At 44.7% G+C, this 287,187-nt stretch overlaps 1 protein-coding gene, 1 long non-coding RNA gene and 1 pseudogene across 10 annotated transcripts; 2 read left to right on the top strand and 1 right to left on the bottom strand.

Moving 5' to 3' along the window:
• Positions 1 to 79,983: 79,983 nt before the first annotated feature.
• On the bottom strand, positions 79,984 to 160,915 carry LOC140712232 (uncharacterized). 2 transcript variants are annotated; one of them, XR_012093735.1, is made up of 4 exons: positions 160,572 to 160,915; positions 138,407 to 138,569; positions 81,005 to 81,138; positions 79,984 to 80,199 (listed from the first exon to the last, which is right to left on the bottom strand). It is a non-coding gene; the product is annotated as an uncharacterized lncRNA (long non-coding RNA). The 2 variants fall into 2 exon arrangements; XR_012093736.1 differs by lacking the exons at positions 79,984 to 80,199; positions 81,005 to 81,138 and adding an exon at positions 127,091 to 136,153.
• On the top strand, positions 93,934 to 95,393 carry LOC103237245 (large ribosomal subunit protein uL18-like; annotated as a pseudogene).
• A 78-nt stretch (positions 160,916 to 160,993) lies between the features above and the next one.
• AZIN1 (antizyme inhibitor 1) lies at positions 160,994 to 198,759 on the top strand. 8 transcript variants are annotated; one of them, XM_038000219.2, is made up of 13 exons: positions 160,994 to 161,391; positions 166,791 to 166,928; positions 174,766 to 174,911; positions 181,499 to 181,695; positions 185,497 to 185,670; positions 186,712 to 186,884; positions 189,202 to 189,336; positions 190,911 to 190,992; positions 191,388 to 191,462; positions 192,429 to 192,591; positions 194,871 to 194,983; positions 195,647 to 195,861; positions 196,439 to 198,759. In XM_038000219.2, exons 4-13 carry the CDS (start codon positions 181,594 to 181,596, stop codon positions 196,548 to 196,550), a joined length of 1,344 nt encoding a protein of 447 aa, XP_037856147.2. In that variant the 5' UTR covers positions 160,994 to 161,391; positions 166,791 to 166,928; positions 174,766 to 174,911; positions 181,499 to 181,593; the 3' UTR covers positions 196,551 to 198,759. The 8 variants fall into 8 exon arrangements, with proteins under 8 accessions (XP_037856147.2, XP_007999457.3, XP_037856150.1 ...); XM_008001266.3 differs by having other exon boundaries at positions 194,868 to 194,983; XM_038000222.2 differs by having other exon boundaries at positions 189,051 to 189,336; positions 194,868 to 194,983.
• The last annotated feature ends 88,428 nt before the right edge of the window (positions 198,760 to 287,187 follow it).

The following is a 287,187-nucleotide window of genomic DNA, read 5'->3' as shown; positions in this document are numbered from 1 at the left end:
TCACCGCCACGATGCCTAACGGCACTCCACTTCAGGTTTCTGCGGGTCAGAAATTGTCTCCAGCCCCCTAAAAGGGCTTCTCCACTTGGGGTTTTCTTCGTCAGCCTGGTTTTCTACCTAATATCCTGGCTAGTAGTTCATTTCAGCAGATTCACATTTTCCTTGAAGTCCACTTAGACTTAATTTCATAAATGGTCTATGGAGCATTTATTGTGCGCCAAGCACTGCGCTCGTTCTTAGGATTGTCTACTGAGAAGAATCACTCCTTGCCACGAAAGCTCCTCATAAATAGTTGAAACCATGTTAGATAGTGGGAAACCAAAGAAGGTTTTAGGACAGAGGCGTAGACAGGGGAAATCATGTCCTTTGGTGAAAAATAGGTATCAAGCTCCTCGGAACCCTGCATATTTCATTAGCTTTGGAAGATAGATAGTAATGTCGTAATTTAGAACACAGAGTTTTAGAAGCAGTAGAAATTTTGAGATTTTCTAATTTAATCCTTTTCGATCTACAGATGAGGAAAGTGAAGAATCAGAGGGCACGGTGTTGTTTAGCACAAGGGAATAGACACCAGGTGTTGAATCTAGGCTCTCCTACTTACTAGTTGTGTGGCCTTACACCTCTGAACTTCAGCCTATTCACCTGCAAAGTGGTGGTAATAATAAATACCTTACAGAGGTATTGTAAGGATTAAATGAAGCATGCGGTTAGCACAATGCCTGGTACATAGGAAACAACCAGTAAATGGTCGTCATTATTACTATATATTATAGGACCCAGGTTTTCTGACCTATCTTATACCTTTTCTGCTGTGTCCCCCTACAGAAATTCACCACAGAATTTCTTAGAGCCTCAGTATTAGGTCGGACAGAAAGTAACAACCACCAGACTATCCCCAACCTGATGCTTTCACCAGTTTTGGATGAAGTTCACGCAATTACAATAACCAGTTCTGTAACATGGCTTCACAAACTTGTCAGAATTCCAGAGGCTTTTATCTGCCATCACAAAATGAGCCTAAAGGCAATTTTTTTTTTGGTTAGGTCTATGCTTGAACTATCTTGATTTCTTCGTGCTTGTGTGTGGTCCTGAAGCAGACTTTTTGTCTTGAATTTTTTTTGTTGTTGTTTTGTATTGTTTTGTTTTTTTGTTTGAGACGGAGTCTCGGTCTGTTGCCCAGGCTGGAGCACAGTGGCACGATCTCGACTCACTGCAAGCTCCACCTCCCGTGTTCACGCCAGTCTCCTGCCTCAGCCTCCCGAGTAGCTGGGACTACAGGCGCCCGCTACCACGCCCGGCTAATTTTTTTTGTATTTTTAATGGAGACGGGGTTTCACCGTGTTAGCCGGGATGGTCTCGATCTCCTGACCTCGTGATCCGCCCGCCTCGGCCTCCCAAAGTGCTGGGATTTGTCTTGGATTCTTAGTTTCTAAACTGAATTATACCTCGCAGCACTTTCCAATGTTTTGGGGGTTTTTTTTTTAGTTTCGGGGTTTTTTTGAGATGGAGTCTTGCTTTGTCGCCCGGGTTGGAGAGCAGTGGTGCAATCTCAGCTTACTGCAACCTCCACCTCTCGGGTTCACGTGATTCTTGTGCCCCGCCCTCCTGAGTAGCTAGGACTACAGGCGTGCACCACCACACCCAACTAATTTTTGTATTTTTAGTAGAGACGGGTTTTTCCCATGTTGGCCAAGCTGGTCTCCAAGTCCTGAGATCAAGTAATCTGCCCACTTGGGCCTCCCAAAGTGCTGGGTTTACAGGGGTGAGCCATCGTGCCTGGGCTCCAGTGTTTTAATTACCATGTTATACTTGGGAGGCATTATAACAGAGTGCTCAATAAATGTTAGCTCTAATTTTTATGAAGTTGAATGTATCTCACTTAAAAATTTAGCAAACATAGCTGGGCATGGTGGTGCATGCCTATAGTCCCAGCTACTCAGGAGGCTAAGATGGGAGGACCCCTTGAGCCCAGGAGTCTGAGGCTGCAGTGAGCTACAATTGCGCCATGTGCTCCAGCCTGGGGAACAAAGCAAGACCCCATCTCAAAAAATCAAATAAGAATCTAGCAAAGATGTTTAATATAAGCAGGGCATGATTGCTCTCCAATGGTTTCTAATAGTAAAGTAATATGTTTTTAGAGAAGCAACTCACTTTTTTAATACGGTACTATGCATATAAGCATACTAGATATCCATGGGCATGCCACACCTTTTCCTCCATTTCCACCTATCTAAACACGACTCATCTGGAAACATCTAAGTTTAAAGCACTCCTAAGATGCATACGAGAAGATTTGTTTTTTTCTTACAACTTTTTCAAGGGAAAAAATTTATTTTTTCCTTTATTAAATATTGAGCTTATTTCACTTGTATATTTTTGTCTTCCCACGATTTCCATTTGTCTGACCACAGCTACTACTATGTCCTATCATAATATTCCGTACATACATATATACTGAAAACCAAGCAAAGAGCCAGGCACGGTGGCTCACACCTGTAATCCCAGCACTTTGGGAGGCTGAGGTGGGCAGATCACTTGAGGCCAGGAGTTTGATACCTGCCTGACCAACATGGTGAAACCCTCTCTCTACTAAAAATACAAAAATTACCTGGGTGTGGTGGTGCACGCCTGTAATCCCAGCTACTTGGGAGGCTGAGGCAGGAGAATCGCTTGAGCCCGGGAGCCAGAGGCTGCAGTGAGCCCAAGATAGTGCCACTGCCCTCCAGTCTGAGTGAGAGAGCGTGACACTCTCTGTCACTCCAGTCTGAGTTTTTTCAGAGCGTGAAAACAAAAACAAAAACAAAAGATGGAGTTTCATCTTTAAAAACTAAAGGGGCATTTTGGACAACACATTTTTGCCAATGGAACCTGGACAATATTTATCCAACACGGTAGGGAACTTCTCACTCTGAATTATAAAAAGGACAGTTAGATATCAACTGTTATAGAAATGAAATGACAGATAATTTTTGTCTCTAAAAGAACCATTTGGTTAAAAGAATTTTTTGAAAGAAAAGAAAGAGAAAATTTTAACAAACTGTTTAAACTATTTTATTTATTTATTTATTTATTTATTTATTTATTTATTTATTTATTTGAGACAGAGTCTCACTCTGTTGCCCAGGCTGGAACGCAATGGTGCAATCTCTGCTCACTGCAACCTCCACCTCCCAGGTTCAAGCGATTCTCCTGTCTCAGCCTCCCGAGTAGCTGGGATTATAGGCATCCACCACTTTGCCTGGCTAATTTTTTGTATTGTTATTTATTTATTTATTTTTGGAGAGATGAGGGTTCACCATGTTAGCCAGGCTGGTTTTGAACTCCTGACCTCAAGTAATCCGCCCACCTTGGCCTCCCAAAGTGCTAGGGTTACAGGCGTGAGCCACCGCGCCTGGCCTAAACTATTTTCTTAGACTTCTTCCACTTCCAGAGATCGTGAATAGCCTCCTAGTCAGTCATCCAGAAGGAATTAGTCACATAATTGATGTACTTAGCTTTGGGAAGAGAACCAACTTTTTCTATACTTGCTTGCATTTTTGCTTTTAATGTCCTCCACAAAACTAGGTCCTTTTGGTGTTTTAAGAGGTTTTTTCCCCGTTTTTGAAGGATTCTTGACCTTTTGGTCTTAATCTTGATAGTTCTGAGTCTTTTTTATTTTGGTTTGATTTTTGTGCATTTTTTGGATGGAGTATCCTGTATAGATCACTAGAGCTTTTTCTTCAGCTTTCCCCTTATCAAATCTTCTTCCTTTTCATCATCATCATCGTGATTTTCATCAGCAAGAAGTTTTATTTTTTTCTTGTGGAAATGCACCCACTTTCAGGGGCAGATCACTTTCCAGATATACTAAAGAGTCTCACATCTCCCTCCTCTTCATCTCCTGCTTTGCGTCTTCCTTCATACCTAGTAAGTGCTGTGTACTCATATGCCCAGGCCCTGAAACACACTGAGTGTTAAGGCCACAGGGGATGTTGTTTCAAGGCCCCCAAGATAAACCATTGACTGTACATAATTTTTAAAGTTGCTAGTATTACTTTAATTGGACTGCCTTCATAGTTCGTTACTTCTGCTTCAACAATATACAATCCATCCTTTCTACCAGCCCCTAAACTGACCATTCTTAAAGATAACTTGTGCTCATTTTCATCATTATCCACCTAAAAGTGATAATCTTTGTTGACCTCTAGTTCACAACCAAAAAGATAGTTCTGGAGCCTCAGGAGTCTGATGTCCATGTCCATCAAATCTTCCATGGGTGGCAGCAAGCACTTAGGTAGGAGAGAAGCCAGACAGAGGTAAACGACCACACTCCAGAGAACAGCTGTGCAGGATGGAATCATACCAGCAATAAATTATTTTGTTTTTGATTACTGTTCTCTTTTTTTAATTTTTAAAATATTTTTTAAGTTCAGGGGTACATGTGCAGGTTTGTTACATAGGTAAACTTGTGTCATGGAGGTTTGTTGTACAGATTATTTCATCACCCAGGTATTAAGCCTGTTGCCCATTAGTTAAACAAAGTGGAGAAAGTATTTAAAACAAATAGAGCAACAGGATTCAGAACTCTTTTTCACTCTGGTATAATAATCAAGATATCTTGAAAGTTGTTACTGGCGTAACACTTAAACTAAGTGTCCTCGTTTAAGAAAATACCTTGATAAACTAATACCTTCCACTAGGGTGGAAGACAAACAGAGAGTATCGGTAAATGGAGGCAAAGACCAAAGAAATAACTAAGCTAGTTTCCACTGAAAAGCAACAGAAATTAGGGAATGAAGAGATGGAAGGGAGGCATAGGGAAGAAAAGGAAAGAAAGAGAAAAGAGAAAGACAAATGACAAAGGACTTATAAAAAGAGGAGTGTTTAGAATTCAATTTAAGCTTCCTTCAGTTGCTGTGATTTAAATCCTTTGCCATCTTCCCAAAGCTTTAATAAAGTCTAAGCTCTAATGCCTTTATGCAAAATATTTTTTTGTAGAAATATATGCTATCCAGGTTACAATATACAGAGAGCTTGAACAAATTGATAAAAATAATACTAAGGGCCGAGCACAGTGACTCACGCCTGTAATCCCAACACTTTGGGAGGCCAAGGTAGATGGATCACTTGAGGCCAGGAGTTTAAGACCAGCCAGGCCAACATGACGAAACCTTGTCTCTACTAAAAAATACAAAATTATCCAGGTGTGGTGGTGTATGCCTGTAATCCCAGCTACTCAGGAGGCTGAGGGATGAGAATCGCTTGAAGCTGGGAGGCAGAGGTTGCAATGAGCCAAGATGGCGACACTGCACTCCAGCCTGGGTGACAGAGCGAGACTGTCTCTAAAAAAAAGAACAATACTAAGACCACCTGAAAGCCAAATGAGCAAAAAGCACAAAACAGTTGAGAAGAAAAGAAGTGCCACTGGCTATAACATATGGGAAATATTCACTCTTATTAGTGCTCAAAAATATAAATAAGAACCATACAAATTTGTATAAACATAAATATTGAAATAAATAGAAATAAGAATTCATATTAGCAAAGATAGAAATATACACATAATAACCGATGCTGGTGAGGCTGTGGTAAGACAGACTCTTAAACTGATAGTAGAAATGTAAATTTGTACAACTCTTTAGTCAGTGATTAACAGTATGAATGAGAAGCCTTTAAAATGTTTGTTCCATTTGGCTGTCATTAGAATGGAAATAATGCAAAAGATAGAAAAGTATTTATGCAAAATATGTTTATTACATCATTATTTATGTTCGTTTTCATCATCAACAATATTTATTAAAAATTTAATTAAGAACTAAGCCCCTGTGAAGGTGAAGTGTTGAAAATGGTATGAGGTTTATATCTTGAATTTTTGGAGTTCATTGCTCAAGGTTAATGAATATACTAGACTCATGATTCTCAACCTGAGGACATTTGGCAATGTCTGGAGACATTTTGGTTGTCACAACCTAGGGGTAGGGATGCTACTAGTACCTAGTGGGTAAAGGCCGGGGATGATGGTAAACATCCTAAAATGTACAGGACAGACCCCAAACAGAATTATCTAATCCAAAATGTCAACCATGCTGAGGCTGAGAAACTTAGTACTTGACTTACAACACTCTCAGATTCCCAAATTCATGACTTACTGCATAATGTATAATACCCTCAATTTTTTAATCTGTAAGGTGAGACAATAATATCTACCTCTATTGTTATGAGAATAAAATTGAATCATATAATAAATTATAGTTGCTTTGCCACTTTGAGATGTCAGCTAGGTTTGATGCAGGGCAGGCAAGCCCCAAAGTGGAGCTTAGTCCATGAGGGTTCTTGGCTTTTCCCAGGAAAGAATTCAAGGGCAAGCCAGAGGTAGAAGAAAACAGCTTTATTGAGGAGGCAGTGTTACAGTTTGATGATTGCTACTGCAGAGCGAGGCTACCCAGTAGGCAGAGTAGGGCAGTTTTGGTCATATTTATACCCACTTTTAATGGCATTCAGATTAAGGAACGGTTTATGAGGAAATTTCTAGGGAAGGGGTAGTAACTTTTGGGTCATTATGTCATTGCCATGGAAAGAGGTGGTAACTCCTGGCTGTTCCCATGGCAGCTGTAAATTGACATGGCACACTGGTAGGTGTGTCTGATTAAAAGCTGCTTTTGCCCCTGCCCTGGTTTAGCGAGTCCTCCATCCGATTTGGAGCCCTGCCTCTGGAGTCGAGTCCCGCCTCCCACCTCAGGTCCACTCACTAGCTAAGAGATCCGCTCCTGAATGCCAGCCTCATAGTGAATTTCTGACTCGACACAGTCACACGTTTCTATAGATCATGTCCCTTGCTGAGAAGACTAGGAACAGAAATTGTCATAGCAATAAATGTCAAGTATTTAGTGAATACCAGCCTTTTTGTTTTGTCTTGTTTTGTTTTGTTTTGTTTTGGAAATAGAGTCTCGCTCTGTTGCCCAGGCTGGAGTGCAGTGGCGAGATCTTGGCTCAGTGCAACCTCCGCCTGCCTGGTTCAAGTGGTGAATACCAGCTTTTTAAACTATGTTTTTCTTTATTCTTGTTATAACAATTAATACTTATTAGCTGTTTAATAATTGGAAAGTATAGACAAGCAAAAAGAAGATATAAACATCACCCATTATTCTACCATTCAGGAAAAATCACTTGGATACATCCTTCTAGAATATTTCTTTCTTTTTCTTTTTTTTTTTTTTTTTTTTAAGACGGAGTCTTGCTCTGTCACCCAGGCTGGAGTGCAGTGGCGCAATCTTGGCTCACTGCAAGCTCCGTCTCCCGGGTTCATGCCATTCTCCTGCCTCAGCCTCCGGTGTAGCTGGGACTACAGGCGCCCACCACCGCACCCGGCTAATTTTTTGTATTTTTAGTAGAGACGGGGTTTCACCGTGTTAGCCAGGATGGTCTCGATTTCCTGACCTCGTGATCCGCCCATCTCGGCCTCCCAAAGTGCTGGGATTACAGGTGTGAGCCACCGCGCCCGGCCTTTCTTTCTTTTTTTGGAGGGGGGAGGGATGGAGTCTCATTCTGTGGCCCTGACTGGAGTGCAGTGGCACGATCTCGGCTCACTGCAACCTCCACCTCCCAGGTTCAAGCGATTCTCCTGTCTCAGCCTCCCAAGTAGCTGAGATTATAGGCACATGCCACCACACCCGGCTAATTTTGCATTTTTAGTAGAGACACGGTTTCACCATATTGATCAGGCTGGTCTCGAACTCCTGACCTAGGTGATCCACCCACCTAGACCTCCCAAGGTGCTGAGATTACTGTGTGAGCCACCGCGACTGGCCTCTTCTAGTATATTTCTATTCATGTTCATGCACTTATGTAACCTGCACCATGGGCTCAGTAAGTTAGTAAGTGGCAGGTATGAGTTCTAAACCAAGGCTGTCTGGCCCCTTGGGCCATGCTTTAGCATGAACCCATGTCCTCTGCGGTGTGAAGCCTCTTCTCACTTCTTTCTTTCTTTTTTTTTTTTCTTTCTTTTTTGTATTTTTAGTAGAGATGGGGTTTCATCATGTTGGCCAGGCTGGTTTCAAGTTCCTGGTCTCAAGTGATTCACCCACCTTGGCCTCCCAAAGTGCTGGGATTACAGGCATGAGCCACCGTGCCTGGCCTCCTTTTTTTTTTTTTTTCTTATTTATTCGTTTATTTTATCATCTCGTAGACATACTCCTTTTATACTCCGAATTCTTGTGGCACTTATTGGCATTTAGCTAATTCCACTTGCATTATATTTTATCAGCCTTACCAAGACCGCCTTATACCAGAGAGTCTTGAATATGCATTGCACCTAGTAAGCATTCAGTAAGGGTAGCTGAACAGATTTCACAATCAAATGAAAGAGCAGATTTCAAACATTTTATGACAGAGGATGGGGAAGGGAAGAGGTACTGTGTTTTCTGAGTAGTTAAAACCGTCACTTCTTTTTCTCTGGTCCCTCGTAGTCTTGGTCCTTGAACTAATAGAAATCATCTTTTTTTTTTTTTTTGAGACGGAGTCTCGCTCTGCCGCCCGTACTGGAGTGCAGGGGCGCGATCTCGGCTCACTGCAAGCTCCGCCTCCCAGGTTCACGCCATTCTCTTGCCTCAGCCTCCCCAGTAGCTGGGACTACAGGTGCCCACCACCACGCCCGGCTAATTTTTTGTATTTTTAGTAGAGATGGGGTTTCACCGTGTTGGGGTTTCACTGTGTTAGCCAGATGGTCTCGATCTCCTGACCTAGTGATCCACCCGCCTCAGCCTCCCAAAGTGCTGGGATTACAGGAGTGAGCCACCATGCCCGGCAGAAAACATCATTTTTGTCATTACCTCCTTAGAAATAGCATGAAATCTTAGGAGCAGCAAATGTTCATAGAAATAGGAATATATTTTCTTAAAAAATTAGTTCTGCTCTCCCGCCTTCATTTCAGGATTTTGTTCCGTTTATTACTACTTTTTACTTTGCTTACATGACACAGTGGAAAAGATTTTGAACAGTTCTTAGTACTGTGCTATACTAAGAAGTAGTCACCTCTGGACTAAATCTGATTTTCATTTTATTTACACCAGTCTAAAAGTGACAGAACTGGAAGTTAGTATTTAGTAGTTATAATGTACCAATCTGATTAGAAAAAAGAAAAGAAAAAAAAAAAAAAACTGGCAGGGCAAGATGGTTCACAAAGTGCTGCAATCCCAGCACTTCGGGAGAACAAAATGGGAAGATTGAGCCCAGCACTTTGAGACCAGTCTGGGAAACATAGCAAGACCTCGTCTCTAATAAAAGTTAAAAAATTAGCCAGACACAGTGGTGCACACCTGTAGTTTCAGCTATTATAGAGGCTGAAGCAGCAGGATCACTTGAGCCCAGGAGGTGGGGACTGCAGTGAGCTATGATTGTACCACTGCACTGCAGCCTGGGTGACAGAGCAAGACCTTGTCTCTAGAAAAACAACACAAAACACTGATGCACTGTATTTAATGGTTATAAGCAGCATCCCTTTAGTTCCCTATGTGTTGTTACACCTAATTCGTGAATGTACAAACATATGTCTTTCAAAATAGTTAACGATACATAGGGCAACTGATTTACTAAAGGGGAGGGTGTGGTTAAAAAATTATCAACAGGAGACCAGGCTTGATGGCTCATGCCTGTAATCTCAGCACTTTGGGAGACTGAGGCAGGCTGATCACTTGAGCTCAGGAGTTCATAATCAGCCTGTGCAACATGGTGAAATAATGTGTTTACAAAAAAGTATAAAAATTAACCTTGTGTAGTGGCAGGCACCGATAGTCCCAGCAACTTGAGGGTTGAGGTGGGGGCATCCCTAGAGCCCAGGAGGTTGAGGCTGCAGTGAGCCGTGTTCCTGCCAGTGCACTCCAACCTGGGTGACAAAGTGAGAGCCTATCTTGAAAAAAAAAAAAAATTACCAACAGAAATAATGAATACTAGTCTTAAGCACACTTTGAGAACAACATTCCCAGCATCTGGGAAGTAACACCTTAGACCTCAGCCAGTGCTGGGGAGAGAGACCTTAAAGACCATTGTCTTTCGAAATCATCACCGGAGCTTTCTTCAGGAAGGAAAACATCTTAGTGTGATTCTCCTGAACTTGTACCTTAGGAGAAGCGCCCTAAATTTAACTCACTGCTCGGTCAGCCATCTCCTGCCAGATGGCTGTGACCACAGTTTGACCATCACTCCTCTTAATCTTATCAAAACAGCAGGGGATGGCCCCAGCTCCTGCACCTCCCGTGCAAATCACCTGTCAATACCTCCAGATGTCTTCCTCAGCCTCATTCCTATTGCCATTGCTCAGTCATTCCATGGGGTTGATAATGTCACCCTGCTGGCAACATGAACAAACAGGAGCGACTGGGCTGACTGCCCTCAGGCAGTTCCTCCATAAATAAGGACTAGATTCAGTTGTGTAAAGTGACCTTAGAACTTTTAACAGCTGACCCTGAGGTCACATTGGTATTACTGTCAATCTGTGCCCACTGAATGGTATAAGTCTCATTTGGGGGATCCCAACAATTGCAAACAACACTTTCTTTTTTATAATTTTAATTTTAAATTGTTTTAGAGATGGGGTCTCACTCTGTCAGCCAGGCTGGAGTGCACTGGTGCCGTCATAGCTCACTGTAGCCTCGAACTCAGGGGTCCTCTCCCCTGAGCCACCTGAATAGCTATGGTGTGCACCACCACACCCGGCTGATTTTTTTTTCTTTGGTAGAGATGGAGTCTTACTATGTTGCCCGGGCTGGTCTCAAACTCCTGACCTCAAGCAATCCTCCCACCTCGGCTTCCCAAAGTGCTGGAATTACAGGCATGAGCCACCGTGCCCGGCCCTGTAAACAACACTTTGTCCCCAGAGCTGCCATGTGCATCCCAGGACTGTACGGAAGGCAGGCATTATCTTTACTCTTTCCACAAAATATAGTGACTTATACCTTATAAGTCATAATAAAAAACCTTCAAGTGTACACCACTAGTAGATCACATAGCCCTCAGATGACTGTGGAGATTTCTCCAAAATGAAGCTTCCTTTGATTACCTGGAGGAACTCCCCAAAGCTATAACAGGTGGCCAGGTGTTGTGGCTCATGTCTTTTTTACATGTCTGTAAAAAAAAGAACTATTAAACACTTTTTGTTTTGTTTTGTTTTGTTTTTGAGACAGAGTCTTACTATGTCACCCAGGCTGGAGTGCAATGGAGCAATCTCGGCTCACTGCAACCTCCACCTCCCGGGTTCAAGCGATTCTCCCGCCTTAGCCTCCTGAGTAGCTGGGATTACAGGCACACACCACCATGCCCAGCTAATTTTTATACTTTTAGTAGAGATGGGGTTTCACAATGTTGGTCAGGCCGGTCTCAAACTCCTGACCTTGTGATCCGCCTACCTTGGCCTCCCAAAGTGCTAGGATCATAGGCGTGAGCCACTGCGCCTGGCCAAACACTATGTTTTGGATCTTAGCAATCACTTTACAAATATCAGAAGGTAAACTCCTAGGTCTTTAATCTGATGATTCATTAAATGATTTTGGGAGTGGGGAAACAATACCTGTTTACCCTAACCACATCCTGCAGCTACCTTCCCTAACACTAATGGAGGTTGTACTGAAATTCTTGTTAAATCTGCAGTCCATGAAAACACTGAATCCAAGTTTTGGAGGTTGTGGCCTGGGTATCTGCATTGTCATGGGACCTCATGAAATTTGATGAGTCATTGCACTAGAACTTCTTGAGCAGTCATTCTTCTGAACCTCTGCGGCATAGCTGTGTTACTCACTTAGCACCCAAGGTGTAATATTAGTATGTGTTCATTCATTCAGTGAATATTTTTAGGTGCCTACTGTGTGTTTAGAACCTTACTAAACATTCTGTTGTCATTTTTTGGTGTGTCTACCCGCAACTAGTTAAAAGCCTCTTTCAAATAGGGATCCTAAGTAAACATGTCTTTGTAGTCCTAGAAACTGATAAGCAATGTACCCTCCACCCAGGGTCCCACCTAGAGTCCAATTCCCTCTTCTTCCTAACAGAACCACAGTTTTGTTCAGGGACCCATCTCTTTAGCCACGTATGTCAGAGGAAACTGTCAGGAATGGTTCTAATGTTTGAAGGTAATGCCATTTCTCTTGCCAATGATTGCTTCGGGTATTTGCACGTGACCTAATTCTGGCAGATGAGGCATAAGGGGAAATCTGCTGGAAAGCTTCCGTGGAGTTCTCTTGCTCTTAAGAGAGACCTACAGGACGAGGTGGTCTTTCCTTTGCCTCAAAATAGTCATGCTTCTGCTGCAATCTGGAAATGCTACAGCCATCTTGCTACCTCCCTGAGAATGAAGCTTCCACTGGGGATGGCTTCCACTGGAGAAATGGAAAAAAATATGAGTCCTTAATTACCCTCCCCCCCAACCCACTTTTTTTTTTCTTTTTCTTTTTGAGACAGTGTCTCACTCTGTTGCTCAGGCTGGAGTGCAGTGGCATGATCTCAGCTCACTGCAACCTCCTCCTCCGGGGCTCAAGTGATCCTTCCACCTCAGCCTCCTGAGTAGCTGGGACTACAGGTGCTCACCACTATGCCCAGTTAATTTGTAAATTTTTTGTAGAGATAAGATCTCACTATATTGCCCAGGCTGGTCATGAACTCCTGCTCTCAAGTGATCTTCCTGCCTTGGCCTCCCAAAGTGCTGAGATTACAGACATGAGCCACAGCACCTGGCCAAGACTGTATTTCTGTATTTGCATCCAAGGTATCCTAACTGAGGGTCAGTAAATATCGGTTCCAGATGATGCTGACAATGATGTGAAAAATAAAATGACAGAATTGCCATCTTCAAGGATGTTGCTACTGACCATGATTAAGATTTATTTGTGCCGGGCGCGGTGGCTCACGCCTGTAATCCCAGCACTTTGGGAGGCCAAGGTGGGTGGATCACCTGAGGTCAGGAGTTCAAGACTAGCCTGGCAAATATGGTGAAACCCTGTCTCTACTAAAAATATAAAAACTAGCCAGACATGGTGGTGGGTGCCTGTAATCCCACCTACTCGGGAGGCTGAGGCAGGAGAATTGCTTGAACCCAGGAGACAGAGGTTTCAGTGAGTCAACACGGTGCCACTGCACTCCAGCCTCAGCAACAGAGTGAGACTCAGTCTAAAAAAACAAAAGATTTATTTGTGAGGTTTTGAGTAAAGTTATCAACCAAGACTTACAATCTTGACTCCACAGAGCTACCCTCTTTCTCTAAGCCTCGGAACACTTTGTGATATGGTGATACACTAAGAAATACATATTTGGTTTTCATCTCTGGTTCCTGGCATTGAACTCTTAAAACCCTTGTAAATTTCTGAAGGATAGGTATAAGAAGAGCATCTTCATCATTCACAGTAAGCTCCTTTCAATCATACCTGAGTTTATGCCAAAGAGATGACTGGTGGCTGGGGCTCCTAGGTAACTTCAGGTTGGGGGCGAATCAGCAGAAAGACCAAGTGATTAGGTTGCAACTTTCAGCCCCACCCCTAGCCCCAACCTCTGGGGAGGGAGAGGGGCGAGAGATTAAGTTAATCACCAATATCCAATGCTTTAATCAATCATACCCTAATACACCTCCATAAAAACCCTAAGTGGGGTTTGTGGGTCCAGAAAGCTTCCGGGTTGGTGAATACATCAATGTGCTGGGAGGGTGGCACACCCCAAACTCCACAGGCACAGAAGCATCTATGCTCAGAACCCTTCCCAACCTTACCCTATGTACCGCTTCATCTGGTTGTTCATGCGTATCTTTTAGAATATCCTGTATAACAAATCAGCAGTAGTAAGTAACGTGTCCTCCTGAGTTCTGTGAGACTTTCTAGCAAATTATCCAATCCAAAGGGGAGTTGTGGGAACCCCCTGACTTTATAAGTGGTTGGCTAGGTAAACCAAAAATAAAATTCAAAGCCCCTCAACCAGCTGAATGGACCCCTCCTCTCCGCCAAGGGCATTCCAATGTTAACCTGAAAAACTAGTTCAGGCCATGATGCAAAGGGGGAGTTGGACTGGCCTCATTATACCGTCCTCCCTTTTGGAATTCAGGCACAGTTGACCAGCATTAACATTAAAACAGATCTTAAGACAGACAAAACAGACTCTTTGTAGCAATAAGACACCAAATCTCAGCCTATGGTATAGCATCACATGACAAATAGCAGGCCTGAAAGAAATTGAAGTATTTTACCCCCAAAATTATACTTTTTGCCATACTTTGAAATGGTCCTATAAAGCTGTCTCTTGTGAGGAAAAATCTACATTTTGTAGAGAATCCCCATTCCTTGTTTTTCCTGATCCAGGAGAGAATCAACTCTGATAAGAAACATTCATGATCTATTCTGTCTGAAGCCTGCTACCTAGAGGCTTCCTCTGTATAGTGGGAATATCAGTTTCTATAACCCTTATCCTAACTCAGACATTCCCTTCTGTTGATTCTAGGTGTTTAGACAATAACTTAACTCTTTCAACCAATTGGAAATCAGGAAATCTTTGAATCTACCTATAACCTGGAACCCTTCCCCACTTCCCCCCAACTTCAAGTTGTCCTGTCTTTCCAGACTCAACCAATGTACATCTTGCATGTATTGATGGATGTCTTATGTCTCCCTAAAATGTGTAAAACCAAGCTGTAGCCCGATCACCTTGGGCACATGTTCTCAAGATCTCCTGGGGCTGTGTCACAGGCCACTGGTCACTCACATTAGGCTCAGAATAAATCTCTTCCAATATTTTACAGAGTTTGACTCTTCTCATTGACAGAAGTATAAGTGGCCCAGACTTTTGATTGGCATCTGAAGTGAGGGAGGTCTTTAGGAATGAGTCCTTAACCTGTGGGGCCTGTGCTAACTCTTAGTAATTAGTATCAGAATTTAATTAAATGGTAGGACATCCAGTTGGCATCTGGAGAGTTGAAGAATTGGTTGGTGTTGGGGGAATAAACCACACACACATTTGGTGTCAGAATTAGTGTGGTGTTATAAACACATATCATAGAAGTAATGCCTTCTGATATATCATCCAGAAGCAGGGAGGTAAGGAGAACAGGAGTGCCCCCCAACAGATGTCTACTGCCCCAAGCTTTTCTCTTCATTTTTGACCACTCCCCATCCTCTGGTTTTAATCTACCTCCTCTCGACTTATGTGATGCTACTTTCTATGTCACTTCTCTTCCCACATATCAAACCTCTCTTCCTTCTCCCGCAATGGCTCCCTTCCTCCTCTACCCACAAAAGATGAGTCTTTCCACACAATAGATTCTCCATTCTTCTCTTCTCCTAGAGTTTACACTATTTACCCATCCTCCACTTGCAATTGCTTAGTAGACAGTTTCACTGAGATGGTCCACTCTAATCAGAATCAATGTGTCCAAAGTCAGGTTACCAATTTATATCTAAAAATCGTCTCCCTTTTCTGGAAATGATACTACCATACTTTCAAGATTAAGACCTTTATACTCTCTTTAATGTATCCATCTTCCTCATAATTTTCACCTGACGTCAAGTCCTAACAAGTCCTCTTTCTTAATTTCTTTCACATATATCCCTTCCTTTCTGTTTTTGTAGCCTATATCCTGGTTCAGCCCCTGACTCTATCACTTTTAACCTGAAATAACTGCAATATCGCTAAAACGTATTCCTCTCCTTGTTCTCCTCCCACTCCAATCCTTCCTGCGTACTCCAGAAGAGCTCCCCCTTCAGAAACTGGTGTTTTTTTTTTGTTTTTTGTTTTTTTTTTTGAGATGGAGTATTGCTCTTGTTGCCCAGACTGGAGTGCAATGGCACGATCTTGGCTCACTGCAACTTCTGCCTCCCAGGTTCAGGTGATTCTCCCACTTCAGCCTCCCGAGTAGCTGGGATTACAGATATGCACCACACCTGGCTAATTTTTTTTTTTTTTTTTTTTTAAAGTAGAGATGGGGTTTCTACATGTTGGTTAGGCTGATCTCAAACTCCCGACCTCAGGTGATCCGCCTGCCTCAGCCTCCCAAAGTGCTGGGATTGCAGGCATGAGCCACCGCACCCAGCTGTTTCGGAAACTTTAATGTGAGTTCTCATTGTCTTTAAATTCATGTCCAAGCTCCCTGGCCTACCAAGCCTCCAAAATTAGACCCAAAGTAATCTTGTTAGGCATGACTTCAAATAAGCCTGCTGTATACAAACTTCATTTCAGACAAGATACTTTACTCCTAACCACCCACACACCCCTTAGAGCCGCCTTCCTTCAGCCTTGGGTTTATATAAGGTCACTCTTTGCCTCCTTTTACCTCCATCTACTAAAATTGAACCTGTTTTCCCAGGCCCAAGTCAAAATCTGAAATTTTTCCATCACCTCATATGGAAGTTATTTATAAAAATAATAATGATGATTCAAAACAATAGTTACCATTCTTTGGGCATTTGCTCTGTGCCAGCCAGGGTAAAATCCCATTCTAGAAAATATGGAAGAATCAATGAGCCCATGTACATAAAGGGCTGAACACAGACCCTGGGGCATGTGGAAGGTGCCCCCAAAAATTGGCTGAATTGTCACCAATTGCGCCACTGAAATGTCACAATGACATCTGACATTTGCTAGCAGTCAAAATGCCATATCTTGTCCACCTGAAAGAGAATGAGCACCAAGGAAGTGGTTTGGGAGAGGAAGCCAACCAATTCCTTCCAGCATCGCCTGGCACGACTTTCTGAGCCTTAGGCAAATAAAAGTATCTTTGTTCCAAATTATATCTATTGTCTGGTGGTATTGCTTGTCTTTTACATTTCTATTACGTATGTCTCTTATGTATCCCTTCACTTCCCTGTTCTGGCAGCAAAATGCAGAACTCAGACAGCATTAGGAAAAAGAGAAGTTCTTTCCAATGTGATACATCGTACACAGTCACGTGGGAGACTCAAGAGAAAGCTCTTTCCTGGTGGGCAGAGGTGCTCCATAAATTCTCATTCCCTTTGAAATCAACAGCAAAGTTTCCCCCTAGTGCGGAATTTGTTCTTGCTGTTTCTCAAACCAAAATGCAATTTAAGAGAGGGTTATTACATAGGAATGTTAAATACATGGCTTTCATGCTAAATCTGTGACAATCTTTTCCCACATTCCAGTGCCGGGAAATTAGCAATTTAAATCTCTCTTTGAACTGTATTATGGATTCACTCCTCAGAGCTTCTAAAAAATAAAAAATAAAAATAAAAAACTGAATTCATTTATACTGTTAGAATATTGTGATTTATGTAAGTAATAATTAATAAGTAAATACCTTACATTTATAAAACAGGGATGGGAAGTGTAGTAAGAGCTCAGACCTATTTTAAGATTCATTTAGTCCAAGGAAAGCCGCATCCTAGGGCTTTGAAAAATATGGCAGCATACATTCATGAATGACACAGGAATTAAAATTCCTGGGGGTGGAAGGTCCACCTGCCCCAGTAGGGGACTGGATTATAACCCCGCAGGGGTTGCAATCATCATTTCTTGGAAATTCAGATACAAATTAGCATGTCAAGGGCAGCTGAGGTTTTCCCTGGAAAACTACAGCATTTTCTTCTATCCCAACATTCTCATAAAAACAAGATCCTCTACTTAGGCTTTATCCCCAAATCACCCGGGTGCTTGTTGAAAACACAGATTCCCACACTTTACATCCAGTTTCACCTATTCTATTTGTGCCCCCCAGGCCATCCCACCCCCATCACCATTATCTTGTTTTGAAATCTTCAGCTACCCCGGAGGACCTCAGTGGACCAGGTGCCCTTTCCCTTTGATATTGATATACCAACTTGATGCTCCACTTCTTGCCTGGTCCATTCCCTCCCCTTCAGTTTATTCTTCCCCCTGTGTCCCAAGAATACTCTTATCCTCTTGGGGAGCTTACCTGGCTATGGTCACCAGTCTGTCAACAAATGCTTACAAAGCCCTTCAGTGGCCAAGTGCGGTGGCTCACGCCTGTAATCTCAGCACTTTGGGAAGCCAAGGCAGGCAGATCACCTGAGGTCGGGAGTTCGAGACCAGCCCGACCAACATGGAGAAACCCCGTCTCTACTAAAAATACAAAATTAGCTGGGCGTGGTGGTGCCTGCCTGTAATCCCAGCTCCTCAGGAGGCTGAGGAAGGAGAATTCCTTGCACCTGGCAGGCGAAGGTTGCGGTGAGCCAAGATCACACCATTGCACTCCAGCCTGGGCAACAAGAGCAAAACTCTGTCTCAAAACAACAACACACACACACAAAAACAAACAACAACAACAAAAAAAACCCTTTTAGTGGTCTAATCCCATGAGGGATACAGAAAATCACTATTTATCTTGCCCTGGTGATCAGAAAGCTTGGAAATAATTTACTTACTCCATGGCCACAGATGTCAGTGATAGACACTTTGGAAAGTTATTTAGCTGCAGCCTCACTGTGTGCCAAGGCCGCAGCCCAGCTCACTGTCTAATTGAGTACCCTCAACACACACCCACATAAAACAGGTCCTTACTATCCTTTAGAGAGATTATTTTCCATGTTTTACAATGGAACTTAGATATAAGAGACTCAATAACATGTCCAAAGTCAAACAATGAGTCAGTAGCAGATCCAGGATTTTAACCAAGGTTCTCTGATACCCAGATCCACACAGTAAGTGCTCAAGAAGGGGTGGTTGTCAGAAAAGGAAATGCTCATACACTGTTGGTGGGAATGTAAAGTAGTACAGTCACTATGGAAAACAGTATGGAGGTTCCTCAAAAAATTAAAAATAGAACCACCATATGATCCAGCAATCCCATTGCTGGGTATATATCTGAAGGAAAGGAAATCAGTTATGTCAAAGAGATCTCTGCACTCCCAGGTTTATTGCAGCAGTAGGCATAATAGCCAAGACAGGGAATCAACCTAAGTGCCCACTGATGCATGAATGAATAAAAAAAATGTGTGACTGGGCACGGTGGCTTTCGCCTGTAATCCCAGCACTTTGGGAGGTCAAGGCGGGCAGATCACCTGAGGTTGAGAGTTTGAGACCAGGCTGACCAACATGGAGAAACCCTGTTTCTACTAAAAATACAAAATTAGCCAGGTGTGGTGGTGCATGCCTGTAATCCCAGCTACTCCAGAGGCTGAGGCAGGAGAATCGCTTGAACCCGGGAGGCGGAGGTTACAGTGAGTTGAGGTCACACCATTGCACTCCAGCCTGGACAAGAGTGAAACTCCATCAAAAAAAAAAAAAAAAAGAAGACGAAAATGTGGTATGTATACACAATGGAATAGTTATTCAGTCATTAAAAAATGAAATCCTACCATTTGCAGCAACATGGATAAAACTGGAGATCATTATGTTAAGTGAAATGAGCCAGGCACAGAAAGACGAATATTGCATGTTCTCACTCACATGTGGGAGCTAAAAAAGTGGATCTCATGGAGACAGAGAGTAGAATGGTAGTTACAGGAGGCTGAGAAGGGAAGGGGTGGAAGATGAAGAGAAGTTGGTTAAGGGGTACAAACATACAGTTAAATGGAATAAGTTCTAGTATTTGATAGTACAGTAGGGAAATTATAGTTAACAATCATTTATTATACACTTCAAAATAGCTAGAAGGTTTAGAATGTTCCCAACAAAAAGAAATGATAAATGTTGGAGGTGATGGATATCCCATTTACCCTGCTTTTATCATGACACATTGTATGTCTGTATCAAAATAGCACCTGTACCCCACAAATATGTACAACCATGATATTGCAATAAAAAACCAAAATAAAATTAAAAAGAAAACATGCTTGTAATAGTAATAATAATAATTCCAGAGTTGGTGTTTTTTTTTTTCATTTGGATTCCTCGGAGGCACATTCTGAGACAAGGATAATCCATATGAAAATGGTTTAAATAGAGAGCATTCTCAGGAAAAATCATTAGATGAATAAGAAAATGGAGCAGGAAAGGGAAGAGGCCAAATAAGGGAATGGGGTGACAGCAAGCAGAGTTGTCTCGGGGACGGGGTAGGTCTCATCTCAGAGTTGTCCCCTCAGAGGAAAAGGAATGGAAACTTTTTTTTTTTTTGAGACGGAGTCTCCCTTTGTTGCCCAGGATGGAGTGCAATGGCGAGATCTTGGCTCACTGCAACCCCTGCCTCCCAGGTACAAGCGATTCTCCCACCTCAGCCTCCTGAATAGCTAGGATTACAGGTGCCCACCATCATGCCCGACTAATTTTTGTATTTTTAGTAGAGACGGGGCTTCACCATGTTAGCCAGGCTGGTCTTGAACTCCTGACCTCAGGTGATCTGCCCCCCTCGGCCTCCCAATGTGCTGGGATTACATGCGTGAGCCACAATGCCTGGTCCAGGAATGGAAATATTTCTTTTCCATACCTGTCAGTCATTGATTAAGGGCTGCTTTAGGGGATAGGGAGAGGGATAATCTCCAGGCACACAAGGCTCTGTTATGATCACAGGTAATGTGAGCTCTGGCAGAGAAGGTTCAGGGTGGGAGGAAGGCATGCCCAGAGCCAGTGTGCACTGATGGCATCTGCTTCAGTGATCTTGAAACTGGAGTAGCATCATGAAAAGAAGCAAAAAGCTGGGGGGAGGGATAGCATTCGGAGATATATCTAATATAAATGACGAGTTTAATGGGTGTAGCACACCAACATGGCACATGTATACATATGTAACAAACCTGCACATTGTGCACATGTACCCTAGAACTTAAAGTATAATAATAATAAAAAAACAAGAAGCAAAGCTGTTACCTTGGTTTGTTTTATAACCCTCCGTATACCACACATATCATTCAGCGCTGAAGAGAAACCTGAAGAGAGAAACAAGCACCATCCTGTGTCAGTAGGGCTGAGTTTTGGTCCCAATTTTGCCAGAAATGAGCAACATGACCTTGGGGGAGTCATTTAGTCCCTGTGGTCCTCAGCATCCCCTCAGGACCTCTGGAGCCTCAGAGGCAATGCTGGAGACACTAAGTAAACACTTGTTGGTGGACTGAAATCATTCTATTATTTCAGCATGTTAGGAATTCAGGCTGTGGTTAACCTCCGAGGTCCTTTCCTGCTGTGTCTGTAACAGTGAGCCTTCCTCCCATTTTCCATGTTTCTATTATTCTCCTAGGGGAGTTTGCTTTTGTAGATGTGATTCAGCTCTGCAGAGGGAACCCATGACAGTCATGTGAGATGTGTTTAATTTTGTACAGTTTAACTGCATGTTAGTAACAGGGTTTACTAGATGACTCTGCTTTTCCAGTGATACTGAAAAGGAAAAATTATTCCTTTTTTTTTCTAGAAGATTTATTTTATTTTAAATTTAACTTTTGTTTTAATTTTTGGAGACAGAGTCTTACTCTGTCGCCCAGGCTGGAGTGCAGTGGTGCTATCTCGGCTCACTGCAACCTCTGCCAACCGGCTTCAAGTAATTCTCCTGCCTCAGCCTTCTTAGTAGCTGGGATTGCAGGTACCTGCCACCATGTCTGACTTTTTAAAATTATTATTACTTTTAGTAGAGACAAGGTTTCGCCATGTTGCCCAGTCTGGTCTCAAACTCCTGAGCTCAGGTAACCTACTCGCCTCAGCCTCCCAAAGTGCTAGGATTACAGAAGCGATCCACCATGCCCAACCTTTTTTCCTAGAAGATTTAAAAGAGAAAAATATGCATGACTATTTTTTGTGATTCCACGTTGTAATAAAGACATGGCAAATGTTGTTTTTTTTGTTTGTTTTTTAATGTGTGAATAAATGACCTTTTCTTTTCCACTTAGGATGAGATTTGGATTTATGCTATTAGACTTGTACTCTAGTTTTATAGTATTCTACAATTGGTTTGCAACTGGAATTAATTTCTGTCAATGTTGCTATTTGAGGCAGAGCTGGGTGTGAGGAATGTGACCCCCAAAATATGGTAGACAGAGCTGTGTCATCCAAATCCTCCTTCAAGCAAGGGCATGCTGCTCAGCTGTGGGAGTGTGGTCAGCAAACAGCTTTCAGCTGTCAGCTCCGACAAGGCTAGCCTCAGCTGCCACTTCATCTGAGGTCATGCCCAGGACAGCCCGAAGCCCGTGACTGAGGGAATTGCGGATGTAAAGGCGCAGCCATTTTGACCTAACTGGGGAGACTCTGAAAAGCTACACCTGCTCCAGATTTTTCTGCTGGGTTGGCCAAAGGCTTTGATGGGGTGACTGTAGTTATCTTTGTTGTTTATCTTCTTCCTCAGCACAATCCTGCTTCCTTTCACATTTTTTATAGGTATTGATCTCTAATAAATATCTTATAACCCAAATTTCCAGTGACTCTAACCTGAAACAGTTGATGCCAGGAGTGGTCCAAGAAAACAGGCAGTAAGATGGTTTTGGAAGTGGATCACACCACTGGGTTGGCTGTGAGGGCCCCATCACTGGTGGCAGGTAGAGCCTAGGCACCTTTGGCACGGTGGCCATTCAACTGTTTTTTTGTTTTGTTTTTTGTTTTTTTTTGAGATGGAGTCTCACTCTGTCACCCAGGCTGGAGTGCAGTGGCGTGATCTTGGCTCACTGCAAGCTCTGCCTCCCGGGTTCATGTCATTCTTCTGCCTCAGCCTCCCGAGTAGCTGGGACTACAGGTGCCTGCCACCAGGCCTGGCTAATTTTTTTGTATTTTTAGTAGAGATGGGGTTTCACTGTGTTAGCCAGGATGGTTTTGATCTCCTGAGCTCGTGATCCGCCCACCTTGGCTTCCCAAAGTGCTAGGATTACAGGTGTGAGCCACCGCACCCGGCCCCATTCAATTGTTAAATCTTTCACTGGAATGACTTGGGAGTGTACCAATGGCAGTGAATGCACTAGCAGGTACAATGTATCAGGCATCCGAGACTTTGAAGGGAAAGGTAGATATAAGGATAATGGGATTGAATGGCTATTGCTAAGTGACGCTGATGTTCCACAGAAAGATGGAACAGCTTAGGGTGAAAGCCAGGTGTGAAATTCAGATGTGAAAGCCAGACTTGGTGGATGCATGCAAAGCTCCTTCAGTCCTGCAGTGACAGCACAGAAAAAGTTGAAGGCTAATAGTCCAAGTGGCTGAACTTCAAAAAAATATAGGTAGATCTGTGCTAAGGTCAGGGCCCAGGTTAGAAAAACCTTTAACCCTAATAGATGGAATGGAGACATGTTGGTAGATATCCCCAAGGATTTTAACATCTCAGTCTCTGACCTTCCTAAGCCATCAGTTGCCTTGGACTGGCATGGTGAATGCATAAGTGGAATCGCCACAGTGACAGAAACGGAGGCCGTATATACTTCCCAGAGCATATAAAAGCACTCCTCGGCCGGGCGCGGTGGCTCAAGCCTGTAATCCCAGCACTTTGGGAGGCCGAGGCGGGCGGATCACGAGGTCAGGAGATTAACACCATCCTGGCTAACATGGTGAAACCCCGTCTCTACTAAAAATACAAAAAATTAGCTGGGCATGGTGGCGGGCGCCTGTAGCCCCAGCTACTCGGGAGGCTGAGGCAAGAGAATGGCGTGAACCCGGGAGGCGGAGCTTGTAGTGAGCTGAGATCACGCCACTGTACTCCAGCCTGGGCAACAGAGCGAGACTCAGTCTCAAAAATAAAAATAAAAATAAAGCAGTCCTCGCTTTGCATAGTGGTGTGGGATGGTAAAAATAACTGTTCAACCTGAAACTATACAGAAATCTTTTTTTAATGCACATTTTAAAAATTTATTTTTAACTCACAAATAAAAATTAGATATATCTATGGCAGTGGTCCCCAACCTTTTCGGCACCAGCGACTGATTTCATGGAAGATGATTTTTCCGTGGACCAAGGAGGGGATGGTTTTGGGATGATTCAAGTGCATTACATTTATTATGCACTTTATTTGTATTATTATTACATTGTAATATATAATGAAATAATTATACAACTCACCATAATGTAGAATCAGCAGGAGCCCTGAGCTTGTTTTCCTGCAAGTAGATGGTGCTATGTGGGGTGATGGGAGACAGTGTCAGATCATCAGGCATTAGATTCTCATAAGGAGAACGCAACCTAGATCCCTCACATGCACAGTTCACAGTAGAGTTCATGCTCCCATGAGAATCTAATGCTGCTATTGATCTGACAGGCAACAGAACTCAGGTGGTAATGCGAGCGATGGGGAACAGCTGTAAGTACAGACGAAGCTTTGCTTGCTCACCTGTTGCTCACCTCCTACTGTGCAGCCTGGTTCCTAACAGGTCATGGACTGGTACCGGTCCGTGGTCTGGCACTTGGGGATTCCTGATCTATGGCATACAACATGATGATCTGATATATGTATATCTTGTGGAATGTCTAAATCAAGCTACCATACCTACTATCTCACTTCGTGGTGAAAAGATTTAAAATCTACTATCTTAGCTATTTTCAAGTGTTTGATACATTGGTATTGACTATAGTCACAATGTTGTACAATAGATCTCCTGAACTTTTCCCTCCTGTCCGACTAAAATTTTATTTTATTTTATTTTTTGAGATAGAGTCTCACTCTGTCACCCAGGCTGGAGCGCAGTGGCACGATCGTGGCTCACTGCAGCCTCGACCTCCCAGGCTCAGGCTCAGGTGATCCCCCCATCTAAGCCTCTCAAGTATTAAATTGATGCAAAAGTTATTGCAGGTTTGTCATTAAAATAATGGCAAAAACCGCAATAACTTTTGCACCAAGCCAATAGCTGGGACCACAGCCATGCGCCACCATGCTGGTTTATTTATTTTTTGTAGAGACCAGGTCTCCCTACATTGCCCAGGCTAGTCTTGAACTCCTGAGCTCAAGCAATACTACTGCCTCAGCCTCCCAAAGTGTTGGGATTACAGGCGTGAGTCACTGTGCTCAGCCCTGACTAAAATGTGACTAAAATGTTGTACTCTTTAACCAACATCTTCCCAATCCAACCCTCATCCCCCAGACTCTAGTAACCATCACTCTACTCTTTATGAGTTTAACTCTATTATACATTCCACATATAAGTGAAATCATGCAGAATTTGTCTTTTTTCTTTTTTTTCTTTTTCCACGTGTTTGAAAGGATATCTGTTTCTGTGCCTGGCTTATTTCACTAACATGTCCTACAGATTCATCCATGTTGTCACAAATGACAGGATTTCCTTCTCTTTCACAATGGATTGCTGTAGATTATTCCATTCTGGGTATACACCACATTTTCTTTATTCATTTGTTGATGGTTACAGGTTGATTCCGTATCTTGGCTATCGTGAATAGTGCAAATTCTTCCCTACTCAATGGGAAGAATTAGGATTGTTCTGCAACTTGTAAAAAGTTTTGCCAAAATATTAAAAACTGTCTTTCTGTTAGTTATGAAAGAGGAAATGAAAAATCATAGTAAAACTAATATTTGCTTAGAGTGTGTGTGTGTGTATATATGTGTGTGTGTGTGTATATATATATATATATATATATATTTTTTTTTCTTTTCTTTTTTGAGATGGAGTCTCACCCTGTCACCAAGGCTGGAGTGCAGTGGGATGATCTCAGCTCACTGCAACTTCCACCTCCCAGGTTCAAGTGATTCTCCTGTCTCAGCCTCCCAAGTAGCAGGGATTACAGGTGCCCACCATCATGCCTCACTAATTTTTGTATTTTTAGTAGAGATGGGTTTTCACCATGTTGGCCAGGCTGGTCTCAAACTCTTGACCTCAAGTGATCCACCCACCTCGGCCTCCCAAATTGCTGTGATTTCAGGTGCGAGCCACCATGCCTGGTCTACTTAGTATACTCTTATCAATTGTTTAAAAAAATCATAATAGGGAGGGCATTAAACAGAGACAGGCCAGTATTTTAGCTTCTAGGTAAACAGAGCCCAATGTAAAACAATAAAACAAAACTAACACCAACTGACTTCTAACCAGGGACTTCCCACACTAAACCAATCAGGAAGATTTTCATTGTCTTCCCTCCTTGTAAAAGCTCACAGCTCATGCTGCTGTAGCCAAGCACTCCCAATCTCTTTTGATTCTAAGTGCTACCTAAATCATGAATTGTTCTTTGTTTAAAATAAACTCTATTACATTTATTTTGTCTAAAGGTGTTATTTTTAACAGATTTGGTGTCAGAAATGGGATCCAAGGCATTCTCTGGCAGCCCCAAGAACACAGAGCTACCAGGGGAGGTAGCCACAGACCACACTGTGCTCACTGTTCTCTTGTTTGTAACTGGAGGCTGTGATTAATTCCCTCTCAGACTGAGCTCCATGAATTATATTTTGAGCTCTCTAGAACTTCATTTGAGCAAACAGGGTCCAGGATCAAATTGGATTTGATGACTAACCGGATTGGATCCAGATATAGGCCTTGGCTAGGTACCTGTTGACGACAGGTTCATCTGAATCAAATGAGTCTGGCACTCTATCTTCTGGAACTCCAGCATATTTTATGTATAAGAATTACAGACCCAGGACTTGCACATTTTTAGAAAAATTGGTTAATCTTACAAAGATAACTTAGAATTAGAGTGGTCACTATGGGGAACTTTTAACCCAGATGAAATCGTTCACCTGTGAGGTATATTGGAAAAGAAAGAATCTAAAATGCAATGGGATGCATTTCTTAATTGGTACAAAGAAACATCTAGAAGATAAAATGAATTAAAAATTGCCTCCCTAAAAAATTCCTTACAGGAGGCAAAGGAAAATCTTAGGCAACAAACTCAGGACATTAAAAAAAAAGGACTGTACCTTGACTGAATTAACCCTGACTGTTCCTTCTCTTTATCTGTCCTTACCTCAATACTCTGAGTTCACTAACCCTTTTGCCTGGCTACCCTTTCACCCTGAAGACAATGAAAAAACGAAAGTTAGGCAGATGCTTGCAAAACAAGACCCTCTGATCAGGCAGGCATGCCTGCCATAATCACCTTCACTCCATGGTCTAAAATTGAGCTTAGGGCCATTGTAAATGATTTCCCTAGCCCCAAGAAAACCTCCTGGAAATGTACTAAGGAATTCAGAAAACTAATTGGAGCATTTGATCCAGTACTCCCTGATCTTTACCAATTTATTCATGTGCTATTGCGAGCTGGTGATGCTTGAAGATGGATAGCAGGAGTAGAATGGGACCAACCTGCAGAGGATGTGAAAGACCCTCCAAACGTCCTGAAAAGAAAGGCAGAAGAAAGCTGGAAGAATTGCCGAAGACCTTTCAAATTCAGTTCCTATGATTTTTCCACAAAAAGTTGATTGGTCCATCATATAATCTTATAGACAGAAAAAGATGAACCAATTTCAAATTACAGAGCCTATTTAGAAACACTATTTATAAAACATGCTGGACTTGAAATACCACAAGGGGCACTTCCTGCAGAGACTGAAATGGCATTAGCTTCTGCATTTGTAAATGGACTTCATCCTAAATTTAGTGATTTAATTAGAAAACATACACCAGGATGGAAAGTTATAGATATGATTGAATTGGTGGCCCCAGTTGAACATTCTGAGAAGATTCTAAAGCAAGAGAAAAATCAAAAGGCAAATAAAGGGCAACACAGAGAGACCCCCATCTCTATAAAAATAAATGAAAAAATTAGCCAGGCATGATGACATGTGCCTGTAGTCCCAGCTACTCAGGAGACTGAGGTGGGAGGATCACTTCAGCCCCGGAGGTTGAGGCTGCAGTGGGCCCTGATTGTGCCACTGCACTCCAACCTGGGCGACAGAGCAAGACCTTGTCTCAAAAGCAACAACAACAACAACAACAACAACACAAACAGAGGCAAATAGGCTCATGTCTTTATGTTACCAAAATGCCAGGGGTTTGGTTTAGGTCCTGCTGCTCACTGCACAGAAAGCCAATCACTGAGAAAGTGAGTATCGCCAGGGAAGAAGGCTTTCATCAGTTGCCGCAGCCGAGAAGATGGGAGCTTAGTCTCAAATCCATCTCCCTGACCAAATAAAATTGGAAGTTTATACAGCAGGGAAGAAACGTAGCCATGTGTGGGCAAACAGGAATTAGGAAGGGGTAAGGAGGAGGAGTTGGTCAATCAGGAAGCAGGTGGTCAGTTAAGCCAGCAGTCCCCAACCTTTTCGGCACCAAAGACCAGTTTCATGGAAGACAATTCTTCCATACATGGTGGTAGGGGTGGGGGATAGGGGATAGTTTCAGGATGAAGCTGTTCCACTTCAGATGATCAGGCATTAGTTGGATTCTCATAACAAGTGTGCTATCTGGATCCCTTGCATGCACAGTTCACAACAGCATTCCTGATCCTCTGAGAATCTAATGGTGCTGCCGATGCAGCTCAGTTGGTAATGCTCACTCACCCTCCACTCACTCCCTGCTGTGCAGCCCAGTTCTTAACAGGCCATGGATCACAGTCCATGGTCTGGGGATTGGGGACCCCTTAGTAGGCAATCATGATGAGCAAAGGGTCTGGCATTTCATTGTCCAGATGTGGTCATCTGTTAAGTTTCAGCTCCTTAATACTATCTGGGAGGCCTGATGGTTGATTTCCTGAAAAAAGAACTCAGATAAGACAAATGAAACTTTCTCAAGTTTCAAGACTGGCAGGGTCAATTTCTTTTTCTTTTTTTTTTTTGAGACAGAGTCTCACTCTGTTGCCCAGGCTGGAGTGCAGTGACATGATCTTGATTCACTGCAACCTCCACCTCCCAGGTTCAAGCGATTCTCTTACCTCAGCCATCCGAGTAGCTGGGATTGCAGGTGCACGCTATCCATGCCTAGCTTTTTTTTTTTTTTTTTTTTTTTTTTTGTATTTTTAGTAGAGACAGGTTTTTGCCATGTTGGCCAGGCTGGTCTCCAACTCCTGGCCTCAAGTGATCCACTCACCTCGGCCTCCCACAGTGCTGAGATTACAAGCATGAGCCACTATGCCCAGCCTGGGAGGGTTAATTTCTATGTTTATTCAAAAGAAACCATAAACATCAGTTACATGGGACGACTGGGCTGGTTTAAGTAATACTCACAGCAACTACAATAAAGGAAGACATCTTGAGGCACAAGTTTCTTTAGTTTGGGGCCTCTTAGTATTGATTTCAAATACATGAATATACTGGAGGAGGACCAAAGAAACTTGTGCCTCTAGATGTCCTTCTTTATTGTAAACAGCCAGGCCACTGGAATCAAAATTGTCCAGTACTTTTTTTTTTTTTTCTGAGACAGAGTATCACTCTGTCGCCCAGGCCAGAGTGCAGTGGTGCAATCTCGACTCCACTTCCTGGGTTCAAGTGATTCTCCTGCCTCAGCCTCCTCAGCAGCTGGGACTGCAGGCACATACCACCATGCCCGTCTAATTTTGGTATTTTTAGTAGAGATGGGGTTTCTCCATGTTGGCCATGGTGGTGTCGAACTCCTGACCTCAGGTGATCCGCCCGTCTCAGCCTCCCAAAGTGCTGGGATTACAGGCATGAGCCACCATGCCTGGCCAAAATTGTTCAATCTCGCAGTAGGCATGTGATGAACCCATTTCTTTTCACCCAGACATTTTCCCCTCCAGATGAAGCCCCTGAGGGTTTGACTCCTGGAATAATAACACTAATGAGGCTCCCAGGGTTTTTTTCCATAATACCTTTAAATGAACAAGGGGAAACTAAAATTAAGATTAATGGGAAACAGGCAGGGTGATTCATGCCTGTAATCCCAGCTATTTGGGAAGCTGAGGTGCGAAGATCACTCAGACCCAGGAGTTTGAGGCTGTAGTGAGCTATGATTGCATCACTGCACTTGAGACGGGTGACAGAGGGAGACCCTGTCTCAAGAGGAAAAAAAAAAAAAGTAGATAAAGTGGCTCCAGTATTTACCAAAACTGTATAAGACTTCCCATTAATCTTTTTTTTTTTTTTTTGTCTTAAGAGGCAGGGTCTCACTCTGTCACCCAGGCTGGAGTGTAGTGGCATGATCACAGCTCACTGCAATCTTGACCTCCTAGGCTCAAGGGATCCTCCCACCTCAGCCTCTCGAGTAGCTAGGACTACAGGTGCATGCTACTGTGCCTGGCTAATTTTTTAAAAAACGTTTTTGTAGAGACGGAATCCTGCTATGTTGCTCAGGATGATCTCAAACTCCTGGCCTCAAGTGATCATCCCTTCCTGGGCCTCTCAAAGTGTAATGATTACAGATGTGAGCCACCGTGCCCGGCCACATTACGTACTTCTTTAAATATTTTATTTTTATTTTTTTGAGATGGAGTCTCTCTCTGTTGCTCAGGCTGGGGTACAGTGGCACAATCTGGGCTCACTGCAACCTCTGCCTCCCGGGTTCAAGCGATTCTCCTACTTAAACCCCTGAGTAGCTGGGACTACAGGCACATGCCACCATACCAACTAAGTTTTGTATTTTAAGTAGAGACAGGGTTTCACCGTGTTGGCCAGGCTGGTCTTGATCTCGTGACCTCAAAGTGATCCACCTGCCTTGGTCTCCCAAAGTGCTGGGATTACAGGCATGAGTTAACGTGCCTGGCCCACCTTATATACTTTAAAACCCCACCTTCGTAAATCAGCAAATTCCTTGCAATAAAAAGAATAGTTTCATGGTGGAGGTTTAAAATCAAGTCCAAATATCTCCATGTCTGAACCTGTTCAAATGATACTTGGACCATATTCAGAAAAATATGCCTTCTTACTTTGTGATGCTGCCCCAGTGAATCTATGGGGACAAGACTTGCTAAAAATTTACACAAAATTATCTTCGGAAGGAGAGATAATCTTATAATTTCCTAACTTTCCTGAACCTGAATTGCTCTGTTACATACTGGCAGAAGCTGATAACACTGAAACTCAAATCTATAAAAACCTGTTCTTTCTGAAGAACCTAGATATTTGTGGGCTTCCTCCTTAAATGACATAGGAAATATTTAAAGTGCTGAACCCACAAAAATCAAAACAGAAAAAAAAACCAAATGGATCATTCTAAGCTGCTACCTAAATTACCTCAATATCCACTAAAACCAGATGTATTCAGGGGCTGTCACCAATTGTAGAGGAATTAATTATACAAAGACTTCTAATGTTTTGCACGAGTCCTTGTAACACCCCAGTCTACCACTTTAAAAATCCAGTGGAAGGCCGGGCGCGGTGGCTCAAGCCTGTAATCCCAGCACTTTGGGAGGCCGAGACGGGCGGATCACGAGGTCAGGAGATCGAGACCATCCTGGCTAACACGGTGAAACCCCATTTCTACTAAAAAATACAAAAAAATTAGCCAGGCGAGGTGGCGGGCGCCTATAGTCCCAGCTAGTTGGGAGGCTGAGGTAGGAGAATGGCATAAACCCGGGAGGTGGAGCTTGCAGTGAGCTGAGATCCGGCCACTGCACTCCAGCCTGGAAGACAGAGCGAGACTCCATCTCAAAAAAAAAACAAAAAAGCACCCAGTGGACAAGGTTAGAGATTTGTTCAAGACCTACATGCAGTAAATAAGATTGTAATATTAAGGTTACCAGTAGTTCCAAATTCTAATACCTTGTTGTATAAGGTACCCCCAAATTTAAAATGGTTCACAGTGAGGACACACAGTATTCCAGCTGATAAAGAGAGTCACTACTTATTTGCTTTTACTTGGAAAAAAATCAACAATATAATTGGACTGTAATGCCAAAGGGATTTACCAAGGCCCATCTTATTTTTCTCAGACTTTGCATCAGGATTTGCCAAATTTGCAATTTCCTGGGAATTCTCTTATTCAATATGTTGATAACCTACTGCTATGTTCTTTCTCATACTACGGAAGAGTCAGAAATAGATTCAACTTACTTCTTTTTTGTGTGTGATGGAGACTTGCTCTGTTGCCCAGGCTGGAGTGCAGTGGTACGATCTTGGTTCACTGCAGTCTCCACCTCCCAGGCTCAAGCAATTCTCATGCCTCAGCCTCCCAAGTAGCTGGGACTACAGGCATGTACCATCACACCCAGCTAATTATATATTTTTAATAGAGATGGGGTTTCACCATGTGACCAGGCTGGTCTCTAACTCCTGGCCTCAAGTTGATTGCTTGAACCTGGGAGGCGGAGGTTGCAGCAACCCGAGATTGCGCCACTGCACTCCAGCTTGGGCAACAGAGGCTCCATCTCAAAATAAAATAAAACAATAAATAAATAAATAAAATAATACTGCAATATACTTAACCCTCCTACCCTACTACCCTTACTTGAAAAAGGTGAGGACCACAACTATGTAAATCTCATATCACAGCTATTGACTCCTCAATTGATTTATAAGATGTCCCATTAAACACCTTAAGATAATACATTTTGCTGATGGATTTTATGCTAAAAATGCAGAAGTAAAATACCAAGAAGGGCATGCCTGGACTACCCAGAATGAATTAACAGAAAAGTGAGCTCTTCCCCAGTTGAAGTCAGTCCAACCAGCAGAGGTGTATGCTCTCACTCAAGGCCTGTCAAATATCTCAGGGCAAATCAGACAACATTTATACAGACAGTAGATAAGCCTTTGGGGGTAGTCCATGATTTTGGCATGTTTTAGAAGCAAAGAGGTTTCCTCATTTCTAGTGGGTCCACCACCAAAAATGAGCCCCAGGCAAATGAACTTCTTTCTGTTATTTTGCTGCCCTCACAAGTTGCCGTTATTAAAATTAAAGCTCACTTGTAAAACTGAACCTGAATATCAAGACAATGCCTTAGTGAACTTCCACGCTAAGGTAGCTGTCACTAAACATGTTAGGGTATGCAATTTGGTTGAACTCTATAACATTAATTCTGATCAAATCACCTATGATAATTTGTTCGATAAACGATTCTATGCACCTGAATTAGAAAAACAAAACTGGCACTTAAAAGGATGCAAATTTAATATGAAACATGAACTCACTGAGGGCCCTGACAGCCAACTAGTCCTCCCCAAGTCCTTAAAACTACCAGTGTTAAAGGCTCTGCACTCCACAGCTCACCACAGTGTAGACAAAATGGTTCAAATTATGAAAAAGTATAGGTGGAGTAATTGTTCTAAAGTTGCAAAAATGGTTTATAACCCGTCTGATTTATGAGATTCATAATTCTGTGAAAACCATTAAGGTTTCAAACAGTACATTTCTACCACCTGCTGGACCATGTGAACACCTACAAAAGAACTTAATTTAGTTGCCACCCTAAATGGGCTATCAGTGTGTTCCTGTAACTGTATGCCTGTTCTCAGGGTGGATTGAGGCCTTGCCATGCAGGAAGACTGATGCCACAACAGTAGTAAAAAAAAAAAAAAACACCAAAAAAACAAAAAACAGAGAATGTGTTTCCTTTATGGGATATCCCTAGAAAGATTTCCAGTGATAGGGGAACTCATTTTACTGTACAAATTTATTGTTACTATTACTATTACTGTTATTTTTGAGGAAGAGTCTCACTCTGTTATCCAGGCTGGGGTGCCGTGGCATGGTCTCGGCTCACTACAACCTTCACCTCCTGTGTTCAAGCGATTCTCCTGCCTCAGGCTCCCAAGTAGCTGGGATTACAGGCATGCACCACCATATCTGGTTAATTTTTGTATTTTTAGTAGAGACGAACTTTCACCATGTTGTCCAGGCTGGTCTCAAACTCCTGACCTCAGGTGATCTGCCTGCCTTAGCCTCCCAAAGTGCTGGAATTACAGGCATGAGCCACCAAGCCTGGCCTATTGGACAAATTATTAAACAATTTTTTAAAGGTTTACAAACAAAATAGCATGACTGTTGTCCTTATCCCTAGTCTTCTGGAAAGGCTGAATAGACAAATGGCATCCTAAAACTAAAATTGGCCAAGATGATGGAATCTTCCGGATTGCCTGGCCAAAAGTTTGAACACTGGATTTAATGGCAATTATATCTACCCATGCTGGAAAGTGCAAGATGACACCTCATGAAATTGTACTGGAAGACCTATGCCCTTAATAATAGAGCTTCATGTATCTCCCATATTTGTAACCTGTGGTATGACTCAGTATTGCCAGACCTTGATAAATTATGCTGAAGCATACAATAAGTTCTCACACAATCATTGATCAGCTCTTGGAAACTGACTTTAAGCAAAAAAAAAGTATAATAAAACAAATTTTATTTTTCTCATCAATGTTAAAATGAAGCAACATTGAATGAAACACATTATTCAAGGAACATTGTTTTGCTTAAAATCATTGTTCCCAAAACACTATCAATGATGACATCAATTGAGAACTTACTGTATTTCCATCAGGTAATAATAGTAGCTTTCTGTGACCCACTGATTGATTATCAGAATCCTCATGGTCTAGAACTTGGACACTGCGTCTTTTGGAATTTATATCAAAGAAAGTCTGCCCTTGAGTCTCACTGGAAGGGACCACACCAACTTCTCACCACTTACAATACAGTAAAGCTTTGAGTTTTGGACCAATGTTTCTCAACTCAAGAGGGCCCTTCCAGACTCTTAGAACTGACGACCAGTTAGGGATCTCAAGGTAAAGTTGACCAGGAACATCTCTCCCCGAAGCAGATGGCATCTTGAATGTAGACGGCTTTCCCAAGATCAGAGATCAAGAACCTCCTCTTCCTGGGCAGGGCACGGTGGCTCACGCCTGTAATCCCAGCATTTTGGGAGGCTGAGATGGGTGGATCACAAGGTCAGGAGATCGACACCATCCTGGCTAACACGGTGAAACCCCGTCTCTACTAAAAATACAAAAAAATTAACTGGGCGTGGTGGCGGGCACCTGCAGTCCCAGCTACTCGGGAGGCTGAGGCAGGAGAATGGTGTGAACCTGGGAGGCAGAGCTTGTAGTGAGCTGAGATCGCGCCACTTTACTCCAGCCTGGGTGACTGAGCGAGACTCCATCTCAAAAAAGAATCTCCTCTTCCTATCATGGAACCCCTGTTCTTTTTCTCTCCTGTTTCTTACTCTTCCTTTCTATCTGTGTATAGCATGATAATGCCGTAATTAGAATCTCACAGTCTATAGCTTCTGCAGAAAATTTAGCTAAATTCTGGATTTTCCATGCTAAGTCAAAATACTTGCATGGCTTTTTAGAGACCCATTAGTGTATCTTGTGACTCAATTTGCCAGAATCCCAAATGCAACAATCTGTTTAGATTATACCGTTGGTCCTTTTATACAGTTAAACTTCTAGGCCCCTTTATTCTTCTTTTTTAACCCAACCATGGAATAGGATGGCCAGGTCTGCTGACCATATTGCAAGGAGGCTATGCACAAAAAGGAGAACATTAACAGAGCTGTTTACAAGAATGCCTATCTACATAGGTATTTTGGCAGACTTCTAGGATGTAATAACTCAGTATTAGTCTCTTGGTTAGAAACAAGTGATGCCAACTAATTACTCCATAACTGAAGTCTCCCAAGGAGGGGCCTTGTTCACCCTAGGTACATCCTTCCCCCCCACCCCCTAGGCTTTCAGGAATGTCCTAGGTACATCTTCATCAGCAGAGAATTTAACTGTCAGCCATATGCTTGGACCACCCCATACCTTGACAGATGGAGAATGAAAGGCCAGTGGGGACTAGGGATTTTAAAGGTGCCATTGTCACTACATAACCAGTCAGAAGCTAAACATTGGTACACCCCTCTAAACCTGCATCATAGATTAAAAAGAAACTGACCAGCAGATGACAACTCTGCCAAGGGGGCATCATATGTTAGGTCCATTTTGCCATGGCTTGGGATGACTACAAATGAAATAAAGGTCAAAAATTTTTCTTTGACATTAGTTACTATTGCGGGTTCTACAGCTAAGGCTATAGCTATCCAACAAAAATCTCTAAATTCTTTTACTCAAGTAGTTTTAGATAATAGGCTTGCATTGGACTATTGGGTGAACAAGGAAGAGTCTATGCAATAAGCTCATTTTACCCTGTTCCTCCTGTTGTGCCTGGATAAATACCTCTTTTATTAGAAACTCAATCACAAGAAATTAACAAACAGGCCACGTGGTTAAAACAAGTTGAATCCCCCTCTGGTTCATTCCCTGACTTATTCAATTTTAGCTGGTTTGATTCATGAGGACCTTGGCTAAGGAGCAAACTCTAGTCTCTTGGTATTATCCTCCTGATGGTCATCATTGTAATCACCCTGGTTTGCTGTATTCTGTCAAGAGTCTTAAATGTATGCTCTCAGCCATCAGCGGTACATTAGATGCTCTCACCTTGATCAGAGTGACAATAATGATGTGAACAACAAAAGGAATCTTTCTTCAATGAGCCTGACATCATGACTTGTGAGTTCCACAGAGACAAAGACAACTTACCTGTGATGGTAACAGGGAGGGGTGCCTATGCCTAAGTATTGTTCAGTCTCTCATAAGAGGCTCACCAAAAACACAGAATAATTGTTTTTAACAAAAATTCTAACAGGGAGGGCATTAGACTGTTAAAGCAAACTAAATATGGCCTGAGAAAGACTTCGTGCTTCTATATTTGAGTCCTTGTGGACAAACTGTAACCTAACTTAATAGGCATACAAAATTGAAAACCTAATTTAGAAGCACGCGCCTGTAACAATAGCTGAGTTTTGGCCAATCCCAGCAGCCATATTTCAGCCACTCATAGACTGCTAAGTGTTCAAACCGTGTTCAAATAAGGCAAACGCCAACCTGTAACCAATCCAGCTGTTTCTGTACCTCACTGCTGATTTCTGTACATCACTTCCCTTTTTCTGTTTATAAATTTGTTCTAACCACAAGCCTTCTCTGGAGTCTCTCTGAATCTGCTGTGATTCTGGGGGCTACCCAATTCGTGAGTCATTCATTGCTCAATTAAACTCCTTTAAATTTAATTCGGCTGAAGTTTTTATTTTAACAAGACGATGGGAACCCTAGTACTTTAGCAGACTGGAGCCCAATGTAAAGAGTAAAACAAAACTCAAGACTACCAATAAGAAAATACCAGCTAACCTCTAACTAGGGTCTTTCCATCTAATCCAATGAAGTACACTTTGATCTTCCCTTTGTGTAAAAGCTCACTGCCCATGCTGCTGCAATAAAGCATTCTGAATTTCTTTTGATTCTGAAAGCTACCAATTCGTGAATTGTTCTTTGCTCAAAATATACTATTAAATGTATATTATCTAAGGTTTTGAAACGTTAGTAATTTAAACATTGGAAACATTAAATTTCTACGTAAACAACATAGAAAATAAATAGCAAGAGTAGGCCGGGTACGGTGGATCATGGCTGCAATCCCAGCAATTCAGGAGGCCAAGGTGGGTGGATCACCTGAGGTCAAGAGTTTGAGACTAGCCTGGCCAACATGGTGAAACCTTGTCTCCACTAAAAATATAAAAATTAGCTGGGCATGGTGGTGCACACCCATAATCCCAGCTACTTGGGAGGCTGAGGCAGGAGAATTGCTTGAACCTGGAGGCAGAGTTTGCAGTGAGTCGAGATTACACCACTGCACTCCAGCCTGGGCTACAGAGTAAGACTCCCTCTCAAAAAAAAGAAAAAGAAAACAAATAGCAAGAGTAAATAAATCATAAATGAAACAACAAGAGTCATTTGATAGTGCTTACCTTCTTATGTAACTTACGACATGGAGAGAGCATCTTTTCTCTGACTTGATGAATTGCTCTCATTTCTAAGACTGGATCAGCTTCTGACATTTATCCTTTGTTTCTTCAATATCATGAAAAATCTCCCAGAGTTGCTTCAATGTGAAGTTTCTGCCAGGACAACTTCTTCTGCGACAGCATGCTTTTTGCCACACTTCCTTCCTCATTTATGTTAAGTTTGCCTTTCTAAGTTCCTCTGGCTGGGACTTTTGAATGATGCAGTGGCCACATTCTCACAGTGAACTGTTTTTCTGTAACTAATTCAATTTGGAGTTCACTTCCAGCATTACCACTTTTTGGACTTTTTTCTGCGCTTTCATTTTTGTTGGCCAATTTCCTCTGAGTATCCATTATTGTAAATCATCCTATGTCTTCATTCACAGGAAAATCACAACACAACTACATGCTTTGCTGCGCATGAACTGAACATATGTGCAGTGGCCAATCATCAGTGGACTTTGAAAGGAGTGGTGTGATTGGTTATTGATCATGCTATGCATCTGTTATTTACATAGTGATTTGTGGACTAAAGAGCTGACAGTGAGGTTTGTACTTTGTGTAATTGTGCACAGTTAATAACGTTGTAGCTGAAATTTAAACCATGTCGTTGGGGTTCTGGTGTGATTTAACTAAGTGGTAGTAACTAAGATTTGTGCATATTGGGACCATGCAAAGTGAGGACTAACTATACTTCCAACCCTTACCAAGACTTATCCAGCTGCTGCCATTATCAAATGTCCAATACATCTGCAACAGAGACCAACACTGAGCCCCTGATGTGACACCATTCCTCAACGAGGCCAACTGGCCACTTGCTGGAAGCTGACTACCTTAGGTCTCTTCCATCCTGGAAGGGTCAGTGGTTTGATCCTACAGGACATATTCAGGTTATGAGTTTTCCTATATAAATGTAAATGTCTAAACATAATTCTTTGTCACTGAATAGAATGCTTCAGAATATATATACTATAATATTATTTAGAAAAACATTTAAATAATGTAAAAACAATATTAAATATTGATATATATATACAGAACTTTTGAAGTATTTTTTAATAGATTGATTAGATACACACTACACTCCCTGCAAGGATTCAGGTGGTGGAGAGTAAAGCAGTGAAGATCTCTTGCTTTGCAGAAATATTTATTGGATTTCATATACTTTTAAGGCCGTATTGGAAGCTGGCAAAGATCCCACTTAGTCCTGGTTGGTAAGTAAACACAGTCTGCTTTTTAACTTCCAGCTCTTTGCAGAGAACCATGATCCTCCTTTTCCTTTCTCCAGGGCTAACCCACTTCTTCCTACACTCAGATTTCTGATTCTGGAATACAAAACGTACACTGTGAAAGCCTGAGGGAAAGGAATGCCCTCCCACCCCCACCCCAGCCCTCCTATCCCCTCAGCCCCTACTCCTGTCACAATTAAGCACAGTGGCAAGGAGCACTAGGACCCAGCACGTGACCCTGTCTGTTTTAGGGGTCCTCTGTCTGCAAGTGGGTGAAGAACCACTGAATCTTTCTTGCTTCTTAAATTTTGTTTGGGTTTTGTTTTAGAGGCTGGTGTCTTGCAATGTCGTTCAGGCTGGAGTGGCACACTCATAGCTCACTGCAGCCTCAAATTTCTGGGTTCAGGCGATCCTCTTGCAGCAGCCTCCTAAGTAGCTGGGACTACAGGCGTGTGCCACAGTGTCTGGCTGAATCTTGCTGAAAGGAGCTTAGTCAGAACTGGAGGCCTACTGAAAACCACCCTTGTGAGTGAGGCATAGGCATACTAATGGTGCCCCACTATTGCCCAACATCCCAACATCCCAACATCGGGGTTGCTGCTGGTACTCCTTCTACCCTATTTGGTATGGGCTGGGCACTGAGCTCAGGGAGCAGCAAGAAGGTACAAGGACTTCATATTTTCCAGTCTGGGCAAGGAAAGGGCAGACTGTCTTAATGCCTTCTTTGGAAAGAGAAGGTTTGGCCCTCCCTTTTTGCATAAACTGCTGAGACATGCAGCACTGTAGGAATACCCAGAATTTATTGCAAACTCCCCAAGATTTGGCTCAATCTGATTTATCATTTCCAAATTCCACTTAATAGATGTATTTCTTGCTGATTTTATTTAATTTATTTTTTACCCTATCCTAACCAGAATGCTTTTGAGTTTCCCCTAGTGTTTTTTGTTTGTTTGTTTTTTTCTCTCTCTCATAGGTTGAAATTATCAAGGAGTCTGAGATCTTCCTACCTATAAGAGTTTGCAACCCAGCCAACGAAGGGAGTAAAAAAATATTATGTCAAAATATTTTACATACTGAATTTCAAAAAGCAATTATTTGAGATTTTTTAGACACTAATGTATTCTTTATACCAACTTCAACCAAAGGGATGGCAGAAAGCAGAAAAGATTGTTTCATTATTGAGAATAAAGATCAATTCTATTTTACAAGACTGGGAACTTTCAGAATTAAGTAAGACAAGGTTTGCAAAGCACCTGGTAGTTTGCCTGGCATATAGAAGGTGCTTAATAACTCAGTTGTCATTATGTTTTATATGTACCATATTAACTCTACAGTGCAGTTTAGGAAGACTCTTGCTCTCTCTAAACCAGCCTTTCTCACAGGTTAATGTGCAATTAAATTACCTGGAGTTTTGTTAAATTGCAGATTCTGATTCAGTGGGTCTGGGCTGAGACCTGAAAGATCTGAAAGATGCATTTCTTTTTTTTTTTTTTGAGACAGGGTCTCATTATGTGCCCAGGCTGGAGTGCAGTGGCATGATCACAGCTCACTGAAGCCTCAACCTCCCAGGCTCAATTGATCCTCCCGCCTCAGCTTCCCAAGCAGCTGGGACTACAGGTATGTGCCATCAGACCTGGCTAAGTTTTTGTATTTTTTGTAAAGACAGGGTCTCATTATGTTGCCCAGGCAGGTCTCGAACTCCTGGGCTCAAGCAATCCTTCTGCCTCAGCCTCCCAAAGTGCTAGGATTACAGGAGTGAGCCACAGTGCTCAGAAAGATGCATTTCTTTCTTTTCTTCTTTCTTTCTTTCTTTCTTTCTTTCTTTCTTTCTTTCTTTCTTTCTTTCTTTCTTTCTTTCTTTCTTTCTTTCCTTCCTTCCTTTTAAGCTCACGGGTACATGTGCAGGTTTGTTACGTAAGTAAACTTGTGTCAAGGGGGATTGTTGTACAGATTATGTCATCACCCAAGTATTAAGCCTAGTACTCATTCATTATTTTTTCTGATCCTCTCCCTCCTCTCACCCTATATGCATTTCTAACAAGCTCCCAGGTGTTGCTGATACTGCTGGAATGAGAACCACACTCGCAGTTATCAGGGTTCTACCTCATAGGTTGAAATGACCGTTCCTACTTATTTCTAACCCTACAGTTGTATGCGGTTTGTTTCATCTCACATGCCTTTCTTTGACCCCCAACCATCCGTTCAGATCCCACATAACATTCACGATACAGTTTATGCTCCACTCTCTTGATTAAACCTTTCTGCCAAATTATTATCTTAACTGATTAGTATTGTCTCTAAAACCCTGAATCAAATTTAATTGGATTCCTCTTATCAGGATTGGTAAGAAGTTGCTTAGTTAACCTGAAAAGTTGGTTAAGGCAGGCAAATCATAATTTAAACATGCCTACTTTAAACGTTTAAGAACATTTTAATGTGTATTTGTTGGCCAGTTTTTTGACATGGGGCATAGTCCTTTTGTTTGAGTAGCTCTCCCTTGAGAAATATTCTGCCTCTTCTTTCTTACACAAGCCATCCCTATATATATTGATTAATCCTTCTTGAGTTGTGCATTATTTCCTAAAACTTTCACAGATTTCCTGGCCACACCTAATTTGATCATATTTTCTTTTTTTGAGATAGTTCCTTGCTATGTTGTCCAGGTTGGACTTGAATGCCTGGGCTCAAGCGATCCTCCTCAGTCTCCTGAGTAGCTGGAACTACAGGCGCATGCTACATACCCTATGTGACTGTATTTCTTTAGTAACTTACCTTAGTTCATTTTACTTGTTTTCCATACACATTGCAAGTCTTTCTTTTTGCCCTCAGATTTCACTGGTCTCTCTTTTTTTTTTTTTCTGAGACGCAGTTTTTGCTCTGTCGCCCAGGCTGGAGTGCAGTGGCGAGATCTTGGCTCACTGCAAACTTCACTTCCCAGGTTCACGCCATTCTCCTGCCTCAGCCTCCCAAGTAGCTGGGACTACAGGCGCCCGCCACCACGCCTGGCTAATTTTTTGTATTTTTAGTAGAGATGGGGTTTCACCGTGTTAGCCAGGATGGTCTCAATCTCCTGACCTCGTGATCCCCCCGTCTCGGCCTCCCAAAGTGCTGGGATTACAGGTGTGAGCCATTGCGCCTGGCCTCATTGGTTTCTTAATTTTTAAAATTAGTTACAAAAGCAAACACAAATGAAGTCCAGAAACAAACACAGCCAACTCCTCTCAGGCATACAGCTCAGCTGTGGGAGGAGAAGATGGGAGATAGTATCTGTGGTGGGTTGAATGATGGCACCTCAAAGATGTTCATGTCCTAATTCTAGAAACTTACAAATGTTTCTTGTATGGCAAAAGGGATTTTTCACGTGTGATTAAGTTAAGGATCTTTCCTGAATTATCTGGATGGGCCCAATGTACTTCCAAAAGTCTTTGTAAGAGGCAGGCAAGAGGGTCAGTAAGTAGCAGGAGATGTGACTATCTTAACCTTTTGTGTTGCTATAAAAGTATATACCCAGGCCTGGGTAATTTATAAAGAAAAAGAGGTTTAATTATTCTAAGTGAAGTAAGTCAGGAATGGAAAACCAAATATCATATGTTCTCACTTATGAGTGGGTGCTAAGCTATGAGGATGCAAACGCGTAAGAATGATAATAATGGACTTTGGGGACTTGGGGGGAAGGGTGGGAAGGAGGTGAAGAATAAAAGACTACACACTGCGTACAGTGTATACTGTTTGGGTGACAGGTGCACCAAAATCTCAGAAATCACCACTAAAGAACTTATCTATGTAACCAAAAACCACCTGTTCTCTAAAAACTATTGAAATCTTTTTTTTTTTTTTTAAAGAGGTTTATTTGGCTCACAATTCAGAAAGTTAACGACTGGGCATCTGCACCTGGTGAGGGTCTCAGGCTGCTTCTATTCACAGTGGGAAGAAAAGGGGAACTGGCTTATGCAGAGATCCCGTGGTGAGAGAGGAAGTGGAAACGTTGGGGAGGTGCCAGGACCTTTTTTTTTTTTTTTTTTTTTGGGACAGGGTCTTGCTCTGTTGCCCAGGCTAGAGTGCAGTGGTGCCATCATAACTCAGTGCAATCTCAAACGCCTAGACTCAAGTGATCCTCCTGCCTCAGCCTCCCAAGTAGCTGGGACTAAGCTGCATGCCACCATGCCTGGCTATCCAGACTCTTTTTAAACAACCAGCTCTGATGGGAATTAATAGAGTAAGAATTCACTAGCTCCTGAGGGAGGATGTTAATGTATTCATGAGGGATCCGCCTTCATGACCCAAATGCCTCCCATTAGGCCTCACCTCCAACATTGGGGATTAAATTCAAAATGAGATTTAGATGGGACAAATATCCAAACCATAGCAATGATGGTAGAAGCAAGAGGCTGGAGTGACACCAAGAAAGAGCCATGAGCCAAGGAATGCTGGCAGCCTCTTGAAGCTGAAAAAGGCAAGGAAACCAATTTTTCCCTCAGACCTCCAGAAAGAAACAGCCTGTCCAAGACCCTGACTTTAGCCCACTGAACCTGATTTTTGACTTCTGAGCTCCAGAACTGTAATGTGATAAATCTGTGTTTTAAGCTATTATGTTTGTGATAATCTGCTACAGCAGCCAAAGGAAACTTAATACAGTACCCAAATGTCCTGTTCTCAAGAGGCACTCAGAGTGCATTGTGGTGCTGAGGGAATGCATTCATCTGTCTGGCAGCTGCAGTAAGTGAAGGGTAATTGAAAGCACTTCTGCAGTTAATCTGGGACTGTATTTTTGTTCACTAGTTCTTTCATATGTCTTGCCAAACAGATGGCAAGTTCTTTGAGAGCATCAACAGGTTCTTTTGCTGACTTTGCATTTTGAGAGATAGCATTTTTAAGGGGTAACTAATCACTTGAAGTATTTATAATTCAAAAATAGTCTGTGGGGAGCCAGGCACCTGCCTGGAGTGCCTGTAGTCCCAGCTCCTCAGGAGACTGAGGAGGAAAGTTTGTTACATCCCAGAGTTTGACTCTACCCTAGGCAACATAACAAGCCCCTCATCTCAAAAAAAAAAAAAAAAAAAAAGGTTGGTGTAGAATTTTTGACTCTTAATCTTTAATGTATTTAAGGTTTGATTTCCTCCCTGTCAAGACAATTGGATTATCTACTGTGCTTTTAAAAAATTCTTTAATCAGGCCAGGCACGGTGGCTTACATCTGTAATCCCAGCACTTTGGGAGGCGGAGGTAAGTGGATCACCTGAGGTCAGCAGTTCCAGACCAGCCTGGCCAACGTGATGAAACCCTATCTCTACTAAAAATACAAAAATTAGCCAGGCATAGTGGTGGGTGCGTGTGATCCCAGGTACTCAGGAGACTGAGGCAGGATAATTGCTTGAAACGAGGAGGTGGAGGTTGCAGTGAGCCAAGATTGAGCAAGATTCTGTCTCAAAAAATATATATATATAAAATATAAAAAATATACATATCTAAATATACATATAAAAGTATATATAAGTATATATAAATACATAAATATATATAAATACATAAATATAAATACATAAATATATAAAAATATATATATATGATGTGAGATGGAAAAAGCATAGCAAAGGTTTTAGAGTCACACTGGCCTACTTTCTGCTCTCACTAATTCTGTGGCCTCGGATCTATTAGCGGATATCTCTGACTTTAATTTCTTCTTATGTAAAATGGGAATTATAATAGTACTGTCTGTTCAGACTGCTATAAGAAAATGTCATAAATGAAGTAGCTTATAATAAGAGAGATTTATGTCTCACAGTTCAGGAGGCTGGGAAGTCTGAGATCAAGGTACTAACAGATTCAGCCTGGTGAGGGCTTCCTTGTTCATACATGGTGCCTTCTCACTGTGTCCTCACATTGTGAAAGGGGTGAACGAGCTTTCTGGGTCTTATTTATTTATTTATTTATTTATTTATTTATTTTTGAGATGGAATCTCACTTTGATCTCAACTCACTGCAACCTCCACCCCCCAAGTTCAAGCGATTATCCTGCCTCAGCCTCCCAAGTAGTTGGGATTACAGGCACCTGCCACTGCACCCGGTTAATTTTTGTATTTTTAGTAGAGATGGGGTTTCACCATCTTGGCCAGGCTGGTCTTGAACTCCTGACCTCGTGATCCACCCGCCTCTACCTCCCAAAGTGCTGGGATTATAGGCATAAGCCACTGCACCTGGCCTCGGGTCTCTTTTAGAAGAGCACTAAATCCACCCTCATCACCTAATCACCTCCCAAAAGCTCCAGCTCCTAACACCATCAACACAGGCATTAGGATTTCAACATATGAATTTGGTAGCGGACACAAACATTCAGACCACAGCAAATACCCACCTAATAGGTTTGTTGGGAGGAATGAATAAAGTACAAAAAAAATGCTTGGCCCATAGTCACCTAAAAATAACAGTGATTCTTACCATTTTATTGTTGATAGGGGTAATGCCCTAGGATGGTATAAAGGAGTGAAAGGACACTGATCGTAACAATGAAGATCATCAGACCTTATATATTTTAAAATTAAAAGGACTCTCCGGCTGGGCACGGTGGCTCAAGCCTGTAATCCCAGCACTTTGGGAGGCCGAGATGGGCGGATCACGAGGTCAGAAGATCGAGACCATCCTGGCTAATACGGTGAAACCCCGTCTCTACTAAAAAATACAAAGAACTAGCCAGGCGAGGTGGCGGGCGCCTGTAGTCCCAGCTACTTGGGAGGCTGAGGCAGGAGAATGGCATGAACCCAGGAGGCGGAGCTTGCAGTGAGCTGAGATCGCGCCACTGCCCTCTGGCTTGGGCGACAGAGCGAGACTTGTCTCAAAAAAAAAAAGGACTCTCCAAGGCTATATATTAATAGAATAGGAGTTGGCAAACTAGGGCCCACAAGTCAAATCTGACCTGCCTTCTGTTTTTATAAATAAAGTTTTATTGAGACACAGCCATGCCCATTTGTTCAGCTATTGTTCATGGCCACTTTTTGCACTACAATGGCAGAATTGTGTAATTGTGCCAGACTTTATGGCCACAGAGCCTAAAATACTATTTGTCCTTTTACAGAAAAAAAGTTTGACAGCCCCTGATCTGGAACACCTAATTTTACAGATAAAGAAAAAGGCCCAAATAAGATAGGTGACTTTTTCCACAGTCATACGGCTTCTTAAGGACAGAACCAGAACAAAAACTTAGATGCCTTGACTCCCAGTTCAAAGGTCGAGTGAGGCAGAAGAGATCACAGCTTCCCTCTGAGTCCAGTTCCAAATGGGGTGCTTGGTAGAGTTGGACTCCGATTTTGGCTTCTAGAAAAGAGCTGCCGAGTGTCTTTCCCAGATATCCCTAGGTTGGTTCCCACCTCCTTGTTCTGACATGTGCAGCTGGTAGACTTACCCTACAAGAAACGCTAAAGGGAGTCCTTTAAGTGGAAATGAAAGGGCACTAGACAGTAACTTGAAACCACGTGAGGAAATAAACAGCACCGGTAAACGTAACTACCTAGGTAAAAACAAAGCCAGTGTTATTATATTTTTAGTTTGTAATTCCTTTTCTTCCCTGTATGATTTCAAACACAAGTGCATAAATAATAATTATAGGTGTATATTAATTGCCACATAATGTCTAAAGACATAATTTGTGACAATACGGCCGGGCACGGTGGCTCACGCCTGTAATCCCAGCACTTTGAGAGGCCAAGGCAGGCAGATGGCAAGATCAGGAGATTGAGATCATTCTGGCTAACACGGTGAAACCCTGTCTCTAATAAACATATAAAAAAGTAGCCGAGCATGGTAGCAGGCACCTGTAGTCCCAGCTACCTGGGAGGCTGAGGCAGGAGAATGGCACGAACCCGGGAGGCGGAGCTTGCTGTGAGCCGAGATCGCGCCACTGTACTCCAGTCTGGGAGACAGAGTGAGACTCCGTCTCAAAAAAAAAAAAAAAGAAAAAAGAGAAAAGAAAAAACAATTGCGACATTACTAATAACATAAAAAGGGGATGGAGCTATAGGAGAAGAGTTTTTGTGTATGACTGAAGCTAAGTGATATGAATTCAAAATTGATTGTTGCATGAGTTGAATTTTTAAGAGTTGAATTATAATCTCCAGGATAACCACTAATAATGTAATTAACAAAATACAGAAAAGGAAATAAGAAAAAAATCAAAACAGTACAAAAAAAAACATAAAACAGTAAGAGGGAATAGAGGAACACTTGTTTTGTTTTGTTTTTGAGACAGAGTTCAGCTCTGTAGCTCAAGCTGCAGTGCAGGGGTGCAATCTTGGCTCACTATAACCTCTGCCTCCTGGGTTCAAGCAATTCTCGTGCCTCAGCCACCCAAGCAGGTGGGACTATAGGCGCATGCCACCATGCCTGGTTAATTTGTGGATTTTTAGTGGAAACAGGGTTTTACCATGTTGGCCAGGCTGGTCTCAAACTCCTGACCTCAAGTGATAGCCTGCCTCGGCCTCTTTCCAAAGTGTTGGGATTACAGGTGTGAGCCACCGTGCCCAGCGAAGGAACACTGATTTTCCCCCGAGGTTCTTTGACTTAGCCTTTGTCACAATAATGACTGTAAAATAGGATGAAGATGAGATGCCGCTTATTTAAGAATATTTAGAAACTCTTCTCAAGCGACTGGATGTCACGAGACAGCAGCCATCTTCGGTTCCTCTTACCATCTTCTTACACATACATTGATAAAAGATTCAAAATACCTGAAGCAGCTCAGATAGACCCTCAGTGAATGAAGATAAACTGGCTTGTTACATCAGGATATAACAATTAATATGAACACTTGAGATTATTGTGTCCTTTTTAATAAAATTAGGTATTATTAAAACAAAATCTGCAAAATTAGGGCTCTTTCTGCATGTGACAGAAAACCCAACCTAAGTTAAGCCAAGAAGAAAGCCTAATGGTTTAAGAACCGAAAAATCTGGGCCAGGTGCGGTGGCTCACACCTGTAATCCCAGTACTTTGGGAGGCCAAGGCGGGAGGATTGCTTGAGCCCAGGAGTTCGAGATCAGCCTGGGCAACACCATGAAACCCCATCTCTACAAAAAACTTAAAAATTTGCCAGGCATGGTGGTGTACCTTGTAGTCCCAGCTACTCGGGAAATTGAGGCAGGAGGATCTTCTGAGCCCAGGGAGGATGCTGCTGCAGTGAGCCACGATCAAGCCACTGTACTCAGCCTGGGTGACAGAGTGGGACCCTGTCTCAAAAACAAACCAACCAAAAAGCCTGAAAAGTCCAAGGCTTCAGGCACTCAAATTATGCATCAAATCTGTTTATGTCTGTCCAGCTTTTGGCTTTGTTGGCTTATTTCTGAGACAGACATTCCCTCTCCTTTGTTGATAAGCTGAGTATAGCACCACTAGCTTCACAGTCCCCCAGCTCAGGTGGAAAGGCAATCTCTTCCTGGGAGAGCAGAAGTTTTGGGATTCACTTTGATTGGGCCAGTCATGGGTCCTGGGTGTTCGAGGCACTGATTGTCCTGGCCTGGCGTCTGAGTCAGAGCTCCCCCATCCCAAGCACATGGACAGAGAGTGCATTCCCCTAAAGCAATGTAGAGTGCCGCTACACTAGGAGGAGGTATGGCTGCTGGGTGGTCTCTATACTCTTTCCTCACACAGAATGCCAGATGGCAAGACAACCACCAATGTTCACACATTTTTTACTCAGATGGCTCTAAGTGGAAAGGCGGTGGGGGGTCGGGGGAAAGAGAGGTTGATCAAGAAGGGAGTCAGAGTCCCCGAATGTTTGCAGTAGCCCCATCCTTGGGCATCCTCTAGTCCATTGTGTAACTGAAGAAACTGAATCCAGAGAAATGAATCACTTCCACAAGGTTACAGCTTCTTTCTTGCACTATGAGGAGAAAGATTCAGGCATCCGGATCCCTCATTGCAGAGACCACTCCCCTAAGAAACCCTACTAGGGGCCAGGCGCGGTGGCTCACGCCTGCAATTCCAGCACTTTGGGAGGCCAAGGCAGGCAGATCAAGATGTCAGGAGATGGAGACCATCCTGGCCAACATGGTGAAACCCCGTCTCTATTAAAAATACAAAAATTAGCTGGGCGTGGTGGCACACACCTGTAGTCCCAGCTACTCAGGAGGCTGAGCAGGAGAATCAATTGAACCCAAGGGGCGGAGGTTGCAGTGAGCCGAGATCACGCCACTTCACTCCAGCCTGGGTGACAGAGTGAAGCTCTGTCTCGAAAACAAACAAACAAAAGAAACCCTAGTAGGAAGGAGTAATTAGTAGAACTTCCTAAGGACTTAGATCAAAAAATCTTTCTCAGAAATAGACAAAGATCATAACTTATATTTTTTCTACCTCCCCATATAACCAATAAGATGTGTATACACTCACACACATATATGTTGTATATTTATATATGTATGTGTATATAGGTATGTATATATAGGTATATGTGTATAGATATATATGTGTAGACACATAGTGAGAAAGGAGAGAGAGGGGTTGATTGCATTTTAGACTCAGGTCTGACTAGAAACATTTAAGAAAAAACATTTCTTTTCCTTCAAAATGGGAGAATTACAGGATAATTATTGTTCCACACCAGGGAGAAGGAATTGATTATCTTGAAGTTTCCCCACAGTTTGTGTTATGTTTATTGATTTTTCTAAAGCTCATTTCCAAACATCTGAGTAAATACACAAAATAAATATCTCTCTTAAGTCATTACTATTGTCGCTAGTGCTGGAAGCCAGGCCCTGGCATCTGTGAGTTTTCCCACATGCATCAGCAAAGTGCCAAACGAACAGATGGATTGTGTGCTCTGCTGAAACATCTGGCAAGCCTGGAAGTGTTTGGCTAGATTCATGCGTGTGGCCGGGTGCTGCATTACACCAGAGGCCACTCTCAGCACAGCTTCATTTGACTATTATCACTCTGGGACAGAGCTAAAAACCCAGAACTGAAGGCATGAACACAGAAATCTCACACTTGAGACAGAGGGATGTTTTCTTCTCTGATTTAAGCAACACGAAATGAAATCTAATCCAGTAAACATTCGTACTAGGCCCAACATTTAGCTCTTTCTTCCCAGAATAATCCAACATGCAACAGACCCCACCAAAAATAAGCTTTGTTAAGACCTCCATCTGTAGGTTGGTTGCTCACCTGGCCTTTTATTCTGGTCTTTAGTCTGGGCTACAATTTGTAGGTGTGGTGACTTCTACATTTTGGATATCTAAAGAGGTTTTTTTGACTTACAGCTTTCTAGATGTAAGTAATAAAATGAACTCTATGCAGTCGTCACCAGTGAACTGGTAAAAACCCTTAGACACTGTCATCCAGAAGGTTGTCTGTTGTTCAACTCAGCTCCTTTTTTTCTGTTGTCCAGCAACCCTTTTCAGCCTCTCAAGAGTTTGTGCTGTCTGGTTTTCCACCCCAATTACAGAAAATTCTAAGTCTCTCCATTTATACGTACACCAAGTTCATTCTCTAAGTTAAGCTGTCTCTTTGTCAACATTCATGTATGTTGGTTATGGTGGGAATTCATATAATGCTAGAATTAAAGAAACGGGCTGGGCATGGTGGCTCAGGCCTGTAATCCCAGCACTTTGGGAGGCTGAGATGGGAGAATCACTTGAGCCCAAGAGTTCAAGACCAGCCTGGGCAATATAGTGAGGCCCCATCTCTAGGAAAAATAGAAAAAATTAGCAAGGTATGGTGGCACAGGCCTGTAGTCCAAGCTACTCAGGAGGCTGAGATGGGAGGATCGCTTTAGCCTAGGAAGTTGAGGCTGCAGTGAGCCATGATTGTGCCATTGCATTCTAGTCTGGCGACAAAGCCACATGCTGTCTCATACAAAAAAAAAAAAAAAAAAAGTAAAAAATGTCTTCTTTTTCAATACCTATTTTTCACAGCTCGGGCTGCAACAAGGCGTCCTGTCCTCCCCTTTGCTTGGAAACACAGCTCACCATCACCCACCTGAACTGCAGGATAGTATTAAGAGGGCTTTCACAATCACACACTCTTAAGGAAGTGAAGAACTTCCAAACTGAGAACAAGTTCCAGGTACTTTCATTACCTGGAAGAGTTTCCTCTTTGCTTAGAAGTTCTTGGACTCTATGAAACTTCCTGCTCAACACCATTAGTGTTTCTTCTGAGTTTGGCATTCCTCTTGACTCCCCCAAATTGCCATAATTCTCTTCCCTAGTTACTACCTCAAGTCCGAGGTTCCTAGCATTAAATACTTTGGTTAGCCCTATAAACAGGAAGTATATGGTCCTGGGGGTGGGTCACTGGGAGGTGGTCAACCTGTCTCCTTAGGAGCCTCTCAGGAGACTCGTCCGGCCTTATGCCCATCCCACCTCCTTCCCTGACCTGCTCAACTGGCCAGACTGCCTGAGTCCTAGCTCAAGGTCACTTGCCATAGGTCAGTAATTAATCATTTCTGTTCCTTTCTGCATTTTAAAGAAAATGTTTTAACAGTCATACTTTAATGTCAAGAGCACAATTTTGAAAACTACATAAAGATGACAGTTTTAGATGGCAGATTTAGGTTGAGCTGAGTGATTTTCAGCTTCTGCTCTAGCAAATTATCTGAAGGCTGCTGCTTTTGAAATTCACTCTTCATCATTGCTAGGACTCGATCAGGTCAGCTTGCCACAATTGGCCAGGTTTATTATTTATTGGCTAGAGGTAAAATAATCAAATGATTATCCAGTACCTGTGACTATTTGCTATCAACCTTGGTTTCCAGTAGTGGAGGAAAGGATGAATAAAATGGGTGGATTGCATACTATGGAATCTTGTGCAGTGATAACAACAACAAATGAAATGCATGCACAGCCACAATTTTAGTTCTTTAAAATATAGTACTGAGAAAAAACAGCAGGAAACAAAATTTATAGCACATACACTAACACAACACACCTTATAAGACAAAGGCATATTTAAGAAAATATATGAAACATGTGAAAGTAGGAACTTATGGTAAATGGTAGGGGTTAGGGATAAGGGGAAAAATAAAAGAAACCTTCTCAAAAATGTGATAAGATAGTATGAACTGAGTAGCACAATTAACTCTTTTGAAGTCTAAAAAAATGCACAAATAAGCCTGGACGACACGGCTAAACTTGTCTCTACAAAAAAATACAAAAATTAGCCAGGCGTGGTGGCACATCTCTAGTCCCAGCTACTCGGGAGGCTGAGGTGGGAGGATCACCTGAGCCTGCAAAGTCAAGGCTGCAGTGAGCCGTGATGGCACCACCACACTCCAGCCTGGGCAACAGAGCAAGACCTTGTCTCAAAACAAAAAAATCATAAATTAGTGCTTCCCAACAGTGTTCCAGTCATGGAGCACAAACATTCTGAAAGATGCTAATGCATGTTACCAAAAAGTGGATTCCATGATCCTGTACATTAGGGAAACTTAGGTTAAACAAAGCTGAACAGGTTTCTTCACTTCAGATCTCCTCAGAGTCTGTAACAGTCTAATTTATGATGGGTATACACAGTATTTCCCAAACTTCTTTGGCCTCGAAACCATATTGGGCAAATGCTATTTTGCAAAACAGAGACCGGGAAATGCTGCCCTAACCGTTTACCCCAGTTACTTTCTCCTCTCAAGACAACCTCAGTACTCCATTCCACCTGTCCTCCAGGTCTCATCTCTTCCAGGAAACCCCCTCTGCAGCCCACAATCATCTCTATTCTCATCTTATTGCTGCAACTCTTTGGCCAATAAGCAATAAGATCAGAATATTTTACTGTTGCTGCAGAAATGTATTAGTGCAGCAGGGGTTTCAGAATACAGCAGACATACTCTAGTGTTGCTTCTGTATCTGCTATTTCTTTCTTAAGGATGAGTGCAACACAATGTTTTATCTCTACCTTAACTTTTGGTGATGCTGACTTGAATAAATTACATGGAAGGACCTTTCAGCCAATCATTTCACAGCATCTATTCAAATCAGGTCAAATTAACACAGTCTGAGGTAAGGGCGAATGAGTCATATTTACAAAGCATCACAAACAACAGAAAACAGCTTTTTTAAAATAATGTTTTGATGCTTTAATACATTTAAGGAAAAGTGAGAAGGTGAAACAAGGACAATTATATGCTTCCCAAAACAGCTTTAAGTCAGTTGAATGGTTTCTTCGCTTTGCCTAGCCCTGCTCTACACCAGGATTCCATCATGATGATGATGATGAACAACAAGGAGGGTAAGGGACATGAAGGAGAAGAACGAGAAGGAGGTGGCAACTACCTTTATAAATTCCAGGCCGGGTGCGGTGGCTCACACCTGTAATACCAGCACTTTGGGAGGCCGAGGCAGGTGGATCACCTGAGGCCAGGCGTTCAAGACCAGCCTGGCCAACATGGTGAAACCCTGTCTCTACTAAAAATACAAAAATTAGCCAGGCGTGGTGGTGCACACCTGTAGTCCCAGCTACTCAGGAGGCTAAGGCAGGAGAATCACTTGAACCTGGGAGGCGGAGGTTGCAGTGAGCCAAGATCGCACCACTGCACTTCAGCCTGGGTGACAGAGGGAGACTCTGCCTCAAAAATAAATAAATTCCGTATTTCAGGACCAGTACTAAGTTAAGTACCTCATCTACTTCATAGGTTTAAAAGAGTGGCCACCTAGACTGGGCATCATAGCAAGACCTCATCTCTACTAAAAATAAAATTAGCTAGGTGCAGTGGCACATGCCGGTCATTCCAGCTACTTGGTTAGCTGAGGTGGAAGGATTGCTTGAGCCTGGGAGATCAGGCCTGGAGATCAGGCCTGCAGTGAGCTGTGATCGCACCGCTGCACACCAGCCTGGGTGACAGAGTGAGACCCTGTCTCAAAAAAGGAAAAAAAAAACCATGATCACTGAAAAGCCCCTTTTACCAACATGCCTTTCTCCCATGGCTTTCAGAGACCTAAAATTTCCATCTTTATACAGCTGTTCCTACACCCCCTTAACATCTGTAAAAACTCCAGAAGTATTATACTGGTAATACCTTGGTATGAATGGGTTTGTTGTAGTTTTTTTTTTAAGTTACCCATCAGAAGACCTTGGGAAAATGTTCAGCATTGCTCATGGTGTAAGGGGTACTCTCTGGGAGGATAGAGACAGATGAAACAAAGCAATGCAGCTTTTCCTCCTAGTTCCTGCTTAAACACTGTGACAATTCACTAAGAACCCACAATTTACAAAATACCTTGAAGGCACATAGGGTTTTAAAGATTAATATAGATTGCAATATTTGCCCTTAGAACTTAGCAAAGAGACAATCACAAATACTTATAATATGATGCAACTGCTTTAATAGAAGCATGAGAATTATGTATGTAGTACCCAGCCCAGATGCTTAGCACAGAGGAATTGCTTTCTTTTCCCTGTTCCTCTGTGGGAGTCCAAGAAAGCTTCAGAGAAGCACTCTGTCTTGGAGGATAAGTAGAAATCTTCCAAGCAAAGAGCTGGAGATGACAATGATGTGCTGGTGAATGTTCAACTAGCATTCCAGGAGGGGGACAAAAGCCAGGATGTGTATCATTTGCCAATTTCCATGGTGTAAATACTCCTCCTGCAGCAAATCTCAAGCTACCAACATGATGTCACTGAACACCGTGTTGGGACTAGATGTGTGTGAGCTAGTAAGAGCAGCTCCAGCACACTACAGGGAGACCAGATGAAAGAAACAGCCCATGAACTGCAAACATCTGGTGATGAGTTGGCTATTGTCCCACATAGTGTGAGAGAGGGGCTGGGAGAGAGATGAAATAGAGAGGCATGCACAGTCTAAACCAGATATCCGCAAAGAGAAAAGCAGGTGCAGCCTGTGATGGGAGAAACAGGTTATGAAAGAAGAATTCGGAAAACAGTTCGGAAATACATCACAAAACACATTGAACTTTTGTAATTTTATGTTCTATGCAACTGATCATGATCTAAACAATCCACGTTTTAAAGAAATAACTCAGCCGGGCACAGTGGCTCACGCCTGTAATCCCAGCACTTTGGGAGGCTGAGGCAGGGGGATCACGAGATCAGGAGTTCAAGACCAGCCTGGCCAACATGGTGAAACGCTGTTTCTACTAAAAATACAAAAATTAGCCAGACATGGTGGCATGTGCCTATAATCCCAGCACTTTGGGAGGCTGAGGCGGGTGGATCACTTGAGGTCAAGAGTTCAAGACCAGCCTGGGCAACATGGCAAAACCCCATCCCTACTAAAAGTACAAAAATTAGCCAGGCGTGGTGGCAGACACCTGTAATCCCAGCTACTCGGGAGGCTGAAGCAGGAGAATCCCTTGAACCCAGGAGGCGGAGGTTGCAGTGAGCTGAGATCACGCCACTGTACTCCAGTCAGGGTGACAGAGTGAGACTCCATTTCCGAGAAGAGAAGAGAAAAGAGACAAGACTCTAGTTCAGGCATAGTGGCTCACTCCTGTAATCTCAGCACGTTGGGAGTCTGAGATGGGAGGATTGCCTGAGCCCAGGAATTTGAGACCAGCCTGGGCAACATGGTAAAATCCCCATCTCCACAAAAGAAAAAAATATATACATATAAAATTAGCCAGACATGGTTGTGCACACCTGTAGTCCCAGCTAGTGGGGAGTCTGAGGTGGGCGGATCACCTGAGCCAGGGAGGTTGATGCCGCAGTAAGCCAAGGTTTTGCCACTTCACTCCAGCCTGGGTGACAGAGTCAGACCCTGTCTCACAAAAGAAAAGAAATAATTCTAGTGACAGTATAGAAGATTAACCAGAGGGCAGAAAGACTGGGAGTAAAATGACTAATTAATGAATTTTCAGGCTGGGTGCGGTGGCTTATGCCAGTAATTCCAACACTTTGGGAGGCCAAGGCAGGTGGATCACTTGAGGTCAGAAGTACGAGACCAGCCTAGCCAACATGGAGAAACCCCATCTCCACCAAAAAAAATACAAAATTAGCCAGGCGTGGTGGTGCATGCCTCTGATCCCAGCTACTCGGGAGGCAGAGGCAGAGGCAGGGGAATCGCTTGAACTCAGGAGACAGAGGTTGCAGTGAGCTGAGATCACGCCACTGCATTCCAACCTAGGTGACAGAGTGAGACTCTGTCTCAAAAATAAACAAATTTTCAAAATAAAGATCTAGGCTGACAATGTTTGGTATCTTTGGGACACAACTCAGCATTTCACAAACTGTGTATATCCCACCTCAAGGGGTTCTTTCACTCGGGCCTTTAGAAAACAAAGAAGGGAAACAATAACTCTAAAAAATACCAGTAAATATATACAATGTACTGCATAGCTTTACCAAGCATAAATCTGTATGTATACCTTTTTATATGATGAATTATTTTATGAATCCTTGCTCCTCCACAACAGGCAATATTTCTGTGCTTCTGCTTCTTATTGCTAATTCTTCTTGCTTGTTCCTGAGTATAACACTGGTCCCATTAAGCCCTTAGATCTGTTCTGTATTTGCTTGATGCTCAATTATATAAGTGCTTACCCCCTTTAACCACAGGAACGTTTGTTTCTGCAGCTGCAGTGCCCTACTGCTTGCTATGCCGAGCCAGATTTCCACAGCTGAAGCACTGGAACTGAGTGCAACATTTACCTTGGAGTTGTCACAGTTTCCCTCTCCTGCTTCGGTATTCGACACTGGCCGCATGGCCATGTGGTTGATGGGCTCTGGGTCTACATTAGCTGACTGGCTCCCTGACCTCGTTCTAGTTCCCTTGCTAATAGCAGCCCACAAGATGGTCACATAACTGCAGCTGCGGTGGTTTTGCTACAGATTTCTGTGATCATTTTGTAGGTACAGGCATCTACCCCTGTGGGAGGTCCTGCAATTTATACAGGAAGATATACATGTGATAGTGTCTGCAGATCCCATACTGACTCATTTTTTCCTGTTTTCCTCTTCCTTCTGTTCTTGGCGTCAGAACCAAGCACTTGTTACTAAAGGCTGGGACTGCACAGCCCAGGGCCTTTAACTCTTTTACCACCAGCAGGTGGGGGTAGCAGCAGCATCAAGGGAGCTGGGGAGAGCAGGGGAGGGGAGGGAAGAAGTCCATTGCTCCTTCTCAGCCCTCCTCGATCTAAGCAAAATCCTAGGAGGAAAGGTCCACTCACTTCCTCCCAACACATGCTGGTATTAGCGCTGACCCCTCTTCTCCAGCCAATCTGGAATGCAGTGGTTATGAGTGTGGACCCTCAGTCAGACCACCTGATTTAAACCTTGCTTTGCAGGATTACCTAGGTAAGACTGCCAAATTTAGCAAAAACAAACGAATGCAAACTGGATACCTATTTAAATCTGAACGGCAGATAAACAATGAATTTTAGTATGAGTACATCCCATGCAATATTTCTACTGGGAGATTATTTATTATACGCATCTGGGTGTCTAGTATTTTATCTGGCAACCTAAACCTCAGGCAAGTTACTTTACCCCTCTAGGCCCACATTTCCTTATCCAGAACTTGAAAATAATTGCAGTGCCAACCTGAAAAGGTTGTCTTGAGGATTAAATGGGATAATGTAGAACGTTAGGGAAGTGCCTGCAGGTGCACATTTAATAAGCGTTAAGTGGATATTCAACATAGTATGGTGGATATTCAGTATAGTATAGTATAGTATAGTATAGTATAGTATTAGTATAGTATAGGCATGACCTTGGAAGGCATACAGACCAGGTTCAAACCCCTCCTCTGTCACTCACCTGCATTGTGACCTTGGGCAAGTTATTTAACTTCTCTGTGCCTCAGTAATCATCATTTACAGAATGGGGATAATTGCAGTTTTTACCTTATGTTGTTGAGTGGAGTAAATAAGACAATACATGGAAATCAGCACAATGCCTGGTAAATGTAACGAACAGTATTCTATGTACTAAATAGTGATAAGAACATTATATAAATTGTTTACCTCCTCCAGACCCTCCTTACCCCTTCCATCCACCATCTTTGTTGCAAAGCTTCTCTGTCCTATTGCAGCGGGCATTGATTTTTCTTTCCTCTTAATTTCTGCAGTCCTTGATGATCTTACCACCACAGGGCCCTTAATTATACTCTGCCTGCACTGTTAACTATCGCATTTATGGATGCCTTTTCTTATTAGTCAAAGCCTAGAGGCCTTGGGCTTCTTCTCCAGCTCCTCCCTTAGCTGCTGGGCACCATTATCAGTAGATATCTGTTGCCTAACTTATTAGTGCCATTGTCATGGATTTGCGGGCCAAGAGAGAAAGTCAAACCTACCTATCCAATGACCTACTTCTTGAAATCTACCGGTAGGGAAGAAAGGTCCTGTTTAAAATGTTAGTGTTGGCTGGGTGCGGTGGCTCATGCCTATAATCTCAGCACTTTGGGAGGCTGAGGCTGGTGGATCACCTGAGGTCAGGAGTTCGAGACCAGCCTGGCCAATAAGGCAAAACCTCATCTCTACTAAAAATACAAAAATTAGCCGGGCATGGTGGAGGTGCCTGTAATCCCAGCTACTTGGGAGGCTGAGGCAGAAGAATTGCTTGAACCCAGGAAGCCGAGATTGCCCCACTACACTCTAGCCTGGGTGAAAGAGCAAGACTATCTCAAAAAAAAATAAATGTCAGTGTAGGCTTTCCTGTGCATGTAGAACCCTAGAGAAATAATACCAAGTGTCAGGTTGGCCACTGTCCTGAGCATAGCCAAGTACAGCATTAAGGGGCATGCCTGGCCTCTGTCTAGGTTTTTTTCATGGGTAGGTGCCTTCTCTCAAATCCTGTTATTGGTGCTTGAAACATTAAGATACTCAGCACAGGGCTACTCTATCAATGACAATGCATAGGCAACATTGCCTGACTTTAACAAGGTACAAAAACAGGACTTTTTTTTGAGATGGAGTCTCATTCTCTCGCCCAGGCTGGAGTGCAGCGGCGCAATCTCAACTCACTGCAACCTCTGCCTCCTGGGTTCCTGCCATTCTCCTGCCTCAGCCTCCTGAGTAGCTGGGACTACAGGCACGTGCCACCACGCCCCGCTAATTTTTTGTATTTTTAGTAGAGACGGTTTCACAGTGTTAGCCAGGATGGTCTCGATCTCCTGACCTTGTGATCTGCCTGCCTTGGCCTCCCAAAGTGTTGGGATTACAGGCATGAGCCACTGTGCCTGGCCCAAAAACAGGATTTTTTTTGGTACATCTGAAACATAACAATAGTAAAATCGCTATACCAGTGACGCTCAGCTTTGGCTATCAGAATCACCTAGGAAGCCTAAAAATCTACCAAGATGCTGATTGATTTGGCCTGTGTTGGGGGCCTGCATATTAGGAGTTTTAAAACCTTCCCAGGTGATTCTCACGAGCAGCTTCTTTGCAGTATGACTGCTTTAAACGTAAACTGGATGGCTTGCCTGACATGTGGTTTTTGCAAAGTACAGAATGTTTCAGAACTGGCTGTAGGTTAGACTTAAATACTTTTTTTGCTTCTGGACAGTAGGTAAAACAACTCTAAAATGACTTGATGTTCTTCCAAATGACTGTGTAATTAACTACCGCTGAACAAACTTCATGTAAGACTTTGCAATGGTATATTCCAATATCCTGTTCTGCTACAAACTGAGAGCCAATTTTCCAGTGTGGGGTAAACCTTGGTTCGTGGAAACTGGTTACTACAATCACCTGGTGACCCAGGAAGGAAAGAACAGAGGTCACAAAACTAGTCTGTTAGAGAGGGTGGGAGGTTTGGAGCAGAGCTTTCCAAATTTTAACGTGCACATGAATCACCTGGTGGTGGTGGGCAGCGGTCTTAATACCCAGATGCTGATTTGGTAGGTCTGGCGAAAGGCCCGAGAGTCTGCAGTTTTAACGAGCTCCCAGGTGGAGCCAATTCTGCTGGTCCAGGGACCACACTGGGATAGCAAAGCCTTGGAGAAATCTGGCTTATACAGCTTTTTAAAACTTGCAATGCCTAAGCCCCACCCAGATCAAGTGAATTAGAATCTCTGGAAGCAGGGCCTGAAAATCAGTGTTTTTTCAAAGTTCCCTGACTGATTCTTACGTGCAGCCAAGACTGAGAACACCCATCTCGCAGATAAGGAAACTGAGACTCAGAGAGGTGAAAGAGTAAAAGAGCTAGCTGGGGTAGGGGGGGGTCCCATGTTTTGAAACCAGCACCCAAGCTTCTGGCCACAAAAACCTCCTCCTTCCTCAATTCTATAGAGACACAAAGCATGAACCTGGGAGGCAGAGGCTGCAGTAAGCAAAGATCATGCCATTGCACTCCAGCCTGGGGGGACAGAGCAAGACTCCATCTCAAAAAAAAAAAAAAAAAAAAAAAAAAAAAAAAAAAAAGGCTGATACCTGATTGGATATGGACTAATCCAGGAGTGTTTCCAGCTGAGTTTCCTTAGCCCTTAAAAGCCACCTCACTCTCCGTACGCCATTAACTACTATCATTTTATGACCTCCTGGGATCTCCATTCTGTATGGGCTTTCAGCTGCAGGGTGAAATTTGGGGTAGAGTTATTAGCTTTCAGTCACTGTCAGATTACTCAAATCTCAAAGGTAGACATCCTACATTTAGGGAAAGACGACTTTTCTCCTATGCAAATTAGGGCTACAATAAGATTGAGATGACTTCACTTCTATTTCTGGGGAAAGCAAATAGGAAGTAAAACTTTTTTCCATAGGACCCACTAGTATCATTTTTTTTCTTTTTTTTCTTTTTTTTAAGATGGAGTCTCACTCTGTTGCCCAGGCTGGAGTGCAGTGGCATGATCTTGGCTCACCACAACCTCCGCCTCCTGGGTTCAAGCAATTCTCCTGCTTCAGCCTCCCGAGTAGCTGGGACTACAGGTGTGCACCACCACGCCCAGCTAATTTTTTGTATTTTTAGTAAAGACAGGGTTTCACTATGTTGGCCAGGCTGGTCTTGAGCTCCTGACCTTGTGATCTGCCCTCCTCGACCTTCCAAAGCGCTGGGATTACAGGCGTGAACTACTATGCCCAGCCCCTCATTTTAACATATTTAAGATTCATGCATATTTGTTTTCAATATAAGATTGGATATAATCAATCATATATTATGTAATATGTTACATAATACATCAATATAAACCTTATATTATTGGGATCTGCCTAATCTTATATAAAATCTTATATAGGTTTAGGGTGATAAACACTTGGCAATCTGCTGGTAACTGGCAGACAAAAGTATTTAAAAGTAAAGTGAGCCGGGCGTAGTGGCTCACACCTGTAATCCTAACACTTTGGGAGGCCAAGGTGGGCGGATCATGAGGTCAGAAGTTTGAGACCAGCTTGGCCAACATGGTGAACCCTGACTCTACTAAAAATACAAAAATTAGCCAGGCGTGATGGCGCATGGCTGTAATCCCAGCTACTCAGCAGGCTGAGGCCTGAGAATAGCTTGAACCCAGGAGGCAGAGGTTGCAGTGAGCTGCGATTGTGCCACTGCACTCCAGCCTGGACAACAAGAGTGAAATTCTATCTCAAAAAAAAAAAAAAAAAAAAAAGGAAAGTGTATTTTTAATCTTTCATCCTAACTGAAATAGGTGAAGACAATCTTATAGCAAGAGATGGAGAAGTGGCTGAGTGCAGTGGCTCACAGCTGTAATCCCAGCACTTTGGGAGGCCGAAGTGAGCAGATCACTAGAGGTCAGGAGTTAGAGACCAGCCTGGCCAACATAGCAAAACCCTCTCTCTCCTAAAAATACAAAAGTCAGCCAGGTGTGGTGGCACACACCTGTAATCCAAGCTACTCGGGAGGCTGAGGCAGGAGAATCACTTGAACCCAAGAGGCAGAGGTTGTAGGCAGAGGTTGGAACAAACTGGGATCACACTACTGCACTCCTGCCTCGGTGACAGAGCGAAACTCCATCTCCAAAAAAAAAAAAAAAAAAAAGAAAAAAAGAAAAGAAAAAGGTGGAGAAGTTAGGGATAAAATGTCAGCATAGGATCTGGTTGTGTCTCCCTTCTCAATTCTACCCAAAAGGGGTTTCAAAAGACTCAGGCTGACAGATTTCAGAGCACTCCTTGCCCACCTGGAGGGACACGCTATCCCTTCTAATTAATTCCTGGAGTGCAACGCTAACCGTCAGGAGAGCATTTCCTCCATCTCTGGACATAGACTAATTGTTAATCCACACACAATTTCAAGGCCATTAACCAACAGAGGATTTCTTTGTACACACTCCTCAAAAACTGCCTCCAAGAAATGGGAATGTGAAAGGAGAAAGTTGTATTACCAGCAAAGACAGGGTTTCACCATGTTTGCCAGGCTGGTCTCAAACTCCTGACCTCAGGTGATCTGCCCACTTCTGCCTCTCAAAGTGCCAAGGTTACAGACGCATGAGTCACTGTGCCTGGCCATATTTGTAACTTTTATAATTAAGTACATGTTAAGAAAATAATAACATCTCTTAAATATATAAGTAACTCAAACAACTCAAATACATGAAAACAATCTGATTAAAAGCGAACAGAGAACCTGAAAGATTTCTCAAAAGACTTACGAATGGCCAACTGGTATGCCAAAAAAATACTCATCACTAATCATCAGCAAAGTGTAATTAAAATGAAAATGAGGCCGGCCATGGTGGCTCACACCTGTAATCCCAGCACTTTGGGAGGAAGCAGAAAAAAGTTTTACTTCCTATTTCCTTGTCCCCAGCAGATCACTTGAGGTCAGTTCCTCCTGCTCCTCTGTGGCAGTTTCTCAGTCTTTTATTATTTTTGGTGACCTTGATAATCTATTTTGAGGAGTTATGGGCAGGTATTGTGTCTGGAATTGGTGGGTTCTTGGTCTAACTTCAAGAATGGAGCCGCAGACCCTTGAAGTGAGTGTTACAGTTCTTAAAGATGGTGTGTCCAAAGTTTGTTCCTTCAGGAGTTCAGATGTATCTGGAGCTTCTTCCCTCTGGGGGGTTCGTGGTCTCGTTGTCAGGAGTGAAGCCGCAGACCTTCGTGGTGAGTGTTACCGCTCTTAAAGACAGCGCGTTGGGAGTTGTTGGTTCTTCCCGATGGGTTCGCGGTCTTACCGGTTTCAGGAATGAAGCTACAGATCTTCGCAGTAAGTGTTACAGATCATAAAAGCAGCGTGAAACCTGAAGAATGAGCACCAGCAAGACTGACGGCAGAGGACAAAACACACAACCCCACACTGCGGAAGGCAACCCAATCAGATTGACGCTAACTAGCTCCGGCAGCCTGCTTTTATTCCCTTGTTGGGCCCCACCCACATCCTACTGATTGGTCCATTTTACAGAGAGCTGATTGGTCCGTTTTGACAGAGTGCTGATTGGTGCATTTACAATCCTTGAGTTAGACACAGAGTCACAGAGTGCTAGTTAGCTGGATACAGAGTACCAATTGGTGTATTTACAAACCTTGAGCTAGACACAGAGTACTGATTGGTGTATTTACAAACCCTGAGCTAGACACAGAGTGATGATTGGTGCATTTACAATCCTTGAGCTAGACACAGAGTCACAGAGTGGTAGTCCTCCAAGTCTCCACTAGGTTAGCTAGATACAGAGTGCTGATTGGTGCACAGACAATCCTCCAGCTAAATATAAAAGTTCTCCAAGTCCCCATCCGGTTCAGGAGCCCAGCTGGCTTCAGCCAGTGCATCCTGCGCAAGGGATGTAGGCGGAGCTGCCCGCCAGTCCCTAGCGGCACCTGCACTCTTTAGCCCTTGGGCTGTCGATGGGACTGGGCCCACGGAGCAGGGGTGGCGCCCTTCGGGGAGGCTCAGGCCGCTCGGGAGCTCACCGCCCGGGGAGGAGCTCAGACATGGCGGGCTGCAGGTCCCAATCCCTGCCCGGTGGGGAGGCAGCTAAGGCCCGGCGAGAATTTGAGTGCAGCGCCGGCGGGCGGCACTGCTGGAGGACCCGGCACAACCCCTGCAGCTGCTGGCTCGGGTGCTAAGTGCGGTGCCTGCCGGCCGCTCCGTGTGCGGGGCCGCGGAGCCCGCGCCCGCCCCGGGGGAACTCACACTGGCCCGCGAGCGCCGCGCACAGCCCCGGTTTCCGCCTGCGCCTCTCCCTCCACACCTCCCCGCAAGCAGAGGGAGGCGGCTCCGGCCTCAGCCAGCCCAGAGAGGGGCTCCCAGGGTGCCATGGCGGGCTGAAGGGCTCCTCAAGCACCGCCAGAGTGGACGCTGAGGCCGAGAAGGCGCTGAGAGTGAGGGCTGCTAGCACATTGTTACCTCTCAGTATGTTGTAAGACACCCCTCTATTGGAAGTTGTTTGATGTTATTCTTACATATATACTGGGGATATGGATTTTTGGGAGGAAGGTCACAGAGGCAAATCACCATTTTTATCACATCATATGAAGAGTACATACCATCAACATGATTTCTGACTGTTGATATTGACATTGATCAACTGGCTGAAGTAGTGTTTGTCAAGTTTCTTCACTGTACAGTTACTTTCCTCTCTATGTTGTACTCATTGGAAGGAAGTCATGATACAGTCTTCCTTTAGGATAGAGTATTTACATAAATTTTTTGAAATTCTGCACAGGACGTTCATAATGGAATTTTAAATGTGGAGGTCATAACTGTATCAGGCAAAGTTTATTATTAAATTTCATCAACTTTTTGCCCCAGGGAAAGAAAGAAAAGGATCAGAGGCCAGGCGAGGTGGCTCACACCTGTAATCCCAACACTTTGGGAGGCCGAGATGGGTAGATCACCTGAGGTCAGGAGTTCTAGACCAGCCTGGCCAACATGGTGAAACCCTGTCTTTACTAAAAATACAAAAAAAATTAGGCCGGGTGCGGTGGCTCATGCCTGTAATCCCAGTACTTCCGGAGGCCGAGGCAGGCGGATCACGAGGTTAGGAGTTCAAGACCAGCATGACCAACATGGTGAAACCCTATCTCTACCAAAAATACAAAAATTAGCTAGGCATGGTGGTGAGCGCCTATAATCCCAGCTAGTCAGGAGGCTGAGTTAGGAGAATTGCTGGAACCTGGGAGGCGGAGTTTGTAGTGAGCCATGATCATGCCACTGCACTCCAGCCTGGGTGACAGAACGAGACTCTGCCTCAAAAAAAGAAAAAGAAAAAGAAATAGCTGGGCGTGGTGGCAGTCACCTGTAATCCCAGCAACTTGGGAGGCTGCGGCAGGAGAATCACATGAATCAAGGAGGTGGAGGTTGCAGTGAGCTGAGATTGCACCACTGCACTCCAGCCTGGGCCACAGAGTGAGACTCATCTAGAGGGAGGGAGGGAGGGAGGAAGGAAAGGATCAAAACACCTCTCTCCCCTGTCTGAAGGAGCAGCTAGGAAATTTGCTGTAGGGGCTGCTAGGACCAGCCACTTTAATCAAATCGTGAGCAAATAATGCCTGCTTGGAGCTCAGGGATGCTTTGTCCATTGGTCTATTTGTGGAAGTTTCCTGCCTTTGGGCAGGGCATCAAAAACCATGTGGGTGAAATCTTAAAGGTGTTCTAACTCTAGCATTTCATAAGGAGTAAATGGCTTGGGTAACTTGGATTGTCTTTTGTCTCTTGAGGATCTGATCAAAGTGTGGGGTTATCCAAAACAAGGTATATCTTAATTTAGTATTCCTTAAAAGACAGTGACAAAACAAAGGGACATTTTAGCCTGGTTTCTCCAACTGGGTTGATGGAGAAAGAGACTGGGGGCCACTGAGTTACTCCAAGCATAAAGGGATAAGGGTCTGAGGGAGTGTGGTGGCCATGAAAATAAAAAGTGGTAACTTCATGTTAGAATATAGTGACTGATGAAATACGAGGGAAGGGAGGAAGAAACGGTATTTCTTTTCTGAAACTTTGTTAAATGGAAGAACATGATACATAGAATATAGGAACAGAAAGAGTGCTAGTAAATGTGAAGTCTAATAGCCCATATCTACTCAGAAATGTTTATCAGAACATCGGAAAGGAAGGATTGGCTCTCACAAGCTAAGGGTCTAGATTTTGGAGTTATCTATAAAAAGCAGAAGGAATTGGCCGGGCGCAGTGCTTCACGCCTGTAATCCCAGCACTTTGGGAGGCCGAGGCGGGCAGATCACCTGAGGTCTGGAGTTCGAGACCAGCCTGACCAACATGGAGAAACCCCATCTCCACTAAAAATACAAAATTAGCCAGGTGTAGTGGCGCATGCCTGTAATCCCATCTACTCCGGAGGCTGAGGCAGGAGAATGGCTTGAACCCAGGAGGCGGAGGTTGCTGTGAGCCGAGATCGCTCCATTGCACTCCAGCCTGGGCAACAAGAGTGAAACTCTGTCTCAAAAAACAAAAACAACAACAACAAAAAACAAACAAAAAAAAGCACAAGGAATTGATGGAGTCTTCAAGAACAAAATACATGTAGAGAAGATGAGAAGGCAAGAGTGGAATTATGTGATGCTTAATGAAGAGCAGAGATGACTTCTACAGCAACTCAAAAACCAGAGAATGGTGGGATTAAGGATGAGTAGATTTTCTTGCCTGGCGGCTGAATACAAGCCTGTTTTTGTTTTCTTTTGCTTTGTGTTTTGAGACAGGGTCTTGCTCTGTGGCTCAGGCTGGAGGGCAATAACACAATCATGGCTTACAGCAGCATCAACCTCCCAGACTCAAGCAATCCTCCTGCCTCAGCCTCCTAAGTAGCTAGGACCACAGGTGTGTGCCACCTTGCTAATTTTCAAACTTTTATTTATTTATTTTTTAAGAGACAGAGTCTCTCTACGTTGCCCAAGCTGGTCTTGAACTCCTGGGCTCAAGTGATCCTCCTGCCTTGGCCTCCCAAAGTGTTGGGATTACAGGCCAGAGCCACTGCACCAAACCCAAGCCTGGTTTTTAAAAATATATATATGGGCTGGGCACGGTGGCTCACGCCTGTAATCCCAGCACTTTAGGAGGGCGAGGCGGGTAGATCATGAGGTCAGGAGATCAAGACCATCCTGGTTAACACAGTGAAACCCTGTCTCTACTAAAAATACAAAAAAATTAGCCAGGCGTGGTGGTGGGCGCCTGTAGTCCCAGCTACTTGGGAGGCTGAGGCAGGAGAATGGCATGAACCCGGTAGGCGGAGCTTGCAGTGAGCCAAGATCGCACCACTGCACTCCGGCCTGGGCAACAGATCAAGATTCTGTCTCAAAACAAAAAATATATATATATACGCATATATATTTTTTATATATATATATTTATGTATATATAAAGCTCCTGGGCTCAAGTGATCCACTCAGCACTTTGGCCTCCCAAAGTGCTGGGATTATAAGCATGAACCACCGCACCTGGCCCAAGCCTGATTTTAATGACTGATTCAGGTTTGAGGGGATAGAAAGGTGGCCAACTGATAGACACCCTAGAAGTGTATGATTGGCAGAGTTCACTGGCATTGAGAAGAAACTGGAAGCTTAAGCAGGAGTACCCTGTGGTGTTCAGGTACCACTGCTGTGCTTCCAGTTTAGTCACTACAAGGTTCCTATCAGAATTTTCTGTTGGAATTTAAATTGGGAAGGAGAAGGGAGGCCAGGGACTGTGTGTATTTAATTCACTTCATGTGGTGCCAAGCATCCTGGCTAGATGAACACTTGACACTGTTTGATATGCTGATACAGCCGGGCTTGATAATTTATTAAGAGTAGCAGAGAAATATATGTAGGGTATGTTTCTAGAAAAAAATGTTCTTAGGTCTCCTTTAATTTATTTAATGTTGAAACTAGACAGGTGTCTATGCTTGTCTTTTAAATAATGGAGTCTTGTTTGATTTTGTAAAAATAACTGCAATAATCTTTTAGGACTTAGATGCCTAAGTGTTTTGTCTTAAAACTCAAGTATTGTTAATCCTTATCCTAAACTCTTAATCTGTTTATTTTTGAAAACCAAAATCTTTAATGGCCTACAAGGCCCTTCTCAATTTACTCCCTCCTCTCAGCCTCCATTTCCATTACCTCTCTAACCTGGCCACCTACAACTCTCACCTGTACTCTTTTTTTTTTTTTTTTTTTTTTTGAGACAGTGTCTTGTTCTGTTGCTCAGGCTGAAGTGCAGTGGGTTAATCATAGCTCACTGAAGCCTCATAACCTTGGGCTTGAGTGATCCTCCTGCCTCAGTTTCCTGCGTAGCTAGGACTACAGGTGCTTACCACCATGCCCAGCTAATTTTACCTTTATCCTCTTCTATCCAGCCCAATGGCCCACTTGCTGTTCTGTAAGGATCCCGGATACACTCTCAACTCGGGGCCTTTGTATTTGCTGTTCTTCTGCTCAGGTCTTCCTTCCAGCTCCCACTGTGGTTGTTTCACTTTTTGGGGGGTGTTTGTCCAAATATCATCTTTTCAGAAAGACTTTCTCTGACTGTACTATTTAAATGGTGACCTACCTATTGCTGGCATAGTCTATCCCCTTTCCCTTATTGACTTTTGCCTACATCACTTAACACCATCAAAAATACTAATACAGGCTGGATGCAGTGCCTCATACCTGTGATCCTCGCTCCTTCGGAAGCTGAGGCAAGAGGGTTGCTTGAGCCCAGGACCTTAAGACCAGCCTGGGCAATGTAGCAAGACCCTGTCTCTACAAAAAAATTAAAAATCAGCCTGGCGCTGTGGCATGTGCCAGTAGTCCCAGTTACTCAGGAGGCTGACTCAAGAGAATTACTTGTGCCTAGCAGGTCAAGGCTGCAGTAAGCTATGACTGTGCCACTGCACTCCAGCCTGGGCAACATAGCAAGATCCTGTCTCAAAAAAAAAAAAAAATAGGCTGATCCAATGGTGGTGGGTTATCACAGCTTATTAACATTAGTGTCACTAAAGTTGGTATACAACCCCCCACACTGTTAAATTTGACTGGCTTAAAAAAAAAATAGGCTAAGTGTGGTGGCTCATGCCTGTAATCCCAGCACTTTGGTAGGCTGAAGCAGGCAGATCGCTTCAGGTCAGGAGTTCAAGACCAGCCTGGCCAACATGGTGAAACCCTGTTGCTACTAAACATACAAAAATTAGCAGAGTGTGGTGGTGCACACCTGTAGTCCCAGCTACTTGAGAGGCTGAGGCAAGAGAAATCGCTTAAACCTGGGAGACAGAGGTTGCAGTGAGCTGAGATTATGCCACTGCACTTCAGCCTGGGCAGCAGAGTGAGACTCTGTCAAAAAAAAAAAAAAATATATATATATATACACACACACACACACACAAATATATATACACATATACACTAATACACTGTGTAATTTGCAGTTTGCTTATTTATTTTGTCTGTCTTCTCAATGCAATTATAAAAATGTAAGCTCCCTGAGGACGTGGATTTTTTGTTTGTTTTACTGCCTACAACAGTGTTTGGGACATAGTAGTCATTTGATAAAAAGTCATTGAATGAATAAATTTGATTCCATGTATTAGGGACGGACAGACTTTTTCTTGTTATGTTTATAGGGAAGTTATTTTCTTTCTTTTTTTTTCTTTTTCTTTTTTTTTTTTTGAGATGGAGTTTCATTCTTGTCACCCAGACTGGAGTGCAATGGTGCGATCTCGGCTCACCGCAACCTCTGCCTCCTGGGTTCAAGCGATTCTCCTGCCTCAGCCTCCCGAGTAGCTGGGATTACAGGCATGCGCCACCACACCCACCTAATTTTGTATTTTTAGTAGAGACAGGGTTTCTCCATGTTGGTCAGGCTGGTCTCAAACTCCTGACCTCAGGTGATCTGCCTGCCTCGGCCTCTCAAATTGCTGGGATTACGGATGTGAGCCACCACTCCCGGCCAGGAAGTTATTTTCTGTAGAGAAGCTTAAAGTATTTTAGGGTGATTCTACAGACACAAGAAACAGGGTTACACATGACTCTGATAAAATTCACTTTACCAGCCCTTATTGAGTTCCTACTCTGTACCAGGTTCTGCTCGTGCTAAGGCTTAGGCTACAGAGACAAGGACATGGCCTTGCCCATGTGAATTTCATTAGTACCTGGAAGGGGAGACTGATGGATGGACAGATGGGTTCGCTGTCTTATAGCTAATGTTGTGGTAGGTATATGCCTCGGTGCTAGGGTAGCATGGAGATGTGGCCCTGGGCCAGGCCAGACAGGGAAGGGGAAAAGGGATGAGAGGATCTAAGGGTTTTATGGAGGTGGTAACATCTGAACTGAACCTTTAAGTTTGAATAGGTGTTAGCTAGAGAAAGCAGGTGGCAGCTGGAAAGGAGGGAATGTGGAGAACATTCCAGGTCGAAGGAAAAGTATGAGCAACGGCATGGAGATGTGATACCCAGGAAGTGTGGTGGAGGTGGGCGTTAACTCAGGACAAATTCTGTTAATCAGTTGGGCGTCATCAACCAGCAGGGAAGAGAAGGGTAGAAAGAACCAGCAACCTATGAGACGAATGCTGGTCTTCCTTCATGGACAAGGAATTCGACATGGAAAGTTTTGTATAAGAAGTGGTGTGGCATAGAAGTTTTAAGTGTGTGCATGCAAAAGCCAGTCTACCTGGTTCCAATCCCAGCTCACCACCCAACAATGTGGTTTTGGGTAAGGTTCTTGACCTCTCTGGGCCAAAGTGTCTTCATGTAAAAAGTGGAGCTGATGATACCTAAGTCAGAAAGGTGATTTTGAGAATTAAATATCTTAATACTGCAAATCATTCAACCCAGTGCTTGCAATGGAGTAAATGTTCATAAATCTTAGCTATAATCGTTACTAGTAACTTGTCCAACTTTGCCACTGAGCTCATAAAGAGCTAGGATTTGAACCTGGGTCCATTTAACTTCTATGTCTTGCTCTCTGTGACACTCTGGCTCTCAGAATCATGTATATTTCTGATGCATAGACATGCTGCACTTTTAATAGCACTCGTATATTTCTTGCATATTTCCATCTTCTTTTTCTAAAAAATATTAGAGTTCTAGAAATTTGTATGTCCCACAGTAAGAAATAGATTTGAATTGCAGCACGGTATATGTTCTCATATAAACAAAACAAGTAAAATTTTCACAAAGCAGTAGTAGCACCTAATCCATGTGCCATATACTCTGATATGTCTATTCTATTTTTTAAAAATAATAGTAAATAACAAGTTGGGGGTGGTTTCATATCCATGAGTAGACTGAGACTCAAAATTTAAAGAATATTATCCTATAGGAATGTCTGATTTATGTTCTGATTCCCAGCCAATCTAGCAACCTTCTGTTTACTAACTCAGGAAGGGAGCAGCCTGGTTAGAAGACTCTAGTCCAGGATTTAAAATTCAAATGCCTTTAGGGGACAGGTGTAACACAAATGTTTATAAGGCTATCAAGATGCAGAAAATGATGAAGGCTTGCCTTTCTGAAAGCTGGATTTTGGTTTTGTTCTGTTTTTTAAATTAAGCCCCTCTATCCTTGGAGAGAGACACATTGGTTTACAAACTGGTTTTATTCAGCAAGAACTAGTTTCTACCATCCTATCTAAAATAAGTATTGATATGGTTTGGATCTGTGTCCCTGCCCACATCTCATGTCAAATTGTAATCCCCAAAGTTGGAGGTAGGCCTGGTGGGAGATGATTGGATCATGAGGGGTGGGATTTTCCCTTTGGTGCAGTTCTTGTGATAGTGAGTGAATTATTGTGAGAACTGGTTATTTAAAAGTGTGTAGCACTTCCCCCTCACTCTCTTCCTCCTGCTCCAGCCATGTAAGATGTGCCTGCTTTCCCTTTGCCTTCCACCATGGTTGTAAGTTTCCTGAGGCCTCCCAAGCCATTTTTCCTGTACAGCCAGTGGAACCATGAGCCAATTAAACCTCCTTTCGTTATAAATTACCCAGTTTCAGATATTTCTTTATAGCAGTGCGAGAACTGACTGCTACAGTATAGAGATACAAGTATCTTCTCTCTCACCCTTTATTTCCTACTTCAGCCTCTTATTTATTTCCTTCTTTGCAGATAGAAACTTATAATTAATTTGTCTGTTTACTTGTGTTTTGTCTGTTTCTCCCAGTGAATATTGACTACACAAGGTACAGTCATGACTCTCCTATTCACCATTGTATCCTCAGTACCCACACTCAGTACACAGCACATATTAGATGCTTAATAAATATTTGTTGAATAGATGGTGGGATGGATGCATAGATAATGTAAGGATGGATGGATGGAAGGATGAATAGATGGAAAAGTGATAAAAATAAAGTTTCTGGGCTGGGCGTAGTGGCTCACGCCTGTGATTCCAGCACTTTGGGAAGCCAAGGCAGGCAGATCATGAGGTCAGGGGTTTGAGACAAGCCTGGCCAACGTGGTGAAACCTCATGTCTACTAAAAATACAAAAATTAGCCAGATATGGTGGCAGGTGCCTGTAATCTAGAACTCTAATAGCTTCTCAGGAGGCTGAGGCAGGAGAATTGCTTGAATCTGGGAGGCAGAGGTTGCAATGAGCTGAGATCGCACCACTGCACTCCAGCCTGGGTGACAGAGCAAGACTCATCTCAGGGGGAAAAAAAATGTTTCGGAACCTACAGAACTGAAGATCTGTGAAGACTGGTGATCCACTATGTCACATCTACCCACTGAGACCTACCGTGAAACAGTTTAAACAATTTGTTTAAACAAATTTGAAAACATATCATAGCAGAGGTATATTGTATTAAACAACTATGTTTCTTATTGATATACAATATTAACCTACAAACCTAAGAACACTTGTTATACGTAGGATGGGTATCATCTATCATTTGGAGGAGTTGTCTGCCTTCTCTTCCTTCTCTGTAGAGATTCAGATGTAAAATACAGCAATGCTAGTCACTATAACCACAGAAATCAAATTCCACAAGACAAAGTCACTTTTCACTGCATTGGAAAGTAACATTTGTGTTTGAGTAAAATACTGACATAATTAGACTCATTCTTGCTCCTGGAGTCTTCAGAGTTACCCACTGGTATTTGAAAACTATATTTGAGAGAATCAGATCTGTAATCACACATGATTTTCTCTCCCAAGTCTCATGATCCTATTCCTTGCGGCCAGTTGAAGAAGATTAATCAGACCATGATTCAGTGTGCGGTGAGTGCTCTTAAAGACATCACAAGTTTCTAACGTTGTCCCTAGCACAAGGCCCTTTTAATCTTTTAGGGGAATTCTCATTTTGGAAGACTAGATGAGAGGCAGGACACCTGCTACCATGGAAGCTGGAGGGTGGTCTTGCTAAATCAGTCAATCAGATACTCACAGCAGGACTTGGCCTCTTGAAGTGCTGATGCAAGAGTGGAGGGAGGGGTATTTTTCAATAGGGTGTCAGCAGGCTGAGGGTCTACTGGGTGGTGAGCAGAGGTTCTAGTACCTGCAGCAACAACTCAGCCAGATTGTGACGGTGGTTTGACTTTATTCCCGCTGCTCAGCTCTTTTGTCTTTTTTTTTTTCTTTCTTTCTGAGACAGAGTCTCACTCTATCGCTTAGGCAGTAGTGCAGTGGCGCCATCTCAGGTCACTGCAACCTCCACCTCCTGAGTTCAAGCGATTCTCCTGCCTCAGCCTCCCAAGTAGCTGAGATTACAGGCATGCACCACCATGCCTGGCTTATTTTTATATTTTTAGTAGAAACGAGGTTTCATCATGTTGACCCAGTTGGTCTCAAACTCCCGACCTCAAGTGATCCAACCACCTTGGCCTCCCAAAATACTGGGATTACAGGCCTGAGCCACCATGCCCAGCCTCTTATGTCTATTTTCTGAGGCAGATTCTGTAGCCCTCCCATTGATTCTGTGCAATACAACATCCTCCTAGTACATTCCAGTCAAGAGTCAGTTTCAGCAGCAGACACTGTGATGGGCTCTCCACGGTTCCCTTCCAGTCTGAAGGACTTATTCTCTCAGCTATTGAGTGGGCTGCTGGCAGGCAGCCCTCAGCTGTCAGCCCTCTTCAGCATGGCCTCAATGAAGAGGGTCTTTTTACCTAAGGTGACAACCCCCTCACTGGAGTAATCTGAATCCAGAGGCTGGTCAACATAGGTCATAAGTCCCCCCTGTCCCAACTCAAGTGGGGTTGTTAGGTAACATGATACTCAGTTAATTTAAATTTCAGATACACAATGAAAAAGATATATGTATGTTGAAAGTATTATATGGAGCACACATGTTAAAAATTATTCATTGTTGACTGGGTGTGGTGGCTCATGCCTGTAATCCCAGCACTTTGGGAGGCCAAGGTGGGTGGATCATGAGGTCAGGAGATCGAGACCATCCTGGCTAACACAGTGAAACCCCATCTCTACTAAAAATACAAAAAGAAATTAGCCAGGTGTGGCGGCGGGCTCCTGTAGTCCCAGCTGCTTAGGAGGCTGAGGCAGGAGAATGGCGTGAACCCGGGAGGCAGAGCTTGCAGTGAGTCGAGAACGCGCCACTGCACTCCGGCCTGGAGGACAGAGTGAGACTCCGTCTCAAAAAAAAAAAATTATTCATTGTTTATCTGAAATTCAAATTTAACTGGACTTCCTGTGTTTTTATCTGCTAATTCTGGCAACGCTACACTCAGGGCAACTCTGGCCATGGCAGCCTTGAGCATCCATGGGGCTAGCTGAGGCCTACACTGAGACTTCATTGCAGCCCCTCTCCTCCTTCTGCCCACTCCTGCTTCCATCTCTGTTTTCTCTTTCTTAGGTGGTGATCCCAGGAGCACTTCCTAATGTACCTGCTGCAAGCTGTTCTCCATTTTATTTATTTTATTTATTTATTTTTGAGATGGCATCTCACTCTGTCACCCAGGCTGGAGTGCAGTGGTGCAGTCTGGATTCACTGCAACCTCCACCTCCCAGGTTCAAGCAATTCTCCTGCCTCAGCCTCCCAACTAGCTGGGATTACAGGCACCTGCCACCACACCTGGCTAATTTTTGTATTTTTAGTAGAGATAAGGGTCTCACTGTTTTGACCAGGCTGGTCCGGAACTTCTGACCTCAAGTGATCCGCCTGCCTCAGCCTCCCAAAGTGCGAGGATTACAGGCATGAGCCACCACACCCGGTCTGTTCTCCATTTTAGAGTCTGGTTCCCAAGCAATCCAACCTGTGACAGTTTCTCTTCCTCGCAAAGGGTGACCAACTGTCCTGGTATGCCCAGGACTGAGGGAGTTCTTAAGATGATCGCCTATCTTGCAACCAAGAATTCTAACAGATATCTCAATAGCTTGGGTGACCAAAAAGTGTCACTGTTTCTCACCCTTTGAGGTGTCTGTGATGTAAATAAAAATATATTTGGTCTTTGCCCTACTGCCTGGCACAGAGCTTTTAAAACTTTTGGCATTTCCTGAATGATGGGAATGTCTTTTGTTACCCATAACAAGCTCCTTTTTTTTTTTTTTTTTGAGACAAAGTCTCAGTCTGGTTCCCCAGGCTGGAGTGCGATGGCGCAATCTTGGCTCATTGCAGCCTCCACCTCCCAGGTTCAAGCAATTCTCCTGCCTCCGCCCCCCGAGTAGCTGGGGTTGTGCTTGCCACTGTGCCCAGCTAATTTTTGTATTTCACCATGTTGGCCAGGCTGGTCTAGAACTCCTGACCTCAGGTGATCCACCCGCCTTGGCCTCCCAAAGTGCTGGATTACAGGTGTGAGCCACCGCGCCTGGCCACAAGCTCCTTTTGATAACACCTGAGTTTATGCTATCAAGGTAACTTAGGGTGGGGCCTCTAGATAGCATCAGGATGGGGGCTGGTCACCAGAAAGACCAAGTGTTGGGAGGGTTGTCATTTTTTTTTTTTTTTTTGAGACGGAGTCTCACTCTGTCACCCAGACTGGAGTGCGGTGGTGTGATCTCTGCTCACTGCAATCTTTGCCTTCTAGGTTCAAGCGATTCTCCTGCCTCAGCCTCCTGAGTAGCTGGGATTACAGGCACGCACCACTATGCCTGGCTAATTTTTTGTATTTTTAGTAGAGACGGGGTTTCACCATGTTGGTCAGGCTGGTCTCGAACTCCTGACCTTGTGATCCACCCACCTCGGCCTCCCAAAGTGTTGGGATTACAGGCATGAGCCATAGCGCCTGGCCAAGGGAGGGTTGTCATTTTCAACCCTACCCTCTGACCTCCTGGAAGGAGTAGAGGGACTGGAGATAGAGATCAAAAGTCCTGAATGAGATGTGATGAGCTTCCAGCTTGGTGAACACATTGAGGTGCAGGGAGGATGGTGTGCCTGGAAGGTCATGGGAGCTCTGCATACCCCTCACCTCCCCATCCCATGTCTTGCCCTGTGCAACCCTTCCATTGTCTGTTCCTGAGTCATATAGCCTTTATAATAAACCAGTAAATGTAAGTAAAGTGCCTTCCTGAGTTCTGTGAGCCATTCTAGTAAACTGTCAAACCTGAGGATAGGGCCATGGGAGCCCCTAATTTGTAAGCTAGTTGGTTAGAAGTACAGGTGGCCCACCTGAGGTTGGGAGTTTGAGACCAGCCTGGCCAACATAGAGTGAAACCCTGTCTCTATTAAAAAAATACCAAAAAATTAGCTGGGTGTGGTGGTACATGCCCATAGTCCCAGCTACTCAGTAGGTTGAGGCTTGAACCCAGGAGATGGAAGTTGCAGTGAGCCGAGATCGTGTCACTTAACTCCAGCCTGGGCAACAGAGGGAGACTCTGTCTCAAAAAAAAAAAAAAAAAAAAAAAAAAAAGACATAAATACAGTTGGCCCAGACTTTTGAATTTGGGCATCTGAAGTAGGGCAGTCTTGTGGGATTGAGCCCTTTACCTTCTGGGATCTGACACTAACTCCAGGTAGATAGTGTCAGAATGGAATGGAATGAAATGGAGTGGAGTGGAGTGGAGTGGAGTGGAGTAGAGTGGAATGGAGTGGAATGGAATGGAATGGTTGGACACCAAGTTGGTGACAGCAGTGAATTGGAGAATTGCTTGGTGTGGAAAAACTCCGCACATTTGGTATCAGAAGTGTTGTATGAGAAGGGCAAAAGAGTTTTTCTTTAGTGCCTAATGCTCACTGTAGGCTAGCCACTCCATCGGCCTAGGCTTTTGCCATGTTATCTTTGTTCAGTGCTCCTCAGCCCTGCCAGGACCAAATCTTTGTCCTGAATCCCAGCCCTTTCCTCTGAGGCCCTAAGATCCTGCCTTCTCCCACATGAGGTCAAATCCTATGTTGTCTAGGACACTGAAGCTGTTACTTCCTGAGTTGGACAATTGTCTAGTGGTTAGACATCCCCTCTTTTAACTGTAGGATTGACTTATCCATCTCCCACCCCACTGCTATGACTTGTCTTCAACTATACGTGAGATTTCTGTTGATTAATAGCTCAGATGTCTTCTGTAGGACCAGGCTCTCTCTTTCCAGAGTTGCCTTTTTCTCTTTCTCAATAGCCCATGTTTCTGAGGCCACGTGCCTGAGCATCCCTAAGTTATGGCTGGAAGCTGATGAGAAGGCTGAAAAAAATATACAGACTCATGTTTCCAACAACATGAACTGAACACTTCCTATGTGCCACACATTGCACTAAGAGCTTCCTTCATTCATTTAAGAAATTGATTGCCAGCTATGGGGCAGGTACTATGCAAATGGCATTAGGGATATATCAGTAAACAGGAAGATACGGTATCTGCCCTGGGGAGCTTACTTTCTATTGTGGGATGTAATCAATAAGCCAGTGTTCCTGGTCCTGTTGGCCGGATCCTACACTGTTTCTCTGTGCCTCTCCCCCAGCTCCTGTGTGTGTTTTCTGTGATGACTGCACCTGCGACTTTGCAGAGACCTGTTCTTGGGAAGCTGGAGGAAGACGAAAGTGCATGGGAGTCTATCCCACTCTAAACCCTACCCCAGTGGCCCTTAGCCAATGACTGACTGCTACAGGAATAAGAACACAGTTTATTTGCGTCAAGTTGGGATAAACTCCAAGGCAGAATTTATACTGCAGAGCTCCCCTGTGGGATCAGGTTGAAGCTGAGACTCTGCCTCAAATCCCACCCACACTTTCCTCTTTCCCCACCCCTGTCCTGCTCCCCTACTCCCTTACTGGCTGCCACTTCTTGATAAATCACTTGCCCATGTATCCTCATCTCAGGATCTATTGCTAGAAAGCCTAACGTAAGACAGCAAGTCTGCAAATAGATAATGATAAGCTGCAATTCGTCTATGAGGAAAGGAGTGTTGTGATAGAGAACAATGGAGGAAGCGACATTAGACAGGAAAGGCAACCCAAGGAGGGAACATTTCAGCCAAGAAGGAGCCAGATACATGAAAAGCCAGGAGAAGAGTATTTCTGACAGAAGGAATGGAAAGGGCAAAGGTCTTGAGGCATGAAAGAAGCAGGCATTTGGGCTGGGCACGGTGGCTCATGCCTGTACTTCCAGCACTTTGGGAGGCCAAGGCGGGCGGATCACTTGAGGTCTGGAGTTCAAAATCAGCCTGGCCAAGATGGTGAAACCCCATCTCTACTAAAAATACAAAAGTTAGCCAGGCATGATGGTGTGCGCCTGTAATCCCATATACTCGGGAGGCTGAGGAAGGAGAATTGCTTGAACCTGGGAGGCCGAGGTTGCAGTGAACCGAGATCACGTCACTGCCTCCAGCCTGAATGACAGAGTGAGACTCCGTCTCAAAAAAAAAAGAACCAGGATTTAGGAACAGAGAAGCCCATACATCATCTAATTTATCCCTAAGAGCCCTTTAATCAATGTGGAAACTGAGGCTGGAGAAATGAAGTCACTGGTTCCAGATTACCACTGACACACAGTATTGGAGAATTGAAACCCTGATCAGAATACTGACCTTGGTGACTCTGGGCTGTCACAGCTGGCCACCAGAGTCTTATTTGCATGAGAGGCCCTCTGTCCCCAGGGAGGAAGATGGGGGAGGGTTCATAATAGATGTTGAGGTTTAAAGAAAAGGAGGAAATAAAAGAGGAGACTGATCAGGGGGCTCACATTGGAAGTTATTTTTAACTCTTATCGAAGGTTGGCTGAAAAATGCATCTAATAAAATTACCTTCTATTTGGGACAGAAAAGTGATGCCTCTTTGCAGCTGTGGGAGAAATGGTGGGTAGGAGGTGGTTGGGGGTCATAGGTTCACATGGCCAGACTCCAGGGGACCCTTTCCCCCCAACCCCTCCTGCTTCAGCACTACCAGGCCCCTCCCCCAACCTCCATGTAGCCCTCACTCCAGCAGGACCATTACCTGCTGTTTCATGAGCACAGTAAGCTCTTTGAGGCCTTTGTCCAAGGCACAGGCTGTTCCCTCTACTGGGGGACAGGGAGCAGGGTTCCTTCCAACCCTTTACCTGCTGGCAACACCTCCTTCGCTTTTAGGACTTAGCTCTAAAATTAGCTTCATTGTGAAGTCTTCCACACTCCCAGGCAGTATTAGTCACCTTTCTGTGTTTCCAAAATGTTCTGTTTAGACGTGTGTTACGGACTTCACTATCCCTGTTTTTCAGGTGGGGAAAATCTGAGCCTAGCAGCAACTGAACTTGGAGAAAAAGTTGTAGGGCTGGCAGTAAGCACTAGAAAATTCTGTATCAAAAGAGCCAGATGGGGCAAGAGAGTTCCTGATGACCCCTGCAGACCTGACTTGGTGAGGACAGGGGATCCAGGAAAGATGGCAGTGAAGGCAGAAGAAGGGAAGGCCCATTTGAGAGGCTACGTGGGTCATTTAACTCTACTTCTGCAACTTTTGAGATTCACAAATTAAAATTAATTTTTTTTGTTGTGGTTTTTGAGATGGAGTTTTGCTCTTGTTGCCCAGCCTGGAGTGCAATGGCGTGATCTCAGCTCACTACAGCCTCTGCCTCCTGGGTTCAAGCAGTTCTCCTGCCTCTCCTCCCGAGTAGCTGGGACTACAGGCACGTGCCATTACGCCCAGCTAATTTTTTGTATTTTAGTAGAGACAGCGTTTCACCATGTTGCCCAGGATGGTCTCGAACTCCTGAACTCACGCAAACTGCCCACCTCAGCCTCCTGAAGTACTAGGAATACAGGTGTGAGCCATTGCGCCCGGCCTAAAATTATTCTTTGATGAGCCTTTTCTCTGGAACTACTAAGAGGGACTGTAGCTATGAATAACCGGCTCCATTTGTCTGCTTTACTTATGAAAATCCTCAGTGTGGCTCTCCACCAAAGTATCCTGAATTAGTCTTGTGTGTCTGCACATGACACTATGTGAACCAAACTAAAGAGAACTATTCCCTGCTTTATATCTGTCACTGGGTTCCTATTAAAGTTTGCATTAGTAGCAACTCCCATGTTTGTAGTACTTTACAATTCACAAACTACCCTATTGTTTCAGTTTAATTTTCACACTGTAGGGACCAGGGGAAAAATTCCCCTCTGCCCTCTAAAGGGTCACTAAAAGTCACTGACAACAGGAAAATTAATAGGAGAAAAGGCATACAAATGTATTTGATCATAGTTGTATGTGACATGGGAGCCATCAGAATGAAGACCCAAAGATACAGAAGACGCTGCCCATTTTTATGATCAGGTTGAAAGTATGGACAGCTGTGTAGAAATGTGATGGACAAAAAGGGATGATCTAATGCTCACAGACTGGGGAACCGGAGCCAGGCCTGTCTAGTTTCTTCTTGGCCTCTCTGTGCAGCATTCCTTCCTTCTGGGTATGGAGCAGGGCCCTCTCTGGAATGAAGATCTAATAACCTACAATTAAATAAGACAGGTCAGATAACTTCTTTAAGGCCAGTTTTTACACAAAAATGCCAGTGGGGGCTAGAGAGGTAGGGTTAGAGTAATATTTTTAGGTTTTATGGCACGCTTTGAGAGAAAAGGGGTTCTGGTTTCTATGATCTCGCTTGGAGATGAGAGCTTCTAGTTTTCTTTCTTTTTTTCTTTCTCTCTCTCTCTCTCTCTCTCTCTTCTTTCTTTCTTTCTCTCTCTCTTTCTTTCTCTTTTTCTTTTCTTTCTTTTCTCTTTCCCTTCGTTCCTTCCTTTCCTTCTTTTTTTTTAGACAAGTCTCAGTCTGTTGCCCAGGCTAGAGTGTAGAGGCACGATCTCGGCTCACTGCAACCTCTGCCTCCCTAGTTCAAGTGAGTCTTGTGCCCCAGCCTCCCAAGTAGCTGGGATTACAGGTGTGTGCCACAATGCCCAGATAATTTTTGTATTTTCAGTAGTGATGGGGTTTCACCATGTTGGCTAGGCTGCTTTCAAGCTCCTGACCTCAAGTGGCCCATCAGCCTTGGCCTCCCAAAGTGCATGCATGAGCCATCCTTAGCCACAGGATAAGGTCAGAGAAAAACTTTTGCTTCTGAGGCCTTCATTTTGGGGTATCTTTTTCTGAGATCTTACAACACAACATCAGAATAATGTTACTGTACACCCATGTGATAGATGAGGATATTGAGGCTCAGAGAGGTAAGGTGACTAGCTTGGCAGCTACCTACCCTGGCAGGAAGTAGCAGAGCGAGAACTTCACCTATGCTTCACCAATTTTAACTCCAGTACTTACCTAAGAACTTCCAACAGATGTTCCCCTGAGGTGAAGACTGGTTTCCAGAATTCCACTCTTCTACAAGCCTGAGAAAATTCTAATTGCTTGATCTTCAGAACTCAGGAAGACCTTTTTTGACTGTGGTTTGTGTCCTGGCCAAAAAAAGCATTATTACAGGAGCAGTTTGCAGCATGCCCTAACCAAACCAGGAAGAGCTCCATCACAGGTTGATAAATAACCCTGCTTCCATGAAGGAGAGATGATTCCAAAGAAAATAAACATACAGCAAATTGCTCCTTGTTGTAGGAAACTTCCAGTGTATGGGCATAAGAAGAAGCATTTCCTAAGGAAGGAAGAAAATGGTGTTGGGGGATAGGAATATAAAGTATTATGAAAAATAACTAATAAGAAATAGGGAAGGAGCAACATTCAGGATGGAATCATTTGCAAAAAGAAAAAGTAGAGTATGGTCCAAGGGAAAGGCCATTCAATTCAGAAATAAATATTCATTTAACAATCCAAAAGTAAAAATGAAGAAATTCAAGGCTCTGAAATAAATTAATGTGCATTGAATCCCATGGGGTTGATTGTGCCATGGGAGACACCAATGACAAGAGAGGAAAGTAGTGGTCATTACACATTTATTAGTTCTTGCTGTGTGCCAGGTGCTGTCCTGTGACTTTAAAGATATAATCCCGGCCAGATGCGGTGGCTCACCCCTGTAATCCTAGCACTTTGGGAGGCCAAAGCAGGTGGATCATGAGATCAGGAATTCAAGACCAGCCTGGCCAATATGGTGAAACCCCATCTCTGCTAAAAATACAAAAACTAGCTGGACATGGTGGTGCGTGCCTGTCATCTCAGCTACTCGGGAGGCTGAGGCGGGAGAATCACTTATACCTGGGAGGTGGACGTTGCAGTGAGCTGAGATTGCACCACTGCACTCCAGCCTGGGCAACAAGAGCGAAACTCCGTCTCAAAAAAAAAAAAAAAAAAAGAAAAGAAAAGATATAATATATAATCCCATTAAATGTGCACAATGATCTTCTTAGCATTTTGCAAACTGCACAAATGAGAAGCTAGGGCAGGTCACTTAGCTAGTTGGCGATGAAGGTAGAATTTGAATCCAAGGCTCTTGAGCTGAAAATCTTCAACCCTATCTTTTATCACCTCCTGGAGAGTTGCCTGCTTCAATGACTTAAACTTTACATGTTTAGTATTCAGATTACTGCTTAAATCCAATGAATTCTACAGTGATCCTAGCAAATGTATGTGGAGTTGAGGTGGGTGTACAGGAGGATTCTCTGGATAAGAAATGACAGAAACACAACTTAAACATTAGCTTAAACTTAAGCTAAAAGGGAATTTTTGGTTTTAATTTTTGGTTTTAATTTTTAATTTGGTTTTAATTTAATTTTTCTCACTATATTGCCCACGCTGGTCTCAAACTCCTGAGTTCAAGAGATCCTCCCACCTTGGCCTCCCATGTAGCTGGGATTACAGGTATGAACCATTGCACCCAGCTCAAAAGGGAGATTTTTGGCAGCAGGCTGAGGTGGCTTCCAGAATGAAGAGTGAATTTGACAGCTAAGCCTTGGGAGGTCAGGAAACAGAGAATCTCTGAGATTTCAGCTCCTGGAATCAGGAATTTGAAAGCTCTCAGGACCCTCCCACTTCTCACCCTATTTCTCTCCTTGGGTGGGCTTCTTCTTCTGTTGCAGGAGGGCTCCTTCATGGGGTAACGGATGGCCTCTGATAGCTCTGGACTTCCAGCCAAGCAAGCAACTTCATAGAGCAGGGGAAAAAAAGCCCTCTTTTTTCCCAGTTTATTTTCCTCTTTTTTCCAAGTGAAACATTTTGAAGGGAGGAACCATGATTGGTCCAGCTTGGGTCATGTGCTCAACCATGGGCCAATGACTGTGGTCCTGGGGAAGAGGTTCTATGATGTCACCCTCCCCACATACTAGGGTCACATGGGGTTTTGATGGAGCCTTTCCCAGAAGGGAGCTGCTGTTCTGAATAGTCAAAACTATAAGTGTCCATGAGAAACTGGACTACCACCAAGAAAATTACAAATATCAGAAGAGATGCAAAAAGAGGTAAGATCAAACAGTGTGGTAGCAGAATAAAATGCTCAGTAGACTTTGGAAACACTGTATCATGAAAACAGGATTTAAGCATAGGGAAAGGAGATTTATTTAACAATGTAGGGGGCATAAAAAGCAATTTAAGAGATGAATTAGGATGCCGGTTCTGAAACCTCCAAATAGTTCTACTATGAAGGGAGATGCATAACAGGGTTCGTGCTCCTAGTTTGTGCCTACTAAATATTAATTCATTTTGATGGCAGGTTTTATTAAGAATTATTGCTTAGAGCACTTACATATTTATAACATATTTTAGCAGAGTAATTTGCATATGTAAAGCTCTGCATAAATGTAAACGATAATAATGACAGTGTTGTTGGGCTTATATTGACTCTTTCATACATGCATTTGTTCATTCATCTCTTGTCTACCAACTGAGTGGATACTATATTCCAGGCACTCTCTTGGACACTCCTAGCTTCTGCCCTCAAGATGTGTCTTAGTTTGCTCTGGCTGATATAACGAAATACCATGGATTTGATGTTTTAAACAATAGACATTTACTTCTCACAGGCCTGGAGTCTGGGAAGTCTAAGATCCAGGTGCTGGCAGGATGAGATCATGGCAAATTCAGTGTCTGATCCTATCATGGCGATACCATGCTTGATATGGTTTGGTCCTGTGTCCCCAACCAAATCTCATCTCGAATTGAAATCCCCACGTCAAGGGAGGGACCTGTAATCCCCACGTGTCGAGAAAGGGAAGTGATGGATAATGGGGGCAGTTTCCCCCATGCTGTTCTCATGACAGTGAGTGAGTTCTCGTGAGATCTGATGGTTTTATAAGGGGCTCCTCCCTTATAAAAGGGAGCTTCACGTGTAAGCTCTCTCTCCTGCTGCCTTGTAAAGAAGGTGCCTGCTTCTTCTTCTGCCATGATTGTAAGTTTCCCGATGCCTTCCCAGCCATGCAGAACTGTGAGTCAATTAAACCTCTTTCCTTTATAAATTACCCAGTCTCAGCCGGGGCAGTGGCTTACACCTGTAATCCCAGCACTCTGGGAGGTGGAGGCGGGCAAATCAACTTGAGGCCAGGAGTTTGAGACCAGCCTGGCCAACATGGTGAAACCCCATCTCTACTAAAAGTACAAAAAATTAGCCAGGCATGGTGCTGAACACCTGTATCTCAACTACTCGGAAGGCTGAGGCATGAGAATTGCTTGAGCCTGGGAGGCGGAGGTTGGAATGAGCCAAGATTGCACCACTGCACTCCAGCCTGGGCAATAGAGGGAAAACAAAATTTTATTTTATTTATTTATTAAAAATAAATAAAATAAATTATCCAGTCTCAGGTATTTCTTTATAGCAGAGTGAAAACGAGCTAATACAACCCTCACGACCTAATTACCTCCCAAAGGCCCCACCTCCAAATACCATCACACCAAAGATTAGGACTTCAACACATGAATTTTGGGAGGATACAAACATTCAGTCCATAGCAAGGTGCTTAGAGTACAGAGGGGGAGACAGAACTACGAACAGATTATGTCTAGATAGGTCTATAGTGGACACTGTGGTGCACTGCCCAGATCATCACTTCAAGATGGAGACACTCTTCCTCCCTATGCAGACTTGCCCATTAAAGACTTACAAATGAGTCCATCCCCAGGAATTGCCCTTGGCTGAAGGGAGCTGTTTTCCCCAAGGTTAATGCCCCTTCCTGGGATTGGGGCAGTCTGCATCCAATGACTGGCCAATGACTGGCCATTGAGGGAGTACCAATGCCAGTCTCCTTGTCTCAACCCGGAGTAAACACTGAAAGGTTACCCAATCAGCTGAGGCCTCTGCTGCAATTGCACCACAGTTCAACTCTTCCTTTACCCAGTTCTGCTTCTCTCACTCCCTTATAGGTGTTGTTCCTGAGAACACGCTCCAAAAAAACCTGTCTGCATATAAATCTCCATCTCTGAGTCCATTTTACAGGGAACCCCACCTAAGACAAGATGTAGCTTAGAAAATTATTACTAGGAAAAGCTGTTGTATTCACAGGTTGCCAGAGCCTACTTTCCAAATAGAAAACAGTAGTTACCTTGGAAGAAATCTTTGGAGAAGAATCACCAGGATGGCTTCTCTACATTGTATAAATACAGGGAAGAAGGCACCCATTGCCCTGGATAAAGAGGGAACAGAGTATTTGTAGTGTGAGATAACCTGGCCCTCTCAATTGTCCCAGTGTACAGAGCTGGTCTGTTGGGGAGAATGTGGATAATTCTGCGTACAGGACCAGAAGCTTCCTGGGAGGGGAGGAATGGAGACCTGGAACCCTCTCCCTTTTGAGGTTTATATAACTCCTCTGATAAATGGGGCAGTCCCAGTTGAGGTCCCCTGGTGAGAAAAGAGAAAAAGGCTCCAGAGAGGAACTCACTAGAAGCAAAGGGGAAGTCCCTGGGAAGCCCCTCATGTCCCAGTCACCCTGGTGTGAAAGTGGGCTTTGGGGAAAAGAATGATCATAAGATTGTAAGTTAAAGAGCCAAAGAGGTAAAGATTTCTAACAAGACAACACTGGGATCACCTTCCCTCCAAGGACCTCTTGACCAGTGAGGAATATTAACTTGCACGACTCTCATCTCAGCAGCAGCCAAGCACATACTGGACTACAAAACCAACTTTTTTTTTTTTTGAGACGGAGTCTCGCTCTGTCGCCCAGGCTGGAGTGCAGTGGCGCAATCTCAGCACACTGCAAGCTCCGCCTCCCAGGTTCACGCCATTCTCCTGCCTCAGCCTCCCGAGTAGCTGGGACAACAGGTGCCTGCTACCACGCCCGGCTAATTTTTTTTGGTATATTTAGTAGAGATGGAGTTTCACCATGGTAACCAGGATGGTCTCGATCTCCTGACCTCATGATCCGCCCACCTCAGCCTCCCAAAGTGCTGGGATTACAGGCGTGAGCCACCGCGCCCGGCCCAAAACCAACTTTTAATACCAGAACTGTAGAGTAGTAACAGAATCAACCACAATGGGAAATATGGGCCTACTGGAAACTGGTGAGAATTTCCAGTTCTATTTCTCTAATGTGAGCCACTAGAGTTTCCATAAATTGGTGAAGGGAGGCTGTTAACAATTTATCTAACACTCAAAAGGAATGTGATTTTATTGGTACTTTAATCTGATGAAGGGGGTCATATGGTTACAAGTAATTCCAAAACAAAGTGAATAGTACATTAGGAAGAGGAATGGCTGGGCACGGTGGTTCATGCCTATAATCCTAGCAATTTGTGAGACTGAGGGAGGTGAATTGCTTGAGGCTAGGACTTTAAGATCAGACTAGGCAACATAGCAAGACTGTGTCTCTAAAAAATATTTTTAAAAAATTAGCCGGGTATAATCGTGCACACCTATGGTCCCAGCTATTCAGGAGGCTGAGGTGGGAGGACGGCTTGAGCCCAGGAGTTGGAGGCTGCGATGAGCTGTGATTGTGCCACTGCACTCCAGCCTGAGCAACACAGTGAAACCCCTCCTCAAAAAAAAAAAAAAAAAAAAAAAAAAAAAAAAAGAAGAGGCATGACTACTGCCAAGGAGGAAATCTTCCCAGAGGATATGAACCAAGCTAAGTCCTGCAGGCTTAAGAGGAGTCCCCAGGGGGATGATGAGGTGTGGCCATTCATCAGAAGGGCATCCTAGACTTTTCAGGACCAAAGCACAGAGGTGAGAAGAAACACCGTCCCCTGTAAATAATCTACATGGATCTAGAGCCCAGGAGGCACTGTAGGCAGGATGAGATCAAGAAGGCCCTAGCAGCCATCATCAGACATGTAAACTTGATTTCCATGACCCTGGAGACCGAGGCCTGAAGGATAAGTAAGGGAATGAAGAAGGCCCTGCTGGGATCGAGGTAAATCTGTCAAACTGAGTCTATTCCCAACTAAAGGAAGTAACCGTCCCCCAGCTTCTGCTAGTTGTTGCCATGGAGGGGTGCAGACCCAAGGTTAGCAAATCTTCAAAATTGTCAAGAAAAGCTGGAATTCCCAATATTTATAAGACAGACCCAGATTTTTTAAGTTGGCGATTATTCCAAAAACCACTGAGGGGGCTAAACAAAACACCTTTAGTTGCAGTCAAGGGCCTCCAGCTCACCACCTCTGCTAGACTGAAGGGAGCTCTCAGGCACAGAAGTGGAAAGCTCAGATTTGCATATTAAAAGTCACTCTCAGGCAGTATGATTAGAGAGAGTAAGAGACTAGAGACAGGCAGGCTGGTTAATTCAACAACAGACTTTTTGAGACCTCTGTGTGTGACAAGAGCTGGAGTCACAATAGTGAGATTATGGAATCTCAAGTCTGGTGTGGGAGACCAACATAATGAACAGTCCCACAAATGTGTAATCACGTACTACGAGTGTACTCCAGGGAACAAAAGAGGAAAGCCCAAATTGTGGGGAAATATGGAAAAGAACAGATTAAAGAGCTATTTTGGAAGTCTGGCAACAACTTAGATCGGGGAGAAAAGAAAGGGCATTTCAAGGTCTTACCCGGGTGAGTGGGTAGATGCTGTTGTGGAAAGAAGCAGAAAAAAAGGGCATGGGAAATCCTGTCATTATTTAGAGTTACATAAACAGAGGAAAATGTGGTTTAAACAGATGATGCAAAGGAATGAGTGAAGTCCTACATTTTCATTTTTGTCCCTCTTATGGAGGCTTCCAAGCTGCCATATTTGCTTCTTTCTGGAGATAAACCCACCCTGCCCATCTCACAAGGCACTTGTATTAGTCAGGATTCTCCAGAGAATCAAAACCAATAGGATCTATGTTCATATCTACATCTATATTTATTTATTTGTTATAAGGAGTTGGCCCACATGATTATGAAGGTTGATGAGTCCCCAAATCTGTAGTCAGCAAGCTGGAGACCCAGGAGAGCCAAAAGTGTGGTTTGAGTCTGAACGCTGGCAGGCTAGAGACGCAGGACAAGACAGCATTTCAGTTCCAGTCTGAAAACAAGAAAAAAAGCCAATGTCCCAGCCTGAAGACAGGCAGGAGGAGTTTTCTCTTGCTAGTGGGAGGGTCAGCCTTTTTGTTCTATTCAGACCTTTAGCTGATTGGATAACATCCATTTGTATTGGTGAGGGGGAGTCTGCTTTACTCCACCTACCAATTCAAATGTGCATCTCAAGCCGGGTGTGGTGGCTCACTCCTGTAATCCCAGCACTTCGGGAGGCCTGAGGCAGGTGGATCGCTTGAACTCAGGAGTTCAACTCCAGCCTGGTCAACATGGTGAAACCCGTCTCCACAAAAATACAAAAATTAGCCAGGCGTGGTGATGTGCGCCTGTAATCCCAGCTACTCGGGAGGCTGAGGCAGGAGGATCACTTGAACCCAGCGGGCAAAGGTTGCAATGAGCCAAGATCACACCACTGCACTCCAGTCTGGGCAACAGAGCCAGACTTGTCTCAAAACAAACAAACAAACAAGAAAAGTTAATTTCCACCCAAAACACCCTCACATACACCCCCAGAATACTTGACCAAATGTCTGGGCCATCATCTTCTCTCTCACGGGCTACTGTCATGATCTCCTAACTGGACATGATGCTGTCTGTGCTAGTGATTTATCTGTGATCTTCAAGATATCCTTCTATGCTCTTCTCTGTAACCCTGGGATTGGGATAATGCAAACTAAATCACTCCACCTCTCAGTTAGCTGGCTTCCTGTTCGGTTTTCCAATGTGAGGCATTAGGAGGAGATGAGAAAGCAGAAGGAAAGAAGGGACTTCTACCTTGTTTTCCATTTCCTGTTTTTAATTTTACTTCAGTAGCAGCACATAACTGGCACTAGCTCCAGTTTCTGAGTATTCTCAGTACCAACCTTGCTGTGCCTCCCCTCAACCCCCAGGTGCCAGCAGCAGCCATGCCACACCCCCTCACCTGCTGGGCTGCACTCCAGGGAGGTCTGAGTACCTGCAGAGCCACGCCGCTTTGGTGGAAGCACCAGCCAGACAGCAACCCCCTCATTAGAGATCTGAGCCAGGCAGAGCCGCCCTCAGAAATCCAAGCACCAGCCACGTGGGGCCCCTCCTCCAAGCTCCTCAGTACAGGCAACTCCACCTGTTCCCTCCTGTTCCTCAGCCTTGGGAGCAAGAGCTGCTTCCTGCAGTTATTAATCCCTAGGTTACCTAGCCTCTTCCTTTTTTCTTTCACTCTTTCAGCCTTCTAATGCCTGTGATGCCAATTCTTGGTATTTACTAAAATACCTACAGTGTTTTCTGTTTCTGACTGGCCAATGGCTGATAACTCTTTTAATCCATTTTCCATTTAGCAGACTTTTGAAATCAATTTTCCATTTACCAGTTATCTTTTGAAAATGTGGCTCACTCCCCAGCTATACTAGTCAAGGTGCTGGGTTTCAAACAACAACTTCTGGCTAATGTTTAAACGGAGAAGGGATTTATTGAAAGTGACTAGGGAGCTCAGAGAATCAAGAGGAAGACTGGAGAACAAAGCACCAAGTAAGGCTGTCACAGCAAAGCTCCCAGCACGGCTTGCTATGCCACTGATACCATACTGCAGGAGACATATGGGCAGTCAGGTGTCCGTGGACATTGGTTGCCTTATGCTGGACTCTGCTGCCACAGCACACTCATTCCTGGGCGCTCCTGACCCCACCACAGCCACCCTATTAATTTCTAACTCACCTTACGTCTTGGAAGATGATCTCACAATTCAAAGTCCCACGCAGGAGCATCTGATTGACATTCTAAGTGCCAGGGGAGGGGGAGAGAAACCATCTTTTCTATTCAATTCTAAGTTGTGGCTTCAGTAGTGGAACTGATGCCTGATGTGCCATAAGTTTTGTGATTCCCAAAAATAAGAAGGGCTTTTCAACACCCAGGGTGATGATGATCCAGTATGTTGTCTAAAACCATCCAATAGCTTCCCCTCTCACTTACAGTAAAAGTCCCAGAACTGGCCTTGATGTCTGCTATGATCTGGCACCACCTAACTTTCTGACCTCATCTCAGGCCAATCTTCCATGCTCGTGTTTCTGTCACATGGGGTTTCTGTCTGTCCCTTGAGCATGCCATGCTCACTCTGACTCCAGGGAATCACTGTTCCCTCGTTCTGAAGGATCCTTCTTGCTTCCAAGCATCGCTCAGATACCTTCTCCTCAGTGAAACCTTCCTAAGGAAGCCTCTAGCACATTCCTCTTCTCTTTGTAGCACTTGTTTGCTGTGTTGATTTGTTTTTGTTTTCTTGTGTGTTGATTTGTTAATTAGCTGCCTCCCCTGCCTGGAATGTCAAGTCTGTGATGTCTATTCATTGCTGCTGCGTCCCAGCACCTGGAAGAGTGGCTGGCTCTGGGCAGGTGCTTACTGTTTTTTGAATGAACAGACAGCTAGATGGCTCAGTTCTGTTTATTAAAGAGTCCTACTTGATAAAAGAAAAGCAAAGCAATGTTATAATGAAAACAACGGCAAATTAGATTCCATTTTTTAAATGGATGCTTTTTAAAATAATTAACTTTAGAACGCATCCATGACATTTCTTTTGGAGGTTTCACTAAGGAGTTAGGGCTTTAAGGTGGACCCTAATGAGGCTGTTTTAATCTTTGGGAGAGACTATGGTTTCCTTCTCATGGCCACCAGCTAGCAGTCCTCCATTTTATAAATTAAAGCAGAAGGTAAGGTTTAGGTAAGGAAAGCCACAAAGCATACCACATTCATACTGAGTATGAGTTTAATTTTTTTTTTTTTTTTTTGGCTTTTTGTAGTTTGAGTTTTTTTGAGACCGAGTCCAGGCTGGAGTGGAGTGAGGTGATCTTGGCTCACTGCAGCCTCCACCTCCCAGATTCAAGAGATTCTCCTGCCTCAGCCTCCCATGTATCTGGGATTACGGGCACGCACCCCTACATCTGGCTAATTTCTTTTTATTTTTTACAAAAAATATACAAAAAAAGAGATGATGTTTCACTGTGTTGGCCAGGCTGGTCTTAAACTCCTGACCTTAAGTGATCCACCCACCTCAGCTTCCCAAAGTGCTGGGATTACAGGCATGAGCCACCATGCCTAGCCTTATACTCATACTGAGTATGTAAGAGGCCATATAGCATAATTGTTGTTAGCATGAATTTGGGTGTTTGGAGGCAACAAGGTTGGTACTGAGAATACTCAGAAGCTGGAGCTAGGGCCAGTTATGTGCTACTACTGAAATTTTTTTTTTTTTTTTTTAGAGATGGACTGTCACTCAGTCACCCAGGCTAGAGTGCAGTGGTGTGATCTCTGCTCACTGTAACCTCCGCCTTGCAGGTTCAAGCGATTCTCCTGCCTCAGCCTTCTGAGTAGCTGGGATTACAGGTGTGCACCACCACGGCCGGCTACTTTGTTTATTTTTTAGTAGAGACAGGGTTTCGCTGTGTTGGCTAGGCTGGTCTCGAACTCCTGACCTCAGGTGATCTGCCTGCCTTGGCCTCCCAAAAAGCTAGGCGTGAGCCACTGCACCTCGCCTGAAGTCTTATTAGCTGTGTGTTGTTGGCTCTGACCTTGGGCAAGCCACATAACCTCTCTTTGCTTCAATTTCCCATTTGCAAAATGGGAATAATAACTGCATGTACACATAGGGCTGTTATGAGGACTGAATGAGTCAGTATATAGAAACCACAAGAAAAGTGTCTAGCATATAGTTACCTTTGATAAGTATAAGTAATATAAGCATAAGCCAGTATTATGGTTTGGATCATATTTGTATGTTGATAAGAGCAACTTCAACAAGATAAAAGTTTATATATCTTTCAGGGGCCAGGTGCGGTGGCTCACGCCTGTAATCCCAGCACTTTGGAGGCAGAGGTGGGTAGATCACCTGAGGTCAGGAGTTAGAGACCAGCCTGGTCAACATGGTGAAACCCCGTCTCTATTAAAAATATAAAATTAGCAGGATGTGATGGCAAGTGCCTGTAATCCCAGCTACTTGGGAGGCTGAGGCAGGAGAATCGCTTGAACCCAGGAGGCAGAGGTTGCAGTGAGCCAAGATCAAGCCATTGCACTCCACCCTGGGCAAAAAAGTGAAACTCTGTCTCAAAAATAAAATAAAATAAAATAAAATAAAGTTTATATATCTTTCAAATAAAAGAAGTCAGAGCTAGGCAGCCCAGGTCTGGTATAGCAGCTCCTTGGTCACTGGGGGCAGAAGTGCCGTCTTCCTCCACCCCTCCACCACCATTGAATACATGCTTTATATCCTCAAAGTTCAGGATGGCTGCCAAAGCTCACATCTGCATTGTAAGCACCGGAAAGTAGGATGGGAGAAGGGTAAATAAGGACATACCTCTCGGCCACATCAATACTCTATAAGAAACCTTCCCATGGGGCCCTGGATAGTTCTTTCATTTGCATCTCTTTGGCTACAACTTAGTCACATGGCCACACATAGCTGCCAGGGCTACTGGAAAATGTATTTTCACTGGATGTGTACGCTGCAAATAAAGCTGGAATTCCATTACGAAAGAAGAAAGGAAAAATGGATATGGGCCTTTTGCAGTTATTTAACGCCTCCAAATTTTAGTTTTTTCCTTTTAAAGTGGGAACAATAGTACATGCCTCATACAGCTGTCTGGAAGATTACATGAAGAAAGCTTAAAAACTGCTAGCACAGCCATGACACACACTAAGTAAATATTAGCTGTTATCACAAGAAGGAAAAAATGTATCTCTGCATGCTTTTCAAAATAAGATACACAAAACCAAATGGAACAAAAAGAAGAAAAAATATTCCCACACAAAATGCTGAGTAACTTCAGAGAGAAACCTACTCTATCTATGGGTTTCTTCCACCTTTTTGTTGCTTTGGCCTTCTTTATCTCAACTGACTCTCAGCTGACAAAGTTCCAGTTTTAAACATCATATCACCCTGCTTTGCTGCTTACAAAGGGCCACTGTGTCTGGGTGGGCCACCTCAAACTCACTGTTCTGGATCTTTCCAGTCTCGCCCACCACCAACTGCTGTCCAACTGTGACCAGTGTTCTCATCCAGTGGTTCATAAACCCGGCTGACCTTAAGACTCACTTACCTGAAGAGTTCTGTAAAAATACAGACTCCAAGTTCCCACCCCAGGAATCAGCCCGAAACATTCCCCTACAACCGCTTCAGCTGTGTCAAACTGGCTTGGAGTTTTCTTGGACTAAGTGACTCAGCAACTTGAATGTTTATAGAGTACAGACAAATATATCTTGTAACACAAACTAAGTGTTACCAGGAGCCAGGCACTGATCTAAAGCACTTTACATGGACTAACTCATTTAAGTTCTATTATTCCCCTTTATATAGATTAGGAAACCAAGGCACAGAGAGGATAAGCGACTTGCTCAAGGTCACACAGCAAATGGGGAACTGGGAGCTGAGATTTAAGCCTCAACCTGTACACTTCACCTGTACGCTCTACCACCCTCCAGTCTATATTAAACAGTTAAGGCACTCCAATACAAATTACAAAAATTTTAACAGACTTCCTCCTAGCATTTATTAAATAAACTGAGAAATATTCTTACATCAATTGATATTATTCTTATGATTATTTGTTTTCCCAAGAACCTGTGGCACAGACAAGTCTGTTATAAAAGTATTTCAGGCAGTCATCAAAATGGTGTTAAAATTATATTTTTATGTGTGCATAGGTACATAATGATGCTCTTTATGTAAAGAAATATATCTGCACAAACATATATACACATACATACTGTACATGACTATAGACAGTCTCAGGGGAAACAGAGAAGTGTGACAGTTAATTCCAGGAGGTAACATTTTGGCGGATATTTCTTTCCCTCTTTAAATTTATCTGAAATAAACATTTGAATTTTGTGCCTTTTCCACCCTCAACACTGCTGGGCCCGCAGGTCTCTGTTGAGCAGCGGATGCGGGTCTCTGTTCCACAGGATGGGGTTTATTGTTAAAGTGGTTAAGAATAAGGCCTACTTTAAGAGACACCAAGTGAAATTTAGAAGACAACGAGAGGGTAAAACTGATTACTATGCTCAGAAACACTTGGTGATACAGAATAAAAATAAATAGAACACACCCAAATACAGGATGTTAGTTTGTGTAACAGAGATATCATCTGTCAGATTACTTATGCCTGTATAGAAGGGGATGTGACAGTCCGCAGCATATGCACATGAACTGCTAAATTATGGTGTGAAGGTTGGCCTGACCAATGATGCTGCAGCGTATTGTACTAGCCTGCTGTTGGCCTGCAGGCTTCTCAATAGGTTTGGCATGGACAGGATCTATGAAGGCCAAGTGGAGGTGACTGGAGATGAATACAATGTGGAAAGCATTGATGGTCAGCCACGTGCCTTTACCTGCTATTTGAATGCAGGCCTTGCCAGAACTACCACTGGCAATAAAGTTTTTGGCACCCTGAAGGGAGCTGTGGATAGAGGCTTGTCTGTCCCTCACAGTAGCAAATGATTCCCTGGTTATGATTCTGAAAGCAAGGAATTTAATGCAGAAATACACAGGAAGTACATCACAGGCCAGAGTGTTGCAGTACATGTACTACTTAATGGAGGAAGATGAAGATGCTTACAAGAAACAGTTCTCTCAATACATAAAGAACAGCGTAACTTCAGACATGATGGATGAGATGTATAAGAAAGGTCATGCTGCTATATGAAAGAATCCAGTCTATGAGAAGAAGCCCAAGAAAGAAGTTAAAAAGAAGAGGTGTGGCTAGGTGCGGTGGCTCACGCCTGTAATCCCAGCACTTTGGGGAGCCGAGGTGGGTGGATCACCTGAGGTCACGAGTTCGAGACCAGCCTGGCCAACATGCTGAAACCCCATTTCTACTTAAAAAATAAAAAATTAGCCAGGCATGGTGTCAGGCGCCTGTAATCCCAGCTACTTGGGAGGCTGAGGCAGGAGAGTTGCTTGAACCTGGGAGGTGGAGGTTGCAGTGAGCCAAGATCACGCCATTGCACTCCAGCCTGGGAACGAGAGCTAAACTCCGTCTCAAAAAAACAAAATAACAAAACAAAAAAAAGAGGTGGAACCATCCCAAAATGTCCCTTGCTTGGAAGAAAGATCGGGTAGCTCAAAAGAGAGCAAGCTTCCTCAGAGCTCAGGAGTGGACTGCTGAGAGCTAAATCAAACAACTTTCTGTGAGGATTTTCCAGATAAACACAATAAACTTATTGACAGCAAAAAATAAAAACAAAAACAACACTCCCAAATTTGAATTTTGTTTAATAAAAAATTCCTAAATTAAAAAAATAAGATGTTGTATGTATTTTGAAGCAAAAGCTTTGTGAAATAATAAATAATGCCTGTCTGTTTTCTTGGAGAGCCTTGCAAACCCTTCATTTAAAATTTCTCCACCCTGGCTAACATGGTGAAATCCCGTCTCTTCTAAAATCCAAAAAAAAAAAAAAAAATTAGCTGGGTGTGGCGGCAGGCACCTGTAGTCTCAACTACTCAGGAGGCTGAGGCAGGATAATCGCTTGAACCCGGGAGGCAGAGGTTGCAGTGGACTGAGATCGTGCCACTGCACTCCAGCCTGGGTGACAGAGCGAGACTCTGTCTCAAAAAAAAAAAAAAAAAAATTTCTCAGCCTGGGCAATACAGTGAGACCTTGTTTCTACAAAAATAAAAATAAAAAAATTAGTCAGGGGCCAGGCACGGTGGCTCACGCCTGTAATCCCAGCACTTTGGGAGGCCGAGGCAGGCAGAACACAAGATCAGGAGTTCGAGATCAGCCTGGCCAATATGGTGAAACTCCATCTCTACTAAAAATACAAAAAAAATTAACTGGACATGGTGATGTATTCCTGTAATTCCAGCTACTTGGGAGGCTGAGGCAGGAGAATTGCTTGAACCCGGGAGGCAGAGGGTGCAGTGAGCCAAGATCGTGCCACTGCACTTCAGCTTGGGCGACAGAGTGAGACTCTGTTTCAAAAAAAAAAAAAAAATTAGGCATGGTGGTGTGCACCTGTAGTCCCAGCTACTTGAGAGGCTGAGGTGGGAGTATTGCTTGCGTCCTGAAGGCGGAGGCTGCAGTGAGCCAAGATCCTGCCACTGCACTCTAGCCTGGGGAACAGAGTGAGACGCTGTCTCGAAGTAACATTTCTCCTTCAAGATAGTTTAGAATGAAATTTGGTGGACATACGGGATTACCAGTGCGCTTGCATAGTGGTGAGGCCATAGGTTTTAGAGTCTAACAGATGTGGGTTTAAATTCTGGCTGTGAAGCTTCCTGGCTGAGCAACAGACTTCTGAACTGTCCAGGTCACTGAACTGCCCAGCCTCGCTCACGCACTGTCTGTGTAAAGGTTCAAGGGCCTGGACATTTAGCAGGCTGAACATGTGTATCTCGGTAACTGATACAGGGTAACCATATGGTTAGCAACAGTCTGTCATCATCAGAACATAACTGTTTTTAAATGCCAATCACAAAACTGACATTTTTGGATAATAATAAAAGTTATAAATAATAATTTACTATTGAAAGCTCAGCCTCCACTCTTTCAAAGACATTTGAGAAATGGAAAACGTCACCCTGACCTCAGGGATCCAGCTGAAGTTGGTTTAAGAAATTGTTTCTAGGCTGGGTGTGGTGGCTCATGCTTGTAATCCCAGCTCTTTGGGAGGCTGAGAGGGGTGGATCACTTGAGGTCGGAAGTTCAAGACCAGCTTGGCCAACGTGGTGAAACCCTGTCTCTAATAAAAACACAAAAATGAACTGGGCGTAGTGGTGCACACCTGTAATTCCAGCTACTCAGGAGGCTGAGGCAGGAGAATCGCTTGAACCCGGGAGGTGGAGTTGGCAGTGAGCCGAGATCATGCCACTGCACTCCAGCCTGGGCAACAGAATGAGACCCTGTCAAAAAGAAGGGAGGGAGGGAGAGAGGGAGGGAGGGAGGGAGGGAGAAAGGGAGGAAGGAAGGAAGGAAGGAAGGAAGGAAGGAAGGAAGGAAGGAAGGAAGGAAGGAAGGAAGGAAGGAAGGAAGAAAAAGAAAAAAAAGACCGTTTCCAGTTTGATGCATATATGTTATTAGGAGAGGGCAAAAGTCTATCCTCTTCTGAACTTTCTGTTTTCCAAAACAGATTTATCTGCAGTCATACTTGGCCTTATCTCCCTGTGATGATTCATTCTGGATACAAACTTAACTGGGCCATAGGGCGACCAAATATTTGATCAAACATCATTCTGGGTGTGTTTGTATGTTTCTGGATGAAATCAACATTTGATAAAGCAAAGCAAAAATGCAGAGGAAAAAAAGGGGAAAAAAAGAAAAGTCTTGGAATTGGTAGACCGAGTACAGCCAATTGTCCTCCCTAATGTGGGTTGGCCTCATCCAATCAATCGAAGGCCTACATGGAACTCCCTACGGCAAGTAAATGGGAACTCCTCCTGCGTAACTGTCTTCCAGCTAGGATGCTGGATTTTTTCCTGCCTTCGAACTCATTCTGAAACATCAACTCTTCTTAGGGTTCAAGCCTGCTAACCTTGAGACTGGAGCTACATCATCAGTTCTCCTGGGTCTCCAGCTTGCCAACTGCGACCTTAGAATTTGTCAGCCTCTATAACCACTTGAGCCAATTCCTTACAATAAATCTCTGTGTCTCTCCCTCTCTCCATAAACACACACACACACACACACACACACACACACACACACTCCTATATTTTTTCTGGGAAACCCTGACTAACGCACTCCCTTTCTGCTGTCTCTGGATGGGGCAGTCTCCATCCTACCCTCAGGCATTGCCACCCCCTGTGCCTGAATGGTGGCTCTTAAGGCCTTTTTCTCCTAATTCTGGTTCATCTGGCTTCCTCCTCAATTGCTGCTAAAACTGCTTTCTGAGAGGTCACCAGCAACTTTCTTACTGTCAAATCCAGGGCTCAGCCTTATCTTCCTGGACCTTGCTCTGTTAGACATCACTTCCCGCATGTCTCCAGGCACTGTTCTTTGTGTCTATAAATGTGCTACAATTTCCAGTAGCCTTGAGTCAGTCTCTAGCAATGACAGCATTTCTGGAATCCCAGCTTCTTCTTCTTATTGGTCAGGAGTTTGGTTTCTGGAACCTTGAGCTCTCAGTTCTGCCACTTCTACCTGCATGACCTTTGGCAAGTTGCTTAACCTTTCTGTGCCTCAGTTTCCTCATCTGTAAAACAAGGCTGTGGATAATGTCTACCTCTCAGGTTGTTGTGAGAAATTGATGCATTAGAGCCTCGTCATATAGAAAGTGGTTTGTAAATGTTAACTATTATCTGAGTGCAGTCTCACCTCCCTTTCACTCCTCAATATACCAGATCCTGTCTCAGGCCCTACCATTCCTGAGAAACCACTTCATCAGGTCACCCATGACCTATTACTTGTCAGTATCTTCTGCCCTGTGTTTCTGCCCCTCTGTTGCACTTGATGTTCTCAATAACGTCCTCCTTCCCTCATTTACTGCCATTTCCTGCTGCACACATCACGTCCTAGTTAAACTGAAAGAAAACACATACCCCTGGGGTGTTTGCTCACCTCCAAGCCTTTGCTCTTGCTGAAACCGTACCCCTCCTGTCACACAGAAGGCTCCTTCTCACTCTCACACAGGTAGTCCTTACCTCTAATATCCAACCCCGCTCATCCCCCTCACCCCACCTTCCCTAGTTAACTTCCACTTATCCTTTAAGCCTTTCCTCACGCCTTGCTTCCCCAGGAATCCCTTCCTATCCCACTCTCCCACCAAAGCTGGGTTAGGTGTCCCTTTCTGGTGCTCACAAAGCACCCACGTACTTCCCACGCTGTACCGTATTTCTGTCTCTCCAAAACAACTGTAAGTGCCTTAAATTCAAAGTCATTTCTTATTCTTTTTTGAGTTGCTAGCATTGACATGGTGCCAGACACATACTAGGGACTTAGTAAATGTTTATGGAATGAAGTAATCAGTTAATAATATTAATACCCATTTACTTCCATGGAGTCTTAGAAGGACCCAGGACAACTAGACTTGCAGGGAGTTAGGGGATTAGAAACAAATCAGAAGGAAGGGGGAAATAAAACCTGCACAAAATTTTGCAATGTGTAGTAAGGAAGTTGGAGACTGGTAGTGTTTGGCAGGAGTATAGGAGGGCTTGCCATGCAGAGAAACTCTCCAAACAGAGAAGCAGTGCCCATTGGAAGGCTGACTTCACATTCCTCTAAGCTGTGCTTCGCTTCTCTCACAAAATTGCTAGCTAAATAGAAGGCAGAGGAAACGTGAAGAAAATGTATATCCACTCTCCCTCTTGCGCTCTTCCAAAAAAAGCACAGTTAAATCCATATGGCTTGAAAAGATTCTTCCAAATGCATGTTAACTATGCATTTTTATGCTGGAAGAAATGAAAAAGAAAAAAATTTGTTTTAAAAAACTTGGGAGAAATACAGAACCTTCTCTGTCGATCGATATAGATTCCCATGGGCATAATCAGGTTATTATCTCCTTGTGAACAACTCCCTTGCAAACCAACCATTACATCATCAAGCACAGAACCCAAAGAATGTCTGGGTCTTTAGTACCTTTGTTATCATTGCTTTTGTATTTGACATTAGTTGTCATTGAGAGAGATTTACCATCCACCATTCCTAGAACCAATCATCACCTAACAGGTAAGAAGCATTGAGCATTAGTACTTACAAGTTTTAAAAAATTAAAATATTCACCTTTTTTTAAACAGATAATACATTCACATGGTTCAAATTTCAAGAGCTACAAAAGAGTGTAAAATACAAACTTTTCCTCTACTCTGTCCTTTCAGAGGTCTTCTGGTTATACAAAAAGACACATGGTTAGGTGCAGTGGCTCACACCTGTAATCCCAGCACTTTGGGAGGCCAAGGTGGGCAGATCACCAGAGGTCAGGAGTTCTAGTCCAGCCTGGCCAACGTATTGAAACCCCGTCTCTACTAAAAAATACAAAAATTTGCTGGGCGTGGTGGCGGGCGCCTGTAATCCCAGCTACTTGGGAGGCTGAGGCAGAATTGCTGGAATCCGGGAGGTGGAGGTTGCAGTGAGCCGAGATCGCACCAATGCATTCCAGGCTGGGGGACAAGAGCAAGACTCTGTCTCAAAAAAAAAGAAAAAGAAAAAGAAAAAAAGACACATGCATACAGGTATACATTTTTTTCCAAAACCTGCTTTCTGTTATATCCTGCTTACATACAATCCTGCACCTTGCATTTTTCATGTAACAATCGATTTGGGAAAGTGTTTCACATCAGTATATAAAGGAATTTTTCATTTTATTTGCTGCATTGTATAAATAGACCATGATTTATTTAACCCTTCCCTACTCATGGACATTTAGGTTGCTTCCAATATTTTGTTAAGCAAACAGTGCTGAAATAAATAACCTGTACCTACATTACTTTGCATATGTGCCAGGATATCTGTGGCATAAATTCCTAGAAATGGATTGGCTGGGCCAAAGGGCATGTTTGTTTGTAATTTTCTTAGCGGTTGCCAAAGTTCTGTCCGTGGAGGTTGTCGTACCAATTTACCCTCCCACCAGCTTCCCTGTGTTCCACCAACAGTGTCAGCCAACTTCTAGGCTCTGCCAATTTGGAAGATGAAGAACGACATTTTGATACACTTCTAGCTTGTGTTTCTCTTATTATTGTGTATGGCTGTGCCTTCCCCACCCCCCGCCCCCTGAGACAAGGTCTGGCTCTATCACCCAGGCCGGAGTGTAGTGGCATGATCTTGGCTCACTGTAACCCCCACCTCCCACGCCCAAGCCATCCTCTCACCTCACCTCAGCCTTCCAAGTAGCTGGGACTACAGGTGCATACCACCATGCCTGGCTAATTTTTGTGCCTTTTGTAGAGATGGGGTTTCACTGTCTCACCCAGCTGGTCTCAAACTTCTGAACTCAAGCAATTCACCTGCCTCCATGGTCTCAAAAAAGGCTAGGATCATAGGCGTTAGCCACCACACCCAGCCTTTTTTACATTTTTTGTTTTTTTGAGCCCTCAGTGCTAGTCACCCTTCTCTCTCTCTTTACAAAATAATAACAATAATAGCTCACACTTAGTCAGTGGCTTGCCATTGCCAGATACGTTGTAGGTGTCTCATTTAGCCTGTCAATGGTCCTGTGTTGTAGGTACTGTTCTCACCCCTGGTGTACAAATGAGGACATTGAGACTTACTGTGTTTAAGTGACTTGCCCAAGGTTTCACAGCAATAAGTGGCAGAGCCAGGGCTTAAACCCAGGCTTCTATGACCATAAAGACAATTTTCTTAAAAATTAGGCAACTTTGGCCAGGTACAATGGCTCACTCCTGTAATCGCAGCATTTTGGGAGGCTGAGGTGGGTGGATCACTTGAGACCAGGAGTTCAAGACCAGCCTGGACAACATGGTGAAACCTTGTCTCTACTAAAAATACAAAAATTAGCCAGGCATGGTGGCGAGTGCCTGTAATCCCAGCTACTCTGGAGGCTGAGGCAGGAGAATTATTTGAACCTGAGTGGCAGAGGTTGTAGTGAACTGAGATTGCACCACTGCCCTCCAGCTTGGGTGACAGAATAAAACTCTGTCTCAAAAAAAAAAAAAGGCAACTTTGTCTACTGCTCAACAACAACAAAAATAGAGGCCCTCAGGTATCATTCATTGATTATCTCCCTAAAGTTCTAAGAAAGTAGCCCACTAATGTTCTTTTGCACTCCTGCCATCTTTTCAGGGTAATGTCTTCTCACGTTCCTGCCTCCTTTCGAGATGGCTTGTGCTGTAAGGGGACTACACTAACATGTGGACCCAGGCCTCTGAGATGAGACTGATGCTGGCTGGAGGCTTCCAGAAATGCAGCCACATGAAAGGAGTGAGGAACCATTTGAACAAACACTAGTTCATGAATTATTATTTCTTTCTTTTCTTTTTTTATTTTTGAGACAAAGTCTCGCTCTGTTGCCCAGGCTGGAGTGCAATGGCATAATCTCGGCTCACTGCAACCTCTGCCTCCTGGGTTCAAGCAATTCTCATATCTCAGCCTCCTGAGTAGCTGGGATTACAGGCACGCTCCACCACGCATGGCTAATTTTTTTGTATTTGTATTAGAGATGGGGTTTTGCCATGTTGTCCAGGCTGGTCTCAAACTCCTGAACTCGGGCAATCCACCCTCCTCGGCCTCTGAAAGTGCTAGGATTACAGGCATGAGCCACTGTGTCCAGACTGAATAATTTTTTTTTTTTTTTTTTTTTTTTTTTGAGACGGAGTATTGCTCTGTCGCCCAGGCTGGAGTGCAGTGGCCGGATCTGGGCTCACTGCAAGCTTCACCTCCTGGGTTTATGCCATTCTCCTGCCTCAGCCTCCCGAGTAGCTGGGACTATAGGCGCCCGCCACCTCACCCGGCTAGTTTTTTGTATTTTTTAGTAGAGACGGGGTTTCACCGTGTTAGCCAGGATGGTCTTGATCTCCTGACCTCGTGATCCGCCCGTCTCGGCCTCCCAAAGTGCTGGGATTACAGGCTTGAGCCACCGCGCCCGGCTGAATAATTATTTCTTAATAGCAAGTTTAGGCCTACAACTAAGGAAGAAGTGAAGTTCATTCATTCAACAAATATTTAGGGAGCTAGGCACTGTTCAGGCACTTGGAAATAGCAATGAACAAGATAAATCGGGTCTCATAAAATGTACATTAATGGCCAGGCATGGTGGCTAACGCTCATGATCACAGCACTTTAGGAGGCCAACATGAGCAGATTGCTTGAGGCCAGGAGCTCGAGACCAGCCTGGGCAACATGGCAAAACCCCGTCTCTACCAAAACAATTACAAAAATTAGCAAGGCATGGCAGTGTGCACCTGTGGCCCCAGCTACTCAGGAGGGTAAGGTGGGAGGATCACCTGAGCCCAGAGAAGCTGAGGCTGCTATGAGCCATGATCACGCACTGCACTTCAGCCTGAGCGATGGAGTGAGATGCTGTCTCAAAAAAAGTAAAAAAACCACAAAGACTAAAAATGTTGCATTAGATAATAAATAAGAAAATTTGTAAAAATTGATAGTAAGTGCTATACAGGTTAAAACTGCATATTTTGTAAAAAGGAGCTGCTTTGGATTTGTTCATTGGTATAAGGCCTCTCTAAAGGGGGTGCCAGTTACACTGAGCAGAAAATGACATGAGGGAACCAGCAACTGAAGTTCAAGGGAAGAACATTTTAGGCAGAGGGAACAGCCAGTGCAGAAGTCCTAAGTCAGCAACAAGCTGATGCACACTGTGGGAGAAAGCCAGTTGAGCTGCAGCCCAGAGGAAGGGGGAAGGGAGATTTTGGCAGAGGCTGGAGTGGTAGGTGTGGTCAGATCTCACCTCAGGACTCTGTGGGTCAGGAAAGAGAACTTGGATTGTGTTATGTCCAAGGGAGGCCATGGGAGATCTTAAACTGGGGGACAGAGGGTGTACGTGTGATACAATCTGATACTGTTTTTAAAAACCATCACTCTGGCTGTAGGGGGAGAGCAGATTCTAGTGGGTAAGTGAGTGAGTAAGGGGAGCAGTTGGAGGCTATTGCAGTGGCTTGGACTGGAGATTATGAAGGCATGAACAAGAGTAGTGCTTCTCAAACCTGAGCAGGCATCAGAATTGTCTGAAGAGTGCCATCTCCAGAGTTTCTGATTCTAGATGGAAATGACCTCAATATTTTGCATTGCTAACAAGTTATCTGGTGATGCTGATGTGGCTGGTCTGTAAACCCCGCTTTTAAGTAACATTGGACCAGAGTGGAGATGCAAGAAGTGGACTGATTTCAAACCATTTTGGAGGTAGAGTTGATAGGATTTACTGATAGATTGCATTTGCAGGGGAGAAGAATCAAGGTTGACCTTGAGTTTTTGGTTCAGCAACTGAGGGAACAAATGCCAGTATATACTGAGAGTGGAAAACCAGAAGGAGGTACAGATTGAGGGGGGAAAAAATCAAGAGTTCTGTTTTGGGCATGTTAAATTTGAGATCCCTGTGAGACATTCAAATGGAAATGTCAGTCATGCAGTGGGGAGTGCTGGTATGGGAGCAGGAGGTCAGGACATCTCAGTGTAGAGATGAAATTTAAAGTGATGGACTAGACACAATGGCCTTCTGAGAGCATGTACCTGGGGAAGGAGCGTGGGACAGAGTCCTGGCGTTCAACATCTAGAGGTCAGGAACAGGAGGGGAGACAGTGGACAGGAGGACAAACTGGAGAAGAATGTCACTAATGCTCAGAGGAGAAAGACTTTCAGGAAGATAGCCAGCAATGTATAATAACTGGAAGCAAGATCAATATAAGAGAGCCAGGGAGCAGAGGAGAGGATCCTCTGAGAAGGGGAAGAAAGAATGAGTAAGAATGACTGAAGACCTTTTGAGAATCCACAAATCTTTGTAGCTGCAGCTGGATTCTTCATGCATTGTGATTAGCCATTAACTAAAAACAGAAAGAGGCCCCATGCTTTTCTTCTGGGACAGTGAAAGAGGTGGAAACCTCAGCTATCCCATCTCACTCTCCAGCCAGCCTCAAGTCCTGAGGTGGAGGCAGCATTCAAGGCGGGGACAAAACAGATTGAGTCCTGGGAAGTGGGAGAATGTAGGCAGGAGGCTGTCATGGGAATCAGAAATGACCCTGGGTGGCTTCTCGGACAGGCCTGCATCGTTCTGGAAACTTCTTCACTTTAGCCTCAAAGAAACAAGCATCCCTAGTCCCCATCCAAGAGCAATTCCTCACCCAGTGTTTGTAAGCCCTGGGCCGCCTGCCGCAGCGGAGCCGTGGCTCCACTGCCCGTCTCCTCCCTCTTCTGTATTTTTGATGGCTTCCTCTAGCCTGGCTCCTTCCCCTCAGACTACAATAATGCCACTCCAGCCTAAAATAAAGCTCTGTCCTCCACCCTTCCTTCCCTGTGCTACTGCTTTCATTGCTTTTTCCCCAAACTTCCTATGTCAATGCTTGTGCTTCCTCACTTTCTTTTTCATCCGCAACCACTAGAATTTGGCTTCCATCCCTGCCACTGTCTCAAAAGCCACAGCCCTCTCCTAATCATCAAGTGAAGGGCCTGCTCCTGTTGGCCTTCCCCTCTGGCCATCTCTCTGCTGCATTTCACATACTGGCCACCCACTCCTTCTGGAAACTCTTGCCTCCTTCTCTCATGCCCTCACCATCCCACACAAAGGCTTTCCTCCCCAACCCCACAGGGTCTGTGGTCCATGATTCCCTGTGTTCATCACCCTCTTGGCTCTTCTCTACTCTCTCCTGGTGATCTCATCCACACTCTCACAATCACCCAGTTATGAATTGGTGACTTCCAATTGCTCTGGTATTTTCAGGTGCCTATGTGACATTTGCATGTTCCACAGGCATTTTAAAGATGCTCAAAACAAAATCTGAACCCACAGTTTGCACGTAATAACTTTTATTTATTTGTTTATTTATTTTTTGAGATGGGGTCTTGCTCTGTCACCCAGGCTGGAGTGCAGTGGTGCAATCTCAGCTCACTGCAGCCTCCGCCTCCCAGATTCCAGCAATTCTCCTGCCTCAGCCTCCTGGGTAGCTGGAATTACAGGCATGCACCACCATGCCAGGCTAATTTTTGTATTTTTGGTAGAGACAGGGTTTCACCGTGTTGGTCAGGCTGCTCCCAAACTCCTGACCTCAGGCAATCCGCCCACCTTGGCCTTCCAAAGTGCTGAGATTATAGGCGTGAGCCACCGTGCCTGGCCAATACATGTATTTTAAGTATATGTTTGTCGAATGAATGATTTTCTCCTTGCCCACTCCTCCCTTTTACATAGTGAAGAAAAAGTAGTAAACAAGAAACAAAACACAAATACCTCCTCCCCTTTTGGATCACCTCACACCATTTTCCCTCACCACATGTAATTGGTTGCTTGGTCTGACTGATTCCACCTCCAAAGTGTTCTGAATCTTTCCTCTATTCTTCTTTCCATTCCTCTTCAGCTCTTCTCCTCTCTCTGGCTGTCTAACATTGGAGACAGTCAAATGGTTCTTAAAACTGGCTATACATTGGAATCCCCTGGAAGATGTAAAAAAGCCTGATGCTGGGCCGGGCGCGTGGCTCAGCACTTTGGGAGGCTGAGACGGGTGGATCACGAGGTCAGGAGATCGAGACCATTCTGGCTAACATGGTGAAACCCCGTCTCTCACCTGAGAACCAGCCAGGTGCAGTGGCTCACACTTGTAATCCCAGCACTTTGGGAGGCCAAGGCAGGCGGATCACCTGAGGTCAGGAGTTCAAGACCAGCCTGGCAAACATGATGAAACCCCATCTCTACTAAAAATACAAAAATTAGCTGGCCATGGTGGCAGGCGCCAGCTACTTGGGAGGCTGAGGCAGGAGAATCCCTTGAATCTGGGACGGGGAGGTTGCAGTGAGCTGAGATCACACCACTGCACTCCAGCCTGGGCAACAAGTGCAAAACTCCATCTTAAAAAAAAAAAAAAAAAAAAAAAATTGAGAACCAAAGATGGTATCTTTCTCCAATAACCAGTATTTCTCCCCCCAAAATAAAAAATAAAACCTGATATTAGCACTCTCCTGCTTTAAAACTTCACATAAAGACGAATACATTAGCTTACCCCTGTAATCCCCGCACTTTGGGAGGCCAATGAAGGCAGATCACCTGAGGTCAGGAGTTCAAGACCAGCCTGGCCAACATAGTGAAACTTTGTCTTTATGAAAAATACAAAAATCAGCTGGGTGTGGTGGTGGGTGCCTGTAATCCCAGCTACTCAGGAGGCTGAGGCAAGAGAATTGCTTGAGCCCTGGAGGTGGAGGTTGCAGTGAGTCAAGATCACACCATAGCACTCTAGCCTGGACAACAGAGCAAGACTCTGTCAAAAAGAAGAAAGAAAGAAAAGAAAAGAAAGAAAGAGAGAAAGGGAGGAAGTGAGGAAGAGAGGAAGAGAGGAAGAGAAGAAGGGAGGAAGGAAGGAAGGAAGGAAGGAAGGAAGGAAGGAAGGAAGGAAGGAAGGAAGGAAGGAGAAAGAGAGAAAGAAAGAGAAAGAAAGAAAGAAAACTTCAGATGAGAGTGCAGAGTTTTAGGACAGTGAAACTACTCTGTATGATACTATAATGATGGATATGTGTCATTATGGATTTGTCTAAACCCATAGAATATACAACACCAAGGACAAACCCTAAGGTAAACCATGGGCTTGGGGTTATTGTGATGCATCAACGTGGGTTCATCAATTATAACAAGTGTACCACTCTGGTAAGGGATGTTGATATCATCAGGGAAGTTATACATGCATAGGGGTGAGGAATATAAGGTAAATCTCTGTATCTTCTTAATTTTGCTGTGAACCTAAATCTGCTCCAAAAAAATACAAAGATTTTGAGAAGACAGAGCAGGACTCTTACCTTGGACTCCAGTTTCAGGAGATAATGTGAATCTCCTTAAATTATATACAAAATATTGTATATGAGGAGAGGATTCATTCATTCTCAAAGGAGTCTGATTCAAAAAAGATAAGGAAATAGTACCGGAGAGTAGTTAATGGTCAACACTTACTGTGTGCCAGGCAGTGTACTAAGCACTTTATATATACCAGCTTATAAACTGCTTATCAAAACTCACCCAGAAGGATAAGTATAGCCCCTATTTTACAGATGATGATTAAGCAGCTCCCCCAGATGATGATTTAGCAGCTCCCCCAAGTCAGCAAGTTCTTGGAATTTGGATTCACACCTAACTAGATCTGCTCTTTACTGCCTCCGTGGTTTGCAGGACTAATTCAAGTCTTTTGGCACAGCAAACAAGGCTCTCCACCATCTGCTAATTGAATGCATCCTTCCTTACCCTCTCATTCTCTGAAGAAATCATGTAGTCCATGCTTCTGTCCCCCTTATATGCTGCACCCATTCCCTGGAATGTCCTCCCTTCACTTCCCTGCCAGGCAGAATCCTATTCACACTGCAAAGGTCAGCATGAACATCCTCTGCAGCTCTCTGAAACCTTCTCTCCTCTCCCTCATTTTCCCAGAAGACATTGATTATGGCACTTTCAGCATCTGATGATAGTGGTGTTCATGTCTCTCTCCTGACAGACAGAGTTGAGAGAAGCAGCTGTGTCTTGTTCATCTGTAGCTCTCCAACATCTTGCAGTGCCCACTGGCCCATAGGTGGGGCTCAATGGACATTTGTTGAAAATAATATAAGTGTGCATTCTACTTATCAGAGAGTACCTAGGTTCTTTTTTTTTTTTTTTTTTTTTTTTTGAGACGGAGTCTCGCTCTGTCACCCAGACTGGAGTGCAGTGGCCGGATCTCAGCTTATTGCAAGTTCCGCCTCCCGGGTTTACGCCATTCTCCTGCCTCAGCCTTCCGAGTAGCTGGGACTACAGGCACCTGCCACCACGCCCGGCTAGTTTTTTTTTTTGTATTTTTTAGTAGAGACGGGGTTTCACCATGTTAGCCAGGATGGTCTCGATCTCCTGACCTCGTGATCCGCCCGTCTCGGCCTCCCAAAGTGCTGGGATTACAGGCTTGAGCCACCGTGCCCGGCCTGTACCTAGGTTCTAAACTGGGGAAAATAGACCTTTGTCTTATGAGAATGACGTTTAATATGTTCTTATGTTGCCAGGATATCCCTCTGATCTCATAGGGTCATTGTTAAGATTAGTTCAAATAATTATTTAAAAGCACTTTGCATTGTTAAACACTATGAAAAAGAAGGCTTGATTATTGACCAACTCTCTGCTCACATCCAGCAGCTTATGGACCATTATGCATGTCAGGAAATGCAGATTTAACAGCCACCAGCTACATGCCTTCAAAAAGTCTGTCATCACATTGGCATCTCCTGCTTGGAAACAAACAGTTTCCTCATTGCTGTGGCATTCTGCACAGCTGAAAGGGCCACACCAGGAAAGCCCAAATGAATAAATACTCACTTCAAACTGCTTTTGTAAAACATGTCTCCAGAGTCTCGAGAGGTACAAACAAAATTGCTCTTACAGAGGTGAGAGAAGACAGAGGTACCCGAGTGCAGTTGTACATACATGGATCATTATGAAACTTCCCAATTTTGATAGCATTGTTATGCCAACCCTAAAATACAATACGTGGGAACAAATTATATTAATTTGTCTTTTAATGAAAATCATCAAATTGTGGCAAAATCATGATGTTTGATGTATCCTAATTTTAAATAGTCTCATATTTTCTAAGTATTATTTTTTTAAAAAAAGAAATAAATGTTATTTTGTCTATTTAAGGTATACAGCATGATGTTATGAGATACATATAAACAGTAAAATGGTTACTATAGTGAGGCAAATTAACATATCCATCATCATACAGTTACCCCCCTTTTTGTGGCAAGAGCAGCTATAATATATTCATTTAGCAAAAATCCCAAATGCCATACACTATTATTAACTCATGTTGCACATTAGCTCTCTAGACGACTTGTTCATCCTACATGTCTGCTACTTGTATTCTTTGACCTACATCTCCCCTGTTCTCCCCTCTACCTGCCTCTGGTAACCACTGTTTTGCTCTCTTTCACTGTAGTTCGACTTTTTTCTTTAGAGTCCACATATAAGTGAGATCCTATAATATTTTTCTTTAGGTGTATGGCTAGTTTCACTTAGCATAATGTCCCCTAGATTCATCCATTTTGTGGCAAATGGCAGAATCGCCTTTTTTGAGGCTGAAAACATTTCGCTGTGTAGATGTGCCACAGTTTTTTTTATCCATTCATCCACTGATGGACACCTAGGTAGCTTCCATATCTTGGCTATTGTGAATAATGCCACAAAGAACATGAGAGTGCTGATATATCTTTACAAGGTGGTATTTTATTTTATTTTATTTGAGACAGAGTTTCACTCTTGCTGCCCAGGCTGGAGTACAACGGCACCATCTCAGCTCACCACAACTTCTGCCCACCTCCCGGGTTCAAGCGATTCTCCTGCCTCAGCCTCCAGAGTAGCTGGGATTACAGGCATGGGCCACCATGCCCGGCTAATTTTGTGTTTTTAGTAGAGATGGGGTTTCTCAAGTTGGTCAGGCTGGTCTCTAACTCCCAACCTCAGGTGATCCATCTGCCTCGGCCTCCCAAAGTGCTGGGATTACGGGTGTGAGCCACTGTGCTCAGCCTACAAGGTGGTGATTTCATTTCCTTTGGGTATAAACTCAGATTGCTGGATCCTACGGTGGTTCTATTTTTAATTTCTTTGGGAACCTCCATATTGTTTTCCATAATGGCTGCACCAACCTACATTCCCACCAGCATGTAAGGGTTACCTTGTCCCCACACCCTGGCCAACACTTATCTTTGGTCTTTTTGATAATAGCTCTCCATGGGTGTGAGGTGACATTTCATAGTGGTTTTGATGTTTTCTTTTTATATACCTGTTGGCCATTTTTATGTCTTCTTTGAAGAAATATCTATTCAGGTCCTTTGCCCATTTTTAAAGTTGGGTTATATGTTTTCTTGTTATTGAGTTGTATGAGTTCTTTGTAAGTTTTGGATACAACCACTTACCAGATACATGGTTTGCAAATATTTTTTTCCCAATCTGTAGGTTGCCTTTTCAATGTGGTGATTGTTTCCTTTGCTATGCAGAAGCTTTTTAGTTTGATGTAGTCCCACTTATTTTTACTTTTGTAGCCTGAGCTTTTGCAATGATATGCAAAAAAAATCATTGCCAAGGCCAATGTCAAGGAGCTTTTCCCCTATGCTTTTTTCTAGGAGTTTTATTGTTTCTGGTCTTATGCTTAGGTCTTGTATGCATTTTGGTTGATTTTTGCATGTGGTGTAAGATAAGAGTCTAATTTTATTCTTTTACCTGTGGAAATCAAGTTTTCTCAATACCATTTATTGCAGATACTGTACTTTTCCCAGGTGTCTTCTTGTTACTCTTGCCAAAAATTAGTTGACCATATAGGTTTGGGTTTATTTCTGGGCTTCTAAGTATTCTTAAAGGTTACCTGGCCAGGCACAGTGGCTCACACCTGTAATCCCAGCACTTTGGGAGGCCGAGGCAGGCAGATCACGAGGTCAGGAATTCAGGACCAGCCTGGCCAACATGGTGAGACCCTGTCTTACTAAAAATACAAAAATTAGCCGGGTGTGGTAGCTCACTCCTGTAATCCCAGCTACTTGGGAGGCTGAGGCAGGAGAATTGCTTGAACCCAGAAGGCAGGGCTTGCAGTGAGCCGAGATCATACCACTGCACTCCAACCTGGGCAACAAGACAAGACTGTGTCTAAAAATTAAAAAAAAAAAAAGTTTCTCTGGTTTGCCCCACTCGCTAGTGAAAGGTTAGAAAGTTCATTGGTGGGGAGTTATTTCCAAGCCCAATCCTATAATCCGATGCAGAAAAAAATTATAAAACTGATGATGGCCTCATATACCAAGCATCATAAAGTTTGAGGCATGAAAAGGAGGGAGAGGAGAATAAAGAGAAGAAAAAGAGAAAGACACACACAAAAATACTAAAAATTGAAAGTCTATGCGAAGAGGTTGAAAGGCAGTGGCTTAGGTCTGTAATCCTAGCACTTTGGGAAGGGAAGCAGGAAGATCACTTGAGCCTAGGAGTTTGAGACCAGCCTGGGCAACATAATGAGAGATGCTGCCTCTACAAATCAATTTTTAAAAATTGACTTTTATTTTTTGACTACAGGTGGTGTACACCTGTAGTCCCAACTACTTGGGAGGCTGGGGTGGGAGGATACCTTGAGCCCAGCAGGTCAAGGCCGCAATGAGCCAAGATTGCACCATTGCATTCCAGCCTAGGTGACAGAGTAAAACCCTGTCTCAAGGCAAAAAAAGAAAAAAAAGGAAACATTACTTGATTCCCCATCAGTGTTGAACAACTTTCACAGTAAGAGTTATAATATTGTGGCAAGAGCAGCTATAATCTATCCATTTAGCAAAAATGCATGTGCATACATGTGTTCATGTACTCAAAGTAAACTATTAAAAGGAAGTCTCAAACTGCAGAGAAAGACCTTACCAACTGTGGACCTCATTTAATTCTTCTAAGACAACAGCATAATGAAGATTATGGTTAAGAGTTCTGGCTTTGAAGTCAAACTGTTGGGTTTGAATCCCAGTTCTACTTCTGACTGTGACAGAAATTCTTATTTTTCCATTATCGATTCTCCCTTTGTTCCCTGAATTTTAGCTGTATGAGTCACCTTCCAGTCAGACTACATTTCCCAGATTCTTTTGCAACTGGGTATGACCATGGGACCAAGTCTGGCCATTGAAATATTAGCCCAACTTCCAGGTTATGCCCTTAAAGGGGAAGGTTGCGTCTTCCACTTCCTCTCATTTCTCCCATTGGAATGCAGAGGTGGCATGTTCCATCTTTGACAAGGTGGAATAGGGTATTCCCCAGAGAAGGCAGAGCAAGAAGAAAGAAGAAACCTGGGTCCCCAACAAGACTCAGCTGTCTTATCAGCCCTGGACTGCTCATGATGAGACTAACATGAGAGAGAAACTACTTCTATTTCGTCTAAGCCATTGTGACATTATGCCTTAGGAGTCAAATGGATTTCCTTAAAAGTAACAGTGATTGGGCCTGGTGCAGTGGCCCACATCTGTAATCCCAGTACTTTGGGAGGTCAAGGCAGGCGGATCATGAGGTCAAGAGATTGAGACCACGCTGGCCAGCATGGTGAAACCCCGTCTCCACTAAGAATACAAAAAATAGCTGGGTGTGGTGGTGCGTGCCTTTAGTCCCAGCTACTTGGGACGCTGAGGCAGGAATATCACTTGAACCTGGGAGGCTAAAGTTGCAGTGAGCCGAGATCACGCCATTGCACTCTAGCCTGGTGACAGAGTGAGACTCTGTCTCAAAAAAAAGAAAAAAAAAAAAACAAAAACAGTGATTAAAAGTAAGTTACTTAACCTCTATGGGTCTCAGTTTTCTTTTCTTTTACTCACTAAAACCTGGACCTCCCAGGTCCAGGTGATCCTCTGCCTCAGTCTCCTGAGTACTAAGACTACAGGCACGCGCCACCATGCCTGGCTAATTTTTGTATTTTTTGTAGAGATGGGGTTTTGCCATGTTGCTCAGGTTGGTCTTGAACTCCTGGGCTCAAGCAATCCTCCTGCCTGAGCCTCCCAAAGTGGTGGGATTACAGGCGTGAGCCATCATGTCCAATCTTATTTTATTTTTTGTAGAGATGGGGTCTTGCTTTGTTGCCCAGGCTAGTCTCAAATTCCTGTCAGCCCTCCTCCTTTATTTCAATCCACTTTACCCACCAAAAAGAGCTCAGCCTCCATCATGTGAGATGAAGAACCTACCTATGTCCCCAAGACCTCAGGGCTGAGGTGCTTCTGGTATCTGGTATGCTGGCACTCCTCCCAAAGCCACCCATGTTTGCAAGAAGCAAAAGAAGCTTCTGGAAGAAAGCAGTGAGACTTAGAGTCTCTCCTTTTATTTCAAAGTTAATGTAATATCTCCGCTGTACTCAGGGGGTGCAGACTTGGGTGGCTTGGGCTGAGACCGGCTGGCAAGAAACAAGAGCAGTGCTTCTGAAAAGGCTCAAGGTTGAGGCCTGTCCTGGAGAGCCAACTCCAGGAGCAGCATGCAGCTGGTCCCTTGTGCCCAGCCATCTTCCCCCATGGCCATACCTGGGGAAAGTGCCTGAATGTGATGGAAGAGTCGTCACTGAGAATGTAGACCCTCCTGGCTGTGGAGGAGTCACATCTAACCACGGCACAGGCACTCTGTCCTCAGCCTGAGGCTGGGCGCCTCAGTGATGCCTGCATTTCCACTGTGTTCAAGGGTCTCACCTACACTGTCTGGTGCAGGCCAGCATGGGTGCCTCAGTTACTTCAGTAGGTCCAGCGATAGATGGAGGCCTCGGCCATTGTGGGGTCTCCTGAGGCAATCAGGCCTCGCCCCACTGGAAGGCTTTTTGTTTGGGGCCCTTATACTGTAAGGTATTGCAGAGGAAAAGGGCTTAGTAATAGACAACGGCAACCAGGACTGACTCCTTAGATCTGAATGAGTTCCCCTGGGGTTTTCTAACTTGATCCTAAGAAGGACCACTGCCCCCAAGAAAGAATGGAAATAAAAAGGGGAAAAGAAGAATGTAAAATCATGTTTGCTTGACTATAGGTTTACAAAAATCCCTTGAAGGATACATAAGAGACTAGTAACAGATCCGCCCACCTCAGCCTCCCGAGTAGCTGAGACTACAGGTGTGAGCCACCACGTCCAGCTAATTTTGGTGTTTTTGTAGAGATGGGGTTTCCCCATGTTACCCAGGCTGGTCTTGAACTCCTGGGCTCATCTTGGCCTCCCAAGATGCTGGGATTACAGGTTTGAGCCACCAGGCCCAGCCAGAGGTTACCTTTTGCAAGTTGGGGTGGGAAATGGGTGGACGCAGGGTGGCTGAGAGGAACATTCTTTACTATCTCCTTATTCTTTCTTCATTTTTGAAGTACTCATAAAACTGAGTCAAAAAATAAAATTAAATTAAGATAACAGGAAATTTAAAGGCCATGTCTTCAAATAGTTTAGGAAGGCTGAGTAAGGGTGCCCTAGAGAAGAGGAAGGAGAGAGAAAGCAGCTACAGGCCCCATTCCCATGGCAAGGCTGAGGCTCCCGCAGCTTGGCCACAAGAAGTAGGTACAGAAGGAACCAGCTGCCCTTCAGCTTTGTGGGCTTCACCATGCTATAATTCCAGGATGAAAGGAACGATGACCTCATTTTGAACTTCAATCAGTAAAATAGTTACAATTCTTGTCTCTGCTGCCTCTGAAATAGCTCTCGAACCTGGGCTTTCTTCACCTCTCACCTGGATTCCTCTGACAATCTTCAAACTAGTCTCCTTGTCCCAAGTTTCAAATCCATCCACCAGACTTTAAATTTCTTTTTCGAAATGAAAACCTGATCATGCCCCTCCAGGCCCCTTCCACACTTAAAACCCTTCAATAGTTGCCCATTGAGCTATGACAAAATCTCAGTTCTTCCTATGTCCTTTCAGGATCTGCCACTCTCCTACTTGCCTTTGCTCTACCCACACATGGCTGCTTGTGTTTTTCTGGGTGTCCCATCCTGCTGTGCTTTGAGGCTTTGCATATGCAGTTCCTTCTACATGAAGTCTGTTTTGTGTTTTGTCAGCCTGGAAAACTCCATTCTTCCTTCAGGATGTGGCTCACATGCCATCTCATCTCTGTGACCTTGCCCTGGACCCTGACCCCAGTCACCCAACACACTTTGAACATGTGCAGATTAACACTTATTGTACCCTATTCGTATTAGTTCTACACCTGTATTACACTTTCAGCCTCATGACAGACAGCAGGAGTTATGCCTTATCCATCTCTTTATTTCCAGTTTACAGAGAAAACTTGGGTGATAAATGGATGACCAGTTTGCTCTGGATTAAATGCTCAGGACCAGCACATAGCACACTGCTAAGGTACCCTGAGGTTAGGCTTGCCTTCCAGAATTCTGTAAACTTGGCTCTGTCCCTGTCTAAATAATAATGCCGTTTAAACACTACAATTGGCTCTGTCCCTGACTAAATAATGGAGTTTAAACTCTAGCCAGATAAATCCTTTGCTCACTTTTTAAAAAAAAAATGCTGAAGTACTTGAAGATGTGGCCTTATACCAAGGAGCACAAAAGTGGTATTATTCACTGTGTAAGTGCTTTGAAAGTCAGAACGTATCACACTCCTTAGTAACACAGCACAGTGATACAGTAGCAACAGGTAGGGTCCAATAGCAACCATGTGTGGACAGACTCACTTTGGGGAAACACCAAGGAGTAGAGTAATGGTGTTTTTAGTTCCAGCTCAGAAAGCCAAGTGTGGTGTTCACATAGTATGCCTCTCTGTAGGGTAGCTGTGGCAAATGTTATTGGATTTATGAACTGCTAAAAGATTAAACCCCACAGAACTTTTTACTTACCATTTTTTGGTGATTTTTAAAAACTATAGTGAAACGTTCATAATTTACCATTTTAACCATTTTAAAGTGTACAATCCATTGGCATTAACATGACAATGTTGTGCAACTATTATCCATTTCCAAAACTTGTTCATTATCCCAGACAGACTCTATGCCCATTAAACAATAACTTCCCATTTCTCCTTTCCCTCTGGCCCGGGTATCTGTTCTACTTTCCGTCTTTATGAATGTGCCTGTTCTAAGTATCCCATACAAGTGGAATCATACAAAACTTGTGTTTCTGTGTCCGCCTTATTTCACTGAGCATTTTTCAATGTTCATCCATGTTGTCTGTCGCATGTATCAGTACTCTATTCTTGTTTACGGCCAAATAATATTCTGTTCTATGTGTATAGCACACTTGGTCAACCCATTTATCTATTCATAGACATTTGGGTTGTTTCTCAAAAACCTTTAGGGCTATTGTGAATAATGTTGCTATGAACATGGATGTACAATTTCTGAATACCTGCTTTCAATTCTTTTGGATATATATCTAGAAGTGGAATTGCTGAATCATATGGTAATTGTTTACCTTTTTGAAGAATAGCCAAACTGTTTCCCACAGTGACTGTAACCAGGTGGCATTTGAACCAGCAATGTACAAGTGTTTTGATTTCTCCACATTCTTGCCAATACTTGTTATTTTTCATTTTTTGATAACAGTCATCCTAATGGGTTTTATAGTTTTGATTTGAATTTCCCTGGTGACTAGTGATGTTAAATACCTTTTCATATGCTTATTGGCCATTTGTGTATCTTCTTTGAAGAAATGTCTATTCAAATTATTTGCCCATTATTTTTTTCAGAGATGGGGTATTACTCTGTCACCCAGGTTGGAGTGTAAGGGCATGATCATAGATCACTACAACCTTGAATTCCTGGGCTCAAGTGATCCTCCCACCTTGGCCTCCCAAGTAGCTGAGACTACAGGCATGCACCACCACACCCAACTACTTTGCCCTTTTTAAAAAAATTTCCAACTTCTACTTTAAGTTCAGGGGTACATGTGAAGGACACTTTGCCCATTTTTTAATCCAATTTTTTTGTTGTTGAATTGTAGTTCCTTATATATTATGGATATTAATCCCTTATCAGATATAATATTTGCAAATATCTTTGCATAACTGTTTTTGAGATGGAGCCTCACTCTGCTGCCCAGGCTGGAGTGCAGTGGCACAATCTTGACTCACTGCAACCTCCGCCTCCCAGGTTCAAGTGATTCTCCTGCCTCAGCCTCCCAAGTAGCTGGGATTACAGGTGTGTGCCAGCACACACAGCTAATTTTTATATTTTTAGTAGAGATGGGGTTTCGCCATGTTAGCCAGGCTGGTATCTAATTCCTGGCCTCAGGTGATCTGCCTGCCTCGGCCTTCCAAAGTGCTGAGATTACAGGCATGAGCCACCATGCCTGGCCGTGTCTGGCCTTTGCATAACTTTTTAAACATCGTCCAAAATAAAGTAGTAATGTTATAATTAACAGCAATCAGAGTGGTGATGCTCAGCTTTTCAGATGCTAAAATGAAACCTATGCTGCCAGCTGGGAGACACCCTTCCTTCCTGTCAGTGTCTTAGAAATGGGGGTGAGCAAACAGCAGCAACAGGTGGCAAGAAGGAGAGTCCAGTAGGGTCAGTGTGGGAGCCAAAGGACGAACAGGGCTGAAGTCGCATTTCCAGAACAAGAAGGTCAAAGAACAAATCCTGGATTCTCCTGCCACCATGAATGTTGACTGAGAAGGCCATTCCTGCTTCTTCCTCTCAGTGATCAATTAGAGACATCAGTTATGGAATTACAACCTGGTTAGATCCTGTCCCCACCCTCTCTCCTCCCAATCTTTTTCCCTAATTGGGATTCGGCAGTTATTTCAGGCCAAGTTTTCTTTTCACTTTATTTCCAAGGGCTCCTTCAAGGCTGAAAACGAGATGGCAGTAAGATAGCTGAAAGTCCTCATCTCCCAAAAATAAAGCGCAGGGAAGGACATGGGTTCAGGGGTTGGTTGTAGCACCATGTTTGAGCCCAATCTTTGAAGCTGCTGGCTGTGTTGGAATCCTGGATCCCCTGTTTATGAGCCTGGTGATTGTGGGAAATCATGTCCCCTCTTTGTGCCTCATTTTCTTCGTCTGCCAGTGGGGGATAATAATAGGATCTGCATCAGCTGGTTGAGGTGAGGATTAAATGAGGTAGTTCCCAGAATGTGCTTAGACCAGAGATGGCATATTGTAAGGGCTTAATAAGCATTAGCTATTATTATCCTCACTCCCTCCAAGTTCCCTCTTAAGCTCTGGAATTGGCATGTCCCTGCGGGGTCATTTGGGGAGTGACCCCAAATACTGCTCCTCTTATGGTGTCCTGCTGTGTGCCTTTCCAGGATGGCTGATGGCATGTTCTACGAATAGGCAATGACGCCGCCAAAGGTATCTAGCACTCGTAGTTGATAACCTTAGAAACTGAGTCACAGCGCCCAGATTCAAAGCAAGTGAAGAGGGTGTCCCAGTGGAAGGTGAATCGTTCAGAGCCACCCTGTGGAGAATATCAACAGCACTCTGTGATGTTATCCTTGACCACCTAAAATAGCAACATGCTCACCTGGGAACCTGATATAATTTCAGTGTTGCAGCCAAGAGCCAGTTATAGCAGCAGCAACCCAACCATGGATAGGGCTAGCATGCCCAGGAAGAGATGTTTGAATGAACACTCTGACTCACACTAGAACCACTATGGCAGAGAAACAAAGGATTAGGCAGCCTAGGTTCCTACTCATCAGCTGCGTAACATGGGCAAGTTACTTCTGTGGGCCCCAATTTTTATCATCTATAAAATGGGTATAATAATGCTACCCACTTTGTGCCATTTTATGAGGATGAAAGAGTTAAGATGTGTATGGGACTTAGAACAATGCCTGGCATATAGTAAGTGCTCTCTTAAAAATGTATGTAATTTTCATCTACCCATTCATATCAGTAAGAGAAAAAAATAAAGTTTTAAAAATGTATGTAATGTTCTAGGTTCATCCACTGCCAAACACACAGTGATGGAAGAGAAATGTAACTATCAGGGAGAGACAGATGGAGAGGGCGACCCCAAATCCACCAAGCAGCCTGCCTGGCTGTGTGGTGAGGGAGAAGATAGCTTGGTGCCATGTCTTGGTGTTGGTGCTTAACCACAGTGGTTTCCCCCACAATCACCCAGAGACACCTGCAGCAGCAGTGCAAGAAGCAGGGCGAGGAAGGATAAGGAAGCCTTACTGGAGCTCTTTTGAGGGTAGGTATTGGGAGGTACCCAGGGGAAGGGCATTCATTCCATTCCAAACATCTTGAAGGAAGACCAGTTTATATTTGCATATAACTTAAGCAACATCAACTTCATTATTTTTTTCAAACAGCCTTTAGTACAGAGATTACATTAGAATAAATTATAAAACCCATCCATGGCTCTCCACACCTCTGCAATTTCCAAACTGAGTTCATGTCAGGCAATCGCCAAGTGTGCTATCCTTTTATGCTCTAAGTAAGCATGCAGAGTCCACTGCTAGTGACACCACTCAGTGTCCCACGAACACCTCCATGCGGCCCCGTGGTTTTGCAGTGGTGGTGAACTGCCAACTCTCAGATTTCAAACCCCTTTTGGTTTGGCATTTTGGCAGTTGTTCCCTTCCTGTCTCACTGGCATTTCCTGGTACCCACTCTCGCTAAATTCATCAGCTTGAAGCAGCAGTACAGTGTGAGGATGAAAAGCGCAGTGCTTGAGAATCAGAAGGAAGTTCAGACCTGCTTTCAGTGCTTACTGGCTTTGCTAGTTTAGGCAAATTCCTCCATCTCTCAAAGCCTTAGTGTCCCCATAATCAAAATCGGAATCACCTGCATCTTTCAGAACTGTCTCAGGGATTAGAGGCAACAAAGGAGAAGTGCTTAGCACATACCTGGCAGAGTGAGCGCTGGCTAAAATGGGAGCTATTATTAGCAAGCAGGGGACAGCAGATCTGAGCCCTGCAGCTGCTCTTTTGAATTCCCACCCCTCTTCTCTCCTTCCTCCCAGTCACCAGGTTGTAGGAGTAGAATAATTACTAATGTGTTGAAATCTGGGTGGGGCACAGGTATATTTAAAATTACAAACCATCTTGTGACTAACCATTTCAGCTGTGCAGACTGCAAAGCACCATGTGCCCTAGGAACTAATTATTGCTACTTTGTGAAGAAATTTGGGCTGGGGACTAGAATCCAGAGTAGATTCCCCCGTGGCAGAGTCTCAGGTACTGTGTGTGATCTGGGAAAGAACTCTAACGGCACCACCCAGGGGAAGGGGAAGTCAGTTGTTCTCTGTTCTCTGTGTTCCAACTGGATCACTTGAGATGGCTGGGGACAGTTGAGCCAGAAACAGGAGGTACTAGGATTTGTTTTTGGCACCAGGGAAACCAGACTCTAAACTGATCATTATCCGCTCTTGCAAAATAAAACAACAAACAACAACAAGCAGAAAACAACCCCAGGTGTCTTTGGTCAGTATTATTAAATAGTGTGTTTTCTTCCTCTGAAGCAAGTTCACAGAAAGTTATTACAACAAGACTGCAGGGTATTTGGTGACCTTTTACAGAACTGGAATGAGCTCTACTTGTCTTCCAGGCAGAAACAAAGCAAAGAGATTTTTGAGTCCTCTAGTTCTAAAGGAAATAGACCTTTATCACTTTGAGGTCACCCTTCTCTCTCTTGTCTAGCTATGTTAACACCAAATGAAAGACACAAAAGGGTCAAATGTGCCCATGCTTATCTCTTAGCCAAATCCTGGCTTTCTTGGCTGAAAGCAAGTTTTAAGCACAGGTTGCTTTCCACCAGTCTTGGGTGAACCAGATCTTTCTCCCAGGAGTTCCCTGGAACAGCTGTCCAAGAACCTCACCCTACAAAGTCCTTCTCACCAGGAAGTGTTAAGTTCCACCCACCTGGCTTTATGAAAGTTGATGTAATATGGCTGTGTCGTAGTTCCCGTGTTGCATTCGTCTAAACCAAACTGAAGCTTTCTGTTGAATGGGAGTGGGCAGAGTGAAAGGGAAATTGGGGAACTACAAAAAAAGCAAAATTCCCTGTGGCATTTCTTTTTTTTTTTTTAGGCAGAGTTTCACTCTTGTCGCCCAGGGTTGAGTGCAATGGTGCGATCTCAGCTCACTGCAACCTCTGCCTCGCGGGTTCAAGTGATTCTCCTGCCTCAGTCTCCTGAGTAGCTGGGACTACAGGCGTACGCCACCATGCCCGGCTAATTTTCGTATTCTTAGTAGAGATGGGGTTTCACCATGTAGGCCAGGTTGGTCTGGAACTCCTGACCTCAGTTGATCCACCCTCCTCGGCCTCCCAAAGTGCTGAGATTATAGGCGTGAGCCACCGCACCCAGCCCCCTGTGGCATTTGTAAGTGAGGCTGTAATATATACACACACACAGATACATTATCTGCTCTAAAAACAAAACTTGTGATTTTTTTCATTCAGATCAACCTTTCTTGGAAAATTTCCTAACCCATTTCTTTGGTATTGACTTTCCCCTCTTTTATTTCCCTTTCCCTTCATTGTTCCTAGGTCTTCTTTGCTCCTCTCCATGGACATTTTTGGAGGAAGGCAAATCAGCTCTACTTGTCAATTGCAAAGGCTGAATATGGGAGTAAAGAAGATTGGATGAGCAAACCATGCCACAGCTTCAAATCTTGCAGAGTATTCTCTCTGACAACTAATGCCTCTGAACAGAGCTGTCTGGGAACATCAAGAGAAGTCTTAAGCCACTGGCTTGTGAACTCTTTTCATGCCTTTAATCCTCAAGCCTACACAGCCAGGACAATATTAAAGGGAGGGAGTGGGCCTCCAGTTCAGAAGAGCTGCTGTGCCCAGACTCTAGTACAGCCCAGCTCTCCACAGGTCTCCTGGGGTGTTCCTGGAAGCAGCCCACTTGACCCAGCCCTCTCTGCTCTGTCCCTCCCTCAGTGGTCCTGGAATGCTGACATCCAGGCTACAGCAAGTAAAACACTGTGGGTAAGTGTAAGCAGATATGGTCCTTGGGCCTGCAGCTCCCTCAGTGACCAGACAACATGCCTCTGAGACTAATAGGACTGGAAAAAGAATAAAGGAAGGAGTCCCAGAGCCTCCCCACACATAAGTTCCAAGTTGGAAATCCACCATGCATGTTCTTTGTGAGTAGCAGCTTCTCTCCACAGAGTGGCTGGGCACATCCTTGATGATCTTTACCTTGAGGGGAGATTCATGAATCCCCTTGGCATACAGGGAGCAAATTTCCCTGGGGCTTCTCTTGGGTAACTCAGCTTTGGTATTGGAGGGGAACTGGAGCTTTGGAACAGGATGGTGGAACCATTCCCCCCAACTCCCCTCCACCAACACCATCTAACCCTGCCCAAGAAGGAAAAATCTTTCCTTTTCTTACATATGGGAGCCTTGGACAGAGAAATGGTTTCAGTTCATCTGGTTTTGTTTTGTGTTGTTTTTCCATGTGTGCATGAGAGCCACAAAAGAAAAAAAAAAAAAAGAAAGAACAAAACCAGGAGTGTTCACTTTGTTGTTATTGCTACAGAGATGTTTATTCTAAAGTTAAACAAACGCATAAAGGCACTTCTCTAAATTTTTGCTCAGAGGACCAAACTTGAACTTCAATCAGTGAAGGAATCCTGGAATACTGTTAAGGGGAGCGGAGAATCCCCACTCATATTCTCTCTCTTGCCCCTCTCCCCTAAGAGTTTTGATCTTTGCTGCCCAGTGTTCTCCACACACACAAAACAAATAGACAATGTGTCCCAACCCAAGCAGCTGAAAGTCTTGTGAAGTTCTAACAGAAAATTGTCTTAATAGGCTGCACGCGGTGGCTCATGCCTATAATCCCAGCACTTTGAGAGGCCGTGAGGGTGGATCACTTGAGGTGAGGAGTTTGAGACCAGCCTGGCCAACATGGTGAAACCCAGTCTTTACTAAAAGTACAAAACTTAGCCAGGTATGGTGGCATGCACCTGTAATTCCAGCTCCTCAGGAGGCTGAGGCAAGAGAACTGCTTGAACAGGGAGGCAGAGGTTGTGGTGAACCAGGATGGCGCCACTGCACTCCAGCCTGGGTGACAGAATGAGACTCCCATCTCAAAAAAAAAAAAAAAAAAAAAAAAAAGAAGAAAATAAAATTGTCTGAAGACTGCTGAGAAGAAACAGAGAGTAGCAAGGCTGCAGAGAGGCCAGAACTAATCAAACTGACAGTAGATGCCATTGTTTCGCATGCAGCCACCATGTCCATGCTGTAAATGGATTATCCCAGTTGAATATCACAACACCCTAGGGAGGAGGTGCTACATTTATCCCCCCTTTTACAATTCATGAAACAGGCAGTGTAGGATGGGGGTCCGGTGCTCAGTTTCTAGCCTCACACAGCCAGGTGCACGTCCTGACTTTGGCAAATCAACTCTATCCTATGCCGCAGTTTTCTTCTCTAGAAATTGAGGATAGTAATAGTACCAAGAGTTTCTGTGAAGAGCAAATGAGATAAGAAACACAAAGTGCTTAGGGTAGTGCTGGGTACACAATAAATTATATTTTATCATTATAATCTCATTCACTCAGTTGGGAGGCCATGGAACCAGGATTAGACCCACATCCAGCCACCAAGACCTCTGGCTCCCAGTTATGCAATTGGATTCCAGGAAGCAAGGAGCCTCTGACAAAGCCCTGGAGGCACAGCCTTGCTTCTCTTGTCAGGTACCTGCTGCTCACACAGGTCTGGGTTTTCCCTCCACATGAAGGCTGGGCCAAGGCTCAGGTGCCTTCTGACATGCGTCCATCAGCAGTGAACCCAAACACATACACAAAATCTGTGAGTTCCCATCTGTCTTTGCAGTGGCCAGTCTGCGACGCAAATCCCTGCTCCGAGAGGCGATTCTGGGAGGACTTCGCTGTACCTTTCAGCCCTGGTGTACTGCCAAGCACTGTGCTTGAGGCAGCCTCATTCTTGAGCCCTGGCCTTTTGGGCACCACTCTTTTCTATGAACAATTCAAAGAGCTCTTTCTTCAGCCCAGCCATGCATCAGCGAAGCACGACATGGGCTTGGCTTAGCATTCCCAATCAGTGGGACTGCTGGACTCCAATCACCAGTGAGGCTGGCCCTCCTCCCACTGGCAGCTCTTTCTGGGGTATTCCCCTGGCTGGTGAGTTCACCCTGGTAACAATTCCCAAGGGACCTCTGTGATTGTTGCTAGAGCAACCATCCCCCACCCCTACAGTCCACTGTCAGGCAGTGCCTCCCTCAGCTTAGGGAAACTAGGCCCCAGATTTAAGCCCATGTCACTGCTTAGTGGAGAGGATTGAGGGACATCAAGGAACTACTGCCCCCAATGTTTTCCCCACTGGTTAGCATTCAGTCTGAATCTTTTCATTACAGGCCTTCCTTTAGGTTATACTTAGCCTAAACCTGTGTCTCAGGTTGCCAGGACACACCTAGTTCATACCTGTTATCCTGGAATAACTGTTAATAGGGCCCCTTTCAGTCTCAAAAATGTCTTCATTTTTGTGATAAACTATATGGTCCTCCCAGCTTCAGTACATGTTGTCTCTGGGACGGTCCTGTTAAGATTCACATGGTCCTTGGGCATTGGTATTTACTAGTTTAGTTAACTGAGGGCAGAAAAGTACTTATGGAGTTTTGGAGGAATTGCTCTAGGTTTGTTAATCTGGTGTTGGGGTTGGGGAAGGTAGGGGACCGACTTCAGATTAACTAGGTTTAAGAAAAGACCTGAGGCTTCTGATATGGTTTGGCTGTGTCTATACCAAAAATCTAATCTTGAATTGTAATCTCAATAATACCCATAATCCCTACATGTCAAGGGTGAGACCAGGTGGAGGTAATTGGATCATAGGGGCAGTTTCCCCCATGCTGTTCTTGTGATAGTGAGTCTCACGAGATCTGATGGTTTTATAAATGTCTGGCATTTCCCTGGCTTGCACTCCCTCTGTCCTGCTGCCCTGTGAAGAAGGTGCCTGCTTCTCTTTTGCCTTCTACCATGATTGTAAGTTTCCTGAGGCCTCCCTAGCAATGCAGAACCGTGAGTCAATTCAACCTCTTTCCTTTATAAATTACCCAGTCTCAGGTATTTCTTCATAGTAGTGTGAGAATGGACTAATACTAATACAGCTTCTATCCTCACCTCCTACACAAACCTCAGTCTGGTCAGGTGCCATCTTCTGTGTTTTCTTGTTTTTGGAGATGGAGTCTTGCTCTGACATCCAGGCTGGAATGCAGTGGCGTGATCTTGGCTCACTGCAACCTCCACCTTCTGGGTTCAAGCGATTCTCCTGCCTCAGCCTCCTGAGCAGCTGGGACTACAGGTGCACACTGCCACGCCTGGCTAATTTTTTGTATTTTAATAGAGACAGGGTTTCACCGTGTTGCCCAGGGTGGTTTTGAATTCCTGAGCTCAGGCAATCTGCCTGCCTTGGCCTCCCAAAGTGCTAGGATTACAGGTGTGAGCCACCTCACCCAGCCCATCTTCTGTGTTTTCTAACCCTTCCCAGGGTTTCCCCCAGGATTGTAATTGTCTGTGGATCTGCCAGATTTCCCAACAGACCATATGTTTCTTAAGAGCAAGGACTATGTGTCATTCAGTTTTCTATCCCCAGTGTCTAATCCCATGTTTTGCACATAAGAAACACCCATTAAAATCTGTTCCTTAGCTGGGCATGGTGGCTCATACCTGTAATCTCAGCATTTTCAGTGGCTGAGGTGGGAGGAGAGCTTCAGCCCAGGAGTTTGAGACCAGCCTGGGGAACATAGGGAATCCCCATCGCTACAAAAAATATTAAAAAGTATTTTTATTTAAAAATCTGTTCCTTAATGAATAAACAAATCAAATATTCAACTTCTTCATCTGTGAAAGGGAAAACCTAGCCTTTCAAGGTTATTGTGAGGCTTTGAGATAATTTATGTAAACTGGTTAGCACATGCCTAGTAAATTACAGACTTTCATTAAATAATAATTTAGGTGCTATCGTTGCTGCTAGTTATTCAATCAACCTAAAAGCAGCCCCACTGAAACAAAGCCAGAGGACTGGAACTGCAGCTCTTAGAGAGTGTTGCCATCTTGTTGTGATATATTCTTCCTTCTGCAAGCGGCCTCTGAGGTTCCATGTCAATGAGGTTTATCTCCACAGACATGCTGGGATGGGAGAGGAAGCATACAAGGTGATGTGTACCAGAACTCACTTACAGTTATCAGTTCTTAGAAAATAAAGTAAGGCTGGCCGGGCGCAGTGGCTCACACCTGTAATCCCAGCACTTTGGGAGGCTGAGGCAGGCGGATCACGAGGTCAGGAGATTGAGACCATCGTGGCTAATACGGAGAAACCCCATCTCTACTAAAAATGCAAAAAATTAGCTGAGCACGATGGCGTGTGCCTATGGTCCCAACTACTCAGGAGGCTGAAGTGGGAGGATCACTTGAGCCCAGGAAGCAGAGGTTGCAGTGACCTGAGATCATGCAACTGCACTCCAGCCTGGGTGACAGAGACCCCATCTCAAAATAAATAAATAGAAAACAAGGTAAACAAATTACATGAGTGGGAGGATGCATTAGGTGTTTGGGAGGGGTTTATAATACAATTGGTTGCAGAAAGTGAGGCTGGGTGGAGAGGGGGCAGAGCAAATATGAAAAATGGGAAGGAAGTTCCAAGGGCACCTTCATATGCTTTGCAGAATTCCAGGTGCAAGATGATAGCTACATTCCCTATTTAATCCTTTTAAACTCCTGTAAGATGGGTTATTACCCCCATTTTCATCTGAGAACACTGTGGGGATGGTGGTTAGATAACTTATCTAGGGGTCTATAGCTGTTGAGAAGGGCCACTGTGATTTACCCCAGGTCTGTCCCAATCAGACCTTATGCACAGTCTTCCCACAGCACCTGCCTTCCCCATCATGGCCTTGGGACTGGGAAGGCAAGAAGGTTCTGGGATATAGTAGCTGATTTCCATTTCCTGACCCAAGCTACAAGAAGTGAGACACCACTAGGCTCACTCTCAGCATAGGACCTCGCCCACAGTAGGCTCCCAGCAAACGTCAATGACCAGTGAGAATTAAGTTCGGGGATACTCTCATCAGGACATGGCAGTAGGGCAGACAAGTGCCAAAATTGGAAATATCATTTGTATTGTTCCTATGTGCTCTTTATTTTTCTTCTTCCACAGAGATATTGAATCAGGAACTCAGAGAGAAATGTAATTTATATATTTTGCTGGAGAACCATTACTTTTCATTTTATTTATTTTAAATAAGATAAAAAGTACCCATTTGATGACTATAAAACATAAAACATGCCTAAATAACATGCACATAATTTACCATTCATGCTTCATGACTTTTCTTTTACTCTAAGACATTTTAAAATGAGAATTTATATTTACAGGTATAATATTTTGGATCTGGAAAGGACCTTGGCATTCATCTCATCAAACACTATTTTTCAGATGAGAAAGCTGAGAGACATTATTATATGGCTTGTTGAAGACCAGGCTCTGTAGAGTGACAGAGGCTGAGATGTAGTTATTAGGTTGGTGCAAAAATAATTGCCATTTAATGGTAAAACCACAATTACTTTTGCACCAACCTAATAGAAACCCAGGGTACTCCCCACCAGGCCACAAGTTTTCAAACCGTGGAAAACAAGCCATTAATGGTTAGTAAAGTCAATTTTAGTAGGCTAAAACCAACTTTGGTTTTTACTTTTAAAAATATTTATAATATGCTCTAGAACAATTTTAGGTTAACACAAAAATTGCACAGAAAGTATATTCGATACAATTAATGAACTAATATTGCTATACTATCATTAACCAAAGTCCATAGTTTGGCCAGGCATGGTGGGTGGCTCACACCTATAATCCCAGCACTTTGGGAGGCCAAGGCGGGCAGATCAGTTGAAGCCAAGAGTTTGAGATCAGCATGGGTAACATGGTGAAACCCTGTCTCTACTAAAAATATAAAAATTAGCCTGGCATGGTAGTATGCACCTGTAATCCCAGCTACTCAGGAGCCTGAGGCACGACAATCACTTGAATCCAGGAGGTGGAGGTTGCAGTGAGCCAAGATCGTGCCACTGCACTCCAGCCTGGGTGACAGAGTGAGACCCTGTCTTAAAAAATAATAAGTCCACAGTTTACATTAGGATTTACTCTTTTGTTGTACAGTTCTGTGGGGTTTGATAAATGTATAATGTCATGCATCTATCACTGCCCTAAAAGTGCCCTGTGTTCTACCTATTCATCCCTTCCCTGCTCCTGAACCTCTGTCCCAACTTTTGTATATATAAAGTGGAATAGAATTTTTAAAAACCATAGTGCATACCTCATTGCAAGAGTATTATTTCATGAAACTTGTTTTAGATATATATGTAAATATATGTGTATTTAGGCTAACATGCAAAATATATTTCTTATTTTGGGTTGCAGTAAAAAAAAGTTTGAGAAACACTCTTACTTAAAATTCTAGGGAATAAATCCAGAAAATGAGTACACAGATGGAACATTTCATATATGAAACCAAAACAGGAAAAAACATAATCAAGAGACATTAAGAAAATAAACAAGTATACAAAAATTATCTGAAGATTACAAAGAGGTCAGAAAGTAAATGGTTTTTCCCCAAATCAGTTTTGATTTTAGCTTCTTCATTGGGACTGCAAATCATCTGAAGACTTCAAGATTATCAGAGTACAAGATATGGAAAGTCTGGGCCCTGGCAGGGAAGAATGAGGGTTTCATCCTTACAAACTGATTCTGTTCAAAGTTTCAAACAAATGTTGTCTCTGGATGGTAATCAACAAAGAAGAAAAGTCTCTTCAGGAGGTTTTAAAAAATATTTGTTTTGCTCTGTGGCTTCCTATTTCTTTTTTCATCAGAAATATCATGGAACTAAGCGGGGTGCTGTTGTATTTAACTTCACGTTATGCCAAGTGTCTGAAGATTTCTAAAGGATCTGAATTTCTTTTATTTTCTTTCTTTCTTGCTTGCTTTTTTTTTTTTTTTGAGATGGAGTCTCGCTCTGTTGCCCAGGCTGGAGTGCAGTGGCACGGTCTTGACTCACTGCAACCTCCACCTCCCAGTTTCAAGAGATTCTTGTGCCTCAGCCTCCTGAGCAGCTGGAACTACAGGCGCACGCCACCATCCCCAGCTCATTTTGTATTTTTAGTAGAGACGGGGTTTCACCACATTGGTCAGGCTGGTCTCAAACTCCTGACCTCGGGTGATCCTTCCGCCTTGGTGTCCCAAAGTGCTGGGATTACAGGCGCGAGCCCCCGTGCCCGGCCTTGAATTTATTCTTGAGTTAGATTCCTCAATTAAAATCTCCCTTCTGTGTACAGCAGCTCTTCATCTGTCCAAGAGACATATAGAATCTAGATACACTGAAATTTTCAGAGAAATACAGACTTCAAACTTTGAATCACATTGGGCAATCATGTGGCAATCTCTGCTTTGATGCAGTAGGAAGACGGCAGGTAAGCTAAGGCTGCAAGTCCAAGCTGTGGTACTGATCACTCTGTGACCCTGGGAAGAGGTTCTCCCTTTGAATTCTTTTTCAGGAATACATATACAACAAGTTCTACAGTAAATGATGCCTTTTTTTTTTTTTTTTTTTTTTTTTTTGAGACGGGGGCTAGTTCTGTTGCTCAGGCTGGAGTTCAGTGGCATGATCTTGGCTCACTGCAACCTCCACCTCCCAGGCTCAAGAGATCCTCCCACCTTAGCCTCCTCCTCCTAAGTAGCTGGGACTATAGGCAGGCACCACCACACCCAGCTAATTTTTGTAGTTTTTGGAGAGATGGGGTTTTGCCATGCTACCCAGCTTGGTCTTGAGCTCCCGAGTTCAATTGATTCACCTGCCTCAGCCTCCCAAAGTGTTGGGATTATAGGAGTGAGCCAGCAGGCCTGGCTGAGGAGCTTCTCCTTATATGAACACTGTACTAGGCTAAGCCCTTTGCATGTGTTTCTAGTCCTATCAACAATCCTATGACATAGAAATTATTGTACTCATTTAACAGTTGAATAAACTCAGGCTCAGAAAGCTTAAGAAGCATGCTCAAAGTTACCCAGAAAGACAGTGGTTAAACCAGATTGGAACCCACGTCTGAAAGGGCATTCACTCTTCTCAGTATCCCCAGGGCCTAATATAGTGCTGGGAAGGTTGGGCAGAGTGGCTCACGCCTGTAATCCCGGCACTTCGGGAGGCCGAGGCAGGCGGATCACCTGTGATGAGGAGTTCAAGACCAGCCTGACCAACATGGTGAAACCCCGTCTCTACTAAAAATACAAAATTAGCCAGGCGTGGTGGCAGGCGCCTGTAATCCCATCTACTTGGGAAGCCGAGACTGGAGAATTGCTTGAACCCAGGCGGCAGAGGTTGCAGTGAGCCGAGATTGAGCCATTGCACTCCACCCTGGGCAACAAGAGCAAAACTCCGTCTAAAAAAAAATATATATATATATACATACATATATATATATAGTGCTGGGTACATAGTACATGCTCTATAAACATTTCCTGAAGGAACGACTGACTGAAGAGCAAAGGCTTGGCAAATAATTGTGAATGTGATGATTGTGAAGATAAATGAAATAATAATGCTATGATTATCTATTATTTATTGAACACTTACTTTGTGCCATGTACCCATGTTAAAGGTTTTACATGGGCTGTGTGCGGTGGCTCACGTCTGTAATCTTAGCACTTTGGGAGGCTGAGGCAGGCGGATTGCCTGAGCTCAGGAGTTCAAGACCAGCCTGGGCAATATGTTGAAACCCCATCTCTACTAAAATACAAAAAAAGTGGTGGTGAGGCAGGAAAATTTCTTGAACCTGGGAGACAGGGGTTGCAGCGAGCTAAAATCATGCCACTGCACTCCAGCCCGGGTGACAGAGTGAGACTCTGTCTCAAAAACAACAACAACAACAAGGCTTTACATGTATTATATATACGATATACATAAGAGATTTAACACACAGTATGGCATATAGTAAAGATTTCAACGTTACTAATATTATTACATGTCACTACAATGGTAGCTATCATCATTATAGTAAAATAGTTTTAATGTTATTTTTTCCAGCCATACCCTTGGTGCTTCTCTCAGTCTTACCGCACAGGTGAGACTGAGGGTGAGCCCTTGCAGCAGTGAATAGCTCCAAACCTGGTTCCTCCTTCCATTTCTTTTTCACATAGGCACAACTGCAACACGATGTGTTAGTTAATCTCTAAATTACACAAGGAGCCCCCAGTGTGTTTCTCTGTGTTGGGGAGGAAGGGAGTTGTGCTCTTGTGCTCGCATCTAGTTTGCATAACGTACTTTTCTCTTTCAGAGTGAATTGAGAAAGAAGTCATGTGGTCTGGTGGCAGCAGCTGGAGGAAGGCATGGTGACTCAACAGGGCTCTGCATGGAAGGCTCTGCAAGGTGGTTCTGGGGAGCAGCAAAGATCAGCCACCCCAAGGCTCTGAGGGAGCTCCATGCAGGCTCTAAGCAGAATCAGGCCGACCCCTGGCCTGGAGGAAGTAGGGGAAGAGAGCTACCAGTGGCGAGAACTGCTCGGGCTGTGTGAGTAGCTGTGGAGACACTGGGAAGAAGTTTTGGGGAACTGGACCATGTGGTACTATCCTAGCACTCAAAGTTCCTTGTGACCTGAGCTAGCATACTTTACAGTGGGGAAGTACCAGGTACTGCCCATGAGGATAAATAAGATCTTGAGCCCCAAACCTTACAATTAAACTTTCAGATAGTAACCGGAATTCTTCATGAAGCCCATGACACAGGCAAATATTATGCATATTTTTAGAAATACTTTATTATAACTACAGATCTCCACTCTAATGGTCCTATCATTGAATTCATTATCTATCTATCTATCTATCTATCTATCTATCTATCTATCTAATTTATTTTGAGATGGAGTCTCACTTTGTTGCCCAGGCTGGAGTGCAATGGCATGATCTCGGCTCACTGCAACCTCCGCCTCCCACGTTCAAGCGATTCTCCTGCCTCAGCCTCCCGAGTAGCTGGAATTACTGGCATGTGCCACCACACCTGGCTAATTTTTGTATTTTTAGTAGAGATGGGGTTTCGCCATGTTGGCCAGGCTGGTCTTGAACTCCTGACCTCAGGTGATCTGCCCACCTCGGCCTCCCAAAGTGCTAGATTACAGGCGTGAGCCACTGCACCCAGCCACACTATCAATATATTTTGAAATAGGACTCATACAAATATAATATGAAGTCTCTGTTACCTCTGATGACTTCAAAGTCTTTCACCAAAAATTCTCAAGAAGGGGATCTTAATCAATCTGCAAAGACTTACCATTTAAAAAAAAATTTATATTCTCTGAGGTAGAGTTGATGACCACCTGAGTAGACAGAAGTCAGAGACTGGTGTTTGAGTCCCATTTCACTAGGACTTAATTGCGAGACCTTGGGAAAGTTCCTTTGTTTGTAAAACATGGGAAAAAATTATTAGCCTATATCGTAAGAACTTTTTAAAAATTCACATGAGATGATGTATGAAAAGTGATAAAGCATCATATGAAATTATTGCATTTTACCTACTAAAGAAACTGAGACACAGAGTGATACGGTTTGGCTCTGTGTCCCCACCCAAATCTCATCTTGAATTGTAATCCAAATTGTAATCCCCACATGTCAAGGGAGGGTCTTTGTGGGAGGTGATTGGATCATGAGGGCAGTTCCCCATGCTTTTCTCGTGATAGCGAATTCTCATGAGATTGACTTGTTTGGTAAGTGTCTGGCACTTACCCCTTTCTCTTCCTCTTGCCTGCTGCCATGTAAGATGTGCCCTGCTTTCCCTTTTCCTTCCAAGATGATTATAAGTTTCCTGAGGCCTCTCCAGCCATGTGGAACTGTAAGTCAATTAAACATCTTTTGTTTATAAATTACCCTGTCTCAATGGTATCTTTATAGCAACTGGAAAATGGACAAATACACAGAGCAAACAAAAGATTTGCCCAAAGTCATAATTAGCATATGGAGAGTCAAAAATGAAATATAAATTCAAGTGACTGGACATGGTACAGGACAGAGTTGATTCAGGTAAACAATTTGCTTTGTTGAAGTCAGCATGCATGTGACTCTAAAAAGCATTAGTCCACTGAGGTAAAAAGGAGCATTTACTGAGTGTATAGAGAGACCTCACAGTATCGAAGGATGGAACACAAAGAGTTGCCAGGTTTCACACAAATTGGTCAGAGAACTGGGGAATTCTCAGGGACAGGGTGGCTTGTCCCTCTGTGTTCCCCTTGTATTTGCTTCTGAGCCAACTCCAGCCTCTCCCACATTCTGTCTGTCTTCCTCGGCTCCTTTATCCTGTGTGAGGCACAACACGGCTGCTCTTCCTGGATCTAGACCAGGAAGACCACTGAGCTCCAGTACTCACAATCAATTGGCAATACACACATGAACTAGCCTGGCTCCTCTGAGGAAACCTGCACCATACAAGTCATTTCTGAGCAAATAACTAGCTCCACCTGGGTCAGGCGTGTTCGATGCTGGTCTAAGCAGTGATGGGCTTCCCCACCACCACCCATCCCTAGAAGTCACACTACCTCATGTTATCTTGTACAGCTGTATCTTCCACGGAGCTGTGGGTGGCAAGGGTGCTATGTTGCCAGGCTGGGTGTTATCACATAAAGAGAGGAACTATTTATAGAGAGAGTGTGCTTTGGATGATTTCATGATGTATTTCAGTTATGAGATTTAAGATCCAAATTTCCTGGTCAACAAAATCAACTCAGTTTAATTAATATTGTGTTGGGCTCTTAAGATACACACATATGTCCATAAGTTATGTCCACAGATAACTGTAATATAAGATAGTCTATGAAAGTTTCTTAGAAATTGTCTTATAAAATTACATGAAAGCATAAAAAAAGAATTAAGTCCTCCTGGGGGAGTCAGAAAGCTTTTACTAAGTGCAATTTGAGACTCGTCTTGAAGCATTCATTAATTTTTATAGAGAGGTGGAAGATGGGGAAGACACACATAAAGCAGTGGGGAAAGCATGAACAAAATATGGAGAAGTGAAATTACATGTACACTCTGAAAGGGTGAACAGTGCGCTGAAGAGCAGCATGCAGGAGGGTGAAAAGGAAACATATTAATTGACTCATCACAACTATATGCTGGACATTTTCAGGTGACACCTCATTTAATCTTTTTTTTTTTTTTGAGATGGAGTTTCACTCTTATTGCTCAGGCTGGAGTACAGTGGCGTAATCTCGGCTCACTGCAACCTCCGCCTTCCAGGTTCAAGTGATTCTACTGCCTCAGCCTCCTGAGTAGCTGGAACTACAGGTGCCCACCACCATGCTCAGCTAATTTTTTGTATTTTTAGTAGAGGCGGGGTTTCAACATGTTGGTCAGGCTGGTCTTGAACTCCTGACCTCAGGTGATCTGCCCGACTTAGCCTCCCAAAGTGCTGGGATTACAGGAGTAAGCCACCGTGCCCGGCTTCTTCTTCTTTTTTTTTTTTTGAGACTAAGTCTCACTCTGTCACCCAGGCTGGAAAGCAGTGGTGCCATCTTGGCTCACTGCAACTTCCAACTACCACCTCCCGGGTTCAAGCGATTCTCCTGCCACAGCCTACCAAGTAGCTGAGATTACAAGCACGTGCCACCACACCCGGGTAACTTATGTATTTTTAGTTGACATCGGGTTTCACCATGTTGGCCAGGCTGGTCTCAAACTCCTGAGCTCAACTGATACGCCTGCCTCTGCCTCCCAAAGAGCTGAGATTACAGGCATGAACTACTATGCCCAGCCTCATTTAATCCTTTCAACAATTCTTGAGGTAGTGTCTATTGTCCCTATTTGATCAAGGCACATGAAGGCTGAAGCCACTTTTCCAGTGTACCATGTGGGGGCTGAGGGTGAGAACAGATGGAGGGAAGGTCTGCCCACCATCTAAGGAGTTCACACCAGATTCTGAAGGCACTGTGAGGTCACACAAGATTTCTAAACAAGGAACAGAACAAACATCTGAATTTTAAGAAAAATAATGCTGGTGGTAATGTAGGGATTAAATAGAATATTCTTTCGCTGTCATTCATTCATTTAATTAAAAAAAATATTGAAAACTAACTGGGTCAAGATCTTGTTACAAGGCACTGTGGGAAAAAATGTTACATATGCCAGATGTGGCCCCTAATCTCATAAAGCTTATAATACTAACTTATATATGTCTTCCTCAACATATATATTCTATAAAATCAAATGATGCTCCACTTACAATGAGATTACATACCAATAAACCCATCGTAAATGGAAAATAGTGTAAGTCGAAAATGCATTTACTACCCTGATAAACCTATCATAAAGATGAAAAATTGTAAGTCAAACCATCATAAGTTGGCGTCTATTTGTATACATACAGACACACATACAAATACATATATATATAGAGAGAGAAAGTAAACCTGTAAATTTTAATTATCTTTTACCTCACAAAAATAGTATATTTTTGTTTTAAAAAGTAATTTATATACTCTGGAAATATCCCAAACATATCCCTTATCAGACATATGATCTGCAGATTATTTTCTCCCATTATGTAGGTTGCCTTTTTACCCTGTTGATAGTGTCTTTTGATGCACGAAAGTTTTTAGTTTTCATGGGGTCCACTGTTGGTTTTTTTCTTTTGTTACTTTTGTGTTTGGTATCATATCCAATAAATATGCCAAATCCAATGTCATATTTTCTCCTGCGTTTTCTTCTGAGTGGGTCTTACCTTTAAATCTTTGATCCACTTTGAGTTAATTTTTATACATGATGTAAGGTAAGAATCCAACTTCATTCTTTTGCATATGGATATGCAGTTTTCCCAGCACCATTTGTTACAGAGATTGTCCTTTTCCCATTGAATGGTCTTGGCATCCTTCTTGAAAATTAATTGACCATATATGTAAGGGTTTATTTCTGGGCTCTCTATTCTATTCCATTGGTCTATATGTCCTTACACCAGTACCATACTGTTTTGACTACTATAGATTTGTAGTAAGTTTTGAAATCAGAAAGTGTGAACCCCTCCAACTTTGTTCTACATCAGTTGTTTTGGCTATTCAGGGTCCCTTGAGATTTCATATAAATCTTAGGATAGGTTTTTCTATTTCTGAAAAAAAAAAAAAAAAAGGATTTTCATAGGGATTGCATTGAATCTGTAGACTGGGTAGTATTCACACAGCACTTGGAATGCACTAAATGCCACTGAAGTGTATACTTTAAAAACGGTTCATTGTATATTATGTGAATTTCAGCTCAATTAAAAAGAAAGGATTGGGTGATTATACCTCAAAATCAGGTACAGGGACAGCACGAGGCAACTAGAAGGGAAAGGAGATTGTAGTTAAGAGGGAGGAAGGTTGGAGTTTAAGCCCTCTAATACAGAATAGATGGGGGCAGGTGACGGTCCCTGGAGTTGAGCAGATAAAAGTACAGGAAGGGTAGGGTGCTCTAAAGGTAATCCACAAAGACAATGACCTCCAAAGTAGATTTGAGACCTCTAAAGTAGATTCAGAAGCATGCACACCAAGCTGTGCATGGTGGTCATCACTGGAGTAGGGTGTGGATAGATAAGATTATAGAGGGATTTTTATTATAGTACTTTTTTTTTAAGGATACAGTTTCACTCTGTTGTCCAGGCTGAAGTGCAGTGGCTACTTACAAGTGCAATCATAACTCACTACAGCCTTGAACTGGGCTCAAGCAATCCTCCCTGCTCAGCCTCTTTTCGTAGCTGGGACTGCAGGCATATGCCATCATGCATGGTTAATTTTTTTAGTATTTATATTTTGTAGATATGGGGTCTTGCTATGTTGTCTAGGCTAGTCTCAAACTCCTAGCCTCAAGTAATCTCCTGCCTCAGCCCCTCAGTACACTGGGATTACAGGTATGAGTCATCCTGCAGGGCCTACAATAGTATATTTTTAAGGAGAAAGAGTAATAAAAAATACTGTTTTAAAGCTGTAATTTAAGATCTTTAGGAGAGAAAGATTATAAACCAGGTGCCTTTTAAAAAAAGTCATTGTAGGAGTGTCAGGAAGGTGTTAGATGATACAGGCATGGACGGATGGGGGGCGGGCATGCCAGCTGGCTTAATCTCTTATTTATTTTCAGAGCAATGGTGTGGCAGTAGCATTGTGAAGCTGGGAGAAGGCCAACCCTGCTCCCAACCCCACAGTATATGAGGACTGGTAAAGTAAGCACCCCTCAATTCAAGACAGTAGCAGGGGAAGCTATGTTCTCGTAAGATAGCCAAGTTTCAGTTAAGGCAAGGAGTGGGAGACAGGCTGGGGATGTAGGATGGTTTGCTTTCCATAAAATGGGGGTTCCGGAGAGTACAGCAGAAAGGTGTGAGGAGGAAGGAGGCAGTGGGGGAATGAGTTTGGGTAGGCACAAGGGGGTCTGGGGACCAGTATACAGGATATAAGATGGATGAGTGGGGACACTTACATTTTAGGTACTTGTATGGAAAGGGGATAGGGAAGTTTAATGGGGAATAGTAGCCCCTAAGGGCCTAGAAAGACCTGGGATGTCAAGTTTAGCAATAGTGAAGCCTCTTGGGATCTGAGCAGGATGTTGGATTTAGCTGGGATGTTATGGATAGCAGAATTTGGATAAACAATAAAATAACAATCCAAAGACGATACAAACTCTCAGAGGCAGACTCTAGCATGGATAACTCAAGGGCCCAAAAGCAAGCCAGATAGACTGAAGCAGAAGGTTTGTGTTGGGGATTAGAAGGCTGGCTCCCAAGGGTGGCACTGGCTTTTGGAGAGCTGAACCAGGAGAGGAGTGGGACATAATTTATAAGAAACAGGGGCTCGTTATGGTTTTTGGAGGAATTGATGAAAACAACATTTAAAGAAGATTAGTATGAGAAGTATCCAACAAAGTGGATTGGGTCAGGAAAAACTGGACACTGTAGGTTTTGCAACTATCCACACATGATATGGTAGAAGCTTGAACTAGGGAGAAGAAGAAAAAGATAATTTCAAGATAAAACCATACAGAACTCATTTTATATATGAAAAGGTAGAAAAAAAGAGGGTGTTAAAATTTTCAAAATTTTGAGCCTGGCTGATTAGAGAGTTAATCAAGAACATGGGCAGGGGAAAGAAAAGAAACAAAGAAAAAAAACATGGGCAGGGAGCCTGAAAGAAGAGGATCAGTGTAGAGGGAAGGAGGGGACAATGATGAACTTAGTTTGGGACCTAGATTCATTAGACTCTTATAGCTAAATAACACTTAGCTCTGGCTATGTGGAACAACTATCACATTTTCCAGATGAGGAAATCTTGAGTTTGAGAAACAGGAATTTTGGCTCTGCTATTTGCTAGATATACAAACTTGACAATTTACTGACCTCTGGGTCTCAGGCTGTTGTCATATCAAGGCTTGAGTGTGGGAGGATCTGCTTCCAAGCTCATTCACAAGGCCTACAGTTCTTGCTGGCTGCTGGCTGGAAACATCAGTTCCTTGCCATAAAGGCCCTTCCAGAGGGTACTCACAATATGGCAGCTGGCTTCCTTCAGAAAGAGAGAGAGACAGAGAGAGAGAAGATGCTCGAGAAAAAGCCCTAGTTGTTTTATAACCTAATCCCAAAAGTGACATCCCGTGACCTTTGCCAAATTTTATTCATTAGAAACAAGTCAGTAAGTCCAGCCCATATTCAAGGAGACAAGATTATACACCAAAAGGCGGGATCACTGCGGACCATGTTAGAGGCTGCCTGCCACAGTATCTAACAGTTATATTTTTAGATATCTTAGTCTATTCTTTGTTGTTTATAACAGAATATCTGAAATTGGGTTGGTTACTTATTTATTTATTTAGAGATAGGGTCTTGCTCTGTCACCCAGGCTGGAGTGCAGTGGTACAATCACAGCTCACTGCAGCCTCAAACTCCTGGGCTCAAGTAATCTTCTGCCTGTCTCCTGAGTAGCTGGGACCATACGTGCACACTGCCACATCCAAGCTACTTTAACATTTTTAAAAATTAAAAAAAATTTTAATTTTTGTTTTGTAGAGACAGAGTCTCACTATGTTGATTAGGCTGGTTTCTAACTCTTTCCGGCCTCAGGCAATCCTCCTGCCTTAGCCTCCCAAAGTATTGGGATTATAGGAGTGACCCACCACCCCTGGCCTGAAACTGGATAATTTTTAAGAAATGAAATTCAGTTCTCACAGTTGTGGAGGCTGGGAAGTCTACGGTTGAGGGGCTGAATCTGGTGAGAGTCTTCTTCATGGTGGTGGGGACTCTGCGGTGTCCTGAGGTGGTGCAGGGCATCACATGGTGAAGGGGGTGAGTGTGCTCACATGCTAGCTAGGTCTCTTTTCCTCTTGTTATAAAACCATTAGTTTCTCTCCCATTATAACCTATTAATCCATGAAGCCATTAATCCATTAATCAATGAATTTATTAATCCTCTTAAAGTCCCTACCTCTCAATACTTAAGTTTCAGCATGAGTTTTGAAGAGGACATTCAAACCATAGCAATACCCATGTCTTCGTTTTTGTAATTGGTTCACCCATGCTGGGCAATTCAATAAATATTGAATCCATTGAGTTAGGACAGACAGAATTTGGGCATCAAGGAAGGCAAAAATAACTTTACCTACAGGAAAAATTCATTAAAATTTCCATAGAGGAAAATTATGCTTATACTGATTTTTAAAGCATAGACAGGAGGTTATCAGGAGACAAGATGGGAAAGTTTAAGGTTATCCAATGATTTTAATTTGGACTGGAGTTCTTCTGTACTGATTTTAAGGCTGAGTGAAAATATCACAGACACGAAGAAAATATTTCATAATTTGAAAAATCTCCAGTCTTATTAAAATGTAAAATATTGAGCAACTCATAGGATTTTATCATTTGATTTCAAATATATCTTTAGAAATCCTAATAATCTAACTCAGTCTACCAGATGATGATGATGATGATGATGATGATGATGATGATTATTATTTTTTGAAAGAGGGGTCTCACTCTGTCACCCAGGCTGGAGTGTAGTGGTGTGATCACAACTCATTGCAATCTCAACTTCCTGGGCTCGATTGATCCTCCTACTTCAGCCTCCCAAGTAGCTGGGACTACAGGTGTGTGCCAACACGCCCAGTTAATTTTTTATATTTTGTGGAGATGGAGGTCTCACTATGTCATCCAAGCTGGTCTTGAACTCCTGGGCTTAAGCAAGCAATCCTTGGCCTCCCAAAAAGCTGGGATTACAGGCATGAGCCATGACATCTGGCAGTCTGCCAGATCTTGACAGCCATTTTACTAAATTAGCACTCCTAAGTTTCACTTGTTTTCTAAAAGCATTTTTATGAGCACAATGACCAACTAAAACCTTGTATGTAAAAGTTCAGAAGTTTCTTTAACAGTACAATTTAGAATGCATCTAGGAAAAACACAAAGACTATTCTCCCATTTTCATGGCCATTATGATAAAGCTGAAATTCTAGTTGTATTTTTTATTGTTGATTTGATTAATTCTATGAGCTTTGAAGGCCCCCATATTTGCCCCCACATTCTAGTACCTTCCTGCTTTCCTCACATTTTGATTTGGTATTCTGGGTGCTTGGGATGAAGAAGAATATGGATGAACTTCAAATAAGCAGGTTTGGCAGTTACCCAAAATGGCAAAAATGACAGAGCATGAAGTAGATTTCCCAAGGGCTTCTCATCTAATAGTAAGACCATCACTGTAGAATTTGTTGTCCCATATTCTCCCCTGCAATTCTGGCCTGCTCACTGAGGCTGTCAGATCATGCAAGCTTTGACCCATCTAACGAGGCTCCCCAAGATCTAAGCAACCAGAGGGCAGAAGCAAGCAGCAATGGAGTCCCCAAGTAATGCCATCTGGAAGAATATCGATTTTTCTTTACTGACCATTGTCCTCTAACAATTAAAAGGTTTAGTTCATGGTTTTACAGCACTTTGAGCAGTAGGATATTGGATCCAAGTGCTCAACAGTCCTGTAGCTCTGCTGCCAGTGGGTTCGGTGCCTGGGAAGCAGGAGGCATGCTGCAACCCACTTGCTCGCACTAAATCACTTCCTACTCAAGGGTGGCTGCTGGCAGCTGGAAATTTGATTTAGGAACCAATATATTGTTAAGCACCATTGTTTTTGTGTACAAAGAACAATTCTGAGACTGTTTTTTTAAGCATTCTTGATGTTATACTATTATAGTGTCTCCCATTTTCTATTAATTCACTTTCTTTGAATAGCATTCTTGTCTTAGTAACTAGGAACAAAAGTAAATATAAAACATCCCATTTTATGACAGTTCATTTCCACTTTCCTGACTAAAAACGTAAAATTTATAAATTTCTCTCAAATTAGGCACAGGATTTTTTTTTTTTTTTTTTGAGACAGGGTCTCACTATGTCACCCAGGCTGGAGTGCAATGGCACGATTATAGCTCATTGCAGCCTTGATCTCCTGGGCTTAAGTGATCCTCCCACCTCAGCCTCCCAAGTAGCTGGGACCACAGGCATACCGCACCACGCCCAGCTAATTTTTGTATTTTTGGTAGAGACAGGGTTTCATCATGCTGCCCAAGCTGGTCTTGAACTCCTGAGCTCAAGCTATCCATCTGCCTCGACCTCTCAAAGTGCTAAGATTACAGGCATGAGCCATCGTGCCCAGTTGACATGGGCATTTCTTTCTTCTTTTTTTTTTGAGATGGAGTCTCACTCTGTCACCCAGGATGGAGTTCAGTGGCACGATCTCGGTTCATTGCAACCTCTGCCTCCCAAGTTCAAGTGATTCTCCTGCCTCAGCCTCCCGAGTAGCTGGGACTACAGGCACACACCACCATGCCCAGCTAATTTTTTTGTATTTTGTAGAGACGGGGTTTCATCATGTTGGCCAGGCTGATCTTGAACTACTGACCTCAGGTGATTCAACTGCCTTGGCCTCCCGAAGTGCTGGGATTTACAGGCATGAGCCACCATGCCTGGCAATTTTTGTATTTGTAAAGTAGAGATAGGGTTTCACCATGTTGGCTGGGCTGGTCTTGAACTCCTGGCTTCAAGTGATCCACACACCTTGGCCTCCCAAAGTGCTCGAATTACAGGTGTGAGCCACTGCGCCCAGCCATAGACATTTTTTTTTTCTATTGTAGGCTGCTGATTTCCCTCGGGAGGAGGAGAAATCAATAAAATGGCCAACACTGATTAAAAAGTATCCTAATTTTGCCGGGCGCAGTGGCTCATGCCTGTAATCCCAGCACTTTGGGAGGCTGAGGCGGGTGGATCACAAGGTCAGGAGTTCGAGACCAGCCTGGCCAAGATGGTGAAACCCTGTCTCCACTAAAAATACAAAAATTAGCTGGGTGTGGTGGCACACGCCTGTAGTCCCAGCTACTTGGGAGGCTAAGGCAGGAGAATCGCTTGAACCTGGGAGGCAGAGGTTGTGGTGAGCAGAGATGGTGCCGTTGCACTCCAGCCTGGACGACAAAAGCGAAACTCCATCTTAAAAAAAAACAAGTATCCTAATTTTAGTATGGATAAGCAAAGAATTATAAAGAAATATAACTTTTTTATATGTTAATACGCAATCATCATATTTAAAGTTAAAGCTAATTTCATTTTGAAAAATGTAGTATGTAATGAACACTGGGGCTAAGGAAGTAAAGTGTCTAAGGAGTTCCTCTAGTCCAACATCCAGTGCAGACATTCCCTCTGTGTCTCTGAACAAATCCAGTGATATAATAGCTTTCTGCTCCATGAGACATCCCATTCCATTGTCAGTTACCCCATGGATAGGAAGTCACTAGAAGTCTGTGCACTAGGCACTGAATTGAGTGTTCTGTGATATTAAAACAAACAAACAAACAAAAAACAAAGTTTTTGCCCTAAAGAAACTTAATATCTTGTTCACAGAGTTCAGACAATAATATAACATCATCAGACAAGAAATTCAAAGGGCATTAGAAAGGTACAAACCAAACCTCATGGAAACTCAGAGGGAGAGACAAGATAGCCTGTCTGGCTGAGGGAACCACTGATCCTCCTAACTGCCTGTACTGATGCTAATTTATTTCATTTACATGTCAGAGCTTGACATATTATTCAGTGAAAGTTGTCCAAAGCGGTAGCATAGCTAGAGTTTGGCTTTGGGTATTAGACATGTTTGGATATGAATGTGGACCCTCTCTGTTTAGCCAGGTGACTTTGAACAAATTACATAACTTCACTGTACTTCTGTTTTCTCATTTGTAAAATGGGTATAGTAAGATCTATCTACCTGAGAAGCTTACTGAAGGATTTAATAACAACATAAAGTGTGTGAGCATAGTGCCTGGTACTTGGTGTTTAAAGATGGTAGCTTTTGCTTCTACTTTTTTTCTATTTCCCTTGTTATTTTTCACCAACTTTTCTCTAGAATTTTAATCATTACTAATAATAAATTTTTTTTTCTAAATCTCCTCACTTTTATGGCTATCCTCCTCTATACCATCTAGTTTTTATTCACCGGTACAATGTGCTATCTAGAACTTTACAACAATACAACTTTTCCCCAAAACACAAAAGCTAGAGTCAGGATCTGACAAAACATAGTAAACCAAACTGCTACCTCCCTTCTGACCTATACTTTTACTATTGCAATCCAAATTGCACTCAAGTTTTGTCTTGTTTTAAGCAATTCAAGCCTTCGTTGGTTCACGGCAGGCTTGTGGTTAACTAACATTTCTAGGTACTGTGTAAACTGTGAACAATCAGGCAGGCTTCTCCTGTCTTGTACTTGTGCAACTGATTTTTTGAACCTAAATATCTTTTTGTTTCTCTCTCTTGTATAAGCCTGGACTTTTGGTTGCAAGTGACAGAAAGCTAGCCGGACCTACCTTAGATAAGAATGAAAAATTTCTTTATTTGTATAACTGAAGAGCAAGAAAAATGGGACAACTGGAATGCTGACCCACCCCTATGATGACAAACGGTGGCTTCATCTTCTCACATAGGTTTCTTCTGGGACCCCAGTTACAGGCAGATCTTGACTCATATTGTCATAACTTGAGACAGAAATGAAATGATTCCCTCTTCAAGTCCTCCTTCCTGCAACCATTTATTAAAAGAAAAATCCCAGGGAAAGAATGGTTTAAGTCAAACATGTGCCAATCATTATTGAGCTGCACCAACTCCCAAGATTGGGCAAGAAGTTGTCAGTCCTTATACCAATTACTTAGCCAGGGAGGTCCAGGTTATGATGACAGCTCACAACAGAACTCAGGGAATAGCAAGGGAAAAGTACTTCCAAAGGAATAGAAAATACATTTTCTGAAAGAAATGGAGATAGTTTACAGTTAAGTCACTTAGCCAAGTAGAGCTAGGACTGACTGAAGTCTTTTAACTACTATTACAGGTGACTGGATAATCTTTTTTTTTTTTTTGAGACAAAAAAACCTATAAGAACTAATGACACTCACCCTGTCAACGAGGCTGGAGTGCAATGGCAAGATCTCGGCTCACTGCAACCTCCACCTCCTGGGTTCAAGCAATTCTGGTGCCTCAGCCTCCAAGTAGGTGGGATTATAGGTGCACACCACCACGCCCAGGTAATTTTTATTTTGTATTTTTTTGGTAAAGATGGAGTTTCACCATATTGCCCAGGCTGATCTTGAACTCCTGACCTCAAGTGATCTGCCCATTTCAGCCTCCCACAGTGCTAGGATTATAGGTGTGAGCCACCAAGCCTGGCCTGATAATCTTTTTGAGTCAGATACAAAAACATTATTTTTGTGAAAGACAGTTGTTTATGTTTCTTCTTCCTATTTTGATAAAGAACTAATATTTTATTGTCTTTATTGCATGAACTTTTCTCCTTCCAGTTACAGAGAAGGCAAATTTAGATCGATAAAAAGATTAACAAGAAAACTTGCAAAATACCAAATTGAATGACAGAGTAATCTTTTTTTTTTTTTTTTTTTTTTTTCGAGACGGAGTCTGGCTCTGTCGCCCAGGCTGGAGTGCAGTGGCTGGATCTCAGCTCACTGCAAGCTCCGCCTCCCGGGTTCACATCATTCTCCTGACTCAGCCTCCCGAGTAGCTGGGACTACAGGTGCCCGCCACCTCGCCCGGCTAGTTTTTTGTATGTTTTTTTTAGTAGAGACGGGGTTTCACCGTGTTAGCCAGGATGGTCTCGATCTTCTGACCTCGTGATCCGCCCATCTCGGCCTCCCAAAGTGCTGGGATTATAGGCTTGAGCCACCGCGCCAGGCCGACGGAGTAATCTTAAAAGTCTCATTCAATAAAATGTAGCCTGCAGTTACCATTATTAACAATCATTTAGGAAGCAGAATAAGCTCATGTGACAGCATCCAGGCTACATTATTAAAGAATAGAGAGTAAACCACAAGTCAAAACCAACAAGACTCAACCTCAGAGCTCCCATTTTCTAAGCCCTCAACCAAAAACGTTAGGCTAGCCACCAGGTGGCTATTTTGAGATAGAGAGATACAAGCCTATCTTAGAATATATTATGCAATAAACAATATATTTGTCATCAGAAAATGCCTGGTAGCAAAGTGAAAATGAAATTAACTTTACAACGATTTACTTAACTTTACAAGGATTTACTTAACTTCCAAAGCAAGCTCATGGATCTGTCCATTGTTTATTCTAATCATCTGTGGTGTTATGCCATACATTGGTTTTTATCCACAGTTCCCGGCTTATAACTCCTATAGCCCTTGTTACAGTCTTTTGTCATAATGTGAGGTGTGTTAAGCCTCAGGAGCAGGCCTCTGACATTCTCCTGCCCTCCTTTCACTTGCCCAAGGCAGGACTCTAATCTTCTATCTTTCTGATTGTGGGTTTTAAGACTTTTCCCAGAAAGAATCTGCCCTATACCCTGGGAGAAGGAATGCTGATGTCAGGAAGCCTCCATAAAAACCCAAGAGAACTAGGTTCACAGGGCTTCCAGACAGCTGAACACATGGAGGTTCCTGGAGAGTGGCAGGCCCAGGGAGGGCATGGAAGTTTCACATCTCTTCCCCTATATCTTGCCTTATGTGTCTCTTCATCTGTATCCTTTGCAATATCCTTTATAATAAACCAGTAAATATAGGTATGTGTTTCCCAGAGTTCTGTGAGCTGGCTAGCAAATTAATCGAACCCAAAGAGGAGGTCATGGGAACCCCAACTTAAAGCCTGTAGGTCAGAAGTTCTGGAGGCCTGGACTTAATCACTGGAGTTGGGGGTGGGCAGTCTTGGGGAGTGAGCCCTCAACCTGTGGGTTCTGACAGTATCTTCAGGTAGATAGTGTCGGAACTGAATTAGAGGACACCCAGCTGGTGTCCACTGTTTGGTGCATGGGGGAAAAAAAACCCACGTTTGGTCATAGAAGTCTTCTTATGTTGTTGATTGTTGCTGTGGTGTCAGAGTAGAGAAAAATCATAGAGAGAGTTTTCCCTACACATCACCTAAGTTACATTTAACTTGTAAAACTGGATTATTCCTTTGGCCTCTTACAGAGGTTTCTAAAGCAGCCCTCTTAAATTAACAGTGAGTAATTTGTTGTTTCTGGAAGTAATAAAAGATGTCAGTGTATGCTTATGACTTGTTTATTGCAGAAACCTTCCAGGTCACTCAGATGAGGGAAAATGCTGACCCCCATCTACTGACATACATAGCCATTGAAATGAAAATAGGAAAAATGTTTTTCTTTTCCCTTACAGGTGAATTTTAATCTGGACTCTATCACCCTTTCTTTGCCATGCACACCATTCCATAGGTTAAATTATCCTGTGAACAAAGATATAGGTGATGGGATATGAGCCAGTGCTAGGATGCAGGGTGTCAGGCCTCTGAGCCTAAGCTAAGCCATCATATCCCCAGTGACCTGCATTATACATCCAGATGGCCTGAAGCAACTGAAGATCCACAAAAGAAGTGAAAATAGCTTTAACTGATGACATTCCTCCATTGTAATTTGTTTCTTCCCCACCCTAACTGATCAATGTACTTTGTAATCTCCCCACCCTAAGGGTTCTTTGTAATTCTCCCCAACCTTGAGACTCTACTTTGTAAGATCCATCCCCTGCTTTCATAATATTGCTCCTAACTCCACCGCCTATCCCAAAACCTATAAGAACTAATGATTATCCACCACCTTTTGCTGACTCTCTTTTCAGACTCAGCCCACCTGCACCCAGGTGAAATAAACAACCATGTTGCTCACACAAAGTCTGTTTGGGGGTCTCTTCAAACGGACACGTGAGACATTTGGTGCCGAAGACCTGGGTCAGCGGGACTCCTTTGGGAGAACAGTCCCCTGTCCTCACCCTCACTCCATGAAGAGATCCACCTACATGAAGAGATCCACCTCAACCTCGGGTCCTCAGACCAACCAGCCCAAGGAACATCTCACCAATTTTAAATCAGGTAAGCGGCCTCTTTTTACTCTCTTCTCCAACCTCTCACTATCCTCCAACCTCTTTCTCCTTTCAATCTTGGTGCTACCCTTCAATCTCTCCCTTGTCTTACTTTCATTTCCTTTCATTTTCTGGTAAAGACAAAGGAGACACATCTTATCCGTGGACCCAAAACTCCGGCACTGGTCATGGACTCGGGAAGGCAGCCTTCCCTTGGTGTTTAATCATTGCGGGGACGCCTCTCTGATAATTCACCCATGTTCCATTGGTGTCTGATCTCCGCGGGGACGCCTGCCTTGGTCATTCACCCACATTCCCTTGGTGGCAAGTCAATTGCGGAGACGCATGCTTTGGTTGATCACACATGTTGCAGCCCAGGGCTGCTCCCTACCCCCTTCTCCGTGTCTCTACCTTTCTCTTTAAACTTGCCTCCTTCACTATGGGCAACCTTCCACCCTCCATTCCTCCTCCTTCTCCCTTAGCCTGTGTTCTCAAGAACTTAAAAACTCTTCAACTCTCGCCTGACCTAAAATCCAAGCATCTTACTTCCTTCTGCAATACCGCTTGGCCCCAGTACAAACTCAACAGTAGTTCCAAGTGGCCAGAGAATGGCACTTTCGATTTGTCTATCCTACAATATCTAGATAATTTTTGTCAAAAAATGGGCAAATGATCTGAGGTGCCTGACGTCCAGACATTCTTTTATACATTGGTCCCTCCCTAGTTTCTACTCCCAATGAGACTCGTCCCAAATCTTTCTTCTTTCTCTCCTGTCTGTTCCTTCAGTCCCTACCCCAAGTGTCTCTGAGTCTTTTGAATCTTCCTTTTCTACGGACCCAACTGACCTCTCCCCTCCTCGCCAGGCTGCTCCTCGCCAGCCCGAGCTAGGTTCCAATTTTTCCTCAGCCTCTGCTCCCCCACCTTATAAATTCTTCTGTCACCTCCCCTCCTCACACCCGGTCTGGCTTACAGTTTCGTTCCTTGACTAGCTCTCCCCCACCTGCCCAACAGTTTCCTCTGAGAGAGGTGACTGGAGCTGCAGGCATAGTCAGGGCCCATGTGCCTTTTTCTCTCAGATCAGTCAGTGTTTAGGCTCTTTCTCACCACACCCCACTAAATATATACAGGAATTCTGATATCTAACTCTGTCCTACAATTTAACCTGGAGTGACTTAAATGTCATCCCAACTTCTAGCCTCTCCCCAGATGAACAGGAGAGTTTTTTCTCTAGTCCAATCTCACGCTGATAACCACGGGCTTCATGAGCCAGACCTCCACAAAGACATTAGAGCAGTTCCCTGAGAAGATCCCCAATGGAACCATCAGGCAGATTCCCCAGGTATAGCTAGGCGAGATTACATGGTTTCCTGCCTAGTTGAAGGGCTTAAAAAGGCAGTTTACAAAGCTGTTAATTATGACAAACTTAAAGAAACTACCCAAGGTAAAGATGAAAACCCAGCCCAGTTCATGGCCCGTTTGGCAGCAACCCTTAGACGCTTTACCACCCTAGACCCAGAAGGGCCAGAAAGCCGCCTTTTTCTTAATATGCATTTTATCACCCAGTCAACTCCCAACATCAGAAAAAGCTCCAAAAATTAAATTCTGGCCCTAAAACCCCACAACAGGACTTAATTAACCTCACCTTCAAGGTGTACAACAATAGAGAAGAGTTGCAATTACTTGCCTCTGCTGTGAGAGAAACCCCAGCCAGATTTCCAGCACACAAAAACTTCAAAACGCCTAAGCCACAGCGGTCAGGCGTTCCTTCAGGACTTCCTCCCCCAGGATCTTGCTTCAAGGACCGGAAATCTGGCCAATGGGCCAAGGAATGCCCGCAGCGCGGGATTCCTCCTAAGCCATACCCTGTCTGTGCGGGCCCCCACTGGAGGTCAGGCTGTCCGACTCACGTCGCCACCGCTTTTAAAGCCCCTGGAGCCCAAACCCAACGCTCCTTGGCCGACTCCTTCCCAGATCTTCTCAGCTTAGCGGCTGAAGACTGACGCTGCCCGATCACCTCGGAAGCCCCCTGGACCATCACAGACACGGAGCTTTGGGTAACTCTTACAGTGGAGGGTGAGTCTGTCCCCTGTTTATCGATACGGAGGCTACCCACTCCACATTACCTTCTTTTCAAGGGCTGGTTTCCTTTGCCCACATAACTGTTGTAGGTATTGACGGCCAGGCTTCTAAACCTCTTAAAACTCCCCAACTCTGGTGCCAACTTGGACAACATTCTTTTATGCACTCTTTTTCAGTTATCCTCACCTGCCCAGCTCCCTTATTAGGTTGAGACATTTTAACTAAATTATCTGCTTCCCTGACTATTCCTAGGCTACAGCCACACCTCATTGCTGCCCTTTTCCCCAGTTCAAAGCCTCCTTCACATCCTCCCCTTGTATCTCCCTACCTTAATTCACAAGTATAGGACACCTCTACTCCCTTCTTGGCAACCGATCATGCACCCCTTACCATCCCACAAAAAACTAATCACCCTTACCCGGCTCAATGCCAATATCCCATCCCACAGCACGCTTTAAAAGGATTAAAGCCTATTATCACTCGCCTGTTACAGCATGGCCTTTTAAAGCCTAAAAACTCTTCTTACAATTCCCCCATTTTACCTGTCCAAAAACCAGACAAGTCTTACAGGTTAGTTCAGGATCTGCACCTTATCAACCAAACTGTCTTGCCTATCCACCCTGTGGTGCCAAACCCATGTACTCTCCTATCCTCAATACCTCCCTCCACAACTTCTCCACAACCCATTATTCTGTTCTGGATCTCAAACATGCTTTCTTTGCTATTCCCTGCACCCTTCATCCCAGCCTCTCTCCACTTTCACTTGGACTGACCCTGACACCCATCAGGCTCAGCAAATTACCTGGGCTGTACTGCCGCAAGGCTTCACGGACAGCCCCCATTACTTCATTGAAGCCAAATTTCTTCCTCATCTGTTACCTATCTTGACATAATTCTTCATGAAAACACACATGCTCTCCCTGCCAATCGTGTCCGATTGATCTCTCAAACCCCAATGCCTTCTACAAAACAACAACTCCTTTTCTTCCTAGAAATGGTTGGATACTTCCGCCTTTGGATAGCTGGTTTTGCCATCCTAACAAAACCATTATATAAACTCACAAAAGGAAACTTAGCTGACCCCACAGATCCTAAATCCTTTCTCCACTCCTTTGACAGCTTTAGAAACTGCCCTCACACTAGTTCTCCCTGACTCATTCCAACCCTTTTCATTACACACAGCTGAAGTGCAGGGCTGGGCAGTACGGAATTCTTACACAAGGACTGGGACTGCATCTTGTAGCCTTTTTGTTCAAACAACTTGACCTTACTGTTTTAGGCTGGCCATCATGTCTCCATGCAGTGGCTGCCGCTGCCCTAATACTTTTAGAGGCCCTGAAAATCACAAACTATGCTCAACTCACTCTCTACAGCTCTCGTAACTTCCAAAATCGATTTTCTTCCTCACACCTGATGCATATACTTTCTGCTCCCCGGCTCCTTCAGCTACACTCTCTCTTTGTTGAGTCTCCCACAATTGTTCCTGGCCTGGATTTCACATTATTCCGGATACCACACCTGACCCCCATGACTGTATCTCTCTAATCCACCTGACATTCACCCCATTTCCCCATATTTCCTTCTTTCCTGTTCCTCACCCTGATCACATTTGATTTATTGATGGCAGTTCCACCAGGCCTAATCCCCACTCACTAGCAAAGGCAGGCTATGCTATAGTATCTTCCACATCTATCATTGAGGCTACTGCTCTGCCCCCCTCCACTACCTCTCAGCAAGCCAAACTCATTGCCTTAAGCCCTCACTCTTGCAAAGGAATTACATGCCAATATTTATACTGACTCTAAATATGCCTTCCATATCCTGCACCACCATGCTGTTACATAGGCAAAACAAGGTTTCCTCACTACGCAAAGGTCCTCCATCATTAATGCCTCTTTAATAAAAACTCTTCTCCAGGCCACTTTACTTCCAAAGGAAGCTGGAGCCATTCAACTGCAAGGGCCATCAAAAGGCATCAGATCCCATGGCTCAGGACAGTGCTTATGCTGATAAGATAGCAAAAAAAAGCGACTAGCATTCCAACTTCTGTCCCTCACAGCAGTTTTTCTCCTTCTCATTTGGTCACTCCAGCCTACTCTCCCACTGAAACTTCCACCTATCAATCTCTTCCCACACAAGGCAAATGGTTCTTGGACCAAGGAAAATATCTCCTTCCAGCCTCATAGGCCCATTCTATTCTATTGTCATTTCATAACCTCCTCCATGTAGGTTATAAGTCGCTAGCCCACCTCTTAGAACCTCTCATTTCCTTTCCATTGTGGAAATCTATCCTTAAGGGAATCACTTCTCAGTGTTCCATCTGCTATTCTACTACTTCTCAGGGATTGTTCAGGCCCCCTCCTTCCCCTACACATCAAGTTCGGGGATTTGCCCCTGCCCAGGACTGGCAAACTGACTTTACTCACATGCCCCGAGTCAGGAAACTAAAATACCTCTTGGTCTGGGTAGACACTTTCACTGGATAGGTAGAGGCCTTTCTCACAGGGTCTGAGAAGGCCACCGTGGTCATTTCTTCCCTTCTGTCAGACGTAATTCCTTGGTTTGGCCTTCCCACCTCAGTTTCTCAGGCTCTTGGTATTTAGTGGCTCCTGGGTTTACCTCAAATCGCCACCCTTAAGTCTCTCTTGAAGTGGATAGAAGATCTTCAGTGGCAAGGTACCCCCAATACTTTCACCCTGATGAAGTCCTATTGTTTACTTTTATACTCACTCTTATTCTGGTTCCCGTTCTTATGCCACCCTCTACCTCTCCCCAGCTATCTCCACCACACTATCAATCTCACTCCCTCCTAGCCGTTTCTAATCCTTCCTTAACAAACAGTTGCTGGCTTTGCATTTCTCTTTCCTCCAAAATTGCCAAGGCCCTGACTTACTCACTGCTAAAAAACAAAAAAAACAAAAAAAACCGACTTTGTATATTTTTAAATGAAGAGTGTTGTTTTTACCTAAATCAATCTGGCCTGGTATATGATAACATAAAAAAAAAACTCAAGGATAGAGCCCAAAAACTCGCCAACCAAGCAAACAGTAACATTGAACCCCCTTGAGCACTCTCTAATTGGACATCCTGGGGACTCCCAATTCTTCGTCCTTTAATACCTCTTTTTCTCCTTCTTTTATTCCAACTTGTGTCTTTCGTTTAGTTTCTCAATTCATACAAAACCGCATCCAGGCCATCACCAAAAATTCTATACAACAGATGCTCCTTCTAACAACCCCACAATATCACCCCTTACCCTAAAATCTTTCTTCAGTTGAATCTCTCCCACTGTAGGTTCCCACGCCTCCCCTAATCCCGCTCGAAGCAGCCCTGAGAAACATCTTCCATTATCTCTCCATACCACTCCCCAAAATTTTCGACCCCCCCAACACTTTACCACTATTTTGTTTTATTTTTCTTATTAATTAATGTAAGAAGACAGGAATGTCAGGCCTCTGAGCCCAAACTAAGCCATCATATCCCCAGTGACCTGCACATATACATCCAGATGGCCTGAAGCAACTGAAAATCCACAAAAGAAGTAAAAATAGCTTTAACTGATGACATTCCACCATTGTAATTTGTTTCTGCCCCACCCTAACTGATCAATGTACTTTGTAATCTCCCCCACCCTTAAGAAGGTTCTTTGTAATTCTCCCCACCCTTGAGAATGTACTTTGTGAGATCTACCCCCTGCCCGCAAAACATTGCTCCTAACTCCACCGCCTATCACAAAACCTATAAGAACTAATGATTATCCACCACCCTTTGCTGACTCTCTTTTCGAACTCAGTCCGCCTGTACCCAGGTGAAATAAACAACCATGTTGCTCACACAAAGCCTGTTTGGTAGTCTCTTCACATGGACACGTGAGACACAGGGCACCTCTAGACTGGAATCGCACAGAACCCTACTGACCTAAGTGCTATATTTTGTGAAAAGAATTAAACATAACAATATAATTAAATAAAATGATTTGTCATCTGAGGTAAAAAGCCAACCCAGGAAAAGAAATTACAAGTCTAGCCTGGCACAGTGGCTCATGCTTGTAATCCCAACACTTTGGGAGGCCAAGGCGAGCAGATCACTTGAGGTCGGGAGTTCAAGACCAGCCTGGTCAACATGGTGAAACCTCATCTCTATAAAAATACAAAATTCAACCAGGCAAGGTGGCACCTGCCTCTACTCCCAGCTACTCAGGAGGCTGAGGCACAAGACTCTGCCTCCAAAAAAATTTTTAAAAGGAAAAAAAATTACTTCAAGGATTTGTGTTTTTTTTTGACAGAGTCTCACTGTGTCACTCAGGCTGGAGTGCAGTGGTATAGTCTTGGCTCACTGCAACCTCTGCCTCTGGGTTTCAAGTGATTCTCGTGCCTCAGCCTCCCAAATAGCTGGGACTACAGCTAATTTTTTTATTTTTGGTGTGTGTGTTTTTAGTAGAGATGAGGTTTCACCATGTTGGCCAGGCTGCTCTCAGACTCCTGGCCTCAAATGATCCACCCACTTTGGCCTCCCAAAGTGCTGGGATTATAGGCGTGAGCCACTGCACTCGGTCAGGATTTTAATAACAGATACTCAGCAAATAAAGGAGCATCTGTTAGGCTTTTTACATCTATTTAGTTAAAAGAGAGAATAGTATATAATCTAAACTCTGTACCGAGCAATGTAATTTGAAACATTTTTACTAGACCATAAATACCATAGCATTAGATTCTTGGTAAGCAAGTTGGCTTTTTAGAAAGGTTACTGGAGCACAAAAAGATGTAGTGGATGGCTAAAATATCATGTTTTAAAATGTGAATGTTTTCACTATTCAATACCTGTATATTTTGGTTTTCTACAGGATAATGAGTACTCTAGGAATTTACCTTAGCAATAAAAATGTATAGGAAGCTATCTTTAAACATTCCCATTGTCTTAGTCCATTTCGTGCTGATGTAACAGAATACCACAGACTGGCTAATTTATAATGCACAGAAATTTATTGGCTCACTGTTTTGAAGGCTGGGAAGTCCAAGATCAAGGGGCCAGCATCTGCTGAAGTCCTTCTTGCTGGGTCATCCCATAGTGGAAGAGCAAAGAGAGGACAACAGAGAAAGAGAGTAGGAAGATTGAACTCCCCTTCTTATAAGGAACCCCCTCTGGCTTTAATCTATTAACTCTACCCTCATGACCTAATCACATTTCATGATGCCCCACCTGCCAACAACATTGCACTGGGGATTAAGTTTCCAACACAGGCATTTTGAGGTACACATTCAAACCATAGCATTCAATAAACTGGGATTTTTACTCTGTATTACCAGTAGACTCTTTACTTTTATATATGTGGTTACATGAGACTTCTATTGTAGGGTGATGATTTTTTTTTTTTTTTTTTTTTTTTTTTTGAGACTGGGTCTTGCTCTGTCACTTAGGCTGGAGTGCAGTAGCACGATCCCAGCTCACTGCAGCCTTGACCTCTTGGGCTCACATGATTCTCCTGCCTCAGCCTCCTAAGGAGCTAGGACTACAGGTACATGCCACCATGCCTGGCTTTTTGTAATTTTTGTACAAACAGCATTTCACCATGTTGCCCAGGCTGGTCTTGAATTATCAAGCTCAAGGGATCCCCCCACCTTAGACTTTCAACATGCTGAGACTACAGGCGTGACCCACCATGCCCAGCCTTAACTATTATTTTGAGTGACTTACCCTTATCAATCATCTAATTCATTCAACCTTTCATATCTATTGGCACAACAGCATATAAGTTTGAATCAATGGACCAAGGTGATCTAAGTAGGAAGAGTATTATATCATTTTATCTTAGGGCTCTATTTAATGATAATATTTTTGTTGGCACTACCTGCGTATTTGTGTATGAGTAACCTGACTTGGCAAAATAACCAAAACCCCAAACACAGTTAAATATGCCATTCTCATTAGATAGCTATCCTTCCATTAAAGTTATACTAGGTTGTCTATTCCAATGTAGTATAGTTTTCTTTCTTTTCTTTTCTTTTCTCTTCTTTTTTTTTTTTGAGATGGAGTATCACTCTTGTTGCCTAGGCTGGAATGCAATGGCGCCATCTCAGCTCACTGCAACCTCCGCCTCCTGGGTTCAAGCGATTCTCCTGTCTCAGCCTCCTGAGTAGCTGGGATTACAGGCATAAGCCACCACGCCTGGCTAATTTTGTATTTTTAGTAGAGACGGGGTTTCTCCATGTTGGTCAGGTTGGTCTTGAACGCCTCCGCCTCCCAAAGTGCTGGGATTACAGGCATGAGCCACTGTGCCTGGCCTACTGTAGTATAGTTTTCAAGGCTCTATTGTATTTATGTAAAGCTAGGATTATTCTATAAATCTGAACACACAAATACTAATCATGTTGGCATAGGCCCTAGTCCAGCATCATCTACCTAAAAAGAAGTCAACATTCACTGACTGCAACAGCTCCTCACTCAACCCTTTACAACTTCCTGTTTCTCCTACTCTACTGATTAAAATTACTCTGTTAAAGGTTATAGAGAAAATTCTTTGCAGGCCCTTACTATTCTCCATGAATGACTACAATGGCTTCTCGTATGTTCTGCCTGCCATAAACTTAAGAGTATTTTACCTTCCCAGCCCCACTTTCTTACCTTTTCTACAATGCAAATCATTTCCATGATTGAAGCCTTTTCCAATGCCTTTGGAATATAAACCCAAACTTTTTTTTTCTTTAAAGATCTCCAACAGTTTATTAGTCACAAATTCCCTCCGACAAGAGGAGGAAAGCAGTGTAAGCTATGCAGGCCCACACAGGGATTGCACTTGGGAGCAAAGAGAACAAACAGGGGGACTGAGGAAGGTTTTGTAGTATCAAGAAGGTGAGATAGGCTGGGTGTGGTGGCTCACACCTGTAATCCCAACACTTTGGGAGGTTGAAGTGGGAGGACTGATTGAGCCCAGGAGTTCGAGATTAGCTCTGACAACATAGTGAAACCCTGTGTCTACAAAAAATTAAAAAAAAAAAAATAGGCATGGTGGTGCACACCTGTCATCCCAGCTATTCGAGAGGTTGAAGTGAGAGAATCACTTGAGCCCAGGAGGTGGAGGCTGCAGTGAGCTATAATCATGCCACAGCACTCCATCCTGGGAAACAGAGTGAGAGTCTCTCAGGAGAAAAAAAAAAGAAAGTGAGATGTGCCTTGAATTTCAAAACAAAATTTTATTGGTTCTTCTGAATAATTCTGTGGGCTGGCAGGGAACTAAAACACATTATACTCCCAAGTGTTAAGACTGCAATAATATACTACAATGCTACAATGCCATAATCTACTATATACAATAGTACTTAACACAGTACATCCTCACTTGATGTCATCCATAGGTTCTTGGAAACTGTAACTTTAAGTCATACCATATATTGCATAACAAAACCAATTTTGCCAGAGACAAATTGATTTAAATAAGAGTTAGGCTCCTATGGCATATAGTTCCTATAGCATTGATAAACCCAAATTTTTTAATATGAGATTGGAGTTTACCAATGATTTGCCGTTTGGCAAAATCAGAATCCCCTTTGCATCCTGTTTGAGTATGTGACAACTCTGATCATCCCATTCTGCAATAAGCACCCTCCTCCTTGAATAGCATAGCATTGCACTATTGTGATTTTCTTTGGCCTCTTGGTCTTGTCTGCTGCTGTCTTTTCTCTCTGGCATTCTACAGATCCTGTGCTTATACCCTTTTCTTGTATACCTCAATAATTCCTTAGTTATCATCTGTAGGAAAGGCTCCCAAATTCACACCCAAAGGGTTCTAGATCTCCCCATTTTCAGAGGCCTCTGGATCATTTTTACCTGGCTATTTCTTCAACAGCTCAAACTCTATATCAGAGCAGCCTCAGACCTGGTGTGGTGGCACATGCCTATAATCCCAGCATTTTGCGAGGCCGAAGTATGTGGATCACTTGAGTCCAGGAGGTCAAAACCAACCTGGGCAACATGGCAAGACCTGTCTTCACAAAAAATTAGCCGGGCTTGATGGTGCACCAGTAGTTCCAGCTACTCAGAGGCTGAGGTGGGATGATCATTTGGTCCCAGGAGGTGGAGACTGCAGTGAGACTGTACCTCTCCACTTCAGCCTGAGTGACAGTGACACACTGTCGCGCGCACACACACACACAAAGCAAAAAATCCCAGCCTCATCTTAATCCCTCCAAACTGGGTCCTTTTTTTTTTTTTTTTTTTTTTTTGAGATGGAGTCTCACTCTGTTGCCCAGGCTGGAGTGCAGTGGCGTGATCTCCGCTTACGGCAAGCCCCGCCTCCTGAGTTCACACCATTCTCCTGCCTCAGCCCCCCGAGTAGCTGGAACTACAGGCGCCCGCCACAACGCCCAGCTAATTTTTGTATTTTTAGTAGAGACGGGGTTTCTTCATGTCGGCCAGGATGGTCTCATCTCTTGACTTCGTGACCCGCCCGCCTCGGCCTCCCAAAGTGTTGGGATTACAGGCGTGAGCCACTTCGCTTGGCCGGGTCCTTCTATTTCTATCTCTGTTTATGGCTCCAGAATTCTCCCTGTTGATAAGCTTAATATCCCCAAATCATTTGACACCTTCTCATCTCATTTGAAAGTCAAGATTATCTCTACTCTCTGTGCCATTCTGAATCCCCTTAGTACTTTTATTATTATTATTATTATTTGAGACAGAGTCCACCTCCGTTGCCCAGGCTGGAGTGCAGTAGTGCGATCTCAGCTCACTGCAACCTCTGCCTCCCGTGTAGCTGGGACTACATGCGTGCACCAGCACGCCTGGCTAATTTTTGTAGTTTTAGTACAGACAGGGTTTCGCTATGTTGGGCAGGCTGGTTTCAAACTACTGGCCTCAAGTGATCTGTCCGCCTCAGCCTCCCAAACTGCTAGGCCACCACACCATCACTCAGCCACCAAATGAGCAACCACGCCCGGCCCCCTTAGTACTTAAAAAAAAAAAAAAACACGCCACAAAACTGCTATGAGTTTCCTTCACTTCCAAATTTTCTACCTCTTTTCAATCCCATCCACTGGTGCTGGAGTAATCTTTTAAAAAACATATTTTTGAGCATATCATGTTCCTGTTTATATGGTTCCAGAATAAAGTCCAAGTTCCAATTTTTTTTTTTTTTTTTTTGAGACGCAGTTTCACTCTTGTTGCCCAGGCTGGAGAGTGCAATGGTGTGATCTTGGCTGACTGCAACCTCCGCCTCCCGGGTTCTAGAGATTCTCTTGCCTCAGCCTCCTGAGTAGCTGGATTACAGGCATGTGCCACCACGCCCAGCTAATTTTGTAGTTTGTAGTAGAGATAGGGTTTCTCCATGTTGGTCAGGCTGGTCTGGAATTCCCAACCTCAGGTAATCCGCCCTCCTCGGCCTACCAAAGTGTTGGGATTACAGGTGTGAGCCACCGCGCCCAGCCTCCAATGTCTTCTCGATGTCACCCTAATCTACTCTTTCAATTTCTTTTTTTTTTTTTTTTTTTTGAGATGGAGTCTCACTCTGTCGCCCAGGCAGGAGTGCAGTGGCCGGATCTCAGCTCACTGCAAGCTCCGCCTCCCGGGTTTACGCCATTCTCCTGCCTCAGCCTCCCGAGTAGCTGGGACTACAGGCGCCCGCCACCTCGCCCGGCTAGTTTTTTGTATTTTTTTTTTAGTAGAGACGGGGTTTCACCGGGTTAGCCAGGATGGTCTCGATCTCCTGACTTTGTGATCCGCCCGTCTCGGCCTCCCAAAGTGCTGGGATTACAGGCTTGAGCCACCGCGCCCGACCTACTCTTTCAATCTCATTTGCAACCAACCATGCCCCTATGCTGGAACCAGAAAGGCTACTCACAATTCTCTAAACCCACCCACTTCTGGGCCTTCTCTCACGTTTCCCTTGCCTGGAACACTGGAACATCTACTCTAAAAATCACCAAACAGGTGAGAAAAGGAAGCACCTTTGTCTAGAACGGCTTTTCTCAAAATCACTCGGTACCTTTCCCCAGCAGCCTTTCTCTCACTTCGCTGCAATCATCTCTTCCTTCCACTAGGTCCTTGTAGCATTTTATTTGTGTCAGTCAACAATTTATTTTGTATCACTGTCTTATTTCCCCTACTAGATTGTAAGCAAGGTTTCAAATGTTGTATTCATCTCTGGCTTTTCTTCCTCCACCAGAGAGGGTCTAGTGATTGGCTGTGCTTTTAAATGTTCTGAATGGAACAGAACTTTCAAGAAATGAAAGACAGAGCCAAGATACAGCCGAGCAAAATAAGGAAAAACAAAATCAGGAATGCGTCCACAGCTCCTGATTCTACCGAATACTCTTTCATTCAGCCTTGCAAGATATCCTACTTTTCCACTTAGGAAGGTCGCTTTCTGCCTTTCACATTTGATGATTTATTTATTAATCAACCACAGTGCTGCTCAAAGTACACAAAGGGTTCAGAAGAATGAAAGGGGGAAAAGTCAGAGTCTTAATATCAAAGATCTTAACTTTAGAGGGGTGTGTCAATACATACTCCATTTGTGCTATATGTCTGGGTTGCAAAGCGTAGTAGCACGAAAGAACTCGGGGTCTCTGATCACGATCATTTAGTGCTAAGGCATCTAAAAAAGATGGAAATAAATTAAAAGCTATATCTTAGAACCCACAATAATAAAAAAAAAAAAGTCTGTTGCGAAGTAGAAAAATTAAAACGACCGCGAAAATGAGACCTAGGTGATTGAAGTAATGTGCACTTGTAACATCAGTAATCCCCTCTCCAAAGCAGGTCCTGCTTGGGACTGACTGCACCAATCCTTTTAAAAATGAAGACATAAAAGCCATATTCCTTTAAAAAATTTCCACTGCACCGTATTGCAACGTACGAGCACTGAGGACATTTTCACGCGATCACAACCCTTTTTAACACCCGGACACTGGGCCGGTCCTTTCTGGCCAAGAGGAACTCGCTTCCCTAAAGGAGTACCGCATCCCCGAGGGCGGGCGCCTCAGCCGGGGAAGACAGTCCCCAGGGTGGACTACAGGCCTCACAAAGCGGAGGGACCTCGACGGGAAGGCTCGGCAGCGGCGCCCACACAGGCTTACCCCAGGCCCACCCTAGGCCGCACAGGGCTCGCGCCACCTCCGGCCCAGGACAGCTCTCATACGCTGCCAGCGTGGAGCCCCACCGGGCTCACAATGCGCTGGGCCTGGCAGCGTGAGCACAGGCGTCCGAGAGGCGGCAGGGGGCGGGCGGACGGCGCGCTCCGGGCGAGCCGCCTCCCTCTCCCGGCCCACACCCACGCGGCCGCCCTCCGCCTGCCGGGGAGCTGCGGGTGGCAGGAGGGCGGGAAGCGACCGGCCACTCTGCACCTGCATGACCCGGTCGCGCTCACCCCCTCCCCTCTCTCTCCCAGGCTCAGTCCTCCTTCCTCTTCCGCCCCCCCTCCGTTTTCTCCGGGCGGCAGCCGCGCTCCGCCCAGCTCGCGCGGCTGCCCGGCCGGCTGTGATGTCACCAGGCCACGCCCCCTAATATAAATACTGGCGTCGCTGGCGCCGCCTTCTCACACTCTCAGGCTCAGATCGCGGTCGCAGCGTTTCTTTTTTTCCTTTTTTCCCTTGCCGTCGCCTCCTCTGCCTCGTCTCATCCTTTCTCACTCTGCTGCTCTGCGGTGTTACGTGTCCGAATCCTCTTCCCACCCAGACCGCGCCTTTCTTTTGCCTGCGCTGTTCTATTTCTCCTTCGGCCGCCGCCGCCACTGCTGCACAGCTGGTGTCGGTGCCGCGCTTTTACCCCCACGTCGTTCCCGCAGCCTATGGCCCAGGCCGCCTTGGGTATTTCTGCTCAAGGTAACCACATCCCTCTTTAAAAATTCCGCCGAAAAAGAGAAGACGCTTTACCCGACTCTTTGGGCCGTTATCTCACGTGAGTACCGAGCCGAGGAGCGCGGGAGGGGCCAGGACGCGGGGCTGGCCTCGGGGGTCGGCCGGGGGTCTCCGGCTGGGCCCCGCCACCCTTAGGCGTCCCCGCAGCCGGCCGTCTCGAACATGGCGGCGGCGGCGGCATGTGTGGCGGCTGTCTGTGCCCCCGGCGGCGGCGGCGGGGCTGGGCGGCGGGCCGCGCCTTGGGACCTTCGGGCGGCTGCTGGACGCTCGGCGGAGCCGGAGCCGCAGTGGTTGGGGCGAGGGGGCGTGTGCGAGTGGGGGCGCGCGCGGGGGTCTAGCCGCCGGGTGTTACCGTCCCCTCAGGCGGCGTGCGGCCCCCACCCCTCTCCCGTGGTGCATTGCTGTTTCCGGGGAGGGGGCCCGGCCGCAACCCTGAGGGGCCGGGGTCCCGCAGCCCCTACCCCGCGCTGCGCCGCCGCCGCCTTCGCTTGCAGAAGCCCGGCGGGCGGGCGGCGCTGTGGGCTACAACGACTGGGGTCCTGGTTATGAATGGAGTGGGGCGGGCCCCGCGCCGGCCTCTGGTGACAGCTGCGGAGGAAGTCGGATTCCTGGGGGGCGCGAGGAGCGCGGTCCCCCTCTGGTGGAGGAAAGTTGACGCCACTTGGGGCCTGGCGGCGGGGAAGCCCCGGTGTCAGGTAGCGAGCGAGAGGCCTTTGGCCCCTTCTGGAAGCCTCGGGGCTGCTGCTCCGCCCCTGCGGCGCTCCTGATTGGGTCAAGTCGCCTTCACTCACCCCAGTCACCTCCTGGAGCCTGAGGATTAGTCACCCTGGCTTCGTTTTTCCGTCCGCGCCACGGTTCCTGGGCAGAAAGAGGCAGATTGGTAGACGGGTGGCTTATCAGCTACTGTCTTGACTGCCAACGGTTGGTGGTGGTGACGTGTTCTAACACTTACACGGTATCTATCCTGAAGGAGTGTTTCATAGACTAAGCTGCTGGTTCCGAAACCCGAAACAGTCGAGGACACAGTTTACCGCCCCATGTTTCAGCACATCTAACTGGATTTTGTGGTGGCATCTTGGTCGTATTAGTTCTGTGTCCCGTCGTGTTTCTATCGTGAATTCCCAGACTGGGTGGGAATCTAAGGACTCAAAGGAGGGGGAATTGCTTTGCGCTCAGCAAAGGTTGACGTAGAGATACATCAAAGCACAAAGTAGAAGTGCATCAGAGCACGTCAAATATAGCAGGGGTTGGCAGAAATATGGCTCATGATTGTCTAGAAAGGCCCTCATTATTGATTAAATTCTTTTACATAAATTAGAGCGTGCAGATGCTGTTCATGAAGAGAAATAAGCCCCGAGGAGTTTAAGTAGGAAAGACTCCAAAAGAAATTGATTATCGGTGGTGATAAGTGAGGTCGAGTAGTCAGTGCCTTTCTCCCCCAAGGTTTTATTACATACACTTTCAAACAGAAGGTGAAAGAGTTGTGCTTCCACCTAGATTCTGCAATTAACATTTTGCCTTATTTGTTGATGCATTTCAAACTAAGCTGGAGACAGCAGAACACTTCACCCCTCCAACTTTAGTATATGCATATTAAATAGAGCTCAGTACCGCTTACTATTTTTTAAATCTTAGAGGGTAAAATTCACATCAGTGTAAACCCACAAGTGTTAAGTATGCAATTTGATAAACTTTGAGAAAAATACAGCTGTGTAACCTAAACCTTTTATCAAGATGTAGAACATCGCCATCACCCTTAAAAGTTTTTTCTTGTCCTTTCAAATTCTCTCCCACTCACCACAGAGCCAACCATGATCTTTTTTTTTTTTTTTTTGACATAGAGTCTAGCTCTGTCGCCCAGACTGGAGTGCAGTGCCCGCTGCAACCTCCGCCTCCCGGGTTCAAGCGATTCTCCTGCCTCAGCCTCCCGAGTAGCTGGGATTACAGGTGCCCACCACCACGCCCAGCTACTTTTTGTATTTTTGGTAGAGACGGGGTTTCACTGTGTTGGCCAGGATGGTCTCGAACTCTTGACCTCATGATCCACCCACCTCGGCCTCCCACAGTGCTGGGATTACAAGCGTGAGCCACCGCGCCCGGCTGATCTTGATTTTTTTTTTAAACCCATAGGTTATTTTCTTCTATTCTAGAATTTCTGCTTGAATGGAATCATACAGTATGCATTCTTTGGTGTAAAAGGCTTCTTTTAACTCAGCACATTTTTAATATTCATCCCTGTTGTCTTTATCAGTAGATTATTTGTGTTAGCCCATTAGGTGACTATCCCTTGGTTGGTTTTCTTAAAATAATCTTTATTAGGCCGGGCGCAGTGGCTCACGCCTGTAATCCCAGCACTTTGGGAGGCCGAGGCGCATGGATCGAGGTCAGGAGTCCTGAGGTCAGGAGTTCGAGACCAGCCTGGCCAACATACTGAAACCCCGTCTCTACTGAAAATACAAAAATTAGCCGGCCGTGGTGGCAGGCGACTGGAATCCCAGCTCCTCGAGAGGCTGAGGCAGGAGAATCGCTTGAACCTGGGAGGCAGAGGTTGCAGTGAGTTGAGATCACGCCACTGCACTCCAGCCTGGGGGACAAGAGAGAGACTTCATCTCAAAAAATAAATAAATAAAATAAACTTGATTTTGGAGTATTTTAGTTGCCCAGCAAAGTCGCAGAGATATAGTTTCTGCATACTTACCACCCAGTTATTAGAAACATCTTACATTATTACAGTACTTTTGTTAAAACTAAGAAACTGACTTTGGCCCTATTAACTACTTTCGAGATTTATATTTGGATTTCGCCAGTTTTTCTTTAATGTCTTTTTTTCTGTTCCAGAATCCAGGTTACCACATTGTATTTAGTTGTCAGGTCTTCCCCAGTTTCCTTTGGTCTGTGACAGTTTCTCAGTCTTCCCTTGTTTTTCATTACTATCACAGTCTAGAAAAGCACTGTCAGATATCTGGTAGAATACTCCCCTCCCCTAAACTTGGAGTTTACCTGATGTTTTTCTCATGATTAAACTGGGGTTTGGGGTTTTTATAAAGAATACCACAGAACAATTTTAAAAATCATTGGTAAAGGCATTGGTTTTCAGAGACATACTGATTTAAGATACTAAGTTTGGAATAGTTACTGTCAAAGTGATAGGAAGTTTTTGTAGTTGGGCACGGTGGTTTGCACCTGTAATCCCAGCACTTCGGAAGGCTGATGCGGGTGGATCACTTGAGCTCAGGAATTCAAGACCAACTTGAGTAACATGGTGAGACCCCGTCTCTATTTTTTAAGAAAATAAAATTTTTAAAAATTACATAAAATGCTTCTTGTATCTTACTGACCAACTGAGCCCTCTCTGTGCTATTCTCTAAGGTGTTGTTGGAGAATTTGCAGTGTTTACATACACCATTCTAAGTGAAAATAATTTATTTTTTTCCATACTGCCTTTTCTCTGCATTTCCATTTAACAACTCCTTCTTCATGCTTTTTTATTCTGTCAGGATAAACATTCTATCTATCCTGTATGTTTATCTTAATGTGCTTATCCTATGCACTTTTTCAATAGACAGGGTCTTGCTGTATTGCCCAGGCTGGACTCAAACTCTTGGGCTCAAAGCAGTCCTCCTGCCTTAGCCTCCTCAGTAGCTGAGACTATAGGTGCATACTGCCACACCTGGGTCATCTTTTCTTCTTTTTTGTTTTCTCTTTTTGGAGACAGGGTCTCCCTCTGTTGCCTGGGCTGGAGTACAGTGGCACAATCTCACTGCAACCTCCGCCTCTTGAGTTCAAGCGGTTCTCGTGCCTCAGCCTCCTGAGTAGCTGGGATTACAGGTGTTCTCGTGCCTCAGCCTCCTGAGTAGCTGGGATTACAGGTGTGCACCACCACGCCCAGCTGATTTTCGTATTTTTAATAGAAGATGGGATTTCACCATGTTGACCAGACTGGTCTTGAACTTCTGGCCTCAAGTGATCCGCTGGCTCGGAGCCACTGCGTCTAGCCTTATTTTTTCTATTTAAATAATGCCTTTCAAATTCTAGAGCCTTCATTCCCTACTAGTATCTTTTTGTTAAATGGAAATGTAGGGTTCTCACTGAGGAACATTCTGGAATGTCTGACATTTAGTGTCCTTAATGTTTCACATCATTGCTCTTGGGTTGCATTAAGCAGCAAAATAGCTGTGGATATATGTATTGAGGAAAAGATGAATAATGTCTTACCCAGGGTATCTGATCCTATTCCTTAGGATAATTGAGAATGATCTGTCCCCATCATGACTCAACTTTTTATTTATTTAAAAAATTATGTCGGTGTTGAAAGAATCAGAATGTTTGTTATGGAGTAGTACATTATTTGGAATCTAATGTAAGATTATTATCATCATTGCATGTTTGTAGGAGTTCTTTCCTCATTATCCATAAATGTCATTCATTGAGCATGTGATCAGTTTCTCCTCCTAGATAGATGAAACATTTTGCCTCCACCAGGAGTGCCCTGATCCTGGTGAGATACACTTTAGGTATGCCTTCAGTGCTTCTAAAATCCCTCCAACTCTTGACTTTATAATTTCTGGTTTTCTGGCTTCCTTCTTACCACCCCTTTCTAGCAAATACCATCAGATTATATTACTTTAAAACAGTAACCACTGAATTACAAATAGAAACATAGGTATATCATTTTAGCTTAGAGGTGATGAGTGATAACAATGTCTAAAACTCACCCAGCATGTTTTATAGTGTGCTGTGCACTTATCACATTTATTTGCTGCTGGTGATAATAGAATGAATTATGTCTTAAATAGGTTAGATATGAGGAGATAAATCTTAAGAGATTAGTTGCTTAATATTATAAGGTAGTTCTCAAGTTATTTTATGTTTCTCAAAAGTTAGCTTAGATACATATATAATGCATTAGCTAAGTTAAAATCTTCTTTTGGTATTGTGGTGGAATTTTACACTTAAAGTGTAAAAGGCAAAGAAGTTATTTGAGGAGTAAAAGAGTGTTCCGGGTGGTTCCAAACTACTACATCATGCTAGTACATTATTCATATAAAGTCTTGCATATACATTAGATTGGTGGGGGTACTTGGAATTTTTTAAATTCTGGGTCACTTAAAAATGTGGAGTTTTAGAGGACAAATAAAAGCAAAAATGAAGTTTTCATTTTCAAAAATGAAGGTTGGTAACTCATGAGTTGGCAGATAAAACAACTTGGTAAGATGGCCATGACATCGAGTTCTGTTAATTTTTAATAGTACAGCAGCTTGGAAATGTTTACTACATAAAGTACTTGGTACTGGGGTAAACCCTTTGAAAACATCATTTGTGTAATGTGACTTTAATGAAACATTGTTATAAAAGGAGCATGTATTTATGTTTAAGTCAGCCTAAACTTTTTTTTTTAACATAGGACTATCTTCTGCTACTTCTATTTCCTCCTTTTAGGGCGAACTTTCTGACCAAGTATACAACTACCCAGAGGGCCTAGGAGAAGTGCTGTATAGAGAGCAGTTCGACTTCAACGCTGAGCCACCTTGGGAACCTAGCTGATGATAGGGGGGTTCCATCTCCCAACTTGTCCATGTGAGTATTTGCATTTGTTGGTGGAGGAAGAGGTCTTTAAAATCTAAGGAAGAGTGCTGCCTTGCTTAGTATTTTTCAGAATTTGAAATTGTATTTACCTCTTAAAGTGTAGTGACTTTTAAATTTCTGAAATAGAGATATGACAGTTACCGTTTACAGACTTGACTGCTTTAGTTATGTGCATTGTTTATCAATGACTGGATCGTTTAAAACTTTGTCTTGAATGCATAACTTAGAAAATATAAGTTGAAGAGGGCTTTTGGGATTTAAGTTGTAGTTTATTACATCATTCAACCATTTAGTGAAATGATTTTTGCTACTCAGCTGGTAGGAAAAACGGATTGTTTTTAGAGGACTTGCTGAAAGATGACAGAGCTACATGTATTATCTAAATTTATATATATATCTAAATATATATGGTATTAAATACTTAGATATATATAAATTTATATATTTATATGTATCTATTTTAAAAATATTTTCAAGGATAGTTTTTAACTATACTTGCTTTTCTATGTGTGGATTTTACTTTAGAATTGAACCCCTGTGCAAAATGTAATTCCACAGTAAACTAAATTTGGGCTGCTAGATTTGTGTAGGTTCATAAATTCTGTGGTGTATAGACTTTTATGGAAATTTGGATTTTGGTATTAAAATTTAAGCGTTTTTAAGTTTGGTCAGAGACTTGGAGGTAAGTTTTCAGGAAAGCTGAGGGTATCAGTTTTAGTGTTTCTTTAATCTGATCTTGTTAAACAGATCCCTATTGGATAAAAATGTTTGCTCTAATTAGAGTATGTTAAAGCAAACATTTGATGTTAATACAAATTAGAATTTTAAACTCAGATTTTTAAGGCTAAAGAGAAGGAAACACAGTTTAAATAGTAAGATTTCTTGAAAGCTTTGACTTAGAATGTTGACTAGAGGGTTTCCCGTACTGGCTCTCTCCTACCTGTGTAAATTGGAGCAAATGCCTGTGTTTTGAATCCCAGCTATAACATAATGTTGGATTGGAACAGTTCTTTTTGTCTTAAACTGTCATAATTTCTTTTTTGAGTATATTACTGTCCTTGGTTATGCAGTGTAGTCTTCAGATGAATTGCATGAGCATCCTCACCTAGAACAGAAATACAGAATCTCAACCTCACCCAAACCTGAATCAGAGTCTATATCCAGGTGGCTTGTGTGCATATTAAAGAGAAGCGGGGTCATCGCCATTTCAATACTAAGTCAGTTGCCTAATTTTTGTTAGTCCATCTGTTCTGTTTGCAACATACCTGCTGTTTTTCTCCCAAGTTGGCTTGGAGATTTAAAACCTTTTTGGGTGGTGCGATCTGTTAGTTACCATCATAGTCGTGGATTGGTTCCAAGGCAGAAATTTAAGAATAAGCTTCATCTTTTGAGGAAGACCATAATAAAAGATAATCCTTCTTTTAATTCAAGTCTCTTGCTTTAAAGAAAAGTTACCTTGCATTATATTTAATATTTCTACTGGTGTTTCCTCTTAGAAACTTGAGACTGTTGTCAGTGAGCTGAATGATTCTGCAAAATCAGGGAAAAGTAGTCTTTAGATCAATAATGTAGGATTCAGAAAGTCTGTAGTGTTTCCTCCTTTTTGGGTAGGAGGAATGGGAGCAGATAGAAGCTAAAGATTATTTATTCTGCAGGTTCTGGCAGCCAGAGTGACTGACTTTTAACTTTATTATGCCCAGGTACAGTGTATATTATGTCAAACAAATGTAACTTGTTTAAATGTTCACAAGTAATCTTCTAATTTTGCATGTCTCATATTTGATGCTTTGCTATAAAGCTTCAGGTACACAATCCCTTTTTCATAGCATTCTGAAATCCAAAAAGTCTTTAAAATAATTTTTTTTATAGCTTCCTTAATGTAACCTTAACTGATTTGGGGGAAAAAAAAAAAGCTTGACCTGAATCTGTGCTGATTTGAAGCTATTTTTGTCTTTACTTATCCCATTTAGTGTTAATATTCCTAAATTTTGCTGCAGAAATATTGTGGTTGCAGGGTGCTGACTCATTCTCCTGAAGAGTATTACATAACATATGTAAAGTATGTGTACTACATTATTGTTCAAAAATCTGGAGAATTCTGAATTCACAAAGATACCTGGCCCCAAAAGTTTCTTGACTAGAATTTGTAAAATTGGCAAGAGAAAATTCCGCATTCCAGGAATGTGTTTATCCTTACAAATCAGTAACAGTTTGCTCTATTGGACACCAAAATCCTGGCGTTAATTTTCTGTAGATCAACAATATTATTTGGAAACCATTAAAAGGAGTTAAAACGGTCTTCATGGAAATTATTTGGCCCATAGCATTGCAAAGCATGTAGCTATATGAACTCTACTTGAACTGGTCCACTAGGATTCCAGTGCAGGTAGTCTGAGAATCCAGAATTGGCTTCAGAGTTAGGTTTTAAATCAACCACCTGAATTTTGAGATAGTTAATTCCATTAAGTGTCTGGAAACTTTGGAAGTTGCTTACACAATCCTTTTCTTTCATAACTTAGAATGTGTGTATGATGTAGTATGTGAACACTGTAAAAATATCTTAACAAAATATTTTAAGGTCAATATCAAAGATTAATGGGCCCCTAATTGTGAAAAAGTTTTTGCGAGCCTTTTAAGAAATCCCGTAGACCAGGTGCGATGAATTACCTGAGGTCAGGAGTTCAAGACCAGCTTGGACAACATGGTGAAACCCCATCTCTACTAAAAAAATACAAAATTAGCCAAGCGTCGTGGCAGGCACCTGTAATCCCAACTACTTGGGAGGCTGAGGCAGGAGAGTCGCTTGAATCCAGGAGGTGGAGGTTCCATTGAGCCGAGATCATGCCCTTGCACTTCAGCCTGGGCTACAAGAGCAAAACTCTGTCTCAAAAAAAAAAAAAAAAGGAAATCCCCTAGATCTTGATGCTGGAGTAAAGGTTTTCCAGTGGACTAGTTTTCTGTTTATTTTGGTTGTAGGTTCAATTATAATTAATGAATTAGCCTAATGGAAAATATTTTAAAATGTGGAAAGCTAAGTTTGCTTCTCATAGTTGATCCAGTGATGAGGTCAGATTGAATTAACCATTATCACATACTCTTTAATGTTGTACAGTGTGGAAAAGGGATTCAGTTAATTGATTTGCTTAAATGGACTCTAAAAATTTTTTTTTACGTGGTTGTGATTAGTCAACTCTATATATTCATGTAGGAACTTCAGAAGAACATCAGTATTTTAAATATTCACATTTTGTCTCCTAGTATGTACACATGCCTTAGTAGGAGCTCCCTACCTAATTAGGATTATTTTAACTAGGAAAGGTGTTTTTTTTTTTTTTTTTTGAGACGGAGTCTCCCTCTGTCGCCCAGGCTGGAGTGCAGTGGTGCGATCTTGGCTCACTGCAACCTCCGCCTCCCTGGTTCAAGTGATTCTCCCACCTCAGCCTCCAGAATAGCTAGGATTACAGGGACCCACCATGATGGCCGGCTAAATTTTGTATTTTTGTAGAGATGAGTTTCACCATGTGGCCAGGCTGGTCTTGAACTCCAGACCTTAGGTGATCCTCCTCCCTCCCCCCTCGCCTCCGAAAGTGGTGGGATTATAGGTGTGAGCCACTGCACCTGGCTGGAAAGATGTTCTTTATTAATTTGCTGGTACTCCTTCCTCATGTTTCACTGTAAATTGTCAGTAGAAAAGGGAGGTTATCGCTGGGTGCAGTGCCGCATGCCTGTAATCCCAGCACTTTGGGAGGCCGAGGCCGACGGATCATCTGAAGTCAGGAGTTTGAGACCAGCCTGGCCAGCATGGCGAAATCCTGTCTCTACTAAAAATGCAAAAATTAGTCGGGCATGGTGGTACACACCTGTAATCCCAGCTACTAGGGAGGCTGTGGCCTGCTTGAACCCGGGAGGCGGAGGTTGCAGTGAGCCGAGATGGCGCTACTGCCCTGCAGCCCAGGAGACAGAGCAAGACTGTCTCAAAGAAAAGGGAGGTTGTTGACCCTGACTGCAGAGAAAGGGGAAAATTTTAGTTTTGATATTTGGTACTTTTTTTTTTCTTCTCTTCCCCCCCTCCCATTTAATTTCTCACAGATGATATTTGGTACTTTAAGGATACTGTGATATGAGTAAATTTAACAGAACATTCATTAATGGCAGTTGATACTCTTTGACCAAAAAGATGAGTAAAACCACTATCGTTGAAATACAGTCTGTTTATCCCCTTGGCATGCATAAAGTAGAGTCAGTGGTGTGTCAGTGCTTGTGTAAAGTAGCAAAAAAATATTCTGTAAAAGCAGAATGTGAATACTAGCATATTAATGGATAAACAAAGTTTTAGAGACATGGTATTTCTTGCTTTGAGCAAATATAGCATTTTTTTTAGGAAGGTCAAAAAGATTGGAAAGCAATGTAGACCAGTTTTTTCTTTCTTTTTTGAGATGGAGTTTCGCTCTTGTTGCCCAGGCTAGAGTGCAGTGGCACAATTTCAGCGCACTGCAACCTCCACCTCCCAGGTTCCATCGATTCTCCTACCTCAGCCTCATGAGTAGCTGGGATTACAGGCATGTGCCACCATGCTCAGCTAATTTTGTATTTTTAGTAGAGACAGAGTTTCACCTTGTTGGTCAGACTTGTCTCGAACTCCTGACCTTATGACCCGCCTTCCTTGGCCTCCCAAAGTTCTGGGATTACAGGCATGCACCACCGCGCCCGGCCATAGACCAGTTTTTAAAGGAGGTAAATGGCTTTTGCATTTATTACAGAGGTTAGTTTAGCTGAGAAAATTAATACTACCAATCTGTGTTTTCCATCACAGTCTTCACCCAGCCTGTTTCAGAGTTTTCCAGTTTGGGTCTCCCCACACCCCACCCCAGCCCCAGGTAAACCAATCCCTTTTGCGATATTCAACTTCCATTAGGATGAATGAGATACTGCATATATGAGAAGGGCTTATAAACTATAAAATCTAGTATATGGTAGGCTACTGTTCTAGACTGCCCATTGTTCAGGTAAGCCTAAGGAGACTCTTCCAAGTGAAGTGCTTATATACTGATAAGGCCCCAGGGAGCACAGATATTTTGTCCTTCTTCCATTCCAGGGTCATCCATGCCCAGTCAAATCATCAAATTTGTCACAAGTTAACTAAAGCAGATATTTAGCTATCCTTTTTGATAATCCATTGTTCTTTACATTACGCATGAGTAGAAAATACTGTATAGCATACTGGGTTACAGGGTTTAGGATGGTCAGGTTCAACCTGCCTAGGCCATAGCCAGCCATCATGAGGTCCAGCCATGGTGTGCATGCCACCACGCCCTACTAATTTTTTTTTTTTTTACTATTATTTTTTTGAGATGGAGTTTTGCTTTTGTTGTCCAGGCTGGAGTGCAATGGTGCAATCTCGGCTCACTGCAATCTTTGCCTCTTTAGTTCAAGCGATTCTTCTGCCTCAGCCTCCCAAGTAGCTGGGATTACAGGCGCACACCACCATGCCCAGCTAATTTTGTATTTTTAGTAGAGACAGGGTTTCGCCATGTTGGTCAGGCTGGTCTCTAACTCCTGACCTCAGGTGATCTGCCCTCCTCGGCCTCCCAAAGTGCTGAGATTACAGGGGTTAGCCACTGTGGTTGGCAGTATGAGCTTTATGTTGACTTCAGATCACTTTTTATCTGCTTCTTGCTCTTTACTGCATGGATCCTCTGATGCCCAGTTTGCAAAGATCTCCCAAACAAGTTTGGTATTTTCTTAGCTCATGTAGGTTCAGCATGAACATGTTATATTTGGCATGACCAAAGGTAGGATGGGGTTATTCTGGTATGTTCAACATGGAAATTCCGACAAAACAATCCTCCTCAAAATAATCCTCCTAATGAGAGGTTTGCTATCCTTAATTCATGAAGAGCTCCTTCAGATAAATAAAAGGCAAAAACAAGAAAATGAGCAAAAAACTTGAAAGCTGGTTGCCACTAACAATTTAGCAGTTCCAGTCCCAGGTATAGACTGTAGTCCCTGGATCAGTGCTACTTGAACTGCCAGTCAGTGGAATAAGGACTCTAGTACCAGAATGTAAAGTACCATACTGCCCAACACTGTTTTAGGGTTGCATAGAAGAATAAAACGATTAAGTAACAAAGGAATGATGGTTAGAGAAGGTCTAAATAAATTCTAAGGGAGTTGTATCCACCTGGGAGAGATGTACAGGGGCCTCTGAAGTATTGCATCTTATTTCTTGCTTTTCTTCTTTTTTTTTTGAGACAGTCTTGCTCTGTCACCCAGGCTAGAGTGTGGTGGTGTAATCTTGGCTCACTGCAACCTCTGCCTCCCAGGTTCAAGCGATTCTCCTGCCTCAGCCTCCTGAGTAGCTGGGATTACAGGTGCCCGCCACTGCGCCTGTAGTAATTACAAAATACAAAAATTTCAAATAATTTCACCATTATTTGTGGTTTCACCATCTTGGCCAGGCTGGTCTCGAACCCCTGACCTCATGATCCACCCGCCTCAGCCTCCCTAAGTGCTGGGATTATAGGCATGAGCCACCATGCCCAGCCGGCATCTTATTTCTTAACAACCTGCTTAACTTGGTCTTGGTTGCAGTTACTGTATTGCACATGTATTCTGTATGTTTTCCTTTGGTGAGTGGGGGACCGGCAGGCAATGAGCTCTGCCTTAAAGTTACGAAAATAGTGTGTCTCTTTAAAGGATTATTCCCTATGCTTAATTGTAACCAGGAAAGCTAGAAAACGAAATTAAAATGATTGTGTACTTCATGTTGTACTGTAATAGTCATCTTTAATGTTATCACATCTTAATTGCCCAAAGGGTTGTAAATACTTCACTCGTGTGCAGGTACACACACACTTTAGTACATACACATTTTCTCCAGAAAAACAAATTTAGTCTTCATACTGAATAGTCAAGACGTCATTTTTGAGGGAGTCTAATTGTGTTAATTCCACATGCAAAAATAATATTGCTATGAGAATTGTGTATTTCGTTTTCTCATTAAGCTACATTTTAATATTTATGGTGAGGCAGTTCATTGGGCAGTCTTTACACAGGCACTTCAAACTTAGCCTGTTGGGCTTATAACCTTTAGGATTTTTCGCCCCCTTGATTATTTCCAATTCATTCTTGTTCCTCTCTTTTAAAAGAATTCTTTATCTGTCACCTTTAGTTTTCTTCCTCTAGGGTTACTCGGTTTTTTCAACCTCATCACCTGAAAAATAATTTTTAGGGGTATGCATTGTGATTACTGACTTTCTTATTGAAGCAAGCCTTGTCCTGATTTATCCTGAGTACTCGATGTAGGCTGTTATTGTCTATCACTTATTTTGGGGTCCAGGCTGGCAGAAGTTTACCTGATCTTATGATCGCTCAGTTTATAGGATTTCCTACCAGTTTCAGTATGTAGCTTCCTGGAATTCTTTTGTAGTGATTCAGACCTACTCGAGGTCTCACATCTATAGTACCAGAGTCATTCTTTAGAAGCTTCTAGTGCTCTTCTGGTCAATTACTTTTAAAGGTATTCTATGTGGTAAGTAACATTTTTTGTTGTAGGTAGAATGCAGAGGGGACTTAAGCAACATTATGTATTTTTAAAGCTGTGAGCTGGGTGCTAAATCATCAAATGCCTATGTAAAAATAAAAGTAGAAATGCACTCAGGCATCTTCAGAGTAAGAGTAATAGTATAAATTTCAGAATATCTTTTCTCATTTTTAATGAGTAAAAATCCTTTTAGAAAAATGGTTGATGTATTAAGGTTGGGTTTCCTGCTTAGGTATCTCTGAAACAGTATTCTCAACCTTTCAGCTCTCCCTGTTCTACTTCCAGGGAGGTCTTCACTTCAGAAATCCAAGACTCATATTCATCCAGCTTGGTGTCAAGTGGGCTGTTGCTGCCAGAATTATCTTGTGATTATTTGAGAGATGTATCAGTTTCTTCTGAAGTACAATCAACTGTAGAAGCCTTTGTAGCAGGTGTGTAACAAGGCAAGTGCCCAGCTGCTGCAGCCGCTACTCTTGGAGCTACCCTGTCGATGAACATGAGGACTCAGCGGCCTCATGAAAGGCTCCAGGGAGCAGTGTGTGGTTCTTTGGAGCCTTTTGTTTCTTTTGGCAGCTCTTCATGGAAAAATGTATTAACAAAAACACCAATATGAAGGTGTGAATAAGGAATGTTACATATTTTTTCTTCTCAGTTATGAGTCTAAGAGGAAATTATTAATAAAAGTAGTATTATGGTTATACGCTACTGTATTAGTGTAAAATAACCTGAGCTTTCTCAACCTTATGTTAAAAAGGTGGTTGAAAATAGCTTAAAAGTGCTTGTGAGTAGAGAATACTTTCTAGTGTCTATTGATAATACTAGACAACAGAGCTTTTATTAAAAATAGATTTGCCGTTCACTTCTAATGAAGAGAATCTAAGATTTACATGGAGTAGATTTTTTTTTCAAGTTTAATATAACTAATTCAAGGTCCAATAGCACCAGAATGTGTTGGAGCCAGTAAATCAGTCCTGTTTCTGATATGTAAGCCAGAAGAAGTGGTACAGTTTCTTTTGAGAATTATTTCCACTCAGAATTACAGGGAGATCTTTGATGTATCACCTTGGTTTGAGTCTGCATTCTTAGTGGAGAGTATGGAGACATCCTGGAAAGAATCCCTGTGGGAGTGTTTTTGTTTTTGTTTTGAGACGGAGGAGTCTCGCTCCGTCGCTAGGCTGGAGTGCCGTGGCACAATCTCTGCTCACTGTAACCTCCTCCTCCTGGGTTCAAGCGATTCTCCTGCCTCATCCTCCCGAGTAGCTAGGACTACAGGTGTGTGCCACCATGCCTAGCTAATTTTTATATTTTTAGTAGAGATGGGTTTCACCATGTTGGCCAGAATGGTCTCGATCTCTGGACCTCGTGATCCGCCTGCCTTAGCCTCCCAAAGTGTTGGGATTACTCTGCTCCCAGCACCTGTGCTGTTCTGAGGTAGATTAACTTAGTGAACCTGGCATAAGGTATAAATTGCTCACCCCAACACATGCACACTTATTTTCATGCTTGCTCCCTAGAACATGCAGCGTCTAAGATTTTTGGTTTAACATTGTCACCAATTAACTTTAATACCTCCTGAAAATGTTTTGGCAGAATATTTCTTAGTGCTTTCAGTAAGGCATAAATGTAAGAACATAAACCTTTCTTTTTGTAACAATGAAACTGTAAACTATTTTTGCTAATGTATTAAGAAAACTGCAAGCAGTGATCCCAGAGGTATGATTTGAGCTGCTTTTTTAGGGCTTTCAGTGAGATTGGGGCACAACATAGGGAAGACTCAAGCAGCCTACCTTGCCCACCTACTTATCTATCCCTTTTCAGCTGGAAATACTGGGTTTTCAAGTGGCATTTCATTTGAACAAAGAGTTCGTTGCCTCAAGATGTATTAGAAAATTTGACTAGTCATAGTGGCTCACACTGGTAATATCAGCTCTTAAGAGAGGCAGAGATGGGAGGATAGCTTGAGCCCAAGAATTAGAGACTAGCCTGGCCAATGTAGTGAGACCCCATTCTCCATAAAGAGGACAAATAAAAAAAAGAAAACTTGTTGCTGGAGGTGTTTGTGTTTTACAAATTCTTTTGAGGAATTGGCTTTTTTTGGCCTTTTGGTCTTTAACAGTAGCTGATAGTTGAGCTTTGCATTCACAGGCATGGGTAGCTTAATGACAGAGATACATTCTGAGAAATGTGTCTTTAGGTGACATTTCATAGGTTGTTTGAACATCATAGTGTACGTACAGAAACCTAGATAGTACAGCCTACGACACACCCAAGCTGTATGGTGTAGCTTACTGCTCCTAGGCTACCATCCTGTGTATTGGTACTGAATACTGTTGACAGTTTAACACAGTGGTAAGTATCTGTGTATCTAAACACAGAAAAGGTATAGTAAAAATATGGTATTATGAGACCATCTTCATGTATTTGATCTGTCCTTGTCAAAAACATTATGCAGCGCATGACTGTACATCTGGATTGCTTGCATATCAAAGTTATGGGCTGCTTTTAAGAATGTGAAAGAGCTGGACAGAGTGGCTCAAGCCAGTAATTACAATACTTTGGGAGGCCACGGTGGGAGGATTGCTTGAGGCCAGGAGCTTGAGACCAGTCTGGGGCAACATAATGAGACACTATGAACAAAGAGTTCTCTACAAAAAATAAAAAAATTAGCCGGACATGGTGGCATGTTCTGTAGTCCCAGCTACAGGGACTGACTGAGTGGAGGTGGGATTGAAGGCTGTGGTAGGAGGATCGCCTGAGTGGTTGAGGCTTCAGTGGGCTTTGATCATGCCACTGCACTCCAGTCTGGGTGACAAGAGTGAGACCTTTTCTCAAAAAAAAAAAAAAAAAAAAAAGGAAAAATGTACCTACTTTTTCAGTACACTTCCAGGGGTTCATTACCACCATCCCTAAGTTTAAGAACTCCCCACTCTTTGTTGTGAAGTCTTTTGTCCATTTGTTTCTGAGTACCTACTCTGGGCTAGGAATTTACAGCAATCTCAAAGCCTTCAAGAGAGCATCAAAGAAAATAAACCTCCATTAGAGCTTTATTGGTTTTTTTGTTTGTTTGTTTTGTTTTTAAGAGATGGGGTCTCCCCTATGTTGCTCAGGCTGATCTCAAACTTCTGGCCTCACAAAATCCTGCCTCAGCTTCCCAAAGTATTGGGTTCAATCAACTACTTTATTGTAGTTCTCTGTGTAACGAAAGAAAACAAATGTTAGTGTACTGCATATGTGGATTCAGGTGATCCTTAATCCATTTTGTCAAGTACTGCCAGTATAGCAAATGAATTTTATTTCGTTTTTCCAACAGAATGATTTTGTCACTCAGCTGGGACTTGGTTAACAACTCTGCTGTTACTTCTGAAGTGACAGTTCCATTTCAAAGATGAATAGTGAACTCCACAAACATTTTATCTTTCCTTTAGAGGAGGTCATGTTTTTTACTATTTTTATTTATATTGATAATGCCACTATATGTCAACTGTTTTGGTTTAGCCTTCAGTTGATGTTTAAAATTATTTAGCTTCTATAAAAGTCTGATTTATAGTGACAAGAAGTTGGTCAGTGGTTGCCTGGGGTGGAGTTGGGGATTTGCTGCAAAAGGGACATCATATGAAGAAAGGCTATGAGTAGGCATGATAATGTTTTCATACCAGTGTGAATAAACTTAGCATTTTTGAACAAGTATGGGTGTTCATATGTCTGAAAGGGGTTAGTTGATTATGTGGATATGTTAAAGTTCTTTTAAAGAGACAGAGAACTGTGTTGGATTTCCCCAAAAAAAGAAGTCCTGTGTTTTATAGGGATGGGGTGTTGGGGAAGCAGTGTTTTCATATTGTTTTAAATGTTTTCATATTGTTTGATCATTAGTAGCTCTAGAGCTAACCTACTTAATTATTCCATTTCTCAGTATATAAATGGAGATAATACCATCATTGTGGTTTTAAGGGTTAGGAGAATTGATATTGAATAGATGAAATACTTAGGCTGGGAGACTGCTATAAACATGTTTACTGTTAGATTTAAGCTAGCTTAGCAGGCAGTCAGAGTTGAACCTATGAAATTACATGGTTTGAAAATATTTGGGAAAAAGTATCTTTATCTGTATCATCATACTACTCTAGCAGAAGCTCTGGAGAATGTAGGGAGTCAGTGAGTAAGACTTTATCCAGTGGACCTGATGTTTTTATAAGTACTGAGGATCCTGACTGTTAAAGGAAAATTACCCTTCCTAAGAATACTATGGTTGTAGGAAATCGAGGTTTATCTTATCCTGACTTAAAAGCTAGGCCTTCTGTATTTGGCAGCAGTTGCGTGTTGTGGTCTATAATCAGTAACCAAAGGTTTTCAAGTAAATACTAAATACTATGTATATATTAGACTATGATCAGAGACTTAGCAACTGAGATACAATTAAGTCCTCACTGAGCATCATCAGTAGGTTCTTGGAAACTGCGAATTTAAGCAAAAAGATGTACAGCAAGCCCTTAAATAACATTTCACTATAATGTTAAGGAAAAAAATGATTTCGTTTTACCTCTTTTACTTAAAAGATGCAGTTTGCAAGAAGCTGTTGACATAAAGTGAGGACACTATTTATTTTATTTTCATTTCAAAGTATTTTATTTAGGCCAAAAGTCTTGATTACGTATTTTTTCATTTATTAATAGTAGGATAAATGAAAACTGGCTGCTATGCCAAAAAGGTTAGTGATGCTAAACTTAACAGGAAGTTTTTACCTTATTTTCTTGTATTTATCTTTGTAAATGAGCGACCTTTATTTTTTAATTGTTCTTAGTACTCAGTTGAATATCCCCCCAAAATTGGTGCTTTAAATTGCGTAAAATAGGCCGGGCGTGGTGGCTCAAGCCTGTAATCCCAGCACTTTGGGAGGCCGAGACGGGCGGATCACGAGGTCAGGAGATCGAGACCATCCTGGCTAACACGGTGAAACCCCATCTCTACTAAAAAAAAAAAATACAAAAAAACTAGCCGGGCGAGGTGGCCGGTGCCTGTAGTCCCAACTACTCAGGAGGCTGAGGCAGGAGAATGGCATAAACCCGGGAGGCGGAGCTTGCAGCGAGCTGAGATCTGGCCACTGCACTCCAGCCTGGGCGACAGAGCGAGACACTATCTCAAAAAAAAAAAAAAAAAAAAAAAAAAAAATTGCGTAAAATAAACATGTATTCTTAGCCTAAAATCCCTATTTTCTGGGCACAGATTTACAGCAGTCCTATTATAACAACCTTTAGAGAATGTGCAGGCTGTGATTTAACTTCACTGCATAAGTATTAGGTCTATTCAGATAGGCCTCAATTAACCTGGTAAAATCCTCAACTTTTCAGTCTGTGCTATATGGCATGAAAGAGATCTGATGAGTTGCACTGAATGTAGTTAGCTTCTTGGAAATGAAGCTGTTAGTGTTTTAAAAGTTAAAACTGAGTATTTGTATTTCATGAAATTTGACTAATACAGCTTATTAAGGACTGTTTTGGTGCAGCCAAAATGCCACACTTTTAAGAACCATTGGAATGGAGTACACTTTCAGGAGAGTGGCCATCACCCAAGGGTGAACTCTTAGTTTGGGGCATTGGGGAGGGTGGAGGCGGGGGGGGGGTGGCAGGAGGAATCAAGGACACAGGAAAGACTGTGCAGGTTTTAAAATAGGCTGCAAGACAGCTGGTCAGTGCCATTATTAATGTGGCAACCAGAAATTAATACCAGATATTAAGTAGTACCCTGTCTGGTGGACCTGTTTTATCTCATTTATGTTGAAGTTATTTCCTAAAGTAACCTAAGGACCAGTGAAGTTCAACAAAGAAGATAAATCTATGTGTCAGTATGTGCTGCCTCAGGACAATGAGTGCTCTGGGGGAGTGGGCAGGTTTATTTTATTGATTGGATTGGAGAGGGGTAGGATTTAGCCTAAAGCCATTTTAAAAATCAGATTTCTTAGTAACTGATTCAGGATGTACAGATACCTAACTTACAAATGTAGTTTCTAATTATATTGTTTTTGCATTTCTGGTAATTGACAACTTAATTTAGCTCTATTCTAGCCAGCACTGAAACAGATGTTTTTAATTTATATACTTTATTTATTTTTTTTTTTACAACAACCTATTGAATAAATAACTAAGATAGTTAACTGAGATTTAGAGAAACTGATGTAGATTCTCCTAAATGATACAGCCAGGACCAGGTCTTCTGACTCCTAGTCCAGTGATTTCACCAAAGCAACTCACCTCATAACATTACTAACTTGATGTAGCTAGTACTATTTTAGCTTGAGATAAGCCCTAGGCAGTCTGTATCAAAGCTTCAGATTGTTCCCTCAAGCCACCCTCCCACCCTCCACCCTCACCCATTTTTATTACTTTCACCTAGTTGGGAATTTTTTTTTTTTTTTTTTTTGTAGGAGAGACGGAGTTTTGCTATGTTGTCCAGGCTGGTCTCAAACTCCTAGGCTCAAGCAATCCACAGGCCTGGGCCTCCCAAAGTGCTGGGATTACAGGCATGGGCCACCATGCCTGGCCAGGACTTTTATTTATTTATAAGACATTTATCTGCAATTACCTGGCAGTGCTATTACGTGGCTGACAGTATATTGGAAGTTGAGACTGGTATTTTGATTTCTTGGCTGCAGATACTTATTTCACTAGCTTTCTTTATTCTTAAAATGGGTAAAATTAAGTGTGTTACAGGCGCACAAAACAAGATAATAATACAGATTGGGTCTGCAACTCTGTAAATAAGGGGACCATATAGGCTTGTAATATATTGTGTATGTATGTGAGTTACCCCTTCAAATTATATTGACCTTTTTGGGTAAATGTATTTTAATTCATGTATTTGCTTTTTTAAATAGGCATTATAGGAAGTTAATAATCTGATGTTTCTGAAATTGTAAAATGATTGCATACATTCCTCACTAAATTAGGCACTTAGCACACTTTCATTGACTCGTACATTATGTCTATAGGAATAATACAGACTTATATAACTTATATTTTGACAGTTTGTTGCATATTCTAAGGACCCAGACATAGGCTTGGTGGCCCGTCTCTTGTCTTTCCTGGTTTATGACTTTCGGCTTTGTGGAATACGGCTGAGATGAAAGGATTTATTGATGATGCAAACTACTCCGTTGGCCTGTTGGATGAAGGAACAAACCTTGGAAATGTTATTGATAACTATGTTTATGAACATACCCTGGTAAGTGCCACTTCTCAAATACAGTGTTTGTCATTTTCCAAGCTCTGAAACATGAACGCTTTTTAATTTCTAAGATGGTAATCTGATTAAAAGTACTTGGTTCAGATGTTATCTGATTTAACTTGACGTTCATCCCCCACACCCATTCCCCTTGAGTAGTGATCAGTTTTTCTTTCCAATCCACATTATTTAAAAATCCTCCCTATGGCTCTTTCCCTGCTATGCCTCTTAGCATCTGGCACCCAGTTATGTTCTGTTTATTCTGTTGATGTGATGCCAGCCAACCTTCTAATCAGTACATGGCTTCTTACTCATTTTTCTCAATTTTCTTTTTTCTTTTTGGAGACGAGTGTCACTCTGTCGCCCAGGCTGGAGTAGAGTGGCGCGATCTTGGCTCATGTGCAGCCCTCACCTCCTGGGCTCAAGCAGTTCTCCTCCCTCAGCCTCCTGAAGTAGCTAGAATTACAGGTGCACACCACCACGCCCGGCTAGTTTTTGTATTTTAGTAGAGACGAGGTTTCACTGTGTTGGCCATGCTGGTCTTGAACTCCTGACCTCAGGTGATCTACCTGACCTCAGGTGATCTACCTACCTCAGCCTCCCAAAGTGCTGGGATTACAGGCATGAGCCACCGTGCCCGGCCTCAGTTTTTTTTTTTTTTTTTTTGCTTGTTTGTTTGAGATGGATTCTTACAGTGTTGCCCAGGCTGGAGTTCAGTGGCATGATCTCGGCTCACTGTGACTTCCGCCTCCTGGGTTCAAGCAATTGATATAGGATCCTTATGCCTCAGCTTCCTGAGTAGCTGTGATTACAAGTGTGTGCCACCATGCCCAGCTAAGTTTTTTTTTTTTTTTTTTTTTTTTTTTTTTTTTTATGTAGTCTCCCTTTGTAGCCCAGGCTGGAGTGCAGTAGGACGATCTCGGCTCACTGCAACCTCCGCCTCCCAGGTTCAAGCAATTCTCCTGCCTTGGCCTCCCGAGTAGCTGGGATTACAGGCGCCCGCCACCATGCCCAGCTAATTTTTTGTATTTTTAGTAGAGATGGGGTTTCACCATGTTGGACAGGCTGGTCTCGAACTCCTGACTTCAGGTGATCCACCCGCCTCGGCCTCCCAAAGTGCTGGGATTACAGGCATGAGCCACTGCGCCCGGCCTCAGTTTTTGTATTTTTATTAGATGGGGTTTTGTCATGTTGACCAGCCTGGTCTTGAACGCCTGACCAACACGTGATCTGCCTGCCTTGGCCTCCCAGAGTGTTGGGATTACAAGTGTGAGCCACTGCGCCTGGTCTCAGTTGTATTCTTCAGTGGATATTAATTTACTTTCAGATAGTCTTGGTTGTGTATGTTCATTGAGAATTTGATAATTTATCCTGAATGCTTACTCTCTACTGCTCCAGGAGTCAACTTCTACAGAATCATATACTCACTGCTACTTAAGGTGATTTTTTTTTTTTCTCTTTGAGACGAAGTTTCGCTCTTGTTGCCCAGGCTGGAGTGCAGTGGTGCAATCTCAGCTCACTGCAACCTCGGCCTCCCTGGTTCAAGCGATTCTCCTGCCTTAGCCTCCCAAGTAGCTGGGATTACAGGCGCCAGGCACCAGGCCCAGCTGATTTTTATATTTGTAGTAGAGACAGGGTTTCACCATGTTGATGGTCTGGTCTCAAACTCCTGACTTCAGGTGATCCACCCACCTCGGCCTCTCAAAGTGCTGGGATTATAGGTGTGAGCCACTGCACCCAGCCTGGTAAACTTGGTAAAAATAAAAACATCCTCAACTTTTCAGTCTGTGCTATATGATGTGAAAGAGATCTGATGAGTTGAACTGAATTTTTTTTTCATATTAGACTTAAATGATACAATCTTTCTTTATTGGAGAAAATTTCCTATATTCCACCAAACTTGTTAGAGAATTGTTTTTCATGTTACTGGTGTTCAGTAATCGAATATCCAAAATTCTCTCCTTCTCTTGACCTTAAGTCTACAGACATGTTCATCTTCCCCTCATCCTAGCAAAAATCCCTTTGTCTTCCTCTGCCATTCAACTGCTGAAAACTTGACATATTGGTCATGAAACTTGTCATATTGGTCAACCAATTTCTGCCAAGTCATTCTTCAGTCAGTTGCCACTGGGAAGCTCCTAGTCAAATTTTGATGATCGTTCTTAATCACTTAACTTTATTCTTCTGACTTTTTGCAACACTTTTCGGGGGTCAGATATAATCTTTGAAATACTCCTTTCATCCCACATCTAAATTATCCCACATTTAGTAACGTTCAATGAGGATTAGTCCTCAACCCTATTCTCTGCTGGTTCTGGGGTGACACTTCAGTGTTGTCTGAGTCATTCAGTCCACCTTTGGTTTGTGCTTTTAACCTTGGTCTTGCTTCCATCACGTCCTTGTATTCATCTCCTCCATTCCCACTATCCATCTTTGCATGTCATTATAGTGACTTCCTAACTTATCTCCCTTTTCATTGTCCTATTGTTTGCCTAAGCCTGCTTAATTTTGTTGAATATTCGTTAAATACAAGGCTTCCCTGCTCCCTAAATTTGTGTTTCGTTGCCTACTGAGAATTTTCTGGACTCACATCATGCCTAGGAAGGAAGCTGAATACCTTGTTGTTTCATCCCGTTTCTCTTGGTGGTACCCATAAATACCTTATTTTTTCCCAATCAAATTAAATATAAACTTTTTGTCTCCAGAATACTATAGATACCATATCTTGGGAGGATGGATAACTTAATACAACTGTTAAAATTCTGCTGCATATAATGTGCATTTTGCATTTGTATCAGTTGGGCACTATATTCTAATAATGGACATTTTTAAATACTGTGAATTAAAGAGTTCAAAACAGTAACATTGTCTTCATGGATTCTCAAACAGTATTTGGATGTTGTACGTCCTAAATAAGATTTTTTTTGCCTGCTATCTAACATTGAGTAATATATGTTCTGTTCAACAAACATAAGTCATCTTTCTAGTTCTAGAAGAGCCACAACTTTAAGGAAGATTATTCTTATTCAGGCTTATCTGATATTTGGTAGACTTACGTACTTTTAAAATCAAAATAATTTTGACGTCTCCATGTGCAGACTAACAACCTTGTCTTTATAAAAATGGTTTCCTGGTCGGGCACCGTGGCTCATACCTGTAATCCCAGCACTTTGGGAGGCCTAATGGGAGGATCTCTTGAGCTCCAGGAGTTGGAGGCTGTAGTAAGCTATGATTGCACCACTGCCCTCCAGTCTGCTACAGAGCAAGACCTCAACTCTGAAAAAAGTAATAAAATAAGAGGTTTCCCAGTGAAGATGGTCTCTTATTTTACCATGTTATCTTAAGGTGCACTTTTAATGTTGATATATAGCTTGTTTTGCTTAGCATTTCTTTTTACTGTATTAGGAAATTATATCCTGAACTGCCAAAGTATTTTAAACAGTGGGGGAAGCATGGGAGAAAATAGGTTTCCTTTCTTCAACTGCCAAAAAGTAAAATCAAGGGAGTTTCATTTTGACTTTTGTCACTGTAATTGATAATAGTTTTTTTTTAATCTCAAAGGGGAGAATATTTTATATGCTCATGTATACAGCACAGCAAAATAAATAGAAGAAGGAACAAATGTATTCAGAGTCTTTTTTAATGTTTACTAAATCAGTTAACAGACTTTAAATGTACTACTGTATGTAAATATATGTCTTGGCCCATATATTGGTGGAGGAAAGATGTTCTTTCCTGTTTTGATACTTGATTTTCAATGGTTTTTTGTTCATATTTGTCTTTTTTTCATAACCATGATAGACAGGGAAAAATGCATTTTTTGTGGGAGATCTTGGAAAGATTGTGAAGAAACACAGTCAATGGCAGAATGTAGTGGCTCAGATAAAGCCATTCTACACAGTGAAGTGCAACTCTGCTCCAGCTGTACTTGAGATTTTGGCAGCTCTTGGAACTGGATTTGCTTGTTCCAGTAAAGTAAGTATTTTTCATTTTTTAACTAAACTGAACCATTTAATAATTTAACTTAATGTAGTTACAGTGGTTAGGGAACAGATGCAAGGAAGCTAGAGTTTTGGATAGAGTTTTGAAATAATTGTTTAAATCTGCAGCCCCATGTTGGAAAATTACAAGCTTTTCTTTTTTTTTTTTTTTTTTTTTGAGACGGAGTCTCGCTCTGTCGCCCAGGCTGGAGTGCAGTGGCGTGATCTCGGCTCACTGCAACCTCCGTCTCCTGGGTTCACACCCTTCTCCTGCCTTAGTCTCCTGGGTAGCTGGGACTACAGGCGCCCACCATCACACCCAGCTAATTTTTTGTATTTTTAGTAGAGACGGGGTTTCACCGTGTTAGCCAGGTTGGTCTCGATCTCCTGACCTCAGAATCTACCCGCCTTGGTCTCCCAAAGTGCTGGGATTACAGGTGTGAGCCACTGCCCCCGGCCAGAAAATTACAAAAGTGCACCAATGAAAGGGAAGTTTCAGTGTGATGAGCCTTTGAAACGTTTTACTAATTGAAAACTTCAATTTGTTCCTCATTCTTAGGCTAGAGCTACCTCTAGGCCAAACTATAGCACATATCTAAAGTCTGAGATTTCTCCTGTGCTTCTTTTTAACAATGTTTAGGCCAGGAGCGATGGCTAACACCTGTAATCCCACTACTTTGAGAGGCTGAGGCAAAAGTTGCTTAAGCCAGGAGTTTAGGACCAGCCTAGGCAACACAGTGAGACCTCATCTCACTTTTTATTTATTTATGTTTTTAAATAAAAATATTGGTTTGACTAGGCACAGTGACTCACACCTGTACTCGTAGCACTTTGGGAGGCTGAGGCAGGAGGATCACTTGAGCAGCCCCAGAGATGGAGGCTGCATTGAGCTATGATTGTGCCACTGCACTTGAGCCTGGAATACAAAGAGTAAGACCCTGGTTTTAAAAGGGGTGGGAGTAATAGTAGTAGGGGAAGCATTATCAGAATATGAACTGTGACATTATGTATTCTTAATTTAACCTCCTTTTCACAGAATGAAATGGCTTTAGTGCAAGAGTTGGGTGTATCTCCAGAAAACATTATTTACATAAGTCCTTGCAAGCAAGTGTCTCAGATAAAGTATGCAGCAAAAGTTGGAGTGAATATCATGACATGTGACAACGAAATTGAATTGAAGAAAATTGCACGTAATCACCCAAATGCCAAGTAAGTATAAAACTAAGTACTTGAAAATATTACTTACCACTTAGAGGGTTGGGTTTGTCTTTTAGCTGGGAAGAAGGAGCATTTGTGGTAGGGCAATGATGTGTATCATAATTACAACTTATTTAAAGGTCCTCTACGGGAAACACTAGTAGCATTTTATTGGCTCTCTACCTTTGATCCTTCATGTGGAATTGGGATTAAAAAAATTAAGGGCAGTTTGGGGATATAATTTTGTAATCTTCAAGGAATCCTTGATAGTTGGTGTGATAATCAAATTAGGACCATGGCTATATTTTCATTATTTCTGTAACTGAGTTTTGTAATGTTACGAACAGGATATACTGTAGTCAGCTTTTCTTCCTGTTTAGCTGAGGGTTTAATCTACCCCAGGCCATAGTTCTTAAATGGTCTTTACTGACAGTGTCTTCGAAGCCTAGTCCGTAGATTTGGGGAGTTTTGTTTTTAAGGCTAATACTTCTCTTTTTGAACGTGAAGTTTAAATTTTTTACTTGCACCTTCATCCAGAGGAATTCTTTTTTTTTTTTTTTTTTTTTAAGAAAGTTTTAGAAAGTTTACTTTTTTAAGGCTGGGCGCAGTCTTAATCTCAGCACTTTAGGAGGCCGAGGCCAGTGGATCATTTAAGGTCAGGGTGGCCTGCGCCTGTAATCCCAGCTACTTGGGAAGCTGAGGCAAGAGAATCCCTTGAACCCAGGAGCCGGAGGCTGCAGTGAGTCACGATTGTGCCACTGCACTCCAGGCTGGGTAACAGAGCAAGACTCCCTGATAAAAAGGTTTGCCTTTTTAAAAGCAAAAAGATTTAAGGCAAGTATTTAGGTTTTCACAAACTGGTATATCAGGAGGGCTTAAGAATATACTAAAAGCATATTGAATTATGCATGTTGTTGGCTTACTTTTTTAATGAGTTACGTATGTTTCTGAAAATGTACTGTATCTGTGTTTGTATGTACATAATTTTCATACTGACTTTAATGGTGTACTTAAGATATCCTGATAGCATTGATTACTCTGGTAAATCTTTGTGTGGATAAAAACCTTGTTGGGAAAATTTTAGGGAACCACTTGTTTTTCTGAAAAATCTTGTTCTGTGATCCTGTGAAGACAAGCTGTGATTTGTGATGGATGTTAGATTGTAGACTGGCACCTTCTTGATGGAGCTGATTCTAACCTTAGAATAATTTTTGCTTTTATCAGTCTTGTCCTCTAATTACCAGATGAGGGCCATAGCTGTATTTTCATGGCCACATTATTAACCTTCTTAGTTTATGTAATTATTACATCCATAGGAAAAGAGTTATACAAAAAGAATTTGTATATTTGCAACTTCTAGCAGTTTGTCATTACTCAGCTCCTGAAATTAAAGAAATTTAATCAGTCTTGGTCATCTTGTCTTGATTGTCATGGTTTGGAAGGAAATACCAAATATAGATTTGAATCAGTAGACTAGAAGGCTGCTGTTTAAACACATAAAATAATTTTTTAAAAAAGCTTTCTAGGTTGGGCGCAGTGGCTCATGCCTGTAATCCCAGCACTTTGGGAGGCCGAGGCAGGTGGATCACTTGCAGTCAGGAGACCAGCCTGGCCAACATGGTGAAACCCTGTCTCCACTAAAAATTAAAAAAAATTAGCTGGGCGTGGTGGTGCACTCTTGTATTTCCAGCTACTTTGGGAGGCTGAGGCAGGAGAATTGCTTGAACTCAGGAGGCACTCTCATGAGGCAGAGGTTGCAGTGAGCCGAAATTGTGCCACTGCACTCCAGCCTGGGCAACAGAGCGAGACTCCATCTCAGACAAAAAAGACACCTATTTTTTTCCAGTTAGAAACCTGCTGGCATGTAACTATGTTAGTAGGAAGAATGTTTGCAGTAAGCATGGAGGTTTAGCTAGTTAGCACAATCAAAGAAATTTGAAGACATTTAAAGCCCTGATATTTTTATTGAAAGACAATGATGGCATTGCTATTCAATTTAGTCTTCCTAGGTGGATTTATGGACTGATGGACTTCATTTGAAAGTAATGTCGTCTTTCATTACAGAGCCCAACCAACTCTTGATGCTACAACAGAGTCTTAACTTGCTGCATTTTCCAAAATCCCATCCTTGTAAGCTTCATGCTTTAGGCCCTAATTGCTAGTTTTTTCTCTATACAGGATTGTTTTTCATTAGGTTCACTTGATTCATCCGTCGCTGGATTTGGGAGCACTGGCAACATAATCAACACACTTCCTACAATCTTCAGGCTTCACATGTGCTGATGATGATGTAAACCAACTCTGCCCCAATCATCTCCCCTTCTCTTAGGGTTTTACTACATATTGCAACAGAAGATAATATTGGAGGTGAAGAGGGTAACATGAAGTTTGGCACTACCCTGAAGAACTGTAAGCATCTCTTGGAATGTGCTAAGGAACTTGATGTCCAAATAATTGGGGTTAAGTGAGTATTTGTTTTAAACTTTTAAAACTGTGAACATTTTACGATGATAGCCTGTCTTTCTGGTTATTGATTTAAGACTTTATTTGCATGAAATCTAAGACGCAATTTTTTTCTAGTCTTTTAACACACATGTATGTGTTTTCTTCTTAGTTTAGGCAAAACAAATATGCCTTATCCCTTTTCATACTGTTTTGCAGCTGTACCTCCTTCCCCACAATAAAAAAAAATAGCAAGTAATATTTTGATTCGGGTTAGTGCAGAGTAACTTAAATCGCCACCTTTTAAATTGGATGGGAGGAGATTTGCTAGAATTCTTAACAAAAATAAAAGTGTCAGGCCTTTTCCTCCTTTTAATTCCTCTGGGGAATTTCAATAAATTAGACTTTGCTTCAGGCTTTTAATTTTATATGTGAGGAAACCGAGACTCCAAGAGGTTCAAAGACTTGATTATATCCTCAGAACTAATTACAGACATAGTAACACTAAGCCCTAGATGTTGTTTGCCAGTCCATTGCTATTCTTACTAAAAAAGGTCTTGCTTTTTCAAACACTCACAAAGATGTATAGAGTCCCCACTGTTAATAGTTTATTGTGTATCTTTAATTTTATTATTTAGTTTTTGAGATAGTATCTCATTATATCTCCCATGCTGGAGTTCAGTGGCATGATCATGGCTCACTGCAACCTCAAACTCCTGGCCAAGCAGTCTTCCCGCCTTGGCCTCCCAAAGTGCTGGGATGTGAGCCTCTGTGCCTGACCTTACTGTGTATCTTTCTATTCTACTTTGTACATAAATAGGTGGTAGTCTTTTAAACGAAGAATTGGATCATGCTGTGCCCTACACAATAGAAAACATTCCATGTCAGTCTAGTTTGAATTCTGCCTTAGGTGACAATATTGACACATTTGAGAGTTTTGTTCATATTTCAACTAAGTTTTAATTTAAGTTGACATAAAAATTAATGAAGTACTATCTCGAGCAGATAAAGGGAAAAGAAAAATTTGCTTTACGGTGTACAGTTCTATGGATTTTAGTACTTGTGTAACCACTGCCACAATCAGGAAGTATTCTATTCTGAAACTTTAGTAATACTAGTGAATAATAGTAATACTGTTACTCAGCTTGATTAACAACAGACACATTTCACAACAGACACTATTTCACAACAGACACATTTTTGTATTTGGTTGGGTAAAATTGAATGTTCAATTTTATGCTCAGCTGAATGTGATACGATTTGGTACTGCTTGTTACTTCACTATATAAACATAAAAGCACCACATATACATAAAAGAACACCTTATTGTATAACTGCAACAGTACTGATAATTGACTTATTGTTAAGAATTTTTGTTTATAGAATTACAGTTTTATCTTGGCATTGCCTTTTCTAAAAAGCTGGTACTGTAACTTCTGGTTAATTAGAGGCTGATGCTTCTAATGGTTTAAGTATTTGGTAAAGTTAATGTGGATACTTAATAGTATGAATATGATGAATGACAGTTGAAAGAAATTACAGGAGGTGTCTCTAAAACTTTCTGCTCCTTTAAAGTTATTATTCTGTGTGTTTCAGATTTCATGTTTCGAGTGCTTGCAAAGAATCTCAAGTATACGTACATGCTCTATCTGATGCTCGATGTGTGTTTGACATGGCTGTAAGTTCTTTCTTTGAATTATTTTGATATTTTAGCCAGGATGTTAAGTTAAAGACTAAGTATTGTTTTCTGCCTGTGTGAATTACTCTGACTACATTCAACGTCACACACCTCATTTTTATTACATAAGCATTCAGAGCTCTATACAGTCACACCTTTTAAGTGGGTAAAGGAGTGAAATACTAATTGACTTGCATAAGTCTAGAAGAGAGTACAAATAAAATCAAAGAGCATACCTAACATTAAATCAATCTGTTTCTATCAGTAAAAAACCAAGAAGTTGCTGTACTAAAGATCAGAACAGATATTTACCTCCCTAGGAGGAGGTTTTTAAAATGTTCTCATATCTGTTACAATTTGGAAAAGCATTTAAATAATTTTTTTTCCATCCATAGGGAGAAATTGGCTTTACGATGAACATGTTAGACATTGGTGGAGGATTCACGGGAACTGAATTTCAATTGGAAGAGGTAAACTTTTCAGTAGATGACATAACAGAATAATTGCTTTCTTTGCTACTTAAGTGGTGGATGTGTAGAGCAGGATTTTTACAATGGCAGAAAGTAAACCCTGTAACGTCTCTTTAAAATTTTATTCTTAGAAAATGTGGATACTTAATGGTAGTTAGTAGACCTAGCTAACTTTGAAAAGTTTGATAGAATTCTTTGAACATTATCATGAAACATTTTCTATTTCAGTTGTGTTTCTATACTTAATGGCACAAATGATTTAATACTTAGAAAACTTCACTACTACCTTTTTTGTTTTGTTTTAAAAAGGGTCTTCCTGTGTTGCCCAGGCTGGAGTGGAGTTGTGCAATTATAGCTCACTGCAGCCTGCAACTCCTGGGCTCAAGTGATCCTCCCGCCTCAGCTTCCCAAGCAGCTGGGACTTTAAAAAAAAAAAAAAAAAAGTCTTTCTATATTGCCCAAGCTGGTCTTGGAACTCCTGGCCTCAAGTGATCCTCCTGCCCCAGCCTCCCAAAGTTTTGGGGTTACAGGCGTGAGCCACCACTCCCAGCCAACTTTAGCACTTAGACCAGATGCACGTCACACCTGTTTTCTCACCTTCCTGTTCTGCCCTCCTTCCTTCCTTCTGCAATATCTAGAAACTATGATTTGAAAATTTTGCTTCTGTTTTTTTAGTGATCAAGTATAGAAAAATGACTTTAAAAAAAAAAAAAACAAATACCAGTAGGTATTTGTTATTAGAGCTCTCTGTTTTTAAAATTAATGCCATTCTGATAGTCACAAAATAAATTGACTTGAAAGCATGCCTAATTAGTTGCTTGGAGATAATTACGAAGTTGCTAAGGTTCATAGTCTGTGATTGGAACTGCTCCATTTTCCTAGAAGATTTTGTTAATATCAGTTTCTGAATATTGTGAATTATCTGATCCAATATTGAAACCATAATGTGGCATTTAAAATCCACAGGTTAATCATGTTATCAGCCCTCTGTTGGATATCTACTTTCCTGAAGGATCTGGTGTTAAGATAATTTCAGAACCCGGAAGCTACTATGTGTCTTCTGCATTTACACTTGCAGTTAATATCATAGCAAAGAAAGTTGTTGAAAATGATAAATTTCCCTCTGGAGGTAAGTTATGAAGTTTATAGTTTTATTTTTGTTGGTAGATAATTGCAGTTAGTCTGGAAATGAACAGATGGTCATGAAGTTGTAGGTGGTTTTCAGCTTTTAAAAATCTTAAAGCTGGCCGGGCGTGGTGGCTCATGTCTATAATCCCAGCACTTTGGGAGGCCGAGCCGTGTGGATCACGAGGTCAGAAGTTCGAGACCAGCCTGGCCAGTATGGTGGAAACCCCATCTCTACTAAAAATACAAAACTTAGCTGGGCGTGGTGGCACACCACGTGGTGGGCGGATCACTTGAGGTCAGGAGTTCAAGATCAGCCTGAACAACATGGCAAAACCCCATCTTACTAAAAATAGAAAAATTAGCCAGGTGTGGTGGTGCATGCCTGTAATCACAGCTACTGGGGAGGCTGGGGCACTAGAATCCCTTGAATCTGGGAGGCAGAAGTTACAGTGAGACAGTGAGCCAAGATTGCGCTAGTGCACTTCAGCCTGGGTGACAGAATGAGACCCTGTCCCAAAAAAAAAAAAAGTATTAAGATTCTTGAAGCCTTTCTGATAGTTGCTGTTTCAAAAAAACAGGAAAAAGATCAAGCAGCAAGGAAAAACACTTTCTAGTTTCTTTTCAAATCAGCAAGAGGAAGGCAATATATGCACAAGTAATTAAATATGTGTTTGAATGTGGAATTAAAAATAAAAGTTGAGATTGTGCCACTCACCCCAGCCTGGATGACAGGGCAAAAACCCTGTCTCAAAAAAAAAAAAAAAAAAAAAAGATAAAGAAAAAGAAAATAGTGTTGTATATCATTAGTCATCAGGTAAATGCAAATTAAAACCACAATGGGATACCATTACCACCAACCTACTGACTGGATCAACTTAAAGACTGACAATACAAAATATCAAAGAGCATGAGGAACAACCAGAGTTCACACGTATACACTGCTAGTGGGAATCTGTGTGTGTGTGTTGAGACAGGGTCTCACTGTTACTCAGGCTGGAGTGCAGTGGTGTGATCACAGCTCACCGCAGGTTTGAGCTTCAGGAATCAAGAGATCCTCTCACCTCACTCTGAAACCTTTGAAAACGCCCATTCTACTCACAGCTACTCTACTCTTAGCACAACCAATACTCATTTTCAGGTTTATCACTCTCCACAAGAAACAAACCAAGGCTGGAGAAACAACTGATTACAGGACTGAGGCAGAAAAAGGTTAAAATGAGCCTGGAACATCTTGATACACCAAAAAATAAAGAAGTGCTCAGAGAATAACGGAGACATGTCAAGGGAAAAATGAGAGTAATAGATTATATAAACCTAATGAATAAAGATCTATCGGTCTAAACTCATAAATAAACAGGAGGGAAGGAAAAGATATTCTTTAAGTAAAGGCTAACTAATATAAACAATAATGAAGTTAGAAATTCATCAATAGATGCTAAAACTAATGGGGTGAAAATCTGGTTAGAAACAGGTAGTTTATTTACAGTCTCTAATTAACTTGCCACTTCACAATGGAGAGAAACCTGCCTGACACAACCTTAAACAAGTGCTCAAAACTAGCATTTAAATAAAAAAAAAAATAGCTGGGCATGGTGGCACGCGCCTGTAATCCCAGCTACTCGGGAGGCTGAGACAGGAGAATCGCTTGAGAAAGGCAGGAGGAGGCAGAGGTTGCAGTGAGCCGAGATCATGCCACTGCATTCCAGCCTGGGCAACAAGAGCAAAACTCTCAAAAAAAAAAAGTCACCACAAGGCCAGGTGTATTGGCTCAAGCTTATAATCCCAGCACTTTGGGAGGCTGAGGCAGGTGGATCACTTGAGTTCAGGGGTTTGAGACCAGCCTGGGAAACACGACGAAACCTGTAAAATTGTCCATTTCCCCAATATTGTCTTATTTTACAGCTTTGTTTTTCCTTGTTTAGAATCCAGTCCAGGACCACATTGAATTTGTCATTTCTCCTTGAATCTGGATAGCTTCTCAGCTCATTACTTTGTATTTTTTAACTTTGACATTTTCGAAGAGTAGAAATTTCATAGCTGATCCTTAATTTGGGTTTGTTTGATGATTCCTCACAAAGTGCTAGAATTTTACAGGCATGAGCCGTCGCATCCAGCCCTAGAGCACTTTTTTCTTGTGCTCATTGGTTATCTTTGTGAAATGAGTGCTGTGTGTCTTTTTAAGTTTAAATAGTTTGAGAAATGTGAAAATTACATTTATTTGTTTTATATGAGCCATTTTAATAAAAATTCATTTTCCCCTTTCCTGTTTTATTCCAGTAGAAAAAACCGGAAGTGATGAACCAGCCTTCATGTATTATATGAATGATGGTGTTTATGGTTCTTTTGCAAGTAAACTGTCTGAGGACTTAAATACCATTCCAGAGGTTCACAAGGCAAGTTTTATCAGAAATATTAAAGCCTATTTGGCATTTTATAAACTGAGCTGTTCTTTTTAAGATGCTTCCCAATTATTTGAAAAACATTTTAGAATGGGGAAAAATGCCCCTTTTGAGGATATGCGTTCTTCTGGTGGAGTCCCTTTTTTAGTTTGTTGCCTTTACGTGGAGTTTTTTTTTTGTTGTTTTTTGTTTTTTTTGTTTTTTTTTTTTGAGACGGAGTCTGGCTCTGTTGCCCAGGCTGGAGTGCAGTGGCCGGATCTCAGCTCCCTGCAAGCCCCGCCTCCCGAGTTCATGCCATTCTCCTGCCTCAGCCTCCCGAGTAGCTGGGAGTACAGGCACCCGCCACCTCGCCCGGCTAATTTTTTTTGTATTTTAGTAGAGACGGGGTTTCACCGTGTTAGCCAGGATGGTCTCGATCTCCTGACCTCGTGATCCGCCCGTCTCGGCCTCCCAAAGTGCTGGGATTACAGGCTTGAGCCACCGTGCCCGGCCTACGTGGAGTTAATGGTACCATTGAGGCTTAAGGAGCACCCTGCCCTTGGCTCTAGGCCTTTTTTCCATGAACACATTGGATCTGAGACAGTGAAAAATACTTATCTACTCACAAATTCAATACCTGCATAAGTATGAGTAAAAATTGTAAAACTTTTCCTACAGAAATACAAGGAAGATGAGCCTCTGTTTACAAGCAGCCTTTGGGGTCCATCCTGTGATGAGCTTGATCAAATTGTGGAAAGCTGTCTTCTTCCTGAGCTGAATGTGGGAGATTGGCTTATCTTTGATAACATGGGAGCAGATTCTTTCCATGAACCTTCTGCTTTTAATGATTTTCAGAGGCCAGCCATTTATTACATGATGTCATTCAGTGATTGGTAAGGTGATTTTATTTTAAGGCAGGTGGGACATTTGAACTGTCCTTGTAGACTTGCTAATAAGTTTTAATTCTGTGATGAATGCTAAACTTAGAAGTACAGTCACGTATTACCTGTACAGTGTAGTTGCTTAATGATGGGAATTTGTTCTGACAAATGGAACATTAGGTGATTTTATGATGGCATAGTCTACTACATAATCTAGGCTATGTGGTATATTGCTCCTAGGCTGCAAACCTATACAGCATGTTACTCTGTTTAATACTGTTGGCAGTTGTAATGCAGTGGCATTTGTGTATCTTAAGATACTTAAAACATAGAAAGGATAATACATTGTGCTATGACATGATTGTGATAGGAATTTTTAAACTTCACTGTAATCTTACGGGTATACCACAGTCATATGTGTAGTCTGACCAAAACATCACTCTGCAGTGCATGGCTATAATAGAAAAAATGATGATCTTTTAAAGGTATTTGGAAGACTAGTTATAGTCCTATTTTATTATCCATTTGTTAGGTGATTACATGGTCTTTGGGCTTAAATTCAGAATTTTACTGAATTTTTTCTATTTAGGTATGAAATGCAAGATGCTGGAATTACTTCAGACTCAATGATGAAGAACTTCTTCTTTGTGCCTTCTTGCATTCAGCTGAGCCAAGAAGACAGCTTTTCCGCTGAAGCTTAAACAGGCATTAACGCTTCTTTAGATCTGAAGTTGCAGGTTAAGCTTGTCTGGTCAACATTCCAGTGTGGAAAAATAATTTAAACAATCTTATTCTCTTAATTCTTTTGGCAACAAAAACCATGAGTAATAGCTATTTGGGACCAGACAAAAACAGCTTTCATCTATAATTCATTGGGGATAATGGGAGATTTAGATAATGTGTCCAGATTTAAACCTACCAGTTTGTCCTACCCCTTAAGCGTTTAAAATAAAATATGCAACAAAATGGATGACTTAGTGGAGATGGAAGCCCATTAATTGGGTTCCCCATTAAATCGTTTACATACAAGAACACAGTTTTTATACTAAGGATTTGTGTTTAAAGTCTTGTAAAGTTCATGTCTTTCACCCAGATACATCAAATGTTAGCGGAAGACCAGTGTGACTTCATTAGATAACGTTTAGTGTATTTAGAATGTGTAAATTTGTGCTTTGAACTGTAGTTTAATAAATGTAAAATTGCATCATAGTATTTGTTGACCTAATGTAACCCTTGTATGATTGCAATAAAATTTTGTGTAGATTTTACTGTTTTTTCAGGCTAAAACTTTGGGAAAGGGGCTAGCTAGCAAAGGTAGTTTTGAAATAGATGTGTATATGGACTGTTTTGAAGGGTTTTTTTCTTTATAGCCCAGTTAAGTTTTGTTTGGCTCAGTGCATTTTTCAGTTATTTAATTAGTAATTTAAGTAAAGTGTTTGGTAAATCATTGTGAAGTTCAGATTCATTATGGAGAGTTGATGTGCAGTAAGCATGATGTTTAACAATTTTAACACCAAAAATGTTAATCCTGCATAAATCAATTGTAATAGTAAATAGGTGTTTCTGTATAGATAGAATGCATAGAGTACCTTAGTAAATCTTCGAATCACAATCTTTTGGCTGAAATGGAAGATTCTGTTAAATACTTTGAATAAACTTGGGGGGAGGGAAGTAAAATTGCAGAAAACTGCAGAGCACTAAAACTTAAGAAGGGCTACATCTTTATCCAGAAACCTGTTGCTCTTTTGCACGGAATGTTTAAATTCAGAGTTGGGATGGGGGTTGGGGTGAAGCACACTTACTATCTTCAGTTGCAGTTATTTCAAATTTAGGATTTTTTGTTGTTGGTTTGAACTGTCCCCTTAGTTTCTTGTTATTTCCAATTTGTTCTGCTTAGTCATCACTTTTGATTCTTTTCTTACTAAAACTTTATGGTGGTTGGGGGAAGGGAGTTAGCATCACTAACCTGACAGTTGTTGCCAGGAATTTGCTTTGTTTACTGCTAGTATATTAGAAATCCTAGATCTCAGAATCACAATAGTAATAAATAACAGGGGTCATTTTTTCCTAACTTACTCTATGTTCAGGTGTGGAATTTCTGTCTCCCAAGAGGAAATGTGACTTGACTTTGGTGCCAATGGACAGAAAATTCTACCTGTGCTACATAGGAGAAGTTTGGAATGCACTTAATAGCTGGTTTTTACACCTTGATTTTGAGGTGGAAAGAAATTGATCATGAATCTCTAATAAATTTAAATCTCTTGAACCAGTAGGTGCTTAATATTTTTTTGATTTGATTAATGCCCATATGACTCTCATGGGTTCTATTAAAAATATATATAGGACCCCAATCCATTGCCATCAAATTGCCCTTGGACTTTTTCAAAGTATATTATGGGGTTTTATGCAGAATTCCAAGCTACCATGTAACTTTTTTTTAACCGTTTAACAAGGAGGGGGAACTGCTTCCTACCTTCTTTACATGTTGTGCATTGTTGTGGTCCAGAAATGCCAAACCTTTTAAAGATGGTGCAACTTTGAGTCCTCGGCTTGACTATACAGGCCTTGAACTTCATGGCATATCAACTTTGCCATATCTGCAGGAGAGCTGTTCTATATGAAACAGTTCAGAGTTGCAAATATCACATGTGAATGATATGGTAACTTTTAAGAAGTGTCTGTATTGTATTTGAAGACTGTTTGCCATAAATCTGAAATTTGAACCTATGTATTTCAATTTGGTATGCTAAAAAGTTCTGAATTAATGTAAATTTTTTTGTTATAATATTGTAATCTCAGTTCAAAAGTTAACTGAAAATATAAAGCCCAATGATTTCTATATAGTAAATTGAACTGTAAAGGTAACTTGTGTGTGATTCTGAATACATAGATAAATGTTTTTATTCCTCATGTTTTGCTTTGGCTTCTATCTGAAATAGAGGTAAAATTTTACATATTAGCTTTATGTATATTAACAATCTTGCTTTATTAGAAAGTAAATTGATTCTGCTAAAAAATGCTGGGAGTTATGTATAGAACAATGAAATTTTGATAAAGTCCAGTATATATGTGAGCACTGTTTCCAGGACAACCTTTTCTAGATACTTCAGTTCACTAGCCTCTTAACAATTTTAAACTTGGACTAAATGAATAGATTGACAAGTTAGATTTATTCTAAGTAAACATGGGCATTAATACCATTAAATGGAAATACTGGGTTAGAGAAGCCACACATTGCTTAATTCCTTTTTTCTTGTTTTTTAGAGTATATATTTTAGTTTGCTAACCTGTCTTGGCCTTAAGAGGTCTTCTGAACTCCGCTGAAATGAAAAGCATCTCTTTGTTCTTTGAACACTTTAGTTAACTGGGTGACTTAATATTTTGGGGAGTAACTTTAAAGATTTACTTCATTATTCAGGCAATACACTAGTATAGGGTGGTAGTTAAAGGTGTAGACCTTGCCCCAGTCTGCTTGACTCAAATCCTGCCTCTGCCATTTACTGTCTGTATGGACATAGGCTAGTCACTTAACCCTTTTGTACTTCAGTTTTTCCAGATGGAAAATCATGGTAAGACCAGGCACAGTGGTTTATGCTTGTAAATCCCAGCACTTTGAAAGGTCGAGGTGAGAGGATTACTTGAGCTCAGGAGTTCGAGACCAGCCTTGGCAACGAAGGGAGACCCGTCTCTCCAAAAAAAAAATTTTTTAATTAGCTGGGTGTGATAAGTGCCTGTAGTCCCAGCTACTCAAAAGGCCAAGGTGGGAGGATTGCTTGGGCCCAGGAGGTGGAGGCTGCAGTGAGCCACGATCGTACCACTGCACTCCAGTCTGGGCAACAAAGTAAGACCATATCTCTAATAAGAAAAGAAAAAAAAGGATGGTAATAAAAATAGCAGCTTCGTAAGGTTATAAGGATGTAACAGTTGTAAGGTGTTTAGAACTGGCTGGCACACAGAGCTCAATAAACAACCCTTATTATCTGTTATATGATACTGATTTGGACAAGTTGCTCTGGGCCTTGGTTTCCTGCCTGTAGGATGAAGACACTAGAACTTAACCTTACCAGGCCTTAAAAGTGCCTGGCACATGGATGCAAATGGCAGATAGTGCCAGTGGTTGATAGCTTGGTATTAATGTCTCTTTAGCACATACTTGACCATTCTCCTTTGTCTTTATAAGCTGGACTTTTGGTTGGGCATCAGAGGAAGGTTTTGTATTGCTGCCTGTTACTTAGTTGATTTAATTTTAATGTAACCTTACAGTATTATCTAAAAGCACAGGCCGGGCACAATGGCTCACACCTGTAATCCCAACACTTTGGGAGGCTGAGGCAGGCGGATCACCTGAGGTCAGGAGTTCGAGACCAGCCTGGCCAACATGGTGAAACGCCATCTCTACTAAAAATACAAAAAATAGCCAGTCATGGTGGCGCACACCTGTGCCAGCTACTCAAGGCTGAGGCAGGAGAATTGCTTGAACCTGGGAGGCAGAAGTTGTAGTGAGTGGAGATTGCACCACTGCACTCCAGCCTGGGTGACAGACCGAGAGACTCCATCTCAAAAAAAAAAAAAAAAAAACCGTAATAGTAGAAACTTAAATTGGCAGGAATCAAAATATAAAACAAAAATTAGTCTTCTACATTTGAGTTGTGAGTAAATCCTATGAATCGCATTCATCCTGAGAGGAAAAAGGTGTGGTGCAAGTAATTACAGAAGTAGGCTTTCATAATGAGGATAAACCTGGCCTAGGAACAACAAACGAACTAGTTTTGGTCTTGACTGGTATTTGAATTAAGTTGAAGCTAACCTGAAAAGTCTCAGTTCCTACTCAGACATCCCGAGAAACTTTTCTCTTTGCATACAGATGGCCTGTACTACACGTATCTTTTAAATCATAGTGCATGTCTTCACCCAGAAAGGAGTATAGACACAGGAACACAAACCACCTAGATTCAAAAGGCAATGTGACTTTAGTGTTACACAGCTGAAGATTTTATTTATTGGAAATAGACTATAAAAAGTTTTTTTAAAATGGCAATTTGTAGAAAGCTTAATCTACACAACATGCTCCATGTTGTGGTCTTGGGGTACTAAATGGAGAGAAAAAGAACATCTTTCATACTCCTGAATTCCTTAACCTATATATGTAATTGTCATCAGCTTAAAGCAATTCCATTGTTAAGTGATCTTTCAAACCCTGATTCTACGATGATACTGCTTCTGTCAACCCTTTGCAGTTGATTTGTCGATGACCTGAGAAGATTAGCACTGGATCAGGTATGGGCAATTAAAGAGTTAAATAGAGTTGTGTAGATGTTTTAAAGATATCGCAATATCTTATTTAGATTACTTTTAACTCCAGAGTCCAGCTAACCTTTATTTGTAAATAATGGTGCCCAACTTCATCTGGTGTGCACCTGTGCCTACAACTTTGTCCCCATTGTTTTTAGCAGCAGTATGCAGAGGAGGGGACGCTTGGCTGAAGTTTAAGAATTTTAGTTCTAGACCAGGCGCGGTGGCTCATGCCTGTAATCCCAGCACTTTGGGAGGCAGAGACGGGCAGATCACGAGGTCAGGAAATCGAGACCGTCTCGGCTAACACGGTGAAACCCCATCTCTACTAAAAATATAAAAAAATTAGCCGGGCGTGGTGGCGGGCGCCTGTAGTCCCAGCTACTCGGGAGGCTGAGGCAGGAGAATGGCGTGAACCTGGGAGGCGGAGCTTGCAGTGAGCTGAGATCGCGCCACTGCGTTCCAGCCTGGGCGACAGAGCGAGACTCCGTCTCAAAAAAAAAAAAAAAAAAAGAATTTTAGTTCTGTGAGTTTATTGGTTTTCTCCCATCTATTTTCTATTTTATGTTTCTCAGATTGCTCTACTTTCAGCAGGTATGGCGGGGTGGAGGGTTCTCAGCCCTATTCTAAGCCTTCTGTCTTCCACTTAGGCAATTTTAAACTTCCGAGCTAAGGTTGCAGCAATGTTTTATCGCTAAGAACGTTACTTTTTCCCTCATCACCTCGGTCCTCTTTCCTCCAGCCCTGGACATTCTAAATTGTCTGGTTTTTGTTTTTGTTTCGAGACAGGGTGTCACTCTCGGCTCAGTGTAACCTCTGCCTCTCAGGTTCAAGCGATTCTCGTGCCTCAGCCTCCGGAGTAGCTGGGATTACAAGTGCACCACCACTATGCCCGTCTGATTTTTGTGTTATTAGAAACAGGGTTTCACCATGTTGACCAGGCTGGTCTCAAACTCCTGACCTCAGGTGATCCGCCTGCCTCGCCCTCTGAAAGTGCTGAGATTACAGACGTGAGTCACTGTGCCCTGCCTAAATTGTCTTGTTTTATAATCTGTAACTCTTACGATTCCAAGCATTCCCTGTATCTGAGTGGGGACTAAAGAGCCACTAGGCAGCTCCAAGTGCATGAGTGGAGTTTGTCGACTGAAAAAATGATCTGTCCCAGCTGATTAGTTAGGGAACTTCTTATGCCATTATGTCAAGGTCTTAGCTGATTCTCAGTCAATTTGTATCTCGTGCCTGAAGGGTGATAGACTGTCTACCAGCATTCTAGAACCCAGCATGGTAAGGGTTGGGCCTCTGCTTTCAGTGTAACACACCCCTGCCATCCCAGAGACTGGGCTACCTTTTCTAGAGAATGAACAAATGAGAGCGAACTCTTGCCCAACTGTGCAGTGTAGAGAAAAGGATCTGGGATTTGGGTGGTTAAACAATCTTTATTTTGCCCCCACCTCCAGGGATTTGGACTGCTGCCAACTCCTGCCCTTTTTTTTTTTTGGTTTTGTTTTGTTTTTTGAATTTCTGAGTTTTTTGTTGTCCGTTCTGTTGGCCTTGGGATTCCATTTCCTGAAGCTGCTAAATTATAAACTAATCTGTCCATTTTCCAGCTTTCATTTTTTTTTTAATCTCGATTTCTCCATCCTGGTGAGTTTCACTCCTTTTAAATGCTTTTTTAGTTAGGGAAGGAACAAGGATAGGTATGCATTTCCAATCTACCAGTGATTATGTGCCCCTCAATATGTACCACATGTGTAAACCTAACTGTCAAAACAAGAGCCCTTTTAGATTTTGGGTGACAGTCCAAACTCTCCATCTGCCTCTTGGAACTAAATTTGGGAGGAATTTTAAAGGTACTCTGGTATCCGCACAAGGTTACAATAATAATACATGAAGTTTTATACCTTTTGTGGATTGATGGTACGGGGAACCAACAACCCTTTACCATAGTGATATACAGAAACAGAGTTTTAATTTCTGCATTTATGTGGTTTTGGTTTTTTTGTGTTTTGGGTTTTTTTTTGTGAGACGGAGTCTTGCTCTGTTGCCCAGGCTGGAGTACAGTGGTGCAATCTTGGCTCACTGCAAGCTCCACCTCCTGGGTTCATGCCATTCTCCTGCCTCAGCCTCCCGAGTAGCTGGTACCACAGGCGCCCGCCACCACGCCTGGCTAATTTTTTGTATTTTTAGTAGAGACGGGGTTTCACTGTGTTAGCCAGGATCGTCTCGATCTCCTGACCTCATGATCTGCCCACCTCAGCCTCCCAAAGTGCTGTGATTATAGGCGTGAGCCACCGTGCCCAGCCTATCTTAAGTTGTTTTTTAAACTTAATGAGTTGGGATGCTTTTAACTTGTAACTTAGGTAATAGTCTTTTAAACATATATACTCTGTGCTTTTTTAATTTTTATTTTTATTTAAACAGTTTCTATCACTAGGCTGGGGGGCAGTGGCACCACCTCCGTTCACTGCAACCTTTGCCTCCCAGGTTCAAGCAATTCTCCTGTCTCAGCCTCCTGAGTAGCTGGAATTACAGGGGTGCGCCACCACGCCCAGCTAATTTTTCTATTTTTTTTTTTTTTTTCTTAGTAGAGAAGGAGTTTTGCCATGTTTGGCCAGGCTGCTCTTGAGCTCTTGGTCTCAAGTGATTACAAGCGTAAGCCACCGTGCCCAGCATACTCTGTGGTGTTTTTATGTCACAACAAACCTTGAGACAGGTTTGTTGAAAATACATTCAAGGCATTTTCTCTATGTTTTAGTGCCCAGTAATGCCTTTCAGATTTAATTACTTCATGATTTAAACCTAACCTTCCATATTGTTAGATTCTCAACAGAAATGAAGTGAGAGCATTTTCAAAGTTTGGTTTTCTTTTCCTAATTCTACGATTCTGCTGGAGGCAAGAATGTAAACACTTTAAAAGCTTCCTAGAGGAGGGAAGAGAACTTCAGTGATCCCCAAAGAAAGACTGTATGTATGTGTGTATTTATTTATTTAGAGATGGAGTTTTGCTCTTGTTGCCCAGGCTGGAGTGTAATGGCATGATCTCAGCTCACTGCAACCTCCGCCTGCCAGGTTCAAGTGATTCTCCTGCCTCAGCCTCCCGAGTAGGTGGGATTATAGGCATGTGCCACCATGCCCGACTAATGTGTTTTTAGTAGAGACAGGGTTTCTCCGTATTGGTCAGGCTGGTCTCGAACTCCCAACCTCAGGTGATCTGCCCGCCAAAGTGCTGGGATTACAAGCGTGAGCCACCGCGCCCGGCAGACAACATTTTTAAATGTTAAAAAAGGGTTTAGGTAACATTAGCTGCATATTGCCCCAAATGACTGAGGATTTGGGACCAATGTATAGGAGGTCAGTCAGGGAAGGGAACAGTAGTGCAGAGCTTATGAGAAGTTCACATTGAGGAAAATGGTGCTCTCCTTTCCAATTGGCATGATGCTACCACTCCCCTTTTATGTATTGCTATAACTTGATATATGCTTTCCTAAAAATCACTATGTGAAATTGTACAGCAGAAAAAATGGGGTTCAGGCACAGCACTCAAACTTTGGCAGTGCAACATTACAAAACTGATAGAAACTAATTAAAAATGGAGTACAGTTTGCACACCTTAAATGGTAAAGAAATACACAAATATTACAATCAATGTAGCACTTTACCTTGAAGAAGACCCACAGTTTGAGGAAGTGGAAGGGTTGCAGCTTGTGAATTGTCAGATGGTAGGGTGTCTTGGTTCATTTTGTGTTGCTATAACACAATACCACAGACTGGGTAATGAATATAAAGGAACTTATTTCTTACAGTTCTGGAGGCGGAGAAGTCCGAGGCTGATGGGCCCACATCTGGTGAGGACCCTCTTGTGTCATACCATGGTGGAAGGCAGAAGGGCAAGAGAGCAAGATAGGGACCAAGCCCACTCACACAATAACCAACACACTCCTGAGATAATGACATTAATCTGATGAGGCTGAGCCCTCATGACCTAATCACCCCTTAATGAGCCCACCTCTCAACACTGTTGCACTGGGGATTAAGTTTCCCAGAGTAACAATGGGTTATACTACTGATAACTTAGTTCTGACCTTTAGTTCCACCTGTAAATTTCATAAGGGGAATAGGGTTGCTGGTGCTTGTTAAGTAAAATCCTTGCTTTGAATCTCTCTGTTCTAGGCCTTTATTCGTTCAAGGTAGAAACTAATCGTTGGCTTTTCTTGTGTATATAACCTCAAGCTAAGACATGGAAAAAGCAGGTCTTTCTATACATCTTTTAAGTTGAGAGTGAAGAGATCTTTTAGGAAAAAGCAGCAAGGATCCTTCTTGAAGGTAAGGTACTACCGGAGTGAGAAAGTAGGTGTGGCAAGGTTACCAATGTCAAGTCTTTCAGGGGGTCAAATAATAATTATCTCTTAATATGCCTTATCTATATGACCCAAATCTTTTAGATATATCAAGGTTTGACCTTACATCTTTATGTTCTTACCCTTATGGCCATAGGCCCAGGATGAGTAATGGGTGATAAGAAAACTGAACTAATGTTGACCTCTTTAAAAAGCAGAGGACTCCTATTTCCTTGTAAGCCCTGTGCTGTACTGTGGCACCAATGAGAAGACCAACATTCCTGTAATTGTATAATAATAGCAGCAAGGAAGTTCCCTTGCCCAGCTAGGGGACTGCAGGATCATGCAGCCATTGCAACACTATTTCTGGCGCTATTCAAGGGCTTTGGATAGTAACCCATTTAGTCTTCTAAATGAACTCAATCTTCAGAGCCATCCTATGAGATAGAGACTCATGGCCCCATTTTACAGACCTTAAGAAGGTCATATAGGCCAGGTGGGGTGGCTCACAACTTATAATCCCAGCACTTTGAGAGGCCGAGGTGGGCAGATCACTTGAGTCCAGGAATTTGAGGCAGCCTAGGCAACATAGTGAAACCCATCTCTATGTTAAATAAAAATATTTAATATACTGTTTTAATTTTTGTTTTTGGAGATGGAGTTTCACTCTTTTTGCCCAGGCTGGGGTGCAATGATGTGCTCTCAGCTCACTGCAACCTCCGTCTCCTGGATTCAAGCGGCTCTCTTGCCTCAGCCTCCCAAGTAGCTGGGATTACAGGTGTGTGCCACCATGTCCGGCTAATGTTTGTATTTTTAGTAGAGACAAGATTTCACCATGTTGGCCAGGCTGGTCTCAGGTAATCCACCCACCTCGGCCTTCCAAAATGCTGGGATTACAGGTATGAGCCACCATGCCCGGCCTTAAAATATTTTAAAATAAAATTTAAAATTGTTTTTTAAAGAAGTTCATATAGATAGCTAGGAGTAAGTCATAGAGTTAGGATTGTAGCCCAGCAGGCTGGCTCTGGATCTGGTCTCTTTCCCATGATCCTATAGTACATCACTCAGATTTCACCCACATTTTGAATTGCCTATAGGAAGTTCCATTCAGATAGAAAAGCCAGACACAAAACATTCTGTGAAGCTGTGTTTCTTTAGTATTTTTAAAATTTTTGTTCACTGTTATTTTCAAATTTAAAAATCCTACAAACCTGAAAAGAGTGATCAACTCCAGAGTTATCATTAATCATGTAGCATTGTACGTGTAACTGCTGAAGCTGTCATTTTTACCACTTCCGCAAGAACTATTGGCACCATCTAGGATTTGTATGGGAGTCCTGGAGCTGGGATGGCCTTCAGAGTTGAACCAAACTGAGACAGGACAGCTGGGACTTTATCCCAGCATTAGCCAGTCATTGGCTACAGGCCACTCCTTTCAAGGAGGCATAACCTTGGGCAAGCCGTCCCTGTAGTTCCCAGTGATGGATACAGTTATGTGCTGATTTCCAGTGAAGAATGCAGCCATGAGCTACAACTGCTAGTCCGTAGCAGCTAACAGTGCCGGTAGCAGGGGAATGGGTACACAGGCCCTGCACAGGCAACTGGTGCCATTTTCCAATCATTAAAAAAGCTAGGGGCCAGGTGCCCATAATCCCAGCACTTTTAGAGGCTGAGGTGGGAGGAACACGTGAGCCCAGGAGTTCAAGGCTGCAGTGAGCTATGATGGCACCACTGCACTACAACCTGGGCTACAGAGGAAGACCTGTCTCGAAAAAAAGGTAAAAATTTTAAAAAGCCTATGCCATGTTGTCTGTTTAAGAAGGTCAGAACCAGTTTCTGCTGACGTATGTACTAGCTTGTTAGGGCTGCCCAAACAATACACAAACTATAAAGTGGGTGGCTTAAACATCAGAAATGTGTCTCACAGCTCTGGAGACCAGAAGTCCAAATGCTCAGCAGGGTTGCTTCTCTCTAGGGCTTTGAGGGAAGCCTCTGTTCCTGGCCTCCTTGGATTGTAGGTGGCCATCTTCATGTTCACATGCTTTTCTCCCTGCACACTGTATATAAGTCTCTCCAAATTTTCCCTTTTTATGACACTGGTTATATTGGACTTGGTCTCATCTTAATGATCTAATGTTAATTGAACTAATTACATCTCAATGACCCTATTTCCAAATAAGTTCACATTCTGATGTGCTGGTGGTCGGGATTTCAGTGTATGAATTTTGATGGGGACACAGCCCATAACAAGTGTGTTTGGTCATTCGGAACAGGAGCACTGTATTGACCCTTGACCCCTGACCCCTGACTAGCCCCTGCACATCCACTCCTCGCCCTTCTCAGTCACTGTTCCTTTCCCTTCCCCTGTCTCCCTCCCTCCCTCCCTTCTTTCCTTCCTCTCTTTCTTTTTGAGATGTAGTCTTGCTCTGTCACCCAGGCTGGAGGATAGTGGCATAATCACAGCTCACTGCAGTATCGACCTCCCATGTTTAAGCAATCTTCCCACCTCAGCCTCCCGAGTAGCTAGGACCATAGGTGTGCAGAACCACACCTGGCTAATTTAAAAACTTTCTTTTTTCTGTAGAGATGGGGTCTTGCTATGTTTCCCAGGCTGGTCTCGAACTCTCCTCTCATTTTCAAGCTCCCATTGTATTCCTGCTCTCTTTTGTCTTCCTTTTTTCCCTATAAAGTTAGATCATTGTTTTTTCCCATTATAAAATCTTTTAAATGATCAAAATTCCAGCAATAGAGAAAAGTATATAAAAGCTATTTTAAAAAATCCCCTGACAGCTTTCTAACAGACTCCTGCCTTAATATTGTGTGGCACTGCCTTCTAGACACCTCCCTATTTTTATTCTGTCATTGCAGCCCCCTTTTCTCCTCTCCTCAAACCAGGAAAAGTCTGAGTTTATTTTATTATTTTTTTGAGACAGAGTCTTACTGTGTTGCCCAGACTGGAGTGCTGTGGCATGATCTCTGCTCACTGCAAACTCCACCTGCCAGGTTCAAGCGATTCTCCTGCCTCAGCCTCCTGAGTAGCTGGGATTACAGTCACCCACCACCACACCCAGCTAATTCTCATATTTTTAGTAGAGACGGGGTTTTTGCCATGTTGGCCAGGCTGGTCTTGAACTCCTGACCTCAGGTGATCCACCCGCCTTAGCCTCCCAAAGTACTGGGATTACAGGCGTAAGCCAGTGCCCAGCCAAAAAGCCTGAGTTTATTGTTAATGCTGACTGCGAGCATTTTTCCTCCACACTTAACAATTCTTTTACGCCTTTCCCTTTCTAATAATATAGCCTGTAGCCTTCAGATATTGTGGGAGCCAGGTGTCTTCCTGGCCTCTGAGGTCACTTCGCCCTCAGGTAAGCCCTTGGGGACAGCTGCACCATGATTTAGGAGCCTGGCCCTTCCAAAGGGATGTGGCTGTTTTGCAATCCTCCAGCGGCCTCTCCTCTAGCAGAAGGTGAGCCCAGGGTCCAGGCTTCCGGCCCAGCCAGGGCCTGAAGGCATGAGACTTCTTTAATTCCAATGACCCTTTTTTCCTCAACATCTTCATTTCTTTCTCCCGTAACTCAGCCCGAAAACAACCACCAGAGGCCCATCACCCAGTTCTCTCCTTCCCCTCTCTCAGCCTCAGCCTGATGACAAAGCACAAACGGCCTGGCCAGGGTCTGTACCTAGGGTGGGCAGAGCCCATGCCTGCTTCTAGGGCCTGGCAAGCTCCACCCTCCCACGTCCTGCCTGGACTATTTCAGTAGTTTCAACTGCTGTCTCTGCCACTCAGGCCACTATCTTTGTGACTGTAGGGTGAGCTTCTGAAACTGGCTGGATTAAGTTGCTAACCTGCGTTAAACTCTCCCTTCACAGTCTTGTCTGGAGTGTGACTGGGGTTGAGCTTTCCAGGCTCTGGTTGGCCTTCAAAGGGAAGCATCCCGCAAGATCCCTCAGCCCCTCTGACTTCTTGACTCCTGTACAGCACAGCCTGATGGAGGCTTCAACTCTCATCCATCCATTCATTTGTTTATCTAGCCAACAAGTTTTTATTTTTCTTTCATATTTAGTTGCCAGGCACAATCCATGATTCTAGCACTGGGACAGCAGCAAACAAAATAGCCCCAATTCCCTGCCGCATGGCACTCCTATCCCTCATTTTCAAGCTCCCATTGCGTTCAAGAGCCTTCCAGCTGGGTTATTGGTTCCACCTGAGAGACAGGCCTGCCCCACTCCATCACAACGGCTGGCACCACAGGCGATCCGACATATTAGGTGAGACTGCCCCCTCACATCCCTCATAACTGGGATGCTACGCTGGGCAGGCATTAACAGCTGTAATGCCCAAGCAACCCCAGTTACCAAGCAACCACAGCTTGTTCTGTGCCCCAAAAACCCCCAGCTCTCACCCGGCACAGTGGCTCATGCCTGTAATTCCAGCACTTTGGGAGAGCGAGGAAAGGTGATTGCTTGAGGCTAGGGGTTTGAGACCAGCCTGGGCAACACAGCAAGACCCCATGTATAATATATATATCTATAACATTATATATATCTATAACATTATATATATATCTATATTATAGATACAGATATAGATATAGATATGAATAAAAAATTAGCCAGGCATGGTGGGACATGCCTATAGTCCCAGCTCAGAGTTCCCTTCGAGGCTTGTTTTCTACACTGCAGAGCAGAGTGCCCGAGGCAATTAGGCTGAATGCTGTCCCTGGCAGATGAGATGTGGCCAGCTGTCTGGTCCTAGTCCTCCGGGCACCGAGTGCAGACTTCTCACCCGGCGGAGCTGCCGCTCAGAGATCAGGGCTTGGCCGGCACTGACAGATTGTACCACTAGATGACGCTTGTGGATTACATTTGCTATAGTGCCTTGGCAGTTGCAACAAACAATTGCTGAGTTTCTCACTATTCAGAGTTGATTTCACATAGTATTAAGCTTTTATATTCTATCACACTTCTCAGCGTCACAAGTGTCCCCAGTTCCCTGACCTTTGCATCTCTACATCCCTGCCCCTAGTCCTTTGTGGAGGGGCCAGGAGGAAGAAGGGATTCCTACCTCACTTTCCCTCCCCTTTCCAAAGTCCTCCTCCCCCAACCACCCTCCCCCTCCCTCAGTAGCAACAGCCTTTGCTGCTGCAAGTCCCCAGCAAAGTACAGTACAGGTTTCTGATTACCAAGACAAGTGCCAGAGCTCTAAGCAGAATGGGACCTGGCAGTGAGGATTTGGGAGGATGTTCCAGAAGCCACAAACTGGCAGTGGGGATTTGGGAGGATGTTCCAGAAGCCACTCAAGCTCAAGGGTTGGGACTTTTAAATGTTTAATTCAAGGCATGGCTGTTCCAGGTGGGCCATGAACTCCTTCAAGTCCGAGACATCAGGCTCACCAAGGATATGCCTATGGCCACAAAATGCCAAGTTTGCTTAATTTGATGCATCAAAGGAACCCACATGTTGGGCGAGCCCTCAGAATCACTCAATAAGAGGGTTAGGAAGGGTTTTTTGTAGGGTCAGGTGGTTGAGGAGGGCTTACCTGGTTAGGGTTGGTTGGTCGGAAGAAAGGGGGCCTTGGCCGATTCATTCAGGCTCAAAGCAGGGATCTTTTTATCTGTAGGAGCCAGTTCCCCTGTGGCTTGGAGAAACATTGCTTTGTGACTTTGTGGGTCTATTTTCATGTTTTAGAAGTTAAGATCTTGAGGTGGCAGTCAACTGGTTTCTCTGCCAAGTCTTAAATGTGCTTGTAACCCACAGGGAGTCCAGCTGGGTGTTTTGCAAGCAAATTTTTTTGTTTGTATAGTTTTTTTTAGCGATGGGGTTTCACTGTTTCCAAGGCTGGTCTTAAACACCTGGGCTAAAGCCATCTTCCCACCTCAGCTTTCTGAGTAGCTGGCAGTACAGGCACATACCCAGCTGCAAGCAGGGTTTGAATGTGTTTTTTTCTCCAAGAAGCTTTCTGATTTACACCTAAGATAGGGATTCACTGATTCACCAATGTGAGACATTGCATCTTTGTCCTCCACCTTTCTAAGATACCTGGCTCTGTGTGTGTGTGTGTATTTATCATCCCCGTTTGCAGGTGAATTTTCCCATGAGGTATCACCCCTTGGCATAGTCCTCCATTTGGAGAGGCTAGGTGAGGTGGCACTTCCTTTTCTTTGTCTTACACTGAGCTTTGACATTAGAATATTTTGTGCTTTGGCCCCAACTTTACTTAATTTGATGACACTCCCTCTGGAACGGTCATATGCTTCTGACTTCTCTCTGCCAGCCCAAACCCAATCCAGGCCAAGTCTGTGGTCATGGTATCTGTGACTATGATCACATCCCTTCCTGTTCCTGTTGGCTATCACAGCCTCATTCTCGGTGCTGGATAGCTTCCAGCTGTCCTGCCACCCACTATCCACCCTGCTCTGACCTGGAGGCTGATGTTTGTGGACTGCCTCAATGCTTCCCCTGCCTCTTTGCTTTGTGGTCAAGCAAAGTGGAGTGGAGAAGCCTGGGGGAGGACAGCGGGGTCAGGGCAGTCCTTCCTGGGCTCATTTCCTGTCCAGTTGTCTCTGGCGGGCTGAATCTCCCAGCAGAGGCTGGAGCCCTCAAAGGGGCCCTGCACCTAGCTCGCCCTCTGTCTCTCTCTAGGTCTGGTTAATCGCTCCCTCCTCTTGCCTTTCCCCTTTGGTTCGCAGAAAACTGGACCATCCCCTGGCTATCCTACACCCTCTCCACACCCTTGAGAATGCCCCCTGCTCCCTGTTTCGACCCTGCTGACAGGTCTTTTCAGTTTGCTATATTTTGGTAGCTCCTGAGGACACAGGCTGCATCTTTTTTATTTTTAAATATTTATTTATTCACTTATTTGAGATGGAGTCTCACTCTGTCTCCCAGGCTGGAGTGCAGTGGCGAGATCTCAGCTCACTGCAACCTCTGCCTATGAGTTTTAAGTGATTCACCTGCCTCAGCCTCCCAAGTAGCTGGGATTACAGGCTCCCACCACCACACCTGGCTTTTTTTTTTTTTTTTTTTTTAGTAGAGATGGAGTTTTGCCATGTTGTCCAGGCTGGTCTTGAACTCCTGACCTCAACTGAACCACTCACCTTGGCCTGCTGGGATTACAGGCATGAGCCACCACGCCCAGCCTGCATCTTTTTTAGATTTCCCACAGCCCAGCACACAGCCTGGCACATAACAGATGCTCTGTTGGATGGGCAAACTAACACCTCCCCCTTTCTATGATTCTGGTTCTCTGGGGCTTGTCCTGAGATGGGATGACCAAAACTCCATACGTGACTCCAGGGGAGGCAAACGGGATACAGTATTCATCATTCATTCATTCATTCGTTCAACACATATTTATGGAGCACCCACTCCATGCTGAGAGTAGTACCGTGAGCAAAACAGGGCAGTTTCCTGAGGGAGACAGGCATGGATGGGATTAACATAACTTTGTGAGACTACAGGAGTCACCTTTGAAGGAGCAAAACATGGTGCTACAGAACATGTGATGGGACTGAGCACGGTGGAGAGTCACCTTATATGTGCACTGTGAATAATTCTAAATTCCAAACACATCTGGCCTCCGGATTCTTGTTAAAGAGGCCAGTGGGGCCAGGCACGGTGGTTCAGGCTGTAATCCCAGCACTTTGGGAGGCCGAGGCAGGCAGATCACCTGAGGTCGGGAGTTCGAGACCAGCCTGACTAACACGGAGAAACCCCGTCTCTACTAAAAATACAAAATTAGCCAGGTGTGGTGGCACATGCCTGTAATTCCAGCTACTCGGGAGACTGAGGCAGGAGAATCGCTTGAACCCAGGAGCAGAGGTTGCAGTGAGCCGAGATGGCGCCTTTGCACTCCAGCCTGGGCAACAAGAGTGAAATTCCATCTCAAAAAAACAAAAAAAGAGGCCAGTGAACTATCCATCTCTCACATACTCTCACTGAGGGGGTCAGGGCATCATACTAGCACATTTAAGTATGCTAAAAATGATGGTCACCACTGTGTAAAGCATGATTCCATTGTGGTAGGAACAGCAAATGGTTTTTGAGCTCCCAGACAACTATCAGTGTTCCAGGCACTGAGGATAGAGCAGTGAACAAAATAAGGCCTCTGCACTCACAAAGCTGACAATATTGTATCATTTATTTATTTATTTATTTGGAGATAAGGCCCTGCTCTGTCACCCAGGCTGGAGTGCAGTGGTGTCATCATAGCTCACTGCAACCTTGAATTCCTGGGCTCAAGAGATACCCTCTATCCTCTCGTCTCAGTCTCTTGAGTAGCAGGACTTACTGCATGAGTCACCACTGGACTTTTTTATTCTCTAAAGAATGCATACATGCATAGATTTGCAGACAGGAAGCCCTGGAAAAACAGACACGAATATTCTAAGTGCTTTCTAGATAAAAGTATTTTCTTTTTTCCTTCTCCACATTTCAAACCTGCAACACCTATGACTCATTATTGAATTAGGTTTTTCTTTGCTTATTTTAATATATTAAACAATTTTTTAAAATTGACCAATGGTAATTAGACATATTCACAGGGTACACAGTGATGTTCCGATTCGAATTAGGTTTTTTTAAGTGGATGATGGTCTTTAGTTAGTCTCCTGCGGGCCGGCGCCCAGCCCCTCCCGCCCCTCCCGCCCCTCCCGCCCCTGCCGCCCCTGCCGCCCCTCCCGCCTGCTGTTCGCCTTAGGTCCGGGCGCGGTCTCCATGCAGTTCTCAGCCCACACCAGCAGAGAGCGCTGTGGCCGCGGGGCTCGCGCGGGGCCGTGCCGCGCTTTTCTCCCCAGCAACACCCGCCCGCCCGCCGCCCTGGAGGCGCGGCCTCGCGGCTTCCCCGGCCGGGCCTCTCCCCGCCCTGCCCCCGCTAGCCGAGCGCCCGGCAGGGGCGGTGGCTGCTGCGCTGCACCTAGTCCGCGCCTCTCCCCGGCCGACCCGGGCGCAACGGGCGGGGCCCGGGCAACCCGCCCACCCCTCACCTCCTTGCCCTGCCCTCCCCGCGCCCTCCCACCATGCGCAGGGTCGGCGCGGCCGCGGCTGGCTCGTACTTTGGGGCCGGATGGGGAGACGTGACCGCCGCGGCTCAGGCTGCGCCGGGAACAGGCGCGGGGGTGGGGAAGGGAGGCCGCGCTTCGGGGCACCTGGCGGTCGAGGCAGTTGGAGGGGGCTGCGGCCGGGCTCCGCCCCCAGCGCCGCGTTCCCAGGGGCGGGGGAAGGGAAATGGGCGCCTCCCCGGCTCTCGAATCCTGACTGGGCCTCCGCGAGTGCGCGCCGAACCGGTTCCTTCCGCTCCTTGTCCTGCAGCACCTGGGCCGTCCCGTAGCGGGGAGAGTCCGGCCTGGGACGGCGGGCGGGTTCCCCTCTGGTCCACAGTAGGTTGCCAGGGCCCCTTTTCGAGACCAGGTAAATAATTTGTGGATTGGAGTCAGATCCATTCACAGTTCAATCCTGGTGGTGTTTCTGTCCGGCCTCAAGTTTCCTGATCTGTAAAATGGGAGGAGTATCTTTCCTTCTAGTAGTCCCACGGACTCTCGCATCAGGAAGCTTGTGACCTACAAGGAGAGGTGCCAGGGAGAATCCCAAGAACAGAATTACCAGGCTTTGTCTTTCTGCCGCCAGTGCCTGAGAGGGAGCAGCACTGTCCAGCCCGCCATCTAAGAAGGGGCCATCTTCTGGACCCTCCTCTGTATTTCCAGAGGCTGTTGACAATCGCCTTCATTTTCTTTCTTTCTTTTTCCTTCTTTTTCTTTCTTTGACGGCTGAACAGTGTTCCATTGTATATATGTACCATATTTTCTTTTCTTTTTCCTTTCTTTTCTTTTCTTTTCTTTTTTTTTTTTTTTTTTTTTTTGAGACGGAGTCTTACTCTGTTGCCCAGGCTGGAGTGCAATGGCTCGATCTCAGCTGACTGCAACCTCTGCCTCCCGAGTTCAAGCGATTCTCTTGCCTCACCCTCTGGAGTAGCTGGAATTACAGGCATGCGCCACCACGCCCGGCTAATTTTGTATTTTTAGTAGAGACGGGGTTTCTCCATGTTGGTCAGGCTGATCTGGAACTCCCGACCTCAGGTGATCTGCCTGCCTCGGCCTCCCAAAGTGCTGGGATTACAGACATGAGCCACCGTGCCCGGCCAATCGCCTTCATTTTCTTGCTAGGAAATACCCTCCAATAAATACTGGGTACACGTCACAGAATTTTCTTTCCGTGGTGGGATTCAAAAGGAGAAAAGTGCAGAAGTATTCCAATGACATACTTTCTCCCTGGGTTTAAAGCCCACACCCCCAGGATTAGGCGTGGCTTTTGTATGACTCTGATTCGGAGGCTTAAGCAGAAAAACATACAATCCTAGGCTCTTAGAGCTGAAAGTCAGGGAGGGCTTGCCCTACCACTTTTAACTGCTGATCTTCCGATTTCAGCTATATGGCGTCCTGGTTGCTGCTTCAGCAAGTTATTACATGTCTCTCAGCCTCAGTTTTCTCACCTGTCATATGGGAAAAACACTGCGTGGTGGAGAAGGGTCTGGTTCTCTGGAGTCTCCTGTTTTCACATAGCTTCATGAGTGCTTTAGGCAACATTGTCCTTTGTCAGGAAATTCTTCCTATTGTTCCCTTAAACCCTCTAGGCTCAGGGCCGTACTTCTGCTTTTCAGTCTTGGAAAAGGACAGCTGGTCACCTCTTTGGTAACCGATGTCCTTTCCCTGGCAGCAGGGAGGCCAAGTGCCAAGTTCCCCAGCCTGACCTTCCCTCTCCCGGGTCCTCCTCTGTGAATCCTGTAGATCCAGAAGGTGGGGATGGTCAGATGCAGAGTGAGAAGTGGCAAGGCCCAGACTGGGAGACTCTCCTAAATTTGTGAAAAGAGTTACTAGCAAAACAGGAGGAAGGGAGCAGTCACTGAAAATTCTCCCCATGCTGAGCGCTACTAGAGGATTTATCTCAAGACTCCCAACAAGAACCTTTGGGGCCAGGAATCATCACCTCTATTTTCCCAGAAAGCAGAGGACCTGTTCCCCAGATCTCCCATCTGGCCATGGCTAGGCTTCCTCCACCTCTGAGGCCCAGCTTTGCAGGGGATGGTGCCACGTCTGCCTTGGGGGCCATTGCAGGGATGTGGGGTTGATGGGAACTGGCTGCAGTGCCTCGTTCTCCCACCAGTGAGGTTCGTGGTGGTTATCACTAGCTTCAAAGGTCAGCTGGCTCTTGGGAAACAAATTGAAGCCTCACCCTCCCTTCCCGTTGGAAACTTTGGCCTCGGCTGCAGAGTGGATGCCTGGGAGAGACTGCAACATCCAGCCTCAGGGAGTCCAGCTGCCCCTGGAGGTCTGCCAAGGCTGTTCTCGGGGTTTGTCCCAGTTGGGTCTGAAGGCCAGGAGTCTGTGCTCTTCTGTGGCGATCTGACCTGGACACTCCCTGGTGACCATCTCCGTCAGTGGTTCTCCTCTCTAACTGCTCATTAAAAGTCTGCTGATGCCTGGACCCCACCCCAGACCAATAAAATCAGATTTCCTGGAGGAGGGTCATGCATCAACAGTTTTGTTTTTTAAAGCACCCCTAGATAATTCCAGAGTGCTGTTAGGATTGAGGCATGCTGATGTAGCTCAACATAAACGTTAGTGATCAAAGGACAGGATAGGAAAAATATTTGAAATCTGGACGAAAGAGGATCTGCATTAGACAGCAGCCATCCAAGGCCAGGAGGCTTGGCGGCTGGGACTGAGCAGGACTGTGGAATTCTTGGAAGGAATTCATCTGTCTGGGAACTGGCATGACTCGGTTCCCCGGGGGCAGCGGGCGGAACGCCGTGACTCCAGGTCCTCGGTCCTCCTGGGCCACTGTGTCTGCCTCTGTGGTCTGCATTTTGGCTGTGATGCACCTCTGAGCCTCAGGTCTTCCAGTCAAACTGGACTTCCTGCCATTCCCAGAACGCAATCTGCTCTTTCCTGCTTCTCGGTTTGGGTTTCAGGCATTTGTTTCTGTCTGGAATGTCTTTTCCGATCTGTTCAAATCATTCCTCTTCAAGGTCCCTGCCCTACTGCCAGCTCCACCAGGAAGCCCTCGCCACGGCTTCTGCATGGGCCTGTACTCCACAGCGCCCTCCTGCCGCACTGCCCAAGGTGTGCCCAGAGTATAAATGCAGGGAGGGTGAGGAACGGTCAAATCCCTTCCTCCACCTGTCCCGGGGGCGGAAGGCACCGTGCACCTCTTGAATGCCATGGACTGTGTCCCTGTTCCAGGACAGGGTGGAAGCCTCCTCTCTGCCCACACCCCTTCCTGATAGTTCTCCAGCCCCCCTTCCGCATTTCCTGAGTGCCACGGGGACTTGTGGTTAGCAGTCAGTGACAGGGAAGCGCTGGGACCAGGCCTTTTTACCCAGCACGTGGTGTCTACAGTGCCAGTGGAGCCTCCCCCAGAGAGGGTCGGCATAGAGTGGGTTGGGAAATGAAAGCTCTTCCCACTGACAGACCCAGAGTCTTAAGGGGAGGAGGAAGACCCCAGCGACCTCGGGTGTCACCGAGGCCCGCGCTGGTACCCACGAACCGCCTTCTCCCGATAACGCAGCGCGAGCGACACGGGGCGGGGGCGCTTCGGGCTCGCTGGCTGGGAGCCCGCGGGGCGCTGCTTGGCAGTGGAAGGGGGCAGGCTTCGGAAGCGGCCACCAGCTGCTGGGGGTGGGAGACTTGGTCCCTTCTTCAGTCGCCAGCCGTCAGCCCGCGCTGCAGGTGACCTGGTCGGTGCCGATCACCCCGCCCCCGCGCAGCCGTCTCCGTGGGGTTTTCCGGCTCTGCGCGCCTCAAACGACCTCGGCCGCCGCCTACCCGGCAGCTCCCGGCGGTCCCCCACGTCCCCCCGCCCCCCGGGACGCGCGGCAGGGCTTTCTGATGAGTCAGCGGGAGCCCGGGAGCCTCCAACCGCCCCAGGCATCTGCTCTGGTGACGCACCCTGAGTCACGGGCGCCCGGGCCGCCGCCGAGGCCGAGCGCGCAGCCGGGAGCGCCGAGCGCAGCCCCCACGCCCGCCGCGGGCGCCCACCCGGCCCGGCCCGGCCCCGCCCCGCGCCCCGCACCCTTCCTCCCTCGCTCCCAGCGCCGCCCGCCCTGCACTCCCTGGCCCAGCTCCAGGCTGACATCAGACGCTGGCCGCCCGGCCACCCTCTGAGTCAACAGTTTCCGAAGCGGAGCCCGCTGCCAGGGGCGGGGAAAGAGCGCGGCCTCCGGGGGAGGCGGAGGCAGGCACAGGTCTGGCAGCCGCGGGAGGGCGGAGGTGGGTGGGGGCGCCGGAGCCTTTTACAAGAAGTCACGGGGGATGGGGAAGAAGAGAGGGCGAAAACCACCCTCTACAGAGCTGCCGGGGCGGAGAGGAAACCCGCCCCGCCCCCCACCCCCAGCCACGTGCTGAAGCCCTCACTGAGTGGGTGGCTGGGCCCGCCCCAGGGTGGCCTGGGAAAGGAACCCGAGGGCGGGAGAAGGGGGAGGCACTTGCTGGGAAAGGCCCTGGGCCAAGTTTCTGAGGGAGGAAAAGAACCACCTTTGGACACCCTGGGTCCCAGGGTCCCAGAAGACATTTGTGTTTGGATAACAGGACCCCACCCAGTTCCCTTTGATGGGAGCAACTCTGGCTGAGCCCTACTCTTGGGGGCTGGTGCTACCTGCTTGGGGTCCGACTTGAAGAACTGCACTGACCTAACCTGACCCCCTCCCTTGATCACAGACCCTGTCACCATCGTGGGATGGGGTTGGAAGGATGTATGTCCGAGAGTAAAGGAATTCAAGAGCCCCAGTCCACTGGGAGTCACCTTCCTCGCTGTAACAAGGCTGGGCGCTATGGTCTGCCCCTGAGTTGGTGCTCAGTAACCACTCTGAGAGGCTGCATCTGTGGTTCTAGAATGCTCAAAGTGAGCAAGAGACCCTTAAAAAAGCATCTACCTGCAGGGGACTAAGTGGCTTCTGGAAGCTTCTTTAACCCCGCAGATTTCCCTGATCACGTCAGGGAGGAAGGAAGGGTGAGGTAGAGCCAGGAGGACAGAGTAAGGCAGCAAGCATCCACAGGTGCTTGGATTTCCTTCCCTCCACCCCATCACACCCCGCCCACCCATGCCATGCCCCCCGGGATAGCAAGACAGGGCTGTCACTGATGGGCCTCCAGCTGGAATTCATGCTCAGCCTCTTTCCGGGATTTAAACTTGTCCTTTCTAAAGCCATGGCTCAATAAATGATGCCAGCCTGGGGAGGGGAGGTGTCTGTCTCATCTTGCAGGCAGAAGCGGGTAACAGCTGGGTGAACAGAACCGGTCTGGATCTGTCCCCAGCTGTTTGTCAACAAAGCTTTGCAGGAACCATGTGAGCGTCTCCTTGCTCCATATGACCCCCATTCAAACTCATGCTGAGAAAGAGCTCCCAGTCCACCTCTGCCGGGGCAGCCTTTTCCCAAGTGTGACTTTTCCAAGGGTGGGTGGTTCATTTCTGCCAATCTAACCCAGCTCAAAATAGCATTGAATCAGACTTCTGGGAAGCCCTGTGCTCCAGGCGCCTGCAGAAAACAGTTAAAAATGACAGCTCTTAGGAAACCAAGAGGTCTAATTTTGCTGAGGTAGGACAAGATGCGGAGTCCTGTGACATGAGAGGGAAGAAATAGTGGCCAGGGATAGGTTTGGAAAGTGTGAGTGGTGGAAGGTCCTGTGCTTTATGTGGTTGCCCTTCGGGAAGTCCGTGGCCTGGCCCAGTGGGGGGCGGGTATCCTGGGAGCTAAGGTCAAGGTGTGGGAGGGGGCTGTGGCTTAAGCCACAAATTGCACAACCTCCAACTTCCACATTTTCCTTCAGGCTGAGAACCCAAACTGTCTTAGTAGGAATTGATTCCTCCACTGTTTCTAATTCTGATTACTTATGCTTTTGGCTTGGGCCCAGCTCGACTGCCACCTTCATGAAGCTTTTCTCTCTGAGTTCACTTGACCCTAGGCACTTCCTCTACAGCCTTTACTACGCTTTGCCTGCTTTGAGAGGCTTTGCTGTATTCAGCTTTCCTCTCCACCCAGCGGCCCACTGGGAGGCAAGCACTTCATCCTTGCCCCTCCTTAGTGGAACTCCCAGGGAAGCAAATGAGCTGTGGACTCTCTTCTGCCCCCATAGGCTTCCTTTGTGTCTAATGGGGCTTCCTGTGTGCTGTCTCTGCTTCCAAGAAAGCCTCATCTTGGGTTTTGACCCTATCTGCATTTTTTTTTTTAAAAGGAAAAATAATTTTTCTTAATTCAGATATAAATTAGCTTAGATTTTAGATTTTATCATTTTCTAGATTTTTAAAAATTTATGGGTACCTAGCAGGTGGGTATATTTATGGGGTACATGAGCTATTTTGGTATAAACATACAATGCATAATAATCATATCAGGGTAAGTGAAGTATTCATCACCTCAAGCATTTATCCGTTCTGTGTTACAAATATTCCAATCTTACTTTTAGTAGTTTTTGTTTGTTTGTTTTGTTTTGTTTGAGACAGAGTCTTACTCTGTCGCTGAGGCTGGAGTGCAGTGGCATGATCTTGTCTCACTGCAGCCTCTGTCTTCTGGGTTCAAGTAATTTTCCTGCCTCAGCCTCCTGACTAGCTGGGGCTACAGGTGTGCACCACCAAGCCCAGCTAAATTTTTTTTTTTTTTTTTTTTTTTTTTTTTTTTTTTTTAGTAGAGACAGGTTTCACCATGTTGGCCAGGATGTTCCTGATCTCTTGACTTTGTGATCTGCCAGCCTCGGTCTCCCATTTTTCGTATTTTTAGTAGAGATAGGGTTTCCGCATGTTGGCCAGGCTGATCTCAAATTCCTAACCTCAAATGATCGGCCTGCCACGGCCTCCCAAAGTGCTGGGATTACAGGTGTGAGCCACCACATCCGGCCTTCTTTTAGTTATTTGTATATGTATGATAAATTATTATTGACTGTAGTCATCCTGTTGTGCTATCAAATACTATCAAATACTAGATTTTATTCTTTCTGTGTAACTACATTTTTGTATCCATTAACCATCCTCACTCCCTTTTCCCTGGCCCACCTACCCTTCTAGTAACCATCCTTCTACTCTTCTACTGTCTGTCTTCATGAGTTCAATTGTTTTAGTCTTTTTTTTTTTTTTTTTTTCCGGAGTCAGAGTCTTGCTCTGTTGCCCAGGCTAGAGTGCAGTGACACAATCTTGGCTCACTGCAACCTCTGCCCCTGGGTTCAAGCGATTCTCCTGCCTCAGCCTCCTGAGTAGCTGGGATTACAGGCATGTGCCACCACGCCTAGGTAATTTTTGTATTATTAGTAGAGACAGGGTTCACCATGCTGGCCTGACTGGTCTTGATCTCCTGACCTCAGGTGATCTGTCTGCCTCGGCCTCCCAAAGTGCGAGGATTACAGGAGTGAGCCACCTTGCAGGTAATTTGTTTTAATTTTTAGCTCCCAAAAATTAGTGAGAACATGTGAAATTTGTCTTTCTGTGCCTGGCTTGTTTTACTTAACATAATGTTCTCCAGTTCCATCCATGTCATTGCAAAATCTTTTTTATGGCTAAATAGTACTCCATTGTATATATGTACCACATTTTCTTGTATTTTCTTTTATTTTCTTCTTTTTTTTTTTTTTGAGACAGAGTCTCACTATGTTGCCCAGGCTGGAGTGCAGTGGGGTGATCTCCACTCACTGCAACCTCCGCCCACCCAGTTCAAGCGATTTTCCTGCCTCAGCCTCCCAAGTAGCTGGGATTAGAGGTGCCTGCCACCATGCCCAGCTAATTTTTGTATTTTTAGTAGAGATGGGGTTTCACCATCTTGGCCAGGCTCATCTTGAACTCCTGACCTTGTGATCCACCCACCTTGGCCTCCCAAAGTGCTGGGATTACAGGTGTGAGCCACCGTGCCTGGCCCATATGTACCACATTTTCTTTATCCATACATCTATTGGTGGACATTTAGGTTGCTTCCACATCTTGGCTGTTGTGAATTTTAAACATAAGAGTGCAGATATCTCTTTCGATATACCTAGTAGTGGAATTGCTGGATCATATGGTAGTTCTATTTTTAGTTTTTTGAGGAACTTCCATGCTGTTCTCCATAGTGGCTATATTAGTTTTCATTCCTACCAAAAGTGTATGAGGGCTCCCTTTTCTCCACATCTTCGCCAGCATTAATTATTGCCCATCTTTTGAAAAAAACCATTTTAACTGGATTGAGATGACAACTCATTGTAGTTTTGATTTGCATTTCTCTGATGGTCAATGATGTTGAGCACCTTTTTATATATCTCTTTGCCATTTTTATGTCCTCTCTTCAGAAACTTTTATTCAGATATTTTCTGCATTTTAAAAATTGGATTATTAGATTTTTTTCCCTTTGAGTTGTTTGAGCTACTTATATATTTTGATTATTAATTTCTTGTCAGATGGGTAGTTTGCAGATATTTTCTTCCATTCTGTGGGTTGTATCTTCACTTTGTTGATTATTGTGTTTGCTATGCAGAAGCTTTTTAACTTGATGTGATCTCATTTATCCATTTTCCCTTTGTTTGCCTGTGCTTTTGGGATATTTGCTGAGGAAATCTTTGCCCAGACCAATGTCCTGGAGAGTTGCTCCACTGTTTTCCTTTATTTAAGTCTTAGATTTAAGTATTTATTCCATTTTGATTTGATTTTTATATATGGTGAGGTAGGGGTCAGTTTCATTCTTCTGCATGTGGATATTGTTTTCCCAGCACCATTTATTGAAGAGACTGTCCTTTCCCCAATGTATGTTCTTGGCACTTTTATAAAAAATGAGTTCACCGTAGGTGTATGGATTTGTTTCTGGATTCTCCATTCTGTTCCATTGGTCTATGTGTTTATTTTTATGCCAGTTCTGTGCCTATTTTGGTTACTATAGCTCTGTAGTATAATTTGAAGTCAAGTAATGTGATTCCTCCAGTTTTATTCTTTTTGCTTGTGATGACTTTAGCTCTTCTGGGTCGTTTGTGGTTCCATATAAATTTTAGGATTATTTTTTCTATTTCTATGAAGAATGTCACTGATATTTTTCTTGTGGTTTTGTTTTGTTTTGAGACAGAGGTCTTGCTGTGTCACTCAAGCTGGAGTGCAGCGGCATGACCGTGGCTCAGTGCAACCTCCATCTCCCAGGCTTAAGTGATCCTCCCATCTCAGCCTCCCAAATACTGGCACTATAGGTGTGTGCTACATGCCTGACTAATTTGATATTTCTTGTAGAGATGGAGTTATGCCATGTTGCCCAGGCTGGTCTCGAATTCCTTGGCTCAAGTGATCCACCTGCCTTGGCCTCCCAAAGTGCTGGGATTACAGTTGTGAGTCACTGCACCCGGCCATCATTGGTATTTTGATAGGGTTTGCATTGGATCTATAGATTGCTTTGGATAGTATGGATATTTTAACAATATTGATTCTTCCAGTCCATGAACATGGAATATCTTTCCATTTCTTGGTGTCCACTCCAATTTCTTTTTGTTGTTGTTGTTGTTGTTGTTTTGGTGAGATGCAGATTTACTCTTGTTGCTCAGACTGGAGTACAATGGTGCAATCTCGGCTTACCACATCCTCCGCCTCCCAGGTTCAAGCAATTCTCCTGCCTCAGCCTCCACATTAGCTGGGATTACAGGCATGTACCACAACACCTGGCTAGTTTTGTATTTTTAGTAGAGATAGGCTTTCACCATGTTGCCCACGCTAATCTCGAACTCCTGACCTCAGGTGATCCACCCACCTCAGCCTCCAAAGTGCTGGGATTACAGACGTGAGCCACTGCGCCCAGCCTGTCCTCTCCAATTTCTTGCATCAGTGTTTTATAGCTTTCATTGTAGAGATCTTTCATTTCTTTGGTTAAGTTTAATTTTGGGTATATTATTTTATATGCAGCTATTTTAAGTGGGATCACTTTCTTGATTTCTTTTTCATATTGTTCACTGTTGGTATATACAAATGTTACTGATCTTTGTATGTTGAATTTTGTATCCTAAAACTTTACTGAATTTATCAGTTCAAAGACTTTTTTGCTGGATTCTTTGGGTTTTTCCAAATATAACATCATTTCATCTGCAAACAAGGATAATTTGACTTCTTCCTTTCCAATTTGATGTCCTTTATTTCTTTCTCTTGTCTGGTTGCTCTAGCTAGGACTTCCAGTACTATGTTGAATCACAGTGGCGAAAGTGGGCATTCTTATTGTGTTCCAGACTTCAGAAGAAAGCCTTTCAGATTTCCCTCGTTCAGTATACTAGCTGTGGGTCTGTCATATATGGCTTTTATTGTGTTGAGGTATGTTCCTTCTATGCCCAGTTTTTTGAGGATTCTTTTTTTTTTTTAAATCATGAAAGGACACTGAATTTTACCAAATGCTTTTTCAGTATCAATTGAAATGGTCATATGGTTTTTGTCCTTCATTCTGTTGATATGATGCATCACAGTGATTCATTTGCATATGTTGAACCATCCTTGCATCCCTGAGATAAATTCCAGTTGGTCATAATGAATGATCTTTTTGATGTGTTGTTGACTTCAGTTTGCTAGTATTTTGTTAAGGATTTCTGCCTCTCTTCTCTTTGCCTGAGAATTCAGCCCAGGCTTTTTGGCCTGGGAACATCATTCTGCTTGACCCACAGCAACTGTTCAGCAGGAAGAGCCTTAGCTCCTAACCTAGCAGTTGGAACCAGGACTGAGGGTCAAGGGGATATAAGTGTACTTCACTAAAGCTAGCCTGTTGTGCATAAACCCACACTCAGGAACACAGGCGAACCTCACTAAAGCTAGCATGTCATATTTAAAAATAAACTAGAGGCTGCTTCTCTTCACAAAACTTTTTCCAAAGAGCAATTTGCTGTGGTTTGGATGTGTCCCCCAAAGTTCATGTGTTAGAAATTTAATTGGCCAGATGCAGTAGCTCATGCCTGTAATCCCAGCCCTTTGGGAGGCCGAGGTGGGCAAATCACGAGGTCAGGAGTTCAAGACCAGCCTGACTAATATGGTGAAACCCCATCTCTACTAAAGATACAAAAATTAGCTGGGTGTGGTGGTGCGTGCCTGTAGTCCCAGCTACTCGGGAGGCTGAGGCAGGAGAATCGCTTGAACCCAGGAGGCGGAGGTTGCAGTGAGCCAAGATTGTGACACTGCACTCCAGCCTGGGCAACAGAGTCAGACTCTGTCTCAAAGAAAAAGAAAAAGAAACAGAAAAAAGAAAAATGAAATTTAATTTAATCTCCAATCCAACAGTGTTGAAAGGTGGAAACTTTAAGAGATGATTAGGTAGAGATCCCATGAATAGATTAATGCTGTTATTGAGGGAGTGGGTTTGCTACTGTGGAAGCAGGTTCCCGATGAAAGGATGAGTCCAGCCCCCTTTCCTTCTCCCCTTCTCCCTCTCCCCACACCACTTCCGCCTCCTTACCTTACTCTCTTGCTTTTAGAGCTTCAGCCATAGTAGACACCACAAGAAGGCCCTCAACAGATGTGGGAACCTCAAACTTGGACTTCCCAGCCTCCAGAAATAAATCTCTATTCTTTATAAATTACCCAGTCTGAGATATTCTGTTATAGCAACATAAAACATGAAGACGCCATTAAATATAAGATTCTTTGGCTGGGCATGGTGGCTCACACCTGTAATCCCAGCACTTTGGGAGGCCGAGGCAGGTGGATCATGAGGTCAGGAGTTCGAGAGCAGCCTGACCAACATGGTGAAACCCCCCATCTCTACTAAAAATACAAAAAACTAGCCAGTTGTGGTGGCACGTGCCTGTAATCCCGGCTACTCAGGAGGCTGAGGCAAGAGAATCACTTGAACTCGGGAGGCAGAGTTTCCAGTGAACCGAGGTCGCGTGACTGCACTCCAGCCTGGGTGACAGAGTGAGACTCCATCTCAAAAAAAAAAAAAAAAAAGGATTTTAAAAATATATTTAGAGGGCTCACTTTCCTTGCAACATTTTGGCCATAGATTTATTGAAATTGAGATACAAAAATCAGGAGGTGAGTTAGCAGGGTTTAGCTTATTTTCAGGGGCCATGTGATGGCAAAATTCCTTATTACTCCAGATGCCAGAAAAGGTAGAGATGAAACTGAGTGGAACTGGGAACATCTGCCTGAAAAGATTTGGCATAAATTCTCAAAACATCTGGCATCCCTTGTTAGCATTTATCACTCTACCGACAAGCTGCCTTCCACTGATCCTCTAAGCCATTCTTGACTACCTGACAGAACAAACAGCCAGACACTCAGTGTTAAAAAGACTTGACTCTGCTTCTGGCTCTGCCATGTACAAGCTCTGCTACCTTGGGCTGCCTGCTGGCATTTCTGGTCCTCAGTTTTAAAAATTGTAAAATAGAGATTATTGTACTTATGTAAAGGAAAAAATAGACTTCTTTTCTCTCTGTTTACACCCAGCAGGATACTTCTGTGATCAAATGTCAGCAGTTGAAGTTTTCCCCCAACAACTAATTCTCCAACACCAGCTGGATGTATAGAGTTTAATTCAATTCTGATACCATTTACCTGGAGTTAAGAGTCAGATCCCATGGGTTTCAGGCTCAGCCCCCCTGTTCAGATGCCAGGCACAGATCTGGGCTTCTGGATCTTCTGACCTATTTGCTATGAATCGGAGGTTCTCATCACCCCTTTTTCAGGTTTGATTATTTGCTAGAGTGGCTCACAGAATTCAGGAAAGCATTTTAAGTACATTTACCAGTTTATTATAACAATATTACAAATGATACAGAGGAACCACCAGACGGGAGCGATGCAGAGGGCAAGGAATGGGGGAAGGGACACAGCATCCTTGTCCTCAGAGAGGCACCACCCTCCATGTACTCAGCAGTGCACAAGCTCTCCACACACCCATAGTTCAGGGGCTTTGATGGAAACTTCATCACATAGACATGATCAATTATTAACTCTATTTCCAGCCCTTCTCCCGTCTTCAGGGAATGAGGGGTGGGGCTGAAAGATCCAGGATTCTAACCATGGTTTGGTCTTTCTAGTAACCAGCCCCCATCCAGGAGTCCACCGAGAGTCACTTCCTTAGAACAAAAGATGCTCCTGTCACCCGGGAAATGCCAAGGGATTGGGAGCTCTGTGTCAGAAACCTGTGCCAAAGATAAAATATTAGTACAAAAGATGCACTTAGAACCTATATTGTTCAGAAAATTACAAGGGTTTTAGGAGCTCTGGGCCAGGAATTGGGAGCAGAGACCAAATATATGTTTCTTATTATATCACAGCCTACCTTGTAGGGTTCTTGTGAGGACATGAGGAAGTAAGTGGCACCCAGTGGACACTTGGTAAAGGATGGCTGAAAATGTTTTAGACTTTGTAACTCTTGAGGTAACAACTTCCTCAAGTGTATAATATGCACATGGGGTTCTTGAGGTCCTGGTTCTGTCCAAGATCAAGACGATCAACCTGAGAGGGCAACTTTTCAGAAGCCACAAGGGAAAAGACCGATCTCGGAGTAGTCAGGAATGTAATAGTAGCTCAGCCTCCTAGCCTGACAGTCAGGAGCTTAGGGCCTGAGAGGCCCTGATGGTGAATCCCTCTGAGGCCTGATCAGTGACAAGGTGTGAGCTGCTGAATGAGGCTTTAATCCAGGAGGTGTTGAAAGAGCCTAATAAACACTTATTCCATTTTGTTAAATTCAAGAGCTTTTTCTCTCTCTCTCTTTTTTTTTTTTTTTTTGGAGACAGGGTCTCACTCTGTCACCCAGGCTGGAGTGCAGTGGCACGATCTTGTCTCACTGCAGCTGCAACTTCTGCCGCCTGGGTTCAAGTGATTCTCATGCCCCAGCCTTCTGTGTAGCTGGGATGACAGGCATGTGCCACCACCCTCAGCTAATTTTTGTATTTTTAGTAGAGATGGGGTTTCAACATGGTGGCCGGGTTGGTCTTGGACTCCTGGCCTCAAGTGATCTGCCTGCCTCAGCCTCCCAAAATGCTGGGATTACAGACCACTGTGGCTGGCCAAAATCCAAGAGTTTGAAGAAAAATGCTAAGTTGATTTTTTGTGTGTTCCTCTTACCATGTGAGATGTGGCCCTGAAGAAAGCACTAAACCAGACCCTGCCCTAATGGATGACAGGCCCCTGACGGGCCCTTACTGGGCTCTTGCTCCTGTGACCAGAAGCAAGAAATGTTCCCAGGGAAGACAGATTAGCAGGCTAGACTGGATGCCCTTCTGAGAGAGAGCAAGAACTGTCCTTTGTACCTTAGGTCTTCAGGCTCAACTGACACCATGCCAGTTTCCTAGGATTGCACAGCAAAGCACCAGACAAAATACAGCAGTTCATTTTCTCACAGTTCTGGAGGCTAGAGGTCTGAAGTCCAGGTGGCAGCAGGGCTCCTACTGCTTTCCTCACCTGTTCCTGGAGGGACCTGGCAACTCTTGGCATCCCTTGGCTTCCAGCTGCATCACGGCAACTTCTGCACATGGCTTTTTCTCCATGTGGCTGTGTCTTTACTTTAACTTGGCGTTTTTTGTTTTTTTTCTCTCTCTTTTTTTTTTTTTTTTTTGAGACGAAGTTTCGCTCTTGTTGCCCAGGCTGTAGTGCAGTGGCATGATCTCAGCTCACCGCAACCTCTGCCTCCTGGGTTCAAGTGATTCTCCTGCCTCAGCCTCCCGAGTAGCTGGGATTACAGGCATATGCCACGACACCCAGGTATTTTTGTATTTTTAGTAGAGACAGGGTTTCTCCATGTTGGTCAGGCTAGTCTCGAACTCCCAACCTCACGTGATGCACACACCTTGGCCTCCCAAAGTGCTGGGATTACAGGCATGAGCCACCGCACCCAGCCTTACATTAGCTTTATAACCAAAGGGAAAAAACAATTTTTTAAAAATACATATACAAGTAATTTCCTGAAATGTACATTCCAGGAAAGTTCTGGCTGGGAAGAGAGCAGCAGTTGCTGGGATCCAGCTGATTCCCATGCCTATAAGCTATAGCCATCACCCCTATGGAGTCTCTCCAAGTGGAAGGATGGCTACTTGCATCAGAATTAGCTATGATGCTTGCTAAAAAATGCAGAATGCAAGGTCCCACCCTAGACCTACTAAATCAGAATCTCTGGGCACAGGGCATAGGATTTTTCAGTTTAACAGGTTTTACACACTGCATTTGAAACCCCTGGGATTTAGAGGCTGTGGACAACCCACTCCTCAGTAACCCAGTGGTTTGTCACACTAGCCGAATGTGCCCCCTCAGCCCTTTCAGTACCCAACACTGTGCTTTTTTTTTTTTTTTTTTTCTGAGACGGTGTCTCGCTTTGTCGCCCAGGCTGGAGTGCAGTGGCATGATCTCAGCTCACTGCAAGCTCTGCCTTCCGGGTTCAAGCCATTCTCCTGCCTCAGCCTCCGAGTAGCTGGGACTACAGACGCGCACCACCACGCCCGGCTAATTTTTTGTATTTTTAGTAGAGACGGGGTTTCATGGTGTTAGCCAGGATGGTCTCGATCTCCTGACCTCGTGATCCGCCCGCCTCGGCCTCCCAAAGTGCTGGGATTACAGGTGTGAGCCACCGCGCCCGGCCTTTTTTTTTTTCTTTGACAGAGTATTGCTCCATCGCCCAAGCTGGAGTGCAATGGTGTGATCTTGGCTCGATGCAACCCCCCTGGGAGGCGGAGGTTCACACGCCACCACAACTGGCTAATTTTTGTATTTTTAGTAGAGACCTGGTTTTGACATGTTGGCCAGGACTTGAACTCCTAACCTCAAGTGATCCACCCACCTTGGCCTCCCAAAGTGCTGGGATTACAGGCATGAGCCACTGTGACTGACCTAACACTGCTTTGAAAAATAAAAACAAATAAACAGAGCAGTTTTTTTTTATAAAGTCAATTCTTGGTTGTACCTATGATGGGAAGCTGCAAAGCAAGTTATTCAAAATAATATAAAATTCATAATTGTATTTTATTTTGGAATCTAGTGGCAGCAGAGTGGCAGAGTGCTCTTCTTAATTTGTCCCAACAATTAAAATGAGTCGACATCCCCAGACTCTACACTATCAAGTTTAGAATGAAGAAAAATACTTTGTCCCCATTAAAAAGTAAGTATTCTGTATGCCGTTAGTTGAGAGTTGTCATTATAGACATGATTACTGTTAACTCACAACCTTGAGTTTTCCTTTATTGATTAGTATAGGGGACTAATATCTGGGGACAGCTGAAAATTCTCCACTTTTTTTTTTTTTTTTTTTAAGACGGAGTTTCACTTTTGTTGTGCAGGCTAGAGTACAAGGGCAAGATCTTGGCTCACTGCAAGCTCCGCCTCCTGGGTTCAAGCAATTCTCCTGCCTCAGCCTCCCAAGCAGCTGGAATTACAGGTACCCACCACCACACCTGGCTAATTTTTTGTATTTTTAGTAGAGATGGGGTTTCACTGTGTTGGCCAGGCTGGTCTTGAACTCCTGACCTCAGGTGATCCATCTGCCTTGGCCTCCCAAAATGCTGGGATTAGAGGCGTGAGCCACCGTGCCTGACTACAAATTCTTCACTTTAAGATGTGCCTGAGCTCAGGGCAGGGGTTGGCCTAGAAGGCCCTTCCAGCTCAGAGACGCTGTGACTTGCAGAGCAAGGGGTGTTGTAACATGCTCTGAGAGGTCCCAACAGCTGTGCCACTGGCTATCTCTTAAATAGGTGAAATTCAACACTGCAAAGAGGCAATAACTCAAGGTATTAGTCCACACTTGTTGCTTCCGGAGTGGGTCATAGCCTCTTAGGAGAAAAGATGAGCCATCTCAAGAATGAGAATTTCTGTCTATGTGTGGGAGCAAGCAGAAAAAAAGAACCAGCAACTGGGAGGCTCTGCCTTTCGCCTCCTGGAGGGGTCACATTCCCTTTTGAGCCTTCACTGGGATGGCTTCAGGAAGACTTTTGCACCCCTCGCTCCACCTGACCCCCCTTTTTGTGAGGGAGGAGGGTGAGAGGAAGCAGCCTGTGGAGGGCTAAGTGCTTCGCGCCTTAAATAGCACCTCCGTTTGTGCTTTGTCATGATCCCCACGCTCTGGCAGGAGCGGGCTCTCTGGGCGCTGGGTGACAACCGCCTGGGTTCAGGGAGGCCTCGAGCAATCAGCAGGAGGGATGCGGGCTCTGAGGAGCAGAGGGTCCGGACATCAGGCCTGTGCCTCCCCCAGGCATGCCCTTCTTTCCTGCTGCACTGGGAGGAAGCAGAGGGAGGCAGCTGACGGGGTCAAAACCCATCCAGGAGAAAAAAATTTTAAAGGAAGCCTGGTATCTTTCACACAACATGTAATTAACTCTCAGCAGAAGATGCCACGGATTCATAATGGGAGCCGACAGCGGGGGAGGAAGACTCTGACAAGCATGAGATTTCTCATGGTTTTTTTTTTTTTTTTTTTTTTTTTTTTAAATTTAATTTTTTAAAGGAACATGAACAGTTGCAATGATAATCGCGGACCTTCGGTAATGGAGTCTCCCAGCAACAAGCCAGATCCTGCCGTAGCCCACCCTCTGCCCTGACAAGATGAGCGTGGAGTCGGGGGTTTTGCTGCTTCAGAGCAGCAGTCATGGAGCTCTGGCCTGGCCCTGATGGATTTTTCTCATCCCTGATGCCCTGAAGTGGGCCCTCCAAGCAGCCCCAACTCTTTTGGGCTGTCCCCACGTGTGGGCTGTCCCCAGAGCTCTCTCCTCTCCATGACAGCAGTCCTTGGCGTCATCCCAGCCTCTGGCCCAGGGCTCTCAGGGTCATGCTTCTGGCACAGCTCAGGCTCCCCTGGGTGCCCTGCCCTTGGCGGATGACTGCACCCTGGGAGGAAGGGAGGTGCAGCTGGAGAGGAGGAATGGTGGGGAGCCTCAGGGCGGGGTGGCTGGAGTCAGGCAGTGTCTGGATGGCTGCCAGAACAGGGGCCAACCCTCTCCCAGGCACAAAGGGCTCTCTGTAAGGGACACGCCGGCCCCAAGCAGAATCCAGGAGGCTCATGTTTCTTAATACAAAGGAGGGTCATTCCCAGACCAGCCTGGGTGTGGCCTGGAGGCTGAAGCCCTCTGGGCGGTGCCCTTGGACTCCCAGGGTCCCATGTCGGGGGCTTCAGTCCTCATTCTGATCTGGTCTGCACAGGCAGATGGAGAGAGGCCTGGGCAGGAGGCCTCACCTCTTCCTCTGGGAGAGGTCTTCCTAGGTCTCCTCTACCACATTCTCCCTCCTGCACACACACATGCATACACACACTTGCACACTCAGAGTCCAAGGGAGAGAAGATTCCCATCCTAACCACACTTAGATTAGCCAAGTACATTGTGCAGACCCTTCTTCTGGCTGGGAAGCATATCACGAGAGCCACTGTGTGACCACAGGCAACAGGATTCCTTCTCTTCAGAACTCAGAAGTGCTCCCTGCCACGAAGCACCTTCTCAGTGTGACCCTGCCAAGCATAAAATAGATATGCATATATGTATACACACACACACACACACGTGTGTGTGTGTGTATATATATAGAGAGAGAGAGACTTAAAAATGGCATGGAAGAGATTTTAAATGGTCATGCTGATGTGTCTTTCAGCCAAGCCTGAGGCTGATTTGGGTGACTGTGCCCTGTGGAAAGAAGTGGGTCAGGGAGATACGTAAATACTCACTGGGCCTTGTGGGCTTTGTGTTTTTAAATGGAAGAGTTGGAGTAGGATCTCTACATTCTCTTCAGCTCTTGGTACAGGCCTGAAAGCCACAAGGCTGGACATCCACCCACCAGCGCTGCCCACCCAGCTCCCGAGGCCCTGCTGCATCAGAGGTCTCTGTGGATGTCTGTAGGCACTGGCAGGCACAGTCCCTCCCTGGACCATAGCTGAGGTCTGAGGGTAATGGATAAGAAGTGTGGGATTTTCAAAGACTGGCCTTTTCCTATCCTGTATGTTCTGCATTGGGAACTATGAAGAAGATATTCATTTGTCGAACACACATTTCTTGAGCACCATCCATGCACCCATAAATAAAACAGACACAATTTCCTGCTCTCAGGAGCTTCCATTTGACACAACACGCAGGAGCTTCCCCTCCATATAGTTTGCTAAGGTGGCTGTAACAAAATACCACAATCTGGGTGGCTTGAACAACAGCAATGTATCCTCTCACAGTTCTGGAGACTGGAAGTTCAAGGACAAGGTGTCAGCAGGGCTAGTTCCTCTTGAGGGCTTTAATAGAGGACCTGCTCCCTGCCTCTCTCTTCTGGTGGTTTGCCGCCATCTTTGGCATTTGTGGGTTGTAGAAGTATCATGCTGATGCTGACTTCATCTTTACATGGGGTTCTCCCTGTGTGCAGGTTTGCCTCTGTGTTCAATTTCCCCTTTTTATAAGGACTCATTGGATCAGGGTCCACCTTAATGACCTCATCTTAACTTGATCATTGACAAAGACCCTATTGCCTAAAAAGGTCACGTTCTGAGTTCCTGAGGGTTAGGACTCTAACACATCTTTTTTGGGGATGGACACAATTCAATCTGCAATGACTTCTATAGAAAAGTGTAGGAAAGCACAGAGGGGAGCACCCGCCCTTGAGGCACCTGAGGTCTCCTGCTTCCACAGGCCCTCACCCAAGTCCCTCTGACGTGGAGCCTGGCCATGGCCCATTCCCTATCACAAGGGATGCTGGGAATTCGAGTTTCTGGCTTCTACCCTGGGGAGGCAGGGACATTTAATGTGAGATTTTCTCCAGGTGCAGGAGGAACATTCAAAAGATTCATCCAAATGTGGCCACAAAGCACAACAGAAATCCACTGTGCTTTACCTGGGTATGGTAGCACACACCTCTCTTCCCAATTACTTGGGAGGCTGAGGTGGGAGGATCATTTGAGCCTAGGAGATTGAGGCTGCAATGAGCCAAGATCATACCACTGCACTCCAGCCTGAGCAACAGAGTGAGAGCCTGTCAAAGAAAGAGAGAGAGAGAGAGACAGAGAGAGGAAAGAAAGAAAGAGAAATAGAAAGAAAAAGGAAGAAAGAGAGAAAGAAAAGGAGGAAAGAAAGAGAGAGGGAGGGAGGAAGGGAGGGAGGGAGGGAGAGAGAGAGAGAGAGGCTGAGCACCGTGACTCACGCCTGTAATCCTAACACTTTGGGAGGCCGAGGTGGGCAGATCACGAGGTCAGGAGTTTGAGACCAGCCTGGCCAATATGTTGAAACCCCGTCTCTACCAAAAATACAAAAATTAGTGGGGGGTGGTGGTGTGCACCTGTAGTCCCAGCTACTCGGGAGGCTGAGGCAGGAGGATCCCTTGAACCCAGGAGGTGGAGGTTGCAGTGAGCCGTGAGCCGAGATTGTGCCACTGTACTTCAGCCTGGGTGACAGAGAAAGCCACTATCTCAAAAAAAAAAAAAAAAAAAAAGAAAGAAAGAAAGAAAGAAGGAAAGACAGAAAAAAGAGAGAGAAAAGAAGAGAAATCTACTGTGCAGGTGCTTTTAGGTTTTCTCCAAGGGTACCTAAAAGCAGCAGCTGAGGGTGACAGCTTGTATTTCTTATGTCTGCAATTTAGTGCCTTGTAGCCTTGTACTGAGTGTTGTCCTCAAACTCCTGGCCTCAAGTGATCCGCCTGCCTCAGCCTGGCAGATTGTTGATGACCACAGAGGACACCTGGCAAATCTAGATGACAGCTAACATCTAATAAGCACTTACTATGTGCCAGACATTTTTCTAAGCTCTTTCAATGTGTTGCCTCATTTAATCCCCAACAATAGCCTGTGATACAGGTTGGTTATTATCCCCCTTTCACAGATGAGAACACTGAGGCCCAGAGAGGTTAGGTCACTTCACCTAGTAAGTGGGAGAGGTAGGGTTTGAACCCAGCAATCTCAGCCTGAGACTGAGAGCTTTACCACAGGGCTTCCTAGTAGATTTAGAAGAAGGTGAGAGATGGAGGAACCTTGCCAGCCCACGTTCGGGGAAGGCAGGCCCTGCTGTCAACATGGGAGTTCAGTGGAGCTGCTCTGGATAGCACGTGCGCTGTGTCACACTCCCTGAGTCAGGTGGCTATGCTGCTGGCCTGCTGCAGCTTCGCCTCCTTAAGGCATCCTGACAAAGTGCTGGAGAATACTGGGAGGCAGGTGTGGGAAGAGGCGTGGGAGGTTGGGGGAGAGACTGGCAGCTGGTGAGCTGCAGGCCCGCCCAGGGAGGCTCTGCCTGCATTTGTGGCTGAGGAGGAACTACGTCAGAAGACTGAGGATTTCCAGACTCAGCGGGGTGGTTCCAATGCTGGCTCCCCGCAAGGGCAGGGAGGGCCCCAAGCTGGTACCCTGCCAGGGTGCTGCCACAGGCAGGCCAGGATGTTCCCAAGGCTTCTTCCTGAGTGACCTAGAGGAGCAGCTGGGCCTGGGAGGGGTCGGGCAGCTGCCAGGGCAGACTCTCCAAGCTGGGGTGCATTTGCAAGGTGACTCAGGTCCCCACCACATGCTCAGAGGCAGAGACCTAGGACTTTCGTGCAGGCCCTGGAGGAGCTCTACCCCCTACCCCCTCAGCCTGTGACTCTGGACTTTAGAGCGTTGATATTTCTATTCCTTTGGAGAAAAGGTGGGAAAAGAAGCAGAAGGAGGCACAAATAAAGGGAACACATTCTCACAGCCCTAAAAACATCCAAAAACGCCCTCATCCTGCCCAGCCTGTAGAATTGGGCCTCTGGCCTCACATACTCAAAGTCCAGAGCAGATATTTAAGACTCTGCATACTCCAGGGGTGTCTGTCACTCACCAGGAGCCACCCTCCCCAAAACACTGGGACCCACCAGCAGCTTCCCTTTCCAGAGGAAACAGAGTGCAGGTTCGTGCTTGGGCTTTTCTTCAAAGGAACAGGAGAGAAAGGTAAAAGGATATTTTCCTTCAACAGCATTGAGAATTAGGTAAGAATAGAGTAGTCTCCTCTACACTAGCAGGACATTTCCAAAACACACATAGGTAACAAAACACAGAAAGAAAAGTACAGAAAACAAATTATCCACTGGAGATTTTATTACAATAAGGAACTATGTAATATGTAGTTAATACAAAGTTTAGTTTAAGAAATGTTTGTAGGGCCGGGCGCGGTGGCTCAAGCCTGTAATCCCAGCACTTTGGGAGGCCGAGACGGGTGGATCACGAGGTCAGGAGATCGAGACCATCCTGGCTAACACGGTGAAACCCCGTCTCTACTAAAAAATACAAAAAACTAGCCGGGCGTGGTGGCAGGCGCCTGTAGTCCCAGCTACTCGGGAGGCTGAGGCAGGAGAATGGCGGGAACGCGGGAGGCAGAGCTTGCAGTGAGCTGAGATCCGGCCACTGCACTCCAGCCTGGGCGGCAGAGCGAGACTCCGTCTCAAAAAAAATAAAAAATAAAAAATAAAAGAAATGTTTGTAGCTGGGTGTGGTGGCTCATGCCTATCCCAACACTTTGGGAGGCTGAGGCAGGCGGATCACTTGAGGCCAGGAGTTTGAGACCATCCCGGCCAACATGGTGAAACCCTATCTATACTAAAAATACAAAAATTAGCTGGGTGTGGTGGCGAGTGACTGTAATCCCAGCTACTTGGGAGGTTGTGGCAGGAGAATCACTTGAACCTGGGAGGTAGAGGTTGCAGTGAGCTGAGATTGTGCCACTGCACTCCAGCCTGGGCAACAGAGTGAGACTCTGTCAAAAGAGAGAGAGAGAGAGAGAGAGGAGAGAGACAGAGAGAGAGAGAGGAGAGAGACAGAGAGAGAGAGAAGAAAAAGGAAAGAAAGAAAGAAAAGAAAGAAAGAGAAAGAAAGAAAGAAAGAGAAAGAAAGAAGAGAGAGAGAGAGGAAGGAAGGAAGGAAGGGAGAGAAAGAGAGAGAGAGAGAAAAGAAAGAAGGAAGGAAGGAAAGAAAGAGAGAAAGGAAGGAAGAAAGAAAGAAAGAAAGGAAGAAAGGAGGAGGGAGGGAGTGAGGGAAGAAAGGAAGGAGAAAGAAAGAAAGGAAATGTTTGCAAAGATCAATAGGGTCCCGGAGTTTTAAAACCAGATTACTATTTGTAATCACACGGAAAACACTAATGCCTTATGTGTACTCTTATTTCTTTTATAATTTTAATTAAAAAATTTTTAAAGTAGAGGCAGGGTCTTGCCAGGTTGCCCAGACTGGTCTCGAACTCCTGGGCAAAAGTGATCTTCCCACGTTGGCCTCCCGAAGTGTTGGGCTTGCAGGCATGAGCCACCGCGCCCAGCTGCCCTTATTTCTAAGTGTCTCCCTACAGATAAGAAGCTGAGAAGAGGGATATTCTTAGAATTTAAAAAATGAGGTGGGGCCAGGATTGCCAGGTGGCCTATTAAATTTGAATTCTAGATAAACAACAAATACTTTTTAGTATGTCTCGAATATTGCATGGGACATACTGATCATAAAGAATTATTTACTGTTTACTTGAAACTCACATTTAACTGGCCATCCTGTATTGTTATTTGCTCCAACTGGGCACCCTAGAGACTCTTCACCTCCACCCCAGTAGAAAGCAGAGAAGCAAATTCTGGAGAAGCAGCTGGCAGGGACTCCAGAGCTGAGACCCCTGAGGCCTGGCTCCAGGGCAGCCCCCCGGCGCTGGGAAAAGCCCCTGGGCCTCTCTTTGAGCAGTGCCTCCCTGGAGGAAACAGGCGGGGGCCCAGCAGCTGCAGTAGGAAGCCTTGAAAACAGTTCAGGCTTCTGGGGGCAGTCCCCCCGTGTGGGAGAGGCAGGCTCAGTGTGGCAACATCCGCAAGTGCGCCTGGCCCTCAGACCGTGCAGCTGGCTGTCTTCCCTGGGCTTGTGGGGGCAACCCTGACACCTAGGGGTACAGTACACCACCCCACACCTCAGCTGACTCTGTCAGCTCCCCAGCCTGCCCTGACCTTCCCTTCAGGCTGGGCTGTGCAGTCCTGCCTTTCATGGAATTCCCCCACATTCTCTAGGACTGAAGTCACTGAGTGTCCCTGGGGCCCGCAAGGCTGTTGTGCCAATTCAGGGACATGAGCTGGATAACTGGTTATTTGTGCATCACCCAAAGGTACCCTGGGAAGGGGAGATGTGAACACCCGCTCTCTAGGAGCCCTGGGGAAAGGTCACTGGGTGAGAGTGCAGTGGCGTCTTCCCAGCATCCCTGCAGGCCCCTTGCCAGCCAGCTCTGATGGGGAAGGCCTTCCTGGGAGCTGCTCTTGGGTCCTTTCTAGGTGAACAGGGAGGGAAGAGGGCAGGAGCAAAGCAGGTGGGCCTGCCTGGGAGGCATCAACCCGAAATGTGGGCCAGAGCGTTCAGTAGAGAGCTGAGAAGGGAAGGAAGACAGTCCGGTAGCCGAGGACCTCTGTGATAATCTTGTGAGGTGCTTCAGCCCCACCTTGCACGGAAGACAAAATTGAAGCTCAGAGAGGTTATGGAACTATCCTCAGGGCACACCGTTAGCAAGTGGTGGGGTCAAAGATTCCCACCCAGACCACCTGGACTCTAAAACCTGGGCCCATTCTGTTGCTCTTTGTTGCCCAGGAAAATTCTGGTTTAGCTCAGGAGGAAACATTCACTGTCAACTCTGTTATTCTACATTGTCAGATTCCCACCTCTCCCTACCGCTCCCCACCTCCAAAACTTGGCTTGTGACTGTGAAATTTCCACTAGAAAATAAAACTGAAAGGAAACAGCTGTACTTCTCTGTGTCCACGCCAGGAACTCCATCTCCCAGGCTTTCAAGCTTCCTCCCACAGAATTGAGTGCATGCGGTGTGGGCCAGGCCACAGTGGCCTGAGCATGTTGGGAACTGTTGCCAGTTCCTGTCCTTGGATGTCTCATCTGGTAATTCTGACAGACTGAAAACCACACTCCCCGGTGACCAGCCTCATAAATCTGACCTGTGTGTTTAGTTGAGTTTGGTGAAACTTAGGGATATTGGCTCTCATGAAGAACCTCCCACCCTGCAAGGGATTCCAGGTGTTGGCCCTGCCCTTTAGTCCTCCTCAGATCTCTCCACACAGAGCGGGTGAAGCCTTCCTTATCTTCCCCATTTGGCCTCGGCTATTTCTCATACTCTCTGACACTCCAACCACACTGGGTCACTGTGTTTTCCCCTCATCACTGCCTTACAGCAGTAAAATGACAAGAAACTTTCAATTCTGTGTGGGATGGGGAGAGAATTAGTGGGTGGAGGGTCGGGTTTGGGAAGGCTTGAGGAAGGAGAGCTGAGAGGGAAGAGAGAGCTCTGTTTCTTCTAATCCTTAACTTCAATCATGTCTTCATTTACTTGATAATGCACATATATTGTCTGGATGGGCTGATACAGGAGGAGAAGGCCTACTGAAGACAGAGACAGAGACTGGAGTTATGCAGCCTCGAGCCAAGGAAGGCCTAGAACCACCAGGAGCTGGAAGAGGCAAGGAAGGGAGGCTTTAGAGAGATGCGGGCCTGCTGCCACCTTGGCTTTAGACTCCTGCCTCCAAAATTGTGAAAGAATACACTTCTATTGTTTTAAGCCACCCAGTTTGTGGTCATTTGTTTCAAAGGTCACAGGAAACTAATACAGGAACAACTGCAAAATCCACCCCCGCCCTAGAAAAAAGAAGATAAGAGACTGTCTCACTCAGCTCAGGCTGCTCTCACAAAAATACCACAGACAGCCGGGCGCGGTGGCTCACGCCTATAATCCCAGAACTTTGGGAGGCCGAGGCGGGTGGATCACTTGAGGTCAGGAGTTAAGAGACCAGCCTGGCCAACAAGGTGAAACCACATGTCTACTAAAAATACAAATATTAACCGGGCATGGTAGGGGGGTGCCTGTAATCCCAGCTACTTGGGAGGCTGAGGCAGGAGAATCACTTGAACCTGGATCGTGGCACTGCATTCCAGCCTGGATGACAGAGCAAGACTTCATCCAAAACAAAACAAAACAAAGCAAAACAAAAACCCCACAGACAGACACTTATTCCTTACAGTTCTGGAGGCTGGAAGTCTGAGATCAGGGTGCCAGCGTGGTCGGGTTCTTGGTAAGGGCCTCTTCCAGGCCACGTCTTTATATGGCCTCTCCTTGGTGCGTGCACAAGGCGAGAAAGCTCTGGTCTCCTCATCTTCTTATAAGGGCACTAATCCCACCATGGGGGCTCTACTGTATTGACCTCATCTCAACCTAATGGGTCTCCCAAAGGCCCAACTTCCAAATACATCACACTGGGGGAAGGGCTTCAGCACGTGGATTTTGGAGAAACACAAACATCCAGTTCATAGCAGGGGCCTTTGAAAACGGAGAAGACAGAGAGAAGTGAAACTCAAAGGACCAATGAAGGACTTTCATCAGGGCTGTTGCAGATGAAGGTGCAGGTTGTGTGCTGCACAGCTCTCAGGTGCCATTTATCAGTGGTTGTAGATTTGTATATTTCTATGTTTTTCCTGTAGGGGTCAGTAAGGTGTCTTGAGGAAGAGGTGCCTTTTCCTAAAACACCCAAAAGCATTCTAAGACCTTAGTGGGTTTTGGGGAGAAACATCTAGATTGCACTGTCCAAGATAATTTTCTGCAAGGATGGAAACATTGTAGATCTACACCACCCAATACTGCAGCCACTAGTCAAATGTGGCCCTTGTGCACTTAGAATGTGGCTTGTGCTACCAAGAAGCTGAATTTTAAAATTTATTTAATTATAATTATAAATTTAAATATCCACATGTGGCTGGTGGCTACCATATTGGATGCACAGCTCTAGAACAAGAAAAATGGCAGCTCAAGACTGTAGAATTTAGTCACCACAGACATAGGCATTATTCATTTGATATTGTTCAGAGGCCCCTCTGCAACTGCACCCCTTGTTAGGAGGGGGTGAGGGGGCTGAACAAGGTGGCACAGATAGCAGCGGGTACCAGAGAACATGAGAAATGCCCCAGTGGACTGGAGCAGGGGTCCAGCAGTGGATGGAGGACAGAAAGGCCTGCCTGAGGAGAGGCGCTTCCTCTCCAGCCAGTGGATTTCCTGTCTTCGTGGCATTTTTTGAATCTGTCCATCAGCAAGTTAACTAAACTTTATTTTTTTTATTTTTTTTTATTTTTTGAGACAGAGTCTTGCTCTGTCACCCAGGCTGCAGTGCAGTGGTGTGAAGCTAAACTCTTTTGAACCTGCTTGTGTTTTGATCTCTCAATTTGGAATAATGAACTTGTATAAGGAGATAATCCTAGAGATGGGCAGAGGGTACCATTCTGGAGCTCTGAGAACTCTAGGTCTTTTACTCCTGGAACGGGGCTCCTCAGGAGCAGGTCTGTTTAAACTCCCAGGCAACTCTCCAACAGGAAGGTGGGATCCCTCCCTGTCTGTCATCTCACATCACCCAGGTACAGCTGCACATGAGGGAGCGATGTCAAAGCTGCTGGGGTTCGTTTTGTTTCATTTATTTGTTGTTTTTAGACAGGGTGTTCTGTTGCCCAGGCGGGAGTGCAGTGGCGAGATCTCAGCTCATTGCAACCTCTACTTCCTGGGCTCAGGTGGTCCTCCCACCTCAGCCTCCCATGTAGCTGGGACTACAGGTGTGTGCCACCATGCCCAGCTAATTTTTGTATTCTTTGTAGAGACAGGGTCTTGCCATGTTGCCAGGCTAGTCTGAAACTCCTGGACTCAAGCAGTTCTCCTGCCTCAGCCTCCCAAAGTGCTGGGATTACAGGCGTGAGCCACTGAGCTAGCCAAAGCTACTATTTTAACTGCTGGAGAAGAGGATATTTAGCCAGCTGTGGCATCAACCGTGCATGGACTGGAAGACTTCTCCACTGTGGGAAGAGAGCTCTCAATATGTCATGTGGTCATCAACACACTCTCCGCTCCCGTTGGCAGATAGTGAGGGGGGATTTGCAGGAGACTTAGGGGGTAGCGAATGCTGGCAGGACAGCAAGGGCCTGGTGACTCCCTGGAAGCATCAGCAGCACTCATGGACTTGTTGGAAATGCAGCATCGCAGACCCGACCCAGACTTAGGGAATCTGTCCGACGTAAGCAGATTCCAGATGATTTGTGTACAAATCAGAGGTTGAGGAGCACTCAGCTAGAACAAGGCCCATTGCCTGGCATTGACTTAACGGACTTGTGTTGAATTAGTTAACAGAGCTGAACTGACCTTGCTGTTTCAGAATTTTGTTGGCTCCACTGCCCTGGAGAACCTTTCTCTGAAACATAAATCTGCCAAATGGCTTCCAAGCTTTATTAGCCCAAATGAATCCCCTCTAATGCCGTGGGTATTCTGAAAGCTGAGAGTGAAATGCATTCCACATGCCTGGTCTTTGGGGGAGTCACCTTTGGGGCTGGGGAGTGAGCACCTCCTTTCAAAGCCAGCTCTGAAGCTTGGCTCTGCATGTGTGGTCGCTTATCCTGCCACACCTGAGACATCCTGTGTCCTGCCCCATGGAGAATGGTTGCAGTATCTCCACCCTCACCTGTGGCTGCTCCGCCCTGGTAAAGAGGTAATCCTTCTCGGAATTTGCCAAAGAAAGCCAGCAGTCCATGGCTGATAACAAAAAAGCATTAGGGCTGGGTGCAGTGGCTCACGCCAGTAATCCCGGCACCTTGGGAGACCAAGGCAAGTGGATCACCTGAGTTCAGGAGTTTGAGACCAGCCAGGCCAACATGGTGAAACCCCGTCTCTACTAAAATTCAAAAATTAGCTGGGCGTGGTGGTGTGCGCCTGTAGTCCCAACTACTTGGGAAGCTGAGGCAGCAAAATCACTTGAACGTGGGAGGCAGAGGTTGCAGTGAGCCGAGATGGTGCCACTGCACTCCAGCCTGGGTGACAGAGCACGACTCTGTCTCAAAAAAAAAAAAATTAGATTCTGCTCTTAAGAGCCTTAAAGAAACACATCATCACATAGTTAGAAAGTGGTATTAGTGAGCCTACAACATCTGTACAACAACCGCTCTTTAAAATAATATTCCTAAGAGATTGCTCAATTTTTTAAAGTGCAAGATAGAATTATAGTCCTCTCATGGCTGGGCATGGTGACTCACTCCTGTAATCCCAGTGCTTTGAGAGGCTGAAGTGGGAGGATCACTTGAGGCCAGGAGTTTGAGAGCAGCCTGGGCAACATAAGGAGACCCCATCTCTATAAAAACTTTAAAAATTAGCTGTGTGTGGTGGTGCACACCTGTAGTCCCAGCTACTTGGGAGGCTGAGGCAGGAGGATCGCTTGAGCCTAGGAGTTAGAGGCTGCAGTAAGCTGTGATCACACCACTGCACTCCAGCCTGAGTGACAGAGTGAGATCCTGGCTCAAAAAAGAAAAAAGAAAAAAAAAAAGAAAAGAATTATAGTCTTCTCTCATTTTAAAAATAAAAATATATATATGTTTATAGAAAAAATAATATCTAGAAGCGTATTTTCCAAAATCTGTGGTGTCAATGTGCCCTAGCCATTGACCACCAGGACCACATGTGGAGTTGGGTTTACTGGCTCATTGCAGTTTGGAAGCATGCACACCATGGGAACCGTGGGGTGCCTCAGTAAGAGGAGGCTGGAAACGACTCATAATAAGATGTGGGCCTGGGGTAGGTAGTTGGAAGCTTGGGGATGGTGCAAGGAAGCAGATCTTTGCTCTGGATTGGATGAGATGAGTGTCTAATAATTCTTATGGAGATGAATTGACTGAGGCTATAAATTGGTAGAGACAACAATACACAAAAACAAAGAGAATAGTCACCCATTAGCCAGGATAGGGGAATGGTGGGTTATTTTTGTAGTTTGGACTGTGCTCTTGTTTTTGTCTCGATCTTCACAGTCACAGTGGCCTTGGCTGGTGCTGGTGCTCTGAGACACTGATTGTGCTCAATGGGACACCAAGGCCCAGCTGTGACAACCAGGTCAGCTGCTGGTTCTGCAGTTCTCAGTTGGGGTCACCTTTGGGTGTTGAGATTAAGGGTGATTTTCATTTTCTACTTCATGTTTTTTTGGGGAAAATAATATATTACATTTGCCTTTAGAAAACAAGCGATTTCCTTTTTAGAAAACGATTACATATCTAAGAAAATGCTGAACCAGATAAACCATGTGCCAATGCAGTTAGGTGGGAGGAGTAAACAGCCCAGCACAGAGTCCCCTGAGAACATGTCACAAAAGGCCACCCAGGTCATACAGAACAGCTCCGCTCAGACACTTTCCCAGGAGGGAGGCTGGGCGTGCCCATATTTAAGTTTAGATTGGATGGAAATTGATGTTGCTCAAGACCTCACCCCAGGGTCCAGGTGGCGAGAAGCACGGCTGACTTGTCTACACTGGGTGGAGGCCACCTGGACACCTGCGTGGTGAGGCTCCCAAATAAGAGGCTGTGGCATGGCCTGGAGCTCCGGCTCTCAGCTTTGCCGCCCATTGAAATCACCTGGCTGTTTTGACTCTTCCTCAGCGCTCAGCTACCTGTACCAATCGAATCGGGATCCCCCGTGGTGGGAGCTCATTCCCAGCATTCCTTCAGCTCCCCAGGTGATTCCTCCAGCTTTTCTTGTTCTGCCTTTACCCAGCTCCCTTGTTTATTCTGTTTCTGAGTCTCTACCTCCTCTTTTCCACTCCCATCATCTCTGGATCCTCACAGCTCTCCTCCAAATCACCTCTGTCCCTCCACACACCCACACTGATCCTTGTAAATAAAAATCAAGGTCACTGGTTCTCAGCCCTGGCTGCATATTTAGAATCACCAGGGGAATTTCAAAAAACACAGTGCCTGGGCCCCACCCTCAGAGTTTCTGATGCCATTGGGCTGGGGGTGGGGCCCAGGCATTGATATTTATAAAATGTTTCCCAGGGGATTTTACTGGGCAGCCAGGATTAAGAAACACAGCTTTAGGTATTTTTAACTGCCCAGCTCAGCAGGGAGTAAGTCAAGGAGCTAACCCTGGAAACTGAAGCCTAGGAGTTTTTTTGTTTGTTTTTCAGACAGGGTCTTGCTATGTTGCACAGGCTGGTCTCGAATTGGCCTCAGGGGATCCTCCCACCTCAGCCTCCTGAGTAGCTGGGCACAGAAGTTCTTTAGGGCTGTTTTAGGGGAGTGTGCCACAAAGGGGAATACTCTGTACCCCGCTTTGTCACAGAAGACTGCATAGCTCTGTCTGTTCATGTATAGGCAGCCAGGTAGGGTGGTGGGGAAGAGTTTGGCAGGTACTGCGGAAGTGCATGAGCTGGTCCCTGGCAGAAGAGGAGAAGGGGGAAGATCGGAATTGTGTCTTGGCTGCTGTCCTGACATATTCAAGGGGAACTCTGCAGAGGACTGGCCCCTGCAGAAGCAGACGAGGGCAAGAGCTGGGAAACAGCACACGTCAAGACTTGTTTGCACAGATCTCTGAGCCAAGCAGGCTGCAATGGACTCTAGTGCCCCACCCAAACCCTATGTAGGACCCAGGCCCTCCATCCCCACCAGCAGGAAGTGTGGCTTGCTAACTGCTCATAGCTGAGTCCCTCCCCAGATGCTGCCCTCAACTGAAGGGAGCTGCCTGGTCCAAGGCCATACACCCCATGCCACTTGCATACAATAACTGATGATGAGGGGGTACACAGGCCTGGCCCCCTTGCCTTATTTTGGGACACCCCAGCTTCTGAGCTCCCCATAGGACCAGTTGAGGTTTCTGTTGCGAATGCATCTCTGTTCAGCCTCTGCCCTACCCAACCCTGCTTCCTTTACTTCCCTGCAGGTGTAGTTCTAGCTGTCTTCCCAGTAAGCCCCATGTAAGTCTGCCTCAGAGCCTGTTTTCTGACCTATGAGCAAGGCCCTTAATAAATGGATGTGGGTGAAAAATGAACAGGCCAGGAAGGTGCGGAGGGGGATTGCATTACAGCTGCTTTGTGGGTCTTATGGAACATTTGTAGGCTCGAAGGACATGTCCCTCCGCTGCTCAAAGTTTATCAGTGACTCTTGGCTGCCCAGGGGATGGCTTCTGAGCTCTTCATCATGATTTGTGTGCTTTTCTGTTATCTGGCCTGACCACCACTGTTGGTACCCACTCTTCTCCCTTGCTCTCCAGGTAATCAAAACTCTCTGCAGTTTTCCATCCTTCCACCCTCCCTGAGGCTGTGTCCCACCCCTGCCTACACAAGTGCTGGATGTTCCTGGAGAGCCCTCCCCTCTTCCTCACTGGGTCACTCGCATCCCCTCATCATTGAAATCATCTGTCTACTTGCTCCCTTCTAGCCGGCACGTTCAGTGAGGCCCAGGGCCAGGTCTGGTCATCTGCTCCCCCAGGGCCCAGCACAGTGGTCAGCCCCTAATAATTCTTGTAGGATAAATGAATAAATGAATGGGAAGGGTGCAGGCTTTGAAGTGAAATGGACTCGGGTTCTAACCCTACCTTCACTTTCTAGGTATGTGATCTTGTGCAAGTGACTTAATCTCTCAGCCTCATGTATAAAGAGGAGAAAATAATACACCTTATAAGGCTCCTGGAAGAACGAACCAAAAGAGAAAACCTTGAGAAAATGCCCACCACAGTGGCTGTTAGGGAGTAGATGCCGCCGTCATGGTGGAATCACTACAATGTAATCTGGTTTCCATCCACTGAGACCAAGATTCCCTGATAGGTTGTGAATATGGACAGAGTGAAATTTTTATTTACAGTCAGCTCCAATGCAAAGAGAGCAGGATGTTAGATGATGCTCACGCTGACATGTAGTAATCACTCACATTAGGTGCATGATGGTGGTAAAATGTATAGGGGTGCACAATAACACCATTTTAGGTGCATTCATTTTTTTTTTTTTTTTTTTTTTTTTTTTTTGAGATGCAGTCTTGCTCTGTCGCCAGGCAACTGTTGCTCAGTGCAACCTCCGCCTCCTGGGTTCAAGCTATTCTCCTGAGTAGCTTCCCGAGTAGCTGGGATTACAGGCACGTGCCACCACTCCCGTCTAATTTTTTTGTATTAGTAGAGACAGGGTTTCACCATGTTGGCCAGGCTGGTCTCAAACTCCTGACTTCAAGTGATCCACCCGCCTTGGCTTCCCAAAGTTCTGGGATCACAAGCATGAGCCACCGCGCCTGGCCAGCATTAGTCTTTTTAAATTCTCACAACAGCCCAGGAGCACACAGGTTAAAGCCACCCCTTTAAGCACAGAGCCGGGACTCCAGACCCAGTGGCTGCTGCCATTTTCTGTACAACCAGGTTCCAGTACTCTGCTGTCCACTGCCCCCCACCGCTGCAGCCCATCACTCAGGAGCCTCAAGAGCGCCACAGCCTGTGGCAGGGACCATCTTCTGGGGATGAAGTTTCCACTGCTTGAAAGCAGGTGTGTTTTCATTGATCCTCAAGAAATCAGGTAGTAATGGAGTGCCATGCTGTGTGCAGTACAGTGTTGGGAACCGTGGGCTCTACTAATAGGTGTGGACACTTGCCAGGTAGAACTTTGAGGGGTGGTATTCTCAGCACTTCGCCTGCACAGCAAATGTCCAGGCCCCAACAGGATCCCACAACATGCAGCCAGCCCACCCCGAGCCAGGTGCTGTGTGGGTTGAGGAATCCCTCCCGCGATAGCTCCCCTGTGGAGGACTGGAAGGGAAGCAGTACTCACTGCGCGGCTACGTGTGCGGAGAACTTTCACTTAGTCTTCCCAGCAGCCTTGCACGGTGGGTGTGACTGCCCACTCCATCTTCCAGATTTGGAAGCAGATAGAGAGCCAAGGAGCTTTGTTCTGCCCCATTTTCAGCTTGGAGCTGGGCCCCGCCTGCCCTCCCAGGACAGATGGTGTACCGCAAAGATGAAGGTGGGGTGGGGACCGGACTCCGGAGACAACTTAGACTTCCTTGTCAACACCTGGCCTTTAGGGCATGGCGGTGGGAGACTCATTTATTCATTCATTCATCTGAAACTTTTTTTTATTGTGGTAAATTACACATAAAATTCACCATCTTAACCATTTTAAAGTGTGTAATTCAGTGGCATTTAGTACATTTACAATGTCGTGTAGCCATCACCACTGTCTAGTTCCAGAATATCTTCACCCCCAAAGGAACCGCTGTATCTGTGAAGTAGTCACTCCTCATTCCCCTCTCCTCCCAGGGCCTGGCAACCACTACTTTACTTTTTGTCCCTATGGACTTGCCTGTCCTGGATATTTTATGTAAGTGGAATCATACAACATGCGGCCTTCTGCATCTGGCTTCTTTTATAGCATAATTCTTGTCATAGCATGTATCAGTATTTCATTCCTTTTCATGACTAAATAATATTTCATTGTATGGATATACCACATTTTGTTTGTCCATTCACCATTTGATGAACATTTTGGGTTGTTTCCACCTTTTGGCTATGATGAATAATGCTGCTACGAACTTTCATGTGCAAGTTTTTGTTTGAACACTTGTTTTCATTTCTCTTGGGTCTATATTTAGGGTTGATGGCTTTTGTGTGAACTCTACATTTAACATTTGAGGAACTCCCACGCTGTTTTCCAAAGCGGCTGCACCATTTTACATTCCCACGAGCAATGAGGGCTCTAATTTTTCTACATCTTTGCCAACCCTTGTTATTTTTTTCTTTTCTTTCTTTTTTTTTTTTTTGGTTATGTTGCCCAGGCTGGAGTGCAGTGACTATTCACAGGTGTGATTATGGCATACTGAAGTCTTGAACTCTTGGGTTCAAGCAATCCTCCTGCCTCAGCCTCCCAAGTAGCTGGGACTACAGGCCTGCACCACCACACCTGGCTACTTGGTGTCTTTTTGATGATAGCCATCCTAGTAGTGTGAAGTGTTATCATTGTAGTTGTTTGATGCATACTTTTGACCTCCTCCTGTGTTCCAGACACCACAGTCGTCACTAGGAAGATGGCAGAGAACAAAATACACAAAACCCTTCCCTTGTGGAAGTTCTAGTGAGAAATGCCCTAGTAGAGTGGGGTTAAGAGGCCAGGCAGCAGGGACAGGAATACAACTCACTGCAGCTGGGAAAGCCGAAAGGCGTATGCTTTAGGCTCGCTACTTCTCTTCATCCTGGAAGAATGAGCAGAGTTTACAAACTCAAAGTCGATGTACGGGACATGGCCAGAGTGGTGAGTGTGCATGCAGCATGTGTGTGTGGTTGGATTGGAGGACGCCAGCCTTGCCTCAAAGGCAGATGCTCCATAGTACCGGCTTCTTACTACCGATGGGTAAAGTAGACTTGGGCTTGCCTGTGCTCTGGATGAAAATAAAACTTTTATTTTATTATTTTTTTAATTATTTTTTTTTTTGAGGCAGAGTCTCACTCTGTCACCCAGGCTGGAGTGCAGCGGCACTATCTTGGTTCACTGCAACCTCTGCCTCCTGGGTTCAAGCGATTCTTCCGTCTCAGCCTCCGAGTAGCGGGGATTATAGGCATGTGCTACCACGCTCGACTAATTTTTCTGCTTTTAGTAGAGACGGGATTTTGCCATGTTGGCCAGACTGGTCTTGAACTCCTGACCTCAGGTGATCCGCCCACCTTGGCCTCCCAAAGTGCTGGGATTACAGACGTGAGCCATCATGTCCAGCCAAAATTTGTACACTAAATCTCCCAACTTTTCAATGATGGCACACACATTTTTTAAACATTGCTTGGGGGATAGTTTAGCTTGTGATTCTGACGGGGATGATATTTCTCAGATGCAGAGTCTCATTCATCGGGTAAGAATTTATGGGGGTGTGTCTGGGGATCTGCCTTCTTAACAGTCTAACTTCTTAATCTAACTTCTTAACCGGAGTTGTAAGGACAACAGTTTCCCGCCAGTGGAGGGCTGAGCGGGCAGGATCATGTTCCCTGTGTCAGCCTGAGCATCCCATGGCCTGGTTCCAGCTTCTCAGGGCAAACAGCTGTGCAGAGAACATATCTCTTTGTGCCAGGAACAGGGGAGGGGCGGAGAGGGGACCTGCAGGAGAAGCACCCCACCCCCACCCCCAGGCTGGCTTTGACTTTCCAAAGCCCCACGTGGTTAGATGCCCGTCCTAGTGGCTTTTGCCCTAGTGGGCCGTGGGACTGCAAACCCTAATGCCTTTTGCTTCCCCGGTGAACTTTCTCTGGATGGAAACACTTTGCCAGGGAGACTGTCCAAATAGAGGTGTCAGGTTCCATGAGAAGGCAGCCACAGGTCTGTGGACAGCCCGGGTGTTGACAGACAAGTGTTAAGCAATATGTTTGTAGGTCTCTTGCTTAATTGTCACAACTGCAGTTAAAACTAGTAGTTCTCTGGCAGGGGTGTCGGTTCCAAAAATCCACAGGCTCCTCTTTAACAGCTGTGAACACCCTGGCCTTCGTAGATGTTTATTCTGAAGCCGCCAGGGACGCTTCACCTGGTTCACCTGATATCCCGGAATGCTCCATGGGATTAGTATTCCAGCCCGGTACTTACAGGTTCCTACAGTTCAAGGACTCAGGACGGGCTCCTTCCCTTCTGTGTCCTCTGCCTGCTCTTGTAGTGGTGAGGTGCAAATATGCATGTTGGCAAAAATGTGTGTTTTTCTCCAGATGGAGAAAAATAGAAATCTGGAGTTCACCTTTATGAGAATAATCATCAAAGCAATCCATCCCATTCACCCACCAGACCCCAAACACTCACATGTTACTCTACAGAAAGAACTTTGGTTGATTTTTCCAATAGGAAGTAACAAGGAACAAGTTAATAACCTACGTTTCTATGTACATTTCTATGTCTAAAAGGTCTATTTAAGTAAAGTCTTCTTCCTAGATTACTCTGAGCAAATATTTTTAGTTGTTAAGAACCATAATCAATATAAAATATAACTGCTGTAAAGCTTATAGTAGTCATAATACCTATAATAAAATATGAAACTTAGTAGAGAATATAGGCAATAACCACAAGGGCTAATGTTTATGGAGCACTTACTCTGGGGCCAGGCATGGTGCTAAGTGCTTTACTTGGATTATTTCACTTAATCTTCACAACCCTATGAGATTTAATCCTCAAATCCAATCAGCCAGGGAAGTAATGTTACCATCCTACAGATGGGGAAATGGAATCTTAGAGAGGCTGAATGTGCAAGATGTTTTACATGGTTACATCATTGGATCCTTAGGCTGACCCTGGGAGATTGACCCTCTCAATGCCCCTATGGAAAGGTATTATCACCTTTTTATGGTTAAAGGAACTGAAGTGGGGGAATGATTAAATAGACCCACAATTTCACAGTCATTAGGTAGAAGAGATGAGATTTCCCATTAGACAAAGGAGATGGGATTTGAACCCGAGGAGATATGGCTCCAGAACCTACTCCTTGACCTTTAAGAGTTTTTTGTTTGCTTGTTTGAGACAGGGTCTTACTCTGTCACCCTGGCTACAGTGCAGTGGCATGATCTCGGCTCACTGCAACCTCCACCTCCCAGGTTCAAGTGATCCTCCCTCTTCAGCCTCTCGAGTAGCTGGGACTACAGGCACATGCCACCATGCCTGGCTAATTTTGGCGTGTTTTTTTGTTTTTGTTTTTTTGAGCAGGGTCTCATTCTGTCGCCCAGGCTGGAGTGCAATGGTGTGATCTCTGCTTACTGCAACCTCTGCCTGCCGGGTTCAAGCGATCCACCTGCCTCAGTCTTGCAAAGTGCTGGAATTACAGGTGTGAGTCACTGCTCCTGGCCAAACTTCAAGTTATATCAGGCATATTTAACCCAAGGAAACACAGTTGAGACAGACAGACATATGCAAGTATGTTCATTGTGTCACTACTTGTGAAAGGGAAAAAAGTTGACAACAACCTAAATGTCCATCAGTGGGGAAGGTCACACCACTTAGGAAATATGCATTCCAGATGGCACATGCAAATATTAATAGGGGTGATTATTTGTGCTGATATGGAAAGATATAGGTGATACAGAAAGTGAAAAAAGCTAGTTGCTATGTGATAGCATAGCATCATACTGCTTAAAACTACAGGGGTATGTTATATCACATCAATTAAGAGCACATTTATACTGGACATTGGGTAATGTGCAGAGAGTTTAATAAAAGGAATATTCATAGAGTTGTGGGCAGGATATATGGAAACCACCAGGCACACTGTGATCCCCTGGGGCACATAGCACTGGGGACTCTATTATCACTTGCTGTGTCATCAACATAAAATATAACTGCTGTGAAGCTCATAGCGTAACCCAAAGGCAGAGAGAAGGATGCAGAGCATCCATGCACAGGAGCTGAGACTTTGTAGTGGACGCTGTCACCTCACTGAGACAGCCAGGGAGGGAGATGGGGAAATCAGTACTCTCACCTCCCCCTCACCTCCTTTTCTCCCATCTCCACCTGGTGCCCCCCAGTTGTCAAACCCACCTGGAAGCCCAAAGGTGAGGGAGCCCATTGCAGCAGGTCAGCCTCCCGGGGCACAGGGCAGCGTGGAGAAATGTGAAGAGTAACCCTGGAGGGCCCCTGGAAAATTTCAACACATTCATACTTAAATACATATTTGTAAGTGCTTAAGAAAAGGAATCTGAATACGAACTGGTAAGAGAGGTTTCCTCTGGGTAGCAGGATAAGACAGGAACTTTCATTTATTGTTTTGTTTTGAGACAGAGTCTTGCTCTGTTGCCCAGGATGGAGTGCAGTAGCATGATCTCGGCTCACTGCAACCTCTGCCTCTTGGGTTCAAGCGATTCTCCAGCCTCAGCCTCCCAAGTAGCTGGGATGACAGGTGCCCACCAGCACTCCCAGCTAATTTTTTGTATTTTTAGTAGAGACAGGGTTTCACCATGTTGGCCAGGCTGGTCTCGAACTCCTGACCTCAGGTGATCCACCCGCCTCAGCCTCCCAAAGTGCTGGGATTACAGGCGTGAGCCACAGCGCCCAGCAGGAACTTTCACTTTTTACTTTATGTTCTATATTGTTTGAATTATAACAAAAAAGAGGCATGGCTTGGGATGCAGCTACAGTGTCAGACTGCCAAAGACGGCCGCACCAACCACATCCCATGCCATATATTCTTGCAGTGTGATAGTGACGTCCCTCCTTGGAGAGGTGGGGCATGCTCCACGGCCTTGAACCTAGGTGAACCTTTGAAATCGCCTCTGTTAGTCTAGTGCTGTGGAGATGATGCTGTGTGACTTCCAAGACTAGCTCATAAAAGGCAACATAGCTCCTGCTTGTCTCTCAGAATATGTGCCTTCAGGCCCCTAAGTCAATGTGGAAGCAGTCTGGGTACCCTGAAGCCACCACTGCTGGGGACACCACATGGAAGGGCCCTATAGCAATGCAGAGAGATGCCTGTGGAGCCCCTGCTGGGCAGCCCCCAGCCCAGGCAGCAGACCTCTGTGTGTGGAGGTCTTCCAGTTGACCCAGTCCTAGGCACGAAGGGACTGCAATCCATGAAAGAGCCTGCTATGGTTTGAATGTCCCCTACAAAACTCAGGTTGAAACTTAATCCCCAAGGTGGCACTGTTGAGAGGTGGGGCCTTTAAGAGGTGATTGGATCATGAGGACTCTGTTCTTATGAATGGATTAATTTATTCACAGATTAATAGATTGATGGGTTACCATGAGAGTGGAACTGGTGGCTTATTAAGGAGAGGAAGGGAGACCCAAGCTAACACATTAGCACATTCAACCTCCTGCTCCACTTTGGGACTCTGCAGACTCTCCACCAGCAAGAAAGCTAGCATCAGATGTGTCACCTCAACCTTGGACTTCTCAGCCTCCAGAACTGTAAGAAATAAATTCCTTTTGGCTGGGCATGGTGGCTCACGCTTGTAATCCCAGCACTTGGGGAGGCTGAGGTGGGCAGATCACTTGAGGCCAGGAGTTCGAGACTGGCCTGGGCAACATGGTGAAACCCCCATCTATAGTAAAAATACAAAAAATTAGTCTGGTGTGGTGGCACGCACCTGTAATCCCAGCTACTCTGGAGGTTGAGGCAGGAGAATCACTTGAACTCGGGAGGTGGAGGTTACAGTGAGCCGAGATCACACCACTGCACTCCAGCCTGGGCGACAGAGCACAACTCTGTCTAAACAATAAAATAAAATAAAATAAAATAAAATGTCTTTTTTCATAAATTACCATTTCGGGTATTCCGTTATAAGCAACAGAAAAGGGACTAAGACCCCCAGCCAGAATCACCCAGTCAAGCAGCCCCCAGATCCTGACTCTTAGAAGCTGTAAGAGATAATAAATGACAATTGTTGTTTTAGCAGCTGCGTTTTGGGGTGACCTGTCACTCAGGAATAGGTTTGGTACAAGCTGAGAGGAAGCATGAGGACTAATTCCCAGCAGGCTTCCTGAAGCTCCATGGAGACTGATTTTAGAAGAAAGACTAGAACAGAAATCCTGTTTGGCTCCTTGCCCTTGACCTGTAAATCCAGGTTCACTTTATTCTTCACAGTCACGTGTCCTCCCCAGTCTGTTGCAGGGACCCATATTGAGCTGGGGTCCACTCTTGATTTCCTGCCCTTCCCTGCTCACTCTCATTTCTCCCTCCCCTCCCCTCCCCTTCCCTTCCTTACCCCGCCGCCCCCGCCACCACCACCTCTTTCTCTTTTTCTTCTTCCTTTCTGACGGAGTCTCATTCTGTCTCCCAGGCTAGAGTGCAGTGGCACGATCTCAGCTCCCTGCAACCTGTGCTTCCCAGGTTCAAGCAATTCTCCTGCCTCAGCCTCCTGAGTAGCTGGGATTACAGGCAGGTACCGCCACACCCAGCTGATTTTTGTATTTATTTATTTTTTTTTTTAGTAGAGATGGGGTTTCACTATGTTGGCCAAGCTGGTCTGAGTGGGCTCTTGGCCCACTGTGTGTTTGGAGGCCTGGATCTGGAAACTCTTTCTACTCCCAGCAGTTGTGCCATGGATGTTGGATACTGCATGTCCAGAAAGGACCCTCCATCCACTTCTTTTTGGAGCTGGTACCTCCCACCAAGACTCTGAATGAGAATTACTGTCTTCTTATGTATCTCTCCCACTTGCCAACTGTAGACTGGCCAGGAGACCCAACAGGCTGGTCAGACCCCTCTTCTGAAAATTTCAAACTTGCAAGCACAGGGAGGAGGGCAGTTTGTTTCTCTGTGAGAGCTGAGGGTAGCTTTGCAGTGGATTTTGGAGGAAATCAGTCTGCAGTAGATGAGAATAAATCCAGCCTACAGGGAAACAGGGACTAAAGATCCAAAAGGGGAGGCCAGGGGCACACTCATTCCTGAGACCGGGGATCTGCCATGGGATTACAGTTCAGAAAACAGAAAAATTAAAGAGAAAGAGGCCAGGCAAAGTGGCTCACATCTGCAATCCTAGCACTTTGGCAGGCCAAGACAGGAGGATTGCTTGAGCCCAGGAGTTCAAAACCAGCCTGGGCAACATAGCAAGACCCCCAGTCTATAAAATAAAGATTAGCCAGGTGTGGTGATGTGCGCCTGTAGTTCAGCTACTCAGAAGGCTGAGGTGGGAGAATTACTTGAGCCTGGGAGGTTGGGATTGCAGTAAGCCATGATCACCCCACTGCACTCTGGCCTGGGCCACAGAGCAAGACCCTGTCTCGAAAATAAAAAGTGAAAAACAAAAAGAGAAAATTCCTGATCCCTGTCTTCCAAGACCCACCTGCATCTCCTTTCTATGACTTGGTTACACAAGCCCAGCACACCTGATGTTTTACCTGTCTGATCTCAAAAGGCTGGAGGGTGGAAGAGTTAGAAGAAGCTAAATTGCAGGGTTTTAATCCTGGCTTGCCAAGTCGCATGACCTTGGGCAGGTTAGTCAGTGACTATGTCTGTAAAATAGGGATGATAATAGTTCCTTCCTCATAGGATTATTAACAGGAGTGAGCAATTAATGTAGAGAGGGTTGGGATGGGGCCTGACATACAGTAAATGCTGTATGATATTACCTATTGTTACTTTTACTTGAGTTGGATTTTCTGTTACTTCAACTGGAAGATCAAGACAAAACCTTCCTTGGTTGCCTCTGGGTTAAAATGTTCCTAAGCACCCACATGTCCCAGGAACGGGAAATTACCAAGTCACTGAGGTATGCCAGGAAGTGCCAATAAGAAGCGCTTTCCCCATGCCAGGCCCCGGCATATGCCACCCACTGCTGGGCCGTCCTGTTTCCATGCGGTAAGGATACAGCTGCACAGCTCCTCTCCCTGCCCTTCGGCCCACTTAGGCTGTTCTCATGCCCCGGGCCTCTCATTTGGAAACCAGATCCGCTCCTTTCTGGGCAGCACCTGGCCCTGCCTTGGTCTCTGTACCTACAGGAAAACAGATGTGAGGCTGGTTTGTGGAGGAGTGAGAAGAAAATATAATCTCTCAGGATGTTTGTTCTAGTTCCTTTCTAACCCTAGCTTATCTGGTTACTTGGCCTCTATTTTTGTTTGTTTGTTTGTTTGTTTGCAACAGGGTTTTGCTTTCTTACCCAGACTGGAGTGCAGTGGTGTGATCTCGGCTCACTGCAACCTCCACCTCCCAGGCCCGAGGGATTCTCCTGCCTCAACTTCCTGAGTAGCTGGGACCACGGGCATGTGCCACCATGGCTGGCTAATTTTTTGTATTTTTAGTACAGATGGGATTTTATCATGTTGGCCAGGCAGGTCTTGAACTTCTGTGTGATCCACCCACCTCGGCCTCCCAAAATGCTGGGATTACAGGCGTGAGCCACTGCACCCGGCTACTTGGCCTCTATTAAATATCTGTGCTCACCACCAGTTAGGCAACTGAGTTAGAGGAACGAAAGTACTTCTGGTAAGAGAGAAAATGAAAGGAAATTCAATTCAGTGGGATTTGTTGGGGAACCTACTATGTGCACATCACATGGAAGAAACAGGAATGGACAGTGGCACTGATACAGGCAGGGCAGTGGCTAATCAACAGCTCCCCACAGGAAGACCTCCTTCTACTCCCGTCCTCACCTCTGCTGCCACTTCTGCCTTCCTGGTGGGGGTTGGGGGAGTTTTCGGGGGTTGTGCATACTGGCAGGGAAGGGAGGCAGAGGAAAGGGGAGTGAGCAAAAATGAGAAACCAATGCTGTGGCTGATGTGGCAGTCCCAGCAGGAGGGCTGGACAAGGGCACTGCAATGGAAATGATGGCCTGGGAGCTCCAGGCCAGTTCCAGGTGTGGATCTGATTTGAAGGAGGAGGATGGGATCGGAGCATCCCATGTGTGGAGTAGAGGCCAGCAGGCTCACTTAGGAGCCAGCCTGAGAGAGTAGGAGCCCCAGAGAACGCAGCAGAAATTGCTTCACAGGCAGCTCGGCTGCTGCTTGAGATGCTGGGATGCCTAGAATAGAGAGCTCATGATTTCTAGGCACGATAGGGCTTGTGCCTAGAGTGTCAAAAGTCAATCTTTCCAAACCCTGTTGGCCAGTGGGGGGAAGGGACTAATGTTCTGCTTTGCTGTTTCCGTGATATCCAGGGAGGGCGGGGTACCCTACAAGGGTCTGAATGCTCTTGTGGGCAACTGATGTGTATATGTCAGGGTGGTGTTGGGGGTGGGAATTGGAGGCCAGTTCTATTGTTTTTCTCAGGTGGGTCCTGGGTAATAATCTTAGTCCTGCCGCCCACCCCTACTCTGATTTTGCGCATGTCATGTACTTCTCTGGGCCTCAGTTTCTGCATCTGATAGATGACAGGGTTGGCTTCAGTCGCCCTTAGGCCCCTGCTGCCCTCACAGCCAGGGGGGTAAGCTTTGCCTCAGGAGGTAAGCTGGGTATGTGCCCTCACAGCTCTGGCCTTCAGGGAAGGAAACTGAGTTAGAAGTAGCCTTGGGCCACTTGGCATAAGGAATGAAGGCCTCCCAAGTCAGCCTTTGCCAGCCCTTCTCAGCACCTCCTTTCCCCCTGTGTTTTTCTAGAATCCTTCTGTCCCCTGACTTGGCTGCTGAGGACAAGTCTGCATTCCCTAGGGCCCTGCTGGGCTGGGGCAGGACTTGGCGTTTGGCTTGTAACCACACCGGGGGAGGGTATAGCATTCTTTATTTCTCAGGAAAGCCGAGATGAGTGAAGGCCACTGAATTTCTCTTGTTTTCAAGTATTTGGGTTTGGCTAGTTGGTCTTGAAGGCATCTTCCCTCTTCGTGCGTTCGTTCATCATGAATCATGACTCCTCATCATCATTCATTGTTCGCTCCTTCATTCAATATCGTGCGCTCTCTCTCTCTCTCTCTTCTAATTTATAAAGAAAAACAGTTTACTTGGCTCACTATTCCACAGGCTGTCCAGGAAGCACGATGCTGGCATCTGCTTGGCTTCTGAGGAGGCCTCAGGAAACTTTCAATCATGGCAGAAGGCAAAGGAGAAGCAGGCATGTCTTACATTGCCGGTGCCACACACTTTTGAAAGGCCAGATCTCACAAGAACTCACTATTGTGATGACAGTACCAAGGGGGTAATGCACCCCCAAGATCCAGTCACCTCCAACCAGGCCCCACCTCCAACATTGGGGATTACAATTCAACATGAAATTTGGGCAGGGACACAGATCCAAACCATATCAATAACTAAGGGAGAAGGCGAAAGCCCCACTTTCTCTGGGCTCTGGAGAAACAGTTGAACACATCAGAGCCAAATTCTCTTCTGAAACACACTAGCAATGTGATTTTGATAAAGTTAGCCTCTCTGAGCCTCCATTCAATAGCTCTTAAGCACCTGTGTGCAAGTCTCTGTGCTAGGCAGAAAGCTTCCATTCATAAGAGCTTTACATGCATCATGGACTATCACATTTAGTACCGGACCAGACCAGATCTAAACGGATCAAACCGGTTTTGACCAGACCAGACCGGATCAAACCGGTTTTGACCGGATCAAACCAGCTCAGACTGGATCAAACCGGATCAAACCGGCTCAGACCGGATGGTTCAGACCTGTTCAGACCGGATCAAACCGGATCAAACCGGTTCAGACCGGATCAAACCGGATGGGTAAGACTGGTTCAGACCGGATGAAACCGGTTCAGACCGGTTCAGACTGGTTCAGACCGGATGAAACTGGTTCAAACCAGATCAAACCAATTCAGACTGGTTCAAACCGGTTCAGACTGCTTCAAACCGGATCAAACCGGTTCAGACTGGTTCAAACCGGATCAACCGGTTCAGACCGGCTCAGACAGGTTCAAACCAGTTCAGACCGGTTCAAACCGGATCAAACCGGTTCAGACCAGTTCACACCGGATCAAACTGGTGCAGACTGGTTCGAACCGGTCCAGTCCGGTTCAAACTGGATCAAACCGGTTCAGACTGGTTGAAACCGGATCAAACCGGATCAGACCGGCTCAGACTGGTTCAAACCGGTTCAGACCAGATCAAACCGGATCAAACCAGTTCAGACCGGATCTAACCGGATCAAGCCAGTTCAGACTGGTTCAAACCGGTTCAGACCGGTTCAAACCGGTTCAAACCGGATCAAACCGGTTCGGACTGGATCAAACCAGATCAGACTGGATCAAACCGGTTCAGACTGGTTCAAACCGGATCAAACCGGATCAAACCGGCGCAGACCGGTTCAAAACGGATCAGACCAGCTCAGACCGGTTCAAACCGGATCAGACCAGTTCAGACCGGAGGAAACCGGTTCAGACCAGATCAAACCGGTTCAGACCGGTTCAAATCGGATCAAACCGGATCAGACCGGTTCAGACTGGATGAAACCAGATCAAACCGGTTCAGACTGGTTCAAACCGGATCAAACCGGTTCAGACCGGATGAAACTGGATCAAACCGGTTCAGACGGGTTCAAACCAGATCAAACCGCTTCAAACCGGCTCAGACCGGTTCAAACCGGATCAGACCGGCTCAGACCGGTTCAAACCGGTTCAGACTGGATCAAAACGGATCAATCCGGATAAAACCGGTTCAGACCGGATCAAGCCAGTTCAGACCGGATCAAACCGGATCAGACTGGTTTAAACCGGATCAAACCAGTTCAGACCGGATGAAACCGGATCAAACCGGTTCAGACCGGTTCAAACCGGATCAAACCGGTTCAGACCGGATGAAACCGGTTCAGACTGGTTCTAACCGGATCAAACCGGTTCAGTCCGGCTCAAACCGGATCAAACCGGTTCAGACCGGTTCAAACCGGATCACACCGGATCAAACCGGATCAAACTGGTTCAGACCAGTTCAGACCAGATCAAACCGGATCAAACTGGATCAGACCGGATGGAACCAGATCAAACCGGTTCAGACTGGTTCAAACCGGATCAAACCGGTTCAGACCGGATGAAACCGGATCAAACCGGTTCAGACTGGTTCAAACCGGATCAAATCGGTTCAGACCGGATGAAACCAGATCAAACCGGTTCAGACTGGTTCAAACCGGATCAAACCGGTTCAGACCGGATGAAACCGGATCAAACCGGTTCAGACTGGTTCAAACCGGATCAAATCGGTTCAGACCGGATGGAACCGGATCAAACCGGTTCAGACTGGTTCAAACCGGATCAAACCGGTTCAGACTGGTTCAAACCGGATCAAACCGGTTCAGACCGGATGGAACAGGATCAAACCGGTTCAGACTGGTTCAAACCGGATCAAATTGGTTCAGACCGGATGGAACCGGTTCAGACTGGTTCAAACTGGATCAAATTGGTTCAGACCGGATGGAACCGGATCAAACCGGTTCAGACTGGTTCAAACCGGATCAGACTGGTTCAAACCAGATCAAACCGGCTAAGACTGGCTCAAAGCGGTTCAGACTGGCTCAAACCGGATCAAACCGGCTCAGACCGGATCAAACCGGATCAAACCGGTTCAGACTGGTTCAAACCGGATCAAACCGGTTCAGACCAGATCAAACCGGATCAGACCGGTTCAGACCGGATGGAACAGGATCAAACCGGTTCAGACTGGTTCAAACCGGATCAAATCGGTTCGGACCGGATGGAACCGGACCAAACCGGTTCAGACCGGGTCAAACCGGATCAAACCGGTTCAGTCCGGCTCAAACCGGATCAAACCGGTTCAGTCCGGCTCAAACCGGATCAAACCGGTTCAGACCGGTTCAAACCGGTTCAAACCGGATAACACCGGTTCAAACCGGATCAAACCGGTTCAGACCAGTTCAGACCGGATCAAACCGGATCAGACCGGTTCAAACCGGATCAAACCGGTTCAAACCGGATAACACCGGTTCAAACCGGATCAAACCGGTTCAGACCAGTTCAGACCGGATCAAACCGGATCAGACCGGTTCAAACCGGATCAAACCGGTTCAAACCGGATCAAACCGGATCAAACCGGTTCAAACCGGATCAAACCGGTTCAGACCGGTTCAAACCGGATCAAACCGGTTCAGACCAGTTCAGACCGGATAAAACTGGATCAGACTGGTTCAGACCGGATGGAACCGGATCAAACCGGTTCAGACTGGTTCAAACCGGATCAAACCGGTTCAGACCGGATGAAACCGGATCAAACCGGTTCAGACTGGTTCAAACCGGATGGAACCGGATCAAACCGGTTCAGACTGGTTCAAACCGGATCAAACCGGTTCAGACTGGGTCAAACCGGATCAAACGGGATCAAACCGGATCAAACCGGTTCAGAGCGGTTCAAACCGGATCAAACCGGATCAAACCGGTTCAGACCGGATGAAACCGGATCAAACCGGTTCAGACTGGTTCAAACCGGTTCAGACTGGTTCAAACCGGATCAAACCGGTTCACTCCGGCTCAAACCGGATCAAACCAGTTCAAACCGGATAACACCGGTTCAAACCGGATCAAACCGGTTCAGACCAGTTCAGACCGGATCAGACCGGTTCAAACCGGATCAAACCGGTTCAGACCGGTTCAAACCAGATCAGACCGGCTCAGACCGGATGGAACTGGATCAAACCGGTTCAGACCGGTTCAAACCGGATCAAACCGGTTCAGACCGGTTCAAACCAGATCAAACCGGCTAAGACTGGCTCAAAGCGGTTGAGACTGGCTCAAACCGGTTCAAACCGGATCAGACCGGCTCAGACCGGTTCAAACCGGTTCAGACCGGATGAAACCGGATCAAACCGGTTCAGACTGGTTTAAACCGGATCAAACCGGTTCAGACCGGATCAAACCGAATCTAACCGGCTCAGACCGGTTCAAACCGGATCAAACCGGTTCAAACCGGTTCAGACCGGATGAAACCGGATCAAACCGGTTCAGACTGGTTTAAACCGGATCAAACCGGTTCAGACCGGATCAAACCAGATCTAACCGGCTCAGACCGGTTCAAACCGGATCAAACCGGTTCAAACCGGTTCAGACCGGATGAAACCGGATCAAACCGGTTCAGACTGGTTCAAACCGGATCAAACCGGTTCAGACCGGATGAAACCAGATCTAACTGGTTCGGACTGGTTCAAACCGGATCAAACCGGTTCAGTCCGGCTCAAACCAGAACAAACCGGATCAAACCGGATCAAACTGGTTCAGACCAGTTCAGACCGGATCAAACCGGATCAAACTGGTTCAGACCGGTTCAGACCGGATGGAACCGGATCAAACCGGTTCAGACTGGTTCAAACCGGATCAAAACGGTTCAGACCGGTTCAAACCGGATCAAACCGGTTCAGACCGGATGAAACCAGATCAAACTGGTTCAGACTGGTTCAAACCGGATCAAACCGGCTCAGACCGGTTCAAACCGGATCAGACCGGCTCAGACCGGTTCAAACCGGTTGAAACCGGATCAAACCGGTTCAGACCGGTTCAAACCGGATCAAATCGGTTCAGACCGGATGGAACCGGATCAAACCGGTTCAGACCGGTTCAGACCGGTTCAGACCGGATCAAACTGGATCAGACTGGTTCAGACCGGATGGAACCGGATCAAACCGGTTCAAACCGGATCAAACCGGTTCAGACAGGTTCAAACCGGATCAAACCGGTTCAGACCGGTTCAAACCGGATCAAACTGGTTCAGACTGGTTCAAACCGGTTCAGACTGGTTCAAACCGGATCAAACCGTTTCAGTCCGGCTAAAACCGGATCAAACCAGTTCAAACCGGATAACACTGGTTCAAACCGGATCAAACTGGTTCAGACCAGTTCAGACCGGATCAAACCGGATGAAACCGGATCAGACTGGTTCAAACCGGATCAAAACGGATCAAACCGGTTCAGACCGGATGAAACCGGTTCAGACTGGTTCAAACCGGCTCAAACCGGTTCAGACCGGTTCAAACCGGATCAGACCGGTTCAGACCGGAGGAAACCGGTTCAGACCAGATCAAACCGGTTCAGACCGGTTCAAATCGGATCAAACCGGATCAAACCGGATCAGACCGGTTCAGACTGGATGAAACCAGATCAAACCGGTTCAGACTGGATGAAACCGGTTCAGACTGGTTCAAACCGGCTCAAACCGGTTCAGACCGGTTCAGACCGGATGAAACCAGATCAAACCGGTTCAGACTGGTTCAAACCGGATCAAACCGGCTCAGACCGGTTCAAACCGGATCAGACCGGCTCAGACCGGTTCAGACCGGATCAAACCGGTTCAGACCGGTTGAAACCGGATCAAACCGGATCACACCGGTTCAGACCGGTTCAAACCGGATCAAACCGGTTCAGACCGGATGAAGCCGGATCAAACCGGTTCAGACCGGTTGAAACCGGATCAAACCGGTTCAGTCCGGCTCAAACCGGATCAAACCGGTTCAGACCGGTTGAAACCGGTTCAAACCGGATAACACCGGTTCAAACCGGATCAAACCGGTTCAGACCGGTTCAGACCGGATCAAACCGGATCAAACCAGATCAGACCGGTTCAAACCGGATCAAACCGGTTCAGACCGGTTCAGACCGGATCAAACCGGATCAGACCGGTTCAAACCGGATCAAACCGGTTCAGACCGGATGAAACCAGATCAAACCGGTTCAGACTGGTTCAAACCGGATCAAACCGGCTCAGACCGGTTCAAACCGGATGAGACTGGCTCAGACCGGTTCAAACTGGTTCAGACCGGATGAAACCGGATCAAACCGGTTCAGACCGGATCAAACCGGATCAAACTGGATCAGAACGGTTCAGACCGGATGGAACAGGATCAAACCGGTTCAGACTGGTTCAAAGCGGATCAAATCGGTTCAGACCGGATGGAACCGGATCAAACCGGTTCAGACCGGGTCAAACCGGATCAAACCGGTTCAGACAGGTTCAAACCGGTTCAGACCGGTTCAAACCGGATCAAACCGGATCAAACTGGTCCACACTGGTTCAAACCGGATCAAACCGGTTCAGACTGGTTCAAACCGGATCAAACCGGATCAAACCGGTTCAAACCGGTTCAGACCGGATGAAACCGGATCAAACCGGTTCAGACCGGTTCAAACCAGATCAAACCGGTTCAGACCGGATGAAACCGGATCAAACCGGATCAGACCGGTTTAAACCGGATCAAACCGGTTCAGACCGGATGAAACCAGATCAAACCGGATCAAACCGGTTCAGACCGGATGAAACCGGTTCAGACTGGTTCAAACCGGCTCAAACCGGTTCAGACCGGTTCAAACCGGATCAAACCGGTTCAGACCGGATGAAACCAGATCAAACCGGTTCAGACCGGTCCAAACCGGATCAAACCGGCTCAGACCGGTTCAAACCGGATCAGACCGGCTCAGACCGGTTCAAACCGGATCAAACCGGTTCAGACCGGATGAAGCCGGATCAAACCGGTTCAGACTGGTTGAAACCGGATCAAACCGGATCACACCGGTTCAGACCGGTTCAAACCGGATCAAACCGGTTCAGACCGGATGAAGCCGGATCAAACCGGTTCAGACTGGTTGAAACCGGATCAAACCGGTTCAGTCTGGCTCAAACAGGATCAAACCGGTTCAGACCGGTTGAAACCGGTTCAAACCGGATAACACCGGTTCAAACCGGATCAAACCAGTTCAGACCGGTTCAGACCGGATCAAACCGGATCAAACCAGATCAGACCGGTTCAAACCGGATCAAACCGGTTCAGACCGGTTCAGACCGGATCAAACCGGATCAAACCGGTTCAGACCGGTTCAAACCGGATCAAACCGGTTCAGACCGGATGAAACCAGATCAAACCGGTTCAGACTGGTTCAAACCGGATCAAACCGGCTCAGACCGGTTCAAACCGGATGAGACCGGCTCAGACCGGTTCAAACTGGTTCAGACCGGATGAAACCGGATCAAACCGGTTCAGACCGGATCAAACCGGTTCAGACCGGATCAAACTGGATCAAACTGGATCAGAACGGTTCAGACCGGATGGAACAGGATCAAACCGGTTCAGACTGGTTCAAAGCGGATCAAATCGGTTCAGACCGGATGGAACCGGATCAAACCGGTTCAGACCGGGTCAAACCGGATCAAACCGGTTCAGACAGGTTCAAACCGGTTCAGACCGGTTCAGACCGGATCAAACCGGATCAAACTGGTCCAGACTGGTTCAAACCGGATCAAACCGGTTCAGACTGGTTCAAACCGGATCAAACCGGATCAAACCGGTTCAAACCGGTTCAGACCGGATGAAACCGGATCAAACTGGTTCAGACCGGTTCAAACCAGATCAAACCGGTTCAGACTTGTTCAAACCGGTTCAGACCGGATGAAACCGGATCTAACTGGTTCAGACTGGTTCAAACCGGATCAAACCGTTTCAGTCCGGCTCAAACCGGAACAAACCGGTTCAAACCGGATCACACCGGTTCAGACCAGTTCAGACCGGATGAAAGCGGATCAAACTGGATCAGACCGGTTCAGACCGGATGGAACCGGATCAAACCGGTTCAGACTGGTTCAAACCGGATCAAACCGGTTCAGACCGGGTCAAACCGGATCAAACCGGTTCAGACCGGTTCAAACCGGATCAAACCGGTTCAGATCGGATGAAACCGGATCAAACCGGTTCAGACTGGTTCAAACCGGATGAAACCGGTTCAGTCCGGCTCAAACCGGATAACACCGGTTCAAACCGGCTCAAACCGGTTCAGACCGGTTCAGACCGGATCAAACCGGATGAAACTGGTTCAGACTGGTTCAAACCGGATCAAACCGGTTCAGACCGGTTCAGACCGGATCAAACCGGATCAAACCGGTTCAGACCGGATGAAACCGGATCAAACCGGTTCAGACCGGTTCAAACCGGATAAAACCGGCTGAGACCGGTTCAAACCGGATCAGACCGGCTCAGACCGGTTCAAACTGGTTCAGACCGGATGAAACCGGATCAAACCGGTTAAGACCGGATCAAACCGGATCAAACTGGATCAGACCGGTTCAGACCGGATGGAACAGGATCAAACCGGTTCAGACTGGTTCAAAGCGGATCAAATCGGTTCAGACCGGATGGAACCGGATCAAACCGGTTCAGACCGGGTCAATCCGGATCAAACCGGATCAAACCGGTTCAGACAGGTTCAAACCGGATCAAACCGGTTCAGTCCGGCTCAAACCGGTTCAAACCGGATCAAACCGGTTCAGACCAGTTCAGACCGGATCAAACTGGATCAGACCGGTTCAAACCGGATCAAACCGGATCAAACCGGTTCAGACAGGTTCAAACCGGTTCAGACCGGTTCAAACCGGATCAAACCGGTTCAAACCGGTTCAAACCGGATAACACCGGTTCAAACCGGATCAAACCGGTTCAGACTGGTTCAAACCGGTTCAAACTGGTTCAGACCGGATGAAACCGGATCAAACCGGTTAAGACCGGATCAAACCGGATCAAACTGGATCAGACCGGTTCAGACCGGATGGAACAGGATCAAACCGGTTCAGACTGGTTCAAAGCGGATCAAATCGGTTCAGACCGGATGGAACCGGATCAAACCGGTTCAGACCGGGTCAATCCGGATCAAACCGGATCAAACCGCTTCAGACAGGTTCAAACCGGATCAAACCGGTTCAGTCCGGCTCAAACCGGTTCAAACCGGATAACACCGGTTCAAACCGGATCAAACCGGTTCAGACCAGTTCAGACCGGATCAAACTGGATCAGACCGGTTCAAACCGGATCAAACCGGATCAAACCGGTTCAGACAGGTTCAAACCGGTTCAGACCGGTTCAAACCGGATCAAACCGGATCAAACTGGTTCAGACCGGTTCAAAGCGGATCAAACCGGATCAAACTGGTTCAGACTGGTTCAAACCGGATCAAACCGGTTCAGACCGGTTCAGACCGGATCAAACCGGATCAAACCGGTTCAGACCGGATCAAACCGGATCAAACCGGTTCAGACCGGATGAAACCGGATCAAACCGGTTCAGACCGGTTCAAACCGGATAAAACCGGCTGAGACCGGTTCAAACCGGATCAGACCGGCTCAGACCGGTTCAAACTGGTTCAGACCGGATGAAACCGGATCAAACCGGTTCAGACCGGATCAAACCGGATCAAACTGGATCAGACCGGTTCAGACCGGATGGAACAGGATCAAACCGGTTCAGACTGGTTCAAAGCGGATCAAATCGGTTCAGACCGGATGGAACCGGATCAAACCGGTTCAGACCGGGTGAATCCGGATCAAACCGGATCAAACCGGTTCAGACAGGTTCAAACCGGATCAAACCGGTTCAGTCCGGCTCAAACCGGTTCAAACCGGTTCAAACCGGATAACACCGGTTCAAACCGGATCAAACCGGTTCAGACCAGTTCAGACCGGATCAAACTGGATCAGACCGGCTCAAACCGGATCAAACCGGATCAAACCGGTTCAGACAGGTTCAAACCGGTTCAGACCGGTTCAAACCGGATCAAACTGGTTCAGACTGGTTCAAACCGGATCAAACCGGTTCAGACCAGTTCAGACCGGATCAAACTGGATCAGACCGGTTCAAACCGGATCAAACCGGATCAAACCGGTTCAGACAGGTTCAAACCGGTTCAGACCGGTTCAAACCGGATCAAACCGGATCAAACTGGTTCAGACTGGTTCAAACCGGATCAAACCGGTTCAGACCGGTTCAGACCGGATCAAACCGGATCAAACCGGTTCAGACTGGTTCAAACCGGATGAAACCGGTTCAGTCCGGCTCAAACCGGATAACACCGGTTCAAACCGGCTCAAACCGGTTCAGACCGGTTCAGACCGGATCAAACCGGATCAAACTGGTTCAGACTGGTTCAAACCGGATCAAACCGGTTCAGACCGGTTCAGACCGGATCAAACCGGATCAAACCGGTTCAGACCGGATGAAACCGGATCAAACCGGTTCAGACCGGTTCAAACCGGATAAAACCGGCTGAGACCGGTTCAAACCGGATCAGACCGGCTCAGACCGGTTCAAACTGGTTCAGACCGGATGAAACCGGATCAAACCGGTTCAGACCGGATCAAACCGGATCAAACTGGATCAGACCGGTTCAGACCGGATGGAACAGGATCAAACCGGTTCAGACTGGTTCAAAGCGGATCAAATCGGTTCAGACCGGATGGAACCGGATCAAACCGGTTCAGACCGGGTGAATCCGGATCAAACCGGATCAAACCGGTTCAGACAGGTTCAAACCGGATCAAACCGGTTCAGTCCGGCTCAAACCGGTTCAAACCGGTTCAAACCGGATAACACCGGTTCAAACCGGATCAAACCGGTTCAGACCAGTTCAGACCGGATCAAACTGGATCAGACCGGCTCAAACCGGATCAAACCGGATCAAACCGGTTCAGACAGGTTCAAACCGGTTCAGACCGGTTCAAACCGGATCAAACTGGTTCAGACTGGTTCAAACCGGATCAAACCGGTTCAGACCAGTTCAGACCGGATCAAACTGGATCAGACCGGTTCAAACCGGATCAAACCGGATCAAACCGGTTCAGACAGGTTCAAACCGGTTCAGACCGGTTCAAACCGGATCAAACCGGATCAAACTGGTTCAGACTGGTTCAAACCGGATCAAACCGGTTCAGACCGGTTCAGACCGGATCAAACCGGATCAAACCGGTTCAGACTGGTTCAAACCGGATGAAACCGGTTCAGTCCGGCTCAAACCGGATAACACCGGTTCAAACCGGCTCAAACCGGTTCAGACCGGTTCAGACCGGATCAAACCGGATCAAACTGGTTCAGACTGGTTCAAACCGGATCAAACCGGTTCAGACCGGTTCAGACCGGATCAAACCGGATCAAACCGGTTCAGACCGGATGAAACCGGATCAAACCGGTTCAGACCGGTTCAAACCGGATAAAACCGGCTGAGACCGGTTCAAACCGGATCAGACCGGCTCAGACCGGTTCAAACTGGTTCAGACCGGATGAAACCGGATCAAACCGGTTAAGACCGGATCAAACCGGATCAAACTGGATCAGACCGGTTCAGACCGGATGGAACAGGATCAAACCGGTTCAGACTGGTTCAAAGCGGATCAAATCGGTTCAGACCGGATGGAACCGGATCAAACCGGTTCAGACCGGATCAAACCGGATCAAACCGCTTCAGACAGGTTCAAACCGGATCAAACCGGTTCAGTCCGGCTCAAACCGGTTCAAACCGGTTCAAACCGGATAACACCGGTTCAAACCGGATCAAACCGGTTCAGACCAGTTCAGACCGGATCAAACTGGATCAGACCGGTTCAAACCGGATCAAACCGGATCAAACCGGTTCAGACAGGTTCAAACCGGTTCAGACCGGTTCAAACCGGATCAAACCGGATCAAACCGGTTCAGACTGGTTCAAACCGGATCAAACCCGTTCAGACCAGTTCAAACCGGATCAAACCGGTTCAGACCGGATGAAACCGGATCAAACCGGTTCAGACCGGTTCAAACCAGATCAAACCGGTTCAGACCGGATGAAACCGGATCAAACCGGTTCAGACTTGTTCAAACCGGTTCAGACCGGATGAAACCGGATCTAACTGGTTCAGACTGGTTCAAACCGGATCAAACCGTTTCAGTCCGGCTCAAACCGGAACAAACCGGTTCAAACCGGATCACACCGGTTCAAACCGGATTAAACCGGTTCAGACCGGATGGAACCAGATCAAACCGGTTCAGACTGGTTCAAACCAGATCAAACCGGTTCAGACCGGATGAAACCGGATCAAACCGGTTTAGATGGGTTCAAACCGGATCAAACCAGTTCAGACCGGATGAAACCGGTTCAGACCGGATGAAACCGGATCAAACCGGTTCAGACTGCTTCAAACCGGATCAAACCGGTTCAGACCGGATGAAACCGGATCTAACCGGTTCAGACTGGTTCAAACCGGTTCAGTCCGGCTCAAACTGGATCAAATCGGTTCAGACCAGTTCAAACCGGATAACACCGGTTCAAACCGGATCAAACCGGTTCAGACCAGTTCAGACCGGATCAAACCGGATCAAACCGGATCAGACCGGTTCAAACCGGATCAAAACGGTTCAGACCGGTTCAAACCGGATCAAACCGGATCAAACTGGTTCAGACCGGTTGAAACCGGATCAAACCGGTTCAGACCGGATCAAACCGGATCAGACCGGTTCAGACCGGATGAAACCGGATCAAACCGGTTCGGACCGGTTCAAACCGGATCAAATCGGTTCAGACCGGATGAAACCGGATCAAACCGGTTCAGACCGGATGAAACCGGATCAAAGCGGTTCAGACTGGTTCAGACCAGATCAAACCGGTTCAGACCGATTCAAACCGTTTCAGACCGGATGAAACCGGTTCAGACCAGTTCAAACCAGTTCAAACCGGTTCGGACCGAATGAAACCGGATCAAACCGGATCAAACCGATTCAGACTGGTTCAAACCGGCTCAGACCGGTTCATACCGGATCAGACCGGCTCAGACCGGTTCAAACTGGTTCAGACCGGATCAAACCGGATCTATCCGGTTCAGACCGGTTCAAACCGGATCAAACCAGATCAAACCGGCTCAGACCGGATGGTTCAGACCTGTTCAGACCGGATCAAACCGGTTCTAACCGGTTCAGACCGGTTCAGACCGGATAAGACCGGATCATACCGGTCCAGACTGGTTCAAACAGGATCAAACCGGATCAGACCGGCTCAGACCGGTTCAGACCGGATCAGACTGGTTCAGACCGGTTCAGACCGGATCAAACCGGATCAATCCAGATGAAACCAGTTCAGACCGGATCAAACCAGTTCAGACCGGTTCAGACCAGATGAAACCGGCTCAAACCGAATCAAACCGGTTCAGACTGGTTCAAACCGGTTCAGACTGGTTCAAACCAGATCAAACCAGCTCACACCGGTTCTAACCGATTCAGACCGGCTCAGACCGGATCAAACCGGATCAAACCGGTTCAAACCGGTTCAGACAGGATCAAACCGGATCAAACTGGCTCAGACCGGTTGAAACCGGATCAAACCGGATGAAACCGGTTCAAACCGGATCAAACCCGTTCAGACTGGTTCAAACCGGTTCAGACCGGTTCAGACCAGATCAGACCGGATCAAACCGGATCAAACCGGTTCAGACCGGATGAAACCCGATCAGACCGGTTCAAACCGGATCAAACCGGTTCAGACCTGATGAAACCGGATCAAACCGGTTCAGACTGGTTGAAACCGGATCAAACCGCTTCAGACTGGTTCAAGCCGGATCAAACCGGATCAGACCGGTTCAGACTGGTTCAAACCGGTTCAGACTGGTTCAAACCAGTTCAGACTGGTTCAAACTGGATCAAACCGCCTCAGACCGGATCAAACCGGCTCAGATTGGTTCAAACTGGTTCAGACCGGATGAAATCGGTTCAGACCGGATGAAACCGGTCCAGACCGGATCAAACTGGTTCAGAGCGGATCAAACCGGATGAAACCAGTTCAGACCGGATGAAACCCGATGAAACCGGTTCAGACCGGTTTAGACCAGATGAAACCGGATGAAACCGGTTCAAACCAGATCAAACTGGTTCAGACTGGTTCAAACCGATCAAACCGGCTCAGACTCATTCAAACCGGTTCAGACCGGTTCAAACTGGATCAAAGTGGCTCAGACCGGTTCAAACCGGCTCAGACCGGCTCAGACCGGTTCAAACCGGTTCAGACCGGATCAAACCGGATCAAACTGGTTCAGACCGGATCATACCGGTTCAGACCGGATCAAACCGGATCAAACCGGATCAAACCCGTTCAGACCGGATGAAACCGGATCAAACCGGTTCAGACTGGTTCAAACTGGATCAAACCGGCCCAGACCGGATCAAACCAAATCAAACCGGTTTGGACCGGATCAAACCGCTTCAGACCGGTTCAAACCGGATCAAACCGGTTCAGGCCGGATCAAACCAGTTCAGACCGGATCAAACCAGATTAAACCGGTTCAAACCGGCCCAGACCGGATCAAACCAGATCAAACCAGTTCAGACCGGATCAAACCGGTCTTGACTGGATCCAACCAGATCAAACCGGACCAGACCGGATCAAACCGGTTTTGACCGGTTCACAGACCGGATCAAACCGGTTTTGACCGGATCAAACCGGACCTGACCGGTTTTGACCAGATCAAACCGGACCAGACCGGATTAAACCAGATCAAACCGGTTTTGACCGGATCGAACCGGACCAGACCGGATCCAACCGGATCAAACCGGACCAGACCGGATCAAGCCGGTTTTGACCGGATCAACCCGGACCAGACCGGATCCAACTGGTTTTGACCGGTTCAAACCGGACCAGACCGGATCAAACCGGACCAGACCGGATGATGAAGAAGTAACATAAGGAGCTACTGGGGTGAAAGGGTGAGGGAGGCCGATGACAACCACATCTCCTGAGCTTCTGCCCCTCTTCCTGGATGCCTAAGAAGAAGGAGAACACCCAGGCCTGTGCTGAGTGGAGCTTTCAGGCTAGTCAAAGCATGAACTGGGCTAGGAGAGGCGAGAAGTCACTTGGATCGCTCTGCCAAGTTGGCGTCAGGTTATTATTTATCACAACACATTCCCTGGGCTTGTTCCAGAGGCCACGAGGCCTCACGAGGGCTTATACTACAAAAAGCATGTATGGTGGGTACAACCCTTCTGAATACATCTGAGCAACTTTTTCTGAAGCATCTGTTTCATTTTTGAAAAGACAGGATATGCACGCAATGCTAGATATAAAAGATATAAGATGGTGTACATTGCAAAGTAAGTCTCTCCCTGCCCCTGGCCCCAGCCCCAGGCCTCTGCCCCATCAAGGTTCAGGTAACCTGGAGGGATCTGGATGACTTCCCTGTTTGTCCCTGGGCTTCCTACACACTAGCATGCAGATTAATAATTCTTTTCCAACTTTACAACCCTTGATCTCTTTCTGCCAAAATGTATGCCCTCTACCTGGAAAGAAGGCCCAGGGGAGGATCCCAAAGAAGGAAGAATAGAAACAGGTCCTGTCTAAACAGGGGCAGAATCCTAGCTCCGCTAACAGTGTGAGTTTAGAGTCAGCAGAGCGGGCAGAAATTCTGGCTCTTCCTCTTTCTGGCTGAATAACTTGGGCAAGTGAAGGAAGCTCCGCTAGTCCAATCTGCCACTCTGTAAACTGGGGCTCATCATTAGGACATGAGGATTTAGGAGCTGGTGCAGGTGGGCCCTTGACCCTGCCCGCCACAGAGCTAAGCTGCAGATGGTGGTGGCTGTAATGACCACTGCATGGGTTCTAGGCATCCCTTGAGCCCGCACTTGTATGCAGGTTGTGTGCTCAGGTCATCAGGCAGTCTCGTCAGGGTGTGAAAGTCACAGAAGGGTCACCTGCAACCGGTGTGTGCATGTCAGGGTGGTGTTGGGGGTGGGAATTGGAGGCCAGTTCTATTGTTTTTCTCAGGTGGGTCCTGGGTAATAATCTTAGTCCTGCCGCCCACCCCCACCTCTGATTTTGCGCATGTCATGTACTTCTCTGGGCCTCAGTTTCTGCATCTGATAGATGACAGGGTTGGCTTCAGTCATCTTTGGGCCCCTGCTGCCCTCACAGCCAGGGGGGTAAGCTTTGCCTCAGGAGGTAAGCTGGGTATGCGCCCTCAGAGCTCTGGCCTTCAGGGAAGGAAAGTGAGTCAGAAGGAGCCTTGGGCCACTTGGCATAAGGAATGAAGGACTCCCAACTCAGCCTTTGCCAGCCCTTCTCAGCATTTGCTTTGCCCCTGTGTTTTCTAGAATCCTTCTGTCCCCTGACTTGGCTGCTGAGGACAAGTCTGCATTCCCTAGGCCCCTGCTCAGCATGGGGAGGGTTCCAGGAGCTGAAGCCAGGCCAGGTCTGAAGGAAGTCGAGTCAGGGGTGTAAGGATTGGCCAGGCTCAGGTTCAGGCTAAAACATGCCCAGATGGCACTTCTGAGGGGGGATGGGACAAAAGCCACTGTGGCAAATCACTGACCATACCTGTCACCCTGGAACTTGGCTCCAGGCTGCTGTTGTCAAGAAAGGAGAGGGTTGCTAAGAAAATAAACCCTCTGTAGCTGGCAGCTGCCTGACGCTGGCCCCAGCTGTGCTCGCAGATGACGTGCAGACCTAAACTCGTGTTTGACAGAGTTTGTGTTCGTCAAGGCAGTGAAGAGGAAACTTTCTGGCAGGCAAGAAAAGCTCAGTAATGCCTCCAGCGCGTCATGCTGAACTACCTCTTTCAGCTGGCTTGACATGAAGCTGTTTGCAAGAACTTTATTGTGACTGTTCCTGAAGTATGAAAATCACTCTGGGATCCAGGGAAGTACTCTGCAGAAGGCGACGAACTTCGTTGTTCTTGCATATTTTCCATGCATAAGCCAGAGTCCAGAAAGCAACATCAACATTTTCGTGAGGTGTCCTACCTATGGTGGTCCTTCCATCTTCCTGTCTGTTTCCCCAGACAGACATGAGCCACTGTGGGCAGGGAGCCCAAGCCCTTCCTCCTGGGCCCTCCCTCCCCACCTCCAACCCACTGCCTTATTCATAATTCTAGAGTCACCTGTAAAAGTCACCTATTGCAGGTTCATTGTTAAGGACAATGGGAAGAGGAGAAGCCAGAGGAAGACTTTGTAGAAGGCTGAGCTCCTCCAGAGGAGCGGGAGCCCTCAGACTACCCCAGCACATAACCTCCCCATCCCATGCCCCAGTGACTCCACTGCACACTGCAGGACGGCATGCTATGTGCAGGCTGCTTAAGGCTGACCATGCATCCTTGCCCAGACCATCTCAGCCCAGCTGCAAATCCTGGCCTTCATTATCAGGAGGAAGATACTCTAAGGCTAGGCCCACATGAACCGCTGGCTGGATGACACCATGCATCCTGTGGCCTGCCAACATGGGAGGACCCTCGTGGGAGGGACATAGCTATCATCTGCACCTCTGCAGAGCTTTCACTCAGTTCTTGTTGCTTTGGGGCAGCTGTCCTTCTGTCAGTTTTCTTCTGGAAAAACAAAGCTGCCCCGGAAAGGCTCCACAGAGCTGGTCCTGCTCAGCCAAGAGAAGGACACTCTTGCAAGAGCAGCTGCTTTCCCCCACAGGACTCCCTCCCCTTCTGTCCTCAGAGGTGAGGTGTCCACCCACCCCACCAGCCACAGTGTGGGATAGAACCAGGCAAGGGCTCAGGGCAAGTCGGCCTGGGCCTTCACGCAGTGGCCTCTGCCCCTTCTATCTGTGTGATGGACTCATTGCGGTAGTTGGGCCCTTTCCTACCCTCTCCAGGGTAGGCTTTCCTTGTAACATTAGGTTACTCTGAGTAATGGCTCGTCAAAAAAGCCAGCGTACTGCTCTCTGGAAGCTTACATGGTAAAAAGGACTTTGCAGGTGTAATTAGGCTAAACATCTTGAGATGGGAAGATTTTCCTAGATTACCTGGCGGGGCCAATGTAACCACAACGGTTCTCATCAAAGGGAGGCATGAGGTCAGAAGGGAGAGAAGATGCTATGCTCCTGGCGTTGAAGATGGGGTCATGGGACCAAGAGGCCATTTAGTGTGGGCGCCTCCAGATGCCAAAAAAGGCAGGGAAACAGATTCTCCCCAGCGCCTCCAGAAGGAACATGACCCTGTGGATTTTAGACTTCTGACCTCCAGAGCTAGAAAAGAGTACATTTGTATTGTTTAGAGCCACTAAATTTGTGTTAATTTGTTACAGCAGCAACAAGACACATATACAAACGTGAACAAATGTCACAGTTCCTCATGTGATTTCTTTTGTCATCTATTGATGAATAGAATACATAGTGACAAAAAGCCACCTTGAATTTATGGCATGATCATGGCTCACTGCAGCCTCAGCCTCCTGGGCTCAAGCCATTCTCCTACCTCAGCCTCTCAAGTATCTGGGACCACAGGCGTGGGCCGCCACACCCAGCTAGTTTTTTATTTATTTATTTTTTGTAAGATGGGGTCTCAAGGGCCAGGTGAAGTTGCTCATGCCTATAATTCCAGCACTTTGGGAGGTCAAGGTGGGCAGATTGCTTGAGCTCAGGAGTTCAAGACCAGCCTAGGCAACATGGTGAAATTCTGTCTCTACAAAAAATACAAAAATTAGCCAGGCATGGGGTGTGTGTGCCTGTAGTCCTAGCTACAAGAGGCTGAGGTGGAAGGATTGCGTGAATTCAGGAGATGAAGATTGCAGTGAACGGAGATCATTCCACTGCACTCCGGCCTGGACAAAGGAATGAGACCCTGTTTCAAAAAAAAAAAAAAAAGGAGAAGAGAAATGGAGTCCCACTCTGTTGCCCAGGCCAGTCTCAAACTCCTGGGCTAAGTGATCCTCCTGCCTCAGCCTCCCAAAGTGCTGGGATTACAGGCTGTGAACCACTGTGTCCATCCAAATTTATGTTCTCAGTATGATCTCAGGCCCAGACCATCTGGGTTCAGATCTCAACTCTGTTACCTAAAGCTATGTGTGACCTTGGACAACTCTCAAGGTTCTGACCTTGAGAGTGAGAACCTCAAGTGCCCCAGCGTTCTCACCCTGTGTGTAGGAATAGTAATAATACCTACCTTATGTTATTGTGAGGATTACATAACAATGCATAGACAGCATTTGGAAAAATGCCTGGTATGCTTTAAGTACTATTAAAGTGGTTATTTTTATTGTTATCTTTATTAAAACATATAATACCTGTGCGAAGCATTATTATTTGTCCAGTCAATAGACAATGTACACATAATTTTTAGTCCTGCTTTACTTCACTGCACTTCTATTTTTTAATTTTTCCCAAGAATTGGGACTTGCATAGAAGAAAATACAAATGCCCACCTCAAATCAATACAACACATTGATTCTTTTCTAATGGGTTCTTAGCCTTATCATGAAGCCCATTTCCTTAGACATTCATTACTGCCATCAGCCAGACCCAAAAGACAAACGCCACTCTCAGGCCAACTTTTCTTATTAGGACCTTCCAAACTGCACTGGGGTCTCCAAAGCACTGGTAGCAGAAACTATTGGTGTCTGCACAGCAGTCATTTTCCTCTTCTTTACTCAGATATGAAGCAGTAATGTGCCCAACCCTGGGGGAAGAATCAGGACTAGTTCAAGCCTGTTATGGTAATCCCATTTACCTTGGCCAATTGGCTAGGTTTTGTAGTAGGCATGTGAGCTATTTAGCTTTTTTACTCTAGATATGGATAAAAGTCTGTTGGTGGATTGCTGGGAAATTTTTCCTTTCCTGACAAAAAGAAAGTGTTTAGTTACAGTCCAGTTGGGAAAACAGACACCACCCCGGGTATTTCAAACAGAAAGGGGTTTAATATAGGGAATTAAGTGGTTACAAAACTACTGAGAGGGTTGGAGGAACAAAAGTAAAGGCAAACTAGTCTTACCTCTCAGGATGGTTGCTAGCTTTCAGAGAGTTAGGAAGTTACAGAAACTGCAGGAGACTGTAGTGATGATCACAAGTGTCTGCAGACCAAAACAGGTGACTTTCACACTAATTCCTGGAAGCCACTACACAGTCTTGTCTGGTCTGCTCTTCTCTTCCTTCTTCCAAATCTTGCAGAAGTACCTCTCACTGATGGAATAGAACCCAGATCCCCGCTAGCAAGGTAGGGAATGATGCTGAGTTACTGAAGACTCTCGGGCAGAAAGAGAAGCTCCCTTTCTTCCTACTTTTGCACTTAAAAAAAAAAATCAGGATAAGAAGCATGGAACTGATGTAGTCAATCTTGTGAGTGTAAGGTGAAAGATTCACTCACAGTCTAGGCATGGTAGCTCACACCTGGAATCCCAGCACTTTAGGAGGCTGAGGCAGGTGGATCACTTGAGGTCAGGAGTTCAAGACCAGCCTGGGCAACATGGCGAAACCTCACCTTGACAAAAATTTCAAAAATTAGCTGGGCATGGTGGTACAGGCCTGTAGTCCCAGCTACTTGGAAGGCTGAGAATCACTTGAACTTGGGAGGCAGAGGTTGCTGTGAGTCAAGATTGCACCACTGCACTCCAGCCTGGGTGACAGAGTGAGACTTTGTCTCAAAAAAGAAAAAACAAAACAAAACAAAACAGAAAAACAAAGAAAGATTCACTGCCTCATTCATTTGTTTAACACATCTATAGAGGATCATCCTTGGCAGACGCCTTGGCCTTGATTCCCACTGGCCAGCTAACTAACTAATTGGGGCAATAACAGTTTTTTTTGTGTGTGTGTGTGAATACCATTCTTTGCATTTTATATGTACTATCCTATCTCATCCTCACTGCTGCACTAATGAGAGCAGCAACACTTGTAATTTTTTGGTATTCACCAAAAAGTGTTTTTTTGGTGAAGTGTTTTCTGAGCTCCCGGGCTCAAACGATTCTCATGCCTCAGCCTCCTGAGTATCTACGATTATAGGTGTGCACCACTATGCCCAGCTGATTTTTTTTTTGGGGGGGGTATTTTTAGTAGACACAGGGTTTCCCTGTGTTGGCCAGCCTGGTCTCAAACTCCTGGCCTCAAGTGATCTGCCTGCCTCAGCCTCCTAAAGTGCTGGGATTGCAGGTGTAAGCCACTGTGCCTGGCTAACACATTGTTTTGGTGAATACCATTTGCATTTTATATGCACTATCCTATCTTATCCTCATCCATACCAACTGATGATACACATACACATTCAGCACTCGGAGAGTCACAGGAGTACTGACACGTACTGTGTCTTCACTGTGCTCCAGGCACTATTCTAGACCCTTTACACAATTTAACTCAGTTAATTTTTTCAACAACTCTGCAGCTAGGTCCTAACATCATCAACCTCTTCATCTTAAAACTGGCTCAAAAGATCAAGTTTCCTGACTTTCAGTGCCACGACTGATAGGTTCGCCGTCGAAACAACCCGCCCTTTTCCTCTCCAGCCAGTCACTGACTCTGGCTGACTTCTCCCTGTCTGGCAGGTTGTGCTGAAAGCAGTATAGACGGTTTCCAAGACTGGGCTGTCACTAGCTCCCTGTTCAACCTCAAGCAAGTTGCTTAATCTCTTTGAGTTTCTGTTTTCTTGTCTGCGAAATGAACATAAAATACATAGCATTTGAGTATATGAAAAAGTCAGCATTTAGGCCGGGTGGGGTAGCTCACGCCTGTAATCCCAGCACTTTGGGAGGCTGAGGCGGGCAGATCAAGACGTCAGGAGTTCAAGACCAGCCTAGCTAACATGGTGAAACCTTGTCTCTACTAAAAATACAAAAATTAGCCGGGTGTGGAGGCTCACGCCTGTAATCCCAACTACTCAGAAGGCTGAAGCAGGAGAATTGCTTGAGCCCGAGAGGCAGAGGTTGCAGTGAGCCAAGATCACACCATTGCACTCCAGCCTAGGCAACAGGGTGAGACTCTATCTCAAAAAAAAAAAAAGAAAAAAAGAAAAAGAAAAAAAGTCAGCATTTAAAATCAACTGAGAAAAATGGATGGTTCATTAGATGATATTGGGAAAACTAGAGAGCCATTTGAATAAATAGACTTGTATCCCTACCACACTCCAGTCACTAAATAAATTGCAGATGGATCAAAATTTAAATGTAAAATATGAAACTATCAAAGAATTAGAAGAAATATTATCTTGAAATTTGGAAAGCCTTTCCAAGCATAAAATCATATGAAACCCAGCTCTTCTAAAGAAATTGATCAGACCGGGTGCGGTGGCTCACACCTATAATCCCAGCACTTTGGGAGGCCAAGGCTGGCAAATCACCTCAGGTCAGGAGTTTGAGACCAGCCTGACCAACATGGAGAAACCCCATTTCTACTAAAAAATACAAAATTAGCTGGGCATGGTGGTGCATGCCTGTAATCCCAGCTACTCAGGAGGTTGAGGCATGAGAATCGCTTGAATCCAGGAGGTTCAAGTGAGCCGGAGGTTGCGGTGAGCCAAGATCGAGTCATTGCACTCCAGCCTGGGCAACAAGAACAAAACTCTGTCTCAAAAAACAAAACAAAACAACAACAACAACAACAAAAAAAAAAAAAGCAGAAGGAATAAAGGGAATTGATCAATAAATATGATTATGTGAAAAGTTACAACTCCTAAGGAAAAAAAAAGAGAAAAAGACACACCCAGACTGGGGGTAGACAGGATGTAGGGGTGAGTGTGGAGAGAAAGCTGATGAACTGGGAAAAATATTTGCAATACATATGACAGTCAAGGCTGGGTGCAGTGGCTCACACCTGTAATCCCAGCACTTTGGGAGGCCGAGGCGATTGGATCATGAGGTCAAGAGATTGAGACCATCCTGGCCAACATGGTGAAACCCTGTCTCTACTAAAAATACAAAAATTATCTGGGCATGGTGGTGTGCACCTGTAGTCCCACCTACTTGGGAGGCTGAGGCAGAATTGCTTGAACCTGGGAGGCCAAGGTTGAAGTGAGCGAGATCGCGCCACTGCACTCCAGCCTGGGCGACAGAGCGAGACTCCGCCTAAAAAAAAAAAGACAGTCAACAGTGCAAATTTCCATAATATGTGAAGGGCTCTTCACATTCAATAGAAAAAAAGACAGCTAAAAAGAAGAATTGATAAATTCCATTTGTATGGAAAGAAAACCCACAAATGTCTAGAAACAGATGAAAAGATGCTCAATCTCACTAATAATCAAAGGAATACAAATCCAAAGAATAATGAAATATAGTAACAAAAGTTTTAGAAGATTGTTGATATCCAGTATTGGTAAGAAAATAGGCACTTTATACACTGTTGTTGAGACTATAAATTGCTACATCTTTTTGGAGAGGAATTGGGCAGCACTTACTACATCAAAAATATGCGTACCTTTTGACCATTACTAGAAATATATCTTGCATACATTTTTGCACATATATCCAAGTACCTTTGTTCCAAGGTGCTTGTTAAAGCATAATTTATAATAGGAAAAATGAGAAATAATCTAAATATTTCTCTATTGAGTAATAAATAAGTTGGAGGCTAGGCGCGGTGGCTCACACTTGTAATTCCAGCACTTTGGGAGACTGACGGGGGCAGATTGGTTGAGGCCAGAAGTTTGAGACCGGCCTGGCCAACATGGCGAAACCCTATCTCTATTAAGATTACAAAAATTAGCTGGGAGTGGTGGTGCACACCTGTAATCCCAACTACACCAGGAGGCTGCAACGCAAGAATTGCTTTAACCCAGGAGGCAAAGGGTTGAAATGAGCTGAGATTGTACCACTGCACTCCAGCCTGGGTGACAGAGTAAGAGTCTGTTTCATAAAATAAAATAAAAATAAAATAAGCTAGGGAAAATTCATTGGAATGTATCATGCAGCTAGTAAAACATGATGCAATAAACATATATACAGTCTTGTGTCAATATCAACATTTTGGTCTACAGTGGACTGCAAATGTATCATGGTCAGACTATCATAGAGCTGAAAAATTCCTATCTCCTAGTGATGTTGTAGCTGTCATAACTGCTCCTGTCCTGTCATAACTGCCCCTTTAAGTGATCTGGGGGTTTCCTGGGAGCTCCTCCAAAGTGACATGACAAGCTCGTGGGAATCTACCTGGGCTGGAGTTAGTTCTGCTCACTCCTGCTTGCTGGCTCTGCCACTTTTCACTTTGGGCTTTCTCCTTTTCTTAGCCTCTCCACTCCCCTGCCACCCTCCCTTTTTGACCTCCCCTGCTTGAAAACCTCCTTTTATAGCCCGTGGCTGATGACTCAGTTTGGGAGTCGCTGGCTCTGCCCCCCAGCACGTCTTCGACACAACCCGTGACAGTCTGCTCTCTGGCCACTGAACCCCCTGTCCTCTCTGATTGCAGTAGCTCTGGGGTCTTCCTAAAGCTCACTCGACAGAGGAGGGGCCTGGTTACCGCATCACCACCGGATGCTGCTCAAAAACACAGCTTCCAAACTGTCACAACTTTGACGGCATTTCTCCCATGCCTGAGAATGAAGTCCAAACTGTTTCCCAACACACATGAGGCCCAGCTCCAACAGGTTCTTCCCTCATGCCCAGACACTCCTTGGGGTGGATGCTGAGCTCCAGTCACACCGGGCAGGATTCCCTGGAATTGTCAAGTGCTCCCTCGTGCGCACTCTCTTCTCCAGCCCGTCTCTCACCTGGGAAGCCCCTCTTCTGGGAAGCCCACAGAAGAGGTTCTGTGCTCCTAGTACCTGCATACACCAATGTGTGCACGTGGCTTGTACTTGCATGTATTTACCTGGATATTCATACATTCAGTTATGGGAACAAACAGAAACATGAGATAAGTACACTCACATTGTATTCTAGCTATGTTTGTCATCATTGCCTCCCTTGCTTTATTTTGAGCTCCAGGAGGGCAAGAAGTGTGCTTCAGATAAACCCCTGAATGTAGACAGCTGCAAAGGACAGAAATGCACTCAAACTTGTTGAGGGACCTACTAGGCAATCGTTTTGCTTAAGGACTGAGTACCACGGTTGGTGGCCCGGCTGGGTCCAATGACACCGCTGGATTGAGCCACTAGAATAGGATGTCAGAGTAGCTTCCAGGTGACCCAAGAGACACAGGTGGGGCTGGGGAAAGAGGGAGGGTAATTTCCCAGAAGGAGGGGAGGGGTGGGAGGTGTGGCTTCCGGGCAGATGAAACAATGCAATCTGTGTCCATGTCTGACACCCACTCTGGGCTCTGGCCAGACCCATCTCTTCCCTGCCGCATCTCATCCATGACTCATCCCAACTCTTTCCTTAGTCAGACAGTTCCCCTAATTTTCAGCCCTCTCCCTCCTCTCTTACCTGCAGAGGATGTCTGTCTTGCCTCCCATGTTCACTCACTTCTCCACCCCATAGGAGTGAGTGATGGCCCAAGATTAGCCAATCAGGGTAGGGCCCTAATCCCAGCACTTTGGGAGGCCAAGCAGGAAGATTGCTTGAGGCCATGAGTTCGAGGCCAACCTGGGCAAAATAGTAAGACCCCATCTCTATTTTAAAAAATTAAATGAAAAAAAGACAAGCCAATCAGTTCTCTGTCTGAGAATTCTGCTCCTGAGGGAAGGCACTCTACGGTCACCTTTGAGAGACCTCCCGCATTCCTACTCAGCGTTCTTCCATTCATGAGCTTCCTTCAGGATGGTTCTCTGTCTCCGGCCAGATGTGACCAGGTTCTGCTTTGTAGCACTTTGTTCAGACCTTTAGTATTTGTCACTTTCTGGCTTATGTATGGCTTTTTGTCGACTTATCTCCATTCATTCAACCTTGATTCATCATTATTCACACACCGATTACAAGTGACCAGTAAATTTCTCTTTTTGCTAAAATTAGGATTGCATACTTTGTAGCTTGGAACCAAAAACCCCTGAGCTGATAAGTCATGTCCACACCCCCACAGAGCCCAGCAGGGCAGGGGTAGCCCGGAGCCTGCCCTCACCCCTCCAGCTGTGGTGCACTCACTCCTCACCGTGCTGGATCTCCCAGAGGCCGTGGCTGGGTGGTGCACCACTGGCCACTGTCTCTGCACATTTGTCTTGCCCCTCAGCTGCACCATGAGTGACATTACAGGTCAACTGTGCCATGGGACCCTCTTCGGGAAATCAGACATCAGCTCCTAGCTGGGTCAGGTGAGGACACGTGGAGGCCTGCGGTGTCTCCCTGCACCTTCCCAGGGAGGAAGGGCCTCAGGAGCTGCCTCTGACAGCCTGGGAATTTGTCTCCTGGGTTTCCAACTCTGCTCTCTTTACTCTTTCTCTTAACAATCCCATTTGGCCAAGACAGGTGAGTCAGAAGTCCTCGCAGACCTGCGGCAAGCAGCAATCATGCTCTGAGTCATGTGCCGTTCAACACCCCTCTCACCCAGAGGTCTTACCGTGCAGAGAGCCCAAGGTGGTTTCCAACTACGCCTCTTCCAACAGGACAGAACTCGCCTTGCCAAGGTGTCGGGACAAACTGAGGGTCAGGGAGCACGTTCTCACCAGGAAGGCCCTGGGCCATACTGCTGGGTCCCTGCCCTCAGTGGCCTGCTGACCTCTGTTTGAGAGGGTTGCTTCAAATGAAGATAAATACAGACAGGTCTCTAATTTAATCTTGATTGCAAAAAAGTTTTTTCCCACTAAAACCTGAACTTGCTGGGTATTGTTTTCCGGTGTTTCATTCACAGGGCACACAATGTCTTTGCACAGCTCAGTAATAATCATCATAACCAACAGCATTTACATCCCAGTGTTTTCCTAAGAACCTTCTGCTATTAAACAGTGGCCCTGTGCCTGACTGTGCTAAGCTGGTTGCTTGCTCTGTGGCTAGTTGTGGTTTCCTTCAGCAATACCAGATCATCCACACCCTGATTCAGGAATGAGGTAGGAAAAAGTGCTGGTCTTAAAGACAGAAGAACTGGATTCTGGTTTTCTCTAGGCCAATTTAATGAGCTCTGTGACCCTGGGCAAACCACTTGACTTCTTGGAGTTTTAGTCCCTTCCACTGTAGGGTGGACTGAATGATCCTTCTTGCTGAGCTCACCTCATGGTGTAGGTGTGAGGATCAAATAAGATCATGTGTGGGAGAAACTCTGAAAATGCTGAGAGCTGTACAGATGCAAGCTTTGTCAGCAATAGCTCAGACTTTCTCTCGAAGATCTCCTTGGCTAAGGAGCAAGGAGCCATTCACACTGGAGTGGGGACCAGCAGACTGGGGAAGCCAGGGTGATCCTGTCGGGGTCCACCCCCCATAGGTGGGCCTTTGCTTGTTGGATGGGCAAAGTGTGAGTTCAAAGTCAGATCTGAATTATCCTCATAGCTCTGCACCTTAGTAGTGACAACTCAGACAAGTCCCTTTGTCTTGCAGAAACTCAGTTTGTCACTTGTAGACCAGGCATCAGGATACCTACCTTGTGGGGCAGTGGGCAGCACATAGTAGGGGCCTGAGGAACGTTTTCTCCTTCCCCCTTAAGTGGGAAGTTGGGTGGTTTCAACTCGGGCTGCATATTAGATGAATCTGGGGGAATTTTAATACATTCTGCTGCCAGGGCCCCTTCCCACACCAATTAATGCAGAACCTGTCGGAGTGGGACCTGAGCTGCAGTTCTTTCCAAAGTTCCCTGGTGATTGCTGAGCAGCAGAACCACTGGCTGGAGGGTGACATGTACCTGTGGCCACAGCTGGTCCCTACCATGACCGTGCCTCCCCAGTTTCCCCTTTTCTTCACTGTGCTCCACTCTGATGAAGCCTGCATAAGAGCTGGTAGTGCGCAGGACTGTGTCCATGGCTGACACCAACCTGGTGGTGCAGAAGCACAGCTCCCTTAGGACCAGGTTCCTGTCTCGGTTCCTGTCTCGGTCTCCTCTGCTTTTCTTTCCTTTCCTTCCCATCTGAGTAGAAATGCAGTTGCTCTCCCCAGCACCTGTCCCCAGACCCTCTGTGTCCCCCTCTCACTCCACTGTGTCCCTTCCACTGCTGTGTATCCCCTCCCCTCCCATTTCACTGCTACCCCTTCTTCCTTTCTCTCTCTCTGGCCTCTTTCCCTTCTCTTTGTGAAAACGCCACTACCTTTATTCTGCTCTCATCAAGCAATTGGCGTTTATTGAACAACAATTATGTCCCTGCTCTCGGTTTTAAAATTATGTGACTAAATTTTATCACTCTCCAGGTAGTTTTGTGTACACATATGGACATGTCCCATTTATCCTCCCACAGATCAGTGACTGAGGATATAGACTTAATCCTTCTTCTTCTTCTTTTTTTTTTTTTGTAGACATGGGGCCTCGGTATATTACCCAGGCTGGTCTTGAACTCCTGGAGTCAAGTGATCCTCCCTTCTTGGCCTCCCAAAGCACTGGGATTACAGGTATGAGCCACTATGCCCAGCCCCAGACTTAATTCTTGTTTTGCAACATGCAGTATGTGTGTGTGTTTGTATGTGTGTGTGCATGTGTGTGTGAATTTGTGTGTGTGCATTGTGAGTGTGTGTGTGAATCTGTGTATGTGTGCGCATTTTTGTGTGAATCTGTGTGTGTGCATTTGTGCGTGTGTGAATCTGCATGTGTGTGTGAATCTGTGTGTGTGCATTGTGTGTGTGAATCTGTGTATGTGTGTGCATTTTTGTGTGAATCTGTGTGTGTGCATTTGTGCGTGTGTGAATCTGCATGTGTGTGTGAATCTGTGTGTGTACATATGTACGTGCATGTGTGTGTGTGAATCTCTGTGTGTCTGTGTGCACCTGTGTGTGTGTGTGTTAGTTTCCCCCTCTCAGTGCTGCTGCCTGGTAGGACACTCACAGTTTTCTTTCCTGGGGGCTGAGCAGCTCCTGGGTTGGCTGAGTCGAAGAGTCCGCTGAGCCTCTTGGCTGCTGGCCTTAGGGGTGGTGTGAGCCTGAGAGGGAAGGAAGGAGGCATTGGTCAGCGAGAAGGCCAGAGGCATGGGGATTTGGAGTTCTCACTCAGCTCACCATCTCCGCTCTGGGCTTCTGTCCCTCTGTTCCTGGAGGGAGCGAGTCAGAAAGGCCTGGGGCTGGCTCCCATCCGAGGAGCCACCAGCCCATCTGCTCTGACCACAGGGGACCCCACTGTTGGGGCTAAAGGCTGGGACCCCTTCCCAGTGGCTCTAGATGGAGTATAGACTGTGACTCAGGGTGTTCCCAAGTGGGCCTCACCCCACGTCCCTCCTGCAGCCACTGTCCCTTCCCAGCCACATGACTTCGCTCCTTCCTGGCCT

The sequence above is a fragment of the Chlorocebus sabaeus genome, chromosome 8, assembly GCF_047675955.1.
Source record: "Chlorocebus sabaeus isolate Y175 chromosome 8, mChlSab1.0.hap1, whole genome shotgun sequence".
NCBI lineage: Eukaryota > Metazoa > Chordata > Mammalia > Primates > Cercopithecidae > Chlorocebus > Chlorocebus sabaeus.
Note: the sequence above shows the minus strand (reverse complement) of the source record. Positions and strands in the feature narration are given on the sequence as shown.

Coding starts and splice junctions, on each gene's coding strand:
- AZIN1 (XM_008001266.3), top strand. CDS start 181,594: ATGAAAGGATTTATTGATGATGCAAACTACTCCGTTGGCCTGTTGGAT. Junction 181,696..185,496: donor ATGTTTATGAACATACCCTG/GTAAGTGCCACT, acceptor TAACCATGATAG/ACAGGGAAAAATGCATTTTT. Junction 189,337..190,910: donor GTCCAAATAATTGGGGTTAA/GTGAGTATTTGT, acceptor TGTGTGTTTCAG/ATTTCATGTTTCGAGTGCTT.